General features: G+C 39.5%; 35 protein-coding genes, 3 long non-coding RNA genes, 4 other non-coding genes and 1 pseudogene across 83 annotated transcripts in view; 21 read left to right on the forward strand and 22 right to left on the reverse strand.

The window, feature by feature from the left end:
• The window catches only part of LOC103972457 (S-adenosylmethionine decarboxylase proenzyme 4-like), a 2234-nt gene extending 1068 nt beyond the window's left edge, over positions 1-1166 (reverse strand). The window contains exon 1 of the mRNA XM_009386801.3: positions 1-1166. This exon is cut by the window's left edge and continues 1068 nt beyond it. Coding sequence (XP_009385076.3) covers positions 1-666 — 666 coding nt within the window. The 5' untranslated portion in view covers positions 667-1166.
• A 3342-nt stretch (positions 1167-4508) lies between these two features.
• Positions 4509-10846, forward strand: LOC135597802 (uncharacterized). 5 transcript variants are annotated; one of them, XM_065091288.1, is made up of 10 exons: positions 4509-4684; positions 5201-5270; positions 6040-6177; positions 6988-7051; positions 7128-7203; positions 8278-8362; positions 8442-8501; positions 9051-9155; positions 9737-9807; positions 10305-10846. In XM_065091288.1, exons 1-10 carry the CDS (start codon positions 4581-4583, stop codon positions 10669-10671), a joined length of 1140 nt encoding a protein of 379 aa, XP_064947360.1. In that variant the 5' UTR covers positions 4509-4580; the 3' UTR covers positions 10672-10846. The 5 variants fall into 5 exon arrangements, with proteins under 5 accessions (XP_064947360.1, XP_064947361.1, XP_064947363.1 ...); XM_065091289.1 differs by having other exon boundaries at positions 8445-8501; XM_065091291.1 differs by lacking the exon at positions 9051-9155.
• Positions 10847-11095: 249 nt separating this feature from the next.
• On the reverse strand, positions 11096-22490 carry LOC103972459 (uncharacterized). Its single transcript, XM_009386807.3, has 5 exons — positions 22117-22490; positions 19979-20159; positions 12948-13413; positions 11834-11899; positions 11096-11735 (listed from the first exon to the last, which is right to left on the reverse strand). Exons 1-5 carry the CDS (start codon positions 22201-22203, stop codon positions 11228-11230), a joined length of 1308 nt encoding a protein of 435 aa, XP_009385082.2. The 5' UTR covers positions 22204-22490; the 3' UTR covers positions 11096-11227.
• Positions 22491-23010: 520 nt separating this feature from the next.
• On the reverse strand, positions 23011-23093 carry TRNAL-UAA (transfer RNA leucine (anticodon UAA)). Its single transcript has one exon. It is a non-coding gene; the product is annotated as a tRNA-Leu (tRNA).
• Positions 23094-23181: 88 nt separating this feature from the next.
• On the forward strand, positions 23182-28341 carry LOC135597803 (splicing factor U2af small subunit B-like). 5 transcript variants are annotated; one of them, XM_065091294.1, is made up of 6 exons: positions 23182-23511; positions 26263-26349; positions 26433-26514; positions 26669-26795; positions 26880-27274; positions 27387-28341. In XM_065091294.1, exons 1-5 carry the CDS (start codon positions 23272-23274, stop codon positions 27247-27249), a joined length of 906 nt encoding a protein of 301 aa, XP_064947366.1. In that variant the 5' UTR covers positions 23182-23271; the 3' UTR covers positions 27250-27274; positions 27387-28341. The 5 variants fall into 5 exon arrangements, with proteins under 5 accessions (XP_064947366.1, XP_064947367.1, XP_064947365.1 ...); XM_065091295.1 differs by having other exon boundaries at positions 27969-28341; XM_065091293.1 differs by having other exon boundaries at positions 28038-28341.
• A 1050-nt stretch (positions 28342-29391) lies between these two features.
• On the reverse strand, positions 29392-39162 carry LOC103972461 (polyadenylation and cleavage factor homolog 4). The gene is made up of 7 exons (XM_009386811.3): positions 38600-39162; positions 36444-36545; positions 36034-36288; positions 33126-33251; positions 32431-33015; positions 29998-32009; positions 29392-29867 (listed from the first exon to the last, which is right to left on the reverse strand). The coding sequence occupies exons 1-6, from the start codon at positions 38972-38974 to the stop codon at positions 30027-30029; spliced, it is 3426 nt and encodes a 1141-aa protein (XP_009385086.2). The 5' UTR covers positions 38975-39162; the 3' UTR covers positions 29392-29867; positions 29998-30026.
• A 2903-nt stretch (positions 39163-42065) lies between these two features.
• On the forward strand, positions 42066-42938 carry LOC135596509 (uncharacterized). The gene has a single exon (XM_065088557.1). The coding sequence runs from the start codon at positions 42066-42068 to the stop codon at positions 42936-42938; it is 873 nt and encodes a 290-aa protein (XP_064944629.1).
• A 3074-nt stretch (positions 42939-46012) lies between these two features.
• On the reverse strand, positions 46013-47764 carry LOC103972462 (probable glycosyltransferase 2). The gene has a single exon (XM_009386812.3). It carries the CDS (start codon positions 47693-47695, stop codon positions 46316-46318), a length of 1380 nt encoding a protein of 459 aa, XP_009385087.2. The 5' UTR covers positions 47696-47764; the 3' UTR covers positions 46013-46315.
• A 1864-nt stretch (positions 47765-49628) lies between these two features.
• Positions 49629-55265, reverse strand: LOC135597805 (histidine-containing phosphotransfer protein 2-like). Of its 2 annotated transcripts, none has more exons than XM_065091300.1 (6): positions 55117-55265; positions 54464-54594; positions 54305-54373; positions 52530-52601; positions 52181-52253; positions 49629-49954 (listed from the first exon to the last, which is right to left on the reverse strand). In XM_065091300.1, the coding sequence occupies exons 2-6, from the start codon at positions 54559-54561 to the stop codon at positions 49910-49912; spliced, it is 357 nt and encodes a 118-aa protein (XP_064947372.1). In that variant the 5' UTR covers positions 54562-54594; positions 55117-55265; the 3' UTR covers positions 49629-49909. The 2 variants fall into 2 exon arrangements, with proteins under 2 accessions (XP_064947372.1, XP_064947370.1); XM_065091298.1 differs by having other exon boundaries at positions 54995-55222.
• A 3633-nt stretch (positions 55266-58898) lies between these two features.
• On the reverse strand, positions 58899-60659 carry LOC103972681 (cytochrome P450 94C1). Its single transcript, XM_065091301.1, has one exon. It carries the CDS (start codon positions 60574-60576, stop codon positions 59026-59028), a length of 1551 nt encoding a protein of 516 aa, XP_064947373.1. The 5' UTR covers positions 60577-60659; the 3' UTR covers positions 58899-59025.
• A 7985-nt stretch (positions 60660-68644) lies between these two features.
• LOC135597806 (pentatricopeptide repeat-containing protein At2g27610-like) lies at positions 68645-73171 on the forward strand. 7 transcript variants are annotated; one of them, XM_065091305.1, is made up of 5 exons: positions 68645-72009; positions 72261-72387; positions 72485-72564; positions 72640-72803; positions 72884-73171. In XM_065091305.1, the coding sequence occupies exon 1, from the start codon at positions 68737-68739 to the stop codon at positions 71320-71322; it is 2586 nt and encodes an 861-aa protein (XP_064947377.1). In that variant the 5' UTR covers positions 68645-68736; the 3' UTR covers positions 71323-72009; positions 72261-72387; positions 72485-72564; positions 72640-72803; positions 72884-73171. The 7 variants fall into 7 exon arrangements, with proteins under 7 accessions (XP_064947377.1, XP_064947375.1, XP_064947374.1 ...); XM_065091303.1 differs by having other exon boundaries at positions 72244-72564; XM_065091302.1 differs by having other exon boundaries at positions 72261-72564.
• Positions 73172-75174: 2003 nt separating this feature from the next.
• Positions 75175-88858, reverse strand: LOC103972465 (transcription factor TGAL5). 12 transcript variants are annotated; one of them, XM_009386817.3, is made up of 21 exons: positions 88487-88858; positions 85777-87027; positions 84218-84252; positions 82033-82201; positions 81559-81830; positions 81234-81398; positions 80968-81152; positions 80748-80855; positions 80457-80641; positions 80139-80353; positions 79454-79542; positions 79080-79153; positions 78756-78956; positions 78256-78309; positions 77950-78009; positions 77778-77855; positions 77664-77709; positions 77249-77520; positions 76921-77160; positions 76002-76144; positions 75175-75560 (listed from the first exon to the last, which is right to left on the reverse strand). In XM_009386817.3, the coding sequence occupies exons 10-21, from the start codon at positions 80246-80248 to the stop codon at positions 75470-75472; spliced, it is 1458 nt and encodes a 485-aa protein (XP_009385092.2). In that variant the 5' UTR covers positions 80249-80353; positions 80457-80641; positions 80748-80855; positions 80968-81152; positions 81234-81398; positions 81559-81830; positions 82033-82201; positions 84218-84252; positions 85777-87027; positions 88487-88858; the 3' UTR covers positions 75175-75469. The 12 variants fall into 12 exon arrangements, with proteins under 12 accessions (XP_009385092.2, XP_064947386.1, XP_064947388.1 ...); XM_065091314.1 differs by having other exon boundaries at positions 81559-82201; positions 88532-88858; XM_065091316.1 differs by having other exon boundaries at positions 81559-82201; positions 84218-84247.
• A 1664-nt stretch (positions 88859-90522) lies between these two features.
• LOC103972466 (glucan endo-1,3-beta-glucosidase 14) lies at positions 90523-94335 on the forward strand. 2 transcript variants are annotated; one of them, XR_670788.2, is made up of 4 exons: positions 90523-90681; positions 91675-92705; positions 93346-93466; positions 93947-94335. XR_670788.2 is itself a non-coding variant. In XM_009386820.3 (3 exons), the coding sequence occupies exons 1-3, from the start codon at positions 90621-90623 to the stop codon at positions 93394-93396; spliced, it is 1143 nt and encodes a 380-aa protein (XP_009385095.2). In that variant the 5' UTR covers positions 90523-90620; the 3' UTR covers positions 93397-93834. The 2 variants fall into 2 exon arrangements, 1 of the variants encoding a protein (XP_009385095.2); XM_009386820.3 differs by lacking the exon at positions 93947-94335 and having other exon boundaries at positions 93346-93834.
• A 2660-nt stretch (positions 94336-96995) lies between these two features.
• LOC103972468 (uncharacterized) lies at positions 96996-98133 on the reverse strand. The gene has a single exon (XM_009386821.3). It carries the CDS (start codon positions 97952-97954, stop codon positions 97172-97174), a length of 783 nt encoding a protein of 260 aa, XP_009385096.2. The 5' UTR covers positions 97955-98133; the 3' UTR covers positions 96996-97171.
• A 6924-nt stretch (positions 98134-105057) lies between these two features.
• LOC103972470 (ubiquitin-ribosomal protein eL40 fusion protein) lies at positions 105058-108150 on the reverse strand. 2 transcript variants are annotated; one of them, XM_009386823.3, is made up of 5 exons: positions 107987-108148; positions 107809-107895; positions 107597-107699; positions 105598-105664; positions 105058-105324 (listed from the first exon to the last, which is right to left on the reverse strand). In XM_009386823.3, exons 1-5 carry the CDS (start codon positions 108087-108089, stop codon positions 105298-105300), a joined length of 387 nt encoding a protein of 128 aa, XP_009385098.1. In that variant the 5' UTR covers positions 108090-108148; the 3' UTR covers positions 105058-105297. The 2 variants fall into 2 exon arrangements, with proteins under 2 accessions (XP_009385098.1, XP_018675638.2); XM_018820093.2 differs by having other exon boundaries at positions 105254-105474; positions 107987-108150.
• A 156-nt stretch (positions 108151-108306) lies between these two features.
• On the forward strand, positions 108307-110462 carry LOC103972471 (protein S40-7-like). 4 transcript variants are annotated; one of them, XR_010481418.1, is made up of 3 exons: positions 108307-109713; positions 110002-110078; positions 110144-110462. XR_010481418.1 is itself a non-coding variant. In XM_018820092.2 (2 exons), the coding sequence occupies exon 1, from the start codon at positions 109017-109019 to the stop codon at positions 109707-109709; it is 693 nt and encodes a 230-aa protein (XP_018675637.2). In that variant the 5' UTR covers positions 108307-109016; the 3' UTR covers positions 109710-109713; positions 110002-110462. The 4 variants fall into 4 exon arrangements, 2 of the variants coding, with proteins under 2 accessions (XP_018675637.2, XP_064947393.1); XR_010481419.1 differs by having other exon boundaries at positions 110014-110078; XM_018820092.2 differs by having other exon boundaries at positions 110002-110462.
• Positions 110463-111955: 1493 nt separating this feature from the next.
• LOC103972683 (transcription repressor OFP13-like) lies at positions 111956-112636 on the forward strand (annotated as a pseudogene).
• A 7746-nt stretch (positions 112637-120382) lies between these two features.
• Positions 120383-122167, reverse strand: LOC135597808 (chalcone synthase 2-like). Its single transcript, XM_065091320.1, has 2 exons — positions 121960-122167; positions 120383-121432 (listed from the first exon to the last, which is right to left on the reverse strand). The coding sequence occupies exons 1-2, from the start codon at positions 122135-122137 to the stop codon at positions 120441-120443; spliced, it is 1170 nt and encodes a 389-aa protein (XP_064947392.1). The 5' UTR covers positions 122138-122167; the 3' UTR covers positions 120383-120440.
• A 2464-nt stretch (positions 122168-124631) lies between these two features.
• LOC103972473 (S-adenosylmethionine synthase 1-like) lies at positions 124632-126436 on the forward strand. Its single transcript, XM_009386826.3, has 2 exons — positions 124632-124954; positions 125021-126436. The coding sequence occupies exon 2, from the start codon at positions 125027-125029 to the stop codon at positions 126194-126196; it is 1170 nt and encodes a 389-aa protein (XP_009385101.2). The 5' UTR covers positions 124632-124954; positions 125021-125026; the 3' UTR covers positions 126197-126436.
• Positions 126437-129272: 2836 nt separating this feature from the next.
• Positions 129273-140765, forward strand: LOC135586547 (polypyrimidine tract-binding protein homolog 3-like). Of its 5 annotated transcripts, none has more exons than XM_065091322.1 (15): positions 129273-129385; positions 129693-129826; positions 129918-129989; positions 130082-130158; positions 134549-134633; positions 136950-137082; positions 137314-137378; positions 137462-137511; positions 137604-137645; positions 138656-138707; positions 138840-138894; positions 138980-138993; positions 139154-139261; positions 139340-139483; positions 140223-140765. In XM_065091322.1, the coding sequence occupies exons 2-15, from the start codon at positions 129770-129772 to the stop codon at positions 140610-140612; spliced, it is 1344 nt and encodes a 447-aa protein (XP_064947394.1). In that variant the 5' UTR covers positions 129273-129385; positions 129693-129769; the 3' UTR covers positions 140613-140765. The 5 variants fall into 5 exon arrangements, with proteins under 5 accessions (XP_064947394.1, XP_064947397.1, XP_064947396.1 ...); XM_065091323.1 differs by having other exon boundaries at positions 129285-129385; positions 129704-129826; XM_065091325.1 differs by lacking the exon at positions 138840-138894 and having other exon boundaries at positions 138656-138693.
• A 3088-nt stretch (positions 140766-143853) lies between these two features.
• LOC103972475 (magnesium transporter MRS2-F) lies at positions 143854-150676 on the reverse strand. 2 transcript variants are annotated; one of them, XM_065091328.1, is made up of 6 exons: positions 150192-150639; positions 149579-149833; positions 148443-148571; positions 147777-147922; positions 145721-145856; positions 143854-144446 (listed from the first exon to the last, which is right to left on the reverse strand). In XM_065091328.1, exons 1-6 carry the CDS (start codon positions 150579-150581, stop codon positions 144282-144284), a joined length of 1221 nt encoding a protein of 406 aa, XP_064947400.1. In that variant the 5' UTR covers positions 150582-150639; the 3' UTR covers positions 143854-144281. The 2 variants fall into 2 exon arrangements, with proteins under 2 accessions (XP_064947400.1, XP_009385103.2); XM_009386828.3 differs by lacking the exon at positions 143854-144446 and adding an exon at positions 144520-145169 and having other exon boundaries at positions 150192-150676.
• Positions 150677-151397: 721 nt separating this feature from the next.
• LOC103972476 (sister chromatid cohesion protein PDS5 homolog B) lies at positions 151398-179550 on the reverse strand. Of its 3 annotated transcripts, XM_065091329.1 has the most exons (30): positions 179359-179550; positions 177340-177537; positions 176924-177105; positions 175725-175845; positions 175109-175225; positions 174001-174213; positions 173702-173918; positions 173474-173619; positions 173248-173405; positions 173020-173169; positions 172895-172943; positions 170453-170644; positions 169398-169580; positions 167408-167550; positions 166533-166659; positions 165132-165278; positions 164921-164983; positions 163186-163322; positions 160806-160923; positions 158808-158942; positions 158452-158657; positions 158177-158324; positions 157944-158084; positions 157761-157841; positions 156958-157434; positions 154065-154151; positions 153952-153980; positions 152568-152698; positions 151661-151746; positions 151398-151564 (listed from the first exon to the last, which is right to left on the reverse strand). In XM_065091329.1, the coding sequence occupies exons 1-30, from the start codon at positions 179449-179451 to the stop codon at positions 151535-151537; spliced, it is 4305 nt and encodes a 1434-aa protein (XP_064947401.1). In that variant the 5' UTR covers positions 179452-179550; the 3' UTR covers positions 151398-151534. The 3 variants fall into 3 exon arrangements, 2 of the variants coding, with proteins under 2 accessions (XP_064947401.1, XP_009385104.2); XM_009386829.3 differs by lacking the exon at positions 175109-175225; XR_010481420.1 differs by lacking the exon at positions 151398-151564 and having other exon boundaries at positions 151724-151746; positions 152568-152693.
• An 861-nt stretch (positions 179551-180411) lies between these two features.
• TRNAQ-UUG (transfer RNA glutamine (anticodon UUG)) lies at positions 180412-180483 on the reverse strand. Its single transcript has one exon. It is a non-coding gene; the product is annotated as a tRNA-Gln (tRNA).
• Positions 180484-181240: 757 nt separating this feature from the next.
• LOC135597810 (filament-like plant protein 3) lies at positions 181241-187830 on the reverse strand. 2 transcript variants are annotated; one of them, XM_065091331.1, is made up of 4 exons: positions 186984-187830; positions 185023-185218; positions 181915-183821; positions 181241-181720 (listed from the first exon to the last, which is right to left on the reverse strand). In XM_065091331.1, the coding sequence occupies exons 1-4, from the start codon at positions 187086-187088 to the stop codon at positions 181523-181525; spliced, it is 2406 nt and encodes an 801-aa protein (XP_064947403.1). In that variant the 5' UTR covers positions 187089-187830; the 3' UTR covers positions 181241-181522. The 2 variants fall into 2 exon arrangements, with proteins under 2 accessions (XP_064947403.1, XP_064947402.1); XM_065091330.1 differs by having other exon boundaries at positions 185023-185221.
• A 6430-nt stretch (positions 187831-194260) lies between these two features.
• Positions 194261-197300, forward strand: LOC103972479 (cytochrome b-c1 complex subunit 8-like). The gene is made up of 2 exons (XM_009386832.3): positions 194261-194497; positions 197028-197300. Exons 1-2 carry the CDS (start codon positions 194328-194330, stop codon positions 197074-197076), a joined length of 219 nt encoding a protein of 72 aa, XP_009385107.2. The 5' UTR covers positions 194261-194327; the 3' UTR covers positions 197077-197300.
• Positions 197301-200571: 3271 nt separating this feature from the next.
• LOC103972480 (patellin-3) lies at positions 200572-203001 on the forward strand. Its single transcript, XM_009386833.3, has 4 exons — positions 200572-201926; positions 202019-202143; positions 202249-202390; positions 202496-203001. Exons 1-4 carry the CDS (start codon positions 200622-200624, stop codon positions 202754-202756), a joined length of 1833 nt encoding a protein of 610 aa, XP_009385108.2. The 5' UTR covers positions 200572-200621; the 3' UTR covers positions 202757-203001.
• A 2971-nt stretch (positions 203002-205972) lies between these two features.
• LOC103972482 (metal transporter Nramp5) lies at positions 205973-209397 on the reverse strand. Its single transcript, XM_009386836.3, has 13 exons — positions 209187-209397; positions 209005-209083; positions 208900-208940; positions 208518-208596; positions 208309-208413; positions 208103-208212; positions 207642-207823; positions 207491-207560; positions 207217-207390; positions 206981-207085; positions 206752-206883; positions 206563-206658; positions 205973-206473 (listed from the first exon to the last, which is right to left on the reverse strand). Exons 1-13 carry the CDS (start codon positions 209364-209366, stop codon positions 206144-206146), a joined length of 1683 nt encoding a protein of 560 aa, XP_009385111.2. The 5' UTR covers positions 209367-209397; the 3' UTR covers positions 205973-206143.
• Positions 209398-213675: 4278 nt separating this feature from the next.
• Positions 213676-219991, forward strand: LOC135597811 (beta-galactosidase 7-like). The gene is made up of 19 exons (XM_065091333.1): positions 213676-213881; positions 214784-214879; positions 214982-215094; positions 215437-215503; positions 215635-215727; positions 215807-215950; positions 216053-216147; positions 216505-216613; positions 216941-217025; positions 217112-217230; positions 217324-217488; positions 217559-217740; positions 217810-217901; positions 218205-218314; positions 218745-218852; positions 218938-219045; positions 219126-219271; positions 219344-219653; positions 219745-219991. Exons 1-19 carry the CDS (start codon positions 213729-213731, stop codon positions 219853-219855), a joined length of 2406 nt encoding a protein of 801 aa, XP_064947405.1. The 5' UTR covers positions 213676-213728; the 3' UTR covers positions 219856-219991.
• Positions 219992-220859: 868 nt separating this feature from the next.
• On the reverse strand, positions 220860-223088 carry LOC135597812 (probable receptor-like protein kinase At1g11050). Its single transcript, XM_065091334.1, has one exon. The coding sequence runs from the start codon at positions 222987-222989 to the stop codon at positions 221001-221003; it is 1989 nt and encodes a 662-aa protein (XP_064947406.1). The 5' UTR covers positions 222990-223088; the 3' UTR covers positions 220860-221000.
• Positions 223089-225888: 2800 nt separating this feature from the next.
• On the reverse strand, positions 225889-228811 carry LOC135596684 (cytochrome P450 71A1-like). Its single transcript, XM_065088743.1, has 2 exons — positions 227773-228811; positions 225889-226794 (listed from the first exon to the last, which is right to left on the reverse strand). Exons 1-2 carry the CDS (start codon positions 228706-228708, stop codon positions 226162-226164), a joined length of 1569 nt encoding a protein of 522 aa, XP_064944815.1. The 5' UTR covers positions 228709-228811; the 3' UTR covers positions 225889-226161.
• Positions 228812-234323: 5512 nt separating this feature from the next.
• On the forward strand, positions 234324-236650 carry LOC135597813 (cytochrome P450 71A1-like). Its single transcript, XM_065091336.1, has 2 exons — positions 234324-235356; positions 235800-236650. The coding sequence occupies exons 1-2, from the start codon at positions 234418-234420 to the stop codon at positions 236436-236438; spliced, it is 1578 nt and encodes a 525-aa protein (XP_064947408.1). The 5' UTR covers positions 234324-234417; the 3' UTR covers positions 236439-236650.
• A 6959-nt stretch (positions 236651-243609) lies between these two features.
• Positions 243610-244405, forward strand: LOC135596685 (pectinesterase inhibitor 28-like). The gene has a single exon (XM_065088744.1). It carries the CDS (start codon positions 243696-243698, stop codon positions 244251-244253), a length of 558 nt encoding a protein of 185 aa, XP_064944816.1. The 5' UTR covers positions 243610-243695; the 3' UTR covers positions 244254-244405.
• A 708-nt stretch (positions 244406-245113) lies between these two features.
• Positions 245114-245187, reverse strand: TRNAR-UCG (transfer RNA arginine (anticodon UCG)). The gene has a single exon. It is a non-coding gene; the product is annotated as a tRNA-Arg (tRNA).
• Positions 245188-245292: 105 nt separating this feature from the next.
• LOC135597814 (uncharacterized) lies at positions 245293-246735 on the forward strand. The gene is made up of 2 exons (XM_065091337.1): positions 245293-245478; positions 245913-246735. The coding sequence occupies exon 2, from the start codon at positions 245920-245922 to the stop codon at positions 246496-246498; it is 579 nt and encodes a 192-aa protein (XP_064947409.1). The 5' UTR covers positions 245293-245478; positions 245913-245919; the 3' UTR covers positions 246499-246735.
• An 888-nt stretch (positions 246736-247623) lies between these two features.
• TRNAS-CGA (transfer RNA serine (anticodon CGA)) lies at positions 247624-247705 on the reverse strand. The gene has a single exon. It is a non-coding gene; the product is annotated as a tRNA-Ser (tRNA).
• A 1521-nt stretch (positions 247706-249226) lies between these two features.
• Positions 249227-251486, forward strand: LOC135596686 (uncharacterized). Its single transcript, XR_010480998.1, has 3 exons — positions 249227-249657; positions 250356-250647; positions 250726-251486. It is a non-coding gene; the product is annotated as an uncharacterized LOC135596686 (long non-coding RNA).
• A 583-nt stretch (positions 251487-252069) lies between these two features.
• LOC135596687 (uncharacterized) lies at positions 252070-253242 on the forward strand. The gene is made up of 2 exons (XR_010480999.1): positions 252070-252287; positions 252483-253242. It is a non-coding gene; the product is annotated as an uncharacterized LOC135596687 (long non-coding RNA).
• Positions 253243-254095: 853 nt separating this feature from the next.
• LOC135585500 (uncharacterized) lies at positions 254096-255806 on the forward strand. Its single transcript, XM_065091339.1, has 2 exons — positions 254096-254837; positions 254927-255806. Exons 1-2 carry the CDS (start codon positions 254648-254650, stop codon positions 255658-255660), a joined length of 924 nt encoding a protein of 307 aa, XP_064947411.1. The 5' UTR covers positions 254096-254647; the 3' UTR covers positions 255661-255806.
• Positions 255807-256055: 249 nt separating this feature from the next.
• LOC135597815 (putative pentatricopeptide repeat-containing protein At5g52630) lies at positions 256056-259166 on the forward strand. The gene is made up of 2 exons (XM_065091338.1): positions 256056-258644; positions 258880-259166. Exon 1 carries the CDS (start codon positions 256276-256278, stop codon positions 258418-258420), a length of 2145 nt encoding a protein of 714 aa, XP_064947410.1. The 5' UTR covers positions 256056-256275; the 3' UTR covers positions 258421-258644; positions 258880-259166.
• Positions 259167-259917: 751 nt separating this feature from the next.
• Positions 259918-264959, reverse strand: LOC103972490 (uncharacterized). 2 transcript variants are annotated; one of them, XM_018821055.2, is made up of 3 exons: positions 264556-264959; positions 263132-263280; positions 259918-260703 (listed from the first exon to the last, which is right to left on the reverse strand). In XM_018821055.2, exons 1-3 carry the CDS (start codon positions 264818-264820, stop codon positions 260053-260055), a joined length of 1065 nt encoding a protein of 354 aa, XP_018676600.2. In that variant the 5' UTR covers positions 264821-264959; the 3' UTR covers positions 259918-260052. The 2 variants fall into 2 exon arrangements, with proteins under 2 accessions (XP_018676600.2, XP_009385120.2); XM_009386845.3 differs by having other exon boundaries at positions 259918-260736; positions 264556-264958.
• Positions 264960-265369: 410 nt separating this feature from the next.
• Positions 265370-267955, forward strand: LOC135597817 (uncharacterized). The gene is made up of 2 exons (XR_010481421.1): positions 265370-265521; positions 267403-267955. It is a non-coding gene; the product is annotated as an uncharacterized LOC135597817 (long non-coding RNA).
• A 935-nt stretch (positions 267956-268890) lies between these two features.
• On the reverse strand, positions 268891-274944 carry LOC135597818 (PHD finger protein ALFIN-LIKE 8-like). Of its 2 annotated transcripts, none has more exons than XM_065091341.1 (5): positions 274461-274944; positions 274296-274328; positions 273008-273176; positions 269457-269586; positions 268891-269349 (listed from the first exon to the last, which is right to left on the reverse strand). In XM_065091341.1, the coding sequence occupies exons 1-5, from the start codon at positions 274558-274560 to the stop codon at positions 269080-269082; spliced, it is 702 nt and encodes a 233-aa protein (XP_064947413.1). In that variant the 5' UTR covers positions 274561-274944; the 3' UTR covers positions 268891-269079. The 2 variants fall into 2 exon arrangements, with proteins under 2 accessions (XP_064947413.1, XP_064947412.1); XM_065091340.1 differs by having other exon boundaries at positions 273008-273236; positions 274461-274941.
• A 2832-nt stretch (positions 274945-277776) lies between these two features.
• The window catches only part of LOC103972689 (NAC domain-containing protein 35), a 2641-nt gene continuing 773 nt past the window's right edge, over positions 277777-279644 (forward strand). The window contains exons 1-2 of the mRNA XM_009387033.3: positions 277777-278328; positions 278452-278720. Of these exons, the coding sequence (XP_009385308.2) occupies positions 278145-278328; positions 278452-278720 (453 nt within the window). The 5' untranslated portion in view covers positions 277777-278144. The remainder of the gene's footprint in view (positions 278329-278451; positions 278721-279644) is intronic.

Consider the following 279644-nt stretch of genomic DNA (forward strand, 5'->3'; position numbering starts at 1 on the left):
TAGGCTCGGCGGGAGGCGCTCTTCCAAGTAGAGCGCCTCCTCCGCGAAGCTGGTGTGAGGGAACGGCTGGGCCCGAGGGAAGATGAAGCTGCCGCGGGAGTAGCGGCAGGCTCGGAGACGAAGGCCGAGCTCCGCGGTGTGGCGAAGTAGACAAGGGACGGATCGCAGCAGCTGAGTAGTGCCGCAGGTCTTGAGAACCATCTTATAAGGATAAACAAAGAGGCTGGACTCGGAGAGGATGTACGCGTCGAAGTAGCGGTTACCGACGGCAGAGACGACGGTGCACTGCACGGCGTCGAGGACCTGCGCGAGGGCATCGCACCGCAGCCGGCGGAGGCCGAGCGAGTCGTGGCCCGAGAAGTGGAGCTCCAGGCGCTTCTCGAAGCCTTCGAAGCCGGAGACAGCCATGCCGCGGCGGTGGTAGAAGCAGCGAAATAGGGTGGATGGTGTTGGGGACACCAAGGCATGCACGTGGGAGGACAGAGGGGATGGAGGGGGATTTATAGAGTTCTGGTGAGCAGAGGGGATGAGGTGGGAGAATGGAGGAGGGTGGCATGCGTGCGAGGCAACCAAGGATAATGATTGCAGGCATAATGAAGCCAAATGGAGGAGGAGGAGGAGGAGGAGGAGGAGAGGAAGAAGGAGATCCTCACGAGAAGAAGACATCCAACGGGGAACGGGGATTCAGCCCACGCGCACGGCGTAGTGGAGAGAGTTCATACTCAGCACAGAAAAGAAGGAAAAGCCTGTGCGTGCGCGCGATATTTACTTGCACATAACAAGATGGAGTGAAAATGTCGACCGTCGACAGGCGAGATAAAGAGAGAGATGGATCAGCGTTCGATGAAAAGTTGGAATCGGAGGATTTGCTGGGGATTGTGGATGTAGTGTTGGCAAACATGAACGAGGTCAAAGAGACGCAGGACCATCTTCTTCTGGCCAAGGCCAAATGACCCGCACTCGTCATGCTCTCTTTGATCCACCGGGAGACACCGTGGGGGTCGAGTGACCACAACATTAGCAGTCCCCCAGGTGGATTCCAAACCTGGAAGAAATAGCGGAGCGAGCGAGCGAGAGAGAGAGAGATAGAGAGCGCAAAACATGGGGTAAATCCTGTTGCTCGACCTCTGATGCCAAGTACGTACGAAAAGGTCATATGCTTTGGTGGAATACTCGAATGTGTTCGACGACTGACTCCAATGGAGTCTCCTCTTGAAGAATTCCGATGATTAAGAGAGCTTCCACCAAATTTTTATCAAGCCATATATAATTAATAAACGGCTTTATATATAATTAATATGCTTCTGAGGTTGAACTCGGACGAGTTTGAGTCGACTCAACTCGGGTGGTTTCCGAGTCCAGTCCAGTCGAGGTTTTGAATATTTATTGAATTCAGCATATATATATATATATATATATATATATATATATATATATATATATATATATATATATAATTGAATTGAATCTATAATGTCTCGGATTGTGAATAGGTTGGATCGTAGATCTCCAGTTATGAGTGTGATAAAAATCGAGTGACTTGATACCATGATAATATTTCGATTTGATGACCAATAAAGATTAATCTATTAGGAAAGAGACTGACATAAACTCTTTAACATATTTTGAATTGCTTTTTTATTTTAATAATAATAAGCACAATTGCATGATAAATCTAATGAAGTACAATTACACAGTTGATATATCTAATGAAGTGTAGTGGAAGATGTTTCGTACGTCACTCCATCGATATCATATTGGATGGTATAGGAAAAACAAAATACAATAATAATAATGGTAAAAATTGTGCCTGCCACTTCAGCGGGCCCACGGGCGCACCCATGCATGCACGCGCGAGAAGCGGTGTATCTCACGCCCGTGGAGCCCACATCCGCAGACGAGCGCCTCGGAGGTGGTGGTCTCCTGCGGTGCTAAGTGCGGGTGAGCCAATGCGAGGTGGCATGGCCCATGCGTCCGCACTCACCCTCCGCACGCGCGCGCATATGATCAACCCTAGCGTCACTGTTACAAATAATGCCCCTCCTTTTCTCTCTCTCTCTCTCTCTCTCTTCTGTATTGTCTTTTTCTTCTTCTTCTCCCATACCACCTGCCATGCCTCTCAACTATACGTACTCTGCACTTTGCGCCTGTGAAATAATACCCACTTTCTCAGTGTTTTATCCTCATCCACTTTTTGTCCTTTCACTGTTACCACAATGAAGAAGATGCGTTCTATGAGACAGAGTGATTCTTCTGTCTATGATTCTTGCAAGATCTTAATAAATAGATCACGATCCATGGTAGAAATAGGCCACAAGTTTCTTTGCGAGATAAGATACGGTGCACGCGATAGATTCCTCTAGTTTTGTGTCCTATATTGCTCTTTATACGAGGATCATCGCTAGTGATTCACGCTTCACTCACAGTATTGATTTCTTGTTTTCCTACGAAACCCTAGAGAGAATCAAAGGATTTTATGTGGTCATGCCTCATGATTCAAGGGGGACCATACGTACATACGAACTGGTTCTCGAGTATCTACGAACGTATTCCAGCTTGTACACGTCGGGTTTCGTGCGCATCTCGAGCCTGCATGCAGTACTCTTGTTTGCTGTTTCTTCCTCGCCGTTGTACTGCTGCTTCCCTAGAAAATAAGATAGATGCACACGCGATTACCAACCACCGTACGTCATGATTCAAGGTTACCTGCTATATGTGCACACACAATAATTTTGTGTCTCCTTTACTGATCAATATGCTAGCTTACAGGTTTTCTTCTACTGTTCTATTGGTGCTTCTTTGATCATACGCATTGCTTTAGGAAAAGGTTCCATAGATACACTGCAAAGCTTTCACGTCCTATTCCTGAAGAATCCTATGCAAAGACACGTTGTAGTTCTGAAGAATCCTATGCATTTTGTGTTGTCTTTGGACTGTCGATCTCAAGCACTACCTTTTGTCCTTGAATCACCGATCTGCATTCGACGTTCACTAGGTTTAGTATTCTCAAGTTGTCTGAGAATGCCATTTCACAATGCATTACACAATTAATTAGAGTGTTCCACGGACGCAGTTCATACCATCATTAATTCAGTGGCTGTAGTCAAACAAATCCAACGGCAGGAGGATCCCATTTACTCTTTTATTAGATCATATATGTATGCCCCACCTACCCAACACATGTAAGCATAATTCTCCGAGGTTTTCGAACCGTACCCTGTTGCAGGAAAGCTTTCTAATTGGCCCTGGATTTGTTTGCTTCAAAGACACTTTTATGTCGTCCTTTGTGTAATGAGCCCGGAAAAGATACGGTTCATGAATCTAAGCATGTAAGTGTGGGCTGAAGCATGATGCGAAGGAGGTCTCTTTATCTAGTTTGGGTAAGCTGGATGCTTCGAGATGGGGGAAGGCCTCCGTGAAGCTTAAACAAGTCCAAGCTATGGAGAGCAAAGCGAGTCCGGGGCAGAGGGGACATGATGGCCTCCATGCTCGCAGCAGCTCATTGCAGCGCTGAAAGGCGAGAGGATGAATCTCTCGGAACTCTCACACTGCTTTCCCGGGCCTTTCCTGTACACCTGCGGCAGTGCATGTGTACTGGGGAGTGGCCATCACATGGTCACACAGAAGACTGCATGCGTACATTGATGCAAGCTGGGCAGAGCCATGGCGATGATCATGGTGCAGAGGGAGTTGGAACAGGGAGGAGAATGATGGGGGGATTGAGATGTGGGTGTCGAGGGCACTGTGGCGCACACGGCGGCACGCACGCCGGAGCGAAATGATGGGCGGGCGCTGCGCGGGGGCGGAGAGGGATTGAGGAGGGTGGTCGCCCGGGGAATGATGGTGGGCGCTGCAGAGCCAGAGGACGATACGCCCAGGCTGATACGGCCCGAACTCCCACCCACTTGCTTTTGTACTCTCTGCCTACCCCTCGCTTTCTTTATCGTGTGTTGCGCTTATCATTCCACGAGGGAAACCTTTATATATATATATATATATATATATATATATATATATATATATATATATACACAATTGCTTCTACATACGCCTACGTGTACGATTATAAATGAACCTAAATTAACCTATGGAAAGTTTGTTTTATGTATATGTTTTTTGAATCCATTTTATACGTTTCACATTTGTTTAAAGAAAGCTTATAATTCATTATTGACGGATTTAAGTTCCTTTATTTTTATGATAGTGTGATCTACATCTATCTGTAATCTGATTCGAATCGACATCGTCCAATGATCAGATCAGATTCTTACCGTCCTGCTAGTACACGAGATCCTTTGGAATCTAACATCCAATCTAATTTTGATCCTATTTGTCATTATAGTGATTTAAACTTGAGCAATAAATACGATTACGGCTGAAGAAATTATAATTCTGATATATTTTATTTATAATTTCGTAAACTATAATAATAAAATAATAAAAAATATAATTATATTGTTTTATATTTAAAAATGCCAAACCGGCCCGGCCCGGTCCGTCCTCGGCAAAGCCAACCCACCCCGGCCGACGTTAGGGAGACGACACAAAGGCACGGAGCCGCGAAGGTTTGGGCTGACGACATGGATGCAGGTGCCGAGCCTTGCAGCGACGTCACCAGCTTCCTCTATTTGAAGTCCGCCTTCTTGGCCATGGAACCCGCCCATTTCTTGATCTCCTTAGCCAGGTCCCCTCTTCCCTCCTCCTCTTGCTTCATCCATCCACGTCGCATCTGCGCCTCGCTGGTCACCAGCTGTTTGAAGAAATGAGGCAACTAGTGTTAGTCGCATCATTTCAGGAGCACAGCGTGTTTTAGCGCTATAACGTGTGATCTGACAGGAAGCAATTATCATAACAATGGTTGATAGCAGCTTTTGGTTGGAAAGCCAACAGATTGGCCGGACCTCAATTCGTGTAGGGCCTCGTCTAAGGATCGGGCAGCCCGAGCTCTAGCTCATAGAGCCTTATCTCCAGAACCCGACCACAACCTAGTACCGAGTAGGCCTAACCCTTGTTCAGTTCATGCCTGACCCCCAAGTCCTAACCGATCATCGGAACCCGACCAAGATGAACACAGAATATGTTGCGTTGATCTTGGGCTTCGGTTTGTGCTTATTTCGACGAACCCGATTTGGCTATCATGTTTCTCTGCAGTTACTTGTACTGCTAAGTTCTCTTACCGAGTGTGTTTTGTTCTCTGTAGACAAGCTGGTGGAGGTTCTATTACAACAAAGGTTCAGACTTTCATTTTGGAAGATTGTATAAAGGATATTGTAAGTGCCCATGGAAGGATTCTTTTTTCTTCATTATATAAGTTGGTGAAAGTGTACTTGGATGTTTGTGTATTACGCCATGATACGTAGATCTTTCTACAAGTTTAGTTTTACGTGTTTGGCATATGAAGTGTATACCACGGCTTTATATTGTAATAATTTATTCGATTGTTGTTCACTGGTGTGTTAAATGAGTCACTGTGCATGTGTATGAACAATCTTGCTTGTTTTACCTAATTTTGACCTTCCTAGGACTTCATTTTTGTAGTACAAAAATTTGTAGATGTAGCTTCCTGAGTTTTCATCCATAAAGCATGATTTGTATTTTAGCTATCATTTTAACTTCCCCTATCGGACTGAATGGTAAGATTAACTACCAACAATTAGAACATCATATTGACATCACTTTCTCAACCTTATTAATTTTGCTGTGATGATAACTTCAACAATCATTCCTTCCTATTCAATGGTTGAATATTAGCTACAAAGATGGTTATTTAATTATACTTTAAAACCAGTTTTTCCATGTAAGTTACATGAAAAATTCTGATTAAGATGCATCCACATGTTCCATTGGATAAAGGATTAGTTTTGATTATGATCATGAAAAATGAAGAAAAAATTGCGATTAAGTAATATTAAACACTATTGTGCTTTGGATACATCAATTTTCCTTTTGTTTCCAATGCATGTGATCTCTGTGGTAGCACAAGAATATGGTAGTTATTCCTTGTCCGTTACTTCAGAATTCAAAAGTCAAGTTATGCAGGTGGGCAAAGGCACAGAGTTGAACCACAAATACATCAAGAACATTCTCCAAAAGCTCATTGTTTCTGTTGAATCAACTTCCGACATCGTGGTCGAGGACTTGTATGAAAAATTTGCCTATTATCTGACAATCCAATTGGTAACTAGTGCCTCTTCTGCTAGTTTCTTACCATCTGCAATTCATTTATAAACTAAAGTACCTTTTCTTTTTAAATACCTCAATGAAGAAGTTGATAGCAGTATTTTGTTAGTTTCTTGTAGATAATGCCGAGCCCAGAGATCAAGATGAACTTTTTCCGAGAAAGCAAAGTCATCAGTGATACATTAGCCAAGAAAAAATTATAAACACAACTATAAGATTCCAAAGATTTACAATGTTGGATTTCTTGAAGTACTCTAATTTTCTAATTATCACAACAGTTTGACTAATTTACAGGTCTAAAGTAATTTTGTGGTGAAAGTATAGCAAAGTAGACTCAGTAATAGTCACCACAGCAATGCTTGGCACAAGTTGGTTGTCAATTTACGTGCAAGTCATCACTCTCTTATTGAACAAAGATCTTTGCATAATGTAGTAAACTTATATTTTTCGTGCAAATTAACTTTTACCGTTCTATAGAATTGCTCACTATCTGCTAAACTTCACCTATTTGCCATCCACTGCCACAAGAAAAAAGAGGGGGAAGCCATATTTTAGTGTAATTTTAACTGATTCAGACACCCCAAACAAAGGTCGGTTACATAACAAGATATACAAATTTCATATGTGAAATTTTCTAGTGTTGTTTTTTTCCTATCAAACTATTTCCAAAAGTGATGAAGATTGAGCTATTTTTATTGGTTATGTGTTTGAATTTATGCATGACATCATAATCAAATTGTAGTGTGACAAATTTTTTTTTTCTTATTAACAAATTTGTAATAAAGGTTATTTTTTTCCCATGTTTAGGATGATCAATTGCTAGAAGAGAACAATAGGATCTACAAGCAGATTACTTTTCTTTTGTCTCTTGGTAAGAAATAAGTCAGTTTTGGTTTTTATGTCTTCTACCTGCCTGGTTATACACATAATTTTCAAATATTTTATAGGCCAGAAATGTTCAAGTGCAATGGATCTAAAAGTTCCACTGCAATGTTCTCTTAACATGCTTGAAGGAGACACAGGGTATCTATTACTCTTTCATAGTTTATGTCAATTTTCTTATAATTGGCAAAAAAGGATATCATTATTCATTACTATCATAATTTCATAATGTATATTAAGCATATTTTGTGATAATTTTCCTCGTGGAGTACCAAGATGTTTTGTTTGCGGCTGCTTTCTTTTAGTAATAATATCTATAAGAAGAGAGATACTTCTTGTACAAAGTACAAACCATGGTACTTATACCATGATACAAGCTAATTTGAAAATGTTTTACAGCAGATACGTATTTGATTTTGTGTATGCCATTTGGACCTCATTACTTGCTAAGTTTTGTACAATGACATGCACAAAGGACAGTGGAAGCTGGATTTTACCCTTTTTTTCATTATAGTAATAACATTTCATGGCAATCTCTCTCTTTGAATTTGTATAATACCTATGTTTTGGAAACCATTCAATAAGAATATAACAGCCACCTCCATGAACCCTTACCAGCCAGTGTAGCAACTGAAATCATCTTCTTGACTGTATAATATTGAACCATTATGTAACCATCATGATGATTTCATAACAAACAATGACAAACTTTCATGGTTGTTACTGGATAATGAATTAGAGAAATCAATATCTATTAAAATAAGCCATTTGGCAATTACTAAATTGATTCAGAATTTGCAATTCCTTGAATAGTAATAAAGCCTAAAAGTGGCCTTTGAATGGTTTTAATGGGACTTAATGGCAGTTACATTTACCATAACAGGTTAGGTATAAAGAAACAAGCCCACTACTCACAGTAGTCAATATGCTGGACCCAATTATCATGTCTGGAGGTCGAACATAATGAATTTTAATGTGTCTTAATCGGTTTTAATTCAAAAAATATAAACTTAGATTTGCAAGTTTAGAACAGCCAAAGTCAGAATCAATCTGACTCATTTTCTACAATTTATTGTGTGATTGTTCTTTCTTTACCATGTACTCATTCTGCTGATTTGAATCCATTCATTTACCCATATATGGTTGAAAATTTTGGTTGCTTAATTTTTTTAAGGATTCATCTTGCACAACAATTTTAATGCTTGGTTTTGTTAGGTGTGCCCTTTGGCCCTCAAGTCTATTCTTATCTGAATTTATCCTTTCTTACCAAGAGGTGTTTTCAAAAAAGTTTTGCTTTGAGGTAATAATAATTCTGAATTTCCTATTCCAGTGCTGACTTAAAATTCATGTTGAAATATTTGCAATATATCTTAAACTAGCAGATTGGTTCTGGTGTTGGTTTAGTTGGGATTGCTCTTCTCCATGTTGGAGCTTCCAGGGTATGATTTTTTCAAAATATTTTTTTATAGAGTGTATACTTTTGGTAAGGTTTAAGATTTTTTTGCTCAAATATTGCTTATTCTTTTGTCTCTAGGGCATGCTTGTCTTTAGTTTATTGTGTTTGTCTATTGCAGCACAAAATTTAGTCAAACTTGGTTGACATATTGTATTTGTATGCATGTATCTTACCTTTTTTCAAGTATCATTGTATGAATTGATAATCATGGAATTTCATGATGCATGCTAGTATTCAGAGTAATAATATTCAACTTGACATGTATTTATATTCAAAGTATTGTCAACTTTGTTGACTAATGGGGTTATTCTATTTGTTGAGTAAAAGATTCTTGGACTGGATGGTTAGAATTACAAGTTCCATCTAGATATGGTGGTGGGAAATGCAGTGGGTTTTGTTGGCATAACATTTTCGATGAACTTGGTTGTCAATGAGATTAATGGCACCTCATGGTGATTCATTCACGTGCTTCACAAATTCCATCTTTGTATTAAGTGCAACAGCATACATGATCATATAAAAAATTTTGCAGGTAGTTCTTACTGATGGTGACATATCAACTTTAGCAAATATGAAGAGTAATATAGAACTGAACCATCTAGAGTTGCCATCAGAGAGGACAAGTGCAAAGCCTATGGTTAGTCACAATTTTGGCCTTTTTACAAATATATGACTGGTAAATTACTGCATGTTCCTTGCAATCTTATATTTTTATTATAAACCCTGCTCTTTTTGTACCTTGGATTGTTTCTATTGGGACGAGCTATACCTATATGTTAGAGATACTTTACTTGCAGTAAGATGATACTTTTAGGTTCTTTCACTGCTTGGTATATCTTTCCATAGATTTGCTTACTCATATGCATATTACTAAGCCCGTTAACTGTGTACATGCTTTTAAGAAAAATTATTTTAGTAATTTGAAGTGTAACATTCAATATAGGATCGATATATTAAGCAGAGCGCAGGTTTGCAGTTGGCTGCTTCCTCTCTTAGATATTGAAATTTAAAGCCTAAGCGGCTTGAATCCGGGCAATGCAATATGAATGTCTAGTGCTTTAAAACAATATTGCTGATAGCTTTAGCATGAGCTGTTGCAACAAATTTTCAAGGCGGTTTTCCTCCTAGTCTATTTAAGTCGAGCAGAATTTCCTTAAGAGGCATATAACTGATGAACTTAAGATGTCCTGTTCTGACTTCCTGAGCTATGAGTTGCAGGTTGAGTGCAAATATCTACCATGGGAGTCTGCATCTAAGAGGGAGCTACAAGATTACGAACCCGAGATAATGTGAGTGACTCATTACCTTACTCTATACAAGTGCCACTTAATTCTGTTATAGATCCATCATTATCAACGATGACTTGCCTGAAAATATTTGATGTTATTTAAATAGTTCGTGGGTGATCTGACCTCTGATGCTGTTTTAACATAACAATCTGAGTGCCACCTTAAGTTGGCAATTTTATGTTTTAGTGGTTGACAGTTACTTGTTACCGGATTTCTTCTACTTAATAATTTTTCTCCCTAGTGGCCAATTGTCATCATTACATCAATAACGATGAAAAATCCGTTGGCACAATCTTGCAATGCAGTTTTTTTTTCTTTTTCTGCAAAGATAAATAGCAAAGATGAAATTTATAAAAATTTGTAAGAGGGGATCTTGAAACCCTAAACCTCGGGTGAGCGACTGCGATACATTACCGATGTTTTAGATGAAAAAATTTGTAGAACGAGGATGGGAACCTCAATCTTTGTATCATCACTCTCTTATTTCGTTTGTGCAGCTTGGGTGCAGATGTAATCTATGACCCACATTGCATACCTCATCTTGTTCGAGTTCTTTCGGCACTTTTGAGTCCCACCTCATCTGAACCAAAAGGAAATGGAGCAAATTGCTGTGGACCAACTCAGGATACTGACGATGCGGATAAACTTCTACAGAACAAGGAAGAGGAAGCTCCTGTTGCATATATCGCTACGGTCATCCGGAATCAGAAGACTTTTGATTATTTCCTCAGAGTAGCCACGGAAAGTCCCCTCTCTGTTCTTGATGTTACAGAGATGATGAAACCAATGAGTCTGCTTCCTTACATGCTATCATACGATCGATCAAGTGTTCATCTTTTGAAGGTATCATTTCTGTGCAATTGAGATGCTGACCTTATTGTTAAGACTCAGATGTGATATCACTCTTTTTAGACTGCTTCCTTCACTTAATTTTTGTGTTCATCTTTTGAAGGTATCATTTCTGTGCAATTGAGATGCTGACCTTATTGTTAAGACTCAGATGTGATATCACTCTTTTTAGACTGCTTCCTTCACTTAATTTTTGTGTTCATCTTTTGAAGGTATCATTTCTGTGCAATTGAGATGCTGACCTTATTGTTAAGACTCAGATGTGATATCACGCTTTTTAGACTGCTTCCTTCACTTAATTTTTGCTGCCGCTGGTTCTTCCAGCAGACGTAGTGATCCTATTACTCCATCCGCTGTCTCCCACAGAGAAAAAGAAATGTAGCGATCTTTGAATTTAAATCCCCACCAAAAACGGCATCACTACTGCAGCAGCAAAAACTTTCATGGAAAACCTGCACACTTTGTAAACACTTAATAGAAGTACTACATGGACGAGTATTTTTTACATGACCTAAAACGATAACCCTAATAACAGATTTAGTGTTTAGCAAATCAAAAATCAACAGTGACATTACGCAAATCGGAGTATTGCCACAGCTACCAATGCAGCAGCTCTGAAGAAAATTTCTTTCGTGCTTCTCTTAACCTTGCTAGCTATCTCCTCCTCTGTAAGATTTAGCTTGCTCGAGTTTTTACTGACATATATGATGGTATCTCTCAACCCATTGATGGCCCATGAAAGCCAGAAAATCCCAAATCCAAATCCAAATCCAAATCCGGTATTCAACAGCCTGGTAGCAGACAAAGGTACCCTTCCACATACCAGTTTGCATAGAACAGAGAAAAAAACAGCGAGGCCAGTACCAGCTACCCCAGCAGAAAATTGGGCAAGGAATTTGCTAATCTCAGGGCTTGATTTCTTCAGCGAGGGGATTGTTACATTGCTCTCTTTGTCTATTAGGGCAGAAAGAAGGCTTTCGCAGGCATGCAAATAGGTCCTCGGGTAAAGGTCCTGCTCTCTTCCCAGTTTTTTGTTCTTTTTCTTCTTAGGCAGCGTTTTCAGCTTAGCATTATCAGAGCTGACCATTCATAAAGGTTAGTTAGGTACACAGAAAAAGGATATAGAAAAAACATAACACTAATTAACATAACCATAGATCCATGTATTAGGGTATACCTCTTCAGAGTAGCAACTGTTGGAGAAGATGCCTGTTTGTGAGCTTGTGATCGTCGACGACCCCTTCTGCTCGTAAAGCAGATGCACGTACCCATGAGCAACAGTTATTTTAAAAGGAAAAGAAATGGAATTAACACAACACTATGTCTTGGCAACCCAATATGTCAACTGAAAAAGATGGTGCATATCGGCAGATTTTGTGTTTCATTCCAACTTATGTCTTATGGAAGTCTGGCGATCTTATGATTTCTTAGGATACATTTATCACATAAATATTTATGCTGAACGAACTTTTGTGTTATGCCATATGTTCAAATTAAAATCAATTATCATCTGTCTAAAGGTTTCTTGATAAGCTTGAATTCTAAAATTTGTATACCAGCCATGGGTTCATTTGAGACATTAGTTGATTATGTGCGTTAGAATTAAGTTGGTAAGTTCAATGCTGTAAGAATTTTGGGAGTAGCAATTAGCTTAAAAAGTCAGAAACTTGACACAATTTAAGTAGGATGAGTTTCTAACTTAATTACTTTTCTATCCAAGCTGACCGATAATTATCTATGAAAACATGATCAAATGATCATCCTAATCCGCTAATCCATATGTGGTTCTAGCTTTTGTTTTGCCTCAAGGAATATCTTGGACCAAGTCTGGAGATCATGGCTTACTCCAAGTCCATCCCACATTAGACAAAAGAATGATGAACCTAAATTGTGGAAGAAAATAAGTTACTGGAATCTTGAACAACATTTTCAGTTGCCTGGAAGCTTAGCTCTTTTTCCAGAATTTAACTAGCCCTTTGGAGATCAAATGTTCATTTTGTGAGGGAAGTTGACTCGGGAGAACACCAATCAACAAGATCTTTAATTCATTAGTCATTTTTCTAAACAGAAAAGCAAAAGATTGCTCTAAGGAGGTGTATAGTTACATAACTAGAAACCTCAAATGATATATGAATTAAAAAAGAAGAGAAAATGTAGACATGAATACAGTTAAATAATGTTCAATTATGCAAAAACAAAACTAAATTGATGTGCAAGTAATTGTCACAAACGAGAAAGTAATTCCAAGTTTCTGATCATTTCAGTAACAGTAAAAGGAGGTAAAGATCTACCTTGTGAAGTATGGGACTAGCAATGATTGTTTACTGCCAATTATTGTTCTTTTTGGTAGATTAAAATCCGCAACAATTGATAGTAGATCTTCCGTTTGAGATGCACTGTCTGCAAATAACAGCCTGCCATCTGGATATACTGTGAAGTATGAAGTATCAGATAAGTTCCCAACAAAATCCAACTGAGGCTCCGGGACAAAATTTTGCTTTTGTAAATGTAGAGAATGCTGACAATCATCCATTTCAGCCTCATAGAGAGAGGACTTATCATCCACAAGTACATGCGGTGAAGGCAACATGTCAATTGTCACTTCTTCGAACCCCATAACTTCTGAAAGTAAAGAAGCATCTATGCCTTCACCCTCTGCCAACTTTGATCCAGACATAAGCAACTTCAAGATTTTCTCATTTCTTAGGCACTTCTCGGCAATTCTAAAGCTAAAAAGCACCGAGTTCGAGCATGAATCTGTTTCAAAAAGAGGTGTGAGTTGTTGAAAAGATAGTATTTGGAAGGAGGAAAAGGGAAGCCTAATTTTGCACAAACCAAATAAAATAGATATAGACCATTTCAAAGTGCTAAATTATTTCTTTTACATATATATGTTGCTCATAAGCAAGGTTCGCCATACCGATGCGTACCGCCCGGTACGGGCGGTACGTACCGGTCCGAGAGGCGACCGGTACGCGGACCGCCCTATACCGGGCGGTACACCGAATTCAGTATATATCGGGCGGTAACGGTCGAAATTTCGACCGTTACCGCCCGGTACCATTCGGTAACGGTCGATTTCGACCGTTACCGCCCGATACCACTCGGTAACGGTCGAAATCGACCGGTACCACTCGGTAACGGTCGAAATCGACCGTTACCACACTGTAGCAGTGCTACAGTGCTCCAACGGTCAAATTGACCGTTGGAGCCCTTTCTCCTCCTATTTAAACTAATCTTCTCTCCCCTATTTCATTATACTCTCTTAAACTCTCTCTCAAACATTTCTTTTCTCTCATAAACTCTATAAAACAACGATTTGTGAATTCAATCGAGGTAAATTTGGGAAGATTAAGAGGAAGAACTTTCTAATCAAGAGGTATGTATTCGTTTTCTTTAATTAGAGAGTAATTAAGTTATTTAATGCTGTGATTAGTTATTTTAATGATGATTTAATCGAAATTTGTTTGATTTTATATCAATTTAATGTCTTTAATACCTATTAGGGTATTTGTCATGTTTATAGTGGTGAAAGAGAAGTAAATGATTAGTGTAGATAAATGATAAGTTTATCATAATTTGAATTTTGAATCATATTGAATTAAAATTACATATTTAATGTTTCTTTTATGTGTTTAACATATATATGATGGTAAAATAAGTTTAATTATGTTTTATTAAAGTTATTTAATACTGTAATTAGTTATTTTTACGATGATTTAATCAAAATTTATTCGATTTTATGTGAATCCAATATCTTTAATATCTATTAGAGTATTTGCCATGTTTATAATGTTGAAAGAGAAATAATTAGTGAAAAATTAACTATATTAATCACATAATTAGTGTATCTAATGATTTTAATACTTCTTTTATGCACGTAACATATTTATGATAATAAAATATGATTAGTTATGTTTTAATAAAATTACTTAATATTGTGATTAGTGATTTATGATCGATATTTGGTCAATTTAATATGTTTATACTTTATAGTTTATTTAATTTAAATTTGATAGGATCATGGCACCAAAGGAACAGTCACACGATGATGCATGGGTTCATGCCCGAAAGCTAGATGGAAACCGTCATCATTGGCAATGTATTTATTGTGACTACATTGGTAAAGGTGGAGGAATAACTCGAGTAAAAATGCATTTGGCTGGTGGGTATCCTGACGTTGCAAAATGCAAGAAGGTTCCAACGGAGATCCGTAAATTATTTCAAAGCAAGATGAAACAAGCAAAGGAAGATGCATTAAAAAAGAAGGCAAGAGTTGAGGAAGAATATCATAGGGCTACACAGGAACCAGTTTATGATCAGTATGAGGGTTGCGGCGATGAAGTCGACCCGGATCTCACAGCTGGGATTCGTGCATCATTGGAGCATCAGCATACGGTCGATGAAGCAATGAGGCATCGACGACCTGACTCACAATTAGAGCATGGTAGTGGTAGTGGAATCCAGAGGTCAACCAGCATGAGGCAACCAACTGCTCCTTCTCAGTTAGGCCGAACTAGTAGCATGAGGTATGGTGGACTCCGTGGTTTTATGAGAGGTCTTGGCAGGAGGTCCGCACCAGATATTGTTGATATTGATCCGCAAGCCTATCCCCCACAAACAGCGAAACAGACACGGATTGACGATGCATATACAAAAGAAAAAAAACGGGATATTGGGAAGGCAATCTCAAAATGGTTTAACTTTCATAGGATTCCAGCCAACACAGCCCAAGGTCCATATTATCAGAGCATGATCTCCTCTATTCAAAAGTCTGGCACGGGGATCCAACCTCCAACACCGAAGGAGATTCACGGCGTGTACTTAGATGAGGAGGTGGCAGAACTAAAGGATTGGATCAAATCCTTCAAGAGGCAATGGGATGAATATGGGGTGACATTGATGTGTGACAGTTGGACAGGACCAACAAGAATGAGTATCATCAACTTTCTTGTTTATTGCAATAGAAGAGTGGTGTTTCATAAGTCCGTTAATGTTTCTGAAAAGATCCAAGATGCAAACTACATTGAGAGCTTGATGGACACTATGGTAGAGGAGATTGGACCACAGTATGTTGTCCAAATAATAACCGACAATGGAGCGAATTTCAAAAAAGCCGGTTTGCAATTGATGGAAAAAAGAAAAACTTTGTTTTGGACTCCATGTGCAGCTCATTGCATAGATCTAATGCTAAAGGATATTGGTGAGTTGGATGCGGTCAAGAAATGTGTAGCTCGAGCACAATCAATTACAAAGTTTATATATAATCATCATTGGGTCCACGCATTAATGCAAAAGTATGTAAATGGTGAGATACTTCGACCTGGAATTACTCGGTTTGCTACAAATTTTATTGCATTAAAATCATTACAGCAAAAAAGACATGGCTTGAAGGCAATGGCTAGCTCACAAGAGTGGTCTGAATCCAGATATTCGAAATTGAGTGATGGAAAGAAGATAGAAAAGGCCATTCTTTCATCTAGATTTTGGGAGACTATAGCAGAAATCATAAAAGGTGTGGAACCACTTTATATTGTCCTCCGTAAGGTCGATATGGACAAGCGTCCACAAATGCCGTATCTTAAATATATGCTGATTTCAGCAAGAGAGGAGGTCAGGAAAGCATTCAAAGATGATTTTAAGGCCGACCAATACGTACGAATCATTGATCGTCGGACCGAAGTTCATATGGATCAAGATATCCATAATGCAGGTAAATTCATATTCAAAAATACTTAATTTATTATTATTTAGATAATAAATTATCATACTAACAAAATTATGTTTTGCAGCGTATTATCTAAACCCGGCAATTCAATATCGATATGCTCTCGGAACGCAAAATAATTTCCTAACGACACTACGAAATGTTATATATCGACTTTTGCCAAACACTACCGAGGCAGCCGATGCTCTTATGGAGGGTCGATTATTTCGAGAAACAGTTGGTTCATTCTCCGACGTTGTAGCTATATCATGCCGTTACACTATGGATCCTGGTGAGGAAAAGTTATGCATATTGATTATCAATTATATTTAATGTTAATTATTTGTTATGCTAATAAAATCTTATTTATATCTTTTTGCAGTCGAGTGGTGGTTACAATTTGGAGGCGATGCACCACATTTAAGGAAGGTTGCCGTTCGTGTACTTTCACAGACAACAACATCTAGTGGTTGCGAACGTAATTGGTCAACGTTTGCGTTGATTCATACGAAAGTCCGCAACAGACTCTCCTACAGACGGTTAGAGAAACTAGTATATGTCCATTATAATATGCGGCTAAAATTGCGATGTGCTGAGTTGGATAAGGAGCCAGAGGAACCAGATATTGATCCCATTGACCTCCAATTCTACAACGAAGATTCAGAGCCAATGTTAGATTGGGTTGAAGCAGCAGAGAACCAAGAGGATCCTCTACTTGATGAGGCGGGAGATCCTCAGCGTCCTTCACGTTTTATCACCGAGGCAATAGAAGAAGAAGAAGCACAACCCCAACAGGTAGAAAATCCCCCTCGATTACAACATGGTATGAGTCAAACTGCTCGAGGAACTACCGATACCCAACGGTCACACTCGTCCGCCCAACGTGCAAAGGCAAAGGGGAAGGCAATAGCATCAGTTGCATCGTTGGAAAGAATCGAGTCGGGCGACGAGACACCTTCACAATCACATTCTCTTTCTCGTTCGGTCCAGAGACATGACAGCAACACGGACAGCAGTGCCTCAACAGATGATGGCGGTGATACCGGGCAGTCGTTGGTCTCGTCTGCACAACTTGAGGGTGGTGAATGGACTGAGGAGCAATATTTTACACATGCCACTCAAGATTCAGATCATGGAACTCGACAAGGTACTGGTCAAGTTTATGCGCGGAAGGGAAAGGAGAAGGGGAAGGGGAAGGCAGTGGATGAATATGAACAAATGCGACAAAGCATACATGATATAGACACAGAAAGAGACTCATCGTATTCACAGCCATCGTATTATGAAGAATCATATGGGCAACAACAGTATGGTGATAGTTGGTCATCCTTCTCTGAGCAACAGCATGATACAGAACAACACCAATATATGCCTCAAGAGCTGCCTCAGACAAATATGATTTATGACGATCAATCTACGATCAGTACCACATTGATGCATCAATGGCATACGGTGTATCAATACACTATGTCATGGGATCAATTTCATGATTGGGTCCAACAAACGTATCATATTGATATGTATCGGATCGAGGACCCCGATCCACCACCCGTGGAGGCTCGTCGTTCGTTTTGGTGGTAGAATTAACAATCAGGTATATCTAGATATATGATTATTTAATTCATTTGAATTTTAGAGTTTATATTGTAACAAAATAGTCTAACAATTCAACTGATTTTTCTATAGATATTTCAATCTATAACGAGCTGAAATACGAACCTCGAACAAGACTACCTCAAAGCCCGAAAAAGATATGTGATGCTATTTTTATCTAATTTACATTGATTTTGCTAAACTTATACTATTACTATATTTATTTATAACTTGAAAACTCTATCCTAACTTTTTTTTTTAATTTTCAGGTATTTTCGGAGGGCTAAATCGGTAAAATCAAGTGTACCGAGCGGTACACCTCGGTATACCGCTCGGTACGCCGTACCGTACCGTACCGAGCCGGCGTCGAAACGCCGGTACGGTACGGTTCGGCGAACCTTGCTCATAAGTAATCTAACTATTTCCCAATCTTTAGGACTATCTCATTTACTAGTTGAGTTGCTGAAAGAAAAACTTTTATTTCACTTGAGGGGAGCAATAGACATATATATAAGTCAATAAAAAAAGATAACCACATAGTGCTTTTAGAGTATAATAGCATGGAGTCTTATGATCTTATCCATGCAATATATGTCAAAGAAAAAAAGCCTGATACATGCATTATTTTATTACTATAATGAACCGATACTCCCTTCACTCTACCGGTGATCACATTTAAAGAATAATTAGTTGAATCTAGTACAACATATATACTACATGGTGCCATTTAACTACATATAATTTAAGTACACTGAATTTTCATGATTTTCTTTTTGTTGATAATGTTCCCTCCTCGAGACTCAAACATGCTCCAAATTATGACAACCTATGCTCAAAGGATAATGATTTTATGTTTCAGTTCATCCTGATGAAGTTTTCTGGCACTGCTAGTGAGAGGTGCAGGATGATATTAAAGAGTCGAAGGTGTTCAAGCCCATTTTCCTTGAACAATATGGAGTGTTTCAACTGGTACAAATAATGTATCGGCCATCAGTGTATTTTTGGTTTAATATGTGGAGTTAGCTAAACATTATATTTAAACAAATGCTTGAAAGAGTTAGAGAAAATAAAAAAGATGAATGAACGAAAATTGAACTTTAAGGTCTGCAAAATAACATGGTAGCTTTTCATCACTGTGAGTACAAATGAGCCAAGTATTTAACAAATATTGTTCCTAGATCTTCACATTAAAACGATATAGTTCCATACACCATGTATGATACACAACAATGAAAGTTATTCATGCATCAGTATATGCCATTTATTTTGTTATCCATAACGCTTCTCTAATTATTAACCAACTAAATGAGCATGGCTGGAGAGGGACGCAACAATCAGCATTGCTCTCTGACAATGTCTAAATTTCCTTCATCGGATACCTAATTTTTGTTTTCATTTTGTTTGTTTTGATAGATAAGTAAACCTTTGCCCCCTCCAACGCGCAAGCGCACGCAACACACAGACACACACAATGTGTGAATTACGAGTCCTATTTATTTTTTTGCATTTCTAATTTGTGGGTACTGTCAGCCGCATGGCTTAGTATGCCAGCACATACTGTTCCGCACATACTGTTCCAGCAACAAACAAGCATCCTCGTTCAAGAAAAACTTAACTATGGGAAACTATAAATTTTCTAATACTAAGATCTAACACACCCATCAACACTTAAAGACTTTTACTTCTACTACCAGTTAGCAACAGTCTTTCATTTATCCAACAATGATTGTCATGATTTCAGAAATGATGTTTCCACATACGCAAGGTTATTCAAAAAAATGATATTTCCATATGACAAGCAACCTAGAAAGATAAATCCCAGTAGAAACAAAGGATTTATGTTTATCAACTGGAGCCCACATATGTAAAACAATAAAGTCAATGATAAGACTTATTAAAGAACCCCATAGAAACAAAGGATTTATATTTATCAACTAATAGCAACAAATATAAACAGAAGTATAAATAATAAGATTTCTTAAGAACAATAACTTCATTCTAAGCAACAACTAAGCTTCAGACCTTGCATGTCAATAAGCACAGGTTTTTCAATCATCGGAGATAGGCTAGCTGATTGGTTATTCTCTGGCAATAGATGCATCGGTCGCCCCACACCCTGTATATGCTGTGCATTAAACTGAACAGAACCAAATCTTAATGCATCTTGCTTCCTACCATGAACTGGCAGCAAAATCTGAAACTCCTGAACCATAAAAAGTAGAATCTAAAATATTTGACAAGAACAGAACGGTACTTAACATGTACACAAAAAGTATTAGGATGCAACTCCACAATAGAGCAGCTACCCTAGTATTCAAATTTCAACAGAAAGTGGAGATGATGTAGATAATCCATATATTTAACAACTAGAACTAAACTTTGACATCCAAAAATAACAATTTGTGGCAAACTTGGTATACTGCTAGGCCAAAGAACAAAAAGGGATGGCACGCCAGATTAGCCAAAGTAATAGTTAACTTTCAAGCTAGTGATAATTAGATATAAAAAAATTATACTGGTATAAGTGAAGTTTATAATTTTTTTGCATTTTTCGCAAGTTATTGGGCAAAAACATTGTTCTTTGATTCAGGAAAAATCCATAATAAAATCTCTATCTTGTTTCATGTTTCTAATAAAAAAAATATGAATGCATGCATATTAGCCCACACATCCACAAATCTGCACACAAGCAAACCTATGGACCCACATTCAGGAATTTGCACATAAACTGGGACAACAAAGATATGCATTCAAATGAAACACGTGTGTGTGGTGACACATGCACACTCATACTTGTGTTCCAGTATATTCATAGAAGATCAACAGGCATACACCAGCAGAGGTTGTATATATGACACGCATGCCTGCAGATGAACTAGTATACGCTCAGACAAATGTGAGATATATATTCACAAAATCATAAATTATGTAGGAAATTAATTGATGTCAGACAATGCAATACAGATTATATCGAACATATAAAAACAAAGTGTTTTACCATAAAAAGCTACTACAGAGCAAGATGGGTAACTTCATTCAGAGAGGTAGTGTTGCATGAGCATAATTGCAAAGACAGGAAATGCAGCAAGATCCGATCAACAGATATGAGACAGCTAGATGGCAATGTAGGAGAAGTATTCAGTCCAAAATAGTAGATGGATATAAACCAATTAAAAGTCCGTGAAACAACAAGACATGCTCACTCTATTTTGGTTGTGTTGTTTTCTCGTCTTCTAATTGTTTTTCAGAGATATCTAAAAAAATTGACCTTAAGTCAGAAATTGAAAATTAAGTTAAACAATTGTCAACTATTCTCTTGAGAAGTTCAATTATACTTTATGGCAATATCCCTTGTCAATTTTGGGGCATATGCATACTTTTAGACAATCCACTTCTTTCTAATAGACTCGTTACGTTTTAAGAATCCAACAAATGTCTGAATGTAAACTTGGCTCACACATGATGATGTTAAAGTCAAGATTGAAGCTACTCAGAATGTCCTGTGCCCATGACAGAATTGCAGTGGTGCACATACTTACAACAAAAGCTTACCATTAAAATAAAATCCTTCTATGATCTAAAAACAAGGTTATCTGAAATCCTTGTAGTTAGAAAAACAAAAAACTATGATGTTTGATCACAACATTCAACAATATGCCACAAAGCAAATAAAATAAAATAAAATTCAAGAGGTCCCCATGAAGATCTGTTGAAAACATTAGTTTGCCCTAGTGAATTATAGAAACTAGCTAGATTATTATAGAAAAGAGATACTACTGCTACAATAAAATAAAATAAGCGACACCAAACCCTTCTTTCTTTTCAATGGAACAATTACCACCGGTAGTTCTCATGCGGAACGCATATTAGCTTAGCACAATCCATTACAGCATAAAGGCCCATAGGCCTAAAGGAATTGAAGGGAAACAAAAATAAGCTTTGCGTGAAAGAAAAGAAACCACAATGTAAGGCATCTTCCTATATTCCCTTGTCAATCGGTAAAAAAGATGAGTCGCAAATAATATGGTTGGAAATGGACTTTCTTCGAATGTTTTTAAACCAGAAAAATCTTCCTATACCATATCGAACACATCAAACGGATTGGCAAAATCACCACAGAATTGTAAACGGGAGCATAGGATTTCGATTGTTCTCTCTACCTTGGGGGCCTTATACGGACCCAGATGCTCCGGGTGGATTATGGCTCGCGGGAAGGCAGCAGAAGCAACAAGGGAGAGTTCCACCATCCTTCGGCTCCGGGAAGAAGAACGCAGCACCAATGACGACGGGATTTGCGGGAGATGAGGTAAAGGCGTCGGAGCAATTTGAGGCCAGAGGGGATCAACGCGGATCCCCGGCCTCACAAAAACCCCAGATCAAAACTAGAGGGGGAGGAAGAGGGTAAGGCGAGGGCTTGGATTGGAGCCGCAAGAACCGGTGGCGTCGAGGAAGGCGAGTCCACGGCCGTGTGCGGTCTCCTCTTTCGGACTCCACTTGGATTCTCACAGAGCCAATAGTTCCGTCGCGTGGTGTGACGGCGTTGGTCGTGAGGTGTGACGTGACCCAGCCCGAGGTGGCTTTAGGCACGACGGCTGACGTCAGATGACACGAACGTCGCATCTCATTGCATCTCAGTCAGTAAACGTTTATTTATTTTTTATTATGAGTAAATTATTTCAAAATTTTTATTTACCGATCAAAATAAAATTTAAAGGTTTTTTAAAATTAATATTTTAAATTTTATTCAATAAAACTTATTATTGGTGTTTAATAGCTAATAAATTATCAAAACAAATATTTATGTAATAATTTTGTTTGACAGTCAAATCTTTTACCAAATAAGTTGTCCAACAACATAATTACTTTAAATGATAAATGGATGATGCCATATATATATATATATATATATATATATATATATATATATATATATATATTATAATATCCAAATAAACTCAATCCAGAAGGTGATGATGGATTATATTTAATCGTAAATAACGTTGATCAAATTCTTATTATTGTAAGAAGCTGCGCAATAAAAAACGTAGGAAACTTGCTGGCTATGGGGTTCGAACCCATGCGCACTTATGTGCAGAAGATCTTAAGTCTTCCCCCTTAACCACTCGGGCAAACCAGCGACTGTGATTTAGTTTTCCAAACTTTTTATTAGATTTAAACAAATTATTCTCCCGGCCATACTATAAATTTTCCTTTGGATGCCCTAAATCGATTCCGCTCGTCTCTTCTCGTCGCCGATCGCTAGGGTTGCCTCCCTGCCTCTTCTTCTTTTCTCAGAGTGGAGTGGTCTTGAGGCGATGGCGGAGCACCTGGCTTCGATCTTTGGGACGGAGAAGGACCGGGTGAATTGCCCCTTCTACTTCAAGATCGGAGCGTGTAGGCACGGCGACCGGTGCTCGCGACTACACACGAAGCCCAGCATCAGCCCCACCCTCCTCCTCTCGAACATGTACCAGCGCCTTGACAACGCTATCACCCCCGGACTTGACTCTCAGGGCCAGCCTATGGACCCCCGCCAGATCCAGGAGCACTTCGAGGTCCTAAACATTATCATCATCATCATCATTTTCTTCTTCTTCTTCTTCTTCTTCTTCTTCTTCTTCTTCTTAGATATTGGCTATGATTTATGTAGGTCCAGGCAGGCGTGTCCAAAAATATTATCCGATTTCAAAAAATAAACTTGTTTATGTTGATTTCTTTGTGGTAGTAATATTCGTTGGGGTCTTTCTAATCTCGTAGTTATCAGGTATATGTTTCACGAAGCGATGCTATTCCATATACCTCGAAAAGACTGATCGTGTTCTCCAAACTTACTTGCTGCAACTATCTTATGAATGTTGGAGTTGTGCCTCTCAGCATTACCTCAATTCAGGGAGGGGAGAAGCTGCCGAATAGAAATAACAACTAGGTGTATCACTAATTAATTATTTTTGTTATTGCAAATGAGAGAGAGCAATAGTTGAAGCATGAGCTTTAGCACTTAGACTTCTGTTTATCTTTAGGGATACTAGTCTCAAAATCTTTCACTTGGATTTTGAACTTCTTTAGTAACTTTTGCTCGTTATATAACACATGAAAATAGCATACAATCATGGGTATGTACTACCATGGAACACCGCCCCCTCTCCTCTCATGTTTGCATTATGAAGATACTTATTGAAGTTCAATAGTATATTCCTTCTCAACTAAAATAGAACTTACTTTCCCTTCTCCCAAGTGCCATAGGAGTCCTCTTGTGAACAAGGTAAATTGTCTTTTTCACGCCTTACATTTATAACTCCTTTTTGTATATGATTACTGATCTCTCTATACATAAAATCTTCTGCCTGTATTGTTTGAGTCACCCACAAGATGCACATGGATTGCCACGTCATCCATTGGAGACTCATAAGCTGGCTCAGCATATTACATTCTGAATCGATGTTAGATGTTACCAGCCTAATTCATGGCCAAAGCAGGCTGATTTCGGAACAATTCAGGATAGATCTTGGCTGGTTTTGATTGGTGTCCAGTTGGATTATGTTTCTGTCTAGGTTGCATTGTAATAATGGAAGTGGTCTTAGATTTCCCTGTCATATCTGTTTCCTCATATGTTCAGTCACAACAATAGATATTATGTTATCTCTAATCACCTAACAAGAGGAATACATGTGCAAAATTAGGAGGAAAGGGGAATAGTACTAAATAAAAAATTTTAAAAATAAGGCAGTGATGTTGAAGTTAGTAGTTACAGTAGCAAATATTTTAAGATAAAACTTAGACAAGAAGTGACATTTAAATGTTACAGATAGATGTGATAAGTGTTATGACTACTTCAATGCTGGGAAGCACAGACACGGTAATTTGGGTGATGTACCCGGGTCCAACATGTGTCGGACATGGATTCATCTCTACACGATCGAACATGTGTTTTTTTTTTTTTTAATTCGTCGGATATACCATTCGCATGTTGGATTAAGTGGTCACGTGCGAAGGTGTCAGGGAACCTCTGGAATTTAACCCGGTGTTCGCTTGTCAGGGTATTAGGAACCTTCGGAATCCGTCTTCCTCATGGTTATAGGGAGGATTTCGATGTTAAATACCACCTATCCCGATTGAACCCTAGCACATCATCAATTGCCCTTCTTACTCACCGGCTTGGCTTCCCTTGCTTTGACTTTTTAAAATTCTTTTGATGAAAAGATTAGATGGTTAGTAATTGGCTTCAGAAGGTTAGCAACCATCACTTCCTATATCATCCTGGATATTATCTAGTTCTTCTCATGAATAAACATTGAGGATTTATATGTAGAGATTAGATTTAGATGTTCGATTTTTTGTGTTAAATTTTACTTTTCACAATTGTAACATCTTGATTTAGTCCCACATCGAAAGTGGGTAAAGATTAAGATTGACTTATATGAGCTAGCAGTTTAGGCTCACTGAAGTTAATATATTAGTTATCTCGTCAGGCCATAGATGTGGTCGGAGAGCACGTCATGATGTGAAGCCATCATTGGGCTAAGCTTCATATTAGAGAGATTATAACATTCTCATTTAGCCATTGAAACTTGGGTTTAAGTATTTTGAGCCAATGGTTTAGGCCCAATGAAGCTAATAGGCTTGTTATCCCGTTAGGTTGGGCTCAGACAATGATGAGAGGCTCGAGTAGGAAAGGTCTATTCGTGGACAGGGCTGGGGAGTATGTCATGATGTGGAGCCACCATTGGGCTAAGTCTCATGTGCCCTCTTATGGGGTTTGATTCTATACTATGTTGGGCGTTGATAAGGGCGTCAAGCCTTTAACTAGGGGGAGATTACAACACTTTGATCTAGTCCCATATTGAAGTGGACAAAAGACAAAGGCTGACTTATAATGGTGATAGGTGTACTACTATTAATTTTGGCCTAAGCATTTTGGGCTAGTAGTTTAGGCTCAATGAAAGTAACCAGTCAGTTATCCATTAGGTTGGGCTGTGAAAATAACTCCATGTATAAAATCTTAAATGGGGCTTATCCTACCAAATAAGTAAATAGCTTAATCTTGTATTTTCTTGCATGTTTTTACAGTTTCATTGAGCTGGTTTTTGTAGCCTTATCATAGAAGTTTGAATAAGCAAGCATGTCTTAACATTTCAAGCATTGGTTTGCATGTTATGATATTTCGAGAAAGAAAAAAAAGGCATCTCTAGAGATTAAATAAAGTTGTTTAATGACATATTTTGTTACTTTTGATGTTATTGTTAATGATTTCAGTTATTTGTGTCATTTAGTTGCAATATGTGATTTTAATGAAGCTGTGTTGACAGAATTTTTATGAGGATCTTTTTGAGGAGTTAAGCAAATATGGAGAGATTGAAAGCCTGAATGTTTGTGACAATCTGGCTGATCACATGGTACTCAACATCTGAATATGATGATTGTTTTAATTTATGCTATATTTAAACCATTATCTCACACCTCTTTGTTTCATTTACAGGTTGGTAATGTTTATGTTCAGTTCAGGGAGGAAGAGCATGCTGCAAATGCGCTTCGCAACTTGACAGGAAGGTTTTATGCAGGTTGTGTTTGTTTGCTTTGGTGTTCCATTGTATGCTAGGCCTTTTTGTGACATTAAGGTTTATCTTTGATAAAGTTCTTGGTTCATAACTTAGTTGCTATTGTTTCTGTTGTCTAATTCCTGTTTTTAGTTCTTAAATGGAGTTGTATTTGCAGGACGTCCAATTATTGTCGATTTCTCTCCAGTTACCGATTTTCGTGAGGCTACATGTAGGCAGTATGAAGAGAACACCTGCAACCGAGGTGGATACTGCAATTTTATGCATTTGAAACAAATTAGCAGGTATATTCTATTATTATTGTCTGACATCTTTGTACTTTTATTATTTTGAGTTGCTTTTCTAACAAAATTTTCAATTATTGCCAGGGAGTTGAGACGAAAATTATTTGGGAGATATAGGAGGAGGCAAAGAAGCCGTAGTAGAAGCCGAAGCCCCTATCGACAGCGAAACTTTGAAGACCGTCATGTAAACCGTAGCCATGGCAAGCGTCATGGTGACAGGGATCAGTATATTGAAGAACGAGGCAGAAAACCTCGAAGCCGAAGCCCAGGTCGTAAGAGGAACCGCAGCAGGAGCCCTGCAGGAAGAAGGAATAGAAGTCCTGTCAGAGAAGGAAGCGCCGAGCGAAGGGCCAAAATTGAGCAGTGGAACAGGGAAAGGGAGCAGGCAGATGCTGCTAGAAAGAACAATGAATACACACAGAATGGTCAGCAGCAGCATGATCAAGAAGAATGAGGTCATTGATATCTATGGTTTTCTGGTTCGTACTTTGCTTCTTTGGCTTTGTTCATTCAGTCGTAGAGAAAGATGCGTCTTTGGATAGCTACTTATTCACAAAAAGTAAAGCTCACAGTCCATTTTCCACTGTGCAGGTGGTGTGCAGGTTCAAAGTCCTGTTCAGTGGAATATAAAAAACTAAAAACCTTGTGTCTAGAGAATTTCACAACACAATCACCTGCTTGCCTGCATTATCGATTTTTATTTGACTAAATGTGTCTTTTAGGTATTATGGCTATGGCAGGGGATACCCAGGATAGTACTCATCATTTAAGCATTCATCCCATATTTTACTTATCATTTAAGCATTCACTCATATATTAAGTTTAGCAGCATATGGCCTATAAGTCCTGTTAAGATAGAAGTAAACGCAAAACCAAAAACCAGTTCTAACCATCAATTGATTTCAGCAATTGAGGTAAAACAAAAAATTGCAATTATTTTTTTTATAAACACCAGGCTTCTGAGAACCTTTGGACTAACAAGCATCCTTTATCATGATACTCGAATAATCAAAGGATTTTTTGTCAGGTAGAATTTTTTTTCTTTTACATGCTTGCTTTGCTACTTGATTGAGTAACGAGCACTTGGTTTTATACCATGTTGCTTTTCTCCTTTTGGCTGGTTTAATTTATCTTTAAGATTCAATGAGCTTATCTTTTCGACAAGTTTTGCAGGTCCAGGTGTTCCTGCTCCTTGTGGGCTTCAATTCATCACTTTGTTGCTTATATGAACTTCATTTTCAGGACAGGGGCGATAACATGCCAGTGAATTCACCAGAGTCTGCATCAGAGGCAGGGTGTCCAAATAAAGTTTCTCGAGTTTCAGTCTAGGGTGCCTTCTACTTTTCAGAATCTAATGGAACCTTGTTAGCTTAGTTGTGGTGTTTAACAGTATGTAAAAGCTGCCATGTAGCGTTTGGAACTTGTAGTATGAAGGTGGTTGGTCGAATATGATTGCCTATCGACATCACAGTATATTACGATATTGTGGTACATCTGATAATGATGGTGGTTGGTCGAATATGATTTGCCCATCGATAGCACAGTATATTATGATATTGTGGTACGTCTGATAATGATGGTGTTTGGTCAATACGATTGATTGCCTATCTATCGATGTCACAGTATATTATGATGTTGTGGTACATCTGATAATGACGGTGGTTGGTCGAATATGATTGCCTATCGATATCACAGTATATTACAATATTGTGATCGAAGGTGATCAGTCATTCATGCTTGCTGTTTAGGATCGTACATGATGGTTTGATGTTTGTTAATTGAGTGTGTATACAGAGGCAGTATCTTCTTTTTATTGATAAAATGGTTCTTGAGAGCAGATCCCTGTTTAAGCTGCTCTTCCAATGGTTGTGTGGGATGCTTCTTCTTTTTCTTTTTTTTCTTTTTATTGTAATTGACACCTTCAAAATTTTGGAGTGAGGTTTAGGTTTCAAACCCTTAATATTTATTAAGCAGGATTTAAAATTTTAGTTATTAAAATTTGTTGGATGAAGTTTTGTATCTTCAATCCTAAATGGGTTTTTTATGTGTTCGATCAGGTGGTCTCTTGCGTGGTGAATGCACCATCCAACTGCCAACCGTCAACAACCGCCGGCCTCAGAAGAAACACTCCTTTCATTGATATCACGTCACAGTTTCGACCTTTTCAATTTGATCATACTGCTGAATTAGATTGTAAGAACATGTAGTTCTGTTTTTTTTTTTTTTTTTTGAGACGAACAACATATGATGTGGCGGAGTTATCATTGATTAAACCAATGATGATGTTTGTCGTGGCAGACCGGGTTAAGATAAGATACTGTCGGTCGGTCGGTCAGCAAATTAACAGAGTTATCTTCGATTAAACCAATGATGTTTGGGTTAAGATACTATTGGTCAGTAAATTAAAGCAACGCAGGGAGTAGTACTTAAAACTTTATATGAACTGACGACAGGAATGCAAGAAATTGATACGGGCGTTGTCATTCACTTGTGAGATATTCCTAAAATAACTGACGTCGTTTGCAAATATTGGCATAACAGCAGTGTGATAACAGTGCAAGCGGTGGGAACGTGCAAGAGAAGACACATCCAGCACTGCGTGACAAAGCATAGTATACTGATGAACGCAATCGTAAGTGTAATCCGCTTGAAGGAGATTTACATGCAGAGAGGCAAACAGGCCACCAACACACAAGGGACAGAAAATTCCCATTCTCTCGTCAAAATTCTCGGTAAGACAGGGATTGATTACAGACGAATAGAAATACCGTGAATTGCTAATTTTAATGCACTATAACAAGAGCTGTGACGGCACGAGGATGGTGTTTGGCATGATCCCTCAAATGGGGACGATCTGCTTCCCGTGACTTGCAAATGAAGCGTGAAGCTGGTATTTGTTTTTCCCTTTATACGTCTGTATCGGCACCACCACCTCTGCTGTTGGAGAGCTTTTCCAATCAGTGCAACACCGAGGGAGCGATTCTAGCATGAAGAATGCAGCATGTCATCCTGTTAGCATTGTCGTAACTGCTGAAGTATATGCCCGAGCAGAAAGAGCAAATGCGGCAATATCTGGAACAACGTTCAGGACAAAGTTAATCCACATTTTAAGTCGAATAAGCAATTTGCTTACATACGGTCATAGTATTTGCAGATCTAATGCAGAATATTCAGAAATGACAGGCCAGAGAAAGCAGCTTACCAACAGAACCAAGAACAACCAATTTGAGTTCAAAATAGTCCAATTGGCACATGTGTTTGGTCCACTTTATCATGCTCGGCGACATCCATGTTATGGCAAAACCTCTGTGACATACAGTGAGCATGCACAATCAGAAGCTGGCCAGGAGTGCCGTTCGTGTTGCTTGCATCGTCTTGCTTCTTTGATAGATCCAAATAAACAGTCCCTTTATACATCCATTCATCCCGTACTTCAGAGTAAATATCTTCAAATGGTTCTCCGCATAATGCACATATGCTTTGGCTCTCATCAGCAGGAACCATCAGTTCAGAATCCTTTTCAGATGAACCAACTTCCTCCAGCGATATTGCCACCTCTGAGGAAGATTGCTGATATCTCATGTCTGAAAACCATTTTCTAGACCTTTGGTTAAAATTACTTGTTTCAGACTCCTTGGAGACATGCCAATCTAAATGCCATTGGAGCTGCTCTTGGAGTCTGAACCTTAGACCACATTTGTGGCATTGAAGCTTTAGGTCATCAAATAGGCTTCTGACAACTGAAGGATGAGATCCACGAATGATTTCAGATTTGAACTCAGTGCCTAAATGCTCCTTCAATTCAGTTGCACTGGATTGTACTAGTGCAGCACTTGCAGTGGATACTGATGCAGCAGGCTGGTCTTCCAAAGGTGGAGCAACACCTGGAGTAGTCAAGCTTAAAGAAACTTGCTCAAAACTATTGTTAGTGCATTGATCTCGGACCTTATCAGGCAGCTGAGCTGCGGATGTAGTTGTCAACACGGTTGGTGGTGAGGCTATTAAACCTTTTGCAACTAATGAACTCAGAATACCAGAAAGTGGACTCAGGGTGGGCCCAGACGTCTTGGAGTTCTCTGAATTAACATCAACCGAGGATGAGGAAGGCGGAGGCCCAGGTGGTAGAGGAGGTATCACATCTCCTGAATGTGGTGGTTTTAAATCTGGTATGCTCCCAAGGGCAAAAGCAGGTGTAAATGTTAAGGGAGTACTTAAAGGAACAGCTGATGTGAAAACCTGGATAGGAGGAGGTCCAAATGGCAAAGGAGGTTGTACACTCATCTTCTGAAAGTTGCTGACTGAATTATTCGAAAATAGACCGCTCTTCATGATAGCAGCCAACAAACTACTTGTGCTAGGCTGACTTGAGGCTTCCACAACAGGATTATTTGCATGGCTCATGCTTCTGCCAGAGTCTTTTCCAGTCTGATGAATTCCAAGATCCATGGGCAGAGGTGGCAGTTTCTCAGTTTGATGGGAAGGTTGAGACTGGGTTTTGATCTTAAGGGAAGGTTGGGTCTGGGCTTCAGTTCGAGACAAAGGCTGAGTTTCTGCCTGTTGTTGGGATAGATTATGTCGTGATTGCTTTATCAAAGGAAGATGATTTAAGGATGCTGAAGTAGCAGAATCAAGTAAGCCTTCAAGCTGCCGAGAAGTATCTGATTGGGACTCTATTGAGCCTGATAAACTATCAAATGGCTGAGCACGATTCTTCACTGGAAAGATATCCAGGGACCCTACCGGCTGTAAAGGCTTCCGACCCACTTGAGATAATGAATTAAACAACAGATGATTTTGATCCGTTATGTTGTGTGGCTTTAGATGTTGAATGGGTTCTGGAGGAGGTAAATGAGAAGACAGCGATAGAGGAGGCTGTGAAAGATGCTGCCTTTGCTGTTCAGAAGTTGCACCTGGCACTGGGGTATTAGCATGAGGGCTCAATCTTGAAGATAGCACAGAAGATTGCAGCCCAGGCAGAGGCAAAGATGAATTATCATGTGTAGATAAACCACCACCAGAAGGGATTAATTGTTGACCAACTCTTGAGCTTTTGTCATTTATTCCAACCTCTGATGCTGGTACATCACGGCGAGACCAGAAGGATGAGGAATTTTCTGATGAAGCCCTTTGTTGTAATAGTGAATTTGAAGAGGTCTTTAACACCGAATCAGTCTCATGCTTGGCACGAGATGGCAAAATGTGCTCACCAAGGTCCTGCATAATATGAATATCATTAGCCTATACATTTCAATGGTGTAAGCATTTATTTGACAAGCTTGAAGTTGAATCTATCTGACAAATACAAGTATTTCAATAAAAGTGAACATATCACCATTAGCAAGAACATAAATAAGTTCCAACTAAGATTTCTTACCTGATAACACACTGAACATTCAATTTGGAACAGCTCAGAATTACAAAGGATCCATATTCTAAAAGAAACATTCAAGTTGCAGACCATAACATCAACAAAACTACATGCGGTATCTAATATAAGATATAAATAGTGCATAAACTTCTAGCATCCTGCCAAGCTGAAAGGAACTGTTTCACTTTGCAAAGAAGAATATGCAAGCATGCACTAATAAGTTCAAGCACCAAGGGAAAATATTGAAGTCATTAAAACAATGAATACCTTAAAAAGTGGAATTCTGCTTTCGGTTTTAGACATCTCCACTAAGTGAGAGAAGGCATCAACTGTGTTCAAGTTAGTTTTTGCATGTTCAGTCTCCAGAGGGATCCACTTTCCTCTTTGCAGGCTAGCGGACTTGTCAGCATTGCTACTAGTCCTTCCACCTTTGATTGAGTTGTTGGTACCTCCATAATCTGTTGGTCGGGTTTTTATGGCATCCCACATATATTCTTCCTCCTCAGAGTTCTTCCAACTTCTAGATGATTCCAATTTCATTCTATCTGTGTCACAAACTGAAGTTTGCTGGCTATTAGCTCGCATAGGTCCAGATTTCCCATAGGTTCCATAAGAATGATTGACATCAAAACCATTCCTTTCGCTTAATTGTGCCTGAGTAGCAGTAATACCAACGCCATAATATGGTTTGCCATGCCCATCTTGGTCTTTGAGCCTCTCGCTGACCCTTAGAATGCCAAGGTCTGCCTCTCGTGAAATATCAGAAGAATATTCATGATCTCTAGCATCTTTAAGTCCTTTTTTCTCATTAATCACATTGTTTACTGTTACCCGTTGTGAATGTTGCATATTCTGCAAAATAGAACTTAAATTAGCATAAAAGATATAGATCTTTAACTAGAAGACAAAGTTACTTCTAGAATGTGAAAGCTTTACGAGCATCTTTATGAGAAACAACATACAGGCATCTTAGTCGGCAGATTTGTCCTTTGCCTTGATTTTCCTGCCATAACAATTTTGTCAGAACTCTCTGCATCATCAAAAGTACTAACCACACCACTGACCTCATCATTGCTTATGTCCTTGGCCTTCACCAAACAAAACGGATATCAACATAACAAAAAATATGTGAAGGTACTAAGAACTGAGTAATAAAAAGTTTCAGATTGTAGATAGACAAAAAATTCTTCAAGAAAATACAATAAATATATAATGGAGAAGAATTCTTTTAGTGCTCGTTCATCTATTTAGGACAAGAGTAAACAACATGATAAATATCTTCACATGCCATAAGTTACATGATAACCGTAGCACACATATGCATACATGTTTACTTATGTTGACCAAGTCCATTAAACCTGTAATGGTAGAGACATCACATTTTAAAGGAGAACAAGACAACACAACCCCCAATTCTTTCTCTCTCCCTCATTTTCCCCCTCATCGCCTCCATCATGCAACATGCAACATGCAACATTAGCATCATTCCAAATTACACAATCTTCAAAACATCTAAAATCTGATGTGCAAGCCTCATGCAATGGGACACCATTAGGAATAAACAGTACTAAAAACCTCAAACTATAAGTTGATGGTTACAGATATAAGAGTGCAGGATACAGGAATCTATTTGTAATCAAAATAATCAGGAATTATAAGCCATTTGCCTAACATTTTGCAACCATGAGGTTACGGTATTTCATGTGCTATATCTGAATTATTGAGTGAAAAGTGTTTCATTTTTCACTAACAAAATGTTCACGAACAGAAAAAGCTATTATGTGGCCTAAGTCCAAGAAGTAAACAAAATCCCGTCTTTATTATAAAAACGTGTGAATACTAAGCTTATACAAAATGCGTGATCCTATGATGGACATATAGCAAGTAAAGAAAAAGCATGGGACTTTAAGATAGCATTTGGTGTCCTATAATAATGTAACTCAATAACTTTTTCTAGAAAAACTCTGAAAATGACAAAAAAGAAAGAAAGAGGACATATATATCACAAAATTGATACTGCAGACTTAGCCTTTGTTAAATCAAACTACAAAAGCAAGAAACTGAAATGAAATCTGGAGGTTAACAAATCATCCTGTTGTGTGGTCAAACAAAAGGCCAACTATGAAACATCAAAACGGTACGGGCAAGAGGAAGGGGGGGTGTGTGGGGGGGGATCGGGGTAGCATCAACGTCAAAAACCAAAACAAAAGGAAATGGAAAGAAAAAAAAAGCAAAACAACAATACGAACCGCCAATGGCATCTATATGCATCAGTTTCCAGAACATCACAAGAAATTAAAAACAAATTCCTAAGAAAAAGTGAACAAGGAGAAAACAAGGAAAAGAAAGGGACAAAGAAGTTGTGAGACCAAAGGGAAAAAAAAAAGAGGTAGTGCCAACTCCACCGATTGACACTGACCTGGCCAGTCAACAAGTCATGCAATAACTTGAAAAACCAGGACCAAGTTGGGTTCTATCTTTATACCTATGTCATATATTTTGGTTTTTTGACTTATTTGGCCCAAAACCATGTGGCTCAGCCAAGTCACCAAGCTATTCATCAAGTTTTCCAACCTTGCTTAACAGGTCTACCAGGTTAATTAAGAACTGAAAAAAAAATCCCAGTAGACTAATTTTCCTGTATTTGCTTGGAGAAGGGGACGCTAAGATAAGAGAAAGGACGAGCAAATTCCCAGATCAAAGATCATACCATGTTCAAAAGTAAAGAAAAATCTATTTCGAAAACTTTGGATGTGCTTTTTAAAGTCTGAAAACACCCGTAAATCCTTATAATGAGAAAATAAACTCGCAGAACAGCAGTTTATGACTAAAGAAAGGACAGGAAATCTTAAGCATGGTGCAAAGGTATAAACATCAATTTTTTTGCCTCATTCCTAAACTGTCAAGGAAGCTCAAAAGCACAGTCCAAGGCTATGGAAACCAGAAAGCTCTATAGGGCTGATTAAATACCAAAACATTGCAAGTACAGCAAGCTTGACTAACAAAATATAGCATAATATTTTAGTTTTCTTTCTCAATTCTCCCAGAAGTAATTGATCAGATCATTCTTTCCATTAATCCCAGCCTTCTAAACAAGCAGCCAGATCCAATACCAAAAGAGTCGAACCTTTATTGCATTTTGTATCACATAGACTTTTGTCTCTTTCATAGTAGGAGGCATATCTCTATGTCCATTTGCAGAACACTTTGGTACAATACACTGCCTACATAAAGATGTATCTTCAAAAAGCTTTCATGCGTCTTTGACGCAGGACATTAATGACAATGCATGAGTTCATATCCAGAAACTCACAGTACAACTTGGATCAGTAGATACTAAAAATGGATAGTCAATACAAGTACATGTGTAAAATTCAAGAAAATATTTCTTCTTAACCTCTTTTGATCCTTAATCATCTGGCTAACTCAGGTCAACATGAACTAATTTGATAAATATCTTTTCCTTTTTCCAGTAAGGAAACATCATTTTTCAATTAGTACAAGTAAAATTATGAACTAATATTGACAATTTATAGCCCATTTATCCAAGAATCACTACCCATATTTTATTCATTTAAATCACAGGATCCTTTACCAGTTCATGTACCACTTTCTGCAGTCTCGTTTTCGATGTAACCTACTAGTTTAAGCAATTTCCATGAAAATTTCCACAATTTTGGACATCTCAATGCAAGAACACTGATCAACAAACATAACCATGTCAGATGGACAGTGTAATGGTATCGTAGTGACATTTACATTGACCAGAACATAAATTGTGAAACCATTAACACACTAAAACAACACAAGAGTACAAAGCCGAAGGAAGCCAATAACCATGATATCTGAAATCATAAGTGGCTGGCTTACCCTTGAGGAATGCAGTTTCTGCCTTGCCTCCAAGTATTTTGGATTTACATGAATGCTGTGGGCTGGACGTTGTGGTTGGGAATCAAGTTTTGATGATACAGATCCAGATGAAACATTGATAACCGGTGGGAAACCAAGTTCTTTTTCAATTAACTGAAGTGAGGCATGGGGGAACACTCCTCTCCATGTCCCAAAAAGATGTCTCATACTAGGACGAATAGAAGAATCAACCTGTTTATAGGCCTTGCAGAATACCTATAAATAAAAAATACATAGATCACAGATCAAGAACTCGAAGATGAAATGACACAAGACAAAAAGGAGAGGGTGAAAGGAACAGAAGCCAAAATATGCACAACAGCAAATAATGATGCAAGCTTCGGATATATTAATCCAACAGCAGAATCCACCTCAGGTAGCCTTGAAGCGAAATATCTGATATAATCTCTTCCAATATTCTTCACGATACTATCTAGGAGATACAGGGAAGGTAACTTTTGTTCAGTGGCCACCTGCATATCATCATAGGAACTATATATCATTGTTATTCCTTCATAATGAAAAGAAAACAATACATAAGTAAAGAAGGGACAAGGAACTGAAGACACAGGGAGATCATAAAAAACTACAGAAAAGAAATGGAGAAGAATTTTACAAGCAATTATGACTATCTAAAATAAAAAAGTTTACAGAAGCCATTTATTTATATTGATAATTGTTAAGGGAATAATGTGGATTACAGAGATTGACATTTTGATAACGATAAGGTAGAGAGAACAAAAGGAACATAATTCAAGTTATCGAGGATGGCATGCTTCCTGATTCACACTTTGCTTACCTACTCTGGAAATGTTGCACATAATTGGTGTTTCGATGAAAGATGGGTCTGAGCCTCAAATTTGTTACATATAAATCATATTTTATCAATATGGACTAATTTCAATTAACTAGAACAACCAATGTTTTCACATTTTTTAGTGAGTATAAATTGAGAATTTAAAATGGAATATCTCAGAACAATGGGCTTACTATCATCTACTAACTTTTACGATGCTCCCAATTCTTCTTTCTCATTCACTCTGATGCTGCTAAATCTATCAGAACAAGTGCTGTTCACAGATAGTAGTAATCGAGAACATATTAAATTGAGAATACACTTTTACTACATCTATGCACAACAGCTTCAACATTGACCAGAGCATGAAGCGTGTGGCCTGCTCAAGCCTAAGCCCTTTAGATAAGTTTGATCAAGATTCAAAATCCTGACAGCAAAACTTGATCAAAATATTTAAGCCATTAATCGGATCAAACTTCACAAGGATTTCATTGAAAGCCTAGCCAGTCCAAAATAACCTGTATACAATGGTTTAAAATCTGCCATCCCAGCCAATAGTGTCCAAGATTAGCCAATTTGACCCCAAACCTTCAGCTTTTGAGGCAAAGTGATTCTAACTCAAAGATCATTTGGAACTGTCAAGGAGTTTGGCGTTGCATATCCTAGTTGATTCCAGTCGATTACAACCAATCCTAAGCTTGAATCAATTCCAGGAGATTTCACCAGAGACCATTGGCCCAACCGATCTCAACCACACAGATTCCCAGTCTCATGATGATTCATTTTGATTGACGCTTGAGAAGATCGCACCAATAAAATTTAATGATAACGAAAAGGTGCCCCACCAGCCATCAGCAAAAAATGCACTTCTCATCCGTTACATATCATGGTAGGATTCCATGTGAAACCATTTTACGAGCTGGACAAATCTAACAGGTACAAGGGACCATGATATGCACATTGGAGAAGCCAGATGGAGAAGAAACCGATTGGAATTTAATTGATAAAAATATCTTTTAACTAGATTTTCCAGACCTATCCTTTTGCAGCTTTAATCCTAAAGCTGCATCAATATAACCAACAAGGTCGCTTATTATATGAGAAATGCATGTGCATGTATTGATAAAATAAGCAACAACTTCAGACCCCGTCGAGGACGTCTGATAAACCATTTTGTTGGTAAAAATCATCAACACGACCCCACATCAGACAATACTAAATCATCAACAAATGTAAGTCCCTCAAGAAGTACATAACCATTTGATGAAATTGTTGCATTTTTATTGGCGATTCAGTGGACCACAAACCATAATCACGATCAACCTAGTAAACCAATTGCTCACTCAGAAGTGTGCTGGGTAATAGCGTCACTTGTTTGTTTCACCTGCGCATGCAGATCATAACCTCGAGATTAATTGGTTCAAGGAAACATTTACATCAACTTTATTTAATTGGGTGGACAAGTAGCCTTGATCAGAAGACGTCAGAGGATCGGTCTTCTTTTACACAGAAATCGTGTCATCATCGGTGGGATTGAGTAATGGGAACGTCTCTCGGCCCAAATACTGTTTTTGCAAGCACTTACTAGATCACAATCATACTGCGTCACCATAACAGGACAACATCCTCCTACGCCACATGATAGGATCAAGAAACTTGTCTTTTGACAATCTATTTCACAGAAAAGATCAAAACCTTGTGATTTATATGAGTTCAAGTACATCAGGTCACCTCGAGGACATTGGCGCAGATGACAGCGGCAATTTCCTTCGCGGCGTGAAGACTCTCTCCGGCAATAATGGTCAGATTGGTGATGATAGGCTTGGAATTGAAAGTTAGTTCGGCAAGGGCCGTCCTGTACTGTGCCACGAGCTCTTGATGCGATCCTACTGGCGCAGCAGCATCGTCCCTTTCCTGCCTCTCGCGAGCCCTAGGCAACCTAGAAACCAACGGCTGGTTGCCGGCCCTGGCTGGAGGGATCAGGCGGTCCCGGTCGAAGGCGACGCGGTCCCTCACCACCGCGTCCTCCGCCACCAATCGAGGCCGCTTCGAGCCAGGCTCTCGGGAGCGATCCATGGCGGATCTGCGGGAGCTCTCCATCTCCATCCCCCGGGAGATTCCGGCAGCCGTATCCTTATCGCTTAGTGCTCGCGGTACTCCAAGGAAGGAGCTGGGCCGCGCGATTCAGGAATGCAAGAGACCTACAATTAAGAGAATTGGGGCGGAAACGAAACCCTAGATCGATCGAGAGCTGGAGTTGGCAAAAGGGCCGCGGGAGGGCGCGACAGCAGCAGGTGCGGCTCGCATGAGTCGTGGTTAATTTGTAATTGCACCGGAAGGGTGGAGGGTAGTTTCGACTTTCGAGAATAGAAGCGGAAATATATGTTGGACGACAGACTTCCACTTTGCATCGATGTTTTAGATATACAAATATATCAAATATTATTTTAAATCTTATTTTTTTTTAATATAATTTCATTAGATCAATATTTAAGATTTTACTTTAAAATATTTTTCTTTCTTTCTTTTATTTGGGATTGATGCACTGAATCGTCGAGACTAACTGAATGGATCCATATAATTTCCTGATGGTTATCTTTGTCTCTCTTCGACCTTACGATCGAAGAGTTTTTTCTTAATTTTTCTTTGGTTTTATCTTTTTACTTTTGTCTCGATATGCTTCTCAGATGGTACCGATGCTAAGAAAATATCTCTTTCTCCCTTACAAGGAGACTATATATCGTGACTCGGATAGATTAACTGACCCATTTATTTTGTTTGACCTAAACCACCAGTTAAAAATACTTAGGTTGAAGTTAATAATAGTGTTATTTCCTTAATGTTGTTGACCGTGAAAAGGAATTTGCTCCCCTATGCCAGGCATTTGAAAAGGAAAACTAGGCCACGTCTTGAGATTAATGCCCTTTGTAGTCTAGTGTGTGAGCCTTCTCAAAATCATGATTTGGGGGGATGACAGGTCGTTTGTGATAAATGACCCAAACGAAGAGGGAAATTGAGGGGATCAACCTCGTTGCTAAGGATTAATGCACCATGCAGTTGGCTCATGTGACCCTCTCAAAGATTGAGATGGACAGGGGCAGAGGATCATGTTCCTGTCGTAAGGGAGGAGGGGCGCGAGTTCTTTCACACATATCATCATCCAAATGACGGTCACGAACGAAAACGAAGAGTATATTGTTTACATTATTATATTTCTAGCATAATCACCCGACCCTTACGAGTAATATTAATTTTATCCGGATGTTATAAATCAGATGTGAGTAAATAGCATTAGAACCATACCTTTACGTCTAATTTAGCTATAAAATCGAGTTGGTAGCTCATGAGAAAGTCAACAGCGACTAAGTTAATCGAAGGAAACAAAAACAAATCTCCTTTTGTTTTTTTGGCTAAATTAGTTGAGACAATATATTTTATTGTGATGACTAAGTCAATCGAAATTAGGCCACAACGCATGTCGAAAGATATCCCGGAGATCCATTTATTCGAAGGTAAGCTATCATGAGACGTCAACACATGGAGTTGCAAGTCTTGCAAGACGATAACTTCAATCTCTTTGGCAGGATATCCTAAAGAATTAGCACAGTGGATGAAAACAAGCTACGATTAGGGTGGGGATCAAAGCTTTGAACTCCATGCACTCTTGTGATCTATATATAAACGATAGTGCTCTATTCGTGTGAAGCACGTATGACAATTTCCTTCATCTCCTCTCCACCACAAGTTTACACTCTGCAGTGGAGGAGGATCATGAGGACGCGGAATCCAGAATGGCTTCAAGCTGAAGAGGAGAAGGATTAAATGGTAAGCCGCATTTGATGATGCCATGGGGTTTCTTCGTGCCTCGGCTTGCTTCTGTTCTTGTCCGAATCAACAACAGAAGCAAGGTGATGATGATACCTTGTCGACTCCACCTTAGCTTCTGTTCTTCATGCCTCGGCTTGCTTCTGTTCTCCTATTCAAGCTGAAGAGGAGAACGAACAAGATCACCTGAAACCTTGTCGACTCCACTTTAGCTTACACTCCAGGCTTTTCTGCATTATATTCCGCAAGGTGATATCAGATAGCCAAAAACACCGAGCAGTCGTTGACTTGGTGATCTTACAGTGAAGTCGTAAGAGAACAAGGAGGAATGCAGCAGCTTTCACTGTTCTGCCGACCATTCAGTGGCCATCAGTTAGAGACAAACTACATCGAAGCAAGCACATGCAGAAAGGGACCGACCCCGCAACTTGGATTCGCACAAAAGCTTCGCGTGCCTGGTGATCATGAAAGCCGACGAGGGATCCAAGAGACAAGATGTGCGTCTTCATCTTATGATGATGCCTGCAACTTGGCTCCACCTACATTCCTTCCTCTGCCTGCATTCACCTTCCTTCCCACGGTCTCGCCAGCTTGGTGATGAGTCGTTAACGAAGAGGGGATGTGGACTTGTACAGATCCCTTCCGATCCTCCACCGGATGATGTGCTTTTATTAAGTAGTACGACAGTAAAGTATGAGATTAAGCGTCCAAATTCCGGTACTAAATTAGCAGCATGACAGGAATACTGGATGTTGCAGTTGATATGAGGACAGAGGAATGCCACCAATCATTTCGGCCACATAAACAGTGCCTCAATACTTGCAGCGTGTTGTCCCCTTGTGCAGCAACCAAGATGTACAATTATTGAATGCTTATATGCAGCATCGGGTGGCCCTCTCTCTCTCTCTCTCTCTCTCTTCTGCACAAGTATTACATTACCCATGACAATAAACCATACAGGTATTTGTCTCCTATGTTAAGACACACCACTTGAACAAGGAAGGAATCTACAACTTAGCACCGGAGTACTGCCAACCATATGTATATTATGTGGTCGGGGCTTGATTGGTTCATGCGAGTCTCAAGACTATAACGCGAGGAAATGGACGAGGATAATTCTCTTCCATGTTGTGTTTGCATGCACCAACTTCATTTGTTTTCCTTGCTTCTACAACACAGCCTTTGAGGAGCAGAGATAACAAGGACCATGATTCCTGCAAGATAAAACCGCAGCAGTCCACTGTAACATGTGGCGTTGGCTGTCTTCCAAGGCCCCGCCCATATATAGCTAGCTATTTCAACCTCCTCTTCTGCTCTTGGTTGGAGGTGGAGAGGAGCGACATCCCCTTTTCCTCTGGTTCTTCTCGTTACGATGAGAGATCTTGCCGGTTGCTTTGCGAGCCAAGCTGCCAGAGTCGCGGAAGCTTCATGCTCTGCCAACCGGAACTCGTCGTCGGTCGCGGAGCGGCCGATTCAAAATGCCGTCACTTGTTTCTACAGAACCGTGCTCTCCACCCACAAGGAGCTGCTCACCAGGGTGGTCTGGTCCAAGCATCATCAAGCCGCCGCTTCCCTCTCCGTCACGATCCAGGACTCCACGTCGAATGCCGTGGAATCCCAGCTCCCGCAGAAGACGAAAGGCAGCCGGTGCTTCGTCGCCGGCGACTCGGTCATCGGCCTTCACTGGGATATCTCCGCCGCCAAGTACGAGATGGGGCCTGAGCCTGCCAAGGATTTCTACGTCGTCATGATCGCCGACGCCGAGTTCGCCCTGTTGCTCGGGGACATGTGCGGGGAGTTCATGAAGAAGGACGAGGGCGCACTGCCGGTGGCGGAGTTCTCGGTGGTGAGCAGGAGGGAGCAAGTGCGCGGCGCCACTCTCTACTCGACCAGGGCGCAGTTCGGGGGCGACGGGAAGAAGCACGAGATCTTGATCCGATGCAAAGGAGACGAGTTGGACGGGGACGACTCGGAGCTGCACGTCGCGGTGGACAAGAAGATATTGGTGAGCGTGAAGAGGCTGAAGTGGAACTTCCGGGGGAACCAGACGATATTCGTGGACGGGTCGACCATCGACGTGATGTGGGACGTTCATGGCTGGTGGTTCTGCGACTCCTCCCACTGCGCGCTGTTCATGTTCCGGACGAGGAACTCGCCGCAGCGCAGGCTGTGGTCGGAGGAAGAACTGGCGCAGGGGACGATGTCTGGGTTCTCTCTACTGATCCAAGCCTTCAAGAGCCAGTGAAGAAGCTGACGAGTGATTTGGCCGATCGCTTCTCCGTCCATGTAATATGTCCTCCTCCTATTCCTTTCAGTCTTGCCTCGGAGCACTCGCTGCTCCGTCGAGATTTAATATGTTTCGAAGGATAAAACATAACCAAAGAGTTAAAATGTATTTGCAACCACAATCTCGATCGTGTCTTTGTGTTCTTTGATAGGCTGATTGGAAGCAATTGTCTTGACATTGAGAATTTGGAAGAAATCTTGATAAGTGTAGTGTCAATGATAATAAAATTGGAGCTCCTGAAAACCACCAGCCACAGTCTGGACATCGAATCAAAACTAGAAAAATGAATCCATCAAGATTTGTATCGAATCTAAAGAAACCTCTCTAAATCTAGCATTACTCCAGCATGAACAAAAATTTCAACACAAAAACTAGCATTACTCCCAAGCTCAACAAAATATCATCACCCAGAGTTTTGTGGAACTATTACTTCTGGTGCACACTTGTGCATTACAATGACAACAGGGCAAGCACATCCCATTCCAAACCATTGAGAAACATGAGATATAATACCACAGAGAGAGCCATGTGACAGATTCATTTGCTGTGATCATGTTGCAACTTCACCAGTATAATACTGTCCTAGTATGTGTAAGTTATGGACAAAAAGTTTTCCTTAGAAAACTTCTACAAACATTTCTTCCCATTATTTGCTAACTCTTCTACTAAAACAGAGATCGCTTTCTAGTTTTCTCACATCTCATACAGCAGAAAACAAAATGGGAAACCATTTCCCTTTCACAAATTGTTGTTTAGTTTTCATGGAATTAATTTTTCCATGAAACTCCTTTTCCACCGTATTTCTTGGAACCAAATGGATCTCGTCATAAACATACAATTCAATGTCATAGAAATGAATAAACTACAATAAGATTGACTAAACTATTTCTGTAGAAATACGAAAAGCTATCGAGGATAATTAAAAATGTTAAGCATCATGTTACAAACAAAGCACTTCCCATAAAAGATTGCCAAATTTCATCTTTTCAACATGATATTATGATGATGATTAATAACCTTATATCAGCTGTGCAAATCCAGGCACCATCTGTATCAGCTAATTTTAAATCCGATAAGCAGTGTAAGATTAACAGGCACAAGGAAGAATGAAGATGTGTCATTCGGTGGATCCATCTATGGTGCACAAGAACTATTTTATTCAAAAAGGGTAGGAATGTCAAATTGGCCAAAAATATCTAAGAGGCAAAATTATGTTAGGCTATTCATGGAGAAAAAGCCTTCTACACATTCTTCTAAACAGAAATAAGACTTTCCAGCATTTTAGCTTTTGGCCTCCGCATTGACTCTAATTTGGTACTTTTTCCAGCCTTAGGACACAAAATGTAAATATCTCAGCGTTCCTCTAAATATGACAACTCAACAGAATAGAGAATGCCTTGATAGATGGCAGGCCCATACAAGAATTCGTACAAACATGACTTGATTATGCATGATAAGGGCAGACTGGAAAAAGGACATGCAAACCAGCTCTTTGTACAAAGTAGATAGCCATTACTCTTTTGCTTGGTTTGCCCCTTCTGATAAACTACACTGTGTAATTACCCATAAGAACAAGAAAGAACAGAAACATAGCAACAGAATTTGGCTGTTCATCGAATTTTGACATCTATATTGAACAAAAAAGAATTGCATTACTCTTTGATTCACTTAGAACAGCGATGTCAAATATTTCACTCAGAAAGAAAAAATATCATGACACAAAACATTTGCATTAAAGGAAATGAAACATTTTGATCAATACAAAAATTGCAAGTATCATGTAGAGAGGTACAAATATATAGCTCAAGCTCAGCATGTTGACGCACGCAGCTTACGGCTTGGTGAACTAAAGCAAAATAAAGCATCCACATTTTTCAAGTAGATATAATAATTACTTTTGACAATTATTTGCAACAAGAATATCAATGCATTTTGCAGTTTTGTCTCTGGATGTTGCACATCTACCATCTACCTTCAGAGGCATCTCAAGATCCACCATAGAGAAGATTAATACTAATACTTTGATACTGCGATTTAACATGCAGTTATAACACAAAGAGATGCAAGGATGGAGTAATGGGTAACTGTGTGTAGACAACTAAGAGTAAATGATAAAATCGTCATGGTTAATGTAAGACGGAAAAAGAGAAAAAAAACAATGACAGACAACATGAGCAAACAAATATAATTTTCTTTTATAGGATGTCGTCCCATGGTGATGCATCTTTACTCTAAAATGCATTAGGTATGGCTTCATATACGAGTCGAGAACAAGAACAAAAATCTGTCCAACCTATCCAACATCTTAAAATGAATAAGTCACCTCATTCCTTCAAGCCAGAAAAATCTTTCCATTGGCCGGGAAAGACCATGATGCCCTTATGGTTCCACATTCAGTAGATTAGATTAGTCCATTAGATTAGAGGAGTCACCATAAATTATTTTGGCTTCGTGAGATTGGACCACATAAGCAAAGCATATTCTATTTATGTTACTATTCTAGTAGTTGTGTGAGATCAGATTGTGATAATTTAAAATTACAGCAGACAAATATTGGCATAAAAAGTTGTGATCCCTCGAGCATCATGAAGGAGAGGTAAGGAAAGGTTATGATCATCATAAAATCTACTTCATAAATGTGATCATCATTATCGTACATGAAAGACACCAGCTTTAATCAGAGAGTAACAAGCACTTTGAGAAGTAACAAAAATGTGCTCTTACATAGTATTCCAGAAAAGACATCCGGTTTCCAAGCTATCTTGTTGATGTCAAAGTTGATTTCCTTTTCCGTAATTATTGGTTTTCAACTATTTAAGATTATTTAGAGAGCCGAGAAGCAAAAACTGACTTATAATTGTCCTCCAGAAGAACTAAGATAGCAGATGATTAATCAATCTTTCCACACGAAGATATATATTAAAAAGAATTTGTTTCTCTCCCACATAAATTTCTCATGTGATCAGCTGCAAGAAGTTCATTGTCATCTTTGGCAGATTAACACAATGAAAGAAGATTGAGTTACATAGTCCTAAGTATAAATCATGTTTCAGCAAAGATGTAGTTGCTGAAACATGCCCTTCATCATCATCGAACAGAACATAAGGGAAAACCTTGTAAGGTGTTACAAAAGAATAACTTCCTGCCCATGTACCTTTCCAAAAGAAACCCTAAACAGAATGGAAACTAAAAACTTCAATTTATCATGAAACATTGCGTCTGGGATCTGAAGCTGAAACTTACACTACAACAAGTTTAAACATCATCAATTGAAACAACAGGAAGTGCAGCGGACCTGAGATTTGATGGAGTGATGGTTCCATGGATGGCCTCCCTCACCCTCTGGTTTCTATCCCGGCTTTGAGATTAAGCTGATCCAAGAATTCCAGTGGCTTTGCTGTTTGCTTCTTGGTCCTCCTAATGTTGGGGCTAGCCAAGCTCCCATGAGCAAACCCATACATCCTCAGGACCTGGTTGTCCGCAAAATTGAAAGCTCTCTCCATGCTACTCAAGCACCTCTCCACAGGATAGTCCCCATAGCTACCACACGGCTTGCAGCCGACGAAGTGCGTCACGAATGGCCACCTCTCGTCCCCGAGGCCCGGATGGTGCTTCTCCATCATCTCCTCGTACCTGTCCACCAATCCAGCCCAGTAACCATGGAGGTAATACGAGTTCTCAATGTAGACCTTGTCGCCCCACTTGTCCTGCTGCGACAACAGCAAGTATATGAGCGCCGACTGATCATCCGCCTCGAATGCGGGCCGGCCCTTCAGGTTCGCCGTCAGTATCTTGCCGGCCTCGTCGCGAATGCGACCTTTAGGCCCCATCGGCGCCCAAGCATCGAGCAGATCAAGGATCCACTGGCAATTGCGCAGCAGGAAGCTCCCGGTGTTGAGGCCGATCCAGGAGTGCTTCTCGAAAATGAGATCTGGATAGCCGTGGACGACGAGATTATGGGCGGCGTAGCGGTCGAGAGGGATCTCGAAGGCCATGTCCGTGAAGAGCGCATCGCTGTCCATCCACCAGATCCACTCCACCTCCGGGTGCGACAGCATCAGCCGCCGGATAAGCGGGAGCTTCGCCCAGTACCCGGCGAGCTCCCGGTCTAGGTGCGCCATGTTGTAGACGATCTCGATCCCGTGGAGGCGGCAGTAGTCGATCTTGTTCTTGGTCGCCTTCAGGAGGTAGTGATCGCCGATGGAGCTGTCGCAGGGGTTGGGCGGCGAGCCGGTTACGAGGAGGATCCGCGGCTTGCCTCCGGGGATCCGACTCGGGAACCCCGGGTTCTCGCCCAGCCACCGCCGCCGCTGATCGTCCCAGTCGGAGATCCTGGGGCCGAGGGTGTAATTCTCGGCGGCCGCGAGGACGGAAGCGGAGGTGTAGTTCAGGGAGGCGGCGGTGGAGTTGAAGCCGAAGGGGATCTGGTCCGCGTCGTCGGGGTCGGAGTCGGAGCGGATCTCGCGGAGGATGCGGTCGATATCCTCGACGACCTTCTGGTCGGCGGCGGCCGCGTCTCCGCCGGCGCCCGCGAGGCTTCCGATGCCGACGGTGCCGCGGAGGACGAGGATGGTGACGACGCCGCAGAAGACGGTGATCTTGAGGTTGTTGAAGGTCTTGCGGATCTGGCGGCGACGGGGGAGGCGGGAGCGGGTGGCGGCGTCGGGGCGGTCCCTCGCCGACGTCGGTTTGAGGCCGGCCGCCTCCTGGCCCATCACGGCAACTCTTACGGTCGGAAGGGGGACTCCGCTTTCAGACTCGTCTCCGCTCGCCTTTTGTCGGAGAGCGAAAGACTCCGCGTGAGGGATGTATTTGTAATTACGATCACCGGCGCAGATCCTATGCGTCGGCCAATGCACCGAACATAGAACGACGATTACTAGTGGGGACTGTTAACGGGTCCCACAGATCCTGACCAGTCACGACGTCATATTCCTTGGCTGGTGCGTCGGCACGGACAGATGATGGATCCGATTCGACATTCTTGCTTGACTTCCCTTGTGGTCTCCCACGACGGAGGATGCATGGATCAGTCGACAAAGCTGTTGGGTGAGAAATACATCGTGCGAAGCAGTAGAAACAGAGGAGTGTATAGTTTATTGGCTGACAGCTTGAACGAACAGTGGCGGACCAAGTAAACTATCGACAATGACGAACATGTCTTTTAGACGGTCAGTGGTAGTTAGTTCTTGAGGCATCATCATGGATTGTAGCATCCACATTTGACATTGGTCAACCTCAAATGCAGGCTATGTTTTAGTTAGCGTATGAGTTATAATCGACTCAATTTCTGATACCCTTTTGTCACTATAGTTGAGATGTTATTGCCTAAGGAAGCCTCATTCCCCATCCGGCAAAAGGACTAATATACGTCCTCGTCGGACAAATTGGTTCTTCAACCAAGTGTTGGGTAGGCTAGAGAATCAAGTTATGTTTCTAATTCTATCTATCTACTACATCAAAGAAAAGGTCGGTTGAGGTTTGAGGACAAATTGGGTACGGAAGAGGATTGGATTTGGAGGATCGCACAAAGTAATGCTCTACACCACCACCCAAACCAAGAAGCCAAAGTGTTGGCGGATTAACCTCTCAACCTCGAATATTCTAACCAAGCTTTGGAGCATAACATTGAGGGAGCAACTCCACATCGAGGAACCACTATCGGTCGGGACCATTGAAGCTCAAAAGGCTTCATCCAACTGGAACAAAGGCCTCGTCCGAAACGGGGATCCACATTTCCGAGTCATCGTCATCGGTCATGTGTTGACCGATCGATCATCTGGGATAATAGGAGTCAGGTGTCTTAAGGACAAACTAGAAAGATAGATACGACGATGATGCCTTGGACGACAATTTTTTTGCATCCTCTAATAAAAAAAGAAAGAAAGAAATATAAACACTTTTACATGTCAGGCTAAAAATTTTTTTTCTTTTTTTTTGTAAGTTGTGGATGTCCAAGTTCGAGCCCCCTTGGGATTCACGGCCGGCAAGTTTCTAGGTGGATGATGTTTTTGGTAAGTTGTGAATGTCTCAAGTTCGAGGCCCCTTAGGAAGGATTCACGGCCTCTAAAGTTCCTACCAGGATAAAATTTTTGGTAAGTTGTGGATGTCCCAAGTTCGAGACCCCATAGGATTCAGATTCACGGTCGGTGAGCAGACTCGATCAACAAACCCTGCCTTCTACCATTAAGCAATCATCTAAAAAGAATCAAGTGCTTACCAAGTATGTTAAGGGTAGTCCCATCATACTGTTGTCTTTGGTATCAAGAGCTACAGGATCCACATTTCACCTACATAAATAAGAAATGCAGAAGATGTCTTGTCGTTGATGTCAAGAAATACATAATCCAAATTTCACCCACAAAAATAGGAGATACAATGAAAAATGTAAGTGATGAGACTAGCAGGTTTCCAGAAATCTATCAGCAGAATCATGGAGTATTAATATAGAAACAAAAGCACAATATTACCAGTCACAGGCATGCCATACAACTTCACTCCTTTCTGTTGGTATGGATCATGCAGATGTTGAACCTTACAATGAGAGAATTCAGCAAAGTTTTAATTGGCAGGCCTGAACTTTCATTTGCTATAGATCACACAGATTAAGATTATCTTGGGTGGCAGCAGCCTCTCAATAAGATGATATAACACAAATATTCTTTTGAGTCCAGATATTAGCTGCGATTACTCCGGTTACATAAACAGTCAATTGGAAGTTTGAGGAAGTTTACACTAGTACACTACCAGTGATATTTATAGCCATGACTGGCCTGACAAAGTTTCAAATTCATTTCAAAGAAATGTTTAACACAATGTATGAGGACAGTCAGTAATCTATGGACAACCAATAACTTTAGAAGGCACAGACAACCCATAACTTGATCATGAAAACTAGACCACATGATAGAGACCTCTGCGGACTTTTATCAGATTTGCTGTTTGCACTCATAGGCTTGAATTCTCTGCTCAAGCTGCACAAGAAATACATGAGTAAGTTTGCTGGCTCTACAAATGGCATGCTTTAACATCATCTGATTTCTAATGTTGACAGCAATTACAAATACCACTATCGCCTCAACTTTTTATGTTCCAAACGATCTAGGATGGTAAATAGCACTATCACCTAAAATTTTAATGTTCCAAACAATGTAGGATGGCATTGATAACAATATTTGGAACATCCTGTTACATCTTAGTTACTTAATTTGTGCAGCAGCAATTGCAATAACAATAAACAACATTCTCTTGATGGAAGATCATGGTTACTCTATCATAAAGTGTGTCCTCAATGATACTAGCTTATAAAACAGATACGAAGAATAACTTTTCATTGGCTTGATTAACCTATTCCTCCAACTTGTCTAAAAAATCTAGTAAAGCAGTAAGCTCATGAAGATGACAGATTCACAAAACCACCTTACACTGTGAATGTGAAATAGGAATCACAAGACAGGCCACGGTCATCATATATGGATTTAACTTGTGGTCAAATGAGACCCTCATACAACACACAGGAGTAAGGTCACAACTAGCAAATCATCTGGACCATCTATCCAATGATCACTACTCATGGTAGCCCACCACAAATAGGCAAGCAGCATGCCAACAGCAACTAATTGAACAACCTCAAAGTCACATCAAGTAACATCACTATTACGGATACACCGACAAATCATATTAATCTGATCCAACCCAAGCTAACAGATTTAGTTCTATATAATTAAGTCATCTACTTCCCTAAATTAATTGCATGATTACATCCAACTTTATGATATTTCAACACTTTCAGTAATCAAGTAGGATTTATTTTGGGTGATTTCTAGTCTAATTAACTTTGATTTATTGCACCATATTAAACCAAGTAATATGGAAATCAACCACTTGCAGGTTCAATTTCATAAAACCAATTTAATATGCGCTAATTTAAGCTCTAACAGACCGCATTGGGGGTTTAGACAAAAATGATCCCAAATTATTAAAATTAACTCAGCATTCTATGATTTGAGTTATATATACTTTATAATTTTCTCAGACTTATGATTCTTTATGAATTTTAATTGAGAATGGTCATTATGCCTTTTTCCCTTCCTCTATATAGACCCTTTCTCCCCATCCACCCTCCCTTTTTTTGGCTCCCTTGGAGTCATCATACACCCACACTGACCAGCAACCTGCCCCTTTGTTTGACCCTCTACAGTGTGAGGATTCACATCCAGTAACTGAGGCAACATATAGAAGATTATGCAAAAGTAGGTTAGCTGGTTAAAGAACATATAGAGAATGTCGGCTAGCCTATAGCAGGTTAATACTTCGACTGTTGATAACAAGGTCTAAGGATCCAATCCCATGCTCACAACTTACCATTTGTTAGGAAAAAAGAAAAAGCAAAAGTAGCTAAGAAGATGTCCTATTTTATTCAGGCATTTGACAGGATAATCTCCCGGTGAAGTGCCAAAGAAATTAAAAAACTGAAGCTAATGTGGAATAAATGTTTAGCAGCAAAATCATTCATATGCAAATTTTGTTTCCTGATAAACAAATGCATGTTTCTGTTTGTCATATATTCACCATGGTATCAAGGATCACCCTCTCATGAATTTAAATAGACATCATATATCATTATGCAATAGAGATCAGATTAGAGCTTCTAACCATCTTCATCAGACATTTTATGATTAAGTATCACTTCATTAGTAGAAAAAACGTCAATATTTTAATTTTAGCATCATAGTTTTGTTCTTCTGATATCTTAAGAATATAAGTATATAAATCTTTTAGATGGAACGACACTGACAAAAAATTTAATAAATATGGTATGAGCGAAAGGTCCATTATTCAACACTTATTCATGCCACACTTATAAAACATGATATGTCCCCAATCAATTCAATTCACATGTCTTGGGTATGAGTCAATCTATCTTCCACATGCAAGTGTTAAGAATATCAGTTAGAGCTTTCAGCAGAATATCTATGATCAGAACTTTAAGAAGATATGAAAGTCTCAGTTGAATATGTATGGATTCAGCAGAACTTAAAGAGTGTTTTGAGACAAGTGATATGGTACCCTGCTTAAGGTGATTCACCATTTGATCAACTAAGAGGAAGATATTGCAATAAACAAATAATCAAGCCAAGTTCCACAAGATCCAGAGAACTATTTCCATAGCATTTTCAATCAAACAAAAAGAAATCTACCTGCAACATGGTGTCAAATTTGCCCCGCAGAAGATAGTATTCATGCTTGACCACATTTAAGGCGCGGAGACACCTGAAAAAATAAATACCTTTCTCACCATTAGGTACAAGTCAAACACGGGCCACGGGAGACCTATGACAAAACCTTCAAATAGTATACGGAAAAGAAGAAAGACAATAGTTGCACTCAAATCAATGATTAAACTAATATTCATTGCCTTTAAAGTATGTCAGTGTTTATAACTCTTTTTGAGAAGAGGATTGCGGACATCAATAAAAAGCATGAATACAGGTGACTTCTAAATGATTTAGACATTTGTGAATGCATATTTTGAGCAAGAATACTAACCCTTCTTTGTTATGCTCCTCGCAAAATTGTCGAAATTGAACACAGGCCAATTTCACATGTTGTGCACCAACACTGCAAAACAAGAGACCCATCAAAGAAAGAAATAAATGAGGTTCTCAAAAGAGGCAAAAGTCCCAATAGTTTCCTATATTAGGTAACTGTTTACTTCAAATTAGAGGTACACAGTTCCTAGAAATTTATTGCAGTGCAATAAGTACAATATTCCTTACGAAGATTATCATGATTCATGAACAATTGAACATGGCAAAGTAAACCATTTTACAATTCAAATATGCAGGTGAACTCTTTATGTAAAGTAACATGTTTGTATGTCAAGGTTCTCTAACCAAGAAGCATTGGCATGGTCATGATACAATATGAGGATGCCTACATTGCAAATCTTAGAAAAGTAGGACATTACGATATGGTCTCACCATACTTGCGATGTATAACTTTGTATATGGAGATATATTCTGTGCAATTTAGACAATCCTTAATCATAATATATGTAACTTATGAGGCGCACAAGGAATCAGACAAAGAACAGTCATTCACAGAAAATACTTGAAGAACTTATACTAAATATTGAGGATTTTTGCATTCATGATAACTCAAAATAATTCCAAGATGCATACATGTTGTCAATATTTAAACACAGAGAAACCATGAATTATGATAAAGGAAGTCAAGCATTTATCCTAGTGCATTTTCAGCATTAGGAACATGTCATGATGGATCAGGTATCACTGTTCAACATGGACATCACAAGACAAATTATTTTAAAATACTTGTTCCCATATTTCTTTCATGCATGCTAAGAATAGGTTATATTTCTGAAATAATTCCCGGTAATCAGCTCTCGTTTGATAACTATCTTTCTAAGTTCACTACACCGAAAGCTTATGAAGTTTGATTAACCATCTTGAAAACAAAGCTCAGGTACCAACTATAAGTTGATACTTTTCAAAATATTTAAATAGGGTTTTGGTTTCTTTTGTTCTAAAATCACAAGGATAAAGAGGCAACATAATTTATTTAAGGGAATTTTAGTCCCATATGGGAGAGAAGAATAAAGGAAAACTCCTACAGTTCTTTCTGCATGTATGACATGGGGAAACTTGACATGCAAAGCTTTATAGGGAAGTTCATCAGCGGGGCTGTGCATGTGCTGATGCACATGGCATGTGTTGTATGGTGCTGGTGACACATTAGTAGGCCAAGTACTAGAACATCACATGATTGTCCTGTGTGCGAGTCAGATCGGATTTATTTCACTTTTCCTGTTTGGACATGTAATAAGTGAAGTTAAAAAATAAATAAATCAATGGTTGATTTCAGACTTCCAACAGTTTCATGTCCAAATTTCCAATGGTTGGAATTTAAATTCATAACTTACAGAATTACAATTAGAAGTTACATCCAATATAGAAAGGAACCATTTAGTTTGCAAAAACCAATATCTCACTGAAAATCCCCTTAACTCCTTCAAAATCTCTCCTCATTCAATCTTCATCTTCCACGGATCTAACTTGCGTACTATCTAGTTACACAAAGATAGTGTACTAGTGTTTAACAGCAACTTTTCTTTATGGTTATTCCTCAACCGCTCGACGTATTAATGTCTACTGAGTCTCTAATTAGCAGGTAAACAATTATAGCTGCTATGAGTGATCAAGTCAATGGCTGAAGAAAGAAACATCCTCAAGTTGCAAATTACATCATTCTGGAATGCAAACAGTCAAAGAAACACACAATATAAGGAAAAGTACAATCACCTCGAGCTGCTTCCTTTAAGCTGGTGAACAAAAGCATCTACCTTTTGATAATCAACAACAGCTTGATCCCTATAGAATGAAAAAGCACATCTAAGCATCGGTGAACTTTAAAATAAGTTATACAAAACCTGAGAAAAAATCATCGTCGCTAGAACATACAGCAGTTTCGTCAGCTCTGCCAGTATTCTTTCTGAATCTCCACAGAACAAGGTGATCAATTCAGCAATGAAGCCAGGACTACTCTCATCCTGTAGCATCTGAAGCTGTTCGAACTGGTCATCCAACAAGCCCTGCAAAGAAGAGACATTGTACAGATTAAAGCGGCTCTTGAATGTCACGCGACTACAAATCCTCAGACAATAGACGAGAAAGCGTAATAAACCAAATCCTAACCTTGACACAAAATCTTGGTTAGGGAAACAAACAACTCGGAAGTCAACTTCAAGTCGATCTGGAGATCCAGAACAACGGAGACCACGACACTGATCAACAAGAACAAAGTACAAAGGTCCGGACGGAGAGTACTTCGGACGGCACACTAAAATGCATCATGAAACCAAACCCTTGCGCGAGATCCGACACGGAAACGACAGATTTTATACAAGAAAGCAGATATCACAACAGAAATGGGATTTCCCCCCTTTCCGAGAGAAGAACGAACCGAAAGCACTAGGGGCGATTTTGGAGTACCTCGAGGAACATGGAATTCACCAAACCGTTGAGCTGCTCCCTCAGCGCCATCAGAGACATCGAGACAAAGAAAAGAGGAGAAAGCAAAACCCTAGGGCGAGGAGGAGGAGAGGAGTTAGAACCTGGAGCGCATTTGCCGCTCGCGATCGTGGGGAATCGTCTTGTAACTTCCCAAACAAACAAAGGCCGACAAAGAGAGCAAAACGGAGACGGCCATTAAAATATGTGTAACAGCACCGAGATGATGCATGCGCGATGCCTACGTTTTCTGTCTTTGTGTGTTTTTAATGCATGTGATGTTAATAATATTATAAACGCAGGGCATCTGATAAAATAAAGGTTCGATTCCTTCTGCTCCTCCAAACAACTTTGCTTGCATCAATGCTTCTTCTTCGTGTTGCTGGGTGTCTTTGAGACTCCCAAACTGGTTTTAGTTCGGTGAAGCTTTCACCACTTTATAAAGTACTCTGTCTGCTCAATTCCATTAGGTAGTTTTATCTTACGGTCCATCAGAATGGTTTCCACTCGCTTCTCGTAGGAGATAATAATGGGAGGTAGCCGAGTTGGAATACTTCGGGAAGCATCTTACGGATCTGAGTGGTAGGCTTTTAGGTTGCTGGTGTGAAGAACGTTGTGAATTTTGAACCACGCGCGGCAGTTGCAACTTGTAAGAGACGTTACCTACCCTGCTGATAATTGGGAAGGACCCTTCATACTTGTGCACCAATCCGTTGTGGACTATGTTCCTAAAGAATTTGAGTAATGCTGGTTGGAGCTTTACCAACACCAAATCGTCAACTTTGAACTCTTGCGGTCGCCTTCCCAAGTCGACCCACTTCTTCATCCTCTTTGCCGCCTTCTCCAAGTAAACCCGCACAAAATATATATATATATATATATATATATATATATATATATATATATATATATATATATAAGTACAAGGGGAGAGAGAAGGTATAGACATGCGTGATGGAAACTTATATAACTGTTTCAAACTAGAAATTCTTGGTCATAAATTGTGCCCATTTTTCAGAAATATTTTCATTTATCTTATGATTATTTTTAATAATTTTTAAAAAGATACTGAATATTGAATTGATATATTGTCTTAAAATATTATACTAAAATATAAATATCTGAAATTTATGTTGATATTTCTGTATTATGAAATATTCTATAAAGTCTTAATATTTCTGTATTTATATTTATTGAACCAGTTTGTTGAACCAAACCTAAACCACATCAAATAAAATGATAAAAAGATTGAATAGTGACCCCTCACCTTCTGAGGAATAAAACTGAAAAGTCCAAAAAAAAATGAAAATTAGATGTTCTTTGAGAAAGAGCCAAAACCAGTGTTTTCTTTTTCCTGAGAATTTTCTCTGAAATAATTATGGGTGCAAAAGTTCATAAAAAAATCAATAGCCTCCCTACTAACATTACATGGCCAAATGAACTTCACATTATTTTACTTATTCCTCTACAGTTTGACAGCCATTCTAAAATATATACATGATATTGATGTATCACCCTTGCTTCCTTTTAGTCTTGGATTCCAAAACCCTCCTATAATATCCACTGGGCCAAAAAGAAAAGGATCAAGCAAGACCTTTTCTTGTGAAATGGTACATGGTATTGTCATGACTATGTTCATACTTAGTCTTCAAAACCGTAGTCTCTAATGATAGGCACAGTCAGTTTCATGACCACAAGAGAAAGAACAGCTTTGACAATGAAATTTTGGTGCAATTAATGCATAATCGTGAGGACTGTGTTGAGCCACCATGGAATTAAATTACTAAACCTAAAGAATAATATACCCCATCGGAATAGGAATAAGAATGGCGATGGTGCACACCTGTGTGCTTGTTCATCATGCAGGAGAGTTGGAGCATGTTCTTACTTTTGAGAAAAGGAGCTTCAAACAATGTCTACCTTTGAGAAAAGGAGAGTTCGAGCATGTTTTTTGCTAAGAGAAAACTCCTCCAAACAATGTCTGCACCAAACATGTGTATTCTTCCGTTGGCAGTTCCCATACCTGTATGTATGTATCTCAATGCACTAGAGTTTGGAGTGGTCCATCTCCCTTCTTTGGAACATGTGTTCTTGTCAGGACATTCTTAATGGAGATGTTCTTGTCAAACACCTATGGCTATTATTTTACTATGTTACTGTCACCCCATCCACATCCAGATTTCCCTGTCAAAGGCCATGATCATGTTGCTCCTTTTTTCTTATGAGAAAAATGAGCTTAAAACGTTGGGCGATGTCTGCACCAAACATTGGCAGTTCCCATACCTGTATGTATCTCAATGTACCAGAGTTGGGAGAGGTCCATATGCGCCTTTTGTGGAACACATGTTCTCATCAGGACATTCTTAATGGAGATGTTCTTCTCGGCACTTAATGATGTTTGTATGTTTGCCTGTCAACCTATGGTTATCGTTTGACTATGTTGATGTCACCCCGTCTACATCCATATTTCCTTTCGAAGCCCATGATCATTATGTTGCACCATTCTTTTTTTGATAGAACATGTCGCCTCATTTTTGTAGCAATTACTTTTTGGATTCTTGTACAGTTTAATCTGATGGCTTCACCAAATTTACACGTTCTGAGTGAAGCATAAGTTGATCTATTTATTAGCTTTAAACATGAATAATTAGAAACATTAAATGCATATACTACCGACGAGTATTGCATGTTGGTTCATGGACGTTTTACGAGAACGAAAAGGTTTCATCTCCAGGAATCAATCTTCTTTGGAGACAAAACTAGCTTTCTTGCTGACTCTCTTTGGCCATGGATTCTCATCTTTTGAGCACCAAGTTTGTAGTCCCCAGCTATATTTCTCCATCAAATATTGGAAGGCATCTGTTATGACGAGGGCGCCACTCGTGTGTCTCGGCTTGCCAGCGTCGCCTGTCACGGTGATCCCTGTCGCTACGGTGCCGAGGTGCGAAGACGACGGCACTTGCAGGCCTCGTGGCTGAGAGCTACGGTCGATCCGCCGAGGCACGAGAGCCGCACGCATCCTCTCGAGGCACGCCCCATTTGATTACCATGTCAAACCGAACGAAGAGATGGCTGCCACCAGATCTGTACGATGGAGACGAAACCCCTCGGGCAACCACACCCTCGTCTTCCTAAAGCTATACCGGTTGGTGCAAAAGGAAAGATATGTATGGCTTCCCCTCGGGCAACCACCGCATGCTTCCCCTGCTATTGTTACAGTACCAGCGAGCACGACTCAAAAGGAAAGATATGTATGGCTGAGATGAAGCACCCCTTCCTGCTGAACTCTACAAGGAAGAAGGTGACGAGCGGATCATCACTGAACCACAGGATCCGCCTTTCACTTTCACCAGCCAACAACAAGCAGATACAAGTCATGTGTGGTTATCAGACATATCAACATTCCTGTTGCATCGGGACTAATGTCATCTGCATTAAGGAATGAAGAGGCGTGCCAATTTAGTTTGGTCATTATTATCTCTTCTCTGAAACTTATTCCGCCTCATCAGAGTAACCTACAAAAGTGATCCTCGTACCACGATATAGGCTTCCTTTCTAAGCCAGAGGTCGAGTGAAAGAGTAGAAGATGGCACAATACACAGTTGAGAGGTTCAAACACTGATCAAGATGAACATACGGAAGAACATTTTCCTAATAGACTCTGCTTCCTCCAAATCGTCGGACCCCTTGACCTTGGCCGTCGCAGACGTGTGCTTCATGTCGTGTACAACAACGCTACGGCCCTGCAACCGAAGCACAGAGTACGTAGTTCCCACCTCAGGTTACATCGAGTCCACCTGTGTGTGCGTGTGTGTGGATTTGGAGGTCATACACAGAAACGAAGAACAGCAACGATCGATGCCATTTCATGCCCACGTACTCCCTGTGATGAATCATAATCATAACATATCTTCCCCAAATCCCGATACAGGAGCACGAGTAACGGTGTATGGCTTGACTGATTCTGTACAGAGGATGATGAGCAAAAGGAAGGGACTCTGATCCGGAGCTCCTTAGCAGATCGAGCTGCACTGCGCCGAACATGCGCCGAGCTGTTGCGTAGGGAAGCTCGTATCCCTCCGCTGAACTCGGACCGGAAGGCCGCCCTCCAGTGAGGCGGTGAGGCCGGGCGTAAACTTGGGCGGCAGGCTGCTGCCGTCGTCTACGACGTGGATGTCGAACCGCCGGACCACCGCCACGATCACCGTCTTCATCTCCATTAGCGCCATGTCCTTGCCGAGGCACACCCGGAGGCCGCCTTGGAACACCGGGTACTTGTAGGGGCTCTCGGGCGTGAACGCTCCGTTGGTCAGCCACCGCTGCGGTCGGAACTCGTGGCAATCGCTCCCCCACAGCTCTTCCATCCTCCCCATGGCGTAGGCGTGGTACGTGACCCGCGTCCCCTTGCTGACGAAGGTTCCGTCGGGCAGCACGTCGTCCTCGAGGCAGAACTTGGAATCGAACTGCACCGGCGGGTACAGCCGCATGCTCTCGTAGATGGCCGCATGCAGATAGTGCAGGTCTCGCAAGCGATCGTAGCCGGCGGTCGCCGCGCCGCATCCCACGACGCGGTCGATCTCGTCGCGTATGGCGGAACGGACGTCCGGGTGGCGAGACAGCAGGAGGAAGAAGCAAGTCAGGGCCGACGCCACCGTGTCGCGTCCGGCCAGCATGAAGCTAATTATGATGTCTCGCAGGTACTTTTCGTCATCGACGCAGGCCATGAATCGAGAGAGGAGATCGTGGTTCGAAGAGAAACCGAGCTTCCGTCTCTGGCGAATGAGCTCGTTCGCGAGGAGGTTCACCATGCCGATCGCCTCCCGGAGCTCCCTTTCCGATCCCCTGTTGAGAAGCCGCTTGGCTTTCCATACCATGGGCATCGTCGAGGTCGCCCGCGAGGCCGATAGCCTGGAGGCCTTGTCGAAGGCCGCCGCGAACTCGGACATAGGCAGCGACAGCTCCAGGCAGCCAGGGTCGATCCCGAACGAGATCTTACATATGTTATCGAACGCGAACCTCCGGAACACGTCCTGCAGGTCGAGGATCTTATCGTCCGCGCTGGAGACGTCGAGGAGGGGGAGGAAGCGACCGCGGACCTCGTCGGCCACGATGCAAGAGGCGAAGAAGCGGACGGCGCTGCTGCCGAGCTCGGCGCCGGCCATCTTGCGCTGGAAGCGCCAGAGATGGCCGTCGACGTTGAAGATGCCGCGGCCGAGGAGGTCGCCGAGGATGGCGGAGAAGGTTTTCCCCTTGGGGTAGTTGTCGAAGCGGGCACGAAGCATGTGCTCGACGTTGTTGGGGTTGGCCGTGACGGTGTTCCCGAGCACGTGGATGTGGATGGTGCGCGTGGGCGACTCCCGGAGGAGGTGCGCGTACCAGTCGCAGAGGTTGTCGAAGTGGGCGGTCCACGACTTGGTCACGTACGCCTCGCACACGGGGCAACTGCACCACCAGGGCATGGACCTCAGCGCCTTGAGCACCAGCGCGAGGAGGAAGAAGGCGGCGGCGAAGGAGAGGAAGAGGAGGGAGAACAGAGACCGAAAGGCTTCCACTGTTTCCTCCATCTCCTCCTCCTTGTGAAGTCAAGAGTGTGGAAGGATAAGAATCAAGTGAGAGGAGAGAGACGGTTCGGGAGCGTTATTATAGTGGGGATTCCATGGCCATTCTTATGGTCGATCCACGATCCAGACTTATCTTGTGGGGGAAACAAGACATAAATGGCGTAGGATGATGGTGCAATAGTATAATCCATAATAGTGCATTCGCAAGTCATCGGGCGTCACTCCTCATCTCATTCGTAAATGGTCTACATTGCACAAAGCTTAACTGATCCCAATAGATCATTTCACATCCAACTATTCGATTACTTACGAGTAATTCCTTCACATCTTTTGTATGTTACTCTTGTCTTTATCTTCGTCTTCGTTCACCGATCCTCGTCTCCAATTCTGACAGAGACACCATTTACACGGACGACCAAATGGTTACGTTTACTCGCCCAAGCAAAGACGAGAGCTTCTTTGTCTCGGCCGAACCACCACCGCCACCCATTGGTTTCAGGCTGCGGTCCCCACAACTTAAATCATCTGTCCCCAAGGACCTCAGATGTATATATTTATTTATCAAGATAAAACGAGTCAATAAATCATCTAAGCTATATTAGAGGAGTATTGAAGCTATTTAATGCATATTATTATAGATGACAGCCGCGCTCGTGACGAAATTGTCGTCGTCGCTTCCTGGCTCGTGTTGTCGTATGCGGGTTAATATGGATCCCGGTTCGCATACACCAAATTTGGCTGCATAAAACGGTAGGTCTAATTAGCTGCTCCTCTCAGTAGTATATTAACGACATAACGTGTCGTTCGAGGTAGCTGCTGGCTGGAAGTGGTAGTTTATGAGAACGCTCACGTAACATCCATTCGTATGCAGCAGCAGCAGCAGCAGCAGCAGCAGCGATCGATCCTTATCGCTCCGTTGGTGTCTCCTAGTTCATGCGTGTGTGTGTGTCTCTATGAGCTACACGTACGCTACTATTATTACTATTTTATACATACGTACCTACATGCCCAAACAACCATGTCCACCGCTCATGTGAATTCGATTCCATCACCAGCAGTTTGAATATGTGCTCGGTGATGACATACCGAAACGATTCCCTTCATCATGAACGCACACAGGCGGTACAATATGCATTCATGCTGCTAACAGTGCGCGTATATTTTATGCATGCATACAGCCAATCGTACCTGTGCGAGTCATGAGGCCCGTAAATCTCGCCGGGACCGCCACCTCCTTCCGTCTCTCCGGATTCTTAAATGGAAAGGAGGTGGGCTGTCGAAGTGTTTGGGGGCTGTCACTGTTGCTTTTGGTGGCCATGCCACCTGCAACACACTAATATATTCATGGGTTATCCTGTTGTTTAAGATGCCTTTTGATCGGCGACTTCATGCACGATATCTATGTATACATACATATATATATATATGGATTGATTGATGATGCATTTCTTTAGATCTAAGCTTTGATTCTTTACGTTTCCGTGAGGTCTCCTTACCTTTTGTGTTTTGTGCAGTTCTATCCATGGCTGCTGCGGTTTACAGTTGCATCATAGAGCTTAGAGGGTTCTTGAACTGATGTTACGGGGTGACGAATCAGGTGAACGAGCACGGAGAGCACCGGCGGCGTATAGCCCTCAGGTGCAGCGACAGGCAAGACGTATGGATCGATGTCAGATGTGGAGAATCGTTTGGTGTGTATCTGATCAGATGAGTGAGTTGTGCTGAGAGGACATGACCTTTGTTTTGTGACGCCACAAACTCATTAAGCATGTGACTTGATTCCCACATGAAACTTGGATTTCACCGCACAACCTCGTTACAGCAGCTAGCGAGGTGGGTGGAGCTGGGAGAGAGAACTGCAAGCAGCATGGTGAATCTAGGATAGCCTCAGTCCTGAAATATCTATTATTATTTTTCCAATACAATATCAGAATCAATAGACAGACAATATTTGTTTTAATTAAATGAAAAACCGAGTTTGGTCGAATGAGAACGAGTCATATCATGATATATAGTGAGCCATCGGTGAATTATCAGAAACGATGTGATGAACTCTCAAAAAGTATGTAAGAAAAAGATGAACGACGGATAATCCATAAATGAAAAAGGAAAGATGCTAGAAATATTCATATATGCAAAATGAAATTAGAAATAGATAGATAGATAGATAGATCAACGAAAAAATAGTTTGATGTAGTCTGAAAAAGATGGAAGAAATATATTAGCCTAATAAACCTTAACTTAAAAATCGAAGCTCTCGAGTCATTCTGAATTATCGTTGTCAGATGGATCTACATGTATGTTAATTCTAGCTAGTCTCACTATGACCTGAATCATTCACTGGAAAAAATAAATCAACAAACATGCATTGTTTTGAACTATTACTATAAACTCAAGTTAAGCATACCAGTTGGTGTCACTGCCTACATTCAGTTCAGGAAGCAGTGACTATTGATACCATTGAGAACACCTCAAATGTATCAGTTTGTCAATTTTTATGAGAAAAATGTAGTATGGGCATTTGGAGGCCACACGAAACACTTTTGTCATTTAAAAAATTTACATGTTAAGGCTAAGAATTGAATGGTATGGAAGACGGGAACTACGAGAGGGATTATCCAATCGAAAGCGAAGTGACAATGGGTGATTATAGTAGAATAAGAATCTTTTATGCATTTGTTCCAAGTTAATGCAGGAAGCTATTATGTATATATACTATAAAAGTTCCAAGTAAAAAGGAAAACCAATATGAGATTTCTATTTTGATTTTTTTGTTTTGTTTTTTGGGGTGATGATAATTTTAAATTTCAACGCCATTATGTTAAGGATCATCAGCCAAAAAAGTTGGACTACAGTAAGTTTCTTCGTTTGTTTGACAAATATTACGCACGACCCATGAATTTATTATGATATTGCTATAGGACGAGCTCATGAAAAAAACGAGAGTAAAAGATGAAACCTGATAACCAGTAGTGATCCGGCCATTCTTACTTACATGAAGCCTTTCTGCACGAATGGCAAAGCCACATGCATGAGAAGAAACCATCACATAAAATATCCCTCGAGAGACTTGGACGTTCTTCAATGGTTCCAAGGAATCTTGTGCCGCCCACCGGTGTTTTCTTGTTCCGAACGCAGACAGAACCAGGTGAGAACGACATCCACAGGCGCAGCCGCGGCATCTCTCGAAAGGCGCATGACTCCTTCCCGCTTCCTCCCAACCTGTCTCTTTCATTCTTTTCTTTTTATTTATTAAGATAATATATATTTATTAAATTTAAGAAAAAAAAGTTTTCAATCATATTCTCATTATATATATATATATATATATATATATATATATATATATATATATATATGATTGATTTTTAAATTATAAATCAATTGAGAATTTTGACGTATAAATAATATAAAATTATCATTTCATATTTACTTTTATCGTGATCTTTAATTTTGTCCTTATACCATTCAGCTTTCGTCAAGAATATCAATCTTGGATTAATTTAACTAAAATACCCTACGAGTGAGAGGCCATGTAGAAGAGTTAGCTAGTTAATCAAAACTATAAATATAAACATGAGAATTACGTAATTGATGTATAACAACTTGATCTCTAAAAAAATGAAAGTTGACAATGTATTTCTTACGAGAGTGAAACACCGAGTTAAAACATTGGTAGGTGGTACCGATATCATCATAGAAAATTATAGAAGTGGATCGTGTAGTGATGCTAAGTTCATATAGTTGATTAGTAACTCAATTGAATTATATAATGGTAGTGATAATGGGTCGATATTTAATTTGAACCGTGAATCTTACGATTGCATATTATTTTGTTATAACCTCTAACTGATTATATTGACTCCAAGGAAGATAATGTAAACTGATGTAATATCTTATCATCAATATTATCTGTCTAATCAGCATTAACAAAGACATTAAGATAAAGTGATGACGGTTTATGAAGAAATTCATGATTTAAAGTCACTTCAACATATCATAAGATATGTTTTAGTATAGACCAATGCATAGTAAAAGATTGATGCATTAATTATAATAAATTATTAATTATAAATAAAATACCTAGATATGTAAGAGATAAATATTATAAGGAACCAAGTACTATTTATACTGTATAGGATTTGTAACAGGACAGTCATCATATAATTCGAGTAACTGACTTCTTTCTTATTATGTATATTAGTTTTTGGTAATAAATCTCGATTGCATTTCTTTTTAGATAGAAAAAGTTCAAAAGATATGAACGTTGCTTCTACTCCTACAAAATAACTTAATTCCTAAGTCTTTGATGGAAAATTGATCTATCAAATATTTGATGAATTGCTTGATCTTTATGGTAATATCTTCCATATATAGACCAATAATTTTATAATACATCTCTTTTGTTTAGATTTAAAATTAATGAAATCAAGTAACATAAAAATGAGCCAAGTTCGATATATTGGGTTCTTTGAACTTGGTAAAATTTATAAATAGTTTTTTGTAGTTTATAAAACAAAAGATTAAAATAAAAGATTACGGTATAAAGTGGATTAAAACAAAGGTATCTTCAGTTAAGATTACTGCATAAAGGTATCTTCAATTAAGATTTCTTATAAAAAAATATTGTTAACTTTAAGTGATAGTCGAACTCAAGATAAGTCAAATTATCATCGATTTAATTACTGGATTAAAGGTTTTTGTACTTAATTTAAAAGATCCACTTTCATTCGATGATATTCTATGTGAGGTGAGATAGTACAAGGGTGCATGTGACGTTTGGAGTACGTATCATATTTCTCACACATAGCCTTACGTCAGTATGAAAATTTTTTAGCTTGGGCAATGCTTGTGATTCAATAGTCTGGTGGAGAACTTATTATAGTGTGAAGAACAAAGATCTAGCATGGTTTGAAGATGCTATTTTTAGAGTTGTTGTCATATGATGTTCAAGCTTGGTGGTATTATTGAGTTGTGTTAAAGGTATGAGAATTGGTGAAGAGTTAGTGTCACGTACTTGATTAAGTTGATGTACCTTAATGTCACTTGGTTGAGTAAAAGATGAAGACATCATTCGTGATGTCAAGGGTATTGTTTCATTAGACATTGTAGAGTGAATTAGTAAAAACATAGATAGAGAAGTTGTAGAGGGTGTGAGGTGCTGATGAACCAAAGTAATAAAAGAGTATAGGTCTTGATGAGAACTACTAATTGATGTGAGAGAAATACGTTTGAGAGATTTGAGATGTACTCTTGTGAACATATTGATGGATGGTTTTGACATTGCTAAATGAGCAAGATCTTAAAAAGAAAAAAATGGACTCAACTAACATAATAGAAAGAACTTTTGAATTGGATCTTAGTGTTGAAGGGAGTGCCTGATTAAAATGCAAGACTTGGATCTTAGTGTTAATTTGTGTGAAATGTAAGGGTATAGCCAGCGATAATATAAATAACCAAATATTTTAAGATTTTATAAAATAATTTTTTAAATTATAACTATTATTGTAGGATTGGGTGAACATACTGTTAACGAGGTAGATTGTAATTTAAAATATTGTTGATCAAAAGGTTAGTGGTATGGAGGCTTGGTGTAGGAGGGAGTTTTAATTATATATCAGTGCTTTCATATGATAAAGCCAACTAGTTGAGATGTGTGCATTAGTAACTTGAGATATTGTATATCACATAGTAAGAGATAAGTTGTTAGAGATTGGTATTCATCTCCTCCATTAGAGTAAACTATTTTAATGATAGATTGAAAGAAGTTTTCGAACACCTTTCTAAAACGAGTCAAAATTAGAGTAACTCTATATTTATGTTTGAGATGATAGAACCCTATATATTTAGTGAAGTAATCTATAAAAATAACATAAAATATAAAATTATTAAAGGAATTAGTTGGGGTAGGACTCTAAACAAAAATATAAATAATTTGAAGTGGTTTGGCGCATAATGTGAAAAATATTCTAAAAGATATTCTATGCTTTTTATTAATTAGGCAAACATTAAGTTATAAAGGAGTAACGAGAAATTAACTATTATTAAAAAAAAATAGATATATGGCTAAGGTAGCGATACCATATATTGATTGGAGTAGTAACTAAAGCAAAAATAATTAACTAAATGATTTGTAAAGCTAACGACCACTCGTAGATATTATCTTTATTTTGGCCCTAGACCAATAATACTCTTGTGCTTAGATCCTCTATAAGATACAAATCAAGAAAGAACTCAATAGAAATATTATTTTATTTATAGAATTAAAAGATATAAATAAGGTTCCTTTTACTATCAAGTGCACACAAAACACTATCAAGTGTAAAATGCAGTATGAATTAAATATTGTGGAACGAGTATTAGAGATTTCATTACCATTGCCGATGATTTTTTTTCATTGCCTCCATGGCCGATGTGGATGAATAAATTCTATAAATAAAAAATAATATGATAAGAAACAATAGAGTTAATAATCTAATTGCTTCGATGAGCGGTCAAAGTAGTCTTAATGTTTGCTTGAGGCCAGTTGGGAATAGTCATAAGCTTAGGTCAAGACTAATAAACTTTTGCTATGTATCTAATTTTATTACAGAGCTAACAGATGATTTTTTTCATAATTATTATTGTTGGGACGCTATAACCACTGATAATTCTAGTGATTATTGTTGAAGTTATTTCCTGGATTATTTGAGTTTGGGAGATATCTTATTCGATCCTCTATCGAACACATTATTACTTTAATTATCTTTTTTTTTAGATTTTTGACTAAACTAAGATGTGATAGATAGTCATATCTTCCTCTTTTCTCGTTTCAGATATATTTCTTAATTAATTAACTTATCGTATATTTCTTGGTGAGTCACGTGCTTGAATTATTACCACTAGTTCCTTGTATTCATCTCTTAGGTTGTTAAGAGTATGAACAATGACTTCTTCATCACTCAGTGGATAACCTATTAAAGCTAAGTCATCTATAAATTTTTTAGATTTTATATATAATCAATAATAGAACTCTCTTTTAGGTTATTTTTATCATTATAGATAAATAATTTAATATATGAGTGCGAGAACGATTGATAAAGATGGTTTGTAATTTAGACCAAGCTTCTATTACAGTGTTGCATGAAGAAATTAATGATGCTATAGAGCCAATAATTAAGACTTAAATAATTTATAAAATAAAATAATCTTAACGTAATCATAATTTATAATTATAATTTAATATTAAGGTTTATTATACTGATATTTGAATATTTTCGGATGGATAATTGAGAGAGCCATTAACATAGCTTAGTAAATCATATCCAAAGAGAATGTCGTGAACTAAGTTCACCAAAATATATAATTACTGTCTTTAAAAAAATTTAAAAAGGATCAAAGTTAAGTTAGATACGTGTCTGAAGAACTATTATTTCGAATAATCATAAGAGTATTAAAGTTAGAAAAGGTTGTTAGATGATAGGAAGAGATGATACGAGAAAGGAGAGGGTGACACCTTAGAGTAAGAACCAAATCAATTATAGCGAGAGTTATAATAAAGATTGTGAAAGAGGATGATTTCATTTGAAGTAATACATATTTATATATAAGTTTGAACGAGAGATTTTCATTGCTTTAATCATATATATATATATATATATATATATATATAATTTGATTCTTAAATTATAAATTAATTGAGAACTAGAATAAATAAGAAATACAAAACCTATCGTTCAATATTTGTCTCTCTCATTATATTTAATCAAGTCATATATCACTTTTAAAAGAGAGATATTTAAGACCTATTGGTTATATAATGATATACTAATCATTTCTCTCAACAAAGACACAAAGTCTGATTTCTTAAGTATGACTCTTACCAGCTCATGTAATCAACGGCGGATAATGGAGTCGGACTAAGGTTTGAGTTGGTGTATCTAATTATTGAGTTGGATCCAGATCCGGATGAACAAACACGTGCCATTCACATGTCCTCTCTGGAATCTGCACGCTTATCACCTCTCTATTCCATCGCTATCATCTCAGGATCACGACCGTCCATTTTATTGCATCCTCGATGATACATGATTCAGCTTTGTGGGTAACGCGATCACCATCATCACCATTTCCCTCGCCCACCAGTTCTGATTCCATCTACCTCTGCAGACGTTACAAGCTCTCATGATTCCCAGGCCTCTCGCGAGGTCAAGAGGCAGCGTAAACAGCGATCGAACACTAGGGACCGCCGTCAAACACCTTCTCGACCCTCCCAACGAGCCGAGTCCCCGCGGTCTCTGCTCTCATCGCCAACTGTTCGACGGAAGCCCTCTTGAGAGCCCTTCCCCGTGGAACCGCCTGCTCTTCCGGCACTCGAGGAACAATCTTAACAGAGAACCTCTGAGTTTCTTCCTGGAAGCTCGGAGGTCTGGGCAGCCCCTCGACGATTCCTCGCTCTCGTGCGTTCTCAAGGCTTGCGGATGTTTATGGGATCGAAACCTTGGCAGGCAACTGCATGGCCTCTGTGTGAAATGTGGGCACGGATCGGGGGTCGGCGTTGGCACCTCGCTGCTTGATATGTACCTCAGGTGTGATGGCGTGGATGATGGAGTGAGAGTGTTCGATTCAATGCCTGAGAGAAATGTGGTGAGTTGGACCTCTTTGCTCACCGGGTATTCTCAGAAGGGACTCCATGATGATGCATTTGAGCTCTTTTCCCGGATGCAATCCGAGGGAATTAAGCCAAATCCTTTCACTTTTGCCACTGTTCTTGCATCGGCCGCGGCTCAGGGAGTACTTGAGAACGGAAGGCAAATGCACGGCCAATTGATCAAATTTGGATACCAGGGTACAGTGTTTGTGTGCAATCCTCTGATCAACATGTACTCCAGGTGTGGTCTAGTCGAAGAGGCTCGAGCAGTCTTCAACCGCATGGTGAACCGGGATGCTGTTTCTTGTAATGCGATGGTTGCAGGCCTTGTGTTGAATGGGTACGAGTCTGAAGCAGTGCAAGAGTTTCGTCACATGAGAGCTGCCGGCCTGAAACCGACACAGTCGAGCTTCGCTACCATGATCAAGTTGTGCGCTAATCTTAAACAGCTCGCGTTTGCTCGACAGCTCCATTGCTGTGTAGTGAAAGAAAGGTTCGACCTGGATGCCAATGTAATTACAGCACTGATGGTGGTTTACAGTAAATGCAGCGAAATGGATGACGCATTTGAACTTTTTTCCATGCTGGGAGCTCGATCCGTGGTCTCATGGACTGCTATGATCAATGGGTATATACAGAATGGACATGTCAGTCGAGCTGCACTTCTCTTTAGTCAGATGAGGTTAGATGCTATTGAACCGAATGATTTCACCTACTCTATTCTATTGACGGCTTCTCCTCAGATATCTCCCTTCCAAATCCATGCCCAGGTCATCAAAACCAAATTCCAGCAAGTCCCTTCTGTAGGCACTGCTCTGCTCGCAGCATATACTAAGCTAGGAAACACTTGCGAAGCCTTCTGTGTCTTCAGGGGGATTAAAGAGAAGGACATTGTGGCATGGTCTGCAATGCTAGCATGCTATGCCCAAGCAGGTGATTCTGAAGGGGCAGTGAAGCTGTTCACAGAGATGGCTAGGAAGAGTATCGGAGCAAATGAGTTCACCCTCTCCAGTGCGATCGATGCATGTGCAAGTCCAACAGCTTCAGCAGATCAGGGGAAGCAGTTTCATGCCATTTCTATCAAGCTTAAATATGAAAACACATTGTGCGTGAGCACAGCTCTCGTCACTATGTACGCAAGGAGGGGGAGCATAGAGAGTGCTCAGGGAGTCTTTGACAGGCAGTCAGTGAGGGATCAGGTTTCCTGGAATTCTATGTTGATGGGTTATGCTCAGCATGGCTATTCTAAGAAGGCCCTTGAATTATTTAGAGGCATAGAATCTAGAGGCATTGAAATGGATGGAATCACCTTTATTGGTGTTATCATAGCATGTACACACACAGAGCTCGTAGAAGAAGGCAAGAAGCACTTTGAGTCAATGGTACATAATCACCATATCAGTCCAACTGTGGAACATTATGCCTGCATGGTTGATCTTTATAGTCGTGCTGGTAAACTCGAAGAAGCAATGAGTCTGATCAAGGAGATGCCTTTTCCAGCATCTGCAACTGTGTGGCGTACGCTGTTGGGTGCCTGTAGGCTTCATCGGAATGTGGAACTCGGAGAGCTCGCTGCAGAGAAGTTAATGTCACTTGAACCTTCACATTCTGCTGCATATGTGCTCTTATCTAATATGTATGCAGCTGCTGGGAGATGGGCAGAGAGGGCCAAGATAAGGAAGCTGATGGATGCCAGAAAAGTAAAGAAAGAAGCTGGATGCAGCTGGATTCAAATTAAGAACAAAGTGCATTCGTTCTTAGCTTCTGATAGAACTCATCCTATGTCAGATAAGATATATACAAAGCTTAAAGACATTACAATTCGATTGAAGGAGAAAGGGTATCAACCAAATACAGATTATGTGCTTCATGATATGGAAGAGGAGCATAAGGAGGTCATGCTAGCTCAGCACAGTGAGAGACTGGCCATTTCTTTTGGGCTGATAGCTACGCTTCCTGGGACACCCCTCCAAATTGTAAAGAACCTTAGAGTGTGTGGGGATTGCCACACCGTGATTAAGTTAATATCAGAAATAGAGCAGAGGGAGATTGTTATCAGGGACTCAAGCCGATTCCACCACTTTAATAGAGGCTCTTGCTCTTGTGGTGATTATTGGTGACTGGACTTCAGTATCTTCCAAATTCTATGTTATGGTTACTTGGAGGAGGCACAGAATGCAAATCGTAGGGCCAACTGATTCATATTTGAAGAGCTTACATCTTTTGGATTACCTTGCTAACTGAACTACAATCATACAGCCAATTGAATTCTTTGTCAGATTATCTCAACTACAAACATAGTATTAAATACATGGTAGCCAAAGATGTGGTGACTAGCCATAAAAAATGGTACTTTTGTTGGGTTTGAACATAAGAGCCACAGAGACACAAAATATGAATAGGTGGACATTTACACAAGAATCATAACTGAGATGGCAAAAATTGCTATGTTGAAACCTTGTTTTTGCAAAACAGTTCACTGGTAGAAGTAATTCATAGGAATTGCTTACACAAAGGAACTTTATCGATGATTGAGCTATGCTCTCCAGAAATCGAGTGGAAAGTTCCTGCATTAAATCAGTAATTTTATGTTCATTTACATAAAGTAACTGAGTGGAGAGTTACCATAATGAACAATGCTCCTCCAGCAGGCATGGTGGCACCCATTTGGTCCTAGACATGCTGGTGCTCAATAGACCTCATTGGTCTATATGCATTCTTCTCAGAGTTCTGTACCTCAATAGTCTGCAACGTCATTTGTTCTCCTCCATGAAAACTTCCAGACTTCTTATGAGGGTTTTGCTCAGGTACTTGTCTCAGTGCCAATTGTGTTATTTTGTCTATGCAACGTATGTGGTAATTTTAACATATCAATAATTGACCTATTCTTGTTCCACACTGATATCAATGTTTGTATCTAGTAACTAAATCTATCTTAATTCAGTCCTTTATCCTTGAAGAAAACCTATATGCTCACAAGTTTGTTCTTTTATATTCATAAACTTAGAACTGATTATTTCATTGGCAACATGATCTTTCAGTTTTATTGATCTCTCAGGTTGCTGGTTATTTGAGGAATACAATTCAGCATGAAGGAACTTTTCTCATTATTTAGAATTTTGCATAAATAAGGCTATTCACTCTTTGTACTGTCTAAAGGCTGCTTGGGCGTTCTCAATTTCATGGTAGTACATGTTAGTACTTGCCATCTTAGTGTGTGGTTCAACACCAGACAGATCTTCACCATCAGGAGTCTTTAAGTCTTTATGGTCCTTATTTCAGTTGAAGTTACATAGCCAATCCTGGGCATCTGACAGACTCAACAGCAGCAACCTCAAACGAGCTCTAGCAAGGGCCTGGAGGTACCTGTACCTGCTGTCAACTGGAATTCTGTGACCGGAATTTTGGATGATGGTTAAGTGAATTTTTGTTGGCAGGAGAATGAAGATGTAGAAAGCTTTGCACATATCAGAAGATAAACCTTCTTAGCTATCTTCTTTCCTGCACTATGCATATCCTTGTACAGGCTTCAGATATCCCCTGTTTTGCTGGTGCTGAGAGGAAGGAAAAGCATAACTTGACGATAGCATACAATCACTAGGTTAGTATCAGGGTTAGATATGGAACACATAATACTGTTTGTGTGAGCTCTAACAAGTGTTTGTATATTTTCTTCTGCAGCAGGACATACGACATGGCTTGTTTGGAACAGAGGGGCCCTTCAAGTCCATTCAAAGAGAGAGTAGCAGGTGAGTTTGCTCCCATACTTATGGTGCTTGATGTTTAAACTTTATGGCTGTCATTCACGTTGTTCTTACTTGATCTTGATCTAATGCTTTAACATGTTTATGCATAAAATGTATCAACAAACTTATTTTGTTGGATGTGATCATTCAACCTATACCCAACAGCATGTGTAGAGACCGATATACAATGTGACATCGAATCTAAATCTGTAATGGTTTCTCAGATTTGCAACTGCCTGTGGTTCTCAGTGTGTCAGAATCCGTAGGATATCTAAACCAGTGATAATCCTGTGTTGGCTTTAGCTAACAGAGACCAAAATGGTGTATATCTCTACAAATTGGAATTTAGCCTTTGCTCCTTATTTCTATCCTATTTAAAAGAGATAATCTAGATAAATTTCTTTCTAATGCCCAAGTTTTATCGAGTACTAAAGTTTTTGAACTAGTGCATGAAATCATGGAACGAACTTTCTTGTATCAAACGAGTCTTAACGTCTGTACGGTTTCTTTGGTGTTGCATTATTGTGGAAAGCAGAAATGTTATGCTTTTTTAAGTTGGTGCAAGAAATTGCACAAACTTTTCTATTTCGGGTAAGTTTTTTTGTTATCGTATTTTTTTACGAAAAATGTTTTGTGTTACTTACGCCCTTCTAGTAGAATTAAGATTTAATACACTTGGAAAGAACTATTGTTGTAGCCCTTGCTGCTGTTTCAGTTGGGGGATGTTCACCAAATTCATTGAATCCATTGAGATATATGGAGGATTAGGTCATAAGCCTCCCTATACAAAAATCTACGATTGGCTCTTTGCCTCGATCACTGAATTCTTAGTGTCTTGGTTATACATATGCAATCACTGAATTCTTAATGTTTTGGTTACATATGTAGCCGGAGCGAAGGTCATGCAAGAGAAATAAATGAGAAAAATGCAAGTCATATATTTCTTTTATAAAGCTGAGTGGATAAAATTATCAAGTTCTTTACCGGCTAGACTAGTTAACATTTTGAAAAAATTATCAGATGATGATTTCGACAAACTAACTCGTCGTAAGTAGGTACGGTGTACCTCAGGGTCTCTGGATCAATGACCTTGGCATAGTTAGGCAAGCTTAACCGTTTGTGCTGCACCTATTTCTTCCCTTAAGTGACAATGAAGACCTCCTTTGATTTGAAATCTATATGGAAAAATATGATCAACTATATGCTTAGTCTAATGGTCCTGTGAAGAATGTTTCTTGGTCTTGAAGGAACATCTGGATTGATCTTTGGTTTAGCGGCCTTCCATTTAACAAAGGGTCAACCTTTGTTCGTGTAAGTAAAATATGATGAGATTCGATCTTATTGGTGACTTATGCATGCTTCTCGACAAGACTATTAATAACAAACTGCTTCTTTGTTATCTTTGTGTAGTTTAGTCAGATCTTGAGCTGCTTTCACGCGTTACCTGATATCCTTTTGTGATGATAGGCTACATTTGGACTCCGACACCACTGAGAGATATGATAGCAAGTAGTGCTTGTCTCTTATGTTGTGATCCAAAATCAAAATTTTCCTGCCAAAATTGTATTGGAGATCGCCCACCGCGGTTGTCATATTTGTCACCTCGCTGCCGACTCTTCTTCACTTATTTTCTTGGAATATTTTTTGTGGCATGATATTACCACTAAACCAATGCTTATTGTATATTAATAATTATCAGTATTTATTAAGATAAATTTTGATTGTTTAATTATAATATTAATTCAGAGTTAATTGAGATCTTATACTGCATCCATCCGTCTCGGGATGGTGTCAAAGAATTAAATAGTTTTGAGATCATTTGATTTGGGATGCATTGAATCCTGTAAAATTAAAATTATGTCGGAGACGTACTCGATAAAATCTCTTTAAAGCTTAAGTTAGCTCTCGAGTTAGTGGTGTCAATGTACTAGAGAATGACTTTTGAAAGAATATACTTAAGGGTTCTTGGATTGTTGCACTTGATATCATGGTTTAATATTGGGAACAATTATGTATCTTCTTCTCCGACGTTAAGTGTAAGTGTGTCGCATCGAATCCGAAGGATCGAGGATGGGTCATGCGTGGGGTTGTAAAGTAAAGTTCGAAGGGAAGAGTCATATACACGATATTGAAGGTATATCGTTGCAGGTAAATGATTAATTCGGTATTTGTTAAAATCATAACTTGTCAAATCTGTCGTGTTCCAATGCAAGTAAGTTATGCAGCTACCACACGCAATTCTTTTAATATCTTATAAAAGTTAGGTCTAGTTGTATTATTTTGCTCTAAAAAAATATATATGCACATCTCTTTCTTGTCTCTACTTTCATGATCTGCTGCTGCTGCTGCTGCTGCTAACCCTTGGTCTTGTCGAACAGCCACGATCGGAAATGCCTTCAACTCTCCTACCTCCTTTTGCTTTCGCGGGGCACCATCTCTTTATTATAAGATCTCGATCACAATGCATACAACATATTTCTCCTTTCTCTGTCTCTTCCACGTCCATGCGCAGATATATCAATCAGAAGGCTGAAAAATGATTGTGCAGTGGTTGATGAATTATATGCGGGTCCGCTGTGGCAGGGACGACACTGTCATTGGCAACCAAGCTCCTGCAGTGAGTAAAATATACACGCAGACAGTCATGTGGATGTAGGGAGGAGGATATATAGCCAATTCACAACATGAGAAAAAGAAAAGCAAAGCAAAGCAGAACATGTTTAGATATGCCAAATCTATCATCACAGGTTAAACAATGGAGAAGAAGCTAACGGTCAACCATTTAGGATTCGCCCAATGATTGACAAGGCATCTGTAGCACTAAAAAGAAAAGATGATCACGAAGTGACTAGCTAGCGCACAGCCTTTGATAATATAATTGGATGGATGCTTCTGCGCATCGTGGAACAGACTATTTTACGAAGCTCCACTTGGTTGGCACTATGATCGGATTAGTTCTAGCTAGCAAAATATGATCGGATTAGTTCTATTCATCATGCATGCATGCATATTACAAGAAGAAACTAGAATGCATGCATGCATGAGCAGCTTACTCTTGAGGGCGAGAAGCCCATAGGGAGCTCAGAGCACGTAGGCGGGTGAAGTACTCTCCGATCGCCAGGAAACATCTTGCTGTTTGTTTGGTCGTCAACTGTTGACGCAACTGGTGCATGGTTTGTTGTCTCAAGTTGTCAGCCTGCATCAGGTAAAAGGGTAGAAGCTTGTTCTATCTTCTTACCTTGTTTGACATGATGAATAGACATGCAAAAAACACAGCGGGAGGAGGTTAAAAAGAAGAAGCATGAGTTGGAGCAAAGATATATATCTGACGACTTGTTCAAGAGGATTGTAATGGTTCAAAAAGGCTATCTTATCTATCTTTCGGTCTTTTATTTTTAGTATCTCCTTCGACGAAGAAGGACTCCACCTCATGGTCACATTAAACAACAAAAGAGGATCTTTTCTAAGGGTATTCTCATGCAACAAAATAATAACATCGACCAAGTTTACTTTTGACACAGCAGACATTAGTTGGATATCTATCAGTTGGGAATATGAGATGAGTAGCATGCATGTTTGTATTGTATTGTATTGTACTGTACTGTACTGGACCATACAGACAAACTAATCGCATTGTCCATGGAAATGAAAGACGAGCAAGTTTTGGTCCGTTTCTGTTCGGATGAAACAGTGTGTATAATTCAAATAGCTTTGTATTATTGGGGGTTGGATAAGTTGATTACCTAAAAATCAAAAAAAGAAAGAAAGAAAGAAAGAAAGAATATATAAAGGTCATTATTATCACAAGGAAAGAGAAGAACAAAATAAGGGAACTCTTTTTGAGGTATTCTAGTAGATTTGGTTTGAACATGATCTAACTTGTATTCTATTAGATTGGAATTTCGATGGAGTAGATTAGTTGGATGTTTTCCTCGTTGAAACTCTAGGCAAGAAGATGATAATAGTTCAAACCTGGCCGATGAATCCTTCGAGGTCGGCAAGCTTCCCCATAGCAATGGCTGCGTGGCCCACATAATTTCCAACATCGATTCCGTCGCTGAGAGAACCGCCAGCAACAGTTTGTGCCAAAGACTGGTGGACTTGCTCCAGGCCCCGGGAGAGAGCCTCCTCCGCCTGCTGCGATGAATGCTGGAAGCCGCGCATCCCCATCCACTGTTGGTCCGTCAATGGATCCAGCTGACGTATCAGGATCTGCGCTTCCACTCATCAGCAATTAAACTAGTGTTATGCTTCCGTAAAGTTGGCGCAGATGAGGAGGAGGAGCTCAACTCTCTCTTACCTTGATGAGCTCGGAGGGCCTAAACCCACCCATCCACAGGAAACAGCGCTCCGCTGGGGTCTTCCATATTCCATTCAAGAGGTGGAATACATCCGATTGAGCAACGATGGCTTTCAGCCGGAAGAGATCATCATAGTGCCTGATGCAGTGATCTACGACCACACCAAGATTGTCGTCAGGAAGGTGAGCCTCAAGTGCAGCTCGGAGGTCCGACATGATCTTGCAGTTATCATCCAACCATCGACCGTACTCCATGTCAAAAATCGCAGCGCCTGCAGCGCACAAGCTTTGGGTAACAGCAAACAAAGGGAAGTGGCGATCCCCCTTATAGCCGCCACTGAAATGACAACTTTTTTCTTCTACTACTACTACGAAAGGCGTGTTGAAATCGATGGGTGGAAGTGTGGCTCATTACCGGAACTGATAGCCGCATTACCGCCTGCGACTCCCAAGAGAAGGCCCTAACACGGAATAAATAATCAGATAAATCCACACACTGTTGGCATCAGAAGAACAGATAAATCCACACCTGTGATCTTGCTCTCTGGAGATCTTGCTCTAGCTGCTGAAGCTTAATCCTACTGGACTCTAATTGTTGCACGTAAGCCTGTTTATTTGGGATAAATTGGTTGACTCAAATATTAAACAAACATAATAAATTGCAGCCAGGTTGTTTCTTATTAAAGATTCGGACAGCGTACCTTTTTCTTCAGCCGACTCTTTTTGGCTGCCTCTCGATTTTGAGCTAGGCGCCTTAATGTCTTGTAAAAACATTCAAGGAAATGAGCTAATCTCGTTAACGAAACAAACATGCTGTTATATCTGGAATCCACAGCCCAACTCCATTAATGTTGATGGGGATTTTTAATTAGGATTTTTCCTTATAGATCCACAATCACTCTTTTTTGTTTTCGGCAAATTTTATATGTTTTATCTTTATATATAAATATATATATATATATATAAAGAGAGAGAGAGAGAGAGAGAGAGAGAGAGAGAGAGAGTACCTTGGCATCAATTACTTTTCCGTCCCTTGCTGCAGTTGAACCTGTCATCTTTCTCTGAAACATCATGCAACGAAAAATTGGTTGTTTAGCTTGGAGTCAATATTCGTATCTTTCTATTATCTTGACAGCATTATGAAAGCATGTACAGGAGAAGAATTTTATCGGTGAAGGTCAGATAACAACAGATATCAGCACGCACATTTACCATTGTTGCAAGTTCAAAAGCCCAAGAATAAACAAAAGATAATGGCATGTTTAAAGTGGATGCGAATACTAGTATCCAAACTTTTTCTCTCACAGAAGGAAACCCCTTAGATAGATCGATAATCTGACTGTTGAAAGATGCAAAAGCTACAATTACTGTATTATGAGACTCGGACACGAAACAAAGTGCTTAAGAATAGGGTCCCTGTAGTGGGGGTTAAATGATCCAGATTTAGAATTTGTTATCTGGGAAAATTGAGCTACAGATGGTGTATGACAAAGCAATCAAACAGTACCTCTTCTTGGGAAGAGGGATGAGGATTTCTTGCTGCTTCTGTCCTGGAAGCACCACTTGCCATCATCATCTCTTGCGACCGCTTGTGGTTAGTCGACTGGTCCGAGGAGGCCTTCCTGCTATTTGGAAAGTCCGATTCCAGATGAGATAGAGAGTTTTGAGCTGCGCCGGAATCAGTGCTTCTTGCTGACTGCGTATTCACCTGTTGGAAACAAAAGTAGGCGCCATAAAGCCTAAATGTTGCGGCAAACCATCTTCTCCTTTGGCGGTCAGTTTTACACTTACTACGACGGCAGAAACCCAAGTCAAACAGGTAAGGCCTTACACTGGGAGTTTGCTGAAATCTCATTGGCCACGATGGGAAGATCTCTAGTGTTGCGGGGCTGGTTGCGATAAAAGCTGCAAGAAACAGGAGATGCAGAAGATCAAAAAAGATATCTAAAAATGAGAAAGAAATGAGGAAACAGTTGTTGGTGCTACAAAAGGAACTTTATTCCTTCCTCTTTTAGGACTTGCAAAGAGTTAATAAAATACTACAATAAAATTGAGAAGAGAGATGGTGTTCTATCTGTGGGGGTGGGGAGTCAATTAGTTTCAAGGCATCATATGATCATTGTGGTGATCTGTTGTTGATGTGTCTAGATGTGGAAAAGTAACCAAATGAGAGAGAATGAGAGAGAGAGAGAGAGAGAGGCCTACACTTTCTGTCTTCTGTTTCTCTTAGGCCGTCGACTCCCTGCATGAGAGCCTCCTCCAACTCTCCAAAGTAAGCAGCTCCTTCCTGATCACTGAGTGGGCAATAAAAGTCCATCTTATCATCAAATACAAACATAGAATAAGAAGAAAGCAAAAGGAAATTGTTTTTACCCCCGGGTTATATCCAGGCCGATATTTGAATGACTCAAAGAATTAAGGTAGGATGGATCCTCCATCCTTCATGACAATAGATACAAGGAACCAGAAAAATAAAGTCGAAGAACGAGGAGGAAGGCTGGATAGAAGACTCTGAGAGGAAAACGTAAATGGATTAGGCCAAAACTTTATGAAATTGATGGGCAGATGTGCAGTATAATAAAGAATGGGGCATAACATATAGGTTGTTATGAAGTTGAGGAGGAAAAGCAGCAGATAGAACAGAATAAAGAGCCCACTGATCTATTTGAAAATTGGTACATGCAGAAAGAGGTGATTAGTCATTTAGAGGCAGTCTTTTAGTGAAAGAAGAAAAAGGAATGATTAACTAAACCTATGCAGTCTGTGAAGCTCACCTGATATTGGAGCCAAAGGATACGATCAGGCTAAATATGAATCTCAAAGTTAAAAGAGTTTCGAAGAAGATGATTGAACATAGACTAAAAAAGAAAAGTAATTGAGGAACCAGTACAAGAAATTGGTCGCAGATGGAGTGTTGCCGATAGTCCCCCCGTTAATAAGAGACCGAGTTGAAGGTCCAGAATCAGGAAGGCCAGTTTCGCCAACTCTATGATTTGCCATCCAACTCTATTCTTCTCCCTCCTGAACCATTAATGATGCTCCATGTGCTGACCTCTCGAGCTTTGCGTGGTGCTGCTCCATGTCTTTACCATGGTCTCTTCCCTTCTGCAGTGATTGACAGGACGAAAACTGAGAACAGATTTAGGAAAAGGAGATCCTAGCTCGAATTCAGAGAGAAAATCCAGTAGCGTCAAATGGTACCATATACCTAGCCCAGGTTTCTTGAACATAAGTTCTTCCAACTATAGAGACAGAGAAACAGGGAAAAAAAGTGTGCAAGTGTTCTTCAGAAGAAGCCAGAGGGTTTTAGTGCTTTTTATATAGCTGAATCATCTGGTGGACCTTGAGCCTCGTCTCTTCTCTGCTCCTGGGACTGGTACTTGTATCAACACCCTAGTTCAACCATAGTAGTGTTTAGAAGATCTTGTCCTTGTGGGATTGTCTGCGAATTTTTGGGACCCCAGAGAGAGAGAGAGAGAGAGAGAGAGAGAGAGAGAACCAATGGTGGTATCTTTTCGGCAGGAAGTAGCTTTGTCTCCAACGCCAGTCCCTGTAACAGACTCTGGTACCCCATTGCCACTTGAGAGATAAGAAGTAGTCGATCAACCTGCATTGCATAGGAAACAGACAAGACTCAATACAATAGAGAAAGAAAAAAAAAAGGCAAGAAAAGATTTGTCTTATTCCCTGCTATATGCTTTACGCGGGTGTGAGTTTACTTTGACAAAAGAAATAGCATTTTGTTGATAAGCACACACTGCGATGTGCCTCATGCCGATCCCAAGCAAACCACTAATGTAATCAGCCACCAAGCAGACTCGCTTTTCTTAATATTCCTGCCGGTTTAAATGGATTTGTTTGAGATTATCTTTTTCCTCATGGGTTAGCAGCATCCATGCCATGTCTAAAACCAAAAAAAAACAAAATCAAAATAAAAAAACCTGGTCTCAACAGGATTCCACCTATAAAATATAAGGAAGTTTACTTGGGCACACATTTGAGGGGTTCCAACTCTGCCGTGCCTAACGAAGCTATTTGCTTAAAAAAGAGAAGAGTCACTTTCAGCTGTGGAAGGTGGATAATTAACGCCGGTCGCGTCCTCCACTTGTACGATAAATTATTACGTTAGGGACACCTGTTCCTTTCCTTTCTGCAAGAAAATTGTTGCGAGCATTAGCAGAAAAGCAGTGGACAAAATAATCTATTAGACAAGCAAACTTGAGAAGAACATTCTTTCTTATACGGAAAACCAAGGAGAATTTGTTACAAATCCTCCCTCCCTGGATACCCAATCCATACGAGCCAGTTACCTAAGAATAGCAATCAGATACTCCTTCCAGACAATACCAAGTAATGGCATCCATTAGAGCTTCCCTTTCCTTGTAAACCTCAACATGCTAAAATTGGTTTCATAACACAGTATCCGCATCTCATGTTACAAAATCTGCATGACAAGCTGATGGAATCACCACAAACCATGCGGCCCCTTGATTAGAAGAAACCATCTTGTTAACTCATCCTTCGTCCATTCCCAATTTGCATTGTTTTCAAGTATGCCACCACAGGGACGGAACATAACCGACTACAAGAATTGGAAATGCTTCGTGGGTCAAACAAACACCTTGATAAACCTCCGACAAAGTCAAACAACTACACTTCCAAGCATTAGATAATTGACATATATATATATATATATATATATATATATATATATATGGCAATTGAGTGCAGATTCTGCAAAGATATCACTTTGAATACATAGGGCAAAGCCAACAATTTCTCACATGATGCCTGTGGAATTTGAGATGAATGTGGTATGTCCACATATTCGCACCGTTAATTTGCAAGCATCCCATGTGCAGGAATAACATGGTTTGTATATTTTTCCTAACCAAGGCATGGGAAACTTGCAGTGATACATGCAACAAATTGGCCCCAAACTTCCTGCATGGCCTGGAAAAGAAAAGGAACATCTATCAGCACAGGCATCACCGGCATGTCTCTAACCAAATGAAAACATAGAAAAGCTGGAAGGAACAGATAAATTGCCACCAGACAAGTCTAATATAATATTCAGCAAGTAATTAGCATACTATAGAAACGGAAATTGTTCACGGAAAATCATTCAAGAAGCCAAAGTATAGGACAACCCACAATGATTGTCATCCAATAATCTCACTCCAACCAAAACTTCTAAACACAACTAAATATATCAATCCCTTAAATAAAAGATCAACTGTTGTCATGAAACTATATTTTGTATTCATATATAGCTCTTTAATTTGTTTGTATTCCTATAAAATTAAGGACCAAGCTTTCTAGTTCCAAATAAGAAGACTGTCTTGAAGCGAACCAGGAAGTAACCTATGATTATTTTCGGACAGGTGTCATGGTATGCTGTGCATTATCCAGTCATGCCATAACAAAAAATTGGGCCTCTTATTTACCCACAGCCAGGTATGTATTTATCATTTATATGTGGCTCATATGACATCAGTCATTATGAACTTATCTAAGAGGTAATAAGCTATCCAACCACATCTGCTGCCGCTAACCACTGCCACTGCCACCAACAGAGATAGGGTAATTAGCAATTGGGGGGTGGGGAAGGCGAAGTAGCAAGCTAGGTGTTGGAATTCAAACCCTAGTTCTGACGATTCACAACGGGACAAGCTGATAGAACAGAAATGGAGAACAAAGAAAATGAAGCACAATACCATTTCCTTAGAAGTTCATAAAACATAAAATATTCTGATTTGATAAATTTTTCATGCACAATATGTCAAATATACCTTCTTAGAATATGCAGGAAAATAGTTATTCACATGTTCAACAAAATAGTTGCTGCCTTCATGGCATTGAAATGGATAAATGTTCAGTCTGATTGGGAAACAAAGCATGACAATATTACAAGTGGCTGTTCATGATGCAAACTAATGGATGTATACTAGAAATTAATCTGAGGTTAAGTACTTATATAATTATCTTGTGAACTTGTTTTTCAGATTGAAAAATCAAAAGGTGGTGATGGAGCAGCTTCGTGGCATTAACTATCATGATTCTGACACTTCCCTGAAGAGAAACAGATTTTTCCATTGAGAAACTCACTAGCCGGATGTTTCAGTAACCTTGGAAGAAAAGATTCTCAGACCAATTCCACCATTGCATGTCACAGCCTCTCTCACCCCGTTCCCATGAGAACTCTATTATGAACAGTAGCAGATAAATTCTAGCAAACATAACGGAAACACTGAGCGCTGATCCGCTGATCCAAAATTTTTAAATTGGAGCTTCCAAATGGAGGAAACATTAACAGGGTCAACAATCTTGCCAAAAGAATTGTGGGAACAGTTGGCAGAAGTTTACTTTCCAGATAAAATATATACTAGTGGGTCAGAGATATATTATGTGGTTATGAAGATGAAACCTAGCATCGACAAAAGCTTATAGAGTCACTAAAACTACTTTTATAAAATATTACAGAACAGATAAAACCATGTAGATAAGATGAACCATAGGTTCAGAAAGCATTATTCTACGATCTTCTGGACTCTATGGACATTTAAAAAAAACACACAAAATTGTTATGCCAGAAATCCTGAACCAGATATAAGATCCTTTACCAATGAATGCACACTTATCTGTCAAGCACCAGTTGTTTATTAATTCCCTCATCAGATCAACAACATTGTTTGTTGAAAGTGGGTGTTGATTCAATCAACTCATGTAAATAACCTAGCTATTTAAGGACTCTTCTGCTGTGTTATCTAAGTGCTCTGTAAGAGTACTTCTTTCAAACATCATTGATTCCAGAACTGCAAAATAACTTACTAGCCAAATTTTGACATAATGCCATAATATCTTTGTCACTTAAAGAAGTTAACTTTGCAAGCTTGCGATTAATGTAGAAGAGCAAATGATACCAATGACTAAACACATCACCTGATCGTCCTAAAGAATAGCACTTACCAATGAGATTGATCCCTGGTTTAGATGCTTCTGTCCTACAAAATGAAAAAGCAATGAAAAACAAATTATAATAGTAGATTTGAGTGACAAAGTCCTAAGAAATGAATTAAATGATAGATTAGACACCCTCCTAACTCAAAAAATCAACCAAACATTTATAAAAATCTAAGAAATCAATTGTTTAATAACTCAAGATATTAATGAAAGAATCTAACAGACCACAAGATAGAAATAGCAAGTGCACATTAAACTGATGTTTACATTTCAGTAATATTTTTGCCTGTTCTTTTAGGTGGAGAGGACCACTCATGTATGGCATAAGGACTATCAATTGAAATCCATACACTGAACTGAAAAGTGTTGTTAAACCTTAGAAGCCTTTTATTATTACATGTTAAACAGGATGCGATCGTAAGAAGAAAATAATATTGTACAACAAGAAGGCATAATTTCTCAACTAGTTGGGGTTGGTTACATGGATCATTTCCCATCCTTGGGCTCAATATCTCTGTTTAAATTGTTCTTAGTAAAAACTTTAAAGTCTTTCTCTACGTCTTCTTGCACCATCAATATTAATCACCTCAGTTCATCCAACTACAACATCTTTGATTCTTCTTGAAATATGTTTTTAATCATAGTAGACGATTTATTTCATTACATCCTTTATCAAAGCTTAAATATAATTCTTCATAAGTGACATTTTTTATTTTATCTTTTCTAATTATTCCTACACATCCAACTCAACAACCTCATCTTAGTCATTGTTTTCTATATATGTTGTTGTTTTATCTGTACAACACTTAGACATATAAAACATAGTTGACTTGCAATTGTCTCAATTTTTTTAATATAATAGACACATGATGATCACACAAAATCTCCCACATCTCTCTTCACTTTAACCATCGAACTTTTACTTTATAAACAATATCTTCATCAATCTCCTCATCAAATAATAAATCTAAAATATTAGAGAACTTCTATTTATGAGAACTTCTTGTAGATCATCTTAATAACTTCAGTTCTTCTCTTAGTATAATTAAAATTACATTTCATATGTCCCATCTTAGTTCTATTAATGTCAAAACTTCTATTTAAGAGAACTTGTAGATTCATCTTAATATCTTCAGTTCTTCTCTTAGTATAATTAAAATTACATTTCATATGTCCCATCTTAGTTCTATTAATACCTTTGACACACACACACACACACACACACACACAAAGATAGATTTAGTAAATATCTCATTTTGATACTTACTCTAGTAGTAAAGCTTATAAGAACATGTAAGTGCTCTAAACTTATACTAGGTTCGACTTTGTCTATCTAGGGCTCATCACGAATGTGTATCAGGTGTATCAATCATTATCATCAAGTGCATTGGTCAGCACCTTGATCACAATGAAAGCATACATATATATCACAAGAGGTAAATGCTTAAAAAATAGCCAGAACTTATGGCACTAAAACTGCAGCCTGATCTAATTTGTACAAACTGCAGGTAGACTCAGAAGTGAAGCTAGATGGGAAAATTTTCGCATTGACATAAATATATTACCTCATGGCATGAAAGATGGATGAGATAAAAATTTGGTATCGTATGACATTCTTCACAAGTTTGTCTCAAAGAGAACACCATGAATAGAGAACTTCTTTAAAATCATCTCCAAGCCCATGCCCAAGTGCTAAATTACCACTTCCAACCCAGCTCCATGACAGCCAAGTTTTCGGGTGGTAATGATCCTTTCAGACCATCATGGATCAATCCATCTCTTAACTTGTAACTCAAAGAAAGATGTCTAAGCTGAAGGAATAAAACTGCAATATATTCTGAATCAATAATCTCATCTTCGTTGTAAAAAATAACACCTCCAAAGATGTAGTCTTTCTAGCCTGTGTAATCTTGATAATTTTTTAAGGTTATCTGCTTCCAAAATGATCTTATCCATGCCCACTGATTTGCAAATAAACTCTTCAATATTTGACTGTTCAATGCCACTGTAGATTGTGAATTTGATGTTACAACTTCTAGAGCATCAAATGTCTTTAGACGGGCAGCTGCAGAAGTGACACATCTTAAGGAGAAGAGATTCAATCATGTAAACCTCTGTTAAGTTGGTTCAACACCACTAAAAGAATTATGGTCAAATCCATCATGTCCAGGTTCTGCCAACCACATTGATCCATCATGTTCAACTAAGTGTTGTGCAAACAATGCATGATAAATTCTGTATTGTTCCTCTAGCATATAAGCCAAGAAATTGCTGTGAGCAGCTGAAAACTTCTGGGCAATGTTACTGAATTGAAAGACACTAAAAATGACAGTACTTAAAAGTGATCTGTATTGAGGTTCCCCAAATGCTGGGTGAGTTCACAGAACCAGTCATCAGCATTAAAAGAAAACGCATTAAGGTGTTTCCTGTGTGCTTCCTTCCATTTTTGGTAAGTGGAAGAAGCAATAATTTGTACGGGCCTCAGAATGTGAAAGGCCTTCTATTTGTATATAACACAAGAGAAGGCAGAGTTGAAGTGGCATGTTAGCCTTCAGGAGTTAATCCCATTCTCTACAATCATGATTTTTTCCTTTTTCCTTTTTTTTTTGAAACATAGAGGTATTCATTACTGCAGATTGGTTAGAACAAGCAAGACAGCTGCTAACTAATCTGTCCCAAAGAAGAATTTGTTACATTGGGACTTGGCTAACCCAGCCATCCTATGTACTTAGAATATTAGGAAATTGACCGAACAGATCTGTACTTAGAATACCTAGTGGCCGCACGCAGAATGTATTCCCACAAAATTACAATTCCTGCAACAGCTATACAAATTATTAAATCATGACAAATATTAGATTATCAAATACACCATAAAGTGTGCCACGATTAAAAGTTGACATAAAACAAAGAGAGAATCAAGCAAAATAGAAGCATCAATATAACATACAACAATACTGAATTAGCAATATAGAGACTGGAAAATCTTAATAGCCGTTATCTCAATCCAAAGAAACTGATGGGAATTGGATGACTCACTGGCCCTTAAAATCATTTACAGAAAGCAACATACTAAAATCTGCAATGAAAAATTTTAAATTCCATTACAATCTGAGACATTGGTTTCATCTATAAAGTTCTAAACATTGTATTCTAAAAATAGTTAAAACAAATAGACTCCTCGAGGAATTTGTTATTCGAGTATCAAGAACATCTTAAGGAGTCACCATTGGAGTCCAAATGCCCTTTCACCGTATCAAAAATTGAATGACCCTCCAATAACTTTAATCTGCCACCCTAGGCCATTCCTATGCCAAGATAGTTGATGTCTCCCGCAAGATAAACTTTTTATAGTTCTGCCCTCTACTCCTCTTTTGTATTTGTCGTTTCTTTTTGTCAAGATAGGTCAGGATCATCCAGCGCTGATTTTTATGAGCAGTTACAGGTCAGCTATAAATGACCCTGACTCAGATTGTGTGACCTGAATCACCATTGGTCAAATTTGTATAGAATGAAAAATCCCCTATAATTTGAGAAACAACAAATATCTCTTATCTTCTAATAGATAGAAACCTGAAGCTTCTTATACAATCACCAAACAATATTATAGATTTTGAGATTTTGTTCAAGAAACCAGTAAACCAAACTATCCATTGATAACTTGAACCAATAAGATATTAAAAAAAAAATGTATAACACCATATTAGCTTGATGTCTGGAATTGGAAGTCCAAATTAGTTTGAATTAGGTTGTTCTCAGTCGTAGCTTCCAGTACACATCAAGCAGTCCATTACATTTTTAACTCAAATATTTTAACAACTTCAAGAAATATACTCTCTCCTTCTGTGGTTGATAAGACATGTGAAGAAGAGAAACAATGGCAGAGTACTTTTTATTTAAATGAGTTTCAAGTTCTACTTGTAAGCTCAATTAATATATATTTTCTATAACCGACAACTATTACTATTTTCAGGAACGAAAAAAGGGATATGGCTATGAGCTACGATGACAGATTTGATTAGCAGATGATTTGCATAACCCATATTTAAATCATAACAATGAAGTGGTGACCACACACATGAGATAATTACGACATAGTAAATAAATCAATTCTAACACAAACAATTTCAAGTCGCTTCCTCTCAAATTTCAAGACCATAAAAGGGTTAAGAGCCGATAACAGTTCTCGTTACCCTCCCATAATACGGATATTCTAAACATCCAGTAAACCATGGAAGCAAACAAGGGAGATGAATTGTAGATGGGAACACAAACCGAGCGATCCCAGGAACGGGAAGGCCCCTTCTGCCAGATCCTAACCATCTTATCTCCGCTGCAAGAGGCGAGCATCCCGGGAACGCCAACGTCCACGGGGTTCCACGCAAGGCTCCAGACCCGATCGAATGTGGCCTTACGTCTCCCGGAGTTCCAAGTCCCCGTCCAAGAACTCCATCACCGACCGTGGGAAGCGATCGAACGGGATCGCCGACGACGACGGAGGAGAGGTGTAGTCCTGGAAGAGAATTCCGACCCTGGGAGGAACTAGGGTTTTAGAAGACATGCTCTCGCACCGGAGCCGAGAGACAAGCGAGGAAAAGGATGCTTTTGTAGGGGCTTATCGCCGAGCGCTTGCGTCAAATGCCGTTCGTGGGCAAAGAATTAAGGGAAGGGAAGGAATTGTCGGTTGTTAGCGGCGCGTGAATCTCACGTGGTAACAGTGAATTGCCATCTTCTCGTAATCATTCAAACGGGGGTTTTCAGGATACGGATTTTTAGGTTTTGAATCCGTTTAAATAACGTGGATGTACGGCTGAAGTTATCGGGTTTGGACTTGAATCCTACGTGGTCCTAACCACGCTGTTCTGACCCGAAAGCATCTCACTCGATCGATGATGAGTGTCACAGTAATAAATGAAACGTTGATAAAATATCAAAATTTTAAGATTCATATTGATGGTTTGTTTGTGATCGTTTGAAATTAGATCGATCGTGTGTTTAAACATAGAAGTGAGAGGTCCTGTTAAGTGGGATATAAAAAGTTTGTCCTGGATATTTTCGTACTGAATTGATGATCGAGTCCAATTCTCTGATCCAAGAATATTGAAAGAGATAAATATAATTATTTAGAGATACAAGTAAACTATTAAGTCAAAAATAAATTGTCTGAAAATTGGGTCTATGCTAATTGAGATTCTCTTTTTGATATTGATCTGACTTTGATTAACTTAAGAATTATCAATTCTTATAAAATTGAATCACTAGGTTCTCGATAATATCAATTCGAGAATATCATTATTCGAATGTTATCATATCCTACTTATTTATTTTGTGATAAAATCATTCAGTCTCACATTGATTAAGATATATGAGAATCGATGGTTCATAAATTTATCAAGTCTCTTTTATCCTTATAGATGTTTTTTTAAACTCACATGTTAGATAAAATTATATGTCTATATCTATCGTCGATTAATTATACCTACTGACTGCACCCGGTGAGAAGATGACCCTATTTCTATTCAACCAAATGGGTGAGAAGATCAAACACATCACGTACTTTATTTTATATTATTGTTGAGCTGCTCCCATACTTGAATTCTTCGCTATCTCGTCACTTAAAAATCATCATATCATCACGCGGTCAAACCTACCTGCCTTTATTGAGAGTGATCACACGCGAGGCGGTCTGGCGGAGTCAAAACAAGCGACACGAGCCTCTCGAGGAACAGAGAACGATCGCATTCGTGAGACTGCTGCGGATGCTTGAAGCTGTCGGTCCCGCTGGCCGGCTGTCGGATTTGACCAACGGGATTGGACGGCGATCACGCACCCCCACACGGCACCGCTTCTGTGGGACCCGATCCCCATTTGGACTCGTCGACAGAAACGACGTTCGCCTCCCATACACCTATGAGGTTCGCCTCGCATCTGTGGGCCCACCCTTTCTCCGTGACAGAAGTAATCATGCGGGTTACAAGCCGTCCTTTCTGCCGGCATGACGTCACCTCCGCTCCCCTCAATCCATGCCACGTATTGAATCTGCCCGACCCCGTTACTCGAGCCATGTTAGTGTGAATTGTAAACCGGTCGCATTAGCAGCCCTAACCCTAATAAAAACATGGCGTAGGTGAATTGTCGCGTTGGGCGGAGGAAGAATCTGCACGCCACGACGGTCGAATTCTACTGCGAGTCCGCGACCGCTCGCCCACCCTGACGGGAGCGACCGAGACAGAGAGAGAGAGAGAGGAGAAATCGGACTAGGAGGGCAACACGACAGCTGCGTCCACGTGTCAGCTGGCGGCTTGCGGTCGTCATCACTGCCGTCGAAGGCTATTTATGGGCGCGGGAGCCGAAACCGGAATAGAGGAAGGGCAACCGCAGTGGCTGCCTCTACTGTCGGGCGGAGAGAATGGCCGTGGCTGTCTTCTCTCGCTTCGGTTGCTGCCTTGCGCTCGGCGTGCTCTTCTCAGGTTCGAACCTTCCTCTCCCTCTTCTTTCCACCATGGACGTCAGCAAGCACCGATCTCTTCTTCTCGCCGTTTTTCTGCACACTTGCAGCCGTTTGTCATTGTTGGGAAATTTATGTATGTTTTCTCATAGAACCCTCGTTTTCTTTCGCTGATTCCCTTGGAAATCCCTTGATTTTTGTCGTGAGTGTCTTTGTCCTGGCTCCATCAGTAATTCCTCGGTTAAAGGTGAGATCTTGGGGTTCATATTGCAAGGCGCGGTCATGCCTTCTCCTTTTTCCACACAGATCTGGTGTTATCCTTGTAGATAACCAATCTAAAATATGGATTCAGTCTCCTATACTATCGATTCATAACATTTTTGTGACCGGTTCTTGGATTCATGTGGTAATTAAGTCATTTGCGAAGCTCTGTTCTGTGGGTTTTCTTGATCTAACCTGCGATACGCCACCAGGGACCTCTCCTTACGGTTCTAGGATATACTCTTAACGTTTCTTCTTGGTGTTTTCATATCTTGAAGCACAAAGTCGGATTATTAGTGTTGTGTGTATTGACTCGATCAGAATTCTCTTTTTCAATTAATAGTCTCCTTCAGTATGAAATTTGTTACGTGCTTGTGATCGAATTGTTTGCCATGAAGATATATAATCAAACATCGTCTAGTTCATGTCCTGTAAGTATGTGGTGCTAAGCCCATTCATCATTGGCTAAGTTTTGTCGTTAAGATTGGTTTCTTCATCGTTAAATTCTTAAATATTCAAGGGGCAATAAGAGTAGCATGTTTCGTCTGGCAGCCATCATCCTGAATTTGTTCCATTGAAATCTAATCTAGAGAAAGGGCATTCAATTGCTGCTTAAGATAAACGCTGCTTCAATTTGGAGCATAAGATATAGTATTATCATCGAGTCCATTAAAACAAAGTAGTTCTTCCTTCAAGAGCATAGCTTGTGTGTTTTAATTCCATTGTAATTCGACTAAAGGAGACTCTTCTGCAGGGCAAATTCTCCAGACCCTTGGCGTCGGCGTTGGAATCAACTATGGGCAGATAGCCAACAACCTACCATCTCCCACCAGTGTTGTTAAGCTTCTCCAGTCCATCAACATCAGCAGAGTAAAACTCTACGATGCTGACCCTAAAGTGTTGACTGCCTTCGGCAACTCCAGCATCGACTTTATCATTGCAATCGGCAACGAGAACATCCTGAACATGACCGACCAGACGAAAGCCCAGGAATGGCTTAAACAGAATGTCCAGCCTTACCTTCACCAAACTCAAATAACTTGCGTGACCGTTGGAAATGAAGTTCTGACCACCAGTGACACTGTGTTGATGGAAAACCTTCTCCCAGCGATGCAGTCTGTACATCAAGCTCTTGTTGCCCTCGGATTGGACAAGCAAGTGAACATTTCGTCAGCACATTCCGTTGCCATCTTAGGGAATTCATATCCTCCTTCCTCTGGTTATTTTCGCGAAGATCTTGCGGAGTACATACATCCGCTGGTCAACTTCCATTCTGAAATCAACTCTCCCTTCCTCATCAATGCCTACCCTTTCTTTGCTTACAAAGGGAACCCCGACCGTATTTCCCTGGAGTATGTACTATTTCAGGACAACCCAGGAGTCACTGATCCAAACACGAATTTAACCTATGATAATATGCTGTTTGCTCAGATCGATTCAGTCTATGCTGCAATCAAAGCAATGGGTCACACAGACATTGATGTTGCAATATCTGAAACTGGATGGCCTTCCAAAGGAGACCCCGATGAGACTGGGGCAACACTGGAGAATGCTGCAAAGTACAATAGGAATCTGCTGAGGAGAATTGCAATGAACCAAGGCACGCCGATGAAGCCTACGGTGCCCATTAACGTACATGTTTTTGCTCTGTTTAATGAAGATTTAAAACCAGGTGCAACGTCAGAGAGGAACTATGGGCTCTTTTATCCTGATGGAACTCCTGTTTATGATATCGGCTTTCAAGATCACGCCCTGCTATCTTCGCCATCTTCTGCAACACTGATGGTGAGGAAAAAAATTATTTGCAATTCATGATTGATTTTTTGTTCTATTTCAGTGCTTTACCTAAAAGTTCATATGACTGATGATACATCTTTTCATCTTTCTCACTTTGCTATTTTGTAGATAATGAATATTTGCACAATGTGTCAAAAGAAATTTCCCTCGGGAATATTATGAAAGAGATATTGTTGCTTGTGACGGGCTTCAACATCGAAACAATTAATATTCACCATGACTTCATGCTCATCTAGCCTTAGGATAATTGTGTCTATCGACTAGGTTTAATGCTTAATGCAAAGCCCAAGAACATGCAGGTGTGGAAATGGTAGAAAGTAGGAACACTTTCTTTTGTTCTTCCCGTGTGGAATTTCTAAGAAGGGGGGTTTTCCAAAGTTGCTAGCTCTGTTTGATGTACCAAGATGGGCAAGAAGTAGTGATTGCATGTGGGCAAAATGTTGGTTGAGAATGTGTTTCCAGAGTTGACATAGATTTTCACTTGTCTTGAAAATTCAGGAATGGTGTCTTTTTGGTAGAAAACCTATTCTTGCCTTTTTCTGTAACAAAATGAATGCTCATGCTTCATGTGCAAAATGGAAACATTCATTTGCAAAGAATGCAAACTGATAGTTTCTTTATGTTGCAGGCATGGTCTCGGTTCGGCATCCTTATCTTCGCAATGGTCATGATGATATAAGTTGTTCTCTTCCTTACAATAGTCGGTAGTTGCGAGCATTGATTGATCATAAATTTATCCTGACCTGGAGGTAAAGAAGATATTCTTCTTGTGTTACAGCTTTCTTGACCTGTTCATACATGAATATTAGAGTAAGGCCCTTTTTTTTTTTGTCACATTTGACTTGCAGCAATCATTTGGGGAAGATGCTATCTTCCTTTGATCATATCCTTGTCCCTTTCTTTGCTTTGTAGATATCCATTCAGCAAAAATGAGGTTCGACGTTGATGTCTGAACCTCTTTGTTAATATTCGACCAGAGTATAAGCAAAGTTTGGCAAGCTGCCGAACTGTGAATGCATCATTTTGGCTTGCTGAAAGCCACATATTCTTGTTGTCTGCGGCCACACGAAAGCTGCACCTTTTGTAGTCCACGGCCCAAGCTTTTCTTCTGATGTTTCGTTTTTGCCTTTCATATCTCGTGAAAGATCCCCCGTGATTAAAGGTTGATGCTCTTCTGATGTGCTGGGCAATTTATTCTCTCTGAGCTTTTATGGTTGTTTGTGATGCAGATATCAGACATTGATACGGCTTGTGGCTGTTCATGGGTGCGTATTATGGACGATCTCCCGGTGCTTATGCTTTGTTTTCGAATAGATTACTTATATACAGATAGAGAGAGAGAGAGAGAGTATTAGATAGATGAGCTTAATTGGATGAGCTTAGTATATATATATATATATATATATATATATATATAATCTGATTCATTATTGTATAGACAATTTGGTGGGAGTTATAGTGTTCCAAAGTCAGTCACTACCTTTTCTTTTGGTGTCTCTGCTGCTTAATGTGTAAACGTGGACGCTGGATTTTTCGGACCTTCATCTAATTGGATCTGTTTCCGAGTTAAGACAAATTGAAAGAGCAATCGCAACCTCGGATTCATTGGAAAGGGAAGTTTGAATTGGTTTAGACGCTATTAGTTTAGTCTCAAGCATGTTATTAGACGTAAGAATATTGACTTACACATGGAACAATCGTAAGAAATCGGTTCGACAATAATTGTGTGTTCTTGGATTTTATTTTTCTTAATTTAGTTGATTTTGTGGAACCTATAACCTATATGTTTATCCAGATGAATTAACATTTTGTGAGAATTAGTGGAAGTAAGTCTTGTGATTGTATAAAATCATATAAGTCGACGTTCAAGTAAATATTATTTTTTAGGTATTATGAAATATGCAGTGAGGGATTAATGGGAGTGAAACTTAATATTATATATGAAGATATTGAAGCAAATACTTTATAGAATGTTATAAAATAAAATTGATAAACTTTATAAATTGTAAATGATCAAAGATAAAATTACGCAAAAAGTGCCCTTTGTACCATCGACTGTATGTATGATCGAGTCATGAGATCTATTATTAGATGTATAGCTGAAGCTCCAATTGGTTTATACCATCCAAAGGTTCCACAATGCTTAAATGATTGATGCTTTGGCGTCATAGGTAAATCAACTTATGGCATGCGAAAGTGAGATTGTTTCAGTGATTTTTTCCCTGCGTGTGATGTCACGTGATTGTTTCGCTATGGAAGAAGACTTTTCAAATGCTAAGCCTTGCTTAAAAAATACTTAGCTCTTGTAGCTCGATAAAGTCTATAAATATTTTTTTATAGTTTATAAAGAATGTTTGGATATTGGGAGTGGATGAAGTCACGGGGTTGTTGAATCGAGAAACATCTTATTCAATCCTTTATTAACATTTTAATTACTTTGATTATCATTTTTTTTAAATTTTTGATTGAATTAAATTATGATAGTTAGTCTTATCTTCTTCTTTTCTTGTTTCAAATAAGTGTTATGAACAATCAATTTATCATATAATTTTTTAAATAATATTGATGAGTCACATTGTTATCGCTAATTCCTTATATTCATTTCAGATACATTTTATGCTAGTGAGAGTACGAACAATGACTTGATCATTACTCACCTATTAAAACTAAAGTATCTATAATAATGTTTAGATTTTACATATAATCAATAATAGTATTTTTCTCTTATGTTATGTTTATTAGATTATATAAAAGACTTAGCATGTAAGTGCAAGAGCGATTAGCGATGGTGATTTATAACTTAGACTATACTTCCGTTGTGGTGTTACACGAAGGGATTAATGATGCTATGAAACTTACAACTGAGGCTTGAATAACTTATCGAATAAGAGGATTTTATCATAACCATAACTTGTGATCAAGATTTATCAATGGGATGGGTTCTCCTAATATTTGAATATTTTCTGATGGACAACTAAGAGAGCTATCAATGTAACGTAATATATCATATCCAAAGAAGAGAATGGTGAATTATGCTCGTCTCAAGATGCATAGTTGCCACCTTTGGAGTGCTTGAAGTGAATTAGAGTTACTCAATTAATATATATAAGTTCTCTAGATTGAGATAAATTATTATATTATGAGGAAACAATAATTGGAGTTTAAAATAGAAGCGAATGATATATTGAGAAGATGTTGTGATCCAATAAGAAAAATTCAGAACTAACTGGTGATCTGGTTTGGATAAGAAAAATTCAAAACTAACTGGTGATCTGGTTTGGATGTGCAGATGATAGAGAAGTGCATAGGGAATAATATAATCTAACGGAAGAGACATGGGAGAATATAATCTGAGATGTGTAGAAGAGAGCGCTCCTTTTTTTTCTTTTCTTGAGTCATTCTTTCGATCACGAGTGTTCATAGCATAGTCCAAAGGATAGTGGAAGGCAATAAATTATCGCCGAGAGGTTGACGTGAAGGGGACGAGAATATTGGTGAAGATGCAAGGTAGTAGGTAGGAGCAAAGGGAACACCCACTATGCAAGATTGCACAACGATGGAAGATCATCGATCGAAGATGTTGGTAAATATGCTATAGAGGAGTTGCGATAGGAGATCGGCACGAAGGAGTTACAAAAAGAAACTCATAATATTGCTATTATCTAATGTGATACCATGATAAATATTTTTAATTTGATTATAGAATAGATTCAATCTACCGTTATCGGAAAACTTCAGCAAACAAACAAGAAGAACTAAGTGCACGTTATTAAAATCGGATGGGGCTGCATCACACAATAGACAATTTATCCTACAAGACGAGGCTCAATTGTTCCATGGATCTCGTTATTTGGGCCTGAAATTTGCCTCCGCAGAGGCCCACATAGTGATCACAAGCCTTAAGATGCAATTAACATGATATCAAAGGGAGAAGAAAAAAAAATCATCTTTTGATTGATTTGGATCACACACAAACATAATCACCATCGATCAGGTTTAATTTTTGGATTCAACGATACGAAATAAAATTTTAAGATTATCATGCATTTAATTACCCTTCTCTCGTGGTTTGACATGCTCGGTCTGGTATGAAGTTGTTGGAAGCTCGAGGGGTGGTGGGCTTTATTTTTATGATCGATTCGAAATCTATTTGAAACGACGGGTTTCGATTTCGATTTCGATTTCAGATCCTAAATAGAATTCGATTATGATTCCATTATATTTCAATTCTAAATCGATTCCTCCCTATGACAAGCTTTGACAGTGAAGCCACCGACATCCTAACCATCACGTTTTGTTTGTTTATTTATTTATTTATTTATTGACTTCCACTGTACAAACAAATACTTCCCTCACCTCACCTCACCTCACGCACCGCTCTCCAAAATTTTCCACACGCGAGAAACATAAAAGTCAGCAACAAAGAAGCTACTCCCAAGGGTTGCGGGCCCCGCTTAGTCGTCCTTCTCAACCGTCGCCGCCCCTTCCCGGTTCCTCGCCTCCAGCTCCGCTTCCTCTCCCCACGACGCCGCTCGCCGCCCCGACGAGAACCGCCTCATCCCTCCTCCCAGACCCGACCCCGGACCCGCAGGATATGGCGCCGTTGTTGCTTCCCTCGACGCCTTCTTCACTGTCTTCTCCAAGATGCTCCTCCGCGGCGGCGATGAGTTCTTCTCGACCGGCACCTCCGGCTGGCGGCGTCCGCCGCCGCCCAGCCCGAGGATGGCCATGAAACCCGCACAACAGCCCGTCACCTCCGGCTCCACCACCGGGTCGCGCTGCTGCTCCAGCTGGCGCCGCGCCCGCGCCCTCTCCGACCCGACCTTACCGAAGCAGGACACCTTCGGGGACCCCGGCTCCCTCTCCGGCACCGCCGACTTCCGCCCTCCCCCGCGGCCGCCCTTCTTGGGGAAGATCCGGCCTTGGGTGGACCGCCGGGTGCACCGCCCGCCGTAGCCGGAGGTCTGGACCTTGGCGGGGAGGCCGATGATGGGCGGCTTCCGGGGGACGGAGAAGCGCTCGGAGCTGGACCGGGACTTGGAGTTGGCCTGGCCGGACTTGGGGTTGGTGAGCCCCTTGGTGGACTCCTCGCGATCGTAGATGCGGTATCCGAGGCCACCGCCACTCCTCCCGACGGGAACCTCGAATGACACTCGCGGGAGGTGAGGATCATGCTCCTCCTCCTCCTTCTCCTCCGGCGGCGGTGGGGTTCGTGTATCGCAGTCGACCTGGGGCATCGGATGAGAGTAAGAGAGAGAGGAGAGGGAATTGAGAGGAGAATCCGTGAAGAGAGCCGAGGAGTGTGGATGAGAGCTTTAAAGAGGAAGAAGAAGCATTGCTAGGGATGGAAATGGACGCCATCTTCCGTCGCGGGCTCCACCACCGCCCCGTCCCCCGCCCCCGTCTGTTACGCTACACGACGCCCTCATCTTACAATGTAGATCGGTGATGCAGAATAACGTTTTCCCGATATATATATATATATATATATATATATATATATCGGGAGTTACTGCCAATGAGGAGTCCGATTTGTTGTGTCAAGTCAAGCAAAGATATGCGGTATGAGAAGTCGGAACAAGTTGGCGCTTCGACCCACACAAACACGACACAAAACCAACTATTTCTTTGTTTGTTTGACTTTTGTGGTGTCAAAAGATTTGACACTAATAATCCAATTCAAGCATAATTTAAAGATGGATCCATGACATCATGGGTGACGGCATTGCATTAGTGACTTTGACCCTGACCATGACAAATTCAACACAGTATATAAGTGAATCAGCAAACATGGAGACAGCGAGGATACGGCATATTCACGGTGCTACGTTAGAGATTCAAAGCTAGATTCGTAGGACACGGCCATCACATTCGCCTCTTCCGATGTTTGGGAGGCCCATCTTGAGCTTAAGCTTAGACGTTGGATGAAGGGGAGGGACGCTCACCACCACTCGCTGAACCGAGGAACCATTCAACGAGTGCATCGTTATCCGGCCCCACAAACCTTGTGTCACTGGTACACCGATTGGATGACGAGCGAATCAGGTGACAAAACAAATGGCTAATAGTTAAAACTTCTAATATTTCGATTGTTAGATTTAAAAAATTTATATTACAATCTTATAAAAGTGAAATAACTAATTTTATTTACACTAATTCCATCAATTTTATCGAAAGTATGAAAATAATAAATAAAAATAATAATTTTAATATTTGAATTGATGATAGCGGATGATGTTGTTACTAGAGGTCGCGGATGACTATCGTAGACGAGGAGAACGACAATGAGAGGTGAGGATCACTCTTCTCATCAACAATAGCCCCCAATGACGTCGTCATCCGTCACCACCAACGTCGTCCGTCACTATTAACTGAAACAATAAAATTATCTTTTTACCCATTGTTTTTATGCTTTTGTAGATAGATATTTCACTTTCAAAACTTTATGGATTCTAATGTAAATTTTTTAAAACTAGAGATTGAGATGCAAATGAGGTCTAATTACATAAGATAATATGTAATTATCCCCAAAATAATATTAAATTAAAAATATACTTAAAATTTTAATTATATTTATATATTATATAACATAAAAAAAAATTTATAGTAAAAATATATTTAAAAACTTATAACAAAAAAGATGCATAATACTGTTAATATTGGTCCCAAGCCTGGATGAAAAATATGAAGAGTTACGTTAAGTCACTAACAACTAATATAAAACAATGTTAGAACTTATAAACATGGATTTTAATCAATTCCAGTATAGAATTACGTTGTCACCGGAAAGTAACGCGAGACACTTTCCCATCTAAGTGTCCTAAATTATAAATGATGGGCTAAAATGTCGCTCAGAAATAATCTATCACATCAGTACCCAAATGTGATGCAAAATAGACAAGGGTTATCTATTTATTTTGGACCTAAATAAGTTAGTCCAAGAATTAAGAATTAAATTAGTAACTTGGAATATATAAAAACATATCAAAAATAATAGATACTAATGATCAAAAGAAGAATAAATATTATTTACTTACGAGAGGCAAAACAAAGGGAAAAAAAACTATGAAGAGGTTAATAGTGCTAAATTTAAATTTTGATATACTGAAAAATTAAACATAGAAATAGTTTAAAAATTATTGTTGATAAAGATATTATGAATAATGTTATCAATATAAAAATATTTATAGATAAAATCATAATTTTAAAACTTACGAAAGGATATGATATTTTGAATGTGATTAGTACTTATGCCTCTCAGATTAGATTAGATGATCCAACCGAAAAAAAAAAATTGAGAAAGCTTAAGTAACATCATTCGAGGAATGCTTATAATAAAAAATTTAATAATTTAAGAATATTTAAATCATCATTTAGGAAAAACAAATGGTTAATATAAAAGGATGCATAGCAACTTTAGTTATGGTATGGAGAGAGAAATAAAGATGATGGTATGGTTTTAAATTTTACAACTTTATATGATCTTATAATTATAAACACTCATTTTAAAAGAAGATATAAATATTTAATTACTTATAAATTATAGTCATATAGATTTTTTTCTTACTAGAAATATAAATAATATTATTTATAAGAATTATAAACTTATACCTAGTGAATACTTGACGAATTATGATATTAGATCTTTATCATAAAAAATGAAAGAAGAAAAAAATTATGATTACTAGATAGTGAAATTTTAAAGATAACAATATAAACCCTTTTAAGAATAAGATGAAAAGGAAAGTGACTTAAAACTTAAATAGAAATAATATTAATATTATTTGGACTATAATCATTAATAATAATAAGATTAGATGTGTAACCTTAACAAAGAGTTGTCGGTGGTGTGAGGAAGTCTTTCATGGAGAAGCTAATAATGTTTGCCTTTGTTGCCACCAATCTTTAGTCGCCGCTCAGTGGTTTGCTAAAGCTTTCGGATGGAGCATTAAGTCACCACCGCTCAGTGGGTCTCCGGCGCCAACTTATATCATCTGCCGGCCGAGAGAATTGGAGTATCGAAAGCTGATGCCGGAAGAGGAATCGAAACATCGAGCAGTAGGCGTTTCAGAATCCAACACTACTTTGCTTCATCGATCGATCTCAGTAAATCCATCCACCTTTGGTCTCCGGCGCCAACTTATATCATCTGCCGGCCGAGAGAATTGGAGTATCGAAAGCTGATGCCGGAAGAGGAATCGAAACATTTAGCAGCAGGCGTTTCAGAATCCAACACTTCTTTGCTTCATCGATCGATCTCAGTAAATCCATGGATACCTTTGGGAGGACGTCTCAGCGTGCCCTTGCCGTCTAGACTTCTTCTGATTTACATAAATGCCCTCATATTTTACATGACGATGTTGGCCTTATCCGTGATGATATATATATGTGTCCACCACAGCCCCTCTCTGCCCTAAAAACGCACGAGAGCGAGGCTAATGCCCGGTGAGGGAGAAGGGGAGGCGAGCGATCGGACGCTTGGATGGCAAGGGAGAGTAGAGGATGAATGGCGGAGGATCAAGGAGCACGCCGAGACGTACCCGTACGTGTGGGGTTCGTACATCCTAGTCTACGGCAGCCTCAGCGCCTACCTCGCCTACCGATGGCGGAAGCTACGGCGGACGGAGGACCGCGTCCGAACCCTCCGAGAACGCCTCCGAACGCTCGTCGAGGCTGAGGGTTCGGCGGCGGCTGCAGGCACCGCCGGATCGGCCGCCCCTTCGATGCCGAACAAGTCGCGTGGGCCTTCTTAAGGATTTTGTGTCCTCGAAATCGGTTAGTACCGATCTGAACCGCTCCTTTGAGTTTTTATTGGGTCTTGTTATGTGATATTCTGGAATTTAGGGTTTTAGCTGCTTAGCATTTTGGGCCGAAGAATCCTCAGTTCTGCTACATTACGCAGTAAAAGGGATCAAAATTGCAACTTCTGTAATTTTCTCTTGCCATCGCAACAACTTTTTTACTACTGCATCTCTTATATTGAACTAAAGGAGGCTCTTATTTGATGAACTTCCGTGAACAGGGTTTGTAATGCTGGGGTTAGACGGTTCTGTTGAGGAACGTATAGTGTGAGACCGTAATGTGCCCTTCCTATCAGTCTAATCCATATTTTTATTAGTGATTTTTAAGCTTGTTGCATTTCTTGAGATCACATGCCATTTTCAAATTCATTTCTTAATCCACAAGGGTTATCTGCAACGTATTCAGCTTAACTAATGATTTGATTTGCACTATGTTTGTAATTGATTTGAGCTCTAATTCTTGAGACATAAGTGGAGTAGAATCGACAGAGCAAGCTGAGTTTTTTTTTTTTTTTGAAGGAGTGTATTGTGCCTATATCTTCTAAAATTAATAGATAAAGAGATATCAGGCTAAGGTCCAACTCCTAGGAATTTTACTGCAGATGCACTTTTTTGATATTATATTGTATATATTGGCTAGATATTTGAACGAGTTCTGCAATTTCAAGGCTAGAACTGTATTAGCATGGTCAGTGGTGCAGACTGGAGCAATGAAATCTTAGCCCTGTCATGCTAGTGCTGCATCGGCAGAATGTCTGTACCAAGGTGTCCTGTTGTCTTCTTCTATCTCAAAGCGTGCTACATGTTGACACCGGTAATAAGTTTGATAATTGGAGTAGACTGGACAGGGCAAGTTAAGTTATCTATATAGTTGCATGACTTTGTGGACTACTTGAGAGTTTTAATGGAGGCGCAAACATAGTTTAGGCATTACTATAACCTACATTTACGAATGAGTTGCAAACCTAGTCAACAATAGTTTGTTGACATGGGGAAATTCTGGATATGGCAAAAGCAGGATTGTCCCTCTAATGGAATATTTGTTGTTGCAAGATGAGTTCACAGCCAAAAAAGATATGGATGGATGACAGATATTTGTAGTCAAATTTGGCTGGGCAAGGCAAGTTTCAAAAGCTGGTGAAACAGGATCGGTGCTGAGGCATCATCGTAGGTATAAGTCCTCTTCACATTAGTTTCAAGCTGCTTGATCTGGTCTTGTCTGGTGTATACTACTATATACGGGACTATGAACCAGATAAATTGCTGTTTGAGAATTTCAAAACCAAAACATTTCATTGTAGAAACCAAACCAAACTGGCATATTATTGTTTGGCTCAGTTTTATTTAACTTCCATATTTATATAAGCCAACCTACAGCATATATCCTTAGGAATTCTCTAATTTCTCAAAGTTATGATTTGTGGTGAGATGAGAACAGACTAGATAAACAAATAAACAGGCTCTGGTTATGATCACTGTTAGGACTTTGAATGCAAATGCAATATAGATTTAGTATGAGAACAAATATTATTGGTATATAATAAAACCAACATGTAATCTCTTTTCCTCATAATTCTTTTTAATCTATCATTTTTATTTAGTTTAAACCCAGTCAAACCACATGTTATGGTGCTGTTCCGTTTAGATTAGCAGTTTAGACAACACAGTTAACACCTCCATGGATCTTAATAGATAATAAGGTTCACCATAGGCAGAGGAGAGATTCCTAAGAGTAACAAATGCTTCTCTGATACTTATCTGTTGTTATTTTATTTCAGTAAAGCATTTGCTTATAACAATAATCATGCAGTTTTCTGGTAAGATTATTAAGTTAGGGATGAAAAGTGGCTTTCAACTCTGCATTTGCTGTCTGTACATGTTTGATTTGGTGTAGGCAAGGAACTCGAGTCCTCAATTTTTATTTTTTTGTCTATTATCTATCATGCTTCTACAAGAATAACTTTTGCTGTTTTCTAATTAGATGGCTCCTTTGAGTTCCAATCCTTGAATTTAGAACAGCTAATGGCACAGTGTGACCGTAGTAGTTAGAACTGCTACGGTTAATTAAACTTCTAAGTTGAGCTTTCTCAGTTGCCGCTTTTTACATGCTATTATTCTCCAACAAAATATTGTGGGAAGAGAGAAAATTTCATGGATCTGATTTCGGTCTTTCAAGAAGCAAGAAGAATATATAGCAGATCTTTATGCGTTGGGAGTAGGTGAAAACACACTGTATATGGATCAAATACTGGAAATTTTTAGATAACATTGAGAGAATATTTGATATGGATATGTATTCGAAGTAGGATGATGAATAACAGTTGGATTTTTTTGATGGGTATAAGCTTGTTTGTAGTTACGGATTAGGATAAAGGTGTATGGAAACAAACGCATGCTATTAATATTGAAATTTCTTTCACCTCTAGTGTGATACTAAATTGGGATGTTTTTCAAATATAGTCTTCTCTTTATCTTTTTTTTTCAACTTCCTCCTTCATTTGGCTCTCTCATCACTGAGTTTTTGCTCCCTTTTTATTTTGTTTTACAATCATTCATTTTATTTTTATTTTTCCTTTTCATATCAAAACAACAAGTCTTGTTATTCACTTATTTTTCCTCCGCCACCAACTTATTTGAGTTTAATATTTTAGTTTTTGGTCATCAAATATCTGATTTTCAAATATAATATAGTTGCATTTCACATATATATATATATATATATATATATATATATATATATATATATATATATATATATATATATATATATATATATATATTGTTATACAACAATAATAACAATAAGGTTGTAAGTCTCAATTATTATTTTGGATCGATTATATGAATCTTATGTCAAAATCATATGGTTAGTTAAGTTCGAAATATTTAAATTTGTATTTATAATAATTATTATTATTTATATCTTTTTTCGTATCATTAATATTAATTATTTTATATTTTTTTACTATCGATCAATCATATCCAGAAATCAATCTTTTCAACACATGTCTACACTAACGGATCTCACTCGTCGTCATCTTATCCGGTGCAAGGATTAAAAAGAAATATGACATCCAAAAAATATGGAACCAAAGTTAACTATTGTTAAGGCAGCACAAGTCGGTGCAGTCATTGTTTTCTTGAAGCACAACGAGAAAACAGAGAACGCAATTCGGGAATATCTCGGTTGTCGTTCCTGATGGGCTGCTCAGCCACCTTCTTCTTGTACCTCACCACCATTTCTCATGCTGAACAAGAAAGAACAGCCATTTCTTGTAAGCATGTAAATTAATAATATTCCTTTTCTGATACATTAAACATATAACACAACGAACCAAGTGAATTAACATGAAACAGATATAGAGCTCGCTGTGGTCATCTAACATCGAAGACCACATACTACAGCACACGACCGAGATAGCAAGATTGTTCACATTAAATAATTCGGTTGGCATCGATAATTGCTGAAAGAAAGATCCTCGCGCAGCTCAACTGCCTTTTCTGCAATTTGGCTGTAGCTTTTTAATACAAATTTCAGGTGGCAAAATCGATAGATATTATTTGATTGAGAACAATCAATAGAAATATTAATTGCTAAAGATACTTCAAAACATTCAGAAAACAACATGGTCCTTTTACGTGCCAACACGTTTGTTTGCAGCAACAAAGCAATAAAAATAAGCTTCATGTGAAAAATGAAAACAGCCGATGACAGCTAATCTAGATGGGACATCATTTTGGCTTCTCAGAACACGCATCAAGCAACTCAAACCAACAGCTTACTTGATCTTCTTCTTGGGCCTCAGCTGCAAACCAAAACAAGCGGGAGATTACTAGCAGTTTGAAATCATCTCTGTTTCCCATGTTTTTTAAAATAAGAAACAATGTTGCCTTGAGGAAACCAGCATTAGTTAGTAAGGGGGTGGTGTAATATACGGGAAGAATACTTGGAACCTCTGTGGAACAAGACAGATTAAAATTAAATAACTCACAAAATTGTTTAGAATTTTGCAAGAATGAATATTCACTGTATTTCCACAAAACCAATCAAACTAACCAATACGGAGATAAAGAGGTACCTGGTTGCTGTGGCCGCACTTCTTTTTACGGCAATTAACAGCCCTTGGATGCAATCTTGCATAGCATCTGGACGGAGAAAACGAGGATGGTTATCGCATAGTCTCAAATGGTTATGTAAAACTAAACAAAATAAGAAAACCAGCAGATGCAATGCACGTAGATTGCTCCATGTCTATATCCTTTCAAGGACTTAGGCATGCAAAAGAACATATATACAATATAGTACTCTACTCTCAAAGCATTTTTCACTTATCAAACAAGCCAACACAAATTTGCAGCCATATAGACATCCACAAATTATATCCACAGCAAAAAAAAAAATATCAGTCAACTGAAATTTTGTTTAGTGCGCATCGGGTACACTAGATAAGCATGACATTAATGCAAGGAGCTTGAAGCACCAGAACCATTACCACAAATTCATTCAGTGTTATGAGACTAGTACAAGAAAAGGATCAACAACAGGCACTGCAAATAGAAGAGCAACTATGTGGAGCACTGCATACACAAGGAAATCCATAACAGAAAATGAGAAACTATAGCCATTTTTACATGTAGATGCAACAGCAAAGGAAACGTCACAATGAAAGCAAAAAATCCGCGCAGATGTCATAAGCCTGGAGTAACAATTAATCATGAGACAAAAACTAAGCTTCCAAGAACTTTTATTGCCTGCAGTATGAAAACAACAGTCTTGCTTAAAACCACATCAGCAACAATTATAAACTTCATGAATGAGATACCGAATAAGAACACAGGATAAGAACACAGAATAAGAAAAAAAGTACACAGAATAAGATACCGAATAATAAAAAGAACACAGAATAAGAAACTGATTATCAACAAAAAAAAAAGTACACAGACTGAGATACCGAATGATAATAATTCAACCAAAAGCAAATGGTTACCAAGTTATCGGCAAGAACACACAGGATCGCTAGCAATATTTTCACAAGATAGCAAATCATCTATATGATTTATATTTAAAAACACTCAAATGCAAAATTGAAGCTATGAAAGGAAATTGCACACCTTGTATCATTTGGGAATCTATCTAATAACGTGTCCTTAAAATGCTTCAATACTCGGAACAATTACTGATGACATTTTTGGGACAGCCTAACATTGCTGAATTGAAACATGAAAGTCAAAATTATTAATAGGTTACTAACTCCCTGGAGATATCTTTGTTTATGCATAGCCCATTAGCCTCATTAAATCTTTGTTTCTTCATAGATAATTAGCTCTTGTTGCTAGTAGAAAACTCAAACCAAGTATTTAAAAGAAATCCAGCTGAACAAAATAACCAATTAAAAGTACCTAGAAAAAGAATTGCAGGCATTTGTGTTGCTTTACTAGCAATTAAAGAGAAGATAAGCCTGACAAATAAGACATGAAGAGGTTGCCTAATAGAATAACACAAAGAAAACCAGCAGCCCAGAAGTTAAAAGAAACCAAATTAACTAATCACAATACAAAATAAATATTACACATGTAAGAGTTCTTTATGCATTTTCCATTGGAAAAAACTTTACTTCTTATAGAACGCAAGATTCTCACCTATTATCCCATCCATGATATGAGCTTCAAACTAATAAACTGCATCTGTTGACAACAATAAGGGTACAAAGCCCTAAGGCAGAAAATTGATCCATGTAGGACAACACAAAGGGTGGTACAATTTTAGATATGTTGCGAACTCTAGCAAAATGATGGCATTGCGACGACACATCTCCATGAACATTCAAAAATTCTACTTTATACTCAAATAGTGCAGATATCTAACTTTTGCTGAAAGTTATTAGTGTTTAATATATTTACACCTACAAGTTTAATATAACGAATAACGAATTAGTGTTTAATATATTTACACCTACAAGTCATTTTTTAGTACCTTTTGCTGAAAGCAATTATGCATGGTACGCAGATCAGAAACAAAAATTTTCACAGACTTAAAGATCATAAAGACTTAAGTAATAAGGTTAGACGATATCTAACTTTCTGCAGATCATCTTTTCCTGATTATATTTCCTGGCTAGAGCCATCAGAGAGGGCTCAATGATACCGCCCCTCAGCCTCAGCACCAAATGCAGCGTCGACTCTGCATCACCACAAAAAAAAACACAACTCTTGTCAACTCTTGATAACCAATCAACAAGAAACACAAATGAAACAAAAAAGAGAAATCTAATATGATCACAAGATATCACCTTTCTGAATGTTGTAGTCGGCGAGTGTCCGTCCATCCTCGAGCTGCTTCCCGGCAAAGATCAGTCGCTGCTGGTCCGGCGGAATCCCTAATTTTGTTGGGTGAAAAGGCCCACAAAACGATCAGAAACCACATGCGAGATCCCACCGAGTCAAAATCGACGAACCACGAGAAAGTACCTTCTTTGTCCTGGATCTTGGTCTTGACGTTGTCGATGGTGTCGCTGCTCTCGACCTCGAGGGTGATGGTCTTCCCCGTGAGGGTTTTCACGAAGATCTGCATCTTTGTCACTCGTTCTTGCTCCCTCTTCCCGCGCCTCCCCTCCCTCTCCCGTAAACGAAACCCTACCACCGTTCGGGAGTACTTTTATCTTAGGGTTACCATGTTGCAGTTCCATACTGACGAAGTTGCCCTTCGATGTCAGTCGTTTTACCCAATCCTGTCCACAGCTCGCTTGGGTCGAGTCGGACCGCGTCGGCCAACAGCGGACCATGTTCGGTCTTGTAGTAGCTGGCCTCCACCATACTTGTCAGCCGGGCTGAATCAGCACCGAAAGAACCCGAGGTGCTGGCCCGTCTCGCGGACGCAACAACGCCCTCAGAGAATATGTGATTTGTCAGGGTTGATCGAGTCTAATCGATTCCAACTCGATAGCAGCGATCCACCTCCTTTTGTTTTCCCATCCCTTTCTAGTAGAAACAAAAGTGAATATGACACTAACGATGTAAATTTTAATTATGCACCGTTATTCCAATATCAAGTAGGACACGAACTTAATATTTTTAATGATGTGATGCATATGGCGACCTTTTTACTCATGCGTCTCACGCTCCCTTGACGCGCGTCACGTCGATTTGTCGATGCTTGTGCCGTGACTTAAGTCGTGTGACTGGTGCATGCTGCATTCGTTGGGGAGGTAGTGAATGATGTGTCGTCTGCGACGCCTCCAAGATCTCTGCCATAGAGCATATGACACGAATCCTCTCACCGCGGTTGTGCTGTTTACCAAGTGATGTGACGCGATCGGTTGATTCGTGCGAAGGCCCATAAACGACAGTGACTACGACAACGACCACGACAAGTGGCGTCCTTTCTCCCACCACAGCTCTCCGGCTGCGCTCCGAGTCCCGCTTTGCTTCCCTTATCGCCGCCGCCGCCGCCCCCGCCCGATCCCCCGGCCACCCTCTGCCTCGATAGACTCTTCGTTCCATGGAGGGTCTCCGCCATCAGCGATCCCCCGGCTCTGACCGCTTCCTCGGCCTCTTCTCTCCGCCCCCGCCCGACCAACCCGCCGGGGTCGAGCTCCACGAGTCCGATGTGCTGTGGACCTCACTCGACCCGGCGCCGTCTCTGCCGGAGACGGCGAAGCCTAGCCCTAGCACCTTCCTCTCCCTCTCCTCCCGTGGCGCTCCCCGCGGCCCGAGGGACCGGAGCTTCGGAATCCTCGCCGCCCTACCGGAGGACGACGGGGGCTGCGTCCCCGCCGCTGCTCCCCCTCTCCTCCAGCGGAAGCCATCAATTTCCGCCTCCTCCAACTCCCCGTCTTCCTCGTCCACCACCGCGGCGCGGATGATCCCCGCGATCCCCAGAGCGAAGCCGGAGTACTCGCTCTCGGTGCCGGTGGGGAAAGTGCACCGACCGCAGTCGCTTCCGATCAATGTGCCTGTCGTGCCCCGGAGAACGACGGGGCTCGGGGTGGAGGGCGCCGATGGGGCAGACGACGGAGGCGGGGACGAGCACGAGATGATGATGCCGCCTCACGAGATCGTGGCGAGGACTCACGGGAAGGGATCGAGGATGACAACCTTCTCGGTGCTGGAAGGGGCAGGGAGGACGCTGAAAGGAAGGGATCTGCGGCGCGTCCGTGACGTAGTGTTGAGGCAGACGGGATTTGTGGATTGATACGGTAAGCTGTTTGCTTTTGTTAGCAGTCTATGATTTGTTTGGATCATTTTCCCGCAATCGATAAATTTGATGGGAATGAACGGTTGGAAGTCTTCGATCGGCGTTTGATCGGTCGTCTGTTGTTGTTTAGTTTCACTACGGGTTCATAAGCCAGAGGGTCATAGAACTGCTTGCTGCATGTCGTTAACGGTTGTCGTGCAAAACCACATTCTTTTAGATTTCCCATCTTCGAAAACTATGATTTTAATCTCTGCCAAATGCTTGAAAGGAGTTTTGTCTCTGCTAACAGTTGTGTGTGCAGTCTTAGCTTGGAACGATGCCCAAAGTAGAGTGACAAAATCGAAACAAGAAAGCATCATGCAATTGGTAAGCGGAAAATGGTGTTTTGATCCGTGACTGACTAATGATCAAGACAAATTTTCGTATGGCAGTTGATGCAATTGATCAAGTAAGAATGTGGGCATTGCCGTAGACTCTCTGGCTCTTTTTATCAAGTCCAAATTTTATGTGCGAAGGAAGATCTTGGAGGACAACAGCATTTCATTTTAGTGGTTCTAAGTACGTAGGTCGAGAAGACCGAACCACTATGTAGAGCAAGGGGATCATCAACCTCCCTTTGTCACGGAAATGACGACTCATGCGAGTTACTAATTTTGATATTCGCACAAAGCTGATAAATTTCCTGTAAAATGCAAGTATTTTGATGTCATGGTGTGTTGAAATCGCATCGATCCAAATACTTTTATTGGATATCTTGTTATGGTGGATCTGGTGATCTAAGTCGGTATATTAGCTTAACTACGAGAATCTTTCTCGTTGCTATTCGACTTAATTAATATTTTGTTTCCTTAAGTTTACTTTTGATTAGCCAGCACGTCCTAACTCAAATATATATCGGTCGATCGATATATTTGACTGACATATCACGAGATGATAAAACATAAAAATTAAAATTTATTGCACTATTTCTGAGATATACATTTTGATATCAGCAATTAATGCAAATGTAATCCCGGGTGGACCACGAAGCCATGTTTTAAGGCAGTGGTTGACTTGCATTAGCCCATTAGAATATAAAGCACGGAAGCATCCCCTACCCTAACACCTACAAGCGAGTCGAAGAGGAATGCTGTCTTCTTCTTGTCTCCTTCGTTGCTTTGCTTGCGTACTGACCTCCTTGTTTAATTACGAGGACAAACATGCCTCTCAGAATCCGGCTATTAAAGCTCTCTAATTGGGGAGGAGGCGGAGGAGGAGTCAAGAGAGCATGTTTGGAACGGGAAGACACGATGGCTGCCATTAAGCGTTCGCTAGCTGACATGTTCCCATGGAAGGCAGGGACACGAGACATTGATGTTTGAATTATTGGCCTCTCGATCTTGATAAGATCGATTCTCCTGGGAAGGAGTCATCTTTCGATGCTCGCTAGGTGAATGCAAGCACATCGGACAAAGACAAGCAAGAGTGGAACCTTTAAATCCATTGTTCTGCCATGTGAGAGTGAGGATCATGAAATGAACCCAGAAACTTGGATACTTTTGTTGGGCATAGAAATGTTTCCTTCCGATCACCTACTCTTTGTATTTTCCTTGCCTTCATGTCTATCATGGGTTTGTAATAGCATACTTTGAACCTTTCATATGGATGGCATTATCATTACCGAGACTTGTGTTTGATTGTCCATCTCATGAATGACTTTTAAATAATAATGTATTCAAACGAGACAAATAAATGCATTGCCTTCAGCTTTTCATCATTGTTTATTTTATATCAAACTATACTTCACACTCTCCTTCTTTAAGGGTGCAAATTATTTAATATATTTTTCTCCGGTAAAAGAAAAGAAAAAAAAAAAAGGATTTATTTTTGGTATCTCAGATTTCATTGCTGCTCGCTGCTGTTGTTGTTGGATAGCAGGCGCACACAGCTTTCCACTTTGCCTTGTATTCCATTCGATGGGCAGAATAATAAGTCTCAAAATACACAAGCATGAGGAAAACAAGGCAAGACAAGGGAGCGGTTAGCTGCCCGAGTTGAAGGTTGCAGCTTCTCGTGAGAAGAAATGCTGCACCTTGTTGCAGCTAGCGAACAAAAAGCGGTAATCGCAACAGCAGAAGCGATCCATATTTGAGTGCGAGCAGTGAAGGTCACTGTTATCCTCCTCCAACTATTATTTATGGCTCGCTCACGGTGACTCGCCCTGCAAATCCCTGCCTTCAAATGCCTCAAGAAGGCCACCGCTATTTCCCTCGCCATTAACAACATCTCGTGCTGCACTGCACCGCACTGCACCGCATTCCATTCTCCTGTTCCTCTTCTTCGCATACATAAAAAGGACATCCGATATGGGCAGGAAACCAGGCTTCTTCTCTCTCTTCTCCGCCACGAGGTACACGAGCCACGCCTCTTCTCCCCCTACTCCTCTTCCATGGCCGTGGCCTTCCTGCAGCCACCCAAGGACCCGCTCCTTCAGGGAGAAAGACGGTGGCGTAGTAGACTACGTAGGCACGAAGAGTAGTGAGTCGTCATGCGGCGACGCCGTCGAGGCGGTCATCCGCGGGCTGCGGTCGGACAGGCTGTTCTTCGAGCCAGGCGCGACCAGCTCCATAGTGGAGGCGGCGGACGTCGGGGCCGTTCCGTTCGAGGGGAGCATCGCCATGGCGGTGGAGTCGGAGGACCCTTATCGTGACTTCAAGCAGTCGATGGAGGAGATGCTGACGGCTCATGGAGTCATAGACTGGGCGTGGCTCGAGGAGATGTTGGTTTGGTACTTGACAGCTAATGGAAAGAAGACGCACGAGCTCATAATAGGAGCCTTTGTGGACTTGCTTGTAAGCCTTGCTTCTTCTTCGTCTTCTTCTTCTTCTCCTCCATCTTCTTCCGATTCTTCTTGAGCCACCGAGATGGAGGAAGAGAACATATAAAGTGACGCGTTTGACTTCCTCTCTATTCCATCAGTGAATGCTGTAGCCATCGAAACAACACTCCAACATAGAGTTGCCAATCTGAGCTTCTCGAGGGAACACAAAATAGAGAAGAAAATGATTATATATGTATATATATGTAAAAAAAGAATTATATGCTGTTTAAACTTCCATTCGTCTTGCTGCAATGATCCTGCTGTTTTCGCATGCGTTGACGATTTGCTATAGCAAGCATTCAATATTTAGAGAGACTTCAAAGACATGAAGTTCTCCACCAAACGAGTCTTGCATAGACAAGTATTTCGAGGCATTCCATTGAATTGAATCGATAGGTGTGTACGACAAATAATAGCTATGAGAAAAGATCGTAGCTTAATGTCAGATAATAGGAAATAAGAATTGCTCGTAAGTTTAAACAGGATGATAATACACATACATAAGCAGTGAATTTGCATCATAATTAAAATCTGAAAATAAAGGAGCAGCGAATGCAACATTGGAAGATCATACAAAATGAAACACCACACTCTTTGTTATTATTATTTTTCGACGAATAGAAACAAATTCTTGAGGAATAGTCGGTCCAGATAAAGTGGAAATCGAATGCATGGTCGGAGGACATGCCTCTTAGTTATTCGATCGAACGATCGGCGTGCTCGAGGATCGCAGAGCAGCAGACGGCTCCAAGGAGAAAAGACAGGGAGATACCTTCAGCAGAGCTGTAGATGCTACGAGTGAGCCAAACGATACTGTGGTCTGCAACATGAAACTATAGATGAACAGTGAGTGCTACAAGCGACTGGCATCAGAAAACATCAAATGTTCCTTCCGCCTGTAGCTTCTCCACAGCAACAAGCGGCAGCGATGTATTGCCCTTGTTCCGGTGCGATGGGCAGACCACGCTGCCAACAAAATTCTCCACCGGCCTCTTCCTACCGGCCCGTAGAGCAAGCTGGTGTGCCGGAATGCAATCGTCGACACGTTGCGTACCTCACACTGTAGCAGCGACGAAGCAGTAGTTACGTACTTGGAATGCTGGCTCGATGCTGTAGAGTGGAGTAGCTTATGATGCAGAGATCTCATGTGGCGTTTTGGTCGGACGCAGGTGAAGAGCCTGCAGCGGTGGGTGGGTTGGGGCTCTGAGCACCAACTGTGCGCTGAAGAACCTGCAGCTCGGTGGGTTGGCGACAGCAGCCACAGTATCGCTGCTTCGGTGGACACACCCGAGGAACTATTGATGAATAGGAAGCCGGTCCTGAGCCCACGTTGGTTGCTTCCCTTGCGATGCCGTCCAAATCAAACATTAATAATGTTTTATTATCATCAGATCAAGAATCGAAGACGATGACTCAGCAGCTGGTAAAGAATTGGATTTTCTTCAGAGGACGACCGTAAGATTAGATTCTACGATCAAAGCTCATCGTCTTTATCCTAAAGATTATAGGCATCGGAAGAAGACAACCTTCTTCGGCCCACGTTGGTCGCTTGCAAATGAACATTAATAATTTTATTAAATTATATTTTGAATCGTAAATGCTTCTGTTGGGCGGATCAAAATTGAAGATCAAAACTCGTAAATAAATAATGTCAGATTCTATTCTAAAACCATCTAAAACCAAAACTCGTTTATGATAGCTGATAAGATTTTTTGAGAAAATCTCTCTATTCTGTCGAGGGAAATCCTTTATTCTGTTGAGAAAAATCCATCCTACTAATCTGTATAAATAGTAGAGGGACATGTTAATATATTCAAGTATTTTCAATAATTTTTTTTATTTTTTATTTTTTTCAACGTGGTATCAAAGCAGGTGAGACGGGCGAGATTCTACGACCATCGAAGCTTGGGAAATCTTTCTCGCTGGACTCACTTCCTCGTCGGACTCCCCTCTTCATTCGCTCCGTCCGTTGTACGATGCGTGATGCCTTCGTTGTTACCCCAGTCGCTGTCGTGACCACACTCGGCATCGCCATCAGGTGTGGCCACAACAATGGGGGCCTCTGCCCACTCTTTTTCTTTTCTCCTCAATGCGGCCTTCTTCTTCATCGGTGCAGTCCTGCTAAGACCAAGTCGCTATAGGTTTCTCTACGAAATCGCTGCAGCTTCCTCCTCTATTGTAGCTTTCTCTTCTATTGTAGTATCGTTGTAATTACCTCCTATGCTATAGCTACCTCCTCTGTTGTAATTACCGTTGTACAATGTGTGATGCCTTCGCTGTTACCCTAGTCGCTGTTGTGACCACACTCGGCGTCGCCATCAGGTGTGGCCACAACAATGGGGCCTGTTTTGGTGCGGTTGGTTGCTTGCCCTCGGAAGTGGATCCCTCTCCAACCTCTGCTCGCTCTTTTTCTTTTCTCCTCCATGCGGCCTTATTCTTCACCGGTGTAGTCCTGCTAAGACCAAATCGCTATAGGTTTCTCTACGAAATCGCTGCAGCTTTCTCCTCTATTGTAGCATCGTTGTAATTACCTCCTATGCTATAGCTACCTCCTATGCTTTGTTGTAGCTTCATTACTGTTCCTCTATTGTAGCTTTTTTCTCTGCTACAGCTTTCTCTTCTGCTGCATCTCTACTATAACATCGCTGCAGCTTCCTCCTATGTTGTAGCTTCACTGCAATATCGCTATAATTTCATCATCTGTTGTAGCTTCCTCCTCATTTACTGTAACATCACTGTAGCTTTTCTCTTCTACTGCGGCATTGCTATGGCTTTCTCTTCTACTACAGTCATCGCCGTCGTCGTCGTCGCAGTAGCTATCATCATCGTCGTAGCCACCGTCGTCACCGGCTTTAAGAATTCTTTTTATCTTCTATTCTTTCCAACAGTTTCCATCATTTATCCTTTAACTTGCTTCGTTTAATAATTCTTTTTATCATATATATATATATATATATATATATATATGATAAAATAAATATAATATTGAGATTTGAAAGAGAGAGAGAGAGAGGGTGGGGTGTGGTAAGTCGAGCGATCTTGGTCGGAGTAGCTATTTTTTTTAACATTCTATGGTTTTTGGATAAAAAATAAATATTAATAATTAAATTGACCTGAATTATATATATATAATTTGATTTGACCTGACTTAAAACATTAATAATAAGAATTAAATCATAAGTAATTATTTCACATTTTTCTATAAAGTGTTTTTTTAGTTTCGCTTTTCTTATCTTCTAACTGATATAATTACCCCTCATCTCCATCTTGTTGATCGTCACATCCATTACTTATCGTCTCCATCTCTCGTCATCATCTTCATCGTCATTTACTAATTACGCTCTCTTCTCATTTGTTATTATTGAGGTATTACTTATGTGCTACTACGAGGCTTGTGTCTCTTGTATCTGTCCCAACTAAAATTAATCACACCAATGGACTAACGATGAGTGGTAGGGACGGTTGCATGCCGAAAGGTGATAGGAAAATATAATATTATCTCTTAGGAAATACAACACGTTATATAAAAACAAATTAAAAAGGATAAAAATATATATTTTTAATTTTTTTAAAGAAAATTTACCCATAATTGTTCATATAAATTATATGTTATAGATATGATTTAAAGATAAGAGACCAAGGGATCAAGTATCAAATTCAAATTATGACATCAATTAAATTATACTATTCATTTTCTTACTAACAAAGAATGGAAAGAACTAAGAATCCTCTGTGATTACTAACAAAACTAAACCCTTTCATCACTAATGGAATTCTACCTAAGTGTCTTTTTTTTTTAAGAGAGAGTGTGTGTGTATATATATATATATATATATATATATATATATATATATATATATATATATATATATATATATATATATATATATATATATATATATATATAACTAAGAGGAAGCTTCGACTTGCTTCGTTGACGGGCGCTGGATGGGGCCCGCCGCCGAGCGGAAGCAGACGGTGATGGCGTCGCGGACGCACCGGTGAAAACACGGCGGAAGGCCCTCCGCCTTGGCCACCTCGCAATTATCGCACCACAGGAGCGGCGCCGGCTGAGGAGCGAATTCCGCGAACCGGTAGCAGGACGGCCTCGCCGCGGGAGTCGATAACGGGAACCTCTCCCGCTGCCGCTCGAGGACCCGGAGCGGAGCCTCGTAATCCCACAGCCCAAGCCCGGCCACCGTACCAGGCACCATCACGCCGTCCGCCACCGTGTACAGGACGTCGGATTCCGCCGGGTTCCGCCTCAGGATCGTAATATTCGGCCCCGCGTTCTCCCCCGGTCCTGGATCGCGATTCTTCCTCTTGGATCGGCCCCGCCTCTTCCGGCGCGACAGGCGGACGGCGTGGACGAAGCAGTCCCGCTCGCAGGCGATTGCGGCGAAATCGGACGCCTCGTCGATAGCCACCATGCGCATGGTTTCCCCCAAGGCCCGGATATTATTGGAGCGGACGAGGGTCATGGAGAGCCGGTGACGAGCGACGCCGATCATCTGGCTGATGGTCTCCTGGAACGTATCAAAGCCGAGCGACGGGTGCACCAGAACAGATCCCACCTCAATCTCGTGATCGTCATTGATGTACACGACGGGGAAATAAGCGACGGCGTCCGCCGATCCCAACAATTCCGTCGCCATGTCACCGGCGAGATCGGAGGCGATTTAGGAATCGAAGCAGCGGTTTTGAGAGCCCGGTGGGGTGTATATATATATATATATATGAGGGGTTTGGACTAGCGGAGTTTGATTAGAAGTCAAGTTCGTTGTGGTTCTATTGGAAATAGGTTAGGTTCCAATAGGATATTAAAAAAAGAAAAAGAAATTGCTTTATCAAATTACTTTTATCTATTAAATTGGTGATATACTTTTAACTGCATGTTTTTGATTCGTTGAGGATTGTGAGTGGAAAACACAAAATTTACTTATCATATTCCTCCAATAAAAAAAAAATATTTTTTCTTTTATCTTGTTTCAATAAATCTGAAATATCATAAGTATTTCTAATTAATTTAATATATTAACTTATTTGAACAAATAAATTGTGTGATAGGGAATTAGTTTCTATAGGAAAGAAAAATCATTTTTTTTAGGTTACGGATATCAGTCAGATAATTTTTGCCTCTCCCTTTTTTCTCGGTAACAATAAAGAAAAAACAAGGAGAATAAGCCCTTTGTTCTCCTTCGTCACGTCTCCGGACTCCGACGTGAGCTCCGTGCATGCAACGCTGATCTTTCGCTGTATCTCTTCTTCGATTGGTGTCTACGGACATAATCGAGAGGAACCAAACTGATTAGCTCATTGTTGGGTGCTGTTTATTTAACGATAATTGAGGTGGGTTTATGGAAAGAATCAAAGATAAAAAGAATTATTGAAGAAGCTCGAATACATTAATGTCTCTTATTTATACAGATTAGATTGTAGAATTCTCTTTAACATAATAAAAGGATTTTTCTAAGGAGAAAGTTGTAGTAGAGGAGAAAACTGTAGCAGAGGTGTAGTAGAGGAGAAAGTTAGGCAAAGGATAAAGTTAATATAGATCAGATGAAGATGATGCTACGACGACGGACAACCCGAGCTTGGGGTCAATGCAGGCGACGTTGGTAAAGAAGAAGGTCGCATGGAGGAGAAGAGGGAAGGAGCGAGCAAGGGTTGAAGAGGGATCCACTACCAAGGGCGAGCGCCGCACCAAAACATGCCCTCGTTATTGTGTGATAGCAACGCTGGGTGTGGTCACGGCAACGGTTGGGTAGCAGCGAAGGTGTCACACGCTGTACAGCGGATGAAGAAGAGAGTCTGATAGGAAGTGAATGACATATTTCAATGACCGTGAAGTTCGCTCGTCTCATAATACCATATTGGAAAGAATAAAATATAAAAAAAAAATATTTCAATAACTGGAGGGAGGATTTTCCTCACATAAGGATTTCTCTCAATAAAACAAATTTTTTTTGATAAAATCTTATCTGTTATCAGGGTTTGGTAAAATCTTATCTGTTATCAGGGTTCTGTTTGCTCCAAGATTAAGTTGGATCACAAAATAAAATATGAGAGAATCACGATTAGTCTTTTATTATTTCGATTTTAAATCGGGCGTGGTAATTTAGATACCCGTGTCTCGGCTTTGGTGGCGTATGCAAGCAGGACCTCGTAGGCAAACTGCCGGGCCACATCTCCTATCTTTAGGTACTGCTTCCACGGGTGAAAACGTCGCTGCCACCGTTGCGTACGTGCGCCCACCCGAGGAGGAAGAAAGAAGAAGAAAGGGGAGAAGAACCATACGTTCTTGCGCGCTCAAAACAAATCGGTGCAGTCGTCTGCACATCGACCGTGATCATGCAGCTTCGGTACCTACCGAGAAGACCGAGACGGCGAGGAGAAACGGCTCCCCCTTCTCTCCACATCGCACTGCTCCGTGGTGAGCAGCGACTCCCGGTGCCGATGCAATCGGCGCGGCGAGATCCGCACCTGGTCGTACGACATCAAAGCATCATGGCATCAAAAGAGGAAGAGGGAGATCGAGTTACCCACCTACGGTGAATTCCATTGACGGTCGATCGCCCGACCCCTCCCGATCTCTCCGATGATCAAATCAATGGATGATCTTGGGGGTTTTTGTATTTTTTCCTCCTCTATTCCCGTTTAGAACACGAGGATTTTTATAGGGAAATTTACTATTTCTTCATGTGCCTGCTTGCAGGGAGCAGGATCGAACCTGAACAGGATGTTAATGTGCTTCGGTCGACGATCCGATCTGTTTGACCAGGTAGTGTTAGAACAACCGAAACATCATCTAGGACAGTTGACATCAACCTGAGTCTTATCGTAGATTTACATATGATATTGGCAGCGAAACTTATCCTTTCCTCGAATTATGTAGGCTTAACTTATCCTTTCCTCGAATTATGTATGCTTGCTGGGTAAGCCATTAATTAAGACCTCATGCATTTCGGAATCATAATACCTTCAAATTTTGTGGTCGTTATAGCATAGTTTCGGATCTATTGTTGTGCTGATTTGGTATTTGGTCCCACCCAATGTTGTTAAACTCGCAATCCGGGCCGTAGAATCTTGAGATCTTACGGCCCAGATCAGGCCTAGCGAGGCAGGCCCGTCGTCGAAACGTTGGAATGGTGGAATCGGCCTGACTCGCGAGTCGACTCGAGTTTACTTCGTTCTCGGCTAGTCTCCGAGGCGCCGTGCGATGCTGCATGGTTCGGGCGGGGGGAAAGGGGAGCCCAAGACCGCTCGTGATGAGGAGGTGAGGGTACTGCTAGCGACGAGGACCTGATGCCAACACTGCCGGCCGATCAAGATGACGCCGATCTACATTTCCTATCTCGCAGCCCACAGGAACTGTTCCTGTCTCTCCTATGTATACCCTCTCTTCCCGTCACCTCCCATCTTCTGCCATCTTTCCTCCTCTCCTGCCCTCTTTCCTCATCTCCTTTCTTCTCCTCTCCTCCCGATTACTTGTAATCGCAAAACATATTAATATGAATCTCTTCTTCTTTCTCTTTTCTGTTTCTAAAAAGCAACTTATCTTCCTACTTTGGCACTGCCCCTTGCATCATTTAGCATTAAAAATCATATTAATTTGATGAAGAGTAAGGCTCAAGTACTGCCTGCACATATCATGCCACTTAATTCATCATAGATTGGTGCTGGAGAGATGATGGTGCTGTTCATGTTTCAGCTTTAACGTGCATCTTTATTCAAACATCAATCAACAACTGCAAGCAGAACAACACGACATAAAACTTACTGTAATCATAGTCAAACACACCCAATCAGGAACACCAACTCCACTCCGATCTTTGATGCGAGCCCACCGCAGCAGTAGTCGTAAGGAGTCACAGAGGCACGCTGTGGAGGACGACGGACTCCACGGTGAGCCCCGGCCCGAACCCGTAGAGCACCCCCCACTCCAGCCCCTCGCCGCTGCTCTCCCGCTCCTCCTTGGCCGACTGCTTCCTCATCTCATCCATGATGAAGATGACCGTGGCGCTCGACATGTTCCCGTAATCGCGGAGCACGCTTCTCGTCGCCCGGAGCTTCTCCGGCTTCAGCCCCAGAGTGGACTCGATTTGGTCGAGTATCGCCGGCCCGCCGGGGTGCGCTATCCAGAACAGGGAGTTCCAGTCCGAGATGCCTAGAGGTTCGAACGCCTTCACCAGAGTCTCCTCGATGTTCTCCGCGATGAGCTTGGGGACGTCCCTGCGCAAGTGCAAGTCGAGTCCCACGTCCCTGAGGTGGCCTTTGATCGTGCCCTCGCTCTCCGGCAGCAGAGTCTGCGCCGCCGACGCTATCTCGAAGACTGGCCTCTCGACATCTTGGACCGGGTCAGCTCCGACGACCATCGCTGCCGCACCATCGCCGAAGAGAGCTTGGCTGACGAGGTTATATATGTTGTGGTCGTCCGGAGCTTGGAAGGTGATGGCGGTGGTCTCGGCACACACCACCAGCACGCGAGCGCCGTGGTTGTTCTCGGCGAGGTCCTTTGCGATGCGGAGGGCCGACGCGCCGGCGAAGCAGCCCACGTGGTACAGCATGACTCGCCTGACGGAGGGAGAGAGGCCGAGGAGCTTGATGAGCTGGTAATCGGCTCCGGGCATGTCGAACCCCGCGGTGGAGCAAAAGATGACGTGGGTGATCATGGATTTGGGACGACCCCATTCCTTGATGGCTCTCTCAGCCGCTTCCTTCCCCAGTTTGGGTAACTCCTCGATCAAGATGTCCTGCCGAGCTTCCAGGGAAGGCGCCCCCGGCGTGCAGATGGTGGGGTTGGCCTTCAAGATCTCCTCGTTGAGGTGGATAAACCGCCTCTTCACCGTGCTCTTGTCACCTTCACACAAATGCCAAAACACATGATGTATGTTACGACGATTCTCTTAGATTCGTCAACGGTATCATAGAAGAAGCTCTGAAACCTCAAACCTATCACCTAAGAATAATCCATACATTCTCTCTCTCTCTCTCTCTCTCTCTCTCTCTCTCTCTCTCTCTCTATGTTGTGTGTATTAATTGCAACAGTTAGATGTGCTACAACATCATGATTCGACTAACCACGTCTCGACAGGTCAGCAACAAGACACGTAAGTCTGTGTCAAGACATGGTCATCAAGGACACGAGTGCTTTGAGATCCAGAAACCAGCCATGCATGCACACATGGAAGTTTCTAACATTTACATAACTATGTAATAGTTATGAGGTTAATTAGCTCGTTCTTACTGTCTCGTTATCATACTCGAACCACCAAGAAGCCAAAAATGCTGCACGCAAACGTTAGTGGCGTATTTGCTGCAGCTGAAGCGATAGAGAGCTGGTGAGACAAGATGGTGTAAGGGGTGGGGAGGAAGACGAGGTCTTACAGATGCGCTTAAACTTGTCTTTGAGTTCTTGTTTGTCGTCCGCGTTGGTGACTCGGAAGTAGAAGTCAGGGTATGCGAGCTGATCCACTACGTTGCGAGGGTTCGCAGTTCCGATGGCCAAGACGGTTGCGGGGCCATCAGAGCTCTGAGCCTTGCGACTGGCACGGAAGCTCGCCATTTTAGACGTCGACTGAGCTGTGCTGCTGCCCAGGAAACGCTTTCTGCTATGCACCTCAGACCTGCTATTCTCGTCTATATATACCGACGAGTTCACATACACCAAGTCAAGTAGAAGAGACGGGTGATAGATAGCACGACTAATCGATACCACGCTAAACTCTTCACGTCTTGGAAAGATTACAATCCCAGTGTCGCTGATGGCTCAACGATTTTTGATGGAGATCGATCAACGAGTCTCCCACTAAGATAAGATCATGTGGTAGGTGACACAACTATCTATCACCTGCACATCTCACGAGAACAGTGGATCGCTATGAATTCTTTTTTAGGGGTGTGATATAGATCTGAGTTCTAACTAGGGATATAATTCGTTAAGCACGCAATGATGCTTCTTTTATTTCGGTTTTGCAGTCAGCATCGAAGAGTCATTGGTGGGCGGGTTTGATTTCTTTGACCGTGAACTCGGGAATCTTGCTTATTTCATTTCATCTGGTGTTCATCATTTAGAATACAAGAAAAGTCAACCTAACAGAGCATTGCCTACGGGTAAGTTCACCAGATACGTTCTCCAAGAAGATAACGATCTCTACTCTTTGACGTACATTGTGATTTAAGAAAACTGAGTATATATTGTGAATACCAATCAATTGCCATAAAAACGCCTTTGAAAAAAATGTGAATAAAATGATTATAGATGGATTATCGATCGGGTACACCTACAAATTCTCATTTTTAAAAACTATAAAGGACCTTTCTTACCTACTCAGACATCTTGTATTTTAATTACTTTTTAAGCAAGTTGTGTATCTACACTGAATGAACTGTTGCCATCTTGTGTCTTACCTCCACATGAAACTATAATTACATCTGCATAAACTTGATAAGAAAAAAATTTGTATACAAACAAATATAAGCACGTCTTAATACATGATAGAATTAAATAAAAATTATAATCAAATAGAACATTAAGATATAATAAATATCATGGAGAAAATTTGCTATAAAAATAATGAATACAAAAATCTCATGCTCAAAATCTAAGTAATAATCATAAAAGAATAATTGAGATACAAGAATTATGTTACCGTGCACAATATTCAAAATCTTCCCGAGTAATAATAGCAAAAATTCACTGTAAATCTAATCTAATTTGATACGAGGACACTAGATGATTCTGTATTGTATTTTCTTTCTTCTCTTTATTTTTTACTCTCAACTATCACTGTTGTTTCTCCCTTTTTTTCACAGTCATCGTTGGCCCTTTTCATGTGATAGTCATCACATCTTTTAGTTAAAAGAATTAAGATTTAGATTAAACGAGAAATGGTTAAAACTAAAGTGAACCGTAGGTAATTAAAACCCACCACGAGCTAAATAACGAGCATCTATCCAACAGATAACAAAAGTTAAAGTAGAGAGCAAAAAGAAGTATGATCATCACCGTAATAACCATCCAGTTTCCGAAAAATTAATTCGAAAAAAAAAAAGGACTAATTTGGGAAAGAGGAGATACGAGTTTGCTCGGGCCGCAAAGATAGATCATAAGAGCAGTACTAGCAGGCGAGAATTAATCGAGAACCTGTCAAGGATTCTGGCATTTCTTCCTGCTGCAGAAAAAAAAATTAAACCGAAAAAGACCAGAAGCTCGATTGTTATGTTAAAAGATGGATCTGGCAGGATGCAGTACTCTTCAAAGAAGCTCCGGATCTAAAGACGACGAAGAGATAGCTCATTAAGGTCAAGGTCATTGAAGTGACGAAACTTAGGATCATCAGCACAAACTGCAATGATCTTATCGTCTTTCTCCCCCGGAATTCCAAGCACGACTGTTCTAATGCTCAGTTTGGAGAAGTCATTAATATTCACAAACTCATTCTATATCAATATATCTAACTCCATTAATGATGATTAGTAATATTCACAATCGCAAGGTTATTCTGATAGAACATTAATAATGAGACACTAATTTAACACAAAGGCTTAAGTCGTTAGATTACGAGTTAAACTCAAATATATATCATCCGATTATCTATTAATTAATAATAGAGTATATATATATATTTTTTATTTTTTTTATCTAAAATATAATTAAAATTAACTATTTGCATACTTAAGAATAAAAAAATGTAATTATCATAATTGATCGGACTTAAACTATTTGATCAGCTTTTTATCAAATTGATACAAAAAAAATTTTGATAAAAAGAAAAATTTGAGATTAGAAATATCATTAGATCAATTTTAATGCTTAGAAAATTAGTGATCCATTTGTCGGGATTGAGAGTTAGATACATAAATTTTATAATATCGATTATAATTTTCAATGTAGATAGTAAGATCTTGAAATCGGATCTCGATGAGCTTTAGAAAAAGATTTTTATCCAATTTAAAACATATGTATAGCTTCATATAAATAATTTTAATAGTATAAATTTGAGGATTTTATTTTCTTTTATTTAAAAAATATATTCTTATTCCCTCTGTTACCAAACAAGAACAAGGCAGCCCGTCATCGCCCAAAACTCGCTCTTGCCGAACCAGAGGATAACGTGTCAGCCGCTGATCCAAACCAACGGAACGTTATCAGCCACCAGCGGTAGCGGCCACGGGCCGCACCCAATCCACTCTCTTCCGGACTCCGGTCACTCTTCGGCAAGAAGAGGTAAGGGGTGAGTGAGTCACACGCGACGCCGTGCACGGTTTTAAGCGGACTTCCTTTCTTGTGGCGGGGACTGCTTCTTCCTGCTTCCGCTCCTGCCCTCTTCCTCCTTCTCCAACGCCGAGGAAAGCGAACCTTTCTCTCTGTCTCTCTCAGGTACGGCAGTTCCTTTCTCTGTCACTTCGATGTTCGCCTTGTTCTTGATGGATCGGTATGTTTTAGTTACGGATGGATAGCTTCCTCTTCACTTCGGAGTCTGTCAACGAGGGCCACCCCGACAAGCTCTGCGACCAGGTCTCCGATGCCATACTTGATGCCTGCTTGGAACAGGACCCTGAAAGCAAGGTCGCTTGTGAGACCTGCACCAAGACCAACATGGTGATGGTGTTTGGCGAGATCACCACCAAGGCCCAGGTAAACTACGAGAAGATTGTTCGTGACACTTGCCGAGACATCGGTTTCGTCACCGCCGACGTTGGCCTCGACGCCGACCGCTGCAAGGTCCTTGTTAACATCGAGGAGCAGAGCCCCGACATAGCCCAGGGAGTGCACGGGCACTTCACGAAGAAGCCCGAGGAAATCGGCGCCGGCGACCAAGGCCACATGTTCGGCTACGCCACGGACGAGACGCCGGAGCTGATGCCCCTCACCCACGTCCTGGCCACCAAGCTCGGCGCCAAGCTCACGGAGGTGCGCAAGAACCAGACGTGTCCGTGGGTCAGGCCCGACGGGAAGACTCAGGTGACCGTCGAGTACCGGAAAGAAGGCGGCGCGATGGTGCCCGTGCGGGTGCACACCGTGCTCATCTCCACCCAGCACGACGAGTCTGTGACCAACGAGCAGATCGCCATGGACCTGAAAGAGCATGTCATCAAGCCGGTCATCCCCGCCAAGTACATCGACGACAGGACCATATTCCACTTGAACCCGTCGGGTCGCTTCGTCATCGGCGGGCCTCAAGGCGACGCAGGGCTGACCGGCAGGAAGATCATAATCGACACCTACGGCGGCTGGGGAGCCCATGGCGGCGGCGCCTTCTCAGGGAAGGATCCGACCAAGGTGGACCGCAGCGGCGCTTACATCGCGAGGCAGGCCGCGAAGAGCGTGGTGGCTTCTGGACTTGCTCGGAGGTGCATCGTTCAGATTTCCTACGCCATCGGCGTGCCGGAGCCGCTGTCGGTGTTCGTGGACAGTTACAGAACGGGGAAGATACCTGACAAAGAGATACTGGCGTTGATCAAAGAAAGCTTCGATTTCAGGCCGGGGATGATCGCGATCAACCTCGACTTGAAGAGGGGCGGCAACTTGAGGTACCAGAAAACTGCAGCCTATGGCCATTTTGGCCGCGACGATCCTGACTTCACATGGGAGAAAGTCAAGGTTCTGAAAGCGAACTAAGGCTCGAGCCACCAAGCATCAATCTGATGCTCGCATTTCAACTCCACCAGTCTGGATTCTTCCCAGTTACGAGCTCTAGCAGACCATGTTGTTGCTTTTAGTCTTCTTCTCTCTGTGATCCATTGCCTCTGCTTCCATCGATGTCGAGGACGTCGCTTTTGTCTTTGTTATCATTCTGCACCAGGATGAAAGCATTCTCCCGTTCATTTGAATGTGCAGAATGAAGCACCTGATGCGTCCCACCAACTCGCTCCAGTTTTGTCCTCCCATCCATGATCGGAAGCACCTTTCATCTGAATCCATCATGTGTGCCTGTAGGCATGAGAATGAGTGCGCCATTAGTGATTTAGATTGCACACCTTTTATTCGTCTCGAAACATTTCGTGGTTCAAAATGAGTGTGCCTATCGTCGCTGCTGCTTTGGATTTTGAGTTCCTGAAGAACAGAAGCAGGTCACTTAAAACTCTGCGCACTGCTTTGGCTGTGCCCTACTGGTGCTGCTGCTTTGGGTTTTCAGTCGGAAAGAGCATCATCCTTGTCGAAGAACAGTGGCAGGTCACTTCAACTCTGCCCAGTGCCTTAGGAGTCGATCCAAAGCGTTGTTCGATGCAATCTCATTGCATTTGATGCATCTTAATCTCAAGTATAGCATACGAAATATTTGATGTAACCAGAGTGGAGTATACAAAAAGGTATTCTTCACCATCAAAAGATTCACTGGCGCTTGATGCTACCTAATATACAAAAGAAAAGCCCTCTCAAGAAGCATCTGATGCAACCTTTATCGCCAAAATAAATTCTTGTGCTTGTTGCATTCTCATTCGGCAAAATGTTTCCTTGTCGATTAGAGATCTTCATACTCTCTCGATACTGTCCATTGTGGCTGGTTAAAGTGTTTCATTGTATTTGATGCATTCCAATCGAGCAACATGTGTATGTGTGACGTGTCTAATGCGATACACCAAAGCTCGCTCTCTATGCACTTGACACAATATCAAGTGGCTGATGTGTCATAACCAAACAATGCATCGAGAGTGTTTGCTGTTATCATTGGACTAGCCAAAGTTTCTCCTTAGCACTATATATCCGCCTTGAACAATTATATATATATATATATATATATATATATATATATATAATTCTAAAAAAATAGGTCAAGTCTCATCGATCTAGCAACATAAATTGATGATCAATTTTGATACTAATAAGTCATCCTTGAGTTTGGATCTGATGACATTGTCATGCATCAACATGTTATAGGTAAAAACATAACATTTAAATAAAAAAAGACCAGTTAATGTGCGTAATTGATGTTACAATTCATGGATAAATATAAATAGATGTTCGTGTCAAGTTTGAAAAGAACTAAAAAACATGATAGTATTTGTTCTTAAAAAATTCGAAGCCAACTTCAATTTTGTAAAAGTTTATAAAGCCACGACTACTACTACTACTATAAAACTAAAATTGAATGTCCCAATTATTTGAGATTAGTTGTATGAATATATTTATTATCATAATTTCTATTATAATCTTTATTCAAAATATTTAATATTTTTAAACTATTATATATTTAGTTAAGTTGAGATTACTTAATTCTTTATTCATAATTTCTATTAAAATTTTCTTTGGTCTTTCTTTATCTCTTCTCGTATCCGAATGTCTCCTAAACATATGTTTATATTATCTTAGATAATTTACTTTATCTTATTCTCTATCGTCGATGCTTAATATTTCTTTCTTTATCTTTCTTGATAACTTCACACATCCATCTCAATATTTTATCTTGATAATATATTTTTTTTGTATATATTATTTCTTAATTACCCAACACTCAGATTTATAAAAGTATTATTAGTGTCACAATTGTCTTACAAATTTTTATTTTGATTTTAAATATATCAAATAATCAAACAAGACTTTTTCATTATTTTAACCATTTCGCTTTTACTTTGTCTTGTTAAATAGTTAATCCAAGATACTTCAAATTTTTATTAAATTTTTTTTTAGTCCTACTTGATCTAAAACATTTAGACTTACCATCTCAAACTTATAATTAATTTCATTTGGACCCTTGCAACCAAAATAATTTTATCATTAACCAACCCATCATATTAAATAACTAGTAAGTTCATTAATTATTAATAAAAAAACAAAACATATTCCTGATATAAATCTATGCTAACAGAAAACTTATTAGATATATTCTTTATAATTCTAATACCACATCATCATACATATATTTAATAAAATTAATATAATCAATAGATATACTTTTTATTTTAAAATCACTATAATAAATCTCTCGAAATGACTTTCTCTAGTTTAATAAAAACATATACAAATATTATTTCTCTCCCTTATTTTTTATTAATTATCTTAATAAATAAATAACTTTTATGATCAATCTTTCAAGCATATAACTAAATAATATATTTGTTTCAATCCTTATTCTATTTTTAATTTTTTTCTAAAATTTTATAATATGACTAATGATTTTATTTTTCTATAATTTAAATAATTTTATATGCCTTTCTTATTCTTATAAATCAGTACTAATTTTTATTTATTTATTTATTAAATATATTTCTGAATATTATAATTTTATTAAATAAGTGAGTTAACTAAGATATCGATATCTTAGTATTCTATTTTTCGTCATTGAGATTTAACGTAATCTTACACAGTTTGTGCACCCGAATTTAGACCTGTCGCGAAACCATATAACGCTCCCTTCCAATTCCCGCCATACCGATCCCCTGCGTGCACATTAATAACAATGAAGCGGTCACGTGCCACCGACGGATCTTTTCTTCCTCGGGGAAAGCAGTTACGAATTGGAGAATGGAGAATGGAGACCTATACGTCGCTGCCTGATAACCTACCTCGCAAGTTAAAATTTGAGACGCCGAACGATCTGATCAGACGGTGAAGTAACAGCGCACGATGGATCAACAATCAGTCAAAGGCCGTCGATTGCGAGGGCATTATTTGGTTTCGGTGTTCCGGAGGAGCGCTGTAAGACTTACTGCGGGTCCCGGACTACGATAAAGATTACTGTCTCATCCGAAGGAGAGCCGGTACCAAAACCTAATCGGAGCCTGCCTTCTCCTACGTAATCGATCTCATTTGCTCGGGCCTCTTGCGACCAAGAACCCTACGCCGCGATCCTCCTTCCCGTCGGTCGAGGTAAAGCTCTGGCCATACCTCTCGTTTCTTCGTCGCGTCCTCTCTCTTTTCGGGTTAGATTCGGACTTCAGTGTTTTCTCCCCGACGGTGGTCTTAACTATCTGTTTCGCGGATGGTTAGGGCTTCCGGCTCGCCTCCTCGATTGTTTTTGGTCTTCATTTTATTTTTTGCATTTCTATGTGGAATTGAAACATCAAAGATTGAATTTCGTTAGATGCCCGCCTATCCTCCGTGATTGATTTTTGTTTTTCTTTTTTGCATTTTCGTATGGAATTGGAACAATAAAGATCTAATTTTCTGTTGATAGTATTCTACAAGGAAGTCGAGGAGTAGTTTTTGAGGCTGTTCCGCTTCGTGTTTGAAATTAGAGGGTGAAGTTCGACAATGACGGAACCCTCCAAAGTAATTCACATCCGCAATGTTGGACATGAGATATCTGAGGTGGGTTTCTTCTATAAATTTTCGTTTTTAGGGCCTTGATGGAAAGGGAATTATTTTCTGTGGTTGAGTCTGAGATACATTCTTTCTACAGAATGATCTTCTTCAGTTAGTGCAGCCGTTTGGAGTTGTCACCAAGCTTGTGATGTTACGAGCCAAAAACCAGGTTTCGTTTTCCCTCTTTTTTAGTGGCCAGGCTTTTCACCTTCTGTTGTTACACCACTTCCAGTGATTTCTTCTCTCGCTTTTGTCCAATAGGCGCTTCTCCAGATGCACGATTTGACTTCTGCCGTTAATGTTCTGCAATACTACACCAGTGTTCAACCAAGTGTCCGGTGCGCTCCTGAGTGCTTTTTCTTTTCTTTTCATTTCTGGGTTCTTGTCAACACCTCTTAAAGATGCTGCATTATGAAAACTAACGAGTCCATTTTTTTCCTATGACAATGTTGTGGCCTTTCTCTCCGCTGAGACTTTCATAAGATTGATTTATTCACTTACAGAAATTTAAGTATGTCCTATAAGATCTATGTGAAATAATTAGAAAAATTGGGCAATGTTCACTATGTAACTGTCTCCAACAAAGGAGTGGAATAATATTATTTTTCATCATCTCTAATATGTAGAACTTCATCGTCGGGTAAAATCCCATAAGATAACAACTCTTCTTTTACATCAGGTGGACACTTCTTGCATGCTGATGCATTCTTGAAGTTCCCTACTTGATGCTGCTTTGCATGGAAAATGTCATCTCTAGTAATCTTATCACAAAAGATGTAAGTAATTGCATTACAATCTTTAGGATCCTTTAGATAATTGTATTTCAAAGCAAGATTCTTGAATTTTTTGATGAATCTTTTGAATTGCTTTGTACATTTGTCATTAATCCTGGAACCCTAATAATAGTTCTAAATAAATAGAGATTAATAGTGCTAAATAGAGAGTAATAACAACTCTAAATAGTGATTAATAGTGCTAAATAAGGATTAGTAATTCTAAATAGGAATTAGTTCTAAATAGATTTATAGTTCTAAGCATTAATACCAGGTTTAGTTTATTATATAATAAGAATAGTTAACACTTATCAGTAGTTTTAATATCAGTTAATGATTAACAATATACTATTAATAGTATTTAGTTCACTGTTAACAATAGTCATAACAGTAAAGGGGGAGAAAAGGAGTTTCCGACGATGGAATATGGGGAATGAGAGGGCGATGATGACAGACGAACCTTCGGATGGCGGCGACGATGATGGAGGAACCGTCACAGGGCAGCTGTGGAGGAAGTTGTGGATGGTTGCAACAGCGACAGAGAAAGTTGTGCATGGTGACAACGGTAGCAACGACGAAGGAAGCCTCAGATGTGTCCGTTAGTGACAGAGGAAGCTGTAGTCCTGTCCCTTAGCGGTGGAAGGAGCTGCATACGAAAGCAGCGATGGCTGAGGGAACTATGCACAAAAGCTACAATAGCGGGACCTTCAGACTCATCCGTCGATGACAAAGGAAGCGTCGAACCTGTGCGTCAGCACCGGACGTAGCGGTTGTGCACGAAGGCAATGGTAGGACCAGAGGTGAGTCGCGGCGACGAAGTACATAGGGGTCATGCGGTTGGGGAGGGTGGGGGTGTTTTACTATTATTCTTAGTTGGTTCGATTGAATCGACTAAGTGTCACAAATAAAGCTGTAAACGGGGTGTTTGATGCAATGCTCATGTATGCCTGTGTTTTTGGGTTTTGTTCATACTTTGCACAACATGCAGAGGGCTTGCGATAGGTTTGACAGCCCAAGTTTGGTTGGATTTTATGGTCGTTTCAGGCTTATAAACACAAGTTGTGTGTAGTCATTGCGCAGAGGCAAAACTGTCAAAAAATAAGCCATCCAGGCAATCATTTTGGAGGCTTTCTAGCTCGGTAGAGTGGTGCGAAGTGTCAGCTAGTACAATACCCAGGAGCTACCCAGGTGGCACATGACTAGATGGGCCTTTCAGGTAGTGTCTAGGGTTGGTTCGCTATCTTGTTCCACAACAGTGTCATGTAGGCACTTGTGGGGCCTTTGGGTCATGGCGAACGACTTGGAACTTTTGCTACGTGACCGTTCAGAGTTGTGAAGTCTACGTTTGTAATTTACATTACCTATCAAATGTTTGTTGAAATGGTTGCTTGTGGATTTCGAGTTAAACGCTTTTTCTAACTCGTCTTCTCTTTTGTAGGTCCTTAATGGACCATAAGAGGTTTCAGGGAGGTTGATCCGTTGCCGACGGATATGCAAGGGTGCCACACGATTTAGGCAAAACCAGTTAAGTCCGTGACATAAGGGTTAGTTCAATTGAAGTGTGTTGGCCAACAATTGTGCGAGGCGCTTAGGCCTTGCCTCGCCTCACTTCGCTTGAGCGCCCGGGCGCCTTTTTTGAAACATTGGTGCTCACGACCCAAAATTTCCATGACAGTTGAAACATCACCTATCTAGAAAATCAAATGACGAGACTTTTTTAAGCAAGATATTGGTGTCGCTAGATATGTGATCGGAATGGAAATCAACATAAGTTGTTTGTACTGATTCAATTGGGAAAACTTGGAGAAATTGTAACTATTGGATATAAAGTTACAAACTTACATACACAATAGAAACAAAGGAATAGAGCTGGTATTGATATATGCCTTTTCTTATCGTGTTAACAAATTTCATTTTCAAAACGGTTGGAGCAATACAACTTGTTGGAGTTTGCAGAGCGGATATTGTTGTAGATAAAAATTTAAAAGCATGTCAAAGCATTTTGATAACAATTGATAGAATGGTGTGACAAATTAGTTCTAGATAGAAGACTCCTCAAGAAAAGCTTTAAAGAACAAAATTATGAAATGGAAAAGGAAAAAATTCAATGAGTTTTTCAAGTGTTTTCACTGCTAGTGTTATTGATCTAGTTAGAAGCTTAGTTAATTATTCAATAATGTGGCTAGCAACTTAGTTATGTGACCCAATGTACATGACAGTATAAACTAATGAAGGAAACAATCTTAACCCCTGCTTACCACGTAGCCAGTGGCTTATCCTGTACTCACATCTATATCACATCCTGCATTGTTCTCCATTCTTCGTATCTATGAATCAAGCAAATTATAGAATATAGAATCTATTTACTTTTAGGACAATCAATGGAGCAAATATATGGGTCTAGAGATATAATGTGATGTATCTTAGAAGTAAGAGGTTTTTCATTGTTACTTAGAAGTCTTAAATTACATTTGAGTGTAACCAATGGTTACCACAAAATGACGTATATGATTAGAGATTTATAGAATAGTTTTTGATCAAGAAAAGGAGGTGCAACAAGTGAGTTATTACTCATTATATGGTTGCATAAAGCCATCAAGGGTTAACGTTCTTATCTAGTAGCACTCTTGTGATGTAGACACATTCAAGATAAAATTTGGTATGTGTTATTACTTATGACATCAATTCCTTTATGAGAGTAGAATAGGTTAAACTATGAATTAGTGTTATATATAAAAGGTCATGGAAAGCCATGGTTTTAGATTCAGTGCCAAGATCGAACATATAACACAATTTCAACAACATAAAAGAGAAAGCTTATACATGTAAAGTCAAAATCGATAGGCAAGAAATTTCCAAAAATAAAAAATTATGTAAATTCTATTTGTCAAATCATTGGAAGAGGAGATTGTTGTGGTTCTTGCTTACTGATTAAATGCCTCAATTAAGAGTCCAGGGTTTCATTAGAAGTGCCATGTTAAAAGCCATGTGCATTACAAAATTTTTGTTTTGGTCTACAGTTTCTTCTAATAATCTAATTTAAGTGATATTGCTTGATTTATCTCATTAAGATTTTTTTTTTTTTGAAAGGGGAGACTGAACAGAAGAATTTTTTCCCACTTATCTTCCCTTTCCTGGCACATCTGTTTTTACCCTACAGGCACCATACCCCACTGTTGTTGTTTCCTCTCCCCTTTTCTTTTTTACATTAGGTGCTGTTCCTTTTCTATTCCATGCTAAACTGTAATGTACAAATGTCTATCTGTTTGTATATTGTTGAATTGTAAGGGTAGTATTGATTCTTATATGTTTATATTTTGTAAATTTTCAAGTGAGCCTTGCTCCAATGAGGGGTCTGCTCAGCTTGTGATTTGGTGCCTCAAACCTTCTAAAACTTTGAAATGGTGCATCCCTTAAACATAAGAGATAGAACCATTTAAGGATAATATACAGGAAATCCACTTATTCAAGGTTATTTAAATATCCTTAGAAGACCCTTCAAGGTGAATGAATTCAGATCATTTGTGCTAACAGAGGTAGAGAAGACCAAAAAGATTCAATTTTAAAACAACAAATGTTCCTTATATTGTTCAGGGATGAAACCTTTAATATAGTTAGCTGTATGGAAAATCTATTTTAGCAATCCCATAATGTGGGAAGAAATGCTGTTGCATTTTTTTGTTGGCTTGAAGCCAAATGCAGAATCTGTGATCTGTTGTACCTTTTTTCCTCTGACGTTCTGTGCTGATTATGCATATCAGAAATTGAATATGTAATATTGTTAAGCCCTCAACTGGAGAAGTTGGAAAATATTCATATTTCATAAAGGCCTACCTTTTAAAAATATTAAATGAAAATGACTACACTAATTCTCACTGCAAGAAGCCCTCTGCTCTGAATTCAGTTGTAACTTATTTTATCTGATCTTACCTAAATTTTGATTGTATCATTTCAGGGGAAGAAATGTTTATATACAATTTTCTTCACATCAGGAACTGACAACAGCAGACCAGAACTCTCAAGGGAGGAAAGGTGATCAGGTATATAAATGGATAATTAGATTGTCATTGCCTGTGTATGGAGAGGTTTGTCGTGACTTGATATTTCAAAATTCTGAATCAAGTTTGCATATTGCTCTGCCTGCTGATCATTCTAAATATACTTCTGAGTTTTGACTTCCGTCGACAGTTCTTTGAAGCTAGAATTTAGCCACTTGAAACTGCACCCTAAGATCCTGTAATTATCATGACTTTTAGGGCATCAGAAAATTATGTAACTAAAGCAAAATTCAATGATGCTATAATTGTCATAATTGATCATTCATGTTGAGCTCAGAACCATCTTGGTGTCACTTCGTTTACTAAATTATGTTTCTCTTGTTAGATATTTATGTTGATCAAACTTTAGGTATCATTTATTGCTTAGTTGTCCTACTAAATTAATTTGGTCTGTACTAAGTTTATGTTCTATTATGTTGATTTGCTGTAGTCCAGTTGTCTTATTGCTTATGTCAGCAGCATTTATTGATGTCAGAATAGTCCTATAACAGCTTTAAGTTTTGTCTTTTCATGATGGCTGAGCAGGAAAATTAGGAAGTGGAGTTCTAATTATTTTCTAATACTATAATCTTGTGAGTCCCACATTTAGTGGTAAGGATTAGTCTAACTATATTTAATGTAGAGCTTTAAGCTGATTATAGTGAAGTTGTACACATTGTATTTCATTGAAATTGGAATATTTCTTTGCAGGGCACAAGCCCTCTTCTTGTTTTCTTCTGTTTTTTCTCTACTCTTAATTCCCATTGTATCCCCATTCTAAATCGAGGTAGCTGCTGTATGCTCTTAGAAAAATTCAATCCATTAGCTAATTTTATTTGGAGTTGATTGCTTTTTTGGGTTAATACCCTAAGAGTCCTGTGTCAGCTTTTTACCAGAACAACATATCCAATCATGTGCTTTTCGTCCATCAAAGACACCAAGGTCGGCCATAGATCATCGTTTTCATAACAAGGTTTTAAATACCTTGCAGACCTATGAGTACTTACTGCTATTTACCAGTCCAACTAGATACCGGTATCTGAATGTATAGCTTGCTACCATCCAGATGAACCTCATTCTTATATTATATTTTATTCAATGATTTTGGGTGGTACAAGGTGTTTAGCCTGGTATCTTGGTACCTTATTAGTTCAATTGGTTACCGTAATTGTTATTAGTCCAGTATTTAAAACCTTGTTCATAGCTATGTCAACTTGATGGAACCTAATGTTCATTTATTGTTAGCTTAAGTTAATCCTGGCCAATCTATTGCATGGGCACTTGCAATTGATGGAGAAATCAATGCAAGATTACATAAGAGATGCGACATTGAAAAATTGCTGCTTAAATAGTTTACTGGTAATAATTTGTCTATCAAAGGTTAAAATGACACCTTGGTGAAAACTGATCTGGATCAGATCAAAAACTTTGCGGTATTTGAAGGTGTTCTGACTTTAAAAGATTTGTCTATTGAAATCTAATTACATATTACAGATATCCATCTAATATGAAGATTATAATTAGCTATCAATTTTCAAAATCCATTGTGGAAAGCTGGACCTAGTGATTGAAGTTAGGCAGTCATTCACTGTGAAGGATCAAATATAAACTGGAGCAAGCAATTAAAGTCTTAAGGAAAGCCTATCTGTCTCTCTTGATGAAATTGTCATCTTCACATCTCAAGGTTTATAGATATGCAGAATATTTTGAGGTCAAGATATATACATTAGAAGTTTGATGCAGGCTGGGTCAGTGTGTTGAGTCAAATTAGGTCAAAATTGAGTTACATGAATGTTTAGGTCGACTGGTGTTTCAAGATTGGTTGCTCTTTTCAATTTTCTGGAACTTTATTGGGATTATGTGATTCTTTTTACATTTAATAACTCAAATGTGATATACTTTCGAGTCTTTTTGGCCTTTGAAGGGAAGCTAATTCACCACCGTCTGAACTAACTAGGACAATTATATTTGGAAGAAGTGACTGGTTCTTTGCTGTATTTTGTATCATTGTGTTGCCTAACCTCTATACAAAGTGTTTCGAGGACTGTTCATGTTGAGGGATAGTGATCGAAGGTTAATTGCATGAAGGGATACGAAACTTATATGAACTTGTGCATGGAGTAAATGTAACTTACTAAAATAATTTGTCCTTTTCACTTTCTGCATCTTAATTACATGTTACTTATACCTATATTCATGGTACTATAACCGTCTGTATTTTTATTTTTTTGTCTCTCGTTAGACTATGCATTTTTTCTGCTTATTTCCCTTCTTTTCTCTCTTTCGACTGTCTTTGATGGCTTGCTGTTGGGCGCTCAGGATTCACAACCCAATCGAATCCTCTTAGTTACAATTCATCACATGCTCTATCCTATCACAGTTGAAGTGCTGCATCAAGTGTTTTCTCCTTATGGATTTGTGGAGAAAATTGTCACGTTCCAAAAGTCAGCTGGTCAGCTTTTTTAACTCTCTCAATTTGTCTTTCAGATTCTAATAATTGATTCTCATTGTTTTGAGTTCTTAGAAATCCTTTTCTTCTCTTTGAATTGTCATCTGATTTCATTTTCAGGATAATTATTGTCTTTTTCTTGTACAACTTGCATGATTGAACTAGTCACAATTTCTTGTCACATAAAGAATGCTTCGATAAATTTAAATAACATACCAGTTTCTTGTTTTGTAGGTTTTCAGGCCCTTATCCAGTATCAGTCACGTCAGAGTGCCTTGCAAGCAAGAAGTTCTCTGCAAGTATGTAACTTGTATTCACTTAAGTTTTCTGATGTTTAGTCTTTGTATATGCTGATTTTGCTATTGTTTTGTCACCTCTCTAGGGACGCAATATTTATGATGGCTGCTGCCAGCTAGATATCCAATTCTCGAAGTAAGCTTCTGGCACAATGTTGTATTGATTTGGTTTTTTTCCTGTCTTTTATATTTAATGTCTTACTTGTTCATTTTTTCTGTTAAAACCAGTCTTAATGAGTTGCAAGTGAATTACAACAATGAGAGGTCTAGGTATGTTATCGCACCTTCTATTGTATCTGTTGCTGACAAAAGTGTTGTGTTATTTCACTTAGTTGATTCCAAGTTGCACCTAACAGAAAATAGCTTGGTGAGCTAGCCAACTGAATGAAAAAATTCAGTAACAGCTGATTTGTTGGCTAACTAATATTAATCATTTTTTTTAGTGTATGAGTGGATAAAAGCAAATTATGTATAACATTCTAATGAGTGTTGAGACAGAGGTAGGAACAGAAGACTAAATTGAAAGGGTAACCGGCTATGTAGATAACTTTGTTTAGAAAGGATTTCAACGGGCAACATTCCAGTATGATTATGCTTTGCCCAACATCATTTTTAAGACCAGTCAGCTTGAATCTTGACCCAGTGAAACATGAATGTTGAAAAGGCTAATATTTTTCTTGATTAGTTTGTAATATACAGCTATAGGTATACACTAACAGAAACAGTGACACTTTTGTACGAAATTTGTTATTCATCTTTCCAGCTCTTATCCTGGTTTCTCAGGACAAGGTTTATTCTTATTTGGAAACAATGGACACAATTCCCTCTCCTGGCCATTTCATCTGTTTCTTTACTTTTCAAGGCACATTTTTCATATAAAAGAATATCTGGAGAATGTTCGGAACTCCAGTCCATGAAAGTGTCACCTTGTTGCCTAAAGATCAAGTCATCCTTAAATATTGGGCATGCCAGATTCAGTGACATGGGTTAGGTGATCAAGACTTAAACTAATTTTGAAGAACCATAATTTGTCTCCTATGAAGCTTTAGTTGTGTCTTATCATCCTTTTCCCACTTCAAGTCTTTCTTGTGCAATGTGCACTTTGTAACTGGAGATGGGCAACTGTACCGTGAAAATAGCATACATCTTGATCCCATGACTTCAGACTAACCTATTGGCATTAGAGATTATACAAGCTGAGATTGGTAATAACTGCCCAAACTGACATTACCTTTTTTTGAATATTTTTTTCTGAGAGTTATCCATTGCTTGTGTTTCAGAGATTTTACAAATCCATCTTTGCCCACCGAACAAAGAGGTAAATCTTCACAAGTGAGTTGCCTTCCTTGGCTTGCTTTGTATTTATCCATGTGAAATGTTTGTAATAACAGGGCAATGTCCACTTCCAAAGAATGATTTCCTGATATCATTGTTTCTTTTCTTTGCCTACCTTACGTGCAACAGCATAGTTATGGTGATGCTGGAAGTCTCTATGCACTTCAAGCATCTGGTGCCAGAGGTCCATCTTACTCTGACTCTCTCTTAGCTCCACAAATTACCATCTGTTTGCTGATCAACTCTTTTTTTCTTTTCATTTGTTTCAGTTGCATTTGCTCAGGTGAGTGCTATGATGTTTTGCCCATAAAGGTTTTTTGTCCAATTTAATTTTGTCAACATTTTCATTCATATTTGAATGATCTTGTAATTGCTATCACAGTTTGATGGAATTATATTTGTGTGCTAATACTTACACTCACTCTAATACTTTATTTGATTAGATGGGCAATGCTGCAGCAATTGCAGCTGCATTTAGCAGTGGTCTGCCTCCTGGAGTAACCGGTACCAATGATAGGTGCACACTCTTAGCAACTAACTTGAATCCTGATGTAAGTTCCGCCCTCCTTGCTCGATGTTTCCTCCTAAAATGAATCATATGTAATCCATTAGTGCTACTTTCACTGCAGAAAATTGATGAAGATAAGCTTTTTAATTTGTTCTCCATATATGGGAATATTGTAAGAATAAAACTGCTGCGCAATAAACCGGATCATGCACTTGTTCAGATGGGGGATGGCTTTCAGGCAGAATTGGCTGTACACTTCTTGAAGGTTTGCTTGTCTTTTGTTGCTTAGTTTCTATTGTGTTGCATCATTTTCTTCATGTTGACGCTTTTAAATGTACATTGAATTGCTTGCAATGCAAATATTTTATGAGGCTCTCCAGACACATGCATACACATAAATATTTTCTGAGACAATGAATATGACTTGTGACTCCTTTCCAAATGTGTAAATGGAAACATCACTATATATGGTTAAGATTTCTTTAAAATGTTATTCTGCATAAGAGTCCTGGCAGATCAAACTTCCACAGTTTTGGCTGAATGCTTTCATTATATTTATTATTGTTTTCTCTTAAACATGGCAGATTAAAATTCTCATGCATCTGATTTATATTCTTAAGAGGCCCCCTTCTTTATATTTATTAAGTACAGCATTATATTGGATGATTTCTGACTTTGTTTGTCAGTATGTTTGGTCTTGGTTGAGTATGTTGCATCACATAGTGCTCAAAGCCTCAAACCCCTGCTTAAGTAGCTAGACGCAAATTCCTTGGTTCTTTTGCTGATTCTTACAATGTCCTTAATAAGAATGTTTTTATCCATTTTGCTCCTGCTGTATATGCTTCCATCAACAAAATTATGGTTTGGTTATTCCCTAGAATATTCTATTGTCGACCTGGTCATATGTTCATATTACCCGGAAAGTGCTGTTGACAATTTTGCTTTGGTCGAGTTACCACTCTTGGACGCACTTGCAATAAATTCTGATAATTCTAAACGTGCAGGGAGCATTGTTGTTCGGGAAGAGGTTGGAGTTAAATTTCTCCAAATATCCGAACATAACTCCAGCAGCTGACACCCATGAATATGCTGGGTCCAGTCTCAACCGCTTCAACAACAATGCAGTTAAAAACTACAAGTATTGTTGTTCCCCGACAAAGATGATTCATTTGTCATCTCTTCCACAAGATGTCTCGGAGGAGGATATTGTGACCCATCTGGAGGAGCATGGCACGATTGTGAATGTAAAGCTTTTCGAGGTGAATGGAAAGAAGCAGGCTCTCGTCCTGTTTGAGGACGAGGAACAGGCCACCGAAGCTCTCGTGTGCAAGCATGCAAACACCATCGACCGGTCAGTCATCCGTATTTCCTTCTCCCAGCTACAGAGTATTTAAGAGACTTTGTTCCATCTTTGTGGCCTTGCTTCATCATTTTTCTTGTATGTGACATTGCCAAATATTGATATCCCATAATGGCTTCAGCACATTTTAGATCTGTATCTTTAATCTGAAGGATTATTTAATCTTAGTTTTTTTGGAGTTCGTCAATGGCGAGTAGTTATTTCATTCCGGAGGGTTGTCCACCGATTGATTTTTCTTCCTTGGAAGGGAGGGAGCTCCAGTAGTTTGGCAAGATCATGTACTAGAGTTTATCTACGAAGCTATAACATTTAATGATTGGGTTCTAATCCATTCTGCCAAGTTGCTGCTTTAGAAAGTTGATATTCCCTTCCCTTTCAGTGTTTTCAACACGGCTTAATCGATATCTGGTTCAACTTTAGTCTAAGATGAGTCTTAATTCGTAGATCGTACTGAGCTCCGATAATTATGGAGCTGTCATTGTTTGCTACAGTGGGCCTAATCGGCGACAAATCCATAATGGCTAATTATTGTAACTAGCGTGGTCGCATGTGCTGTTCCTCCCCTGCCCTTAAGCGGGGAGCGGTTTGATCGTCGTACAAATCAATATTTTTTAGCTCGCGAAGTGGGCTATAGTAGGATCGTGTGATTGTGCCATATTGATCAGGCTTTTCGAGTTGGCAAGTCGGGTCGACGTAACAAGTGTTAAATATAAATGGGGCGTGTTTCGCTTGACTTACACGAGTTGATTCGGTAAGATCGATAGACTCGAGTGAGTCGACACGCATTTACTATGTCTACTCAATTTACTATATAGAAAAAGAAAGGAACAAAAATACACCGCGAACCGACGTGTGACGTGGAGTCGAGCTAATTATAGATTGTACCTTATAGTTAGTTAGCCTTGGTGTTTCGGTCTCTACATATTAAAAAGTTATATTAGTATTCCTATAGTTACGAAAGTAAAACATCTAAGTCGATTTCGTCGCTCGACAATTGTATCGACATCGATTCAGATGTAGAGCGATGAAAGGGTCGCTTAGTAAGAGGTGGTACCGAAACTGATGCGACAGCGAGGGGAGGGCAAGAGCTTGATGATCCTAGCTTCGAATCGAGGTTGAGATTCGCATGATGGGTCAACAGTAAAATCACCACCATATTCACTGTAGATGTGATGATGACCTCTACCATCTATGTTGACGCCGACATAGTTCTCACTCGACAATTGCGTCATTGTCATCGCAAATGTGGAGTGACACGGGCGGGTGGCATCACAGTGAGAGCATACCTTATCGTCGGGGGTGGGCAAGCAATTGCATCGGTGTTGATGCCAACGATGCTTATCTGCCATTGAATGTTAGAATTACCTTTTTATCTTTTATTTTTGTGTTTCTATCAGTAAAATTGATATCGGATAAATGAATCTAGATGTTTCACTTTTCTAACTATAATGATATCAATATAATTTTTATAAAATATAAGGACTGTGCTACTAAAGATAATTAACTACAAGGGTTAATTCCTAATTAGAACGAGGAATCGCAGCTGCTTCTCTTTCGTAGCTAGTAGAAACGACGAGGAGACATGCAGGTACTGTTTGACCTCTCCTCTCCTCTCCTCTCGAACCCTCTCTTTCGATCATCTCTTCTTTTATTCTCCCATTCATTTGTTCTGCTCTCCTCCCATCTCTACTTCTCCTTTCGTCACCTCTAATTTCTTTTTCCACTCTTCTTTTCTCTTTTCCTCCCTACCCGTTGCCTCCATTTTCTTCTCCTTCTCACCTAGAGTCGAGTCCTTGTCAAAGCCCTTGGGTACTCTGCTCTGTTTGAGTCCTCGTCGAAGCCCTTTCAGTGCTCCTACTCTGTTTTCGAACACGTATTATTCCTCTTCTTCCTATTTTAGTGTCTCCTTTCCTCTCTTATCCATTCTTCTCTCCCTCCTTTCCATCGATTTTGATAATTCAAATTTAAAACATGAAATTCAAGAGAAAAATGATGATGAGGCAATTGATGCATATTTTCAAGGGTTAATTATACCCCTGTAGTTAGCTATATTTAGCTTTTTTGTCCGTACACTTTAAAAAAAATTACATTGGTAGCTCTATAATTATGAAAGTAAAATATCTGGATCTATTACCATGATGACGCCAATTTTACTAACGAAAATATGAAAATAAAATGTAAATAAATAAATTTAATATTTTAGTTGATGGTGGCTGACGATGTCAATAGTGGTGGATGTCGGTGGTGGCGAACAATAATGCCACTAGCATCGATGCCGATATAATTGTCGAGTGATACTTTCGCCACTCTGCATCTACGTTAGCGCTCTATCGTCATGGAATCGAAGTCCATTGCCAAAGCCATCACTTAGATCTATCACCTATTGAAGCAAGACTCAGAGATGTGTGCCCCCCCCCCCCCCTTGTTGATGTCGTGCCCCTCCTCAACCACCACCACCACTCGTCTATGGTTGAAGCCCAAGAGAACGTTGTCGCTAACTTCCTCAACCTTTTCATTTATGCTTGCGAGGTGCTCATGTGCATCTAGGCATCTTTGATGCCCTCATCCTCCACCTCCTCTTTCTCACTACCGCCTAACATGCCACCGTAACCCTTTATAGTCTCCTCTTCATTGAAGCATATCACTCCATCATTGGGTCAAAGAAACCCCACATTGTCACCCTTATAAGCCTCCTCGACGCCCCCAACACATTGACTAGGTCCATCAAGGGCACGCTCAAGGCCCTTTTTAGCCTTGCCCTTTACCTACTTAACCGCAATGCCCTCGTCGAGTTGCGCATTGTGCCACTCCTCTTCATGCTGGTGGTGAAGGATGAGCGAAGGGGAGGCTATATAGGATTATGATGACATGCTGCACTAGTGGACGGGCGAATGGGAAGCTATAAAAGGTTGCGATGGCATGCTGGCCGATGATGGAGGCATTAAGGATGCCAAGGGTGCACACAAGTGTCTTGCAAGTGGAGATAGGGAGATTGAGGAGGTCAGCGACGACGTTCTCTTAGGCCTCGATCATAGACGAGTGGTGGTGGAGGTGGTTGAGGAGCACATTGCAAGGAGGGGCATAATGTTGACATCGATGAGGGGAGTACACATCTTCGGGTCTTGCTTTGATAAGCAACGAATCTCTACGATGGCTTTAATAACGACTTCGATTTCGTGATGATGAAACGCAAATACAGATACAAAGAAACAAAAGAAACACTCAACCACTACATCAACGTCGATGCTAATCACGTCATCACCCGCCACCACCAATTGAAACGTTGAACTTAGTATTTTAGTTTTTATATTTTAAAAATTATATTGATATTTTTATAACTATGAAAGTGAAACATCTAGATCTATTTATTTTAACGATATTAGTCTAAATTAATCTAAATTTAGACTAATATCATTAAATTAATCTAAATTAATCCTATTTTTAACTCCTGCACTATTGCATCGTAAAAGGTTATGTCTTGGAGAGCTGCTAGATGTTTTGGAGACCCCAAGAAGAAACTGCCAGCATGAGATCCACTTCAGCAGCTGCATATTTCCAACTGCTGCACTGATTGCGTCTTTTTGATCGATCCACTTGCTACATCTTACCATCTCCATCATCTCTCTCCAAGAGTTCATTTTTGATCAATCCACTTGCCTTGGTCTTCTCGGCGTCGAGTCTCGCTTCATCTACGCCATCATCATTAACTGCTTTCTCCCTCAGAAACACCAGCGACCATCCCCTGCTTTAACTGAAAAGGAATACATCGATGTCTGGGAAACAGCTCACCGTTCCTCAAAGATGAGCTCTCAAAGCCCACGGCATCTTCACCCAGAAGAACTGATACATTTTCTCGACTTGATACGACCTGTCACATGCATTATAATCATGTCAAAGACAACAACTGATACATTTTCCAGCGACCAAAAATGCATAACATATGATCTCAATCATTGAATTGACAGATTTTTTTTTTGAAAAAATGAAAACAATAAGAGTTTTATAACAATATGAAACATTATTAAAAACCATACAGACACCATTCCTAGAGTTCTCATAACAATTTAAACAACTGCACAATATCAAATAACTAGCAAGACTAAGTTAACTCTTAAAAAGTATACGAAAATTAGGTAATAGAAAAAATAAGAGACTTCCCCAAGGTCGAAAAGCTCTCTTGTTGAGTTACCCAGTGTCATGAAATTATTTTTCCAGCAGTCCTTTCCTGATTTATAAGCTAGCACGGAGTTACCATTCAGGACTGGAATCATTCAGCACCTTCTCGGTCATAAAATGAGAAGAATTAGTGTGGTCACTGCAGCAGCCCACTTTTCTTTCCAAACCCAATTGCTAGAACATAGAGAATCACACAGCCAACAATGGTGCCCCAGGTGGTCTCCCAGAATTTGTGATATGGAGCATTATAGAGATCGATGCCAATGTTCATACCAAATAGACCTACAAGCACTACACCAGCAGTAGTCACCACCGTTGCAGTGCTCAGCATGACCCCCATCTGCAGCAGTTGATTCTGTTTCTCATCCAGCATAATGTTTATGTAGTCTTCAGTGTCATCCACATACTCCCTCAACTTTGCAGAGGTGGCAAATAAATAATCTGGTGAGTTAGCAGTGCAGGAAAAAAAAAAAAGAAGAAAGAAAAGAATAGTAATATGGTAAGAAGATATTTTCACAAGTAATAAGCTGGAGCATGTTCATGATCATCTAGTTTATCAGGCATAGTTCAGCATTTCATCAAGACGTGCATGCTCCAAAGACTGACAAATGAGCCTAAAATGCCTATTTGGCTAAGTTTTGAGTTTAGGCTATCAACATCCCAAACATCTGTTGAACAGCCACAAGGATGATCTTAATATCATGAAGACAAACCCAAATAGAAATGCCTAGAAACTGTCTGATTATGGATTATATTTGTTCATTGGAAGTAATGTTCAGTTTGGTTCATTTGCATAGTAACTCGTGCACCAATAGTTTATCCAGTGGTGACAGTTCATGAGTCCATTATACTCACAATTATAATTCAAGATTCATCACGGTCACCGATATCAAAGATTTTATATACGTGTGTGTGTGTGTGTTCATGATCTTGTTGGTGATTACAATGGGAAGGGAAAACACATACATGATATAGCTTGTTAAGAGTGCCATCAATCTGCACAAAGTAAGCCTCCAAAAGCATCTCCAGCTCCTCAATATTAGGCTTTAAGGCTCCAAAACTTTCACGGCAGCTCTCTGTCTCAACTCTGAACTCATCATCCCTGAACATGCATAAAATTTCATGCAAAGAACTTAGTAAGATTAAACATGAAGTTTCATGGCGTGTTAAACACAATATATAAGACATTATGTAAGAATAGAGGTCTTATGCAAATGCTCTAATGAATAACCAAGTAAACTACAGAAATAGCTAACAGTTAGTTTTAGCTTTTGGCCCTTGATTATGCTATCCATAATTAATTAGAGCAGCCATTCAAGCTCACATTAAAAGCTGAAATATGTTATCATAACAAGACTGCAATTATCAAGAAGTTAGACATGTTGTTGTGTGGCCATTCAATATAAATACAAGAAAGAACATACATCAATATCTAGAAAGCACTAAGCACTACTCAATTCACACTTGTGTGAGGTTTTACTGCAAAATATGCCCAGTGGGGCTGAACTTGACCACAACTTTTCCAGCATGCGAAAAGGCATCACAATGCTAAGACACTTCATAGTTCCAGGGCTAGGGGTGTGCATTGTCTGGTTCAGCTTGTTCTATGTATATATCCAAACCATTGATGAAAAGTTCAACAGAACAATTTGTCTCACCATATAAACCAATTTGAATGAAATCAGAGTGTTCACAATCTGGTTTCTAATACAATTTGGACCAAATGCATTTTGACTAAACTCTCAGTGCTTTCGACCAAAGCCTTATACAAAGGCCAAATTATAACTATTTATTAATGCAAAAAATAAATGTAATATATGCAAAATGGCATATGCTTCATTTCGGTTTAAAAAATACACAAAAATGAACTGAATGAAAAACTGTATTTCTCAATTTTTTTCAGTTTAAAAGCTGAACAACTTTATCTTTTTTTGGTCTTCTCTCTCTCTCTCTCTCTCTCTCTCTCCTCCCACACCTTCTCGTCCTTGTCTGAGTGATTACCACCTCCTCGTCTGTGTTGCCTTCTCATACTTTCATGTTCCATTGCCCAACCTGTTTAGAGTGTCGATATGTCGTCTGATACCAATACTGCACTGGTCCAATCACCAACCAGCATTGGTACCAGACCAAGACTTTAAACGACATAAATAATACTCTTTTTCTTTCATTTTACACCACATAGAATCCATACTATAATATTGAAAAAAAGTGAGAAACTCAAGAATCCATACTATAAAACTCTCTCTCACCCTTTTGCGGTTCTATATAAATCACAACCAGCTTTTATAAATGATCAGGTCCTGTGAAATAGCACAATAATGTACCTTATCATCTAAATTCCCATATTCTTCGGATTGATTTATCTCAGCAATGTCTTAAATCTCAGTTAAGGATTCAACATCTTGTGATCTTTTTTATTTATAGGACCTCATTATGATGCAACCAGTAGTTGTTGCTTGTTAGAGCTCATTGTTAGAGCAAGTGGCATCAATAAGACCAGCCAGTTATATAAAGCTTCTTAACATGTCAAAATATAATCATGATATTATAACCAATGTGGTAATCAGAAGTCATTGTGGTGATCAGAAGCCATGGAAGCAGGATAATTAAAAGCCTAGTCATAAATGCTTCAGAAGTTACCATTCCTCCAAGTAAACTATTTGTATGTGATTCACAAGTTCCGTTTAAAAAATAAAATGCTGTGAAAGCTAACACAAGATTTGAAGCATAACTAATGTGACTAGGATGACCCTTAATTTACTAATATGCATTGCACCATGCATCAGAAACCATACAGCTTCTTTGATGCATGCAACAATGCAGAAGAAAACAAGGGCAATGATACACCATTCATCAGAAACTACACAGCTACTTTAAAGTGTATAATTGTGCAGAAGAAAAAAGAGTGCCATGTTATCAACTTCTATCGAAGTTATCTGATTAGTGTGCACGTTGAAGGCAAATAGCAATGAAATATAGTTGATTCTCTTTCTCACTATTTATTAAACCAACAATAGCTTACCCATCATCCGCCTGCTCAGATGCATCATTATCCAAGTTAATTCTAGATGAAGATTCACCAACTCGCTGACTAGCAAGCTTATCTGTTAGGTACATCTCAGCCATGTCCATGTCATCATCCAGTAAATGTTCAAGTTCATCCCTCACCTGTGATCATGTAGTGACACTGAGGACAACGCTATAACATGACACAAGTGCTGTCTAGGGGACCAAGTGAGCTACACCATAACATGACATGATATGCACATAGTCAACTTAATTGGATTTGAATCTAAACATGTCAAGATATTCACCAAAAAGAAAAAGAGAAGAATTTTAATTATGGTAATTTTTTATTCTAGATTGTGTCAGTAAACCAAAGAAAGATATCCCAAGATTTTGAGTAACTGCTCCTTCACACTCTTTCACTGGGAAAAAGAGAAATGCCTCCCTGAGACACTGGTGAAGGAAACAAATTTCTTGTCATGCACAGGACAACAATGAGGGATGGTCTTAAGTCAAATCTGGCAATCTTCAGAGATGGATGATACATGTTTCAGGAGGTTTACAAACTTAAAGTAGAATAGATGTATAGTATAGAAATAATAAACTGGATGAGTAACAGAGTAGCTTTAATAAATGTACATACGCCACTATACATTTCAGCTTTGTGTAATCAGGTCTTTACCCTCTGGACGCGCCCAGATATTGCCACCAAGCGAGACTTGATTTGTCTTACACGCTCAAGGTTAAGTGTGCTTATTTTCGAAGTCAATTCATCCAAAGCTGGATATGCCTCTTGTTCTAGGGCTAGTGTCTGAACATCAAAAATAAAAGAAAAGATAAGAAAAAGAAAAAAATGCATCTCATCAGCAATAAAAGCGAATTTGTGAACATGAACATACAAGGTAGTTTACATCACTTTTATACTGGACTCACTATCAATGGCAGAAAATGCTTTCCTCTCATAAAGTTTGCTAGTAGAAGTAACTGAATCACTTTAACTATAGGCATTAAAATATTGTGTGCGCATGGTCTATTATCCTAGAGAATAAACTGGTATGCGATACAGGAACAGAAAGGTCCTTATATGTGATTTGCTCCAATAAAAGGCAAAGATATACCCTTAAATTTGACAAACTGAGTCAGAAAGAAAAGAAAAAAAAAGTTAAAGAAAAGTAGAATGATGCATGAAAAGCCCAAAGATTATAACAATATTAAAATCAATATTAGGTGAATTTTTTAAAAAATGGATATGAGAGAAATGGCTCAAGCATTAAAAAAGAGCCAGACACCATAAATAGCATTATAAAAAAAGTGGATAGGTAGCAAATAGTTCCAAAGTAAAGTGAGCTAGGTTGCAGTTATTCTAGTTCAGTTGGTTGGGACAACAGGTATCTACAGGGAGACAAGAACAACTACAAACAGAAGGCAGGAAAGATACAGGAGAAGTGACAAAATAACAAGGCGCAATGCGCATAAGATTAAATAAGGCTGATGCCCCAACTATTCGGGATCAACTGCATGGATCTTCTTCCACTATTGAGATATGTACAATATTAAGTTTCTAGTTAAAACAAAATCACCTAAATAATATTTTTATTGTTTCTAGTAAAATCTTCTTAGATCTCCTTCACTTCTCTTCACACTACTAAAACTAATCAAATCAACTCATCTAAGAACAACATCTTAAGTTTCCTTTTTAATATGTTTAAACCATCTTGGATGATTCTCCCTCATTTTATCCTCAGTTGACATGATATAAATTTTAAAAGAAGATAACAGAACACGAAAGCTCCAAGCACTTCAGTGCAGAAAACACACCTCGGACTCAAGGCACCTGCAAGCAGACTCAAGACAGACTTCAAGAACTCTGAACTCAAAAGGTGCCACCTTGGTACTCCCATCATCGGTGACATCTAATTCAGGACTTGGGCTGCCTCGTGACACATCACCAGATAAGGAACCATGCTCTTTAGAGACTCCAGATCCATGTCTCATTTCCTGACCAGGAAAGGAAGGCCAGCATGATGTAGACTTTCCCATAACCTCCCCATCTAAATCGCCAGTGTCTTGAGCCTTTAGGAATAACAACAATCTAAGTCAGATTTATGTTTTAACATAGACATCGATCAAATAGAATCAAAATCAAAGAGCTAGATGTAGCTAAAGGTACTTATAATTGAACAGTCAGCAAGCATCAGAAACATATAACTTTTCCAAGTTTATGCGCTACATGAACCAAAGCAATTGATAAAAAACTGGATCCAATAGTTCAATGAGAAATCTCAACGATCACTGTGGCGAACTAATAGAAAACAGGAATCTCGCTGTTAAAATTACTGCTAAAAGGAACGAAATCTTCCCGCGAGAGTGGTAACAAAAAAGCAAACAGGAACAACATAATGGTATTGAAAGAAGGGAAGAACGCAATCACCTCCTGCTGAGGGGCGCCGTAGGAACTGGAGACCCTGGATTGAAGGTCCTGGACGAAAGGGGCGACCAAGGGGTCACTTGAGTTGGGGATGAGCACCTCGGTGGCGGTGACGACGGCCTTGATGTGCTCCAGGTTGATGACGATGGCCCGCTCCCGTCCGAGTATCGTAGACGGGTAGGAGAGCAAAGGATCGAGGACCCGCAGGTCGCGGGCGGGGAGCCCCGTTCGCCGCATGATGGAGTGCTTCCCCACCTCCTCGTGGTACGACCGTCCGGAGTCCGACAAAACCAGCCACGCCCGGTTGACGGTACCCTTCCGTCTCCCTGCCGCGGCCGGGGCCGCCCGGTGGTGGACGTCGTCCTCCGGCGTTGGCTTCGGCGACCTCACCATCGATCGAGGGAGAAGGACCTAAAGAAGAAGAAAAAGAGAGCGCCCGATCATCTTATAACTTGTCCGCCACAGGGATGGAGTCGAAGACGCACGTCGGCGGCTTAACCGCCTCGCCGTATAGAGCCCACTAAAAATCGAGGGCCCACTAAAATTCCTCAATCCATCGAGGACTTAGGCCCAAAGGCAGCCAATAAAGTGGGCTTAAGAGGATGACTTGGTCCTCGAAGCAGAGTGAGTTCGGTTTACACTAGGAACAATTACCATCATCATGGTGCCAAACTGCACTACGCGTCTCGAATCAAATAGCAAATTCGAAGAGTTTCCATTCACAACGTAGAATTTGCAACATGGGATTGACGCAACAAGGCAGAAAATTGATGAACTTATTAAAAGAAGAAAATTAGCGGAAAGTTCTCATGACAATTGGGCAGTTATGAAGGAGTTCTCATAACAAAGTTATCCGATCAAAAGGAATCTCAAACTGAATCAATCATGATCGATTCAATTAACAGAAGATTATCTTATCGGCACTTTTTTACTTTCCACACAACAAAATATCTTTTTCATCTAGATGGCGAATCTTTGGCATGCAACCCATGGTGTTCAATAGAAATTTGTTTGATTCTCTGTAAAATTCATTCCTTAGTTCAGATGATGTCCCCATTCATGCAAGAAAATAAACTTACACAACAAATTTATATACGAAGGAAAGTAGCTATTCCTGTTCAAATTCAAGTGTCCTCATGAATGGTATCCGGTTAAGCCACATGAATGTCTCTTTGATCAAAGCTTTACCAAAATGTACAGCATACTTTTTGTGCAAAAACACATTAGAGTATTCTCGATATAAAAATATTTATCACAATTCATTGCAATTGTAAAGAGAATAAATGGCCACAAAAGTACGGTTGATGATCTCGAATCAAATGTCGTGGCAACTATTATGGGGATATCTACTGCCTCCGTGGTTGAATCCTTCGAGACTGGAGAAAAAAATTCAACAAAATCAGTCATAAAATAATACATTAATATAAAAAGAACTAAAAAAACCAGTTAGATCATGGTGTGTAGTAGCTTACATTACTCATGTTTCCGTCCATTAAATCGGACAAAGAGTTCTTTGAAGCATTTCTTGGTAGCAATCTCTTGTTTCCTTTGCCAGCACCTGTAGAAAAATAATCTTAAGCAATTGCTTTTTAGATAATGCACATTTTCTGTCGTTTATCTTCTGTTACCCAATATAAACAAAAAGAATTCCTAGGCACAAGTTTAAACAATATTTTTCTCCAGACAGAATATTTTACCTAGGAGGTGTAGATCAAACCTTTAAATAGCAAAAGGAGCTTTAGCTTTTAACCCTGTAGCTCCTAAATTGTAAAAACTTGCTATGGTACCCCAGAAAAAATTCAAAGAAACACAGTAACCACTCATAACAAGAAGACTGCTTTTGAAATTTTGTAATTCCTTAAAATGGATCCACAATAACTACCTCTTTCTCCTTCCTAGAACACATTATTAGCTTAAAACTTTGTGCTTCTTTGTAATCTATCAGTAGCACGTTTCAAACATTCATTAAGGTACACAAAAACCATTTCGAAAGGAGAAAAGAACATGATCATCTTATCTAATTCCAGAATATCAATCTCTGACGCTAAAAACTGCACCTTGTAGTTAGAAGTTTTTAAAACATACACCTTCGATATATGGATATTTTTATTAAAGTTGCTGAGCAGCAAGCAAAACTCTAACACCACTCTCTCATCTCTTTACTTTATTGAGTATAACCCATCTTTTACAGTCTTGAGCTGAATATGTGTGATCCTTCAACAAAGGAGTAAGCAATGAAGCAAACACATTGATTTCTGGGTAGTCAGTTCTCAATGCCAGATTTCACTAGTGATAACCAGAGAATTGATCCATGGGAATACATAGACACCAACAAGATAAACAAAAAGATAAGCATGCAAATTATTAAAATGGCATTACCAACAGATGACAAGTTCGTGCTTGCACACAAATTTTCTGTTCTTTCATCTGAAGCAGCGGGATTTGTTTTATCACTGTCATCTCCGGCAGTAGGAATCACTTCCTCAGGACTACAGCTAGAAGAATCTAACCTAAACAAATTAGATTAAAAAAATTAGAAGTATTCTAATTAAAAAATCAGAACAGAAAGTACAAGGTTACGAATAGATCCTTCTCACCATAAAATAGAAGTATCTGCATGGGGTGATTTTGCAGATTCAAAATCAGACAGCATTCTTTGGCAACCTTTTCCTAAAGAATGAACTATGGTCTACTAAACCAAACTTCTATGTAGATAACAAAGAAGTATATATGGTAAGGAACCATTGAAGATGACATGGAAGTTTATGCGGAAACCTTGATGTCCACATTTGGGAATGTTAAATACAGCTCATTTCTAGAAAGAAATGCCAACCAGCATAACTCCACTATCCCACCCATCCACACCAAGCAACTTGGGCTCATTAGCACAAGCTATTATGATAACAAAGCAAATTAACAGTATTGAAGTGGATAAGGTTAACTTCTCCGTTTGATGAGTAAGACATGTCTGTTAACCAAGTTTTATATGCTCATACCCAAACCAACATCACTCTTGATTCTCAATTCTATACACAAGATTGAGGGTGTATGCCTTAGGCACTCATTCTATTTGAACTCGTGACCATGGGTTAATAAATTATGCTTTGCAGCATCAAACCTATTTGTGTCGAGGTTAAGATTAGCAGGGTCCAAACACCAAAACCTCCCATTTCTTCGAAGTATCAGCTAGACTCAACTGAGTCTGACCAAAACTAACCATGACTACTGAAATCAACTAGAATTTAAATGAATCCTTATGATTCCAACTTCAACTTGAATATAGCTGAGACAGTCCTACGAAAACCAACAAGCTCCAAGTGATTGCAGCAAGTCCAAATGTTTTTGACCAACTCTGATAGACTTCAGCCAAGTGCTAGCCACATCTAATTGATCCTGGTTGGTTTGGCAATTTTAACTGACCATGGCTATATTATAGCCAATTTATGGTTTTCCCTTCAGGCTTATAGGTAACTAAAATTTCAAACAAGACAAGACAAAGTTGAAATTTCAGTGACCAATCATTAAATCACAATATTTTATGGTCCAGAAGTCAAATCCCCCTATTTTGTGGCTTTATATGATCTATCTTCCAGTCCATCGCATTCTATGACATTAGAACTTTTGTATATTACATAAAATTTGATCCCCTATCTGTCACATTTTTTTTCCTTCCTACTATGTTCTCTAGTTATAAATAATGAAGACTAATAATGAAATATAATAATTTAATTAAAAGATGAAAAAGGATGTGTTTCTCACTCACCCTTCATCAGGTTGAAGGTTGCATCTACCCTGCAGCAAGCCGGTTATTTGAATTTAGCAAGCAACTATAATTACACAAAGAGCTAGGTATAAGGTAAATGATCCCACACAAACCTTATCCAGCAAAGGCATTTCATTGATGGCTTCCCAAGTCTTATCTTCTGAGTCCAAAAGCTCTACATCACCATTACCATTGGCAACCTTGCGAGTTCAATGTAAGTTTCATCAAGTCAGTATAGAACTATGTTTATGTAATCCATCCAAAGAAATTTATGCAAATTAAGAAAGATCTATCAACAGATCAGAGTTCAGGAAAAAACATAATTTTAATAACTAAATCTGAACAAGAACCTTTCGCTGCACACTAAGCACAATCATTCATGTGTTTTCTTAATTGTATGTACCTAGTGTTACAACAAAGCATGATGCCAACCATGTGACATGCCTTAGGAGGGTAGACCGGACTGGTTTCAATTATAAAGATGAAAAAGCCAAATGTTTTGGTTAAGTATTGGTTAGGTATTCTAAAAAAACCAGAAAATGAACCAAACTAAATGCACGGTTCAATCAGTTTGAACAGTCTTTAGATGAAACTGTCAGTATCATTCTGACTGAGATCATACAAATACAACAATCGAGAAGACGACATTTGATCAGTGATGGAAGTGTAGATCTGAAGGAGTTAACATTTGAACATAAAATGTATTCAAGGATTTTTTACTAATATTTAGTTTATCTAAGAATTTTAACTAATATTTGTTTTCTTATTTATCTAAACTCTAAAAGAATTGTATCATCATAATTCATTATGATGTCACTAGCCTTTCTTATTATCCAAAAGCAGCAGTAAAATAAAGGAGTCCCCATCTCTCTCTCTCTCTCTCTATCTTAAAGAATCATACAGAACACATAGGAGTTGTCTACAGTTCAGCAAAGCACCAGACATGCATCTATCACCAACTAGATTTATCAAGAGTATCACAATCTCAAAATGGACCTCTCTCCTTGAAGACAATAAATAATAAAAGCAACCAGATGACTCCCCCTCTTGCAAGAGGTCTACGCCGTTCTCTTTGGTGGGAATACATTGTTGACAGCTATAGTGTGGTCTGTCAAATTCTCTTGTATTTCTTCTTTTCTGAAGATTCACCTTTTTGGTGGGAATGAGCAACAGAAGGAAGGCTGGGCTTGTATGATGCCAGATCAGCAAAAAGCCAATCAGTAGTAATTACATGGACAAACCACTATACAAATTCTCCATGTTCTGCCCATGGTTTGCTGTTCTTACATGGCCAACCAAGCATTGCGGTCCCTCGTAAGACCAATATGTACCTATCCATAGCAGTGTACCATGTCTTGATACACTGGCACATATAGATAAACTGAAGAAGGGCTGAAAATCAGCAGAAGCAAAATATATATTTTTTTAGGGATTTTTTATCCTAATTTATTGGTATACAAATTAAATTTAAATAAGAATTACCTATAATGTAGTGGTAGGTTAAATTTCAATAAGAATGAACTATAAAGATAAATTTAAATTTATCATGCAATAAAAAGCCTAAAATTGGCTAATACATGCTAGAATGACCTATAAAATAATGTCAAAAGTAAAAAAATCATGGTGCAATGTGCTTAAATTCCTCAATTACCACCAATTAGGCCTTAATCACACTTAATCAACCTAAACATAAATTAATAAGCCTCCAGTTGCCCATTAAATAAATAAAATGGCAAAAAAACATCCTTTTAAAATTTAATTTTATCTTGATTGGCTGCTTAAACATCCCATTAAATAAATTTCTTTTCCCTGGCAAGAAATTTTATCTAGATTGGCTGTTTAACCATATATTTGAAACCCCTATTCTGCAGCTAGTTCAATTCAGCAAAACTATAACATTTCATGCTGGTGTCTTCACAGACTAAATTACATATTTCAAGACAACTAAAGTCGACCCAGGTGAGACAAGCTTTTTCTGACTAGGAATCTTCAAAAATCAGTTATAGTTGGTAACGACAAACCAAGGACCATGTCACTATCACTAGCAATTTTCAATTGAGTTCCTATAAGCCAACATATCCATGGAGTTGATGAATACTGACATAAAGGTAACATAGGCTTTGTTGATGCACCATAGCCTGGCACTACCAAATGTTAACCCTATGAAAATATAGACCTAAGTACAAGTTGATGGCTTGCAATCTGGAAATGGTATATGTCCATTACTACAATTTAGAGTATCGTTCCATGATTCTGCATGTTTAAAACAGTTAGTCCACCCAGTCACTAGGCTTGTTTTCTAAAACCTCATTGCTGGAAAAGAAGTTTAATAAAGACTGGTGGTGGTGGTGTTAAATGGATTGAGTCAAGAGACCAACCTCTCTTGATGGATGAGTTAAGCAGTCCGATATAAAAAAACTTAATTTTGAGAACAGAACTTGTTAGCAAGCAATAAAACATTGATCTTATATCTAGTCAGTAATCAGACTTGTTACTAGACGAACTTGTAAGTAAACTAGGGACCAGTCGAATTAGCCAGAAATGAGAATATGAACAACAGAGGCCAAAATATTATTGAATGAAGGAGTAGAAAATACTGGAAACTCGATATTTAATTCATAATATAAGCTTAAATATTATCATGATGAAGCTGGTTGATCTTATATCTAACTCTTTAAATTGTGAGATCCTGCCTTGCGTTTACTATTTTGAGAATCATATGAATCAACAGTACCCATATTATAACTGCAATAAGCCAAGACACAAAGGAAATTGTCAATTGTTTTCATAAGAAAAACTAATAGTAATCAGATCTGAAATTAGAGAGCTTGCCATAAATCAATTGGGGATCACAGTCCGATCTTGTTCTTAACAAATGTTTCATCCAAACTGACAGGCTCCTTTTATCAACAATGACATAAATGCAATTTATAATAATAGAGCTAGAAAGCTAAAGTGTGAAATTAATAATGTTATATTTACTTACATATTTATAGAAACAAATACCTGTGAATCCAGAGGACACTCTATATCTGCTTTTGAAGTTTCAGGTTGAGAGGTACTGCTACCGTTTGTAACACATCTCTCATTAGTCGTTGAAGGCATGAATCCTTTTAATGCAACTGCCTTGGTAGAAACCTGTGAAGTTGGAATCACCAGACAGATACTAACAGAATCTGAAGAAGATACTTGCTCTTTTCTCTCTTCATATTCAGCATTTACTGGTTCTAAATTTATTATCCCATGAACCAATTCTGTTGACATCGAAGAAGAATGTGACACAGAATTCATGTGACTTCTCACAGAACAAACTTTCTGAGATCTCTTTGTATTAGGATGAAGATTATCCTTCTCTTTCTTCATTTTACCAAGTGATTGATCAATTTGTCTGTCCATGGTTAAAGCATTTGATATGTTCTTCATAACATCCAAATCGCCAACATCTTGAACCTTATGATTCCATTTAGAACATGAGTTTGAAGCCTGTCAAGTGGAGAAGAACGAAATGCATTTAACAGGTTAAAATCATTTATCACAACATGCTTGTATAAACTTGCTCTGATCATAATTTTGTATATTGGTCAGTTTGGTACATACTGGTCAGTGTTTAGCAGCCCAATCAAGGTCCATACCGAACCATAAATACCAACCGAAATCTATTTTTCACTATTTTCTAAGTGATACCATATGGATATACCAAAACGCTACCAGTCCAACAAGTTGCAAAACCAGAATCAGACCACTATTTAAAACCTTGTTTTTGAAGTAAAATACACAAAGGAAAAAATAGAAAGGTAACAATAAGCCACCTGGTTTATATAAGAGTCAAACGCACAGAGGATCCTCCTCACAAAACTTTTATCCACGAAATTAGCAACGTGAAGAGATGCCTGGATGTTACGTCAAACAAATTCATGAGAAAACAAATGCCACCTGGTATAACCTATCGAATGCTGCAATTAAATATGATGACACAAGCATGTTCTGCTTACTCCTTTTTTCCTTGCATCATGACAAGCCTTGAAATATGATGATGGAAGCAAGACGAGATGGGAAGCATCCAATGGGGACTTGCAATGCTGAGTAAGAACTTTTAATGCAAGCAAACATATTTTTGAGAGAATATGCAATTTCTGTAACAGGAAACAAATTAAACCAAAAACCAGTATCTGCAAAGACAAGAGACAAGGAAAATAATTTCGCTACAAGAAAGACATGAACATACAGGGGTGAATTTAGCATCAACAGCATCATCAGCTTTCTGAATGGCAAGAAAAATGCCCAGTAGATATGATGCCATATAACTGGCATCATTTTGATTGCTACGGCCGCAATTTAAATTCAGTAAAGCACGTATGATGAAAATGAGCGGACTGCCAGGGAAAAGAAAGTACATCAAATAAGGTGTGAAGTGAATTGCAGCATTTCTAAATTTTAACATCATAGCTCTAAAATAAAAATCAAAACAGAAATAATTTTAAGTATGAAGATAGATATGACCTACAAAACTCAGCATAAACATCTTGATCTTGGCAATTATCAGAAGGAAAGTTTTTATCATGAGCAAGAACATGGATTACAAAAACCACAATATATCCTGGATGTTTTGTGATTGCTACTCCATCTGTCTCCTGTGCTAAAGCATTCTTGTTGATAAGAAATTTCTTATTACGTGCCGTCAGGAATGCAGTGAAGAATTTCACTGACTGAAAAAAAGGAAAAATATCAGAAGTACTATACTCACAGATAAAGCCAGACAGAAAATATATTTACAGTGAGGAACTTCACTGACTATATTATAATCACAGATAGAGTGAGAGAGAACATGTTTAGTGTACATAAAATAGAGAACTTACATCATTTCGGATATCTCCAATACAATCAACTGAAGTGAATGCAAAAGCACATGCATATCTGTCCGGTATAGCTTGTTCCATTAGTAGCTTATGTATCTTACAGAGCAATGACTTGCGGACAGTTGAAGAAGGATCCTGGACACCATAGAATTCACAATCTAATGAGAAATGTGGTTAAGAACATAAAAGGAGTAAATAAAGATGAGGCTCAACCAAGAATAAGAAAGTTTTGGTGGATCTAGAAGAGGGATGCCAGGATTTAAAGAAAAATCCAAATTTCAAAGCTTGCAATTCGTACACCATGTAGGCCTGACCATAGTTCGGATCGAATCAAAATTGAATCGGAACCAAACCGGGCCGAAACCAAAATCGAACCAGTCCAATGATTCACCGATTCCAAACCAAATTAGAACCGACATAGAGCGACTCAATTTCGATTCCTAGGTTTGGAAAATCAGAACCGTCGGTTCCAAAACCAGCGATTCCGATGCAAACCACTGGTTCCATAATTTTAAATTATTTTTTTCATTATTTAAAAATAAATTTATGAATTTTATATTTTAATTTTTTATTAAAAATAATAATAAAAAAAATTGGCGGTTTCCGGTTCGCTTACAGTTCCTGGTTTTGGGGAATAGGAACCAAAACCACTGGTTCTGAAAATTGGTATGGCCTAATACCATGTTCATTGAAAAATATATATATGTCTATGTAAATTAGCTACATATACATGAATTAAACTCTGCATAAATAACCCATCCTACCTCCAAACAGGTTAACAGTGGTCAGGATATATGACTAGTGAAAGGCTGCTAAAAGATATGCAAAAGGAGAAGATGTCAGGAGGGGCTCTTGTAGAGAATAAGCACCGAGAAAATAAAACAGCAACAGTAAACTAGTGCATGGACAACTTGATGATGATGATGAAATAAGCACATTTAGTTCCAGCATCTCAGTCCACATAACTTAAGAGTGATACACAATAAGAATAGAAGTACACAATCCTAGACATTGCACAGAACCCTTGCCAGTATTTGATTGAGCCAGCATAAGACAGTACAGTTTACAAAACTTCCAATAATTCCCAGAAATTAAAAAAAAAAAAAAAAAAAAAACACGATGTCTATTACAATATTGTAAATAAAATCACAACAGTTCCAATGATGATCATTACTTTAAGGCTTTAAGCTACATCACTCCAGTACTATCAATAAAGGAAATAAGCAGTTGCACACTGTATTAGATATATTACTAAAATAAATAAATTCTATCATGGAAAAAAAAGCATCCTTGAAAAATTAACCTTGAAAATACACAATGTTAAATTATGGTACATGAAGTACAATTCAGATACATCACATGGTAGAACTGCAACTAGTAATATCAGAAACCAGCAACATGTTGATCAGTAGTATATGGAATCAGGATTGATGTCCAATGGCATGGGATCATCACAATACTTTCCACTTAAGATACAGTCACGGGAAGCATGCCCACCTCTGGCATTAGTTAGTGTGTTGTGTGCTAATAACTTTCTAGGATGGTTATTTTGAACATGGTTTCAGATACCAATTAGCACATGGTATGGCATGTACCAATCAGTAATTACCGGTCCATGGAGAGTACATGGTCCTGTACCAAATAATACTTTTATTATTTTTTTGGGATGACTGCAACCAGTTCGGATGTTATACCACACCAATACATTATTGAAACAATATCACATTGAGATTTTAATCCTTGTCTTGAATTATGCCAATTTGTGTTGACAAGACTTCTGCAGAATTAATATGATTCCACCATGCACAAAGGATATGGAATATCTCCAAGATGACTAATCACATCACAACAGCATTTTGCCGTAAGAGAGTAAAGTTGCTTTCATCTCACATGTCAAAGAGAGTGTGATGCATATCCATATCTATTGCCTAATTTTTGGTGTAACAGATCTGCTGAATCCAATATTGTAACATGAAATACACAGTAAGTTGTTCATACCCTTGCACTCATTATAACCAAATGGAAAATGTCTGGTGGTATATGCAAGTCCCATCTTGTTGCAAGTCGAAGAATACATTTTGCAGCAGCTAATCTAAGGTGAACCTTGTCACTTTGACTGCAAAGAAAGTTCAAAGAAAAAAATGTCTGGGTTTGCTACATAGAAATATATCGATAATATAGGAAGAAAGTGAAAGTTAAATAAGCACCGGATAACATAAGAGAAAGCTACCAAGTTCATCAGAAAAAAAGCTACGTAGAAATATATCTAATATTTATCTGGGTTTGCTGTATCAATACCAAGGTTTGCCGTACCGGACTGTACTGCCCGGTACGGGCAGTACGTACCGGTCTGACAGGCCAACGGTACGCGGACCGCCCCGTACCGTACCGAGTACTGTAGCAGTGTACAGTAACACTATAACAGTGCACAGTGCTCGGTACACGTGAGTGTACCGCTCGGTACACCTGGGTGTACCGAGCAGTATACCGTACCGTACCGGTACCGAGCACGGGTCGAAACGCCGGTACGGTACGATACGACGAACCTTGATCAATACATACTAATTGGTACGAGCGGTACGCACCGGTTCAACAAGATACTAATACGTGGACCGCCCTCTACCAAGAGGTACCAATTATTTGACCCATATCGAGCGATATGAGGTTTGTACCGAGCGATAACGATCAAAATCTGATCGTTACTGATCTGTACTAGTCGGTAACAGTCGGATTTCGATCATTACCGATCAAGGGCTGATATTGCCCTATTTCAAACGATCAATTTAACCGTTTGAGGCTTAGAAAAGGTTTTTAAGCTCTTTCCTTCTCTCTCATTCAACTTATTTCACTCTCTCATAATCTTCTTCACTCACATCTCTCTCTTATTCTCACATTTTCATTCTCCTAAACTCAACAAAACTATGATTTATGGATTGAATCAAATTTAGGAGAATTAAAAGGAAAAACACTCTAATCAAGAGATATATATCCACTTTTTATTTTTTTATTGAATGATTAAACCTATTCTATGTGGTATATGACTTAATGTCTAATATATTGTTTGATATGTTTTTGATGATAGAATATTGTTAATTAAGGAATAATTATGAATTTTAATATAATGATTAGTGTTTAATATTGATTTCTTCAAAATTAGACACTCAATAGGTCAGATCTTTATATTTTATGCATATTAAGAATTGAATCATATGTTTGTGATGGTATAATAAGTTTAATTAAGTTTTTTTTAATGCAATGATTAATGATTTTAATGATGATTTAATCAAAATTTGATCGATATTGAATCAATTTACATTATTTTTGCTAAAATTATACTAAATTTATATTTATTTTTAACTTAAAAACTCTAATCTAAATTTTCAGATATTTTTGAAGATTTTTTTATGATTTTAGACGTACTGTCAATAAGCCTCGACGTACTGTCGATATACCTCGGTACATATCGTACCGAGCAGGGCTCCTCAGTACACATATACGAATTGAAATTGCAATTCTTGATATTTATTAGAATTGATGTACAAGATCAGTATAAAAAATATTGATCATCATTAATAACTTGGAGACAAATCATTCTGCATGATAGATTCTGGATCAATAAATATGTGAACGCCATGCCTAGTTCAGATTTCCAGGTTGGCAATGGCATTCATTTGAGTCCACTAGTTTCAGTTTACTCATGGACGGTGTCTCTTCAAAGTTTGGCTTAATGGTCATGAATAAAAATTCAAATCAATGTTATAAATCTTGGTTCAATACCAAGTTTGGCAATGTACTAGACCAGTACAATAATGGTGTACCAGGCAGTATACCGACTTATACCACCCAGTACCAAAAATGTTGAAAATACTAATGATCTGTAATGGACCATATCGTCCAATACTAGTCCATTGTTGGACTAGTAAATATTGATTGGTATGAATCCTTGATTCAAACTAAAAATTATACACTGCAACCAACGACACAGGAATTTAGTGATGACTACTAGGAGTCTGATCTCCAGTTGGATTTCCTGTCATATAAAATATATGTTCACAATAAGGATCCAAAAATCATACAAAGAATGCTTATGTACAAAAAAATTGAGAAAACAAACATTGTAGAGAAAAGGTAAGACGAGCTGTCCAGAGGATGAAGTGTAGCCCTGGGCTAAAACAGCATACTTGGTAAAACTATTGGCCAGACCAGTAGCTGGTTAATCACTAGAAACATTCCAAAAAATTCAATAGAACTGACACTCAAAGAGAAAACAGAAACTACTGTAAAAAGGATTACAACAGCAAGTTTGATGAAGCACAAAATTAATGACGAATACAAAAACTAATCTGGAAAATCATACTTGAATTCTGCTGCTTCTTACCTTAAAATATTTTCATTGATGGTTCCAATTCCAAGTATCATGTCTGACAGGATGTTGAAGAATTCTTTTATTTCATGCCGGATCTGTGACACTTCATGTGGCAAAAAACTTTTGGCCACTGATTTCAACCCGTACATCTAAAGGAATCATACAAGATCCAACCAAATCTCATATTATATGATTTAGTAAAATATGATTAGTGATAGAAACATGACTTAGTTGTTCAAGTATAATTCCATACTTCAAATAAACTTAAAAAAGAACAATGAGAAACCAATAAAAAAGTATAATCTCTAGGCATTGACCATACACTAACTTGATCAGAAGATGGAAAAGTTATTATCATAGGATGAGCAACAATATTTTCTACTATTCACTACAATGCAAAATGTTTGTTTGCAAGTTCGAGGAGACTTGACACAACAAACAAGTACGGGACCATGATACTAGAATAGCTTAAAGGAATATTTAGACTATCAATTTTGATGAAAACATAGTTATAAGTTTGGGAAGTTACAGATAATTATTGAACTTGGTAATGACAAGTCTCCAGCTCATGGTTTACAAAGATGCAAGGATAAGAGAGACGATCTAGTTATAGCCAAATATTATGTTGCATATAATTACTTTCCTTGACAACCCAAACAATCTAGTTATAGCCACACAAAGAAGGTCCCAAAATTAGAAGGCAATGCATGCAACTAAATAGCTATTAAGTATTAATTTGCTCCCTCACAAAAAATACTTTAATACTTATGGTGACAAAAGTTAATCGACAAATAGTTGTGGAGGAAGGTGGAAACCGATGATGGATGAAGCTGGAGAGGACAACAGACAAAGCTACAGCAATAAATAGACGAAGTTGCATCAGTGAACCGAGGAGAGAGAGAGAGACAAAGCCCCAAGGTGAACCGAGGAGAGACAAAGCCCCAAGGTGTTGCGAGGCGCTTGGGTCTCGCTTCGCCTAAGCGCCTTTTGAAAACACTGATCCCCTCTTATCTCCCTCTTTCTCTTTGGCTTGAGTTGACCATCAAGTCATCACACCATGAATCAACATATTAGTGTGTATCAAACTCATACCGATTCGAACAACAATACTAATCTCAAAGAAACTTCAAACTTTGTTTTCGACTTCAAAATTTGTGGATGCTCATCTTTATTTTCCTATTCTGCAAAGGATGCTAGTGTTCAATAAGTAAAATACTTATATTACAATGGTGCAAAATAGATACCAAATATATATGGTTAAAATCATATGTAATTATGATTCATAATATCTAAAACTGGTATTATCAATGGGTTTGAGGAACATTCTGATTTTCTATTAGGTGATGGGTTCAAATGTGACCCAAACAGTCTTAGCCCAGAGGTCAGCCGTTCAGTAGATTTATCTGCTCAACCCAAACAGTTTACAAAACAATGATCTAAGGAGAAAAGGTTGCCATTTGGCAAAGAATAGAAATATTTGTATAACTAAAAAGGATTGCAACATAAGTAGGGAAAAAGCAATACAGTGAGTGACTTGATAACATATGTTTTTTAATCCATTTGTTTATCTACCAGCTCCTGAGCAACTTTATCATTAAATGTAACACAATAATTGTTTAATTGTCAATAGCAGTTCATCTTAGTCCAAGTCGGGAAATACCCTGAGAGTTTGTGGAACCAAATATACTACTCAATCATTGGAAACAATCCATGCATTCAACAAACTACTAAATAATCTTGCACAAACCTTCAATTTGCAGGATAAGCTACATAAAGCGCCATCATTGGAGGATGCTTGATCTGAGTCCACCTATATAGAATCAAAGGTAAATAATGCCTAAGCTTCAAGCTAAACCTTTGAATTTAATATGGTGAACAAGAATGATGACCCTATAATCCTGTTCTAATAAAATAAGCAACTCAGGATGAGTATGTCAAGATTAACGTGAGATTACCACCTTTGAACATAAAAGCTTTTGGATAATGAATTGCATTATTTGCTTCTTGTATAGTTCATATGTTGATGGGGAATACTGTGAAATGCAACCCAAAGACTGCAGCAGAGTCGGGATATGGCGTCCATGATACAGAGAGTTCACAACTTTCTGGAAGAAAAGATTGGAATTAAATTAGTCACCTCACAGACTACCAAGCTTTACAAGGGCATCATTTATTATGTATTTTAAAGAAATAATTAAATCACCAGCAAACTTATCACGAATCCTGCAAAAACAAATATTGCTCATCCACAAAGCAAGTTTAGCCGAAGAGTAGTGTCCATTTTTTACAAGAGAAACAGTTTTCAAAGCTTGGACTTAACAAATGGCAACACTCAGCTTATGTAGAATTGAGCACCATAATACCCATTGTTAATGATTGTGCTAACATCAATAAGTAAAGAAACAAGCATGGCTGAATTCATTAAGTCCCTCTGTCCACCATCTCATCTTCTAGTCTAGCTGTTAACATCAAGCTCAACATTTAATGTTTCAATCTAATGGAGAGCCCAGGATGCTCATCCACTCCCTTCTGTTGTTGTACTTTACATTTTTAAACAATTAATGTCATGGCTCGGGCTTCATAGGCTAACTGGCATATCAACTTCGTTTGGTCTAAACCACTGATCAACATGCTTAAGTTGAAGTTGATAGTAGTACACTTATCAAACCCTTATAAGCCAATCTTAATCTTGCTCACTTCCAATGTGGGACGAATCAGGGGTGTTACAATCTCCCCCACTCAAAGGCTCGACGTCCTCGTCAAGGCCCAGCATAACCCGGATCAAACCCTAGCATAGTGCATGCATATGAAACATAGCCCAATTGTGGCTCCACACCGTGACAAGTCCTCTGACTCCATCCATAAGTAGCCCTTTCCTACTCGAGCCCCCTCACCATGCCCAAATACTAGGTCGGCTCTGATACCAAATGTCATGGCCCGAGTCTGATGGGTTAACTGGCCTATAACTCCGTTTGGTCCTAACCACTGACCAAAATGCTTAAGTTGAAGTTAATAGTAGTACACTTATCAAACCCTTATAAGCCAATCTCAATCTAGCCCACTTCCGATGTGGGACTAATCAGAGGTGTTACAATTAATACATAGCTGCCTTTCTTTTTGACTGTGCATAAAAGAAAATCAACTCCAACAATCCACAAGGGGGATGAATGTCACAACCATTGGACTTACCAATCAGCCATGACATGATAATTTTTATTCACAATCAAAACTCAGAATGTGAAAAAAAGGATCTTTTAGCTGAATGTAGTATTAATAAACTGAAAGAGCATTGCATAAGTTTCAATTTAACGGAGGATGATAACCGATAATCCGTTACCTCTTTATTTTGGTTACATTACCTCGCATAAGTTGGAAAAGATAGGATCATCAGGAGCATGAATGAGAGAAGATATTGCAGAAACAGCATATTTAGACTCGGTGCGTGTTCCTTCAATGCATTTCCGTTCCAGAAATAAGTAAATGTCACTGAACATGAAGATAAGATACAGGAAGTTAGCTTTCTGGTATTCGAATAAATGTCGTGAGGTAGAGTAGGGTTTACAGAATGCAAATGAAGGTTAATACAGAAATGGTACATTAAAAGATCTTCAACAATTGTTTCTTATGTTAATCAATAGCAAACATAAGATTTCGATGAAACATGCATCTTGAAATGACATTTCAAAATAATAAGCAAAGTAATTGGATGATCAATTTTCTCAGTTTATGTTGACAAATTATAAATTGAAGAAATACAAATAACTGAAATCCTTATTTAGGAAAATTTTCTAGAAGGCTAAAAAACAGTAATATGTATTTGTATACCAACAGAAACACCAACATCATGCAGAACATTATTAAGAAATAATTCTCATCAAATGCTGAAGATATAGTGCACTCGACAGCCACAATGACATCTAAATATTGTTACTAAATCAGAAAGCCCCAGAATGTTTCTTATGCACATAGAAAGCTAGAGCAAACACTGGGAAGATGTCAGCAGCAGCTGACATTCTAAACATTGATGCTCTTGCTAAAATCTAGTGTTCTTCATTTGACTAGTTAGCTACCATACTTAGCCTTCAATTAATCTGTGGATCAATTCTCACTTTTCATAAATCAAGTTTAAAGGATTTTTTACATATCTAATTCAAATATAAAACAAGAAAGGATATGCACAACATGAAACAAATGCGATCATCCATGACATACTTGAATACCTTCAAATTGTTACCTGAGTGCTATAGAAACATGGCGACCAGCTATTGATAAAATCTGAAGAGACTTTTCGTTTAACAATGTAGCATTCATGGAAAACAATTTAAGCAGACAGTCTTCTCCTCCTCTTAGCAATGTTGGGTATATGGATAAAATAACCTACATCAGACAAAGAATCCACATTTCACTCAGCATGAACTAGAAGTAAAATAACATATATATATCATCATTGTTCTAACTATACAGAGTATTTTATAGATTATAACATAAGCCAACACTACTGAGAGGAGACCTGAAAAATGCAATATGTTACATGAATTAAAAATACGAGCATGCAAACAGTATGAAAGATACTAGGCTTCCAAACCTTTTTCCCACTCAAATGGTGTTGACAAAAAAACAGAAATCAAAATCGAGAGAAGAATTGACAAAAACTAATACGTATCCTCACTATGACTGATGGGAAATATCAATTCATTTGCCGTTGGAAGTATGATATGAAATATCTCCATCTATTGTTGAAAGGTTAACAGAGTGCAGTAATGTATTTTCATTCGCTGTTGACAGTGTCACTGGATTACCGATGTGCAACTATGTTATATGTGGATGCTACTTGACAGAAATTTACATTGTGTTATATTGCACCGAAATTGATGCATGATTTCATTTATTACATAAGAATTATTATTCTTTATAATGATTCATAAGTTCTAATTTGATGCAAAAATATGACAAAGAACTGATTTAGTTTCATTTCACAGGGAGGTGGTAGTATATAATAATTAAAATTGTTTCATGAGTATTAAAAAATACTTTTATTTTTCAAAGCTTCCTACTCAACATAATTGTTAATATATTCTTATTTTATATTTATTTTTAAAGCAAGCTCTCGAACTATGGATTTTGAAATGGGTAGATTGCGCATGATACAATTATATCAGTACAGAGTTGTACATGGAGGCATGACAGATATGGATAGATGTAGCTCAGGTGCCTAAAATATCAAATACACAATTATCCGCACCTGAATATCAAATAAAGCCATGTAAGCCACCACCCTTCAAATTGGAAAACAATAGATTAAAACCCCAGTTCCAACTTCTTATTAGAAATAAGGAGCGAAAGAGAGATTATAGTTAACCAAACAACAGGCTAATGATGGTAAGATTATAATGATTTGATGACCAACTCATAATAAGTAATGTTTTGTATTTCTTTATTATACTCTGGACTTTGTCAACCTTCATATTTGTCATGTCATGTTAAAAGAGATGGATGGAGTTAGCATTCCAATTAAGAGAAGATAGCAATTAGAGACTAATCAAATGAAACACAAACTACATACTTGCTCTTTTCAAATATTGAAATTCATAACTAAAAATCATGTAACTTGAAGGATTACAATATAAAACTTTTCTGCACTTGACATACATCTAGTGCACTCTGTTGCTTCTTGACTTTTTTATTCAAAAATATAGATAGAGTGAATTAAACAGCATTAATTACACTACTTTACAATATAATTAGAAAAAATCACTTCTACTTGTAAACATATGAATATATAGGTTTAAAAGCATAACGGTGAACAAAAAAAATCACTGTCAGCAAGTTGCAAACAATGCATAACAAAATAAAATGCAAGACAAAAATCTCATAAATATATCCATTGTCATAAGACAATCAAAAACCAAAAATAGGAAAGAACTTTAACATAACAAGGAAATGAAGAAGTCTTCTCTATCTGCAGCTAATTGGCTTCTCCCACAAGAATGTCTTAAATAAGAAAACCTGCTACCAAGCATATACATGAATATTGAGGAATATATATTGTTATCAAGATTTTTCCAAAGTTGAGACTTGAGAGCTCTTAACTCTATTTAGCATGATAAATGTGAAATATACATATGGATTGTTCAAACGTAAGCATGCTTTGGTGAAAATTATCAACAAACATCACTTCAATGCATAAAGTTGCATCCCATGAAGTAAATAAAGAAAGCACTTACAATAAGAAGATCTACTTTAGAAACTTGCGCGTACTTGGTTCGATCATCGTTTCCAGATATGACTTCTTCCATAATATAACGAACATGCTCGGCACTGAATATTGAATACGAACATTTTGTGGAAAGTGTACTAAGAAAATCATAAGTTGGATGTTTATCCCCAAGCTGCTTAAGCAATGAAACCTATAAATCCATGCAAATGAATAAAAAGACTAGTAACACTATAAAGTAATTTAAATCTTAACTAAGTGGCAAATAAAAGAACTTACACCACAATATGATTTTTTTTATCAACAACCTCTGTGAACAGAGGGCTATAAAGTAAAGATATATATAAGGATCCAGACATACATGCTATATGTCAAATCAGGAATAATTATTATTCAATATGGACGAATTGGAGAGCTTTTGACTGATACATCATAAAATGAAGTTTTATATTAGTTTAAAAATTTAAAGCTATGCATCAACCCAAATAATAAAATATAATTAAATACCATTCTTAAGCCTAAGCCATCCATCATGGAAAATTTATTCTTTTGCAAAATAGTACATGAAAAAAGTAATCAATTGGTTGTCCAATACATATATCATACTAATCATTTCATTTATAATACACATCATATTAATCATTTCATTAAAAAATATTTTCACTGACTTTGCATAACATTCCTATTTGCAATGATATAATCAATGTCCACTCATTATTTTTTTTATATGATTTCCTTCATTGCCCTTTGTGTTCCAATAAAAATATGGCTTCCAATAACATCTGATGAGGTAACTGATACAAAGCTATGAAGACCAACATATGGACCACCAACCTTGAGTGACTATAGGAAGTATTGCATGAAAAAAGGTAAACCTAATGGCTACATAGAAGGCTACTATAAGAAGTTTATATAAAAAGGTGAATGAATGAAATGAAGGCATTCTTAACAGCTTTAACAATAAACCAAAACCTGATTAACGCAACAAAGCAAAAGGAAAATCAAAGGACTACCATAATTTCCAACACTTATAAGTAAATGAAGAATGCTTTAAAAAAATCGTACCCGAGTAGAGTAGGCAGCAGAAGAAGACATGTCTTCATCAACCAATTCAAGCAATGACTTAAAAATATTGCTATCTGTAATCTGATGCAATTTTTGAAAGCACTCCACCGCTTTAGAGGAATCTAGGAATGCGGTAGACATCTTCATAAATGATGTCAAAATTCTCATATGCATTTCTTCTGAAGCATTCTCCTGAAATTTGTGTTTAACTACTAATTCAGTAACTTCTCAATTTAAAATAAACATATCAAGAATTTTGTTCTGCAATTACACACTAGTATCAGGATCCGAAGAATGCTTAACTCTAAACTAAAGAACTAAGAAGTATGAGAAACGACGCAAGATAGTAGGTAAATAGCAAGATTGTGAAAGATGAAAGACGAAAATAAGAGTGACATTTTAAAAGCGATGAATGTTATGTAATCAAAACCTAAAGTAGACAATACAAAGTAACTTGTACCACTTCTAGAAATAGCCCCTGAAGAGAATGCTTTGCTTAGTATTCTTATAAAGCCAGGTCAATCATCATATACAACATGCACAAACTGTCTAATTCATGAAAAATACTAAATGAAAATTCTTTATATTGTACAACAATAATAAAGTAGCACCAAATGGATGTTAGCCACAGAAAATCTAATGATGACATCACAGGCCTCTTAACTAGATTAACTTAGGAAGCATGCCACCTAAGTGTTAATACTGCAATTTTTCCTCCTGGAAATCTTGCTCCAAGATCAATATTTTGTAACAAAGTGATCAGTACCAGCCAGTATTATTTTTTATTATTTTTTTACAAAAATACCAGGTGGCATACCAGTTGCTATGGGTCAGTATACCATATACAGACACCACACTAGTCCAGAACAATCATTTTGTACCCTAATTGAAACAAAAGATGGCATCAGCATGGTTAACCTTCTTGCGAGAAACCTTTTTTGGAGGACAAACTAAATTTGCTAGATATGTGCATTTTTAGATGTTACAAAATCAAACAAGGAGAACTGACACATAGATTAAGAGATATATGCTATTTATTCTTATGTTTTACATGATCAACAAAAAAGATGATAGTTAACATTTTAAGACTTAAAAAAAAATTACCACTTAATGACCAAAGAATTTGGTGAGAGATGACAATCTACAGCTAAAGGATAATAGAGTTGTACAAAAATTAATATGTTCCAACCAAATACTGGATGAAATAGTAAAGAAATAGGGATAGAGCAAAGATTCAAATTCATGATCTACTAGTAGGAAAAGGAACAACCTCGTATACACTACCCATCACACACAAGTCAGATGAAAGATTAATGGGTCTAATGCATGCAACACAACAGTGCACATAAAAAATTAACGGTTCTTGCAAGAAGGCCCATATGCAAGTAGTTTGAACCTTTAAGAACTGGATCAGATGTCAACAAAAATGTGTAGAATGGGGATTCAATCTCAAAACATGGACTAATATTTTCAGAAGTGATAAGAAAAAATCAAGATTTTAATTCAAAAATATTTATCAAAATAAAGGTTGTTTTAACAAAAAAGGCAAAAAAAAAAAGCCTTGTTTAGAGCATGCCTCTAAATTTTTATTTTCTGGTTGTAAGAAGTATGTCACTAGTTTAGATAGCACACCTAAAGTAGACATCAGATGACAGAAGTTTCACAATCTTCAACTGGGAAATGTTTCTTCTAGGATTAAGATCAAGTCTGTAAATACAAAGGCTAAGATCTTATGTTATAACTTTCTAATGTAATTTAGAAGTCCAAAGTCACAGGAATGAGAACATAGGGTAGAAAACTCAGAAGATGATTTGCTCTTTTATAAAATGTCTACTGAAGCAAAGTTTCTTGCAGTTTTTGGCTTTTCACTGTTAATTTAAAAATAAAATATGCTATGTGGATAATTAATTACCTTCCATAATGACAGACTAGTGAGCAAAACAATCATGAAAAGCTAGTGATCTAATCAAAGAGAGGACAAAATGCTGTTGCACACACAGGTGAAGCCATATAGTAGAACGAAAGTAAACAAGGAATAGCCATCAAAACTGTAGAACAAGTAATATCCACAGTGCTCAAGACTAGTAAGAAAACAAAAAGGATTACTCTATAACACACCACATTATGTCCCATAACATTACAACTCAGGAGATGTAGAGAAAATATTTCTTGCTGTTGAAAGTGCTGATAGAACATACACAGGCTTAAAATAGAAACTAAAACCGTTGAGGACATTTTGAAATGTGTTTGGGCAAATCTAAAAATTTGAACCAACTTAACCTATGGTAATGGCAGAGCCAGTGCTTATGCAAGTCTTTATTTCAAAATAAAGCAAAAAACAGATGATGTGTATGCACATTGGTAGATGTTACCTAACAGGCTAACACTTTCAAGCAAATGCAGTTTGCATTACTTCCCTATCAACTGCCAAGTGGTTATTACCTTTTCTTCATCTCGCAGAGCAAAATATACTTTCAGTTCCATCTGCAACCTGAAAACAATTGGTATCACATATGGAAGACCACATTTTCAAGTTAAAACTTAAAAGACCACAGACATGCTTATACCTCCACTTTTGATATAAGATGGATTTTAAAGCCTTTATGTGAGGCAACTTGAAAAGCGAGAAAAAAGCAATCCAATGTTTTGTCCTTTCTTTTATGGAAAGTGATGCTGGAAAGAGATCTTCTGCAAAGACCAGTTCGATGTTCTGTGGCCTGTGGTATCTTGTCACATTTTAACACAAATTGATTCAAGCAGCAAATCAAAAAAGGGTTAAAGGACAATAGTCAAACCTGAATTCCTTGCATTCCTTGTCGAAGCATAAAAGTAACATTTTGCAGGGAATTTGTTCATAGTGATCATTGAGTGTGAGGACCCCCTCAGAACACCTACTACAGTATACACGATATAACTCTAGTAGCTTTTCCATCACTTTCTTTCTAACAGAAACCTGCAGAACAATACGTGAGAAAGCACAAGCGCAGACGATTCATTTTGAAGGAACTGAAAGCTAGTAACCTTTTTATCACGAAGCCGTTCTACAGCTTGTAGTATTATCTCAGATGGAAAACATGTCAAGCTAGATTTAGCAAGATCACAGACTGCAAACACAGCTTCTGTTCTCACTTTATCATCAAAGTCTAATAATCTTCCTTCAAGTGCAGCTGCTAGCAAGTATATGAGATGTAAAAAATTTGCAATACAACATTTAGCACAAGAATTTAACGGCAAGATATATGATCTCACCAAGAATATCACGTGCTTCACTGCCAAATGGGTGAGCCAAATAGCATTCTCTAGCATGCTCAATTGCAGCAATTCGAACTTCTAGGGATTTATCAGATAATCTTTTCAAGAACTCAACAAAGACTGTATGGAATTTCTGACTGAAGTTGAGCTCAGATTGGGCAAGAAGCTTTCCAACCAAGTGAACAGCCCTTAAGCGAATATCGACCTGATCAACCTGCCAATAAAACACAGGTTATAATAGGATCTGATGCAAGAATACTTCAAGCGAAAATATAACAGTGGTTCTCAGTACATACTAGTAGTTCATGGGTCAAGTTTGGGATGACGGCTACAAGAATCTGAGGAGCACATTGATATAACTTCAATATAATTTCATGGTACAACTTTTTAAATTCATTTGCAGAGGCATCATTGTCAAAAATGCAGGAAGTTAAAAAACCATGAATTGGGGACTCCAGCTTCCCAGCACAATTCTGGATCAGAGATACGGCAAGTTTGGAGGCTGCACCCTGTGAATAAGTAGTTAGGGCAAGTCAGTAGATGTAGATTGTTAAATACATCTTACATTTACATGTTGTTTTAACTGTTCAATAAGAAGGCTAAAGGATCAGTGAGCCAGAACATTCTCTAGGATTTCAATGAGATACAATCCCTACTTAATGATATCTACTAGCCACATGCATCCATGAACCACCCATAACAAATAGATAGAGATCAACAATCACAATTATCCAACGTAGATTTATTAGTTCCCGATAATGCAAGATGAAAACTAAAAATATAAAATCAATGAAAAGAATATGTAAATCTTGAGAAAGGCTATTTATACCAAACAAAAAGGATACGTAAGAACATCTTACTCTGAAAGTTCTAGCATGATTGTTGATCTATCTTCCCTCACACTTAATTATAAGAAAAAAAAATATTGGGTGAGGTTTTTTGAAACAGTACCCATGAAAGGGACAAAACAACAACTATCAAGTCAACCCACCTGAATAAAAAAAAATTAGCATTGAAACCTTGTGGATCAACACTAAATAGCAAGAAACTGAAACCTCTTTATACGGAAAATACATCATACTTTTAGTTTTAGGTTACTGTTAATTTACCAGAACAAGCCAGTTTACCATATATACATTTAAAAGCCACCAACATAAGCAAGTTAACTCCTCAATTGTGCAAAAGGTGCCATGTTACAGAATTTCTCAGGCAACATTAGATCTACTGTTTTCTTCTTCAGTATATGTAAAATTAATTTAACATCATTACTCGCACTCACTTGATCCATCATGCTCTTTGCAATGTTAGATTTGGTCCTCAAAGATAAACATCTATTCATTTAGAAGTCGCTTATAGCATAAGTAAACAAGCTCTCCGTTTGCAAGAGTAAGACTGGGCATTGACCTTCCATAAAACCCCAGTGGTCGGTGCCTCATTCACTGCGCCACCCTTTGTAACATAAGCAAACATTGGTAATCTGGTCCTTATTTCCGCATCATGCCAAGCAAGAAATGTATGTCTCTGTTTTAGAACTTGGTCAGATATACATGAAAGCAAAGAAGAACAAGATGCTTAAACCCTTTTTCAAGGCACTTGCATATACTATCATGTGAAATAGACAGAAATGGAGCAGCAATATATCCTGCATCAAGACCTACCCTCTACAGTGTAAAGTTAAAATGTTGATGCTACACCATTATGCAAGACATATAATATTGAAATATTCAATATATTCCCATAGAACAATGTTTAGCAACTAGCAAGTACCTACTAAATCAGAGAAGAAAAGATGAAAATGGAAAAATATTGCATTGATTGAATAAAAAAGCAATAGGTAAAAAGCTCTCTTCTTCTACAAGCAAAATCTTTTCAGGATCACCATTGTTTAGGATCTTCTTGTTAACAAGTTGGACATTAGAAAGGCATAGAATTGACCTTAAAATGAAAAAAAATCTTGGATTAAGAATAAATAGCACCACAATTGATACAATGCATTAAAATATTTTTTTTGAATAAAAACCTTGTCTGCCTTCATTAGATTTTGCAGAACAATGCCCAGAAGCGGCTGAGTAACTTTTTCCTCAATAACAAGTGTCATAATAGACAGCATAGCTTGGATCAAGCTTCTTTGATGACTTTGTCTAAAAGATACAAGCACACTAATTAGAAAACCGCTAAAAATAAGCATCTGTTAAATAATCATAAAGTATAATAAAAACACACATGCTAAAGACAGAATCAAAATAGAAGAGGGTGCTTATTACACCAATAAAAAGTCAATCAAGAAATCTGATAAATGTATGCACTTGCAAGTAAGTAAAAAACCAACAGAAGTCAAAATCTCCTTCTCAGCCCATCAGGTTATCTGACCAGCCAATCCACCATGATGACCCATTGACTGGTCGGGTTGGGTTAGATCATGGGTGAAACAAATGCCCCCTTGATATTAAGGTACAAACTGACTCAACCTCACATTTTTTATACAAAATAAAGCAAGACTTGTCTTAAACCCACCAGCCCAACCCAATCAAACCCAGTTGCTAGACAGGATAGGTTCAGATCAAGAAATCTTGACCCACTGATGGGTCAAGACTCGTTTGAGCAAACCATTATCAGACGCAAACAACCCATTCTGTGTAATAGGAATTATAGTTTGTCAAAGATAGAATTTAAGAATGCTCATGACACAAATATCTATAAGCGATTCAGAAAAACAACTAGAATTCATTCATAAAACAAAAAAATGATTGTGAGCCACGAAATCAATGCATCTCTAAGGTGAAACAACATGGCACACAAGGTAACACATGGAAGTAAGCATTGCATGTAGAATAATTTGTTCTTGCTTTATAAATAATCTAGGATCAAATTTTGGGCAACAGCAAGCTAATGTCTCATTGTCGTAGTACCAGCCTCTAAACTGCGATATAGGATCAGATTCCTATAAACTGTATTTTTTAATTCCAGCATTGTAGTTGGATCCCTTTATAAAACAACTGCAGAATCATTGTTTTGACATAGTTTTCCAATAAACAAAAAGAAAATTTTGCATGTTAACTTGAAATCTAAGTTTAGATAAAAGTTTAATGTTTACACTAACAAAGAATCACAAAAATATGAAAATTCTTGCATTAAGCCATACAACTTCAAATTTAAAAGTTCAATTATTCCAGAGCATGGTATTTAAAAAGAACGTTCTCAAGTACAAAAAAGACATACCTGACAACAGAGAAAAAAACTTTGAACATTTCCAAAACTAAATCCTCACAACCCATGTCCAACATAATCACACAACATCTCAAGGCAGCAAAACTCTCCAATATCTTTGTCCTCCTTGTAAAATAGGGACTCGCTGTATCAGCCAGGTCAATGAAAGTACCAATAATAAGCCTAAAAATGTGCTGCAAATAAGATGCACATGTGAGACAGAATTAGAAGAATCATTGACTCTACAAATCTAATAATTGCATAGAGATCTTCCTATATGCCTTTGATCCCCACATTAAAAAAATCACAATAATCAGTGCTTAATGAAGTACAAGCAACTTTTTTTTTTCACCGTAACCAACCAAAGAGAAAATTTTGGATGTAAAAGCAATTGATAATTAAACAAGTAACCAGGGGAGAGACATTACCATAAATATCTCATCACTGAAAGGTGGTTCAGGTGCCAGGATCCGGATGATTTCACTGAAACACACTGCAACCAATAACCTAACTTCTTTGTCTTTATGCTGAAGTAAGTTAATTTGAGAAAGAGAATGGCTTAACGGTCCTAATGCAATCTGTAAAGTAGAAGACTGATTCAACTTCGATAAAGCGTCTTCAGCCTCCTGCACAGGGAGAAGGGAAGGGAGAGAAAAATCAGAAAGTTAAAAACTTCTGCAAAAAATATTACGGTGAAATCAGAAAACATCAAACTGGAAAATTAACAAACACAATATCCTTTCACCTAATGTTAAATTGTCAACTACCAAATCGAGAAAAGTGCAGCAAGGTAGCAATAATTTATAAAAAACAGGAATAATTGCACTCTGGTCAACTACATGTTTCCAGTAGATGTACATATGGAGTAGCAAAAGGAAAAGGACACCAAGTATCATCATAGTCTGACACATCAGAATGTGGAATTAATTGTCTAAAAAGACTTACATATGAACAACCATGAATTTGATGTTGCAACACAACTCTCCTCCAGGTTCAAACAGGCATGTCCTTGTAATGGTAACACCCTATCACATCCTCAACTTTCAGAAGAAAGTGGTAATGGGGCTTAGAGATTGTTTATAGAAGTTTAAAAAAAAAAAGAAGGTCAATAATAAACTAGAAATTCAATAAAGATAATTTATTTGTCTCCAGTTACTAAATGATTTCTATAAACATGGGAAGGTAAACCCTTGTAAAAAACAAGCCTCCTTGATGTCGCACCAACATCAGATTTTTTATCCCCTTCCTTTTCCATACCACAACGGAGCCATCCAATCGTTGTAGTTTATGTTGTCTAATGTCTTAGATGCCAATAATGCAAATAGAGAATTAGCATTATGTCCCATGTGAGGAAAATCCAATTTAGCCCATGGTCAAAACAGCTTGTTCTTAAAAAAGCACTTAACCTTAGGTTGAACCCTTATTAGCCACAAACGTCCACAAAGACAGAATGCTTCTGACCTCGAACATGATGACATGTTAGATGGCCGACATTAGATACAACACAAATCCACGTTTGACTAGATAGGTCTGCTGCAAAATATCAATCTGTGCCGCATGGGCTTCATTCTTCAGCTCCGCCATTTTCTTTTGACAGTTGCTTGATGAACTACTGTTACTTTGTGTACTTATTTCTCTCTCTTAACTGTCACATTTTACAAGTTTACATGCACTGAAGAATCATTGACACCTCGTCCAAAATACCTGTCAAAAATCTAGAGAATATTCTTTTGCTAACCATGTGCTGCCACAAATCATACTCATCCACATCCCTTCAAGCCGGAAAGTGTTTGCCTTAGATCACTGCACATCTAAAACAAATTGCTCAACATGCATCTGGGTCAATCACCATCCAACCTATCATACTTCGTACTGTGTGTGACTTGTTTCGTAGGAACACTGATCACCCCTAGATTATGTTTCATTTCTCACCTCAAGTTTGGTTTCCACTATTTTAAATAGAAGTCGCAAAACCCTAAAACAAAAATAGTTAGCATCATGACAACTCGGCATCAGTGAAGACTGTCCTATTGCATCGGCTTCTATCATATATCAAGCCCATAAGACAGTCAAATCAAAACCAACATTGTACGATAATATTAGACACCACAGTCGTGAACCCACATGAAATTTCAACACCCATGCGGGTACCATCAGCCAAATTCCGTGTACAGTTTCTCAGAATGCAAAAAAAGCAACTAATAGAATGAAATAACCCAATAGATACCACAAAGAAACAGCAAGGCTGTGCGCCCACATGACATTTCTACAGCCAAGCGAGTACCATCAGTCAAATCTTTACCTAGATTGTAGCAAAAGCACAAACGATCCTACAAAAGGAACCGATTCTTCAACAACGAACAAAAAATCAATCAAGGAGCGGAAAATGCAACACAGGAATGGCTGGGGTCCACGGTTGGCCCATGGTTCACGAAATCTAGTGTTACCTTGAGGAACTTCACCAGAGAGTCCTTGCTGAGTCGAGGACGAACGAGGCTCTTCCCGACCTCTTGTACGACGCGCTCGGGAGGCACGGCCATGCCGACGGATTGGGATAAGAAACCCTAGGTTGCCGAATGAGAAGCCACGGGGAGGGATCGCAACGTCAAGGTTTCTAGGGTTCAGGCCTGCTGGGGTTCCTCTAGTTCTCTCCGCTTTGCTCGGCGAGCCATGCCGGTTATTTAGACGGTGGAGAAGGCGAGATGGTAGGATGTACTCTCGGCACACTCTAAATTTATTGTCTGGAGGATATTAACTTTCGCTAGGAGTGTAAAGACAATCAGATTAATGACGTTCAAACGATTCCGGCGGAGCATTGGAATCGGGCAATTTGGTGCTCCCGCCCAGTGAAGCACGTGAGATGAGTGTCGCTGGAAATATGGACGTGTTTCATATCGGCGTCTTTAAAAGATCGATTTCGTAATGGTTCGTTTTATGTCGCGATAAAAAGCATCTACTTACCGGGATGAAACGAGCACAAAAATAAATCGATATTTCCGATGAAAATATATCATATAGATAAAGTAAAATAATATTTTTTTTGAAATAATAAATTGCATTATTCATTGCAACTATTTTTTGAATTTCTTCATGATTCAAAATTTATTATCTAACCATATAAAAGACCTAAATTTTTAGTTTTGTTTTATGTCGACGCCCCATTTCTCATATTTATCAGTTGAAATGCTTGATACTAAATTTCATTGTCATAATATTATTGTTTCCAGATGATAATAGCCATTTTTATTATTAATATTAAAAAATTGGAAGTAAGAATAAACAGCATCAGCTATGACTAAATAACTAAAAATTAAAGAAATACTTCCTAAAGAAATTAAAAAAAACTAAGAGAATGGTCATATAATATATAGATTTATTTATTTCTTTGTTTGTTTGTATTTACATATCCCTGAGAAAATTTGCAACAGGACCTATATATATATGTTTTCCCCGAAAAAAATAAAAACGACAAATTAAGTTTAAAAATAGTCTTATTAAAAAGGTCCCACCGGGATTCGAACCCAGGTCGCCAGATTCAAAGTCTGGAGTGCTCACCACTACACCATGGAACCGTTGTTGGAGTTTGGCTGAAACTTTTATTATATATATGTTATATTTGTATATATATGTATATCCAAAAAACTATAATAACTAAGTTACATAAACACGAGACGAGCTCACAAAACCTGAGAAGACCACTCCCCTATTTAAATACATATATATATATATATATGTTACTAGAAAATTAAGAGTCTTATTTCATTCTGTATGTACATGAGACATATAAAAATGATTCAGAATTCTCAATAATATATCAAATGTCTTTAACCAAGTTTCTTATGATCCAAGGATAAAAACCATCTTACATAAGATCGATACTAATATCTTCGAATTTGATTTGATATGAATCATCTTGACTCTTATATCTCTTACTTCTTATATATTATTATTACTTCATCTTATTATTACTGAAAACTCTTCCATCATAGCTTAGAAAATAGATGGTGCAGGAAGCTGCTTCCCGTTCCCTAACCTGCAAATCATGGCCTCACCTGAACCCAACTGGATAATATATTGGGTACATTCGTTGCCAAAAATGATACAGGTCTGGTGTAGGTTGTACCTGGACCCATCAAAGCCGACACTATTAATAGAAGTTTGCAATGCGACCTACAGCAATAAGTGCAACTCATCAAATCAACCCACACACCAACTAACATGAACAGCTGCAGCTAGTACCAGTAAGCTCAAGACAGTTATTACTCGTGTCTTGCTGTGGCTGCTCATTGTTGTTCCATTCTGGTCACTGCAAGGGTGGTGAAGGTAAACGAATACAAATTGCAAATCACACCATTGATTCAGCTAGATGGAATCATACAAAAGAGTAGCAGTAACACTATAATCTTCATATAGTTTCCTCTATTTTGCTGCTCAACACAGAAGTCAAGTTCGTCGAGCAATTTCTATTACATACATGGTCAACACATACTCCACAAAAATTGTTTTTCTCCCACCTCAGTAATGTACAATTTCACTGGTTTCTATGAGTATTTTTTTTTCTACTTGGATATATGGAATTTATGGGATGTCCAGCCAGGAGGATGAAGATGACTATGGGAAGCTGTTCTCTTTACTAGGATCCAATATCCTAGAATCCGCTCTAATACCCAATAGATCTGCATTCGACCCTGGCTCTGTTTCAAGCATGAGATCATCAAAATTTGCCAAAGATTTCAACCGCTGGTTAAGAGAGGCTATTGTCTTCTGGCACTCGGCAAAATTCCCAGCAGCAAGAGCAATATTTTTCTCCTGTGAACAAATCAATAATGCTCAGCAAACAATCAAGAAAAGCGAGAAACTTAAATGAAACAAAGTTTGCACCTCGTTTACAACAAAAGAGTTGTCAAAAGGATTTTTAGGTGACACGACATGACCAAGGAACCAGGCATCAAGACTAAGCTGAAAGGACGAAATTAAAGAAAAGAAAAAGCAACTGCAGTTACCTGTCTAGCCTTCAACACTCTACTTGAGCTTGTAGATCTATGCGATTCAGCTGCTTGCTGTTTGCTTGTCAGTTCATGCTCCAACTGGTGGTACTTTCTTGCAAAATCTGCTGATAATGCCCTCTCCTCTTCAACTTGTTTTTCTAATATGATCAACTTCTCCTGTAGGATCCCGACTTCCACATGTGCCAACTCAAGTTGCACCACCAATTCCTTTCTCTTTGCCTCTACAGCCTCTATATTAGCCGCGAGTTCTGATGACAATGCTCTCTCCTCCTCAACTTTTCCTTCCAATATATTCACCTTCCCGTGTAACTTGCCTACTTCTAATTGTTTTCCAGTAAGTTGAGACTCCAGTTCCTTTTTCTTTGCATTTATGGCCTCCATACTTTGACACCTGGCTAAAAGTTCTACTGAAAATGTCTCTCCCTCCTCAAGTTTCATCTCAAGTGAATTAACCTTCTGCTGTAGTTCATGTATTGCCAAATTTGCTGACTCAAGCTGACACTCCAATTCCTCTTTCTTTCCCTTCATCACTTCCATTTTCCAACACCTAGATGCCAGTTCCGTGGACAAAGCTTTCTCTTCTTCAAGTTTTCCTTCTAGCAAACTAATCCTTCCTTTTAACTCTGCAACTTCACCATATGCCAACTCAAGCTGAAGTTCTATTTCCTTCCTGTTAGATTCTGTTACCTCTATATTTTGGCACCTCACTTTCAATATGGCAGACAACTCCTCCTCTGCTGCAAATTTCCTATCTAATATGTTTATTCTCTCATGTAACTTAGCATTTTCTATATTTGCTGATTCAAGTTGAATTTCCAGGTCATTTTTCTTTCCCTCAGCTGCTTCTAGTTCTATCTCAAGATCATGTTTTTCCCCATTAACCAAATTGAGCTGCCTTTGCAACTCAACCAACTTACCTTCAGTTGCTACCAGCTGATCGCATGTATCCTTCAGTTGATTGTTCGTTACAGCTAAAGACATTTCCATTTCAACTTTTACAGTTGTCATCTTCTCAACCCTCTCTTGCAACTCAGCCATACGCAGATGGACGGTATCAAGTTGTTTTCTTGAACAGCTGTCTCTGTTGGAAGCATGGTCCAAATCATCATCATGCTCAGTGCTAGAATTTCCATGGTCAGCCTCGGGCAATGCAACAAGCCTTTCCATCTCAAGAAAATCATCCATTAGGTCAATTTCTACGGAAGTGGCGAAACATTTCGTGCTAGATTTTTCCATCTTGAACTGATCAAGCTCTGTGATTAGAGCTGATACCCATGAATCTGAACAACTTTGCTCATTATCCAGACTTAACAACTGTTCACCTGCATCTGACTGGCTATCAGTGACAGATTCAACATAATGTGAGTTAGAAATGACCTTGTGCTCATTAGCTAATGATAATTTACGTGCTGCAGTTCGCAACCTACGGCACTCAGCTTCAAGCCTGGCCACTTTCCTTATGCTATCCAAATGTTGTTTGCTAGTTGCTTCTGCTGTTCTGGTGCTGAGCTCCAAATCTATTGTCTGCATTTGAAGATTCCCAGTAAGCGTATCAAGTTCAACTTTAAGAGCAGAATTTTCTTCCTCAAGAATTTCAATCTTTGTGCGAAGCCTGTAGTCAAAAGAGGTGGTAGTTTCAGCTTTAGCTTCCATCTTGGCTTGAAGCTCAGTAAGCTGGATTTCGAGCTCCAATTTTTCAGACTCCCATTCATGGGTATTTTTGGTGATGGCATCGTGGACCTTCTGTTCTTGATCTTCTCTTGTCTGCCGTAACTGCCTGACGCATTCCTTGAGGGCAGCATCAAGATGAACAACTCTATCTTCAAGGGATGAGTTCTCCCTTGATGCAGCTTCAAGATGCTGTTTCAGAGATGAAATCTCCTTTTCTGCATTTTCCCAGCCTGGCAAGAAAGTTGAATAATTCCATCATGTAACTGGCAATCCAGTAGCATGAAATAATTATGTGAATATTCACATAAGTGAACAATGACCAAGCCTGAGATGCCTTACATGTTAAGAAGTCCTATTGAACTATTTCTGTACTATATTATTTGTCCTTAGTTCTTGTTTATTGACAGCTACATGTTAGCTTTTAGCAACTTCACAGAACATAAGTGATGATTGAAAAATGAGGCCATATTTTGTGCCATATATCTGTCAATATGGTTGAATTCTTGAAAAGAAATCCAAAACAAGTTTTAGGTATCGTCAAACTAATTGAAAAGAGAGTAACAAGAAAAATGAACATATAAAAGTTTTAAGGTTTACAGGCAATAGTACAAGAGGAAATAATGAAACAAGTTAATTTCTTTCAATGCAGATAGTTATTCTGTCTTCCATTGAAACACATCAACTTCTATTTACTCCTCTAATATAGATTTCTTCTTCTTTCCAGACCATGCTCCATGTAGTGTCAAATATGCTGTCATATCCATATTTAAGTGCAGAAGATTTGGAATTGAACATGTCTAACACCAGATAAACAAATAGCACCAAAGCATCCACATTAGTGATTTAGAACTTAATATTTTTTAAAAAACATTGGTACAGGTTGTAGTGATTAATCATAGATAAGCTATCACAGTGTTAAAATATAGCAGAACAATAGGAGGATTGAAAAACCTACACGTGAGTTATAGAAAGGTTACACTAAAGCGTGTCAGATATTAGAAAGTACTGAAAATGTATGTCAATGATATGGCAATATACTGGTAGCCTTATCATCAAGAGCCATACTAAATTCTGCAAGTAATCAGAATCGTCAGAGATATTGAATCACTCTGCATGCTATCAGAAAAAAAGAGCTGTATTTTACATTCATTTAGACTGAGTGTGCCTTCAATAGATCAGCAGCAAAAAAAAAAAAAAAACATAATTCTATCTGGAATGGACCTTAAAGAAGGATACTAAATGAAACAAGTAATTACTCACTTAAATCACAAACCTGCTCGAAACCTATCCTTCTGGAAAATTTATGGAGTATATTAGAGTTGAAGCTTCAAATTCACGTATAAATGTCAAATATCCCCTTGTTTCAAAGCACTACAAAATTATGGTGCTTGAACAAGGATCCTTCAGAAAAGTTTGAACAAGGCAGTTTACCTAAAACAGCTTCTTCTGCAATTTTTCCATGTTGCTTCACCAAATCTTCTTTAGCACTAACATTCAGAAGAGCAGCTGATAGTTTCTCATTCAAAAGCTTTATAGTTTCATTGTCCTCATGGCTGACATCCTTTGACGAAACCTCTGGTGATTGAACATGATTTGGAGAAGAATTAATTGAAGTCTTCAGTACCTCCTGCTATAAAATAAATGAATTGAGTTATTTAGATGGGTTTATAATAATTATTGCAAAAAGGTAAAATACGTAGAGAATGCCTCTTGTAATGTAAAGCAGCTTTGTGCTTCCAGAAGCACATTCCCCAGCCTATTTGATGGATTATCTCAATAAGTGTCATGGAAATAGTAGCAATAAATATGGATAGAAAATAATGATAGCACAAGGGGAGAAAATTGCAGTTCCAGACTGTCTGATCATAAAATTGTCGGTTATGCTTACAGAGACAAAAGTGTGAACGTTCTGTATTAAGTATGTTGCCGTGCCGCAAACTAAACGATACAATACTATCTCATGATCAAACACCAACAGGGCTAAAATTTTTCGGCATGTAAGACTCAGAAAAACTGATAGTCAAAATAATAATGACATACTCTTCCAAGAATGATCCTGATAAACTAATGAAAGAATATGGACGTCAGCAGTCAGACTTCTTAAAGAGAAACCTATGATAAGCAGAAGCTTATAAATGTTGTCAGTCCTTCACATGGTCCAAGTATGTGTAGGCTTAGCTGCCATAATTTCGATACATATTCTAAATCTTTTTTAAAATTTTACCTAAAAGATTTTGGTCAGAAGTAGAATTTCCTGTGCATTATTGGAAATCTAGGACCTGTCAAGTCCACATCCTTAGGAGGTAATCTGGGTTTTCAACTACATTTAGCAATGGAAGTTTTCTAAAATCAGGGATGATAAAGCTGTTTGCTTAATTAAGTGAATTTGATCACCGTAAAGGAGGTGCATATCATGGCCATAAATTTTTGTTCATCACCAATAATTTATGGTTGCTAAGAGAAAACATATCCAAAAAGTTGGTAGCAGAAAAGACATGGATGTTCAATATTAGAAAAAAGAAAATGATAAGTGCAAGCAATCACGAGAAACTAGGGGCTGATCATGGATAAAACGTATGAAACTGCTTAAAATGACTTCAGCATGGATAAACAAGATGTGGAAGTGCACTTATAAAACAAGGTGAGATACTTTTGATCACATAACGCTTCATCTATGATTTTACGACAGATATTCAACACCAAAATCATGCTACGCAAAAATATTCTGATGAAATGTTAAAAATATTTTTCGATAATCTGATGGAAAATTTATAAAAATAAACAGCCTAGAAAAATGGAAACATACTATTTGAAATATCGAGAAATAAACTGATACAATTAGTATCATTAGATGGCAACATATTTTCTTCATTAAGACGAGAATATCAACCAGCAGAGAAAAGGGAAAGCTTTACAGCATAAATTTGCACCAAATACAAAATGAGGCTGATATTAAATTGGAAAATTAAGCCATGAGCAACAAGGAAAGTAAGACGATGGTGCCCGTTTAGCGTATTAAAATGAAACTAAAAGAAGCTCTCTCAAAGGCCAGGGAAGTCACAGCTAGGAATGACATCAAGATGGAGAACGGAAACGAGTCCGCAAAAATTGCTGTTGTGGAACGTTTCAGCCAGAGCTCAGAAAAGTCTTAGTTAACGGTTGATGATAACACTGGCAGTTCAAACCGCATATCATGGAAGAAGACGACATAATTATCCGACGCTGGTGCTTCTGGTTCTGCAAGCATCGTCTTTTGCCAGGCACGATCACTACGAACCCTCACTCATGTTTTGACTTTCCCAATCACAGGTTCCTCCGCCATGCCTATAGATAAGATTCGAGAACCAAGAGAAAGATTTCTACTCACCTACAGGACAGGGTGACGAACAAACCTGTTCTCCGGAGTGCATCTCCGAAGAGACCGATCCCGAGCTCTCGGTCTCGCCAGGGCTCTTGTCCGACGGCTTCCGCCTCCACAGCCAACTCCGGCGGTCCATCTCTCGACTTGAAGAATCCAACTGGGTTCCCAGATCATCACCGCCGAGATCCCAAACGATCAAACGCCTTCAAACAAGCAAGGCAGGACCCCCCATCCCACGAATTCATGGATGACCAAAACCATTCTCCAAAGAACTCCGCAGCGAAGAAAGCTAACAGATCAAAAGACATTCAGCAAATCAACCCCCAGCATCAGGAGACCCGTAAAGAGAGCGATCTGAGGGTCAAGATCCCGACCCGGTGAGACGCAAACGCTAATCAGAGAAAACTAAGGTAACACATCGAAAAGAAGAGAGAAAGAAGCGGAGTTGGGGCGTTGAAACGGTGAGACAGTGGAAGAGTGGGCTGGGTTGTCAACACGGGCATGCAGAGAGGTGGAAGGCATTTTGAATTGAAGATCACTCTTTTGTGCCCTCACTCATTTTCTAGGGTTGAATGATTCAGCGTCCAGATTATACAATAGAAAGATAATCGATCTTAGTATAGGATCATGAGAGGGGAAAAGGGGAGGGGTCTTCTTAATCGGGTGGTCGAGAGGAGACAAAAGGTGGGATCAAATCAAGGCTTTTTGCTGGGCGCCGCTGCTCAGTGACTGCTGCTTCGTGGAGGAGAAGGCGGACGCCGGTTCGCTGTCATCCGAGAACGGGCGTCGGCGTAATTCCCGCCCCAGGTGGGGGTCGGTGTCTGTGTTCCTCATAAAGCACCACGCTCAAAATATCCCCCCTCCTTTGTTACAGAAGGTTTGATACTTTTGAACGCAACAGCCTCTCTCTCTCTCACTCTCTCTCTTTCTCTCTCTCTCTAGTCGATTATAATTCTTTAATATTTGCAAAAGAAAAAAAAATCCATTAGAAATTTCATTTACTTGTTAGAAAATGATGAATATGCCCTTTAAATTTTCGATTTTTGTGTGCAAATAAATCCCCACGGCAAATTAGCTGTTAAAAATATATAATAATAATAATAATAATAGAAAATAAAAATGCTTATCTAGTCTGATGGGTAAAGATTATCACAAAATAATAGGATCAAAATTCACATTCATCACTTATTATAAATTTAAAAAAAATCATAATACTCTTTTCATATCAAACATTATAACCCCATATATCATTTTTCATAAATCAAGGATTTAAAGAACAAAATTATACCCCCAAAAAAAAGGATAACTTATTTTACCAATTTATTTTTTTATTAGATAATATTTTATTATTACTTTTATGTAGTTTTAATACTTTATTAGTTAAAATAGAAGCTTTGTTACACGTAACACTGAACCACATCATCTTCCTCTTCCTTGTAAAATAAGATTTGTGAGCTCAAGAAAAAGACATGAAATACATCTCTAATAGTTTTTATTCCTTCCATGGATGTTAGAATTGCCTTTCAGGGCTTAGGCTTAGGATTAGGGTTTGTCGTGTAACACCCAAGTCTATCAATCCCCCTCCCCTATCGCTTGTGTTCTACGTTAAAACCACCACCCGAGAAAATTGAGTTCTTCCTGGAAAATGTCATCACAACTTTGGTGGGGAGGATAGGTTGAGGGAAAATAGTGCAAGTAGTGTAGCTTACTCCTCCTCTTATGTCTTGTCTTCTGTCCACCAAATCCTTCCCCACATGCAAATGGCTAAATCGAATCATAAATCCAACATAAGAAATATTCTCGATTGACTTCTTTGCTATTTTATTTTATTGCATGATTGATGGTAGGATTGAGAAACTAAGAATCACGTTCGCTTTGGAATTTATAGTTAGTTTTAACACAAGCATAAGACTAGCAATCGGAGAATAAGCCAACTCCACCTCGGAGTAGGTAGATCATCAATAGTATGACACCATAAATTAGGGTTTATAATACATTTGTAAGGGTACGATTTTGACCAATTTTTGCGAGAATGATGGAGAAACATGCAATATTGTTGGACGATAAAAAATTATAATGCTCAAATTATTTGAGGACCATTGTGTTAGATCTAATTTTGTATAATAATAATAATAATAATAATAATAATAACAATGTCAATAATAATTGTTGTTATTGAGATATGTAGAATATTATATGCTCAATTAAATTTAAAGTATTTAAATTTTTATTTATAATTTTTGTTAAAATTTTATATTTTTTTTATCTTTCTTTATATCACTAACGTTAATTATTTCATCTCTTACTATCACATTCAAATTCAAAGGTCTCGTAATAATTTTCTCATATTTGAATATCTATCGAAGCGACATTTAATTGTTTATAAATAAAAATATTTTTTATATACAAAATAGTTATATTAAAAGTAACCATACCTTTTATTATTTTTAATAAAAATATTTTGAAAATAAATAAAATATTATGTCTATTATCAAAATATAAAGCTTGTTTGTTTATTTTAGAAGGATGGTAGAGTATTTAAATCTAATTCGATGAATCTATTAGAAAAGAAACTTAATTATCCTATACATTGTTGAAGAGATAGAATAAAAAGATGCAACGGAAGATTATATTTAATAGGGTCATCACAAGAAGGTGTATGGACGTTTGACTAAATTAATATACAACCTTTAGAATGTGTCACGCAATCCCTATAAATAGATAGACATTTATGATTTCAGATCTATGGAGAAATTATAGTTATGGATAATATATAATTATATGAGGATTCTTTTATGTATTATTATATCCCCACCATCTCTCCATCGATCATCACTCTTTTCCATGTCCTCTTTTATTTTTACTAAATTGGTATCAGAACTACATTAAGATTACGAGTTATGTTAAAATTCAATTTCCTTATGTCACTAGAGTGTTAGGAAAATTAAAAAAATAGAACAAATTAAATTGAAAATCTTATTTGTCAAAGGCATGATGGAGCTCAACCATTGGCTTGACATTATCAACCTAACCTAATTTAATGGAGCGCTCTCTTGAAAAGAAAATTAAGCTTGAGAGAAAAAAAAATAGAAAATAAATTTAATTATCTTATACATTATATTAAGAAAAAACACCATGAAAATGTCAAATAAGATATTAAAAAAAAGCTCCATCAATATGAACCTTTATATACACGATCATTATAATATATTCCATGATTATTTAAATAGAGGTTCATAATATCAATTATAATTAGAGAGAGAATACACGATGTGTTTAGGAACACAATATTTGATATTTGATAAAAAAAAAATTTAACTGCATCTAACCTTTCATGAGAAATCCTCAAATATTAATGTTATCTCAGGATATCATTAGCATTTCAATATTGATTTAATAGGGGAGGAGCTTCACGAGTGGACGTAAACCTCTGACTATTTGTACCTCCATCATATATCGTCGTCTACCTCACTTCCTCTCTACTAAGGATGACGATAGGGTGGGAAGGGTCATGAGTGGACATAAGTCTCTGGCTACTTGCACCTCCATCGTACATTGTCGTCTACATCATCTCCTCTCTACTAAGGACGACGACAGGGTGTTGGGGGAGGGGGTCACAAGTGGACATAAGCCTTTGGCTACTTGCACCTTTATCTTACATCGTCATCTACCTCACCTTATCTCTATTAAAAATGATGACAAAGTGGGGGGGGGGGGGGTCACAAGTGGTCGTAAGTCTTTAGCTACTTACACTTCCATGTATGGGTTAGCTTGCGTACTTGATCATGCCCATAGTCGTCTTCACGTATGAGCCCACTCATCCTCTGTTCACTACTCCTATTCTAACTTTCTCTATTGCTCGCATTCTAACAAGCATTGCTCGCATTCTTACAAGCATTGTCGGGTTGATGTCCTCCTACTATATATATATATATAGTAAAAATAAAAAATTAAAAACTTATACGCAAGTTTAAAGTTTCACAAACAAAATAAGTCAATTCAATTTCTCTATCAGCCTTCTCGTTTGATGCCTTCATCCATCCAATTGCTTCCATGCACGATAGCGATCGATGACATGCATACGCCACCAAACTCTTCTAACATTACCAATCCAATCCAAATACTAACCATAATCATGCCATCTAATCTCCTTAATTAGTACCTTTAAACTAGGAACAAACTTGATGTGTTACGCCTCCTAGGGTTAATATAATCATAAATTGTTTGCTTTCCAATTCTTGATGGCCGCCATCGCACCTATATCACTGTTGATAAACTTCGATGTTGCATGCCATTAGATCTTAACTATATTGTCATTAGGATTGTATATGCTATTGTACTTAACAAATCATATGCTCGTCGGCCATACCTACCAAAGGATGATGATATGTATGGAAGAAGAACATGACACGGAATCAACTTGTGTTCTTCATTCAATTGGGTGCTTCTGTTTATTACGTATATTAAATCCTTAATTTCATGTTCAGTAAGTTCACATGAATAAAAAATTCGAATACATTTGACTAAGTGTCATGTAATCTCAGCCAATGTTGCCGATTCGATAAGCAGGATAAGAACATCTTAGCAGCTTAGCATGACCGTGCAAGCTTAGTTGAATTAGCTTCTTTAGATAAGGGGCTCTATATAAAGCAGATGCCTTTCACCCTTTTTACATATATGTTTCACTTATATTTAAAATGATATATACAAAAGTTATTAATGCTTTCCTTGGATAAATGGGTTATAATAGCCCCATACTTTCCCTTTCTGTATGAATCCTATGGACACGTTATATACCATGCATTTATCATCAACGTTTAATATGAAAGAGAGAGAGAGAGAGAGAGAGAGAATAAAGACAAGCAAACAATTATTTCATATATTATATGAAAAATGGGGCACATGATTTCATTCATTCACATCACTAGTTTATGTGGTGGTTCGGGCATGCATCTCTCTCAGAACCAGTAGCAACTGGCACCATAAAGACTTGCTGTCCTTGCAAGCCACAGAAGCATGGCTTCCCCACCCTTTGCGTGTGTGTGGTGGGGAGGGGGTTGCCTCTTTGCTCGATCATGTTCTTTGCATTCAAATGTTTCCCCCACTGCCTCTTGGATTGAAATGGATGTTTTGGTGGTATGTTCTGCGTGGTATCGTCCGGGGGTGAATGCTGTCCTCTCTCTCTCTTTCTCCCTCTCTCAGTACCATCTCATTTTTAGATATCAATGTCGATGTACTAGTGTCTTTGTTCTTGTCACGCTTCATGCAACTTGCATCCAATGATAGGGAGATAGGATCGAATGGGTTACCTTTTTACTACTTATAATGGTGACGATTAAACTGCACTTCTTGTGGATAATCTCTGTGTTTATGTGGATAACATTGTGAGGAAGAGAGTGCTGATATCACGTTATGGAAACTCCGAAACCCCCCCCAAGAAAAATGTATTATGTAGGATCATTACACCATGATGATGCATTCATCCTAAACACAAGAAAGTGAGACTAATTATGTTATAATGATGACAAGATATTAGGTCCTAAAACTATCCAAGAACTTAAGACCTAATTGTTTTTCTTTTCATTGATCAGATGCGCTTTTTCTAGCATAAAAATATCTTTATAATGCCAAGTGATCAAAGCCACTCTTTATCTCTTAGCTTATGGGTCATGGTGCCCTATATCGAACCAAGTCACTGAGAAGGTTCGTCTGCTAACAGGAGCCTTGAGGCCACCTAAACTTTTGAGTTCTCACCTGTGTCCATGGCGGATGAACGTAACTGGGACCTGCGGGCACATGAAAAGTCATATCCTGCATCCTAACAGTGGATATGTAAGCCACTCAGGTTACAAAGATGAAAAGAGTCGAGTGACAAGAAAGGAAGTCCATCATTTTACACTGCTGGGCATGAGCCATTGTTGATGAGAAGCCTCACAAACAGCAGCACTCGTGAGTTGGCCGGCCGGAGATCCATAAGCTTCTACTTGCATCACTAATTTGAATGACTTTAGGAGATATGCACCAGATTTTTCTGCCTTGAATTATATTTTTGATCACTAAGTTGAATGACACTCTTTGCTGCAACTAAACCGAAGAGAGAGAGAGAGAGAGAGAGAGAGAGAGAGAGAATTACAAAAACAATATTCCAAAACTCCTTGCTATCTTCTTCACCCAATACTCTCCCTCCCTATAAATCAAATTAAGAATCATCGACTTGTCCAGATGTTCTCATTTTTATAGGCAATTATTTGGCCTGCTGAGTAGAGTAGTCCATTCTGCTTCCGTGTCTGACTTCAGCAGAGCACATTGCAGATCAGCACAGCACAGAGCTTCTGAAAGGTTAGATCATCTTGTCTCCACCTCCCCTCATTTGTGATAATGCTCCATATGTCGAAGCAAAATAAAGAGGTAGTTCGCAATAAATGCTCAGAATCTTTTTTGTCAGCCCCCCTCACCGATATCTTTCCATATTTCTTGGCTTCTTATTTGTATCCAGTTCGAAGGATTCACCAATTCTTGCGTTCATATTACATTAGAATTTTGCAGTCCAATCTTGTATGACATACGGAAAGATGAAAGAAGACACAAGTGTCAAATCCCCGAAAGCTGGCCAAGATCATGAGAAGTCTGCCACTGCTACAGCAGTGTCAGAAACCAGTGGACAAACTCCCCTCAGAAAAAGAGGAATCATTAATAGTCCGGAGCAGCAGATGAACAGGAAGAGAACCAGAACATGGGGAAGCCTTCATGTACAAAGCTCAGTAGAGTCTAGCGTGTGATGTCATGTTCTCGAATGCTCTGGCAAGCATTCAAGCAGCATTGACCAAAAGCCATTCTGGGGAAAAGAAAGATTGCAGTGGCACTCAATCAGCTTGGTACATTCCCTGCGTTTACATCAAACGATAGTTGAAGGTTTAGACACTAAGATCTGCAGTTTCCCAGCTCAACAGATGCAAAAGAAAGTTACCATCGATGAAAGCATTGAGATCTGCATGGGGCATTGAACCTGTACAAACTAAACAGACAGGAAAGGAACTGGACAAAACTCGACAGATTGTTTCTCAAGTCAACACATTTTTTGTTATTGCAGTGTTTGATTTGGTAAAGAGCTCAGAAGCCAAACAATTACCAAGGCACAAGCGAGTGTGATATTTCAGACCACCTGCGACGCGCAGGAGCTGCGAATCTGCTTTGGTTTCCGAACCATATCAGGTTAGCATTTATTATTATTGGGCCTTACCGGATCGGTTCATTGGGCTGGGTCGGACTGGTCCATGAACCGGTTGTCATCGTTATTAAGATTTGTTGGCGAGCTTCGATAGAAAAGTGAGCGGCGGCGCGCCGGCTTGGAAGGGGAGAGAAGAAGAGGAGAAAGATGGGGAAGACGCCGGTGAGGATGAAGGCGGTGGTGTACGCGCTGTCACCGTTCCAGCAGAAGGTGATGCCCGGGCTGTGGAAGGATCTCCCCGGCAAGATCCACCACAAGGTCTCCGAGAACTGGCTCAGTGCTACCCTATTGCTTACCCCCGTTATCGGCACCTACTCGTACGTCTCTCTTCTCTTCCCCCTCCATTTTTTTTCTTATTCCGTTGATGATGCCTTGGAGGAAATGGCGCAAAATTTCAGCTTTGTTCCACATTTGATTGAATTGGGAGGCGTCAAATTAGGTTTTGGTGGCTTCCCTTTCCGAAGTAAAGACGACAGATTTGGTTGGGCTTCCATGTTGTAGATTGCTTTTGTCTTATGCCTACCCTTTAGATTTACCGAAAAACACCTAAATTTACTTCAGGGTTGAAGGATATTATCTGTTAACCTGATTTGCAGCTGGAATCTTTTGTATTTTTTCCGATCTTCTATTTCACCTTCTACTTTATTGACTTCGCCGTTAAACTTGTGGATTACTCAGAGTATCAGAACCGGAGAGTTCTCAGCCTTCTGGCTTACAGGCCTATATGTGACTGTCATATCACTTTCATAAGTGATACCTATTTCAATCGAGTCTTGAGCGATCTGAAGTGGTATCTCAGTCTGCATGAGTTATTTGAAACGCATGAACAATATGCTCTTCATTATTGGAATAACACCTACGGGCTGTAAGTAAATTCCCGAGGACTGTCGGTTTCGAAATATTAGTTGTTGTCACAGGTAGTCATCTCGTCAACCCTCGGTTCATCACTTGGGCATCAGGACCATGTTGTGCACACATGTTTGTGTTTTTGAATACATTTGTTCATTTTTCAGCATATCATGTATTTATGCATGCATTATATGCATTTGTATACTGTGTTAAAATAATATTGATGTCTATGATATTTAGGAGTTTGTATTATGAATTGTTTTAAGGGAAATTATTTCTTGTTTCTCTAATGTTCAAAAGAATGGAGAAAATTTTTATCCAGTGGAAAGGAAATACCGGAGAGCTATATTTGTAGGAGAGCTTTTTCTTGATATATTCATCAAATGGCTCAAGTAGCTACTAACCTGTTGGTAAAACAACACTTGGTTTGCTTTCAAGAGTAGAAGTATGAAATCTGATATAAACCAAGGATCCTGTGTCTGTAAAGATAGGAATCCTGAACTCCCAGTGGCAGATTTTCATTTATTACCTTTTCTTTAAGTGAACTTTTATCAGAATATCTTGATTTCCTGCATCGTTGGAACTTGTAATGGTCATAATCAATTTTAGTCGATGAAGAGGTAGATGTGGTGAAGGGAAGAAACATGTTAAAACAAGTAAATAAACAAGCTAGAGACAGGAGATAACAATGGCTAACTAACTAGCCAAGAACGTTTGCAAAATTATTATGAAGAATTCACATAAAATTACTTTGTTTTATGTTAACTCAATATAGAACGACATATTTCCAGATACAAAGACTTGTTAGATGTCTCCAAATTCATGCTATTTTGACAACTCCCTCTCAACTAAAGTTGATTCATAGCTAATCAAATTATTCTCTCTAACATATAATGCAAAATCTGTTATGTAACCATTTCCATCAATAAGAGTATTTACATCACTTGTGAAGGTGGGCTTCAGAACTCTTTCTAGTTTCACATAACATATTATCTTTAAAATAAACTTGTTTGCATTACTAGAAAGAAAATTGTAGTGAAAATGAGACAAAATTAATCAGAAAATAGTGTATGAGAGGACTTCTCATCATACCTGTAACAGAAATAGTGCTTTATGTTAAGAATTCAACTCAAAAGAGGAATGATCAACTAAGCTATGTAAACCTTAAAGATAAACAGGGTTCACTTGCTATTTAGAGATCCTAGATAATTTATTCATTGTTTTCCCTGAAATAAAATTAAAATGGAGTAAGATTGCAAATAAGTTGAAGCAACATCTGAATGACTGTGAAGTGTGAACCGTGAGTGTCTTTAACTTCTTAAAAGCATTTGAGTTTGATCTCATGCCATGAAGTATGGTTAAATATCTCACAGAAAATTTTCCAGTATTACCAAGATGAGGAATCCAACATTCCAATGAAAATTTATGCCCAAAAAAGCAAAGATTCCTATTGGAACATAGTGTTGTACTTAAGTAGCCTGAAGTAGGTAATCGAGGAAAATACTAGTGAACATGGGTATATGAGTCGATTTGCCGACACATCTTGCTCCATTAAACAGATCTCTTCACTTCTTCCGGAAAACGATTCTTCTCTGCCAATTGAAGGCATAAAAAATCTTGAAATATGGTATTACACATTGTTAAAAGTTGCCTGGGCTAGCAATATAGAACCAATCCTCCAGGAACTCATGTCTTATTGATAAATTTGGTTTAATATTTCTTTCAGCCTTGTCAGTTAGGAGTTGCTGTTCAATTGCCGACCTTCTATGGGGGTGCCACAGTATGTCTAGGTTAAGAGAGCGGATATGTTCAAAACATTTGCTAAGATGTGGTCCTACAATGTGATCTGCCCATATGCTATGTTTCTAAAATGGGAGATTAGATAAAAAGCGTATTCTTTTTTGCATAATATAACTATTCTACATATATGCTTTCAGTATATTATGTCTCTTTTGTCATGTTCAAATTTTTGTGTCAACCTCATATTTGTTGGTGCAGTTATGCTCTGAACTCTAAGGAGAAGGAGAAGCTGGAACGCAGGTACTAAGGACGAGATGGTTTTTGGTTCATTTGTTCAGAAAGGAGTTCTGAAATTTATTTTGCAGTATCTTGAGTTGTCGTCTTTTTAAACAGAAAACTCACCTGGTGTTGCAGAACTTATATTGGTTTTGTTTAAAATAATCGAGAATGTGAATTCATTATACTAGTATATTGTTACAGTTTCTGATATAACTATGGGGTTCTGCAATATACTAAGCTTTCTTCTTTTGATATTGAGGAAGCTGGTAGGTTTGCCAACTATTAATGTACTGATCGTTTCCCTACATATGGGATGCCAACAGCTTGATACTAGATGTGGTTATTGATAAAACATTGTCGACCAAGCGTCTTTTATGTGGTATCTTATTGTTAAAAGTCTTTTGTGAAAGGTCAGATGGAATGCCAATGTAGCATGTCTGAGACCTTTTGGGTTAAAGGTTGTCAGCTGGCTGATGAGAATGGTCGTTCCATTGGCTGTCATGTACATATTGTCATGTAGGTTCGGTCACATATCTTTGACATTTCATGTGCTTTCTCTGAAAGGATGGGCTTTTTCAATTTTCATAATTTAGTTCATTTCTCAGCGAGTTATGAGAACACAATTATTAGTTATGTTGTCTGGACATCTAGAGTTGATAGTGATGACTTGACAATATCCAGCCTTGACTAGGACTGCAATCTGCTCTAGGTTCATGCCCAGATGGCCCAGGAGCACGACAGCCCTATTGGCCATCTTCTTCCATCTGTCAAGGCAGGATAAACCAGCTTTTTTATCCTCCATATCCATATTCAAGGATATGATTGTGATAAGGGGCAAGATAATCCTTGCAACAAGTATACATTGGTGATTAACTGTTGAATAATGATCTTGGAAGCCTGATACTTTGTCTTAGGTAAAGGCTGTGTGTTTGTTTAGAACATCGACTCCTTCCTTTAGCTTGTCTATTGGATAGGACAATTGAGCTGTTAGTTGTCAGTTCATTTTATTGCTTCCACCTCCATTAGTGCTACAAGAAGCTGCTCTGCCATTGCCACAAAAAAATGGTGCAAGCAAATTTCAGGGATAATCTCCCCTTATTCTGAGGTAGCTGATAATATATAGATAAGATTTTTTTTCCTCACTAAGCGTTGTGGTTTTACAACTGCATGTGATCCTAAAGCAGTCTGAATAGAGTCTAATACACTATTCCTCATTGATATTTGTAACTTTTAATGCATTTGGCTGCATTATGTTCTCAAATGAAATCAATAAAACCTGTTTAGTCAGAGATGGCCTTGCATTGCTTTTTTTGTTTCTTTGGACAGTAAGTTGAAGCTTTACAGAAACATGTAGCATGAAAGAAGCTTCAATTTTTACAAGATTGCTCAAGTTAATTGTAAGACAAATAATTTGATGATCTAACCATCTCTCTCTGATGGGAATTATAGAGAAGTTGTATCCTATTTCTTCCTGCAGACTGCCAGGAAATAGTGATACATCGATCAATAAAAAAAAAAAAAAAAGATAGCTGGAGGTGGTTTTGGAACTTGTCTATTGTCATATAAAGAATTGCTCTAGTTGAAGTTGATCATTGTTTTTTGTTGTAATTGCTCTAGTTCAAGTTGTTCATGCAGAAACCACACCACCAGTCCCGTATATATATATCTCCTACACCAGTTAGGTTGATTCAGAATCACATACATTAATTCCTTTACTCTCTTTACTACTGAGATTTCTTCTTGAAGCACCCTGAATCTTAGTTTATCTGGTCCATCCTAATAATCCATCTCATACATGAAGAAAGTGTGAAGAGATCATCCAAATCCTTCTCGTTGTTGTTGCTGTCACTAAAGAACGAAAAGGATCTCAAAGCACCAGAGCATTGGAGGCCCCTGCCAACTACAACCAGCTCATAACAAAGAGAAGACCAGCTCAACTTCTCTCTTCAGGACAGGAATCTGCAACCTTTTAAACTACTACGAGGTGGGGAGAACACAGCTTAAGCTGGGACAGAAGGGCTTTTGTGGGTGTCACATCTGCTGTAGTGGGAGTCCATGCCTTGTGATCTTTGGGTGTTCCTCTCAACCACTGCTGCTACTAAAGTCTTACATGCTCACTGGTTGCCTTGTTAGCGATATCTGAGGACAGGTAGGGAAGATCGTGAGCTGTGTGCCTGATGCCAGTGCAAATTCAGCTTTGGATAGCTGGAGATGGCTTGAAACGAATTAAATTTTAGTTTCCATCACAACTTGAGATCATTGCTAATGCTCTCTAAAGCTGCATTATGTTCTATGATCTGCACCTAATGCAAGTATCTGGTGCAAATGTCAAGAAAATTCAGCTTAACAACTGGAGGTGAGCAAGTATTATAGCATCAAATTCCAAAGAAAAATGAGCATCTAAAGAGAACTGACGTCACACGATGGGATTCTGTGCTATGAGTAGATTAGATATGCAATATTCAATATGCTGATTTGTTGTCACCTAATTGATGCGATGCCATAATCCTGTTATAATCTACCACTGGACAGATAGATTTAAGTTTCTCTTATCATTTGCCACTAATAATTTATTTTCCTCTTGTGATGAAGTAGAGAAAGAGTGGGCTATGTTTTCAAGCAGAAGACATGTGAATCTTGACATGTTGCTGCTTTACCTGTATGCCAAATAATTACATGCAAACATATTTGTTAGTGTAAACAACATTAAGCCGTCGCTTCGGGGTCGACACGACTGAGTTCAGGTCCGAATGATGGGAATCTTTACGAGAAGGTCTTCGAGCTCACCGAGGTGATCGTGTGCTGTGGTCTGGACGGTATCGTTGTCTCTTCCGAGCAGGAACTCCTCGCCTTCGCCTCTCGTGGGGATCTTCGGCTTCGCCCCTGCACAAAGGTCGGGTCGGGGTGCTCGGCCCGACCCTTCCGACGATCAAGTTAGTTGATGTCAAGGGGGATTCAGATGAAGAAATCTTTTTGTGTGTCTTTCCTCTTCCCGTTCAAAATGTGAGGGTATTTATAAGGAAGCTTACTGTTTTCTGACGTGCCCGCGGGGGCAAGTTGGTAGCGTCTGACATTGGTGTTGGCGTGGCGTAAAGAACCGAGCCTGAGCAAGCGTTAATGCACCTCGATCGATGCTCTAGTCTGTTTGATCAGGTACTGTCACGTCGATCGAGACGTGAGGCGTCATCTGACGTCAGTATAGTTTATCATAATTATCATCCTCATCAATATTATTTAAAATAATTATCATCCTCATCAATATTATTTAAAATAATCCATTTCTTAACTAAATCTAGCCATTTGAACTCCTTTAAAACTACTATCATGAAATACGCCAAAAATACAAAAGTAATTTCTTGTACATTTCAATATTATTTATTTAAATTAACCAAAATAAATCATAAATTTAATCAAACTCAGATACCCCAATGGAGAAGAGTAGTTTTGAGCTGTGACTTCCATCTCTACCACCACCTTATATAAACCAGTCTCTGTCGTTTCCCTCCACCACCTCTTAATAATATTGATACTACTTTCAACCTTCTCTTCTCTCTCTAACTCTCCCTGTGGTCGATGGCCCAAGCAACCCAGGCCAAGGCATCCGAAGCCGTCCCAGCGGCGGAGTTTGTCGTCGCCGAGGCTCCCTCTGAGTCGGAACCCAAGGAGCCTGCGGCCGAGGAAAAGAAGCCCGAGGCTGAGGAGAAGAAAACCGAGGCCCAGGAGGTGGCATCGCCCGCTGACGAGGCTCCCGCTGAGTCGGAACCCAAGGAGCCTGCGGCCGAGGAGAAGAAGTCCGAGGCTAAGGAGAAGAAAAACGAGGTCCAGGAGGTGGCATCGCCCGCTGACGAGACTGCCGCCCCCGACGTCGATCCCCAGAAGAAGGCTCTCGACGAGCTGAAGGAGCTCGTGCAGGCCGCCCTCGCTAACAACGAGTTCAACCCCCCTCCACCTCCCCGGCCTCCGCCCACGGCCCCGGCGGAGGAGCAGCCGCCGATTAAGGAGGAGCTGGAAGCCGCGCCGGCAGAAGCCCCCGCCTCTGCTTCCGTGAAGGAGAGGAAGCCGACGTCGGAAGAGCTCCCGAAGACGTCCGAGGCCGCTCCTGCATCGGTTGTGGTACCTCTGAATCCGGAAGTGGTGGAGCAGCCCGCTGCACCGGTAAAGGAGGAACCTTTGCTTGCCCCTGCGCAACCGGCGGAGGAGAAGGCTGCCGAGGCTGACGACGACGGCGCCAAGACGGTGAAAGCCATCGAGGAAACCGTCGTCCCCGTGGCCGCTCCCCCTCCGGCAGCCGAGGAGGTTCCTCCTGCTGCAGAGGACTCAGCGAAGGAACCGCCTGAGGAGGACCCTGCTCCGGCACCGGCGGCTCCACCAGAGGAGGTATTCATATGGGGGATCCCTCTCGTGGGCGACGAGAAGAGCGACACCATCCTCCTCAAATTCCTCCAAGCTCGCGACTTCAAGGTGAAGGACGCCCTGGCCATGCTTAAGGACGCCGTCATCTGGAGGAAGCAGTTCGGCATCGAGGCGCTCCTGGAGGAGGACGTCGGCCTGCCGGAGCTGGACAAGGTCGTGTACATGCATGGCGTCGACAAGGAGGGCCATCCCGTGTGCTACAACGTCTACGGTGAGTTACACGACAAGGAGCTCTACGAGAAGACATTCGGCGACGCGGACAAGCGGCGCAAGTTCCTCAAGTGGAGGATCCAGTACCTTGAGAAGGGGATCAGGGAGAAGCTGGACTTCACTCCTGGTGGCATCTCCTCCATGGTTCAGGTGACAGATCTCAAGAACTCGCCACGGATCGGGAAGCATCGGCAGGTCACGAAGCAAGCCGTCACTCTGCTCCAGGACAACTACCCCGAGTTCATCGCCAAGAAGGTGACACATAGCATCTTTAATACACCCTCTTCTGGTCTTGTTTTGCCATTGAATTAACTGGAAAGGAGCAACGATGCTTACCAAACTGTCAGGTGTTCATCAATGTTCCATGGTGGTATTTGGCTGTCAACCGGATAATGAGCCCATTCTTCACACAGAGGACCAAGAGCAAGTTTGTCTTCGCCGGACCATCCAGATCTGCAGAGACCCTGTTCAAGTCTGTGATATTATCTGAATGACTTTTCTTCCTCGCTCATCCTCTTCATCGATTGCCTCCAATCGGTGGTGTAAGATCTCATACTAGTTGATGCTCTTGATGCAGATACATAGCACCTGAGCAAGTCCCGGTTGCACTCGGCGGTCTTAGCAAGGACGATGACCGCGATTTCACCGCTGCTGATGCTGCTACGGATGTCAGCATCAAACCTTCATCCAAGCAAACCATAGAAATGCCAGCCACCGAGGTTAGATCTGTTCTTCTCTTTACAATCCTGCGAGTAATGTCATGATCTAAGCTTTCGGTGAGAAAGAAGCTTCGTTTGTGACACGATGCTACTCTCGGTCGGCAGGCATGCGTTCTCGTGTGGGAAGTCCGAGTGCTGGGATGGGAGGTTAGCTACGGTGCCGAGTTCACCCCGAGCGCGGAGGACGGGTACACGGTGATCCTGCACAAGACCAGGAAGTTGGCCGCCGTCGATGAGCCCGTGATCAAAGGCTCCTTCAAGATTGGGGAGCCCGGCAAAGTGGTTCTCAGCATCGACAACCCCACGTCCAAGAAGAAGTTGCTCCTTTACCGATACAAGGTGAAGAGCTGCAGCGAATCCAACTGATGCAGGCGGCAGAAACGAGAGGAACACATCATGAAGGACTGCCTTTGTTTCGGTGATCCTACTCGTGGTTGATTGGTTTGCTTGTTCTGGTTTTGTTCACTGAATCTCGAGGGATTGTGTCACCTATCATTCGCATGTAAATGTTCTGTACATCGTCTTCCGTGGAGTTCCTGAAGTCACGTGGGCTTGCATTTTGGCAAGGTTTTCTTATAAGAATCACCGTCTTCCCTTGTGTTTCCAGCTTATCTTCCAGTGTTAGCTCGTCTTCTTCTCGACACAGGAGTAAAGGGATCTTCCACCTACTGGAAATCAAACAGAAGGAACACAAACAAAGTGGATCGGCCTAATTGTTCCTTCCTTTTTCAGATTAATGTATAATGTCCTTTATGGAGACAACGAGAAAGACAAGGGTACGCCTGTCAGACTCCGGCTCTGAACTCTATGTTCGCAGAACCCGCAGTTACATGTGGGTGAAGATGGACACAAACGGATCATTTCTTTTTTTCTGATGATAACAGCAGTCGGCTCCTTCACAAACGAAGACATGAACAATTTGTTTGCAGAGCTCGTTCGTGTGTAGCACTGATCCCAACAGAGGTCTTTCTCCGGGCCTTGGCATGTGGTTTTACTTTACAGAAACAAAGAACTCCGAAGAAGATTTGAGAGAGTTCATTACCGGGTGCTCATGACCGCAAACTCCTCGTCTCTTGCGTTCCATCCGTGTCACTCATTTCCCTTCGTCTTCGTCTGGTTGACAGGAGAGTCGATCACTTGCTGCACTTCCGATGCTGATCCAATACTCACGATTCCCATATCTGGTACAACCACCAAGTGACTCGCCCTGTTTGGCTTATTTTGAGCTACCGTTTTACATAGAACCTTTTGCACAAAAGCATCGTCGATTCAAAGCAAATCAAACGAATCTACATGCCGACATCTTTGCAATTCTCTTTCTGCCTTCTGCGGGGACGAGATGACCGACTTCCGGTAGCCACTAAGACTGACTCAGAATCTGTTCTTAGGACCTTTGTGCAAGTTCATCTTATCACTTCACCTGTTAATTCACTAGCTTTTTTTCTAATATTCGTTCGGAATCTGCCAGTCCGCTTCGCTCGTCAATGAAGCGATCGGGTCATGGATAAACCTTATCCTTCAGTCACAGTGAAGATCATCTCTGTACAGCTAATAAAAGTGGCGAATCCTGCCATTCCATGGCCAATGGTTTGGACTGCACGAGGCTTTGTCCTCTGCTTGTTTCTGTGCCATCCACAAAGGAGAAGACAGGTCATGTCTTTGGTAGACAAACATAACATTGGAATCTTCCTGCACGCAAGGCATTAGTCTTATTCATTCCACCACTTGTTTCTTCAATTGTTTTCTTTATTTGTTGGGGCCGAAAAGAACATCAAATCTAAAGTGATGCAAACAGATGTCGATCGACATGGGAAAACTTTGGTAGCCACCCAGAACTTGAAATTATGAGGTATTTTTCTTTCTTGTCTGCATTCCTTTGTGATTATATTTTTCTTCCATCATAACCTGTTTGGATTGAACATCTTATCGAGCGAGACTCATTCGCTGTTGAAATCCCATGATTAACTCGGAGTTTGAGAATGATCCCTATGCTGAGAAATAATCCCTACCCACGACAAACTCATCTATTTCTATATGTTCAACGTGACTGACTTCCATCTAATCGACAAAGAAGGGAGTAATATTTTCTGTACTTTACATGCATCACAAGATCTCCTCTCAAGTCATCTACTTGGGAACAGAAAAGGGCTGTTAACCTTGTGCTCCATCAGCTAGCAATAACTCTTTTTTTACATCTTTGTTGAGCAGTGTCTTTGAGTTCAATATTCGTTTAAGGTGCCAAGTTTCTCAATTTAGACAAGGCTGGTAGCAGATGAGTGTTGGGAAAGAAGAGGGAGTGTGGCTTGATCTCCTTCAATGGCTACAGGGCATTCTTTTAATTGATTTAGGACAAGCCCCAACCTGCAAAGTCTCAATTTGTATCAATTAAATAATTCATCAGAAGAGCAGTATATTTTTCCAAGAATATGAAAGAGCAAAGACATTGCATGCCAAAATGCCAAATAACAACGTCTTATCTTTTTCATCAATCTTCACATTAATTTTTTTTAGTTGATCTCCTCCACTAACTTGTATAACTTTTGATTTAGATACAACTTTTTAGTTAACCTTTTTTCTAGATTAAACTTTTCTAATTTATCCCAAATAATCATGACAGAGTCATCGTAAAAGACAAATAGCACTCATGCATTTTACCTCAAACTTCTCTTAATTTTTGTTGCTTATCTTTTCTGATTTATTTGTTTATCCCTTCAACATTCGTCTCATTCATCCTTCTTCTATTAAATTTCTTCATAATAAAGTCAATAGAAATAATCAACGACATCTTTGTTGAATATTTAATATTTAGATCTTTTAGACTCGGATATCACTGTTGCGAAGAGAGAGGAGAAAAATCATAAACTAAAACAAAATTCATCAAAGATTAACAATAAAAAAATATATTAAAAAGCGACGCAAGATTAATGTGGTTCAATAAATTTCTGCTTATATCAGTAAAAATCAGATTTTTTTAATTAATAAATGAGATCAATTATATGATCATTGAGTTATCCAAGTATAACTTTTCTTGTTGACCGTCTCATATAAATTTAAAAAATTCTCTTAATTCTCTCTAGAAATTCTAAAACCCTTAGATTTAGGATATATTTATGGGCACAAATTTTAGTTCACTAAGAAATTTTAATTTAATTAAAATTCTATCAACTAATTTGAATATAATTAAAACTCTTAAAAATACTTATCTAACCCTATCTATGATTCTGTTGTGGTTGTTCAAAAAGTCTTAAAACTTCAAATGACTAGTGAGAGTATGCAGTGACAGTAACACCCGTTTGGATGAGTTGGTTCCTTGTACAGAGGACATTATATGTATGCTAAGGGTCACAAGCATCCCTTTTTTTAGGCATATTATAATTAAGAAATACAACCCATTCAAGAAGAATATTATTGGTTGTCATGATGCACTTTGCTCTTTGTCTAATAAGTATAGTATTGTGCCAGCTAAAATAATTCATAGACTTGTAAGACTTGTAATAGTTATGCATCATATCCTGCTCAAGTAGACAACTACTTGAAAGAGAAGCCCAACATCTCTAAGATTTGAAAGAATCAAATGATGCATATTAAAATTTGTTATATATATATATATATTATTAGATAATCTGGTGGCATAATTATTAGTTATACCAACACAAGTCTTACAAGTCTATGAACCATAACTGGAATTATTTTAGCTGGCACAACACTATACTTGTTATACAAAGATTTGGCTAATAAGCCATCGTTTTGAGTTTAGTTGGGAAGAGGAATGTCGGCAAGGTCTTCTCTATACGGCATGACTTCAGTCGCCTTGTTACCATCAGAAGGATGCACACCATCTTCCATTTCTATCTGTGATGAATCAGACTTATCCACAAAGGTCACCACTCTATCCTTTCTGAAGGCCAAGTAGAGGATCGCAAGCACGTAGACGGCCATGAAGGGGAAGACGACGATGCCGATGAGAACTGTGACCGGCCTTGGTAGACTGCTGTGGATGATCCAGTCGACGAAACTCGTACTCAAGAAATAGATGTTGATTCCTATGAGACCCACACCAAGGATCCACGAGATCACGATGATCTGCATTTGAAGTGTAAGCTTTAGCAGTTTGATGGTAGATACCGAAAGAATCAAGAGAGATACAATGGATGTAGTTGGAATCAACTCACGAAGACGGAGTTCTTGTGAGGTCCCATCTTCGTACGACTGCTGCTGAACTTGAGAAGAGGGATAAGAGCAAACGGTAGCTCGAAAGATAGTATCATCTGCACGGTTTGGGTAATCAGAATTGATGAACGCATTATTAACCTGCATGACGCAAAAGAAAATTATTCGTCTTGGATGAATAAATTCGATACCGATGCGATGATTATAAGTTTTCCTGCTCCAGCAGAGCCTCCGATGATAGAGACGATCAGGCTGGGACCGATGGCGACGCATCGAGTCATGAGGTTCTGAAGCCACATTCTCATCTTGATGTCCAAGAAGCCCTGCGCACGCGTTAGTGTTATCGATCATCATGATCGCTTGGTTTAATCCCAGGTTACTAAGCAAAAATGGTGATCTGAATCACTACCATAACGTTACCTGCATGATGTATTGGCCAGCGTACGTGCCAGTTATTGTGGAGCTTTGTCCGGAGGCCAGCAATGCGATCCCGTAGACTATGGAGCTCGACTTTCCCAAGACATTCTGAGGAGAACACAAGCAACGAAAGCATCTCAACTTGTGTTGCCATCACGATGATGAAGATGATGAAGATGATGATGATGATGAAGAAGAAGAAGAAGAAGAAGAAGAAGAAGAAGAAGAAGAAGACAAACCTTGAGCAGAAAAGAGGCTGAGTTGAGGGTCAAATCACTGCATGTATCAGAATCATCAGATGAGAGGTTATCGGTAGCACAAACAGTTCCGGACACGGACACAACTGCTATGTTGATGAGCAATGCGACCAGTAGCGCGAAGCCGCTCTCCAAGAGGAAGTACCGACAGGCGTCCTACACGAAGACAAAAGGAACATGAGCAAATATCGATCTTAATCCTTCTTATAGATTATCGTTGATGAACATTTTCCTTTTTAATCCTTGTTGGGCTTACATTGATTCCTTTGACGGAGGGAGGAGTCTTTCTCGATAGCACCAGTGCCGAATGCAAAAACAGATTGTGCCTGCACGCAGAGACAAGGCCAATGCAGTAAGCAAAGAATCACGGAGAAGTAATCATATGGCAGGAGTGTCGATCTGCTCACGGCATGACGAGAGCACCCAGGAGAGCGATGGCATCGCTGGTGGCACTGTCGCCCTTAAGCCTCGGCACGAAGAGTCCCCTGATCACCTCAGATGCAGGGGGCTTTACGTAGCTCAACTCTCCGAAAAAGCAGGCAGCCATGACAAACACCAGCACTGATATCAAAAGTTCAAGCTTCCGGACCTGCAAGTAGAATGGTTTTTTCTTCTCTGTAACTTGTTTCCATGCCAAGATAGTAACTTCTCAGTTGTTTAAACCTGTATAAACCGGTTTAATTATACCGACAAGGTACAGACAGGGCGAAGGATTCCAACTTGTTTTCTTCCTCCTCTTTTGCTTGTGTTTGTTGGAAAAACAACAGTACATGAGACAAACATTTGTCCCAAAATCTATTCGGTCCATCACCATTTGACGCCAATTGCATTAGAAACAGTGAAAGGTTGGAACAAGGGTTGAAATTACCCCATATCTCTGGAGTCCAAGAAGCAGCAGAGTGCTCAACCCTGTGATGAGGACACCTGCCCACACTGGGATGTGAAACAAGATGTTGAGAGCAAAGGATGTTCCTATCACTGCAAAAAAAGCTCATCCGTCCCAGTAAGTCTGAATCGTTTAACGACGAAGAAACATCAAGAGGCTCACACAAAATTCTTGAGCTCAGAAACAACCTTCTGGGATATCAGCAGCAATCACAGCCAGTTCTGCAACCACCCACAGACAGTACTTCACAAATTTTGGATACTCCGCTTTACACAGCTCCGCGAGGTGCTTCCCTTTTGTGAAGTGCGAGTACGAGGAGCATTTCAAGTACATATCGGTTGTCTACAAAACAATCCAGAAAAAAGGAAGAAAAAAGTTGTGTTTCTGATTCTGATACCTGTAGTCACCCCGAGATTTGCTGCTAGTGATTGTATTATCAGCGCGAAAATGAGACCAATTAGTATAACCCACAAGAGCTGTTTTTAAGAATTTCCACAATATGCATCAGTCAATCCAGGAAGAGGGAAGAAGATGAAGGATTAAGCAGCAGAAAAATGAATCAAGAGATAAACAAGTTAGTTATCCTTATCCAACAATCCGGACGAACAGATTCAGATCCAAAGAGTTCAAACAAGAATCGTTTTTTAGAGAGGATATATAGGTATATATATATATATATATATCTCCTTTTATACAGCATTTATCGACTGACTTGAGGAAATAGCTGTCTCAGAAAAAGAACCACTGAAAGAGACTAGCGATTTCCATGTTTAGATTACCTCGTATCTGTGATTCGCTCCGGCTTGTAGGTCCGTCTCCACTGCCACAGAATTCAAAGCATAAGTTCGATTGCTCAAGATTTAGAGAGAGATCGTGTGTCTCACAATTGCCAGGATCAAGGTAAGCCAGGGAAACAAGGAATCCGGGTCCAACATGAGCTAGAAACTTTTTCCATCCAGCCTTCTGCAGTGATGAAATAATCCTCTATTAGCTATAAATAAACATAAGAGAGAAGAAGAAAAGGAAGTAACAACACAAAGAAAGGAAGTATAAGTTGGAGAACAACCAGCTCCTGGGACTCATCTTTGTTCATGTCACTAGTCTCCACTGATGATGCTTTAACTGCAGGTAGTCCATTAATCTTTTCTTCGGCAGCTGCAACTCTTCTACTCCCTCTTCCATGAGCGCCATCTCTTCTGATCTCTCTTCCCTCATGCAACTCCATCTCTATTCCCTCACCATACATCTGATTCCTCCTCACTGAACCTCAACGAGACCACCCCTTTGTCTGCATTATATATAAATAAGAAGACCCTATGATGACTTAAAATTATATATGTATATATATATTATATGCATAGCTGGCTTCAGATTTATTTTAAGCCACCAAAGGGTCTTCTTCTTTATTGCATGAAGGTATGGCGAGGAAAGAGAGATAAGAAGAGATGGTGCTCATATGAGAGGGAGCAAAAAGAGTTGCAGCTGCCGAAGAAGTATACGTTGGAGAGTGGTTTGGCCTGTGCTACTGATGAGTAGATACAACAAGAAAACCTATAAAAAAGAATGTCACGCTTGTATCCAATGTGCTACCGACTGAGTTCATTCAACCGGCATATTTATTTCCATGCAACTGGAGTGGGACTCGAACATTGCATGAGCAAGAACGAAGTGTCATACTTTTGTGGCCGTGTCTTCCAATCTTTGAGAAGTTAATGATGATAAATGACATAGGGAACCAGAAGGGGAGTTGGTGCATGAGAAAAGATGATAAATGAGGAGGCGTGGATAAGAGTATACAGACGTAGTTTTATTGGTCTGCGCGTTGATAGGTGGAGCAAGTCAGCACGGCCCCTTTCAGGGTTCCAGGCGTCCAGGTACATCTCTCTAAACCTCACGATTGATAACAATGAATGGTTATTGACTTGTGGATAGAATTATATTTGATGCTTTAAAAATTGACTAGAAACGACAACCTGAAAGAGACCGACATCATAATCTATGAACTTACACCTATGAGATAGATACTGTGACAGATGTTCGGTGGCTGTCCAAACGATTAAAGGAGTATATAACTCGAGTAGGACGGGTATCAAACTCCTAACACACGGGAGTGATGTTATCATTCACAATAAATCCGCGAGTCACGTTTGAATACATTTTCCTCTATCCATAAGATATGGAGACGTGAGAATTCTTCTTCTTCGGTGAGCTGTTGGTACGTGATGATGATGCTGTTGAGCATACACGTACGTGTTCTTTTGAATCTCACAAGGCATGAACAGTGCGACGTCGAGGAGCTGTGAAGTAAGCATGCAAGTCTTTAGCAGACCGATGGTGCGAAAATGCATGGTTTACTGCCACAACATTTATATGGATAGCTCGTAATTAGTATCATGGACAGGTTGCAAAACTATGAGAAAAACTGCTAAACAGTCATACTTCAAAGCTTGAGTTGCTCTTGTCCTTCTTATCGCACATCCCAGCACTCGAGAGACGAGAGAGAGACAGAGATATATATAGATATGCGTGTGATTCTTAGTAGGATTTGCATGTTCAGGTGGATTGATCTGTCGTGCTGCACCCGATGGCATGGTGCAAATGAGCTGGTAGGCTTGTTTTTTAGACATGTAATGCTAATATTTTTATTTTCTGTTGAGATGGAGAATACAGGAAGACAATATATTGTTTCCTTTGGTTATTAATCTTCCCATAGATAGATAAATATATAAATAACACTGGAGAATTATATTGTCATGATAATATATACCAACCCCTTAGACAATACCGATCGACGAGGACTCCATCGGACAATAAGATGTATAAGAACGAAATTAAACATCGGACGATCGTATAACATCGTCCCTGCTATTGTCACTATGAGTTATTAATATCTTGGTGAAAAGATTAGACAACAAAAGAAGAAAGGAAAAGTTGTTTCATCTGATCCAGAAGGGAAGAGAGTTTGATTCTCGTCATGTAATACATACCCTAGGAAAATATACCATCTGTAAACTTGCCATGACATCCAAATTCTAAGAAACGATTAGGTTGGGGAAATTTTAATTCCGATATGCAAAGAACAATTATATGCTTAACTCAGAACAAAACCACGAAAACTCTTAAAGAGTGCTAAAGAGAAAAAAAAAAAAGTTTTCGCATGATTAAGGTGACAAGCCAAGAAAGTATGTGGCTGCTGCGATGCAAACTACAGTGCAACACGGTATACCCCACCATGGAACATTTTGGTCTTGATAAGAAAGATTGAAGGATCGATCTCCCATATTTTTAGGGAGGAAAATAATGTAGTTAAATTAGTTGGCAAACATATGCACCGATAACTATGTCCTTGATTTTTTTTTTGGTTTGCAGAGATGCAAACGGGCACGTACTTCATCTCAATTAGGTAATACATAACGTACATGGAGGAACTAAAGTATGATCACCAGCTCTTTTCACTCCAATTTTGTTTCCATACCTTAAGTACAGAACCAGTACAAGCTACCTTGCCTATGTACTCCCATCGGTTAGGAGTAGTGTTGCGCCTTTGTTTTCATATATCTTGGAAGATTCTTGGCCTTTCGTATAGGTGGAAAGTCTAATAAATTGCCCCTGATATTTCTGATAATAAATTTGGTCAACTTGTATACCGTGACACTGGCAATGATAAACATTGCCTCTGATATTTCTAATAATAAATTTGGTCAACTTGCACACCGCGACACTGGCAATGATAATGGAAGTCAGAGTTTATCATGTGGTAGATGCTCTGAATTCAGTCACAGGACTTCACATGATTTATATAGGAGGCTCTCTTCCTGTCATCTTATGGTGTGTGCTACTATCAACATCATTACTTCTATTTCTAATCCGACTTGTTTGTTTCTAGCAGAACCTGGTGGCATGGATGCTAAGCAATATTTTTTTGGGATACAGCTACTCTACAGCAAGGTTGACTAAATTACCATTTAGCAGGAGGAGGAGGAGCATCTTTCTCTGGATCTCACCGGGTCAAGCTGCACAAGATTAAATATATGCCACGTAACCATGAGCACCGTACATAAGATAATAGGTGCTTAATGAGTTAGGTTAAAGTGAAATGTCTTCGGATAAGTTTGACGAAGTTTTGAGCGTGTCGTCATATACACAAATCTATACGAGTCTGATGTGTCATAATTTTCGGATTAGGTTATGTGGGGAACATGCAAGCCACGTCACAGGAGCATGTCAGCACTTCCAACTCCTTTGTTAAACCAAAGAATGGCATCAGCGAGCATCGAGCTAATAAGCACTCGAGAATTGCACTTTGTCACATATCCACTATGCAACTAAATCCATGGCATTTCAAGAAAAGGAACGGAAGAGTATTAAACGCATCTAAACATTTGGATCCAGAAACTGGTGTCTCATCAGTGATTTATGTAGGGCAAGACGATACAGCATAAGGAGTGCGGTCGAGTCTTTGCATGCTTGATCAACTATAGGCTTGTGCTAAGCTCTCCGAGCGCTGCGGCATCGATCTCCAGTTCCGGCGAAGAAAAGCTTTGATGGGTTCAGCCTCGGAATGCGAGGAGTAGACCCATCACTGATGGCGGCCTTCAAAGGAATGGCGTAATGGACCTTCTCGATTCCTGCCGTAATATTCGGCCCCAAATCTAATTGATGGATCGAAAATTATGGACTGTAAGGCTCATTTCAGTCTCATTATACCAATGGAAAACCCATTTCAGGCTCATTGCATTTGTATGTTTCTTGGTAAGGATTTTGCATATATATATATATATATATACATTTTCAAAGCACGGGCTTTGCTTTGTTTCTTGGTAAACTAAACCCTTTATGTATCGATCGAAGGCTTGCCTCATGTATTATCTGCAGAAGGGAGTGAAGAGTGCGTTCACTCGACGCACGTACGCGACGTGAAAATGCCCATGTCACCTCATCACTTCTCTCTCTACGTCCCCACGACCACATCCTTTTCTTCTTCATCGCTGCTTCACTAGTCAAGTCGTGACAATAACTTCCGTCCGTGCCATTCTTTCTTTCCATCTTAACCGGATTCTTGAATCCACTATTTCCTTTTTCTTCTTTTGGAAGGTCAAACCACTTTCTTCACTAGCATTTATCTTTGCTGCCAAGGTAGGAATGCAAGAAACTGTTCTATTTAATTCTTAGAATTTAATTCTATTTAATTAAATTGTTCACACACACACAAGAAACTGTTCTATTTAATTCTTCACTAGCATTTATCTTTGCTGCCAAGGTGGGAATGCAAGGTCAAACCACTTTCTTCACTAGCATTCTCTCTCTCTCTCTCTCTCTCTCTCTCTCTCTCTCTCTCTGTATATATATATATGTGTGTGTGTGTGTGACATGAGGAGAGTTTGCACTGTAAGGGTGATGTGTAGTTAAGGTCATTGCTCCTAACGAATCCTTCTAGTTCTTCACGTTAATAAGATATTGTTAGCTTATTATTTTAGCACGTGTTCTCGAGTATTTCTAGATCTTGCTCTTGATTTTGTTGTATATATGAAGTGTTGCTCGTTCTCAGGGATGTTATTGGACAGCCTGCGGAGAGAGTCGACGATATATCTTTTGGAGAGAAGAGGTGATGGATTTGAAGGTGGCGCTTGTGGTGGTGTTATGGTTGTCAATGGGAGCGAGAGGCGGAGACGTGACTTACGATGGAAGGGCTCTGATGATAAACGGAACACGAAGGTTGCTCTTCTCCGGTTCCATTCATTACCCTCGAAGCACGCCAGAGGTACTGTTCCATCGTGTCCTCCATCTTCCATCTGTATCGCCGTTAAGTTTTGCTCCCCTAAATGCATGCTTGGATCTTCCACCGTCCATCATGATGTTTCACGAAAGAGATAGATGACATGGGTCTTTTCTTTCTGTTCATCCTTCCATTGATTCCTTCTCGCTGGTTCTGCAGCAGTTAAACTAATGAAGATATCAATCCAAATTGAGCTTTCCATATATTGCTACCGCTCAGATTGCTTCGGATCGAGTCAAGGAATTTTGTTAGCCAGGAAGGGTTGGTTGACTTTAAAACACTATTATTTAACTGATCTCCGATGAACAGTGGCTTGTTAACATCAGATCCGAAGCATAAATTCTATTGTAATGTTACAACCCGAGTGACACGGTAGTGTACCATGATTTAAATATTTATTCTTGCATCTTCCAAGAGGGATAGATGATTTGATTTTATTGGTTTAAATGGTTCAGCCACAAGTTGATAGCCAGTATCGTGGTCCCAAAGACAATATTATATTACATATTAATATAATATATAATATTATTATATTAACAGTTGCACATGAGAAGGAAATCCAACCAGAGAGATTGTAGGAAATCCAACTTAGATCGGAGCTTACGATGACGGATGATTGAGTTGTACTCCATAAATAAATACTAAACGCCGTGGAGCTTACGTACCTCAACTATATTGTTATTAACGAAATGAGAGCAATGGGTACTGATAAATACATTTGAAGATAATAAAAGAATTGCAACTCAACAATGTATACAATTTCATCTATATTTATACATGTTCATAATCACGTTGCTTATTGTCGGCCCAAGTTTCACATCTGCAAAGCATATTCATTCTCCTTTGGTTCTAAAAGCTAACAAGTTTCACATCTGTACATAATATAGAAATGGCCGTATCTGATTGCCAAGGCCAAGGAGGGAGGGCTCGATGTGATACAAACTTACGTGTTCTGGAACGTGCATGAGCCTATTCAAGGACAGGCAAGTCTGATCCGTACATATTTATAGGATACTCTCTGTGATTCTTCTACATATCGTTGTATTGCGATTTGTATAGATTTATCAATTGTGGAATATTCTCAGTACGACTTTCGAGGAAGATTCAACCTGGTGAGATTCATCAAACAAGTTCAAGCTGGAGGCCTGTATGTGAGCCTCAGAATCGGTCCTTTCATTCAGTCAGAGTGGAAGTATGGGTACGCACGCAATGCTGTCTTGTAGATTGTACGTGTTATTTTCTTTCGCTTTTAGATGGAATGGATCATACAGAAACGCGGAGAAATCAATCTTTATAATGTGATTAATATGCCACCCTGATTGCCGTTCGAGGCACTAATGGTGCATCAAGAAGACGAAAGACGTAAGGGATGATGTGACTGCTTCCCTGACGTACAGAGGAATTCTTTCAGATCGTGTAACAACAGGAAGAACCTTGACATATTTTCTCAGGGACTAGTTGGAGTGGAATTGGTAGAGGTCTGCAGAGTGCAGAGGTTGTTCATTTCCTAATGCATTCTGCTCTTGATTTGCTGCTGCAGAGGGCTTCCGTTCTGGCTGCATGACGTTCCAGGCATCGTCTTTCGCTCTGATAATGAAGCTTTCAAGGCAGGTGCTTGATTGCAAACCCACAGTCGGTTCCCATTTCCTCCATAAAACTCGCAGTCCCCTGTCATATATCAACCAAGGAGTCGTTTGTCTTGCGCTTGTACTCATCATGCCTGTTTGTTCGCCCGCAGTTCCACATGCAAAAATACGTGACGAAGATCGTCGACATGATGAAGTCTGAGAGGTTGTTTGCTTCCCAAGGTGGCCCGATCATAATTACTCAGGTAATGGCCACATCCGAGGAAGCTGATCTTGCAAACTTTATTTGGGTTCAGTACGAATCATTCGAGTGCGATGATGCAGATCGAGAATGAATACGAGAATGTGGAGGCTGCATTCGCCGAGAGAGGGCCTTCCTACGTTCGGTGGGCAGCATCGATGGCTGTAGGCCTTGGTACCGGTGTTCCCTGGACGATGTGCAAGCAGAGTGACGCTCCTGATCCTGTGGTAAGTCATCTCGTACTATGTACCAATCATCATGCGTTTCCAAGGATTGAATCACCCACGATTGCAGTTTTCGGTATCACGATCTTCCAATTTCATCTACAGATCAATACCTGTAATGGGATGAAATGTGGGGAAACCTTTTCGGGGCCTAATTCACCGAAAAAGCCATCACTGTGGACAGAAAATTGGACTCAGAGGTATGTCTGCTTAATTCTCTCACCATGTCTCACTCCTCGTTGGTTTCAGAAATGCATGATTGTTCTTATTCATCGATTATTTTGTGCAGAAAGTGATGTTGTAAACATCACAAGGCAGATTTCTGCAACAAAAATCATGATCACATCATCTGCATCCAATTAATACTATGACTAGTTCTTATTCCATTTTGCGATTGAAAATGGTTTCTGGAATTTGTCTGATGTCCCATCAGAGCCTGTTTAGTTCTACTTGCTATTTATTTTACATTGAAAATGCTGCCTCGAAATTTTTACTTCATTATTTTGGTGACTCGTAATGGTCTGAGAAGAATGCTGTGTGATACTTGTGATGCAAAGATATCAAGTTTACGGAGAAGATCCACGACCAAGGTCTGCTGAAGATATTGCCTTTGCTGTCGCCTTATTTATAGCGAAAAAGAATGGAAGTTTTGTGAATTACTACATGGTATGGTTGGTTCTCTCTTACAGAAAATTCATCGTATGAATCTTGTTATTAGTTCAAGGACATGGTTTGGCAAATGATCCGACTGTTCGACAAACCTTCTTGTTCCTGAAGACCAATCATGTTACATTTTGAACTGTCGTAGAACTGCACTGACATCGCTGAATGTGTTTGTTGATATGCTACTCTGTTCTGCTTAAGGAAACTAAGGAGTACAATCCATAACAATAATAAGAAACCTTCTTCTCCTTGACTAGATTAATCATACTCTCCATTTGTTGATTCTAGTCTTGTGAGTTTCAAGTCATACAACTTATCATCTCAATGCAGTATCATGGGGGTACAAACTTTGGAAAGTCTGCCTCATCATATGTTACAACAAGTTATTATGATCAAGCTCCTCTTGATGAATATGGTCAGTTATTCTACTATCATATTTACATGTACATGGCTTATATTCGAAAAGAAAGCTAATCTTTCATTTGCACACAACACATGCAGGCTTAATCTGGCTGCCTACATGGGGTCATCTCAGGGAATTACATGCTGTCATCAAGTTATGCCAGGAAGCGTTACTTTGGGGAAGGTATACTTATTATTCACTTGCCAAGTTACAGGAGGTAAGATTGCTACCATCTGATAAATAACCAAATAAACATTCTTAGTTTGGGAGTTAATATCACGATTTTTTTTTTTTTGTTTAAATTCTGCAGGCACATCTCTTTCGAACAAATTCAGGAAAATGTGCTGCTTTTCTCGTAAATTACGATAAATCTCTGGTTGCAAATCTGCATTTTCTTGATGCCATCTATGAATTACCAGCCAAATCCATTAGTATCTTACCAGATTGCAAGAAGACAGCCTTCAATACTGCCAAGGTCAGCTAGAGCAGCATTCAGGAAACTGAAAGTTTTGTTCTTTATGACCGAATGTTATCTCATTGGACAGGTGAGCGCTCGATATGGTGAAAGAACAGCAGAGCCCGTTCAGTATCTCAATCGAAGTCAGCAGTGGGAAGCATCTGCAGAAGAGTCTAACATCGCCGGCAAGGCTTCACTCGTAGCGAAAGGGCTATTGGAACAAATGTCGACAACAAAAGACGTGACAGATTATCTCTGGTACACCACAAGGTAACATGAGATATTTCAATCTCTTATACATGCCTCTTCATGTCTGTGTGACCTTTGCCTCAATTGCAGCTATAACCATTCACGACAAGATGGTCAGATTACTCTTCATGTCGACTCTCTTGCACATGTTCTACATGTCTTTGTAAATGATGAGTTACTTGGTAAGTAATCTACAGCTCGAGCATCTGTTTCATTAATGCTGTTAAATGTTGCACAAGAAAACTTTACATTTTCTTATCTGCATAATAGGAATAAGATCAAGTGAGGAGGCAAAAAAGGACTGAATAACTCATCAATTTAGAAATCTATCTCTCTCTCTCTCTCTCTCTCTCTCTTTTCCCCTCTTTTCAACTCTTTTACTGGTATTATTTCACAAAAGAATGTCTTACATATGAATTCCAGAATTCTATTTTTTTATCCTAGCAAGGTTAAAGCTCATGACTTCTACTTTGTGATGTGATCAGGTACTGTGCATGGAAAAAATGATGGAGAGCTACCTGTTTTCGATAAACCCATTCAGCTCAAGGGAGGCCAGAACAATATCTCTTTGCTCAGTGTTATGGTTGGACTACCGGTGAGGAAGAATTCGTCATGATCGATCCTTTGTCTACCACTTAGAAAGAAAAGAAAGAGTGAAATTTGCATGGTCATAAAGCACCGTAAAGCAGGATATCTGCAGTCAAAAGAAAGAATTTTTAGGCTTGCTTCCAATTAATCTACACTTTTATTAGGTAGTAGGAATATGAATCAATCAGTTCAATTTCCAGTCGAAAAGCTTCTCCATTGCATACATCATAATCAATTAATTGTGCTCGTGTAACTGCAGAGTTAAGTTGCCTGCAGTTGCCGAGCGACATGACACTGCATCTTAGACTGCGAAAGGAATGTCTCTTCCATTTTCGACCTCTTGGTGTCAATCACTTTGTGTCGTCATCTAGAAAATTCTGTCATTTTCAACAATAATGTATGCAACAATAATAATGTGTGATATTATTGGTTTGAAGGACTCAGGAGCATATCTTGAGAATCGTTTTGCCGGAATCCAACATGTAAGAATCCAAGGGACTGGAAATTTATCTCGAGATCTCACACATGAGCTATGGCGTTACCAGGTCAGGAAATGATAGTGTAATCTAGGAATGAAACAGTTGGACTTTCTTTCCATGTAAAAACACAGTGGTGTGATGATGAATGCAGGTTGGTTTACGGGGAGAGAAGGTGCTAATCTACACCGAGGAAGGATCAAAGAAAGCAGTCTGGAATCCTGTTGTGAGCTTCGCAAATAAACCCCTGATATGGTACAAGGTAAAGGCCACTTGCTACATCACTCCGAAACCAATTCTGCAGATGCAATCGATGATGCCAAAAACTCTTGTTTGTTGCAGACAAGGTTTGATGCTCCACGGGGTACCGATCCTGTGGCACTTAACCTTACGAACATGGGGAAAGGAGAGGTGTGGATCAACGGGGAAAGCATCGGCCGCTACTGGGCGTCCTTTAAAGCTCCAAGTGGAAAGCCATCTCAGTCTCTGTAAGTACAGCTCATATTCTAAACGGGAGTGTCCCTTGTGGCTCGCTTGGGTGATGTAGCAACTCTACGCAGGTATCATGTTCCTCGCTCCTTTCTGAGGCCATCAAACAACCTCCTTGTTCTCTTCGAGGAAATGGGAGGCGACCCTCGCTCTATCACGGTGGACACCATCTCGGTTGCTCGTGTCTGTGGTCATGTAGCTGAATCATATTACCCGTCAGTGTTCTCCGAAAGCAAACACCCATACGTTCGACTTGGATGTCAACGGGGGAGAAGCATCTCATCCATAGGGTTTGCCAGCTTTGGAACTCCTATGGGGAACTGTAAAAGCCATGCTATGGGCGGTTGCCACTCTGTTGCTTCCAGAGCTGTTGCAGAGAAGGTGGGCTCTTCTTCTTCTTCTCTTGTAGACATGAATTGATCTCAGACAACATACATATCACAAAGAAATTGAACTGTATGTGTTTGGACAGGCTTGTCTGGGTAAGGAGAAATGCTCGATTCCTGTGACCACGAGCAGATTTAGAGGCGATCCATGCCCGGGCATCACGAAGTCTCTCCTGGTTGTTGCCGAATGCAGTTGATTCGATTTGGTGCATTTACAGGAAAAGTCCAACTTTCCATTAGACTAACCTCATGAGGATGATTAAATGGAGGAACACACGATTCTTTTGGAACTTCTATCGTCTCATGTGTTTGGCATGAGACTTGCATGACCACACAACAATATGATCGTTTAATTCGTTAAGAAGATGAGACTGATTCTGCCTCACCTTTGTCTCTCTCACCCAATATCTTCTCTCAGGATTAAGGAGATCGTTGGAAACGGTGTTCCTGACGCTCTCTGTTAGCTTCGAGATCTGATGGCGATGGTCTCTGTAGGTATCAGGTTACTGGAATGATTCGATTCCAGAGAATTGCGTACATTTCAGGCTATTGTCAGATGCTCCTACTTCGATGCAGACTATTGATAACTACTCCGATGTGGAATTAATTGTCTTTTTCTTTGGCTGGCTGCGTGAAGAATGTTGATAATGTTTCTCCTTTGCAGACTGGATGGGACATCAAAGATTGATGCGATAATTTGTGACCGTGGCACATTGCCACCTTAATGGTTCTCATAATCTCATTTCCTTGCCTTGAAAGCAATTTTTTTTGGGACAACCGCTTTAAGAAACAAACAGACTTTGATGTAACATCTCCTTTGGCTCTTCAGCTCGTGTGTCTTTAAACACTGATGCTATCACGAGAAATAGGCGGTGTTCTTGGGACTTTTGAGCTTGATGCTCCTCAAAGACCAAAGATTCGATGAATTGCAATCAAACTACTCCTCGACTTGTCCGAAGGGAAGCCAACCAATTACTTATTTACAGGAAGAAGAAAAGGGAAAACAAGAGAGCGAGGCCATTGCAACACAGTGATTCTAAAACCTTCGGCATTTGGATGCAGTGATAAATAGACGACACATGAAGGAGTTTTGAGTTTGTCAGGCCGAACCCAGGCAACAATAATTATACAGGGTTAGAAGCACAACATATGCTCTTTTGTGTTGCCGTGGAATCTGCTGCCTGCAGGTGAATCCCCTTTCTACAGGTTTTCAGTCTTCTACACTCGGATGGTGATATTAATCCAACGACAGGTCTGTTTGGTTTCTTATCGTGGGATTGAGGAGTAGCAGTTGCCAAATCCAAACTAAATAGAAGCCTTAAAAACCGTAGAAATCCTCGAGTTACCTGAGCATGTCTCCGGTGTTCAAACAAGGGCCACTGAGAGCGGGTGAAGCAGAGGAGGTGTTCCCGTCGCCGAAGACAGACCCACGGGCGAGCGGCAGCGGCCGGTCTGGAATGTCTGTTATGTCGATGTCCCCCTCCAGCATCTTCACCGCCTCCAATATCGTCGGCCGGAGAGCCACCATCACGTGTGCGCAGAGGACGCCCACCAGTACAAACCTCTCCATGATCCCCTTCGGGGGGGACCTCCCTTCGTCGTCGGTCCTCGTCAATGCCTCATCCAGCACTTCCTCTGCTCTCCCGGTTTTGATCATTGTCCATGCCCAGTCCGTGATCAGCACCAGGTTCGATTCCGGGGACGTGTCCAACGCCCTGCGGGCGCTCATGATCTCCAACACCAGCACGCCGAAGCTATAGACGTCGCTCTTCTCCGTGAGCTGCCCGTAGAGCGCGTATTCCGGCGCGAGGTAGCCGTGAGTTCCAGCGACCCTGGTGGTGAGGTGGGACTGTCCCTCCCTGCTCTGCCTCGCGAGGCCGAAGTCGGCCACTCTCGCCCTCATCTCCCCGTCCAACAAGATGTTTGTGGGTTTGATGTCCCGGTGGTAGATGGCTGGCTTCACTCCATGGTGCAGATACACCAGCCCTTTGGCCACGTCCAGTACGATGTTCTTCCTCTGAGGCCAAGTCAGGGGCGGCCTCCTCCTCCCGGAGTTGCCATGAGCGTCCTTGCTTGTGCCAAAAAGATGGTCGTGGAGGCTTCCATTGGGCATGTAGTCGTAGATCAGGTACAGCTGCTTGCCTTCCTCCATGTCTTCCCTGATGCAACAGCCCCTCAGAGGGACCAAATTCCTGTGCCTCAGATGGCTGATGATCTCCACCTCGTTGTGGAATCCCTCATCGCCGTCGTCTAAATCCGGCTCGAGCACTTTCTTGACGGCGACGGAGCTCCCATCCGAGAGAGTGCCCCTGTAGACGACGCCGAACCCGCCGCGCCCTATGAGGTTCTGCTGCGAGAAGCTGGCGGTGGCCTTGTCTAGCTCCTTGATGTCGAAACAGATCGATCCGGTGTTGGGTCTGGGATACGATCTCGAGCTCCTCTCCGAGACCGCAGAGTCGCTCCGCTTCTTCTGTCTGCGGCTGACTCGGCACACGAAGAGCCCGATGGAGCAGGAGAGGAGGGCGAGGGCAAGGACCGCGGCCACGGAGGCGTAGATGGCGGCGGAGTGGGAGCTGCGCGACTTGTGATCGGGAGGAGAGGTGGAAGAGAGCGCAAGGCCCAAGACGCACGTAGCGGCACGGGGGTCTTTGGGGCCGTACTGGTTGGCGACTCCTGCGGCGTACAGGATGGCGAGGTAGAAGCAGGGCGTGGCGTTGGAGTCGTTACCGTCGATGCGGGTGAGCCGCGAGGTGACGTCGAAACCCGCCTTGAGGCAGGAATCGCAGCGCTGGAGGTTCGTGAGATCCCCGTCGCACGCGGCGTCGAGCGCGGTGGAGTTGCCGAGCTTGGCGGTCCAGTCGCCCCTGGTAAATATGCCGGCGCAGGTGTTGACGAAGCGGCCAGGGAAGGGGAAGCAGGTGGAGACGAGGGAGGACGGCAAGGAGAGTGGCGCGGCGGAGAGGTTGGACTGGAGGTCGACGAGGCAGGCGGCGGCGGTGGAAACGTCGGGGAGGCGGAAGCGGCCGGTGTCATGGAGGCGCTGCGCGAGTCCGATGCCGAAGAGGCTGAGAAGGGTCAGGCAGCAGTCGGTTTGGTTGGCGGTGGCGGGGAGGCAGGAGGTGTCGTCCCAGGGGAAGGTGGAAACGTACGTCAGGTTCACGGGGCAGGTGGCCGCCGTGGAGGCTTCGGCGGCCGCGAGGACCAAGAGGAGGAGGGAGAATCGCAGTGATCTCCACATCTCGATCGGATCGAACCATGGATTGCGATCCATCGCCCATATGAAATCTGGTAACAGGACAAGTGATGATGAGGACGGAAGGCGTGGAAGCATGCTATTGGGGTTGGGAGGAGGAGCCGTTGCAGAGCTGTAAAGGGGCGCTAAACAACTCTCTCTTCCTTCCTACAGATGCTTGTGGCGTGTGTGTGACACCACAGATTGCAAAAGAAAAGACACGTGACGCTCTCTGTGGACGGAAACATCAAATCTTTTTAATCCATTAAAGATGACAAAAGAGTTGGAGAGATGCAAATGTCTTTGAAGTTACGGTGGGTCCCGTCGTGAGACTTAACTTACAAATACAAATGGGTCATCTCTTTGAGGGTTATATTAATAATTTTAATTGAAAGATGAAGAAGCACTACGATGGCGAATGACGCTTCTCCTAACCTCAAATAAATGTTGCTGATGTTTGGGAGGAGGAAATCCCACGTTAGCGATGGAGACAACCGCAGTTCGATTGTTTAGTGTCATGCAGTAAAATACTCCATTGTCGACGCTGAGTTTTGTGGAGGAAGGAATGAAGAGAATAAACAAAAAGAGGGGGATAATTTATGAATTAAGACATAAAATATTATATATATATATATATATATATATATATATAATTGTAAGGCTATAGTAAATAAAAATCAAACTTGAGAGGAGATCCGATTAAAGCGAGACTTGAATCATATGGACTTAATATATAGTCTCTGAGATATTAAATAGATAAAGGACCGTAGATACACGGATAAAGGACTATAGATACACGGTAACTAACGATAGACAGATCCAATAAATTAGATTCTTTTATATCATTTAGGGATTGTAACGTAGTGGCTTAGTATGTCCGTAGCCAATAAATCAATTGAATTATTTTGAAGATAATAATTCACTGAATAAGAAAGAGTTCTGACAAGTATGACTCACGATCAATATTGAGCCTAGAGGATTACACACATATGATAGGTGTTGCAATAAGTATATATTCGAATATGAGATATCCGTTAGAGTCTTTATCTTAGATATTCAATAAGTTTATGAATTATTAGATTATATAGATGAAATTTAATAAGAGTCAATGAAAGATTATTGGGTAGAGACCTACTAATTTAAGATGCTTGGGTAGTTGGATGAAGATTTAGTATTAAATAGGATGAGATCTATTAGGGTTAAGTTGATAGAATGTCTATATAAATAGGAGAGAGCCAAAGGGCAATAGGTTAGGTCTTTTTGACTATCACCTCATATTCTCCTCCTCAACTAGTAACCTCTAATTGGGTTATGTGGACAGCAAGAAGGACTGGTCCCTGATTATGCGGTGCGCGTAACGAAGAGATTTGAGCATCTTCGCAGCTCTTGTAATGTGGATTACCACTAAAAAGGAGGATAATTGACATTATTCATTCTCTTCCACAGATTTATAAGATTTTTGGGATATATAATCTCTCTAAGTAAAATACATCTTTCTTATATGCATGGTTTTTTATTTTACAATTTTTACGTATACGAAGATAAAACCTTTTTATGGAAATCTGAATTTTTTTTTTATGTTTTTTCAACGCACACGTGACATTGTCCTAGATTTCCTAACAGTAGCTTGATATGATATATGGAGAGCATGAGTACCTAGATCTCCAACTTTTTTGCCTGCATATGAGACTTCAACATTCTACTTTTCTTGTGACTATAACTTTATTTTTTTTAAAAAACTCTATAGTATGTATTGATACGACACTTCTTTTAATAGTCATATCACTAAATATTCTTTGATCTAGATTTATATTTAGATTTTTCTTTGCCATCTTTTTTAGTCTCACTTTTTCTTTTGAAATTCAAAGCTTCTGACTTTTAGAGGTTTCGATTGTGAACTGTGAGTCCATAACTGGTTTTGATATTAGGATTAAAAATCACACCATTTAAATAAATTGTGCTCTTCTCATATAAAATTATTATATGAAAATTTTTATACGAAACAACAAGAGAACATAATAATAATAGGATATTATCTTTTTCTTTGATGGTGATGCTTATATTTTTTAGATCCATGATTATGATTCAGAAGATAATAATGTGCTAGTTCACTTAGGTTCATTCTATCATTCATAATAAGTAGAATCACGGGTTTTATATGATAGAAGGTTGCCAATTTGACCCAAATTTTTGTTGTTGTTTTTTCTAAGGCAACTTCCCGAAATGCTTCGTTGGATACGAATATGAACAAAGTTGCACTTTGACCAGCTTCTTCTTTCTCTTCATTGGTGCCTATCATTTTTTTTCTTTTCTAAGGTTGATGTTATAAAGTTTCACCTTTGTTAAGATAGCCTTCATCGTTAATATTTCATTTCAATTCTTGATCTCGCATCTCGTGCCCATCATTAAAACCTGATAACATGATAATTTAGCTCTTTGTTGGAAGGATTAGAACTTATATAGCCATGAGATATAAATCAAGTTGGAAGGATTAGAAGTTACATAGCCATGAGATATAAATCGAGTCGGTATAAACATCAGATGATAAAATACAAAACAAACTTAAGCAATTTAACATGATTCAGATTACCACATAAATATTGATCTTATGCTTATGAGAAGAAGAAAAAAATACTAATAAAAAACTTGAACCATACAACCGAGTCACGACACAAACACAATGATGACCACAAGAGAAAATTTGAAGAAAAAAACTCTGCCTAAATGTAACTAAACAAGAAGTAACAAAAAATAAAAATAAGATTACCCCTATTGACCACTAGAGTTGACCATAGTCAATAGTCAACTTCCTGTCTTCTCTACGGTTGATACAACAGTACAATGGCCGGGCGGTGATGGAGATCGACGACCAGAGGTTTTGCCGGAGAAAAAGTGACGTCGGAGACAATAAGAATGATTTTTCAGAATTTTATACTCAAATTTTTTCCAAACATCATTAGGCGGAGGGTCACAAAAAGAAAAGTTGCTTCCACTAACATAAACAAGCAGTAGATCTTTTTGGATTGACAAGATTGTGTTCAAGATGATTGTATCCAATACGTGACATCACCCATCTTTTTGTTCAGATCAAAGCATACAATGACAAATATTTTTTCACTTCTTGCTTATTTATATATATTTGTATATGTATATATATATATATATATATATATATATATATATATATATATATATATATATATAGAGAGAGAGAGAGAGAGAGAGAGAGAGAGAGAGAGAGAGAGAGAGAGAGAGAGAGAGAGAGAAAGGTCTAAAGCTTCTTCTCTTGCTGAAGACTCCATGGTTTAGCAACAAGATGAAGTCTTTGTTTTCTTCGGAGCACCAACCCTAAAGCCTCGCTCATGTCCAAATCCTCACTTGTCAGTCCACCAGGCAACTCCCAGTCAAAGTGATAAATCAGGTTTGCCAGCGCGAGCTCTAAAGAGGCGATGGCAAAGGTCATTCCGGGACAAATTCTTCTTCCTGCTCCAAATGGAGTGAACTGGAAATCATTTCCTTTGAAGTCCACTGCACCACCCTCCATGAACCTCTCCGGCTTGAATTCTTGTGGTGCTTCCCAGTACTTGGGATCTCTGCCTATGGTCCATACATTCACTAGCACTCGTGTTTTTTGGGGAATCTTGTATCCTTCTATGCGGCAATCCTCCATCAGTTCTCGTGGCAGCAATAATGGTACCGAGGGGTGCAGGCGGAACACTTCTCTGATCACAGCCTTCAAGTACATCATCTCGTTCGCCTCCTCCTCTTTAACTAATTCTTTCCCGCAACCTATCCCTCTCACTTCATCTTGTAATTTTCTCATCGTTGTTGGACTCCGAGCGAGCTCCACCATGGCGTACTCCAAGATTGCAGACGATGTATCCGAGCCAGCGCTGAATATATCCTAAGGATTATTAACATTTTGAGTTAATGAGACCATTCGAGAGTCAAACTAAAAACAACAAAGATATCGCAGTATCCACTCTTTTCACTGATCAAATTTCCAAGGATTTGTATTGAGTTAATGAGATCATTCGAGATGAATCTCAAACTAAAAGCTACAAAGATATTGTGGTATCCACTCTTTTCACCGATCAAATTTCTAGGGATTTGTATGTTTCGCAAAGGCCTGTTTTGATGCAACAATTTTGGGAGAAGATTCGTTATTCTGTGGAAGACATATATATAAACATTGTTAGAAAGCTAAATTTATTGCATTGATTCGCTAAAATCGTAGACATGCCTTCAGAAGGAGAAAGAATCTTCAAATTTTATATATGACATTGAGTCGCTTATAAGAAAATATTATTTGGGAAACTCTTTATTTTCTCTCAATTTTCAGTCAAATATATATCTGCTTATAGAAATACAAGTCACATATAATTATGATTAGTTATTTTTAGCATTCCGATCCTTACACTTTTTAAAATTACATTAGGATCCCTATATTTAAGAAAGTAAAAAAAGATAATTTTATAAAATTAAAAATCGAGAGTGATTTTATTCATAATAACTGGGTTAAAATATTTCAATTTCATAAATATAAAAAATCTCAATATAACATTTGAAAATAGATAGCTAATTGAATAGAGAATCTATGATTAGTCCCAAATAAATCAATTGAGCATATATATCATGATAAATGATCTCAAAGTCCCTTAGAATTTTTATATAAGAAATATTTTTTTATTTTGAAAAAAAAATACATATTTTCTTTCGGAGTTTGAATTTTATTCATCGTATTTTTGATGTACAACTATGTCAAATTATATCAGTCAGTCAGGCATGCTAAAACATGGGGAGCATATGATCGGTCCAAGAAATAGTTTATTGTACTATCAGACACGAAAAGATATGCAATCAAGTAGAAGGAATTGCGTACCATCAGAAGTGCCTTCATATTTTGTGGAGTAAGGAGAGTGTGATTCCGTGGATCCTCCCGAAGAGAGAGCAGGACATCCACGAAGTCCTTGTCATCATCATCACCTTTTGCTGATCGATCTTCGTGTTCTTGGATCACCCCATCAAGCAAATCATCCCATCTCTTCTTGGTCTTCTTGGCTCTCTCCATAGAGCCAAACAATACATCCACCCAACCCAGCCATGGGAAGTAGTCCCCCACGTAGAGCTTGCTCAGTAGCACCGAATTCTCCTGGACCAGCTCGCGGAACAGCACGTTCCTCCCCTCTTCTCTGGTGAACTTCCCCGAAACAACTCGACATAGGATATCGTTGACGAGGGAGTACAAGATCTCCGACATGTCGACGCTCGTCGTCGTAGGGGAAGCTTGAGAGGAGATCTTCCTGATCATGAAACCCACCTCCTCCTCCCTGATGAGCCGATAAGACTGCACTCTTGTGGAGCTCAAGAGGTGGGCGACGCAGATCTTCCTGAGCTGCCTCCAGTGCTCACCGTAGGGCGCGAAGCCCAAGTCCTTGTACTCGTCGAAGAGGACTTTGGCCGGCTTTAGAGCAGGCCGGCTGGCAAAGACTTGATCGTGGTTGCGCATGACATCTCGGGCGCCATCCGGCGACGAGACCACGAGGGTTGGCACCTGACCCAAGTGCAGCAGCATGAGGGGGCCATGCTTCTGCGACAGGGCGTGGAGGGAGCGGTGAGGGAGAGAGCCGAGTTGATGGAAGTTGCCTATGAAGGGAAGCTTGGGCGGGGAAGGGGGCATGCCATGGGTCCTTGCACGGAGGTTGTTTCTTTTGAGTCCTAGACGGAGCAGCAGTAGTAAAGAGAGAGGTAGGATGAGTATGATGAAGAGTGTAGGGAGTGGGGATGGGCCAAGCAGCAGAGACATGGAGGAAGACATTGTCACGTCGTTGATTCTCCAAACTCCGCTTGGGTTGCCCTATTTTACGCGTGGCGATGATGGTCAAGACGTTGGATTTGGATACCTTGGACTTCATCCTACACAAAAGTCGTATGCAAATGAGTTCTCATCCATCAATGTGTAGTACATGGATCCATTTCTTTGTCTCACCAACTTCATCCTGAGCTACCACACGTTATTAGATGTGGGTTAGAAACTTACTATATCACATCACTCAAAGAAACTTCATCAAATTTGTGATGGCGGTCACCCACAATCGTTGTCGAACGGGATAGTGAATCCTACAGGAAAGATCAACCATAAACACGAGTGATGAACTCAAACGAAGAACATCCCCATTACCATTTTCTGAGGTAGCCAACGCTTATATATGCTTTAGAATTTCGCACCAATAAATTGGAGAAGAATATCTCCTGTTTCGTTCAAGAGATGAGGACAATTTTTTTCTCCCAAACTTGTGAAGTAAGGCCATGCATAATTACCAAATGGCATAAGCAATCTCGGATGAAGATTGGCTGCAACATAAGTGATAAACTCAAAAGGATATCTCCATATCGTTTTCTGAGTTAGCTAATGAATGATAGATCTTTCAGAATTCCATAATTGAAGATAGTAACCGGTGGCAATCACAAACTTGTGAGCAATCGTGGATCAACATCGACCATAAAAGATAATAAGGGGGAAGTGGCATCATCTATTCCATAAGAACGAGTGATGAAGATCGAAAGAAGTGTGAGGAAAGTATTTTTCTCTTTGAGAGTCACAAAGATATATAAAATACTAATTAATATAGAGATTTTTAGTATTTTAAAATTTCTAGAGTCAAGTGTTCAGAAATTTCAGTATAAGGAAAAGTCATCGTGAAAGAAAAGATCTTTGTCAATTAAGATATCCAGAGTTTTTAGAGAGGATAAGAAAATATATAATTTTTTTTAATCTATATGCAAGGCCATATAAGAGGATTATATTTGACGGAGATGACTCATAAGACTCTTATGATTGATTATATATGATAAAGAATTTAATTTTCTTTATGAATATAAGTGGGAGTTAGCAAACCATATCAATCTTATATCGACTTTCTATTATATCTTTTATTATTAATATTTGAATATTTATTTTATTTTTGATTCTCCTCTCTCTCTCTCCCTAACAGGACAAAAGCCAAACAATTTCATTGTTAAAGCATTAAATTATTTAAGATTTTAAATTCAAAATATGACAGATACAATACTAGAATAATAACATTAAATATGGGTATCGAAGGGCTTCTTGTCTTTGCCACTCCGACTACATAAGTACAATGATCCATCTTTCTTCATCATTCAAATCAAAGCATGCAAGGTTTAGCAACTTCATCGGTTCTCGATTAAATATATCATAGTTCATCCTTTTCTAGATACTCCAAGGTTTAGCAACAAGATGAAACCTCCTTTGCTCTCGTCGGACCACTAAACCCGGAGCTTGGGTTACGTCAAAGGTCTCACTTGTCAATCCATCAATTCCCAATTAAATGTGATGTGCTAGGTTTGCCAATGCAAGCTCCAGAATAACATAAGCTCACAGGCCATACCATCGGCCTATAAGACTTTAGGCCAATTGTTTACATGAAGTTAATATTTATAAGCCTTTGTGAGATATTGAATTTTTGTTCAATCACACTGTTTTGTTACGATATATTTGCACATGTAATTTTCTTTTTGATACCATACTCTCTGCTATCAAAAGTGAACTCTCTGCTATTATTATTACGTAATATTTTAAATTTTCTTTCAAGAGAATTTTCAACTATTAACTTAAATTTTTTTAAAACAAATTAAAAATTCTAATTTATCATTTATAAAATAGACATATGTGAACCTTATAAAATCATCAATAAAGAGAAGCATACAATGAGAACTTAAATAAGATAATATTTGAGTAAAACCCATAAATCACTATGAATAAGCTCTAACAAAAATTTACATCTTGAAAATGATTTATCAAAAGTTTACCTAAGTGTTTTACTATATTAACAACCTTCACAAACTTTATTATCACTATAATAGTAATATTGGGAAGATCATTTACTAAACTTTTCTATATCATAATATTCAATTTAAGAAAATTTATATGAAAGTAGAGTATATAAGTCTTTTGTACTCCTAGTATCAAGATAAAAGGTTGATGCTAACAAAATATATAAGTCTTTGATCCTTTTACTAGTATATACTATATTTGTATTTAATATTTTTATATTTCACATAAGCTTAACTTCATCGAGACAAAAAGGAACATAATGTTCAACATGAACTGTATTTGTGTTAGAAAAAAGATTTATTTTTATATTTAGAATATGGTACATATTCTTCAATGTAATATAATCGTTATCTTTATATGAGATTATAATATCATATATAGTTCGATATTGAGTCTAAAGGTTCATCTGATGTGACGAATAGAGGATTGTATATGTAATATCAAATAAATCCATGTTTTATTGGATCTATTAGGTAAGACCCAATAAGAGTTCAAAGTGGATAATTGGATAGAGATCTAATACTTAATAGGACAAGATCTTTTAAGGTTATCAGCAAGAGTTCTCTATAAAAGAGATGTGAGACGAAATGAGTTATTAGATTATACCCCTTAGCCGCCGCCCTCTACGTCTCTCCCCTGCTTCTTCCTCAACTGACTACCCCCTCTCTAGTGTGAGAAAGTAGTAAGAAAGACTGCCCCTGCTACGGTGGTTGTGGTGCACGAAAGCAAGAAAAGAATGCATTGCGAGATAAGGTGCGTCATCGCTTCATCCGCCATGTAGTTCATCGTTAGAGTGAAGGACATATGACCTCCTTCATCGATAGACTTGTTTTTCAGTTTATCCTCAACTGATCTCTCGATGTGAGAACGTCTCATAAATCTCATATAGTTTTTCAGTTTATCGAGTTTTTCGCTCTCAATCGTCACACGATGTTTCTATATCGTTCTTTTGGAAATTAAATTTTTTTTTTCGCTGCACATGTAATGTCTTCCCTAGATTTTCTAACATAACTTGTCATATCTATAATACTTGATCTTCTTTCGATTTGCACCATTGTTTGAAGATGAGTATTGCTTGCTATTAGCATCATTCTTCCTCTTTTTATCATTATAAATACTCTTTTTATTATTTGTAAAAAGGATATCTCCATCTATTTCTCAAGTAGAAACTCTCATCATTTGACGAGTTAGGGATTTTGCAAGAAAATTTTCTATGGATCTATACTTGTATGATGTGTTATTATGAAGCTTTCTTGATATATAGACAAATTCATCAATCTTCTTCATTCAATTAAAATTCTAAAATTGTTAGGATTAAATGAACTCTTCTTGGTATTCTGGTATGCGATTGGGAATACCAAACAAAGATTTTTTGGATAGAGTATTATATTTCATGTGTGTATTTAGTTGAAGTACAGATGTAGTAGAAGGTGTCATCTTTGAAAGAAGACAACTTCCAACAGAAATTGTCACACTGAGTCAAACTCCAATGAGGTATGGTAAAGTTTATGAACCAATGAGCATATAAGTTTTCGTCGTCATTATCGCTTTCATGTCGATACGAGCTCATGTAAGCAAATGAACAAACTTGATTGTGATTTTTGTTGCCTTGCAGTAACTCTGCTTAAGTTGTTGTGGTATCTCAATTTGATGAGTCTTATACAAACAACGTTACAAGGAGAAAACAAATGTGCAAAAGTGTTCGATGAGCTCTGCGACAAATGGCACAAAATGATACATCTGCTTTTCTTTTCAAAGATACTGAAAAATAGCGCAACATCATTGTGTTGATGTCATCACAGATTATTTTATCACACGTACCGAGAGTAAGATTTTACATCCAACACAAACACTTGCAGCATTTCATAGAGGAAAATGAGAGAAAAAAGAAATGATTGATAGAAAAGATGTATCCAAATATGCAAACTTGAAAGGAAATAAACCGAGAACACCATGGATGACTGCAATATGATATTTGCAGTATATTTTTTTTTATCCCAATAGAAACATAGTGAGTGCATACTGTACAATAATGGAGCTTAAATTGGAAATTACGACAAAGTTTGACAACAAGTCCATTACTGAAGGCTTCAATCAACCCATTCAGCATTTACAAGCAAAGGTGAAGAAGATACAATAAGGTAGTCGTATGTGCCGCAATTGATCTTGTAAGTTTGCACATGGAAGCAGCCCAAAAGAGAGGTGCTCCACCTGAACATTCACAACATATAATCATTGCTAGAGGCCTAAGATGTCTATCATCCATGAAAGCTACAACCTTTACAGAAAGAAACCGTTAATCCTGCATCCAGTAACCATTCATGTTTGCCCCTAAAAGAACTCCTACAGTGTAAAAGATTTCAAGTTATTCTTAGTATGCTTTCTGTTCTAAAGAATACAAGCATAGGCATATGCACACACACCTAAGGCAGAATGAAGAAAATAACAATTTAGATCATACGTAACGCATAAGATACAACGCAATTGTGGACCATAAGATCAATGCTTCAATGTCATATATAAGTTATTGGATACCCACCCCAATGAACCTTACAAGTATAGTTTCTCTGATTCTGTCATTTATTTATGCTCATAAGCTGCTGTCAAACCTATACAACAACACAACGATCGGGACAAATAATCAGCATTACAATAGAAAAAACAAATTTCTTTTGTAATTATCGATTCGTTGAAACGTTGAAAACAAGTCTTTGCCTATACCATTTCACGATTACGGATGAGGCTTAACATAACACAATTATTTTTCTTGGCTTCATTGATTGGTAAGCTGTCATATGATGTGAACTACTGTTTGGGGGGCAAGATATAAATGTGAGAGGACAAAGTCGTGGTACCAAATGGGGTCATGTGATGTGATAATTATCTCTCCAATCAATAATGTGGTCTCAGGTCTCAATTATTGAAGATAATCATTTTGATTGGATCCATGGCTAATGGCTGACCAAGAATTTTTTTTTTTTTTAGTATAAAAGTGGACTATCATAAAAATTTACGATGAATTTTCTCTAAAACATTATTTTGTTTACCTAAACAAAATCTAGAGACGAATAATTGTGAGAGAAACATGCCATGCCATGCCATGCCATGCCATGATTAAACTATCAGAGCTCATACCATTTTTTTCAGTGAAGTATAAAACAAAATAGTTAGTTATGTCGAGTCTTCATCTTCCTCTGTCTATCCATTTTTTTAGGATAATTTTTTGTCAAAATTTCTCTAGTTTCATTTAGGACTCTTGAAGGCCAAGTAATCTGATGCGTATTAGTGTAGTTTCTGCATCATCTAATCCTCGCAGGACAGAGATTGGCAAACTTCACCGCTGGCTTCATCACGATTCTCTCGGGGACATTTCTCCTCCACATGACCAAGGACATGGCTGATGGTATGTTCCTCCTGTGTGTTTCAAGTGTAACACGTTTAGATCCTAATCATCTACGACGTGACTCTTCACAATATCCAAAATGGGGTGATTTGATTGATGGGTCTACCGCAATACGGAAAACTTGTGATTTCAAAAGACTTCTACTAGGAAAGACACTCAATCACGGCAATGCCTCTTCTCCACTGCCGACAAATAGCAGTACATTGGAACGTCCCGTCCCGACTGGAGTTTGTTCGGAGCAACAACTACAACTAGGAATCACGGCAATGTCTTCCTCCATGTCTCTGCTGCTTGGCCCATCCCCACTCCCTACTCTCTTCATCATACTCGTCCTACCTCTCTCTTTACTACTGCTGCTCCGTCTAGGACTCAAAAGAAACAACCTCCGTGCAAGGACCCATGGCATGCCCCCTTCCCCGCCCAAGCTTCCCTTCATAGGCAACTTCCATCAACTCGGCTCGCACCCTCACCGCTCCCTCCACGCCCTGTCGCAGAAGCATGGCCCCCTCATGCTGCTGCGCTTGGGTCAGGTGCCAACCCTCGTGGTCTCGTCGCCGGATGGCGCCCGAGATGTCATGCGCAACCACGATCAAGTCTTTGCCAGCCGGCCTGCTCTAAAGCCGGCCAAAGTCCTCTTCGGCGGGACGACGGACTTGGCGTTTGCGCCCTACGGTGACTCCTGGAGGCAGCTTAGGAAGATCTGCGCCTTCCACCTCTTGAGCTCCATAAGAGTTCAGTCTTATCGGCTCATTAGGCAGGAGGAAGTGGGTTTCATGATCCGGAAGATCTCCTCTCAAGCTTCGCCGACGACGAGCGTCGACATGTCTGAAATCTTTTACTCCTTCGCCAACGATATGTTATGTCGAGTTGTTTCGGGGAAGTTCAACAGAGAAGAGGGGAGGAACGTGCTGTTAGGCGAGCTGATCCGGGAGTTTTCGGTGCTACTGGGCAAGTTCTACGTGGGGGACTACTTCCCATGGCTGGGTTGGGTGGATGTATTGTTTGGCTCTATGGAGAGAGTCAACAAGTCCAAGAAGAGATGGGATGATTTGCTTGATGGGGTGATCCAAGAACACGAAGATCGATCAGCAGCTGAAGGTGATGATGGTGAGAAGGACTTCGTGGATGTTCTGCTCTCTCTTCGGGAGGATCCAGGAGGGAATCATGCTCTCCTGACTTCACAAACCATAAAGGCACTTCTGATAGTACGATTCCTCGTCCTAAATTATGAGTGATATATTTATTGTTCCAATATTTGCTTGCTTTTTTGATGGATAGCACATATAACAACTAATGACAAATTATAATTCGTTTCATACGAAAGTGAGTGATGTATGTACGTTGATAACTTTCTTGAGTTCACTATGTTTTTCATATCGTATTAATTATATTCGTATCTTATTGATTATTATTTTCACGTGTTACTATAGTATATATAGTGAACCAATTTCTTTTACGAGATAGGGGGAACCCTCTCTCCAAATTGCTACATCCAAACTAGAGCAATCTAAACTACTCCCATCCCCCTATTTAGGTATATTGTGGTGCTTATTTCATCAGTGAGAAATGTGGATGCTACAATCTTGCAGTGTTTATTTTGAGATTCATCAAATGATCTCATTTTTTCCACATTATCGACGACTTGCAGGATATATTCAGTGGTGGTACCGACACATCGTACGTAACCTTGGAGTGCGCCATGGCGGAGCTCGTCCGGAGTCCAAGAGTGATGGCAAAATTACAACACCAAGTGCGAGGGATAGCGAGCAGAAGAAAAGGAACGGTGAAAGAGGAGGAGTTGGACGAGATGGTCTACCTGAAAGCCATCATCAAGGAAGTATTACGTCTATACCCGCCGGTCCCGCTATTGGTTCCACGAGAGCTGATGGAGGATTGTCAAATACAAGGATACAACATTCCCAAGAAAACACGAGTGATCGTGAATGCATGGGCCATAAGCAGAGATCCAAGCCATTGGGAAGCACCTGACGAATTCAAACCTGAGAGGTTCATGGGGGACGGTGCAATGGACTTCAAGGGAAACGATTTCGAGTTCATTCCGTTCGGAGCAGGAAGGAGAATTTGTCCTGGAATGGGCTTTGCAAATGCCTCTTTAGAGCTCGCACTGGCAACCCTGGTTTATCACTTTGATTGGGAGTTGCCTGGTGGAATGACAGGAGAGGATTTGGACATGAGTGAGGCTTTTGGGGTAGTGCTCCAAAGAAAACAAAGACTGCATCTTGTTGCTAAACCATGGAGTATTGGGCAAGAGGAGCAGCACCTCTAACTCACTCATTCTCTCTCTCTCTCTATCTATCTATCTATCTATCTATCTATCTATCTATATATATATATATATATATATATATATATATATTCCTTGTATGCTTTGATCTGGACAAAAAGATGGATGTCTGTAGTTTCAGTAGTCCGTTCAGAATTGGTCTCTGACGGCCAATTCTCCTAATAAAGCTAATATATGAGAACACTTCTTCTGGATGAGGTTAGATTTTGACCATTTGTCGAAAAGGGAGAGGATGATACCGATCTGATCTTTTCGGTCAAATGCCAATGCCAATGATCGAAGCTGAGGGATTACCATCAAACAAGCGGAGGTCAATTTCTGAAAGATTGTTAATTCAATTAGGAAAGCACATTCACCACATAGCATTGACGAGACTGTAAAATCTCAACAACTTTTAGACTATTCTCTTTCGATACGAATATACACTATTATGAGATAAAAAAATTATAATCTTTGGGAAAAAGAAAAAGAAAAAAAGAGAACTCAAGTTTGTATCCATGTAAGTGCATATTCATTGTTTTTACAATAGTATCATTTGAGTAACAAAAGATCTTTGGAATCTACTTAATGACAGAGGTTATTTTTATTTTGAATTTATATGCTGGTCACTAATAAATTTTAATTTAGAAACTATTACTCAGCAACTTAAGCCAACTTTTGTTTTCTCATTTATATTTGAATTTATTATCATTTTTTATCGGATCCATGATTTTAGTGTCGATCTAATAGTATAAGATAAAAGAATCCAATTATGTATTTCATATTATATTTCCATGTACTATTCTGTTTTGAATTGTAAACTGACTTCTAAATGTTCTATATAAGTTGTGTCTGTGCATACTTTCATAATTATGTTAGTACGTCTTTACTCGAAAAAACAATTTCTTTTATACCTATCGAGCCTCATACCATTTCTTTAGTAAAATATAAGGTAAAAATTCACTTATAATTTCAATTCTACAATATGACAATTACGTCGAGTCTCTATCTGTCAATTCATTTTCTTTTGGGCATTTTTTCAAAATTATTTTAAATAATTCTTAGTTAGTGGTATCTTTTTTAAAACTTCTCATTGAATATTTATTATTATTATTATTATTATTTTTGTAAAAGATGATATTGCCCTACTAGCGACCACCCTTGCCTCTCCTCCCGTCTCCTCTTCTTTTATTGTTATCCTCGCTCGTGATCCCTTTTGATAGAAGATTATAATAAAGGTAAATATAAAATAATAATTTTATATTCTTATATATTCTAATCCTTAATTATAATCAATCACATATTTTAGTATATGATTTGAATGTATGATTTGAGTGCATAATTGAGGAAAAATTTTCTTTCAAAACCTATATAAATATGAATTATCTTAACAAATGATATCATCCTTTTAAAATAAATTATTAAATTCTTTATAGTATTATAGCCTTTTTCTTTAAGCAATGCTCCCTCTTCCACGTACTCTCTTCTTTACCATCGTTAATTTCTCTTTCTCGCTCTCCTTATTGCTACTTTACAACTCTCGATTTTTGTTTTCTATCATATTTTGACATTGCAACGAAGATGAAGACACGCGACTCCTCCATACCAATCTCTTAGTGTGATCTGCTTTGCAACAACTCCACTTTGTTGATCTAATTAACCTCCTCTAGTGATCAACTTGTTTCTCTGATAATCCTCCATCGCTATTCAATTTTGCTCGATGGGTGTTTTCTTTGCTCCTACATCAATACTATTCATCATCTTCATCGACGTTCTTGTCCCTTTCTCGTTAGTCGTCAAATCCACTAGCGTCTTAGATCCATGATCAATCTCTCGATGATAGTCCATTGCTTTCTATCATCTTCTCAACCTCGCTATCAACACTCGTGATTGAGAGAAGGACTAAGTGAGGAAGGAATAAATCATCCTCTTTTACACATCTTAGATCACATCATCCCTTGTGCATTTTTTAATCTGATCTCCTCTCAAATCAAATCCTCCTTTTGCACTTTTTAGATTTGATCTCATCTAACAAAACTAATCTCCACCAACTATTCATTCAAACTAAATCATCAATTGATTATGGATTTTCTTCATTGGATCACATCTTCTCATCATGTCCTTCTCATTTACATTTGATGCTTCAATTATTTTTTTTAGGAAAAAATAGTTCATCTCAATCTATAAGACATATATTAACGTAGCAACTATATTAGTTTGGCAAGTCCCATAGTTCCACATCGGGAAAATCAGACTTTTTATCTCCTATTGGAACTATAAATAAGGGTCTGAGCTTTGAAGTCAAATGCATCGCAAGTGACACCACAAGAAAACCTAATTGTTTGCTTTAGGCTTTTCTTGTTCAGTAATTTTTGATATTTTATGGCCTAGGAACATCTTCCTAAGGCATTTGTAATTGTCTCTCTTTTATAATAGTGATTTGCTCCTCCTTTGTCCGTGAATGTAGATCAATTGGCCGAACTACGTAAATCTAGTGTTCTTTTACTTTTATTCTTTCCTTTTTATTGTCTTGGTTGGGTTGCCAAAATTATCCTTTGGTAAATTTTCTGGGACTAGCTCTAACAAACTGGTATCAGAGCCTAGTTTCGAGATTTTTTTGGCAACAATGACAATAATAAAGATCGTTGTCGAGAAATTCGATAGAAATGTCAACTTTGGCATGTGGCAACTCAAGATGGAGATCATTCTGGTTCAAGACAGAGTTGATTTGGTACTACAGGGAGCTGAGAACATTCTAGATGGTATATCAAAGGAAGATCTTGCGGGTATGGATAAGAAGGCCCGATCCAATATTATTCTAAATATCTCTCACGAGGTTTTACGGGAGGTAGCTACGGAGACTACGGCTAAGAGCATGTGGGACAAGCTTAAAGCCTTGTATATGAAGAGGACAATAGAGAATGTCTCTACTTAAAGCAGAGTTTGTATATGCTTCGGATGACTGAAGGTACATCTATACTCTCACATCTTGATAAATTTGATTCCTTGGTTATGGATTTGGAGAATATAGATGCAAAAATTGATGATGAGGATAAGGCCATGTTACTTATGTTCTCTTCCCTAATCTTTTAAACATTTTCGTGATACTATGATTTATGGAAAAGAAACAATTTCGTATCAAGAAATTAAATCTGTACTAAAATCTAAGGAGCAGATAGACAAAGATATCACTGGGGAAAGTAGAGGGAATCAGACTGAGAGTCTGGTTGTTAGGGGTAGAATGAATAAAAGATAATTTGACAGTAGTAGATCTAAATCTAGATCTAAATCCAGACATAGAAATTTGGAATGCAGATATTGTCATAAAATAAGGCATATTAAGGCTGATTATTGCTTTAAATTGAAAAATAAATTAAAGCAAAAGGAAAAAATTGTTGAGAAAACTACTGAATCCGCTGAAGCTAATGTAGTAACTTATGAGAATGATGGAAATCTTTTTTTTGCTACTGATGACAGGACAAGGTCTAAAAATAAATGGATTTTAGATTCGGGTTGTTCTTATCACATGTGTCATAATAGAGATTTGTTTTCCATATATGAATCTTGTAATGGTGGAATTATTTTGATGGATAATAATGTAGCATGTGATGTTATTGGTAGAGGAACAATCCGAATTAAAATGCATGATGGTATTGTGAGGACGCTCACTAATGTTAGACATGTTCCTAATTTAAAAAAGAATCTCATCTCTTTAGGCACCCTAGAGGCCCTTGGGTGTAAATACACAACTGAAAGTGGAGTTATAAAAGTTTCTAGAAGTACTCTTGTTGTTATGAAAACTTGTAGGTCTGATAGCTTATATATTTTGCAGGAAACTACTGTCACAGGCTCGGTTGCAGTCTCGTCATCATTATTGTCTGATTCTGACATCACCAAATTATGACATATGTGTTTGGGTCATATGAGCAAAAAAAGTTTAAGCATACTGAGCAAAAGAAAAACACTGCATTTTTGGGAACAAAGTACTAGGCCACTGGATTTTTGTGAACACTGCATTTTTGGAAATCAGAAAAGAGTCAGCTTCAATTCTCCGACAGTTCACAAAATAAAAGGTACTCTTGACTATATTCATTCAGACCTTTTGGGTCCAGCTCATGTTCAATATAAGGGTGGTGCCAGGTATATGTTGACTTTCATTGACGATTATTCCAAGAAAGTTTGGGTTTATTTTTTGAAGCATAAAAATGATGTTTTTTTAACCTTTAAACAATGGAAGGCTTTAATTGAGAAGCAAACAGGTAAACAGATTAAGCGGCTTCGAACAGATAATGACATAGAATTTTGTGAAAGCGACTTTGATGAATTCTGCAAGAATGAAGGAATCGTTTGGCATCACACTGTTAGGATGATGCCTCAGCAAAATGGTGTGGCCGAACGTATGAACAGAACACTCTTGGAGAGAGCAAGGTGTATGCTCTCAAATGCAGGGTTAACAAAGGATTTTTGGGCAGAGGCGATTAATATGACCTGTTACGTTGTCAACTACGCTCCTTCTGTGGCACTTAACTTTAAAACTCCGGAGGAAGTTTGGTCAGGTACTCCTGCTAATTATTCTGATTTAAAAAATTTTGGGTGTCCAGCATACATGCATATAAATGAAGGAAAATTAGAGCCTCGAGCCAAAAAATACATTTTCCTTGGGTATACTTCTAGGGTGAAAGGATACATATTATGGTGTTCTGATCCCAAATTCTCAAAATTTGTAATCAGTAGAGATGTTATTTTGATGAATTGTCTATGTTATCTTCTAAAGATGAATCTACTAGTTTTACAAATGATAGTGCGCAGAAGCAAGTGGAGCTTGAGATTGGTAGTTCAGATTCTTTTAAGTCGAACTCTTATACTCAAAGAATAACGGTAGATGGTCCCGAGTCTACTAATGCAGAAGATCTAGAGGAAGAGTAATATTCCATAGCCAAGAATAGACCACGGAGAGATATTCGATAATCACAAAGATATGCAAATTTGGTTGCATATGCTTTGTCTATTGCAGAAGAAACAAGTGAAGTTGGTGAGCCTACTACCTACTCAGATGCAGTTTCTTATGATAATTTCGCTAAGTGATTGATTGCGATGAATGAAGAAATTGAATCTCTCTATCGGAATAGAACTTGAGATCTTACGAAGCTGCCTTCGGGTAAGAAAATTATTGGATGCAAATGAGATATTATTGCTGAGGGAAAGGTCCTTGTTCAGAAAATTCATACGAAGGACAATCCAACTGATATGCTTACGAAGCCTCTTCCGATTTACAAGTTCAAGCAGTGCTTGGACTTGGTTGGTGTTGGACTTGGTTGGTGTTTATTGTTAGTGATTGCTCATTGGGGCTTTTGTGAAGAGGTGAAGTAAGTTTTGTTAGGACATGCTAAGGTGGAGATTTGTTAGTTTGGCAAGTCTCATAGTCCCACATTGGTAAAATCAGGCATGTTATCTCCTATTGGAACTATAAATAAGGCCCTGAGCTTTGAAATCAAATGCATCACAAGTGACACCACAAGAAAACCTAATTGTTTGCTTTAGGTTTTTCTTGTTCAGTAATTTTTGATGTTTTATGACCTAGGAACATCTTCCTAAGGCATTTGTAATAGTTCATGTAGTGATTTGCTCATCATTCGTTCGTGGATATAGGTCAATTGATCGAACCACATAAATCTGATGTTCTTTTGCTTTTATTCTTTCTGCTTTATTATTTTTATTGGATTATCAAAATTACCTTTTGGTAAATTTCCTAGGACCAGCTCTAATAAACTATAATCTATTCAAGCTCTCCAAACTAATTAGTTAGAATACCACTAAAATCTCTAATTGATATTTGAGTAGACATCCAAACGATAGCCAAATTCAAAAATTGGCTTGTGCAAATCAGAAATAGCATCAAATTCCTTACGAAAACCCGCAGACAATAATCTGAATCTTTCATTTAGTAAAAGCCTAAATCTGTCTTTAGGCAATCCATGAGCAAATGCAGAACCGCTTATGTCATCAACTTGAACTTTTCTTCGAATCCCATTAGTCTATATCATATTTGACTTACGATCCACCTAATAGACTCATTTGCAAATAATTAGATTTACATTTTTTAGCTTTAACACAAGATCTTAAGCTTTCTTTATTTATGGCATCCTCTCCCACCTTAATTGGTGGGAATCCCTGACAAGGCCGTGCTCTGCCGCCGCCCGGATCAGATACCGTTGCCCGCGGTACAGCGCCACTAACGGCGGCTCCTTCACCTAGGAGTCTTGGCTCCTTATCAACAGCCGAGTGACGGTAGGAAGAGAAGCCAAATGGTGAGGGAGAGAGAATGAAATAAGCGATGGAGAGGGATTGCAGTGGACGTGATTGAAAACGAGACGGAGAGCGAGCGAGGATCAAAAGGCCTTACAGTGAGTTAGTATGACCGGAAAAGGCTGTGGCTGTCTACAGGACCACGAGGCCTTCCTTCAACATGAATCCAAGAAAGCAGGGTACCGTAAAGATGACGGTACGAAGTCTACAAAGGCCTAAGATTGCTCACGGGGGTGGAGCACAAAGATGCTTGGCTGCTGGACCAGCTTGTGATTGATATGTTGTCAGAGATGCCATCATAGTGTATATTATATGCACAACACATGAACAAAGCTTGTGATTGATCTTTGCCGGTTAAGCTTCAAGGAGCAGCATCACTCGTCCGGATCATAGCGGACCAATCTCAAGATGGACATGATGACGACCTGTTCCATTCGGTGAGTATCCGCGGATTCGGGTCCGCTACCCGTGAACTGTCTCTTTGACACTCGCGCATGCCGGTCGACTCTCTCCTGTTGGACCTCTTTAAGGTGTTGGAAACATTTATATGAGAGATAAAGAAAATTGAGGACGTCACACCGCCGAAACACATACAAAGTTGGGGGAGTTTGCACATACGTTGACTTCATATCCAACCGATGAGTTAGTTACATGCACCTCACCTCCGATTGCAGAGCACTGCCAAACAAACCAGACGACGAGAGAGCCCTTCGCAAGCAGGAGTAGGACGACCGCGCCTAACCATTGGGGTCATTCACGTGCCACACAACACGACAACCAATCCAACAAAACATCTTGCTTACAATCCTCTCGTCCTTCACAACCCGTCCAAACCATCTCACCAATAACATCCGCAGCCAATGCTGCAGGCACTTGCGCCTCTCTCTCTCTCTCTCTCTCTCTCTCTCTCTCTCTCTCTCTCTAACCATTCCTTCTCTGTTCCTCTCAAACACAATGGCTTCCGCTCTACCCTTCCTGGTCTTCTTCTTCCTCCTCCTCCTCCTCCCTCTTTTCCCCCTCGCCCTTTCCCGCGGAATCCCCGGTAGCACTGCTGCGCCCAGCCTTGTTCAAAAGACATGCAATGAGACGACGTACTACGACTTGTGCGTCAGTTCCCTCGGGTCCGACCCCCACAGCCGCAAGGCCGACGTCAAGGGCCTCTCCACCATAGCCATCGACATCGCCATCTCCAACGCCACCAACACCTCGTCCTTCGCCGCCGCTCTCGCCCACAACGCCACCGACGCGTCCCTCGTCGCCGTCCTCCGGGCCTGCGCCACCAAGTACGCCAACGCCCGCGAGGCGCTGCAGTGGTCGCTCGACGCGCTGTCCACCGAGGCCTACGACTACGCCTTCGTCCACGTGAGCGCGGCCGCCGAGTACCCCAACGTGTGCCGCGTCCTGTTCCGCCAGAACCCCAGGCTGGTGTACCCGGCGGCCATGGCTCGCAGGGAGGAGGACTTGGAGCACCTCTGCACCATAGCTTTGGAGATCATATCGCTTCTTGGCTGATGAAGTATAACGTGCAAAAAAACCTACTATCACCTTGTCTCCCTTCCTTGTGTTACTACATTCTCGCTAAATCATGCAAAGTAGATGTGAAATTATATGGTTGTTGTGGTCTTCACTTGATCCACCAAAATAACAAGTCTCTTTTGGGGTTTGTTTCTCTTTCTAAAAGCTAAGGCTAGGTTCTTCGTAGTTGATTGATTCTGCTTGACCATTGGGTGAGACGCTGCTGAAAAATAGGTGCATTGCCTGCTGACTATTTGTACGTTTTCTGTTCTCTTTTGGAGGCGAACTGGAAAGGCTAGTTGTCATGGCCCCTCTGACAGTGCATAAAAGTTGAAAGATTCCTTTATTTTCGTTTGCTGCAAATGGTGATTCATCTGAAGCTCTTATGTCGTTCCATCTCTATCCAAAAACATGAGTGAGGCTGCAAGGGTTGTGTTTTTTTTGTTCTCCCTTTAAACAAAAAGAGCTTACTTGCTCACAGTATGTATAAGCATTATCTATGAGACTAACCCCACTGCAGAAAGATGCTTTAGAATAATTAAAAACAACCTCTCGATATTTTGATGACCGATATTGAAACTCTCTGAAATAATAACTTTTATTTATATTTGGATGGAAAAGTCAGAGATCAGCGAGTAGAGGAAAAGACATCTCAAGATGTTGCGCCTTTTACGGAAGAATAAATGTGCAACGAAGAAAGGTGTGTTTTTAAATAGGTGCCCGGTGATTTCTGGGTAATAATAATCACGAAAAGACATCTTATGTAAAAAAAAACGTTTATTAAGAAAATTAGTGGCGCGATTGCCTAAATTTTAGATGTGATAATTTACCCCCGACTCTCGACAAAAAATATCCAACGACCACAGTGGGAGTCGAACCCACGACCTTCTGATCCGAAGTCAGACGCGCTAATCCACTGCGCTATGCGGTCGGTGATGACAAACGTTGAGAACTTTATTTACATATCCTTTAGAAAAAGAAAACGATGCCACGTATTGGCCAGCGCTCAAAAGGCCGTCGATTTCGAGAAGAGCCCTAAAACTGTCATCTTGATCAGTGACCACTCATCCCGACGGCTAACCCTAAACCCTCCCCCGAGCGAAGCTTCTCTCCATCTCTCCTCCCCTTTCTTCGATCCGCCGCTAAATCTCGGCTGCCCCGCGTCGATCGAGCTCGGAGGCCGTGGATTCCCGCTTCTTCTCCTCACCAATCGCCACATTCGGTAAGCAATTCCGGATCTTGCCGGGTCTCTATTTCAGTGTCTCTTATCTGGGCATTTCGACTTGTTCATTTGACGTCTGTTTTGTCATCCACTTTGCTTAAATAACCGTTCATCTAAGACTTTCCGACGGTGAATGAATCGAGTGATTTATAACTGCAAGAATTGGAGACATTTTAAAGTTTTTCGAGCGATTTATAACTCGTTGTGATGTTAAACTTCTTTCGTTTCTTTCTTCGATTGTTTCACATTATTGGACGCATTTTCTGCACGAATCGGAGAGGGTTTGCACAAGTTTTTTCTACAGTGCCGATTTTTCAAGTGGTAGTCTGCAAGAACAGAAAAAAAAGTATCAATCTTGACGTTGGATTGTTATCAGCTCTATAATTGGCTGTTCTTTGCAATTTGCTACCGTGTTTTAAAAGCGTTGGTATTAGTATTAGGATGCGGCTGCGTACGACCTTCAAATGTCTTCGGCATTCTGTCGAACTGTCGAAAAGAAGCGTAATATCACCACCGCATCGCCTCTTCAGTGATGTTGTGGCCGGAGAGGCTAGCTCGAAGCCGAAAAGATACAAATACCCGGCGGTCTATGACCCATTTGGGCCGAGACCTCCTCCATCCGATAAAGTCTTGCAGCTTGCTGATCGAATCGTGGCCCTCCCCCCTGAAGAGCTGAAACAGATTGGTCCCACTCTCCTGGAGCGGCTGAATCAACCCAAGCTGCAGCCAATATCGGCTCAAGGTTTCAGTTTCGGCCCGCAGACAGGTGCCGCTCCAGCAAAAGCCGAGGAGAAGAAAGTGGAGAAGACGGCGTTTGATGTCAAATTGGAGAAGTTTGATGCTGCTGCGAAGATCAAGGTGATCAAGGAGGTCAGGACGTTTACCAATCTCGGCCTGAAGGAGGCTAAGGATCTAGTAGAGAAGGCACCGGTTATGCTGAAGCAAGGGGTCACTAAGGAGGAGGCTAACGAGATAATAGAGAAAATAAAAGCTGCTGGTGGTGTTGCTGTAATGGAGTGAAAGGGCTCGGTCTCAGAGTTTTATTCTGAATGCACAATTCCATTATTTTGCTAGTGAAATGTGCTTCCAAATGATGGCTCAGAACATTTTGTCCTGGGTGAGCATGTGTGACTCAAGATCTTGTTTGAGATCTTGTATTCATTGTTATTATTGAGACTGGCTGCTGGTGAAGCATCATCAGTCAATAAGAGCACAAGGAGATACTTTTGATGATCAATGCCATTGCTCCTTTGTTTAGACCTCTATTATTCTTCATGTCCTTTGATCAACTTAATACATCTCGGGAACACGTTTGGTTACTTCACCAATTCATGGTCATTGAATGATGCAACATCTCCAGACACAGTCTGCATCATGTGTTCTTTTTGTCCTACTCGGTTTACATATTGCATCACACACAACAACTGGATCAAGCATTTCAATTGTTCATTGTGCGATAGAAATGAAATGTTCAACAGGCAGTTGTTTTGAGTTCATCACTGGAGATTCTGAAATAACAGTTGGAAGAGATCTGACAGGAGCTTTGCCTTCTCTTGTATTACATGAACATTCTTTTTTGTGTGTGCTTCATGTTTTTAAGTTTTTGTGATGCATGTTGTTCATGTTTGGAGGCCGTCTTTTTTTGTTCTTTTGGTTAGCCTGCTTGGACTCTGCAAATAAGCAATCTTGATAATCGAGAGGCATGTAGATACTGGTCATGGTTTTTACTGTATCTAAATGTGGTACGATTATGTTTCTGTTGTTGTTTTTGCACGCTTGTGTTTCTCGATCTTATACAGTGCTTTTCATACGATGAGACTTGTATATGTGTTCCTTAATCTTTTAATTTTGCTTGTTTGCGTCGTTGGTATGATGTTTGGATTCCTCTGCTCCAAGTCATTGGTGCGAGCTCTTTCGGTCTGCTCTGCTATAGATTTGGCTGCTTTTCCGATTGATCTATCAATGTAATTATCATGCTTGCATTTTATTTTGCCTTCGTCATGCCAATGCTGATCCCAAATGAGTGCTAGAAGATGCATCAGATTTGGATCCGCATTTGATCCAGGAATTATCGTCGTAAAATAAATGCCAATTTTACGATGAGACTTTCCAACATTGTAGAGCCAAAAAGTTTCAATTACGAGTCGTCGACAGCAGGATTCGAACCTGCGCAGGCAGAGCCCAACAGATTTCGAGTCTGTCTCCTTAACCACTCGGACATATCGACGTCGTTGTTATTGTGCCCGATAAATATCTAAATATATTTAATTTCGACTTCAGACTTACCATCAAACAGATTCAATATCCAGTTTTGTTGACCGACAATTTTAACGTTATCACTGCCCTATTTTTGTTCGATTCTTCTAAATCAGTTCAACATTTTGAGATAGAGATCTATGAAACTTGAGCAAAGTTTCCCTTTGTTTTCACTCCATAAAATAGAAGCTTAAACCACGAGTGGTGACCAAAGGAAACCTATTTCTGATTAGCCTGAACTTTAGGGATGAGCAGTAACCTACTTATCATTGAATGAGCTGTGTTGTTTCTCTTCTTAAAAACAGAAAGTAAGTTTATAGGCTTGAATTTGGAGATCTGGTTATCGAAATCTGATGATACATCTAATTTATATAGCACAAGCAGCATCAGACACGCACGACATGGATTTCCCTCGTTGACTATATATTTATTTATCTGTCGAGAGTTTGATGTTACCGGGTGAAATGTTCAGAGGATTCCATCTTTTTCTTCTTTGACTTTTTCTCAGATTTACAAGCGCGCTGTCGTATGGTTCGAATTCGTTGATTGGGCTATTCATTTCTGCTCGTCCACTTTCTTCTCCTTTAATCAACATTCTTGTATTCTTCTGAACGGTTCCACATGCTGTGTTTGATGCAGGGAAAAGAAGAACCAGCGCTACAGAGCCATGGTTGGACGCATCCTTAAGCTCTTGCTTTATGCCATGGGTTGCTTTCATGGGGAGACTTTCTTGCTTTCGGAGATGAAAGTGACCGTGTTGGTACGCCTCATGTTTGTTCCGTTCCTGTTACTTGGAGAAGCAAAGGATCGATGTGAAAGACAAAGCGCCCAGCCCAGTTTTATTATCACAAACCTAATGAATGATCCAAGTCTCAACTCATTCCATGTTTCGGTTCCTAGAGAATGCCTCCTTGTTTGCAATCATCAACGCCTTCTCGGACAAACTTATTCGTCCTGTTGACGGCAGACCCTCACTGCATGCATCATCATAGTATATTGAAGGCACTGGCCCCCCTCCTGTCCTACCGCTCTTCTTCTCGGACAACCTACAATCGTAGCAGCTCATATGTATATGTACATCCCCCTTCTTTAATCACCTGTTGAAACAAGGGATGCCTGCCCTCTGCAAACATCCTTTTGTAGCTTCATTCATTTACTTACCCTCCTCCTCCGTCATTGCTTCATGCGGGAGCTCCAATGGATGATATGGCCGTTCGCTTTTCTGCTTCGGATAAAGACCTACGGGCCCCTACAGCCATGTATTATCATCATCGACAAGAAAAAAGGTTCGGGGAATGTCATGGCTCCTCGACTGCGATCCTCCTTGGGTTTTTGGTTTTACTGGTCATGTGCACCGCGCTTCGAGTCTTTTTAGGTGACCCATTGCTTTCTTCTCCTGAATCATGATACCTCTACCGATGCATCTGTATCAGCTCTCGCCTTAGATTCTGCTCTTCTCTTTCCTTGTTGTGAGGTCGCTGTAGACGTGATTTTGACTCCCTCATTTTGTCAAACTCGGAAGCATTATACAGTGTGGTGATAGTTTTATGCCACGCTTGCGGCCTGTCTTGTAATTTATAGCTGGCGTAGCAGCTTTTCTTTTCGAAAGTGGTGGTGGGAAGCACGTAGGATACTAGCTTTGCCCTTTGTTTATCTTCCTTCTCCCGACATGACATTGCCTAAGTGATCTCGGGTCATGGTTTCGATCAGTCCATTGTCATTGGGCAGGCATCAAGTACTGGTTTGTCATGAGAGGGAAGAAGCTTGTTGAGCGGAGGACATGAAAGAAGGCCGAGCATCCATTGCAGCCCGGCCGGTTGGAGATTGTTGATTGCGCTTTGGCTTGCACCGTCAACGAGTAACTTTCTTTCTTTCCTTCCGGGTGGGTAGCACCATTGCAGCCTGCAAGTCTTCACCTGACTGGTTCGTTTTCTACTTTTGCTTCTTGTCAGTAGTTCCCATTCATTTCTGTTCACCTTGAATTCCATGGCCGGTCTGCATGCTTCTTGCTTGCGCTTCACCTCTCGCACCATTACGGTCATCATTCTGAGAAAGTACTAACAACAGCTCGCTCTCTCTCTCTCTCTCTCTCTCTCTCCCCGTCGTTAAACCGCAGTTCTCTTCAGCTACATTGTTGTAGCAGCAAATTTGGGTTCCTATATACCGACTCGGGCTTGTGCTGACATCTGAATTAAGAAAGATTGGGTCCAAATTTCTGTGCTTCTACTGCTTAAGAGATACCCCCATCATATGTTTTCTTTTGAACATCTTGAACCTTTTCGTTTGCAATCACTTGAAACTTTTAGTAATGAGTTTCCCAGACAACTGTATGTTCATCCCTTTTTCTCGTTGTTATTGGAATGGGCAAAGGAAAGTAATAAAGAAGAGATAGTAGAAGAGCTGCTTTAACACGAGTGATCCTCCAAGAATGACGGTTCAAGTGGAATCCATTTGTGGGTGATAAAGATTAATGAAGTATGGATTAGAATGGGCACATAGCTTGCTAGATTCTCTTAATTTCACATGACACAATAGCCTTGTCATGGCAATCTCTTAGCTGAGTTTGATCTTTGTAAGTTCTAGTTGAGCAGGCTACTGACCCGCATATTGTTGGTGTACAGGGAGGGACAAAAAACCATGAATGGTTTTGGAGAGAGGTCATCATCAGAACTAGCTTACCGTAGGGATGGTTCTTGGAAGGACATGGGAACATCAATGAGTGCCATCTCGTTCGGTTTAGCAGCCACCGCGATCTTGATCTCTATGTTCCTCGTCATGGCCATATTTGAGCATCTAATCAAGCCAAGGGCATCGTTTCTTCGCTCCCGAAACAATGCACATGGTTCGTCGGAGCTCGACCGGCCACAAGCTCAGATTCATCGCTCTCAGGAGAAGGTTCAGAATTCCATAACAGTAAGTTCCTCAGAATTATTGCCTGTAATGCTTCGGCAGTAAGTCACTCTGACCACCATTGTCGCTTGGTGATGGCAGGTCGGAACGCAGTGCGCATCTGATCTCTCTGTGTTAATGCCGGGACAGCGGTTTCCCACTTACATCGCACAGCCTGCTCCTCTACCTTGCCCCAGAGAGGGGATAATTTGGCCCTCCCATGTTGCTCATGTGTCCTACATGTAGCTGATGTGATCTATCGCCTATAGCTTGGAAACAGCTGTCTGCAATGTGATTTGTTCATACGAATACGATTTGATTTTTCTTTCACGCTCAAATGTAATGCCAAAACCAAGACATCCTTAATCTCGGCAAGTAATCGGGATGTAAGCAGGTACAACAGCTGATTTCTTGTGGGAGGAAAACCGAGGACGGGCTACTTTTCCTGTTTCCTTCTGCAGACCATTTGATGAGGGGAAATGCCAATGAAATGAGAGTAATCCAAAAAGCTTAATCAACGCTACAAAAATCTATAAGGAAGCAGCTCATCTACTTCTAATGCAAGAAACTGAAGGCCAACTGGAAGGAAAAGAACGTAGCAGACACTTGAGCAAAGTCAGACCTGAGACACTAATGCTTGAAGTTCCACATCTGATGAGACCAGGGAATCGATCAACCATCCCAACAAAAAACCATCTTCCTCTTGCAATTGCTACACGATCGAGCTTGGCCTCATCGCCCTGTTTACAGAAGAAAGGAGAGAGCAACATTATTAACCAAGTGTTGTTGGAAAATCCAAATCTAAAGGTTCTTCAAAAGACTCGAATTTGCTTCTTTTTATGATCCAGCCATTTATGGATAGAAGTAGCCAAATCAAAGCGTATTATTTATCTTCTTGCCGGAGAAATATTGACTTGTCTACTCAACGTCTCAAATTAGTAATGAAAGTTTCAAATTAGATCTCCGTTTCACAATGCACAATAATTTTCTTAGTTATTATTTCATCTCTTAGTTATTCTCTTTTGCCACCGTAATATTCATTCATTCATTCCTCTCATTGATCAGATTGCTTGGGAAATCATTCAGTCCTCTTTGACTGTCATGCCAGTGCATGCCGGCCCACCTCTTAGTTCTGGAGCATTCCTTCGACTCAGCCGACTCCATACACTGTCTGTCTCCAGCTGACAGTCCAAAGATTGCCTGAGACGGGACTTAGCAAATCGAAATGGAGTCTTACCGCAATGGCCATCGCTTCGGCCATCCATGCCTCAATTATTTTCTTTGTCCTTTTGACATGCTTTGAGAAACGATGGTTTCTATTGGAGAGTTGTCTGTCTGTCAAAGGGTTAATTTCATGAAGGAAAAGAAGAAATTTCTCATGCTTAGTGTGAAGTAAAAAACATATGTTTCGATCCACTAACGTGCTACTGTCCGGTCCTCTCAGAACTCAGTCTTCCCCATGTAGGAAGGCAACTACCAGGCGCCAATGCTTTAGACCTGAGGACAATAAGGAGGAGTCGTTGGACGGACAGTCCCCAACTTCTTCCCATTCATCTTTCTCTGTGGCGTTGACTTTGCATTGGTGTGCTCGAGAGGGCACTCCAAAGACCAGTCTTCCATTCCAGAGCCAAGTCCTCCCCGCTTTGGAAGTCTCCCGGCTCTTGGTAATTCATCTTTACCAAGTCCCAGTCAATTTTCTTTTTGCTGTTCTTCTCAGAACGATCTTTTCGGCTAGCTCTCGGTTGGTACATTATTTACTATATCTCTCCACAGTTCTTTTCGGCTAGCATCCCCTTTGACCCTTTGGTTTAAATGCACCTCCTCAATCCATATTTCTGGCTCCGCCACCCACCTTGCAGGTTTCCTGATCACAAATTTCAATCTCCAGCTGCCCACTGCACCATCATCACCGCCCCTATTCCATCTGAAGCTCCTTGCCTGCCAAATTTCGCAAGGCTTTGTCACCTCCTCGAAGTAGTCAAGCATGATGAATGGGTACCGCAAGATGAGGGTGAGCGATCGCTTCATAAGCAAGTCCAGTTCCATAGACTTCTCAGACCTCACCTTCTATCCTGAGCCAAAGGAAAGCCATGAACACCCATATCCCACATCTATGGCTCAAGAGGGAGACACCGATGTCGAGATTCATGATCAGTCCTTTACATGGGAAGAGGTGGATGCGGCACGGCCGGGCTCTGGGTTAGCACTTAGCAGGAGCTGCTCCTCTGCCTCTCGAAGGTTCAGGGCTAGTGGCAAGACCATCCTCGAGACCATGGTGAGGAAGGCCTTCACAATGAGGAGGTCCTCCTCTGTTGCTGGAGGGTACTGGAAGATCCATGACACCGATGGTGGAGATGGGGAAGGGGAGTTTGTAGAGGAGCAGCAGCTGAGATCTCCCATGAAGAAGAAGAAGAAGAAGAAGAAAGGGAATATTCTCAGGGCATGTAAACAGATCTTTGGATTCTAGGCAATGCCATCTTTTGTAACGAGACCTATCTTTCTTCGTTTGCTTCGAGAGGGAGAAAAAGAGAATAAAAAGAAGAAATTCTTGCTTGCTCCGATGCTTGTGTTGGCGTTTGCGATCGAATAATAATAGTTTCCCGTCCCTCGGTTTTCTTCCTTTTTGGACTGTGGTCATCACTCTCAGTTGTCTGAGACTACCTGCTCGAGCACATCAAGGCAAGCTGCCCTCCTTTTAAATGGTAATCTACCTAATTTATTTTGTTGTTCATCGTCTTAGCGCAATCGAATGGTGATCTACGAAGATTGGCGTCTCTTTGGGTGCAAAGATTATGTATCTTTTAATCTCTGTAGACGCAGTTGCTGTTTTTGATCGTCCAACATTAATTTCTCATTTATTTTTGGTCTTGCAGTTAATAAGACGCAACTCCTTGTCCTCTACCCCACACACAGATCGAAAAAGAAGAGAAAAATAAAAAAGAAAATATCTTTTTTGATTGGATTATTTCTATTTACAAGGCGTTCGATTTACGTCGAGAGCTTTAGCCTTTTCACTTGAGAGTTGCTTTTCAGCTGCCGGTTCCATGATTGAGGGACGCTACTGGAAAGTTTGGCTTCCAACCGATCCTATTGGACCTTTCGAGTGAGATCCAATCACAATTTAGATCCTTCCGAATGCTGGCATTAACAGGAATCTAAATCAGATTTTGAGCAGCATCCAACGTGAATAATCATGCTTGCTTAGTTAGATTTTCTTTTTTTTGTTTTCCGGCTTAATTTCTTTCCTCGGAACCGCGTGCTTGTTGAGATTCGCACGTAATCTTGATGGGCACTCCCAGATTGATCCCCACCCAACCCAAATAAAAGAAATGCCACCAAATATCCGCACTAGGTTCTTGAATTCCGAGAAAAGGACCCCACAGCCTTACAAGGGAGCGGGCCAAACGAAGCCCGATCTATATCGGTATCTTAGCAGCGACAGCGGCCGGACCGGAAGGGAATTATCCCACCCGGTGCACCTGCGGTGGGGTTTTAATATGTACTCCCAAATCGTCCCCATTCGTCTCATCTCCCTCCCTCAAGTCTTGGGGTACCGAGATCAATAACAGGCAAGCTTTTCCCTTTTCTTTTTCTTTTTGTATTCCCTGGGTGAATTTTACGTGGTTGTTCAGTTTGTGTTCGGTTCGTCCGCTGGAATCCTGTGAAGCTTCTCTGGTCTTTTGCTATTGTCGGCTCTGTGAAGCCTGACCCTATCTCCTGCGCCTCTCCAATCCATATTAGATCCGTTGTTCGTTGTCCTTCTCCCTCGCGCCGCGGGCGGGATCTCGTGGACATTTGATCTGGTTACGTTTCCTTGTTCAGGCTGGTGGAGTTCTTTTGGATCGCAAGTCCTTATCTTTTTCGTATCCTGCATTCTGTGGGGGATTTAAACGATTTTTTTTATTTTCTTTATTCGTGTATGTGATATAAAATTCCTATTAGCTGCTAAAGTCCTGCACGTAATAATAGCAGTAGCAGTCTCGGGAGGACCGTAGGCCGCACACACGCCGTAAGACTAGCGCTCATGACGAGAACAGCGCCAGGAGGCTCCTCCTCCTCCTCCTCCTCTTCCCCCTCGGTCTCCCCCAGGAACCGCCTGAAGTTCCTCTGCAGCTACGGCGGCAAGATCCTCCCCCATCCCTCCGACAACCACTTCAGGTACGTCGGCGGCGACACTCGCGTCCTCGTCGTCACACGCTCCATCTCCTTCTCGGGTAGGTTTATATGTATGTATGGATGTATATGTACGTATATACGCAGATTCAGACACACATAATCTTTCCTTGTATTTGGTGGGTAGCAGAGCTCAAGGAAAGGATCCAGGAGATGTTCCACTGCTGCGTAGCGATCAAGTACGAGCTGGTGGCCAAGGACTTGGAAGCCCTCGTCTCCGTCACCTGCGACGAGGACCTTGCCTACATGCTCGACGAGTACGACCGCCTCGACGCGCGGCAACCCCGCTTCCGCCTCTTCCTGTTCCCCTCGCCTTCCTCCAATCTCGCCGCCGCCACCGCCGACGACCATCGCCAGGTCGGTGGCGTTCCGGGAAGCCCTCGGCGCCCCATCTCCGCCGCCTCCTCCTCAGCTACCTCCACCATCGACGGCCAGGCCTCCATCCTCGCCCTTCGTCTCAACGCCCTCACCGCCAATGATGGTGGCGGAGGGACGCATCGGGTCCGTAGCGCGCCCAACCTGCGAGGCGGCGGATTGCTGAGCCAGATCGCCAATGGTGCCGCTGGCCAGTACCACCACAATCAGCCCGAGCAGCACGTCCTCCGCCGACAGAAGAGTTCTGGGGCATCATCGTACGGGTCTCATGCCGCCGGGGGGAGCCGGGCCCTGAGGGCATGTGGGGCCAAACTGCGCGAGGTCTGCAGGTGCGGTGGCGGGTGCCGAGTGACGTGGGTGCCGCAGCCGGCGGCGGTGGGCGGTCTCCACTACAGCGACCGGCGAGGCATGTGCTTTGGGCACGCGGAGGAGTCGTCCTCTCGCCGCTTATCGAGGTGCAGCTGGCCGCCTCCGAAGCCTGTCAGGTAACGGTAGGCCTTGTGACGTCCACCACTCTGGTTTCTTAAAAACATGTTCTCTCGATTTTGGTTTTGTTTTTGTTCTGTGGTGTTAAACGACCATATTAGAAAACGTTGTTCTTTTTCTGTTTATGTTTGTGCGATTTCGGTAGCAGATTAAGGAAGGATCCGACGGTGCTGTATAGTGTTTACGAGCATCGGACGGTCAAGAAAGACCGACATTATATGGAGACTTTGCATATACCGTATGGGAATTCCTTTCACTGTTTGTGGAGTTCGGGAGTATTCATTACAGGACATAAGAGACCACCTAAATAGTTACAAGGCAAATCCAAAATGCATACACAATGTATTATTGGAAGGAGAAAGGGGTAAATGTGAAGCACCTTTAGAGTAAAATTGACATTAACAAAAAAATAAAATCATGTACTCGTTCATTTTTATGAAAAACTACATGTACACAAAAAAAAAAATATATATTTGGATAATTTACCTACAAAAAAACACTAGTAATTGCTTTTTACTAAATGAGTGAGTGAGGTAAAGGCACCTCTTTCACATAAAGAACAATAGCAAGATCGTTAAATAGATCCCGACCCCAATTCCCGCCCTCCGTTCGACCAAAATGCCCCTTCGCCACCCCTTGCATCGCCCCACCGCCATCTCCTCCTCCTCCTCCTCCGTCCTTCTTCTGCGCCGCACCTTTTCGCTTCTCCATGCGTTCGCCGATCCCTACTCCCTCTCCGCGGCCCTCCGCGCCTGCTCCGCCGCCTCCCTCCTCCGCCCCGGGAAGCAAGCCCATGCCCTCGCCCTTACCTCCTCCCTCGCCAGCAACCCCCTCGTTGCCGCGCGCCTCGTCGACATGTACTCCGCTTGCCACCGTCTCGCCGCCGCTGCCCTCGTCTTCGACTCTGCCCAGCCCTCGGCCCTATCCAATCGCGTCCTCTGGTCCACTCTTATCGCGGGTCTCGTCCAGAACGGCGACGCCCGCAGCGCCATGGAGCGGTTCCGCAGCATGCGGGCGGGGGCCGTCGAGCCCAACCATTTCACTCTTCCGACCGTCCTCTCCGCCTGCGCTTCCGAGAGAGCGATTCGCTTCGGCCGCCAGGTTCACGGCTATGCAGTCCGGGCCGGCTTCTGCTCCAGTCCCTTCGTCCAGAGCTCGCTTGTTAGCCTCTACTCCAACTGCGCCGACCTCGGCAGCGCCAAGCGGGTCCTCGAGTCATCGGACTCGGGCGACCCGATCTCGTGGAACGCCCTGATCGTTAACTGTACGCGTGGCTCGTTGCACGCGGATGCACTATGCTTGTTCGCCGAAATGCACCGCCGGGGCCTCGCGTTGGACGAGTTCACCTACCCCTCCGCCCTGAATTCCGCCGCCTACATGGGCGACTTGGGCACCGGCGGATGCATCCACTGCCTAGTCCTACTGAGCGGCTTCGATTCCCATATGCACGTGGCGAACGCCTTGGTGGACATGTACGGCAAGCTGGGGAGCCTCAACTGCGCCCAAGGAGTGTTCGACCGAATGCCAAGGAGGGACGTTGTGACGTGGACCTCACTGCTCGTGGGACTCGCCCGCCAGGGGTCGCACGACGTGGCCCTCCAACTTTACTCCGATATGCGCGCCCATGGGATCGATCCGGACGAGTTCGCCATGGCAGGGGTGCTGAGTTCCTGCGCGGGTTCGACCGCTCTGGAGCTGGGCCGGCAGGTGCACGCCGCGAGCGCACGCCGCGGCGTCGACACGTTCCTCTCGGTTTCCAACTCGTTGATCACCATGTACGCCAGGAGCGGGTCCATCAACGATGCCTGCGCGGTGTTCGACGCCTCGCCCCGCCGCGATGCCATCACGTGGACCGCTCTGATCGTGGGATGCGCCCAGAATGGGCGGGGCAGGGATTCCCTCCGTCTCTACGACGAGATGCTCGAGGCCGGGGTCCGGCCGGACTACGTGACCTTCATCGGATTGCTATTCTCGTGCAGCCACGCCGGTCTGGTCGAGCCCGGTCGAGCTCATTTCGAATCGATGAAGAAGGTCTACGGTATAGCCCCCGGGCCGGAGCACTACGCGTGCATGATCGATCTGCTGGGCCGGTCCGGGCGGGTGGAGGAGGCGGTCGATCTGCTGGAGGGGATGAGCGGCAAACCGGATGCGACGGTGTGGAAGGCACTACTGGCGGCGTGTCGGGTGCACCGGAATGCGGGGCTAGCGGAGCGAGCGGCGGAGCGGCTCTTCGAGATGGCACCGGCGGACGCAGTGCCGTACGTGATGCTTTCGAACGTGTACTCTGCGGCGGGGCGGTGGGGCGACGTGGCACGGGTCAGGTCTCTGATGAGGGCTCGTGGGGTGAGCAAGGAGCCCGGGCGGAGCTGGATGGAGCAGGACGGAGCCGTGCACGTGTTTCGGGCGGGGGAGCGGGAGCACGAGCGGGCTGCAGAGATCTTCGCCAAGGTGGGGGAGATGATGCAGAGGATAGAAGAGGAGGGGCACACAGCGGACACGGGGTTCGCCCTGCATGACGAAGGGGAGGAGGAGAAGGCCGCTGGGCTAGCGCACCACAGTGAGAGGCTGGCCGTGGCCTGGGCTCTCATCAGTGTCCCACGAGGGAAGCCCATCCGGGTGTACAAGAACCTCCGGGTGTGCGGCGACTGCCACACGACCCTCAAGCTGGTCGCCAAGGTGTACGAGAGGACCATCGTGCTGAGAGATGCCAATTGCTTCCACCATATGAGGGAAGGCTTCTGCTCTTGTGGCGACTATTGGTGATCGGTTTATCCCTTCTGCACGACAATAAGGAAGAACGTGGGATCATCCGTAGATGGGCTTCAATGCATGGCACTGGTGTTTCTGCTGAAGCATGACTGTTCTACTGGAGATACCATCAGTCCCGCGGATCACTCCACCCATAGTTTGCAAGTCCAAAAGGGCGGCGGATCAGCAAATGCAACTTTGACGAGGGACATGCTAAGTGGAGTTATTTGAAAGATGCTGTGAGTATTATTCCTGTTCTTTAATTTAGATCCTTTTCTGACCCAATGACCTCATTTTGGAGCTTATTCTCGATTTGAACCGTGCCTGATTGCCTAAGTTATCCTAATGATGCATAGTGGAAATCCTAATGCAGGACATTGTTTAACAAGTAAAATAAAAAAAAAATGTGAAATGCATGAAACCAAACCAATACCATTGAATCCAGTTATGATATTTTTTCCCATCTGTTTGCAGCAAGAAAAATCAGATGTGAGCTTACCAAGAGAAACTGGTCATTTGGCTGCAGCTTTATCACCAGATTAGCAAAGGTAATTTCTCACTAAATTGGAACTTTTCTTTTCTCTTATGTTACTAGCTAATTCAACATTGAATAGATCTGGAATCACACAATGTACCAATTCTAGGTATTAATAGATATTTAGGGGATAGTTATATGGATGCTTATTGACACTTTTTTTTAATGTTAAAAAGCATTCTTGGGTTTCATTTTAATCATCTGAATATAAATCTGATGTTTCTAATTTGTTGTCACTTTAGGGTTTGTTTTATTCAGGTGATATGTGCACAAGCAAATAATTATGATTGGTCATTATAAGCGTAACAAGTATAATATATCCACAAAGCTTTTTTTTTTAAGGGTAAGTGACAAAAGTGGGATTCGATTTCAGCGATATACTATCAATGTCGTTATTTAGAATTTAATCGAAGATACTCTTCGGGTCGTAGGAAGTTCAGTTTATGATAAAATTGATGCAAAAAGGTTTCATTGTTTTTTTTTTCTTTGTTTGATGAAAACTGTTCAATAACAAACTAATCATATAAGACTCTCTTAAAGATGATTGTTTCTATATGTATCGAAGCAATCGATTTGTACTAGTAGTAGTAGTAGTAGTCTACTACCACAAGTGGACTACTATCAATTTGAGAAATGCACTTAATCGTGATCCGTTCTTCAGTCAATTTTTGGCCCCAGTGGAAGCTCAAATTTGTCTGCCATTCATTGAGCTGAATTAATTTCTTTCGACGTCTCTTTGTTCCTATTTTTTAGTGTCGGTAGATGATATTTTTTTCTTGCAGGCAGTATAGTTATTTTCACAGACAGATATTGAACATTACTTGTCTGACAAACCAGCAAATAGTAACACACCTTATGAATTCAAAATGGAAACTATGTTGCTGATCATATTTTCTTGATTTATTTATCCACTAAGCCTAACCAAAGTAGAATTTATGTGGAAGGCTCACAACGTTTTATTTCTCTTTCTCCCATAGTAAAAACAAAGACACTATGTACATCTTTTTATTTGAAAAGGCAACAGAAAATTGACAACAGTTACTTGTGTTTAAGCAAATCCTGTACAGATAGCTCACTTGTAACCTTTGCTTAATGCATCACAAATAAATCTCTTAGGAGTTATCTTGTTTTGGCTTCCTGCTCAAATCGGAATATTGTCCTCCCATGAGCTGCAAAATCTCCTCCCACAAGTTTGATGAAGGACCACCCACAGTTGCTCCGTCGATCAGATGTGAGCTGCAGGCGGCGACAACCCAGTAGTCGGACTCGATCTCATCCAATAACTGATCAAACTGCCAGCCGGCGTAGCCCACAAAGAATCTAAAATCTTGAGGCCTCAGCACTCCTTTCTTGACGAGCGCAGCAGCTTCACCGAGGCTGTTCCTGCCACCAAAGCAAACACCTGAGATCACCTCCTCAAGACCTGGAAGCGGTGCTCCATCGCCCATCCTCGACAGGAACATGTTAGCCTCAAGCGGTCCCCCAAAATGAACAGAACAGTCTGCGAAGATGGTTGCAAGGTTAGGGTTCGATGGTTTCGTGTCCTTGATCTTCCTATGCAGAGGCCGGTTCAGAATGACTCCAAAGGGACCATCTCTAGGGTCTCTCGATCCTAATCTGAGAAGAAGGACAACAGTTCTCTCGAAGCTGGGGACTCCATCAAGCTTTTCTGTGGCAACTAATACACATCCAGTCTCCGGTACAGGAATAGAGTGTGCCCACTTCAGACCAAGCCGTTGGGGTGGCTCAATTGAGGCCATGTCCTTGCAAGGAGTGCCAGAGTCGATAAGTTGCTCCTGAAAAAATCAAGTTGAAAGGCTACTTGCCTAAATTCCCCACCAAGTTTCAAGCAACTCAGGCTGACAATAACAGACATAATATCATTTTACATCAGCAAGCTATATATATATATATACCATTGCAGTCAACCCCTTGATAATAATAATACTGATCCCTGTTTAAGAAGAAAAAGGACCAAAGGCAACACAAATCAATTTGTATTTTGCAAATTGGGCGAGCTCAGATTAGACACCATCAGAACGATCAGATGGCATTAAAATCACTGATTTGTCCATTTACAACTAACTAATTACACAATGTCTAAATGGCAGATTGCCAATCAGGTTTATAATTATCATACTCTAAGCTCTTGGAACTCAATTTCTATTCTAAATAAAAGCATACAAGCAACCCTGCATCAAGGTCTACATGTTCCAATAAAACAGCTAACAATGAATATGAATTTTTTGTTCATATAGAGAATGAATAACAGGGTTTCTAAAATTGAGATTAAGCCATAATTTCAATGAGACTTTTATAAGCAAATGATTGGGGCACGACCTTTAGTAGTTCTTGTAATACCATAATTTTAATTAAGGAGTAATTTTGTAATTAGACTTAATAAGTGAAATTTAGGATTAGGATTAACCCTATTCCTTCCATATTTACAACCACCCTCCCTCCGGATCATAGAAAATAGTGCAACTACCGAGGAGAAGACGGCATTAGAGATCACCAGCAAGAGACAAATGTAATATAATCCAAATCCTTTATCTTTTTTCTCCTATATACAATAATATGATATTATGATGTAATAACCCGAATCCTTTTTATCTTTCTCATCTTTTATATAAATAATATGATATTATATATGGATTCATTTATGTTGTTTTTTCTTTTACATTTGAAGTTATTTTCCTTCTTTATCATGATCTTAGATATGGATGAAATTATGATCTTAGGTCTGAATCAAAAAATTTATGGTAATAAAGAAGCAAAATAACTTCAAATGCAAGAAAAAAAACAAAAGTAAATGAATCACCATATCATAATATCATATTATTCTATATGCGAGTTGAAAAGATCAACGATTTATACACATACCTCATAATATCATATTATCCTCTATAGAAGATGAGTAAAACAGTGGATTCAGATCCCTATCTCCCTCCTAGGCAACCCTAATGTCATGTTCTCTACCTTATCCAAAGTCATGCTCTCTACCACAATCATCATGAGAGGATGGTGGCTGTAAATATAGAGGGAGAAGGGCCTACCTACCCCAAGATTCCACCCATTAAGTCAAATTATAAAATTATCCCTTGATTAAAATTAAGATACTACAATTATATTGCATGCAACGATACTCAATAGCATGAATTGGCTAAAACACATTTCCATCTAATAACGACAAAATTTGGTATAGGTTGAATTCTACACCAAACAACCCAAAGTTTATACAAGAAACAACTAGAAAGATCCAACAGCAACTAGATAATTCTACCAAATCCTAGTAAAAATAGAGAAACAACTGATGTTGTTATTTAGACTCTTTAATAACATGAACTCCCAAAATTTATTCACCTTATGCAAATGAACATTTGATATTCTGCTTTCATCTAATTTGATTTCACATGTCTCGTGCAAAAGTGTAGATTTTCTTCAATAAAATGTCAACTTCTTCTCAATTTAATTGCTTGTATCCCTATCGATAAGAATTTGCAGTACCAAAAGCATTTTACATATATTTTTAAATTTTGATGTAGTACTAACAAAAGAATTTTACATATCTTTTTTAATTTTGTAGTACTAGTGACTGATGCCTAGAGCATGAAATGGATGGACCACCTGCAATGTTTAACTATTTCAGCTATCTCTTGATACCGTGGAAGACTCAAAAGAGACTAAGAAATCAGTTTAGTCCTCCAAGTGGTTCTTCAATTCTACTTGTGAGTTGAATTGTAGGTTTGTTGTTAGATCAGGAAAAGCTTTAACAATAAAAAATAGCATGATATAAGTCTTACAGTTCCAGTATCAAAGTAAGCATAGTCCTCAGCATGATTAAAACATAAGATTGATTGACCAAATAATGCAGTAATATCTCCATGTAAATATAGAGTGTTACCATCCAAGATTGGAATATAGAATCCTTCAATAATAAAGTATTGACACACCAAACAATACCCAAAATTGTAAATAATTGATTAGTAATGACAACTTACATATATTTTTAATAGTTTAACATAAATGAAATAGCAAATCAAGATTCATACCACAAAGTTTAAGTGAATTCTGGCGTTACATATCATGTGACATATGTCATGCCAGCCAAGATCAGTCATTAACATCAACACCTACAACAACAATTTCGATTGGACGATGTGCTACTTGCATTAGTTTTTTTTTACTCACCTGCTCCTGGGCAACAAGATTTGCTCTGAAATCTCGCCAATCTGACAATGAATGATTGGACATAGTGGAGTCATCGAATTTTGATTTGTTGTAATGTGGAATGTTTCCATCAAGACCATCTTCTTCAGGAACTGAAGAATCACTATTCCCTGCTAAACAAATGATTTGTGAGTTTATAAAGCATTGTAAACATCTACCAAAACACAGCTTTTCAATGATTGACATAAGTCAACAGATATTGTAAGACTTCAAATGACTAAGATTGCAGTGGCGTACTGTATGGGCTTCTCTCTATCACACTTCACAAAACAGGTGATTTCAATTATCCTTGCTATTTCTTTAAAATTGCATGTTCTTGCTTTCCAATATCAGTCTCATCTTAAGATTTAGAATCATGGTCTTGCTGCTAAGTTCAGACATAAGGATACTGAGATGAATGTTCATAAACAACTGAGAATTCCTAGACTTTACCTTTTGAACCAGCTATTATTGCATGTCTTTTGTGCATTGAACCATCTGTTCTCAAGTTCTGCATTGACATGTGATAACCATCAATGACACTCTTTTTATGCAAGTCTACCTGTCTAGGAATGTTGAATGCTGTTTTACACAAAACAAAAAATAGTCTAACTGCCTTCTTCAGAACATTCTTAAAGACAAAATTCTGCTAGTTTTGTTTGATGCAAGAACTGATCCAACCAACATTTTTGTGATATATACCATACACTTTAGATTGTTTTGAGAATCAATTAGACCAAAGGAATGGAAGTCACAGCAGGCCATTTATTTCTCAAAATGTAGCATAGTGCATGTGACTACAGATCTGGAGAATCTGGAGAAACAGATAAAGGAGAAATTGAAAATTACACAAAAATACCAATAGCAATACTAAGATCTTAAACAATATATATATGTATGTATATGTATATGTACATGTACATGTACATGTATATATATATATGTATACACACACACACACACACACACACACACACACACACATATATATATATATATATATATATATACTAGCATAGTGCATGTGACTATATATATATATGTGTGTGTGTGTGTGTGTGAAACATTAGAAACTGGTAAATTTACGAAGAAAAATAATTTGCCTTTTCTTATAAACACAATCATGGTCTTTCTGATCTAAATTTAAGATCCTCCCACCAGTTATTTGATAGCACAGAGAACTAATACAAACAAATCAGGACATCAAATTTCCACTACCCACAGCATTCATAATTATAAGTGGCACGATTGTTCTAGCAATCCAACAAATAGCCTCAAAAAAGTCCTTTTTATACGCAATCCAAAACGAAATCAGAAAGAGTTGGATATTTATCAGCAGATCACCGACAAACGACGCAAGAACCCAAATCAAGTAGTAGAAACGAGAGAAAAGCAGAGGCTTTTACCAGAAGAAGAGTGGTTTCCGTGGTCGTTCTTCTTCTTTCCGCTGGCCCTCACCACAACCGACCGGATCCCGGACGCAGACGAACTAGACCTCCTCAGTCTCACACGAACCTCGATCCCTCCGGAGAGGGAATCAACGCCGCCGACGACCCTCCACCCGGCGGCGGCCCACCGCAGCGCCATCAAGCCCCCCCTATCGTGCTTCCTGGTCGCCCCAAGGACGAATAACCCTCCTGCGGTCTTGAGGTTGAGAGCCCACACGTCCATGGCCGATCCACGAAGAATCGTCCTTCCCCGAATCCTTATTATATTAGGGACGCGATCACGAATCAATATGCGTCAGCGCATGACAGGCCGAGTGAGGATAAGAGGAATGGCGGAGATGGGGGAGCAGAGTGAGAAGTGATGGATAAGGGCGAGGCTTGAGGTGTAAAGGGGGGCATGGCTCCTCCTGGTCCGATATAGCCCAATTGCTACATTGACATTAGACATGGGCCGGCCCACAAACTTTAAACAAATTTAGTCATTTTAAATTTGTAATATTAAATGCAATATTAAAGAATATTACATTAGAAAACGCTTTTAGTTATGTTTGTACTTTCAAGAATTATTTAGGATACTATTATTATAAACATGAATTATGTCCCCTTGAAATATTAGTAATAAACAAAATGAAGATATATATATATATATATTATCGGATCTAGTACTTTTGCCATTCGGATCCAAATGGATGTTCACGTCAAATCGGGTCGGATCGATTCACCAATAATTTGCAACGCGGTTTCTATTTTCCTTGTCAATCTTGTCTGCTCGAAATCTCCATTTCGCCACGCACGACCGAAGCAGAACGCCAGCGCGGTCGCAGCAGAGCGCGAAGCGAGGAGGGATGGACGAAGAAACCGGTGGGCGATTGAAGAAGCGACTCCTCCTCGTCCTCGCCGCGATCTCTCTTCAGTCGCTCTCAGGTCCGCTCTTGTCCTTGATCTCCGATCCAAAGTCGGTAGCTGAGATCCTCTCATTTTGAGATCTCATGGAAAACACACGCAACTGGATCTTCGTCCCTCTTGTGGATCAGATCAGCTCTTGGATCTCAGGTTACCTATTCGTTAGGTTAATGTTGCGCCAACTTGCGTGTCTTTCTCAGGTTACGTTTGAATTATAGGAATTTTTTTTTAGACTACATAAGCAATTTCCAGGTCCAATGGAAAATGCACGCTTTTATAGAATTTGAAAGGGTTTAGTTTGGCAGGCTTTTGTTTGGTTTCGTTGATTTAATAATTAGGAATTGAATTTTCATAAGGTTTCATGTTCGTTTTGGATTCTATTTGGAGACAGGGGATTAAGAGTTCAATTCGGACTGCAAGAAACTTTATTCTGAAATATATGAAAGACATCTGAAGCTTTTTGGTTTTTTTCTATATAGGAAACTCTGAGCCTTAGATTTAACTCATTGTTGGTAGTGATCTGATGGAATTAAGGCTGAAGACATAAGATTCATGCTATTGGAACAGACGTTAATGTTAAAAATATGGGAGGATCAGAAACTAAAATTTCTAGACTAAGTTTCTTTTTGTCGAATTTTCAATTAAAGATATATGTCATTACTAATGAAAACATACAAACGAAAAATATTTATATAGTGTTGTCATAGGGTTTTTATCTTGTTCAAAGTTAGAAAACCAAAATTTTGCAATCACCATTTTTTAATATACAGACACATGCTATTGCAGACCAAACTCATAGGAAAACACAAAAGTAAAATATCAATATCTTAGTTATTGAGTTGCATTAGCTAACGTTTCGAAAGGATCTAACTCAGTTAGTTTGAGTAATTTTGAACTCTCCCTCCCTAGGACTTTGTTCTAGTATTAGTTCTGAAACCATGGATAATTTCTCAAAGTGTACATATTAAGTAGTGTATTAGTTTTTTTTTTTCAACATTATCTTTTTTTCCAACCTTCATTATATCTGAGGGTGATTTTCTGAGGTTGAATAAGTATGATACTGTTAATGGTTACTTGCCATGTTATCTTTGTCAAATGCTCTTCCAGCCATACATTCGTCCTCTTTTCATTTGGCTCACAAATTTAAATAAATTTGACAATAGATAGAGAGATACCTGATAGTGTTAATGTTGGCTCGTTGTGTGATCCAAAGGCCTCATGTTGATAATTATGTTGTATTAACATTGCACCATCATTTCTTAGACCATAATCCTGAGAATTATAGATGTTCACAGTATCGATTCTAACATGTGAAAGTTGGTTTTCAGTGATTCAGACTTGTCTAAACCAAATCAAACTAATTCACTTGTAAATTAAACAAGCTTGGATTTTTTTTATCATAAGGTTCCAGTTTAGGTATCTCGGGTTAGGACTGCTTTCATTAGTAGGTCAAATTATTTATTCTTCAATCTTATATTCCTATGCTCTATACAGTCCAACGATAAATGTTTGTTTGGACCATATCTTATATTATTGCGTGTGTTGAGGCATGATGCCTGTGACATGCTATGCTACATGGGTCTATTCGGCACACAACTTTTGCATATTGTTGACTCATGCTCGTGACCACATAACGCATGCTATAATGTGCCAGCAGCACATACTGTTGCCACAAGGTATGCCTGAAGATATTAATTCCTTGATTTTGACCACTAGGCGTTCCCCAATGGGCCAAACCTCAGGATTCTCTTCTACTAAAAAGTTGTCAGATGCTTAAATTCTCCTAAATATTTGTCCAGTGAATCTTATAATCTTAATGGGTTATCCTACTTTCTCTTTCATCTTTACTTAGATATCCTCATTTTCCAGTTGTGCCTGACTTAACCTTTCTATTTGTTGTAGGTCTGGCTGATGATCCATCAAGTTCAAATGTAGTAAAAGATGAGACTAGGCCCTCTAGTTCCAGTAAAATGGACCGGGAAGTATTTTTCATATGCTTGGTCGTTGCAGGAGTTGTGCTTTGTTCTGTCTTACTTTTCAAGCTCTGGCAGAAAAAGAAGAGGGAGGAGCAACATGCTCGTCTGTTGCGACTATTTGAAGAGGATGATGAGCTAGAGCTCGAACTTGGTCTTCGGGATTAAAAAGCATGTGATGCAACTGTGTGTGCTATTCTGGCAGAGGTAATATTGTTGTGGTAAATTATGATGATCACGGTGGGGGGTTATGGCTGAACTTGGAGTGAGTTTCTTTTTTCATCAGCAGTTGCATACTCGTGCACCAGCATTGAGTTAGTTTTTGAGATGTAGATTGTTGCCATTATTAGCCAGAGCATTTGCACATGTTAATAAAATCTAGTGATGCTTTGTGACTAGCATTGTATGTCATCCCTTATTCAATGTATGGAGTTTGATACGGAAGGCAAGTAATGATACCAGAAAATTTGTTCCGTGGTATATATGTTGTGTCGATTACCTTTTCGATATGATGAAGGGACCATAATGTTATGTGCATTATGGAGATAGAATAAAACCTGATCTAAAGGCAGGCTGTTTGGAAGATTTTTTATTTCCAAAGCAAATGAATCGATCTTCACAAGCTATCTTAGATTAAATAGCTTCGAGCACATGTGAGCTAACAAAGGTTGTCTTTTTTTTTTTTGTTCTTTTTTTCAGTCACATACATGTTTAGGTTTATTTTCCTTTTATCCATTTAGGAAATATTAGTTAGCACCTCAGTTAAAGAGTATAAAATCCACTATGAGCTTAAGTTTTGTGATGGAATAATGGAGATTAGTAACTTGACATTGGTACTGTTAAGAATATTGATCAGAAGATCCTGTCTCATCTACTACCTACCTAAAGCTTTTGTTTTTTGAGGGAATGATGACAGTAGTGATCAGTGATTTGAAAACCTCACAGAAGTTTCATATTATCTATCCTATCAAGCCCACTCGAAATGTTTCTCTCCACGTTTAAAATGCTTCGTTTTGCAGAGGGATGGATGGATCGAATGGATACAACAAGCAGTGGATAAAAAAAACTTCTGACGATGCTTTTTTGACTACAAGATACTAAGAACTTTTTAATGTGCTCGGGCTAACAGAGAAACGACAGAAACATGGGAAGGGAAGAAAACGCACACGATTAGGTTTCATATGCCGCCAAACTTTAGGCGTTTATCCCAACCTTTGGCTACAAGTAGTCTTCAAGTTAACACACTCGAGGATTGATCAGTCTGTAGGTCGTGTTAAGATCCACCTGGCAGCAAGTAGTAGCAGAGAGGCATCAAATGTAAGGAAAAGAAGAAAATAGCTGATCATCCATCCATCCAACCCAGTGTGGTCGTGCACGCGAAGAAAACGGGCGGCTTAGACATCAAATGCCAATGGCATCACTGAAACCTAACATTTTCATTTAACATCTTTAAGTTTAAAAAGTATATTTAGCAGGCGGGAGATGGTGGAATACAGTTTAGTACTGGCAACTGGGGAGAGGACAAATGATCAACAGAAATGCTCTCAATCTTTCGTGTTACAGTGAACCTGTCTGATACATGAACCATCATCTCAACCCATGTTGTTCATGCCCTACCCCTCTTATTGTTGCTGCAACTCGGGCACTTGTAATGCTTGATGTGCTCAGCCCGTGCAGGTGTGATCTTCACACACTTTCCGTGGAACCACTTTTCACACATGTCGCAACATATCCAGAACTCATCATTGGCATAATTGTCCCCGCATGCACCGCACAAGGTGTTCTCATGCTCCTCCTCATTTTCCTCCGCATCCTCCACCCTGCTACCATCCTCCTCTTTGGAAGGAGGCATCTTTGATGACTTCTGTGGCTCTGCCTGTCTCGACCGATCAGAGGCACCCAGGCAAGAGGCTAAATATTAGTGAATGAGAAAAACAACAGCAGATAGAAAAGAAAGGAGGGATTTCAGCAAATGTATTCTACCTTCTTAGAGCTTGATTTATTGCTCTTACTGGTGCCATTAGGGTTCTTCTCTCTGGACTGCTGCTTGACAGTTCCAGTTACAACTTCATATATGGTAGGGAGATTGTTTATCATATTATGCAGCTGCCTCCTGTAGCGTCAAATTGCAGCAAGGTAAACCACATCAGAAGCAAATTTTTTTTTGGTAAATTGTCTTCTAGTTGCTACAAAGCAAAATTCTAATATCAAGATAATTACACGGAAACTCCATTAGTCTTGTCCTCATAATGAGTGAAGCAACAGTTCAAACCCCCGATGGGATATCAAAATTCAGTATGAAGATATGTGTCTTAATGGTGGGAGCCAATTTATATGGTAAATGTATGGTTGTTTATAATCAACGATCACATAAATTATACAGTTAGCAAGCCTTTTAAACATTATAAAATTATAAATCTACCAGCAAGTTTGGTTCTCATGTTGAGTAGGAAAAGCAAATAATTCTGGAACAGGACATAATATCGGTGAGTTGCCAATTTATTATGCTCAGATTCTGGAAAGTTTACTGCCTGATATTCCATCAAGTATTTCTTGGGTTTAAGCTATCAGAAATAACATATTTCAAAGATTCAGATTCTTTTTTTCTATGCGTCTTGTGTTGGCTGAAAGGATATAACAAGAAAACCAACATACGTATCAAGTACACTGAAACGGCTATTTGAAAGAAATCCACAAACTACTCTACCAACCACATTGTCACGGAGCAAGTGACTGATACAATGAAAATCATTGCAAGGAACTAATCATCTTATAGATGGGCATTTTTTCCAATTAAGGGGAAACAGAGAATAAAACAACAAATATGTTAACAAGTCTTCTTCTTCTCATCCATTGTTTGGAGAACATGAAGAACCGGTGAGGAATCGATAACCAAATCTTAAGACAAAGAAACAAATTGAGGTGCACCTGCATGACAGCCTCCAATTTTTTTCCCTGCCCACCAACTCGATGAAGAGATATTATCACCCAAATACAGCCTCCTATCTTATGACTCTCACATCATATATGATTTGAGACAGACCATGAATGATTTTTATGACTGCCTTAAACCATAAAATTTCTCTACTGTCAGAAAATTAATTAATTTCACATTTGTTCTGCCAATGGAGATCAGCAAAAATTTGCTTTCGAATATCGTTATTCAGATTTTCCAAGGGTGGCCAAATGCCAAACAAAAAAATCTTTGATCACACTTCCTGGCCCCTCTTAAGGTTCTAAGTGTCTGATAACACAATGGAGGTGTGCTTGGAACAAAGAAATTCACTTTTTCTAGGATTTGGTGGAAAAGAAGAAACCAATTATACTACCTGGACTCTCTCTGGTTCCTATGCAACACACCCAGAGACACCTGATCTCACACTAGACATCACTAACCTAATCTAATAACATATAGGATTGTTCATACATTAAAGGAAATATAAAAAGTGGTTATGGTAATCTATTTTCATAATTAATTTACACATTTTCCTATCAATTTTTCAAATTCATCATGGTTCCGATCAATGACTTATCTTCCTTTTCTACTCAAAGCATAGCAAGATAACCTGAACTATTTTCTAGATTTTAATTTTAATTGACTTATTTCTTTGAGCACGATATGGAATCAAGCACATTACTCTTAATATTCCTTTTTTATTATTTTTCTTATTTATTCCTTGGATAATATTATATTTTCAAGCTAACAAAATTATTCCAATAAAACAACTGGATCCCACATCACTGAGCTTCTAATCTCAAGTTTATATGATAACTGAAAGATCCAATTCATGAGTTGGGCCTCAGGGTCTCATATGTCGTTTCCCTCTCTTCACACACACAATATGTTTCAAATTATCCCCTTTTGATCACCAACAAGCAAGTCCTAGTAGGTACCTGAAAACTGTAACACAAGTTCTGTTACAAGCAAGTCCTTGTACTAAAACTTTATCACCAAGGTCAAAATAATAAGATGGTTCACCCAACCAATCTGTCACATTTCTTCATGTTTATAATCATCATAAGTTCATTGGAAGCTGTAATTAATTTTAAATTAATTATCATTTTTTAGGATAATAATTCTTGATAATGTCTACATCATCTACAATTGCAAAATGAATGAAACAGCAAATACATCTGCTCAGTTTTTTTAATTAGATCATATAAGCATGACAAATCATACAAATCTTGGCAATTTCTATTGCAACATGAAGACGTTGATTGCAATTTAAGTATATCATGAAATGACAAAATAATGACATTATCTACATACGATATTTCAAAGCACAAGTCAAATGAGTAGTTATTGACAGAGGTAAATATCAATACCATTGAATGAGCATAAAAACCTCGGTGTGTACCTCGCAAGAGCAGATGCGGAGGCTAGGGTAAGGGATGGGAGTGAAGGAAGACCTATATAAGAAAGAAGCCCCTTGTGGTTGCACATAAGAAGTGCCTAATGGTGTTGGCAAAGAAGCAAGATGGAAAAGAGAGGGGGGAAGGAGAACAGCTCACTTTCTGATACTCTTAATAGTGGTAAGACATGAGCAAGCAAGATAACATTGGTCAAAAGGGTAGTGACCATGAAACAAATGGAAATTACATGAAAGAATTAAGTCCAGAGTGACAAAACAGTAGTTCTGGTCTTTTACTTCTGTGTTCCAAGTTCCAACACTTGTGTTAAAACTGGGAAAGCAATAATTAGACTAATATGATCCGATACAAATAAGCTTATCTATAAGGTAAATTATTCTGCACTCATCAAGTACGCAAGCTAAGAAGCTAAATTTGACTCAAAACAATTAGGTAAGCCCCCAGGTTCACGCGATCAAGAATGGTTCCAAATTCTGCCATTTGGTTTATCTTCCATTTGATTTAGTGCAAATATAAACAGCACCAACCAACTTATTTCTTCCAAGATCCACCAACTCTAAGCAATAAAAAATCTGCCTACCTAAGTTGCATGTTTCCCATGATATAATTTTGTATTGTGATTACTACAATAATCATTATTCAGGGTGGCATTTGGATACAATTTATCAATGTTTTGTACTACATTACTCCAACAAAAAGTTCAGATAATAAGATGTCCATATTTAACACTCATATGCATGTTCACAGTCATAGGTTATGCTTACTCAAATTTGTGCTCTTTTGGTGCCAAGGCTAGTAGTAGTTATTTTGTTTTCTTTAAAGCAACTTTGTTTGTTTAGGAATATAATAGATATTTACACAATACACCAAGATTGCTCAAACAACAAATAAGAAAATCAGTCATTAAAGAAAGAAGACAAGGAATGATGTAAATGATTGAAGATGATGACCAAAGAAGTCAATTCTAATTTAAAATCAAGAAAAACAAGGAAACAAATCATGCTATACAGAAAGCTAACCATTCAGTGAAACATAATTCTCTAATAACAACTGCTTCATGAGTCCATATTAAAACAGACCTAAACATTAATAAACTAAGGATGCGCTAACAGCTAGATCGAATCTGCACATGTGACCAGCAAAAGCTCCATAAAAGATATTACCTTGACTCTTTGTCAAACCCAAAACGTGCCCCAAAATAGAAAGCAACAGCGAGTAACCATGCATCACTGTGGACTGCAACTAGTGACAACCAATCCTTTTCTGCCATTCCATCCCTAGCAAAATTAATTCCTAAGGCAGGCTCAGGGAGTTCTGGTGGCACTTCCTCCGCTGGCAAATTTACTTCCCAAGTCTCGTTAGGAAATCCATAAAGGCATAAATTCTCTTTTTCTGCATTTTTTTGTGTTATTAGTAATGCATTCAATACTAACAATTAAAAATATACATAAAATACTCATAGTGCAGCCATAAACAATATATCATTTAGTACTCTGGTAAACAAAAGTACTTATATGTTGTTTGTACAGACTAATTACATGAATTGCAGAAATATGGTCCATAAGTGCTTTCATAACAGCTGTACAATCAGGCAATTGGAAAGCAGGTGATCAATACAAAGGTATGGACTTGAAATCTACAAAAACAATACATGAAGTTTCCTGAACTGGATGTGCCAAGTGGTGTTAAACCAAATGTTACATGTTTACACACTTTAACAATATTCTGAATTCCTTCATCAATGTAAAAGAGCACAAAAAAGAATAAATTAGCATCAAGAGGATATAGGAAGCTATTATTTTATATTTCATTACAGCTACAGGATTTAGAGTATCATTTTCTATTTGATCCTTTTGAATTCCATATTTGAAGTTACGATCAGATCTATTCATTAAAATGGATATATTCATTAAAAAGAATCGATTAGATACATTTCTTATGTAGCCATGGGTTCTATATTGGATTTGAATTAGACTTCGGATCGATCTATATTGATTGACAGCGTCCATTATGTTGTTGCTAGCAAATAGAGGATATAAGAAGATAATCTTATAAGATGAGGTGGCATATATTGTCCTCCCTAGAACCCATTGGCCAGAGCTTCGTGTACTCTATAAGAAGTATGGGTAGGCAGACCGAAAATCGCAGATGTGATACCATAATGGGTGTCCTTTTCTACCAAGTCTGAAGTTGAGTTCTTTGTGCGGACAAAATGTCATCCTTCAAGTACTGAATGCAGTTAACTATTGACATTCAGCCGAAAACAAATATCAACCAAAAATTCAAGAATCTTGATTAAATTAAAATCACAAAAAAAAAAGTAACAGAATAACCAAAAAAGACATCCATGATGTTGCTCATCTCATAAACAGGAGAAATTCCAATAACTACACAAAAGATATACAATTACCCTGACCCTATATCAAGATATCGAAGAACGCAGCGACTCACCTGGATCACACTGTTGGTAGAACTTGTCGACGTCTGCAACGCCACCATCAAAAAAATGAGAAGAAAGAAGTGAAAAGATCGGATATCAGCAACCAACAAACGTCCAGGTAAGCAAACCAATGAAGAACCCAGGGAATCGAACCAAAGAAGGAGAGGAGGCGCAACCAGTAGTGAGGGCCTTGATCATGCCGGCACGGCGGCCTCTGAAGTCGCGGAAAACCTCCTCGGGCGTGCGAGAGACGCGCGCCACCTCGTCTTCGTCCATCTGCCACGACCTGGAACAAAAAGGCGACAGGTAATCGAGAGTTCTGGAGTCCAACCGGAGGGGGAAATCAGCCAGAGAAGCGGCGGAGAGCGCGCCAGAGGAAGAGATCGAGAGGGGGAGAAGAAAAGTGGTTGAGGGGTATAGAGCCACGGATTCTTTGGGGGAGGAATTAGGGTTTTCGCCGAGATTCGAAATGGAGGAGCGATTGGTCGACGATTAGAAGAGACGAGAAGAGCGACGCCAGCGAAAGGAAGAGGGTGAGGAGGGAAGGTCAGAGAGAGAGGGGGAGAGAGAGAGGGGAAAAGAGATGGGCTTGGAATTCGTGTGTGTTGGAGGGCGTTTTGGTGCTTCCCGGGGTTGGGGGCGATGGTGTGGTAAGTTTACCGGGCCGTACGAGTGACCTGCCGTTTCTTGGGCCTTTATCAAAATAAAAATAAAATAAAAACTCTTTTCGGAGTGTTTTTTGCCCACATAATCTCCTCTTGGAAACTTGTTGATGCACGCTCTTCTTATTCTCGAGTGAGCATTAATACAAGTATGTTTTAGAAATTTTAATTATACCTATTTATTATTTCTATAAATAAGTATATATTGACTCTTAGGATTTTGATAGGAAGAAGAAGAGTGTGATCTTTTAGGATTTTCAATTAAGAGAGACATTATTTAGATTTATTTAAGACATATATATGGGGAGTTATATTGATTTTCTCCGTTAAATTTTATATTTTTTTTTGAAATATTTTTGGTTTGTTAATCTTTGGATATTTTTTTAATTTGAATTTTTTTTCTCCCTCCCTAATAAAGTGATATCTAGTCTAAAAAATTTGATGATTAAAGATTCAACAAAGATATTATTAATTATTTCTACTAACTTAATAGAAATAATCTTCTTATTCGGCAAGACCAAATAAGAATGTTGAAAGAACGAACAAGCAAATCATAAAAAAAATGAACGATGAAGATCAAGAGGTGCTTGATGCAAAATGTATTATTACTATTCATCTTTACATTATTGATAATATTATCAATAATATTATTGATGATGATTCTGTCATGATTATTTGAGATAAATTAAAAGAAAATTATTTTATTAAAATTTTAACTAACAAGTTGTATCTAAATCGAACGTTATATATGTTAATGATAGAAAAAGACTCGATATAGCATCTGAATATATTCAAGGGAATATTAAAATAATTGAAGAAAGTTGATATGAAGATTAATGAAAAAGATAGGATTGATTCTCGAGTCTTTATAGAGATGATATTGTGCGGAAAGAATATAGTAACTCTAAAATAATTAAAAAATACTTTAGTATCTAATGTTACTAGAAAAAAAAAATATTTAAAAGTATGAATGGTAAAATATTAGTTACGAGATCTTCTTCTTCTTCTTCTTCAACTCCTCTTAACTATGTAAAAATGATTAATGATGAAATGAGATGATTTGATGATCGAAGAAGAGGTAGAGAGAATGATAAAAACAAAATTAGACGGTCTGTAAATAATAAAATTTGATCTTATTAGTTTTTTTTAAAAGATTGTGAATAATAAAATGGGCTCTAAACAGTGATTTAAATAAAATTGTCCATTGTTGTTACGTAAAGAAGACTTTGAATAAGAAATAACAAAGAAAATGGACAAAATGATGTGCAAGGAGGATTTAAGTAGGAAGAAATAACAAAGAGAAAGAAATTAATCTTTAGCACAATGAGTTTTGTTTGCAAAGCAATGGATCAAATGAATCGTAGAAAGAAGAATGTGCTTATTATCCTTTTGTGTCGGATCGTTGGAGATCTTATCGGATGGATGCAGTTTCGAAAACTTGATCGCCATCCCCCCTCATGATCCGTCTTCCTCCGTTATTACGACTTCCTGATGTGGTCGTCACATCGAATGCTTCACAAAGTCGGACTTGTCGCAAGTGTGAGGTCGTCTTAATTGTAGACTCCGTCGTCTTGCTTCGCTTCACACAAACACGTACTACTACTACTACTTCTTCTTCTTCTTCTTCTCTTCCTCGCCCAAGGAAAACAGGAAACAGACGTTTCAACTACAGGAGAGGAAATATCCATTCTGTCTCACACCTCTCGATGATCATGCCTTGCTGCTCGGCTCGGCTCGGCTCGGCTCGGCTCGGCACGAATGAGACAGGACGAGAACTCATTCATCCCATCAATATGGAATTAATTCGTCACCGACCTGCAAATCCAGTGGTCCACTTAACGTGTGTCGCACGGATGGACGCTTCTTCGTCTACAGCCCTAATGTGTGGATGGACTCACATCAGTCGTATTGCTCTAATTATCTGAAATTTAGATTTACAGAGATAAATACGAAAATTACTGGACTTCCTCTGCATTCAAAATTAGTATCTTATAATCGTCTTTTGCGTGTTTGACTGTTGCAGTCAGTAAGGTCAACATCGCAAACAAAAAGGTGCATGTTCTCGAGTCGATTTAAAGAGGACTGACTATCAGTGATTTCATCGATTATCGTCTAAGATTTTCTACTTCACACCGACGTTTTCCACATAGATTTGTCATCTTTATCTTGTTTCTTGTTTGATCGAACTAAGTATCGCATTTTAATACGTCTTGATATTTGGCGTTGATAAATTTCAATTAGTTTTCGCAAAGAGGGAAGAAGAATGAAGAGATTCATTAAAGATTTCGTTGATTGCTTAGGAAGGTATGATGAGAAATCTAAATACGTTCATATGTTATCAAAATCAAAGACGTCGGTGTTTCTTCCTTTTGTATGTTCTCTTGATATCAAAAGCTTCTTCCCTCCCTGCATAGAACGAGAGTTAGCCAAGGCGATGGATTGTGGCACGAGAGTTGACGCCATCGAGCTACATATCGAAGGTGAAATAATCGTGTGCAATCCGACCATACGTGAAAGAAAGAAGATTTCTTGGAAAATATTCTTAGATGAAGATTAAGATTGGCGGATGTATCCCTCGGGCATATCAATGTCATCTTCGAACTAGTTTCGCCATCGCCGAGTGTTTCTGAGCTCCAGAAAATTATTTCTCAAGGATGAGCTCGTGATATGCCATCGTATCACAAAGGAAAAACACACACACACATAAACACAAAAAGAGTGGGGGAAAGCGGTCTCGGTCTTCACCTAGAAACTTAAGAGTAAGTGGAGAAACAACTGGTCGCTGAGACGCCAAGAAGATAGTAGAAGGTTCAAATGCCAGCCAGCCGAGGAGCCAATCATTTCTTAGTAGCTGCACGCGACATTTGTCTTCTTGCAGGACGATCTGTTTCTGCATGCACCTCCCATTTCCATGTAGGCCCTCCCCGAGTTATGAAGGGGCCTGACGCAGTCCATCCTTGTGTTACTCCCCTTTGAGATGGGTACAGTGAGAGAGAGATAGGGATCGAGAAACGCAAACAAGGCGACCAGATTTCTGGTGGCTGTATCCAGCAACTGTTCATCATTATCCTGCCGCCACTCATCTAAGATTAAACTGCATGTAGGCGTTCCAATTATTTAAGGGGTTGAGCTGATCAGAGGTGAAGTGGTCGTTTGCTGATTCGAGGCTGCTTCTGTTTATGGCAATTGCCAGCAGCCATGAGAGGAGACGATGACGAGGATGGGCATGAGCACGATCTCGTGATGCCCGGATTCCGCTTCCACCCAACCGAGGAGGAACTGATCGAGTTCTATCTCCGCCGCAAGGTCGAGGGAAAGCGATTCAGTGTAGAGCTCATAACTTACCTCGATCTGTACCGCTACGACCCATGGGAGCTTCCAGGTACGTCTTCTTCTTCTTCTCCTTCTTCTTCTTTCCTCCTACGTACGGAATTCGCTACCGGTGGCATATTTCTGAGTACTGACGACGACACTCTTCCATCTGGAAAACATGGGGTTCTTACAGCACTAGCCACGATCGGAGACAAGGAATGGTTCTTTTACGTTCCTAGAGATCGAAAGTACAGAAACGGGGATCGACCCAACCGCGTCGCCACATCAGGCTACTGGAAGGCAACCGGTGCAGACCGAACGATCCGAACGGAGAACCACCGCTCCATCGGGTTGAAGAAGACCCTAGTCTTCTACTCGGGGAAAGCTCCAAAAGGCATCAGAACAAGCTGGACCATGAACGAGTATCGTTTGCCACACGGCGAGACAGACCCGTATATGAGGGTACGTTAATTTCGAGTGACTCGCTCTTCTATGTCACCAGATCTATCCTTGCTAATAGATATTGTTCTTTGACTGAGTGTCACATACCTGTTAACGATATCTATTATGATTTCTCATGGACTTTCTTTCTTCTTCTTGAACATGCTAGAAGAATATGATTGATTCGAAATTACCAAGAGAAGTTGAGCTTTTATCTATCTCCCTCCCTACTAAGAGCTTTTCCGGTCCTTACACTCTTTCCTTCTTTTGTACTAAATGTTACCAACGATTGCAGCTTTCTTTATGTTTTTGGAAGACAAAAAGTTCGCTTTTGCTTCTTTTTAGAGGTCTCTTCGAAGTTTATTCTTCACTTTAATTTGCTTCTGAAGAACAAAACCCTAAAGAACAAACTTAGGTTTTCAAAGCATATACATACCTCCAGCCCAATTCTTTCTATGTTCCTTCTCGCTCCTTTTCCTACTCGATCAACCTCTCTCTCTCTCTCTCTCTCTCTCTCTCTCTCTCTCTCTCTATACGTGTGTATAAGGCTTCCTTAAGTAGAATGATACCTCGATCTTCTGCAAAGGAACTCAAGAAACGTGTGAAATAGTTATCTTTTTTTTTCCCCCTTATTCTCTCTCATACTTTCTTTGTTATTTTTGCTTTTGATGTGGATCTTCTCTTCTCTTCTTGCATGTCATCTGAATTGATTTCTATTTTAGAGAAAAAAGATACTGAGAATGACTTTCTCTACTCTCCTAACTCTACAAATTCTACTTCCACTATATTAGAAGAGAAAAAAGAGGAAGAAGTTAAACTTTATTGATGGTAACATCATAACCCTTATTTATAGGGTAAAAGACAATCTAATCAATCTCGTAAACTAACGGGATGTCAAATCCCTCTTATTTTGTAGGAATCAAGGAAAATGATAGTCGTCTCAAA

This window comes from Musa acuminata, chromosome BXJ1-11 (genome assembly GCF_036884655.1).
Source record: "Musa acuminata AAA Group cultivar baxijiao chromosome BXJ1-11, Cavendish_Baxijiao_AAA, whole genome shotgun sequence".
Classification (NCBI taxonomy): domain Eukaryota; kingdom Viridiplantae; phylum Streptophyta; class Magnoliopsida; order Zingiberales; family Musaceae; genus Musa; species Musa acuminata.

Bases quoted from the DNA above. Each gene is read 5' to 3' on its own strand.
- LOC135597802 (XM_065091288.1), top strand. From the start codon at position 4,581: ATGGATGCAGGTGCCGAGCCTTGCAGCGACGTCACCAGCTTCCTCTAT. The intron at 5,271-6,039 runs GTAAGTGCCCAT...CAAGTTATGCAG, and splicing joins AAGATTGTATAAAGGATATT to GTGGGCAAAGGCACAGAGTT. The intron at 9,808-10,304 runs GTGAGTGACTCA...TCGTTTGTGCAG, and splicing joins GATTACGAACCCGAGATAAT to CTTGGGTGCAGATGTAATCT.
- LOC103972459 (XM_009386807.3), bottom strand. From the start codon at position 22,203: ATGGTGGAACTCTCCCTTGTTGCTTCTGCTGCCTTCCCGCGAGCCATA. The intron at 20,160-22,116 runs GTAGAGAGAACA...TTTATGGTTCAG, and splicing joins GTCCGTATAAGGCCCCCAAG to GAGTTTCAGATTTTGCTGCC. The intron at 13,414-19,978 runs GTCTGAAGCTTA...TTTTTGAAACAG, and splicing joins TGTGCTTATTGACATGCAAG to ATTCATGCTCGAACTCGGTG.
- LOC135597803 (XM_065091294.1), top strand. From the start codon at position 23,272: ATGGCGGAGCACCTGGCTTCGATCTTTGGGACGGAGAAGGACCGGGTG. The intron at 26,350-26,432 runs GTACTCAACATC...TTTCATTTACAG, and splicing joins ACAATCTGGCTGATCACATG to GTTGGTAATGTTTATGTTCA. The intron at 26,796-26,879 runs GTATATTCTATT...AATTATTGCCAG, and splicing joins CATTTGAAACAAATTAGCAG to GGAGTTGAGACGAAAATTAT.
- LOC103972461 (XM_009386811.3), bottom strand. From the start codon at position 38,974: ATGGAGATGGAGAGCTCCCGCAGATCCGCCATGGATCGCTCCCGAGAG. The intron at 36,289-36,443 runs GTGGATTCTGCT...TTTTATTTATAG, and splicing joins TCGCTTCAAGGCTACCTGAG to GTATTCTGCAAGGCCTATAA. The intron at 32,010-32,430 runs GTATTCATTGTT...CATATTATGCAG, and splicing joins GCAGAATTCCACTTTTTAAG to GACCTTGGTGAGCACATTTT.
- LOC135596509 (XM_065088557.1), top strand. From the start codon at position 42,066: ATGAGAGATCTTGCCGGTTGCTTTGCGAGCCAAGCTGCCAGAGTCGCG.
- LOC103972462 (XM_009386812.3), bottom strand. From the start codon at position 47,695: ATGGGCCAGGAGGCGGCCGGCCTCAAACCGACGTCGGCGAGGGACCGC.
- LOC135597805 (XM_065091298.1), bottom strand. From the start codon at position 55,054: ATGTCTCTGATGGCGCTGAGGGAGCAGCTCAACGGTTTGGTGAATTCC. The intron at 54,595-54,994 runs GTACTCCAAAAT...TCTTCTTTGCAG, and splicing joins TGAATTCCATGTTCCTCGAG to GGCTTGTTGGATGACCAGTT. The intron at 52,254-52,529 runs GTTAGTATTCTT...TTATTTTTTCAG, and splicing joins GAGGAGCATAACAAAGAAGG to GTGTCTCCGCGCCTTAAATG.
- LOC103972681 (XM_065091301.1), bottom strand. From the start codon at position 60,576: ATGGAGGAAACAGTGGAAGCCTTTCGGTCTCTGTTCTCCCTCCTCTTC.
- LOC135597806 (XM_065091303.1), top strand. From the start codon at position 68,737: ATGATTCCCAGGCCTCTCGCGAGGTCAAGAGGCAGCGTAAACAGCGAT.
- LOC103972465 (XM_065091318.1), bottom strand. From the start codon at position 80,248: ATGGCAAATCATAGAGTTGGCGAAACTGGCCTTCCTGATTCTGGACCT. The intron at 79,154-79,453 runs GTAGGCCTCTCT...TGTTTCTTGCAG, and splicing joins AGAAACAGAAGACAGAAAGT to CTTTTATCGCAACCAGCCCC. The intron at 77,856-77,949 runs GTACGCTGTCCG...CCAAATAAACAG, and splicing joins AGAGTCGGCTGAAGAAAAAG to GCTTACGTGCAACAATTAGA.
- LOC103972466 (XM_009386820.3), top strand. From the start codon at position 90,621: ATGGCCGTGGCTGTCTTCTCTCGCTTCGGTTGCTGCCTTGCGCTCGGC. The intron at 90,682-91,674 runs GTTCGAACCTTC...ACTCTTCTGCAG, and splicing joins GCTCGGCGTGCTCTTCTCAG to GGCAAATTCTCCAGACCCTT. The intron at 92,706-93,345 runs GTGAGGAAAAAA...TTTATGTTGCAG, and splicing joins CATCTTCTGCAACACTGATG to GCATGGTCTCGGTTCGGCAT.
- LOC103972468 (XM_009386821.3), bottom strand. From the start codon at position 97,954: ATGCCCCAGGTCGACTGCGATACACGAACCCCACCGCCGCCGGAGGAG.
- LOC103972470 (XM_018820093.2), bottom strand. From the start codon at position 108,089: ATGCAGATCTTCGTGAAAACCCTCACGGGGAAGACCATCACCCTCGAG. The intron at 107,896-107,986 runs GTACTTTCTCGT...CAACAAAATTAG, and splicing joins CAAGATCCAGGACAAAGAAG to GGATTCCGCCGGACCAGCAG. The intron at 105,475-105,597 runs GTACCTCTTTAT...CTTGTTCCACAG, and splicing joins AGTGCGGCCACAGCAACCAG to AGGTTCCAAGTATTCTTCCC.
- LOC103972471 (XM_018820092.2), top strand. From the start codon at position 109,017: ATGGAGGGTCTCCGCCATCAGCGATCCCCCGGCTCTGACCGCTTCCTC.
- LOC135597808 (XM_065091320.1), bottom strand. From the start codon at position 122,137: ATGGCGAGCTTCCGTGCCAGTCGCAAGGCTCAGAGCTCTGATGGCCCC. The intron at 121,433-121,959 runs GTAAGACCTCGT...ATTTGTGTGAAG, and splicing joins AGACAAGTTTAAGCGCATCT to GTGACAAGAGCACGGTGAAG.
- LOC103972473 (XM_009386826.3), top strand. From the start codon at position 125,027: ATGGATAGCTTCCTCTTCACTTCGGAGTCTGTCAACGAGGGCCACCCC.
- LOC135586547 (XM_065091322.1), top strand. From the start codon at position 129,770: ATGACGGAACCCTCCAAAGTAATTCACATCCGCAATGTTGGACATGAG. The intron at 137,083-137,313 runs GTCAGCTTTTTT...CTTGTTTTGTAG, and splicing joins CACGTTCCAAAAGTCAGCTG to GTTTTCAGGCCCTTATCCAG. The intron at 137,646-138,655 runs GTATGTTATCGC...CTTGTGTTTCAG, and splicing joins TACAACAATGAGAGGTCTAG to AGATTTTACAAATCCATCTT.
- LOC103972475 (XM_009386828.3), bottom strand. From the start codon at position 150,581: ATGGTGAGGTCGCCGAAGCCAACGCCGGAGGACGACGTCCACCACCGG. The intron at 147,923-148,442 runs GTAAAGACCTGA...ACATGATCACAG, and splicing joins TATCTGGGCGCGTCCAGAGG to GTGAGGGATGAACTTGAACA. The intron at 145,857-147,776 runs GTAAGCTATTGT...ATGCATGTTCAG, and splicing joins TCTGAGCAGGCGGATGATGG to GGATGATGAGTTCAGAGTTG.
- LOC103972476 (XM_065091329.1), bottom strand. From the start codon at position 179,451: ATGGCCGTGCCTCCCGAGCGCGTCGTACAAGAGGTCGGGAAGAGCCTC. The intron at 174,214-175,108 runs GTCAATGCCCAG...ACTTATTCACAG, and splicing joins CCACTGGGGTTTTATGGAAG to GGTGCAGCCTCCAAACTTGC. The intron at 153,981-154,064 runs GTTTGTGTGGGA...GGCTTGCTGCAG, and splicing joins AAATGCCTTTGCTGGATAAG to GGTAGATGCAACCTTCAACC.
- LOC135597810 (XM_065091330.1), bottom strand. From the start codon at position 187,088: ATGGACCGCCGGAGTTGGCTGTGGAGGCGGAAGCCGTCGGACAAGAGC. The intron at 185,222-186,983 runs GTTTGTTCGTCA...TTTATTTTATAG, and splicing joins AGATGCACTCCGGAGAACAG to CAGGAGGTACTGAAGACTTC. The intron at 183,822-185,022 runs GTAAACTGCCTT...CTTTCTTGCCAG, and splicing joins TGCAGAAGAAGCTGTTTTAG to GCTGGGAAAATGCAGAAAAG.
- LOC103972479 (XM_009386832.3), top strand. From the start codon at position 194,328: ATGGGGAAGACGCCGGTGAGGATGAAGGCGGTGGTGTACGCGCTGTCA. The intron at 194,498-197,027 runs GTACGTCTCTCT...TTGTTGGTGCAG, and splicing joins CCCGTTATCGGCACCTACTC to TTATGCTCTGAACTCTAAGG.
- LOC103972480 (XM_009386833.3), top strand. From the start codon at position 200,622: ATGGCCCAAGCAACCCAGGCCAAGGCATCCGAAGCCGTCCCAGCGGCG. The intron at 201,927-202,018 runs GTGACACATAGC...CCAAACTGTCAG, and splicing joins CCGAGTTCATCGCCAAGAAG to GTGTTCATCAATGTTCCATG. The intron at 202,391-202,495 runs GTTAGATCTGTT...CTCGGTCGGCAG, and splicing joins TAGAAATGCCAGCCACCGAG to GCATGCGTTCTCGTGTGGGA.
- LOC103972482 (XM_009386836.3), bottom strand. From the start codon at position 209,366: ATGTATGGTGAGGGAATAGAGATGGAGTTGCATGAGGGAAGAGAGATC. The intron at 208,941-209,004 runs GTGAGACACACG...ATTCTGTGGCAG, and splicing joins TTACCTTGATCCTGGCAATT to TGGAGACGGACCTACAAGCC. The intron at 207,391-207,490 runs GTAAGCCCAACA...GTCTTCGTGTAG, and splicing joins CCTCCGTCAAAGGAATCAAT to GACGCCTGTCGGTACTTCCT.
- LOC135597811 (XM_065091333.1), top strand. From the start codon at position 213,729: ATGGATTTGAAGGTGGCGCTTGTGGTGGTGTTATGGTTGTCAATGGGA. The intron at 215,728-215,806 runs GTAATGGCCACA...GCGATGATGCAG, and splicing joins GCCCGATCATAATTACTCAG to ATCGAGAATGAATACGAGAA. The intron at 216,614-216,940 runs GTATGGTTGGTT...ATCTCAATGCAG, and splicing joins GTTTTGTGAATTACTACATG to TATCATGGGGGTACAAACTT.
- LOC135597812 (XM_065091334.1), bottom strand. From the start codon at position 222,989: ATGCTTCCACGCCTTCCGTCCTCATCATCACTTGTCCTGTTACCAGAT.
- LOC135596684 (XM_065088743.1), bottom strand. From the start codon at position 228,708: ATGTCTTCCTCCATGTCTCTGCTGCTTGGCCCATCCCCACTCCCTACA. The intron at 226,795-227,772 runs GTACGCAATTCC...AATAATCCTTAG, and splicing joins ATATGAAGGCACTTCTGATG to GATATATTCAGCGCTGGCTC.
- LOC135597813 (XM_065091336.1), top strand. From the start codon at position 234,418: ATGTCTTCCTCCATGTCTCTGCTGCTTGGCCCATCCCCACTCCCTACT. The intron at 235,357-235,799 runs GTACGATTCCTC...GACGACTTGCAG, and splicing joins CCATAAAGGCACTTCTGATA to GATATATTCAGTGGTGGTAC.
- LOC135596685 (XM_065088744.1), top strand. From the start codon at position 243,696: ATGGCTTCCGCTCTACCCTTCCTGGTCTTCTTCTTCCTCCTCCTCCTC.
- LOC135597814 (XM_065091337.1), top strand. From the start codon at position 245,920: ATGCGGCTGCGTACGACCTTCAAATGTCTTCGGCATTCTGTCGAACTG.
- LOC135585500 (XM_065091339.1), top strand. From the start codon at position 254,648: ATGACGAGAACAGCGCCAGGAGGCTCCTCCTCCTCCTCCTCCTCTTCC. The intron at 254,838-254,926 runs GTAGGTTTATAT...GGTGGGTAGCAG, and splicing joins ACGCTCCATCTCCTTCTCGG to AGCTCAAGGAAAGGATCCAG.
- LOC135597815 (XM_065091338.1), top strand. From the start codon at position 256,276: ATGCCCCTTCGCCACCCCTTGCATCGCCCCACCGCCATCTCCTCCTCC.
- LOC103972490 (XM_009386845.3), bottom strand. From the start codon at position 264,820: ATGGACGTGTGGGCTCTCAACCTCAAGACCGCAGGAGGGTTATTCGTC. The intron at 263,281-264,555 runs GTAAAAGCCTCT...TTTGTTTAGCAG, and splicing joins CGGAAACCACTCTTCTTCTG to GGAATAGTGATTCTTCAGTT. The intron at 260,737-263,131 runs GTGAGTAAAAAA...TGATTTTTTCAG, and splicing joins ATCTTGTTGCCCAGGAGCAG to GAGCAACTTATCGACTCTGG.
- LOC135597818 (XM_065091340.1), bottom strand. From the start codon at position 274,560: ATGGACGAAGACGAGGTGGCGCGCGTCTCTCGCACGCCCGAGGAGGTT. The intron at 274,329-274,460 runs GTTGCGCCTCCT...GTGGCGTTGCAG, and splicing joins GATCAAGGCCCTCACTACTG to ACGTCGACAAGTTCTACCAA. The intron at 269,350-269,456 runs GTAGAATACATT...CGGTCGAGACAG, and splicing joins ATAAATCAAGCTCTAAGAAG to GCAGAGCCACAGAAGTCATC.